Here is a 288,358-nt window from a genome sequence, read left to right as displayed (position 1 = left end):
GTTGTCCTGAGTAAAATTAATTTCAATGAATCAGATCAAGTCACATAGAGATTAATCTGCCAAAACAAGACAATACTTCACATTAAAACAATACTTAACATAGAAACAATAACCAATAGACATGTGTATAAGCAAAAGAGTAGATTTTATCAAAATTAGATTTTGCAGGGAAAAATACAATGAACCAAAATGTGCAACACAGAAATACAGGACAAGTGTCAGAAAATTAATCAAACTCTCTGTATAGTCTGTGGGAAGCTTATCCAGAATACAGATGTAAAAAAAATTCTTTTCGGATAAAGCTGAGGGTCGACGTTTCGGTCTCTATGGTTAACTCGCTAAGACCATCATCAGGACAATACAGATTAATATTGTAACTCCCCAAGGCGAGAATCACTACAGGTATCTTTTAAGCTTTAAAATTTGATGGCTTCAGTGGTAGTAGTTATTCAATCTTAGTTCAATGACCACCTAGCAAAGTCTTTTTGCAGGGGCTCAGGTAATGCTTGTAAAGTAATCTTTAAGCTCCAAAATAGCGAGAAGTGAGAGAATTAATGCTCTCCTTGTTCTTAGCGCACATCAATGCAGTTGCGGTATTCTAACGCGATCGTCTAATAATGAACGATCTGTAGAATTTCTGAGAGTTTTAAGTCGCGGGGGATCTCTGCCATCACTCTGTAGGTAAGACGTGACGGCAGAGATCCCCCGCGACTTAAAACTCTCAGAAATTCTACAGATCGTTCATTATTAGACGATCGCGTTAGAATACCGCGACTGCATTGATGTGCGCTAAGAACAAGGAGAGCATTAATTCTCTCACTTCTCGCTATTTTGGAGCTTAAAGATTACTTTACAAGCATTACCTGAGCCCCTGCAAAAAGACTTCGCTAGGTGGTCATTGAACTAAGATTGAATAACTACTACCACTGAAGCCATCAAATTTTAAAGCTTAAAAGATACCTGTAGTGATTCTCGCCTTGGGGAGTTACAATATTAATCTGTATTGTCCTGATGATGGTCTTAGCGAGTTAACCATAGAGACCGAAACGTCGACCCTCAGCTTTATCCGAAAAGAAATTTTTTTACATCGGTATTCTGGATAAGCTTCCCACAGACTATACAGAGAGTTTGATTAATTTTCTGACACTTGTCCTGTATTTCTGTGTTGCACATTTTGGTTCATTGTATTTTTCCCTGCAAAATCTAATTTTGATAAAATCTACTCTTTTGCTTATACACATGTCTATTGGTTATTGTTTGTATGTTAAGTATTGTTTTAATGTGAAGTATTGTCTTGTTTTGGCAGATTAATCTCTATGTGACTTGATCTGATTCATTGAAATTAATTTTACTCAGGACAACTAAGTTACCTGTACTAAATTCATCTATACAATCAAACTTATTCTTTAAAACAAACTCCTTTGGAGGCCATTTTACCCATTCTATATTGGAGAAGAAGCTGGTCTCCCATTAGTGGCCGTAGTGCTTCACAAATAGGCCGGGCTTTGATTTGAAGGCTCCACGGGCACTCCCAACAGTGCAGGCAGAAGATCGATCTCCTACAACAAGGAAGTGATGACAGCATATGCAGTTCATCATTGCGATGCCTCAGAAGTAGATGGCCACCCCTCTTTTTGGAGGCAGTGTTACAAAAATGTTAGTGCTCTACCATACCAAACGTTGGGGACCATAAAGTGCTATTGGATGGTCAGATTCCAAAATAATAGCATGGTCAACAAATCAAATACATTCAAGTATAGGTTAAGCACATTAGGCTCCACAGAAAGGACAGATAATTATTTAGTTTCAAACCATGAAAGTTTATTAAACATTAATAGAAAACAGAAAGTCATGAAACTGCAGTAAATAATCAAACTGTATAAGCATCAAATGATTGTAAGTCAGGTTAAAACAAAATCTCAGTATTATAAAAGTTTTAATGTCGGAGAACAAACCAACATAAGGTCTGTGGTAAATGGTTTCTATATCTTTTCCCTCTCTACCACTTTATCAGAATGTCCTGTGACATCATGGAATGTTTGAGTGCCTTACTGTGTTGAGATTTTCAGTTGGTCATCTCAGGCTGAGTAGCTGGTAGCGTTTTCTCCTTGTATCTTCCTGTCCTGTAACTTGCCACCTAACTACCTGCTAATAAAGAGGGATCTTCTACTACACCTGGACTACGCATCCTTGTTTATGTACCACAAGGTTGCCTCAAAAGAATAACAGCAAAGGGAACCGGCAAAGATCATCTCTATCGGAGCACGTGCATCAGTATCTGAACTCTTTCTATGAGAACCCACTTAATTAAATTCACAGGATTTTAACAGTTTAAGCAACTGCAAGTAGTTGTCACTAAAATTATCCAATCTTGTTGAAGCAACCTGATATAATTGCATAGTCAAGAGGTTTGAGGCTTTCTCACTAATGATATCCTCTCTGTGTCCCTCTAGTTTACACTCTGCGTAACTAAATTGTATACATTTACTAGCACTCTTCAGGAGTATTCTTGAGTGCGCTATTCATTAAAACAGTCCATGATAATCACAAAGAAAAGAAAACATTTCTTCAAATGGGAAAGTAGAAGGAAGAACACTGTGTTCAGCAGCATTAAACATTAAACTTGCCTACAAATAAAATGTTCAAGTCATAAAACAAGATGACAACATTACTCCATGTGATTTGAAATTAAAGCCTGCAAGAATTAATGTCAAGTTAAACGTGTATAAACATGGTATTGATTCAGTGCTTAATTTGAGCTCTTGTTTTCCAGTGCTTGACACTTGCACTTAATTGTCAACACTAGTACTTGTGACCTTCTGCTACATGTTGGTGCTTTTTGTCTAATTTAGAGATGAGTAAAACAACAGTTGTTTATTATCCATACTAATATAATAAAGAGAGAGCCCAAACCTTTGAGGCGGGTAATCTCAGGAACCACAGCACCAATCACAACACCCAATACGCGTTGGAAAGGGCAGTTGCAGCAGAAGGACATAGGCTATGCAGACCCCCACCATATACATTTAAAAGGTAAAAGAACCGTGCCAGCAAAGTAGTCCCTTGTGGGCTTGTCTGCGTTGTGCTGTGGGCGTTACAAACGCTGGGGGCGTGTGGTACGTTCCGCCCTTCATGCCATGTCTCATATCGTGTGCTAATACCACCCTGCTCCCTTTAAATACCCCTGCACCCCATAATCTTAACCCACCCTTACTCCTTAAAATACCCCAACACCCTTAAACACTAACCCATCTTAACCCTATAAATATACCCTGTACCCCAAAACCCAAACCTATCCCTAAACCCTAAAAATACCCCTGTACCCCAAAACCCAAACCTAGCCTTGAACCCTATAAATACCCCTGTACCTCAAAACCCAAACCTACCCCTGAACCCTAAAAATACCCCTGTACCCCAAAACCCAAACCTAGCCCTGAACCCTAAAAATACCCCTGTACCCCAAAACCAAACCTACCCCTGAACCCTAAAATACCCCTGTACCCCAAAACCCAAACCTAGCCCTGAACCCTTAAAATACCCCTGTACCCCAAAACCCAAACCTACCCCTGAACCCTAAAAATACCCTTGTACCCCAGAACCCAAACCTAGCCCTGAACCCTAAAAATAACCCTGTACCCCAAAACCCAAACCTACCCCTGAACCCTAAAAATACCCCTATACCCCAAAACCCAAACCTAGCCCTGAACCCTAAAAATACCCCTGTACCCCAAAACCCATACCTATCCCTAAACCCTAAAACTACCCCTGTACCCCATAACCCAAAACTATATCTGAACCCTTAAAATACCCAAACACCCCAAAACATATACCTCAGTACCCCAAAACATATACCCCTATACCCATACTTACCTTATCCAAACATTAAAAAATATATGCTTTTACCATTCATGCATTTACAACGAATTTCGTTGTAAATGTATGCGTGGTAAAAGCATATAAAATGTAATGCCATGCGTTATAATGGCATTGCGGAGTCATGGTACTTTCGTAATGAAAGTATGCGGAGTGATGGTATGCGGAAAGAAAGTTGTGGAATAATGAGTGTTTACCCTCCCCCGGTAAGTACATTGGTGGCCCGGCGGCCCACATCTCCAGCAACATACTCATATTTTTTCTCCTCCCATTTGAAAAATGCACAGGTCTCTCTCATTGATGGCCAGCACCGACATACACTTTTAGACACACCTCCCGCCACAAGTTCTAGAATTGCAAACTTTAGAGCTGGGGAGCTACGTTCGAATCTCGGCATCAGCTCAACATCCTGTGATTCCAGGCAAATCGCTTTGTCTCCCCGTGCCTACCACAAATGAATGTGTTCTGCTGTAATGTAAATTGTGCATATGCCATGTTGTCGAGTTCGCGCTGTATAATATTGCAAGGAAAAATAAAGTAGGGCAACTCGAGTTCACACACTACTGAACGCGCACTCTTAAGTGCATCAGCAGTGCTCTGTGAATCGGAGCGTTTCACAGGCCTGTCACAGATAAGAAATGCTATCAAAACAAAATCCTACAAAACAATATACTACTGGCCGGCAGCAATTCATACCCGGACAACGTCGGGACGGGCTGCTAGTTTGAATATACATTGAAAATAGCTAATAACTGCCACTAAAGTCATTCTTTTAGCTTTGGAGGCCTAGAATAGTCAGAATTGTCACAATTTTAGGAGTGCAATGGTTAGTAGTTGTGTCATTATTGAAATAGGCAAAAGAAGGACTAGGCTTGGCAGGTCGTCTGGACTGTTTCCATGAGGCACAGGGTCAAGACTGATTTGCATATGGCTGGGTCCAAACTGAGGTGGCAGTGGTGAGCAAAAGAATGATGGATTAAACCCAGATCTTTGTGACTGGGGACGAGTGTTTGCATTGTTCAGAATTCTGTCCATCATTTGTTCCTTTTGCTTTCTCGCCCTAAGTGCGCCGGGTATGCCCAGATGTGGTTCCTGGGCTCACTGCGCCACTGGAATCACGCTAGCCTGGCTGATGAGGGATGTTACCCCGAAACTTGTCCCAGGATGCTTGATTCTCGTCCACGGAGGACCTGGCTTGGCAGTACGGGCTGGACTGTTCCCATTGGCGCAGGGTCAAGACTGATTTGAATATGGCTGGGTCCAACCTGGGCTTGCGTGGTGAGCAAAAGAATGATGGATTAAACCCAGATCTTTATGACTGGGGGTGAATGTTTTCATTGTTCGGCATTCCATTCATTTGTTCCTTTTATTTATGAGCACTAACCGCGACAATGGGTAGCGCAAGCAAAAGTAGCCTCCTGACGAGAGCCCTGGCACTTATTTTTATACCAATTAAGCATTGTATCACTCTTAAAAATACATATGCATGATTATGAGTTAATATCCTGTTAATACAAAACATCTAACGTACAATTTTTAATTTTAAATACAAACTGCAGCGGCCTCGCAAGGAAGAGAGCAGTGACGGTAAATTTGAGAACATTTGCTCGTTCAATTCCAGGCTAGCCAACGGAACAGTGCATATTGTAAAGGGCTGTGGTGGGCCCTAGGCCCTCATGCTGCAAGCACACATGTACTGACGCAGGACACACTGGAGGTCTGGTGCAACTGGCCCAGAGCACGTGCGCTCGGCCTCTTTTATTCATGCTGTGTCACATGACCAGTGACATCAGTGGTGGGTGGGTGTTAAGTGTAGATACAGAGTTAGCACTAGAATGCTAACTGATTCTAGGGCATTACATCCCTCCCCAAATTGGTTAAAAATTAACCCAAACAGAAAAAGTCCAAAAACCTGTTGGGGAAAGAAAACACAGAAAATAGCATTGGACTTGCGCTTTCAAAATGAGTCTCTTTGGCTGCTTGCAAGCCGCAGGCAGTATAGTTCTTGCGTTTTGGATTAACAGTTCTTGGTGGCACGGTTCGCAGTTGTTCGGCGGGTTCATTCTTTGTCTGTGCTGTCTGTCCGCTGTTCTCAGCCCTGCATTTTGCTTTGCTCTCTTGGTGACGAATAGTTAAAGAGAGATGGATGACATGGTGGTTGTTCGTCTTCCGGCTTCTTCTCTCCATGCTGGGTGCGTGATTTTTCCGGGCAGGCTTCAGTGTGTTTCTTGGCAGGTGAAAAGAGTAGGTGAGAACATCCCTCTCACTAGGATGCCCCTCTCGCCGGTTTTCTTCTGCCACAAGATGTCCGGGAGGACCTCTTTGCCAGGTTTCCACTGGACTGGTGTTTTTGGCCGCGTTGCTCTACCATAGCCTTCGGGCCGTGAGCAGGGCGCTCCACGAGCCTCACCGTTGTGTCCTAGTTCCACCTGAAGGTTGAGTTGTCGACTCTCTTCATTGCTCGCGAGGCTTGCATCCTCTTGGGTCCTGCAGACGTGCTTCAGTAGGTCTGTCTCTCGTGCGGGACTTGCTGCCACCAGAGTCCCTCGAGGCTTCTGATACTGGTTTGCCACGGGCTGGTGTGAGGTAGGTCAGGTCCTCCACTTCCGGAGTCCTGAGTAGTCTCGCCATCCAATCTTCCGTTCAAACCCCAGAGGTAGATGTCGCCAACAGTCTATCTGCTCTCTTCTGCGTTCGCCATGTGGATAGATGGCTCGTAGGTGGTTGTCTTTGGTCTGCGCTGCCGGTGTTCTTGCCAGGCTTGTCTTCCATTGCACTCAGGTGTTCCAGAGCCTGTCCCTTTCCTTCTTTCCGCAGGGGTGGCTTCCTTCTTCTTTTCTTAGCGGCGGCGGCCACTCTGTTCTTTCTTCCTTCTTCTTACCCTGACAGTCGTGCCACTCTGATTACTTCTTCCTTCTTTTCTTCTTAGTGGCGGTGGCCACTCTGTTCTTTCTCCTTTCTTCTTTTCTTTCTTTCTTCGGTGGCGGCATGCCACTCCGATCTTTCTTCTTCTCTTCTCCTCTTCTCACGACGTACCCTCGTCCCCTTTTCTTCATCTTCTCTGGCCAGGCTTCCCCATGCAGCGCGCGCACTCTGCACGTGTCTTCCTGGTCTTGTCCTAGTTCTAGGACACTGTCTTCTTGTCACTCACTTCCAGGGTTAGCGTCACGACCTTCACATCTTCTTCCTGTTGCTTTCGTTAGTTTGTGTGGTTGAAGTTCGTGGGTCCAGGTCCTCGGTCCACGCCTTGTCTGAACTTCTTGGACCTCGTGCTGGTCCCTTTTGCCGAGGTCTGGCAGGTAAGATTCGTGGTGCTGAGCTTCTTGGACCTCGTGCTGGTCCCTTCTGCCGATGTCCGGCAGGTAGGCTTCTTGGTGCGACCATCTGGCTGGTCGACTTCGTGCTTTGTGACCAGGCTGAGTGGTCAGGTTGCTTTTGTGTTGAATCTTCAGTTCTCCGGGTTGTCTGCGCAACCATTTTCTTTTCATCTCAGTTCAATTGCTTTGGTGCGCAACTGGGTGCGCTCTTCGGGTCTTCATTGTGACTTGCTGCTTTGGGCTAGTGCTGTCCGCACTGCTGCGCATTTGCGTCATGCGCTTTCGCACTTCCTGGTGCTGGGTTCTAGAACCATCGTTGGTTCGTGTGGGGTGTTCTTACTTTCGCCATTCTGCTGCAGCGATGGCCTGTGGCCACTAGGCATCGCTGTCTTCTCTTCTGGCGTGGCGTAGATGCTTCTGGAGGGTTGCGTCACCACTCCGTTGACGTTCTTCTGGTCTTGCTTCTTCTGTTTGGTGCTAGTTGCGATTCTTGTGATCTTCTTGCGGGCGCACTTGTCGCGCGTTTTCTTGGCTATCTTGTGAGGAGTCGCTGCACTCCTGGCGCGCTTCTGGGATTTCTGGTGCTTTCCTGGGGTTGTCTTTGCGCTTCTTTGGGCTTCTGGCGCGCTGCTGCGCATTTACCTTTTTACTTCCTCGGCGGTGTGATGACTTGTAGACTTCTTTGGACGCGACGGTGGGCAGGTTGCTGCCCTTCGTATTCTTTTACTGCAAACCTGGTTTGTGGCGCGTTCCTCTCTTCTTGCGAGTAGCCACCTGCCAGCAGGTGGTTCTCTATCAGTCTCTGGGCGTCACTTTCGGGGTCACGTAGTTTTGGCTGTGTGTTTATTTGGCTTGTCGTAGGCTTGTTGCTTTTTTTTGGTATTTAGCCTGGCTGCTGCTGTCCTATGCGAGGAGTCTGCTGTTCTGTGGCCCATTAGGGGCTGCTAGGGCAAAGCTGCAGTGATCACTCTCCATGCTGCAGGCGTATCTGTAAGCTGTCTGATCCCCTTCACTGCAGTGTTCCTAAAAGGCCACTAGATGGCAGTGCTGCTTTTCTTGAGGCAGTCTGCTGTTCTGCTTCGTTTCCTGACCTTCCCCAGGTCACCCGAATTACAAATTCCTTCACACGCACTGGGCCCTTGGCGCGAAAAGAAACCTTTTATTACTCCACTAATTTGTTTGGGTGATCCGGGTGAGGATTTCTCCTCCTGCACGCTGCTAAGAGCAATCAAGCTTGGATTTACCTCTGCTTACCATGTACCCGACTTACCACAGGCACAATTCTTACGACGGACCTGGAGCTATTAGGGAAAATAGTAGACAGGCCTTAACATCAAATACTCTTTATAATCAGAAAACTACTTTCCACAATTCTGTAAAATGACCACAGACACCTGATGAAGTTAACAAAACTTTATATAAGAATTCAAAGAGAAGATGCCAAGATAATAAGCGATACACAGAGTAATATATCGAACATTAAAATCAACACCAATAGGTAACTTTGCATCAAAAATAAGACCATTAGGATATATGGGAAACTAAAGGTAGAAGTTTAGAACAAAAACTAGTCACTGCAATTTTATACTAGAACGTAGGATTGGGGATGAGACCTAGAACATGTACTTAACCTAAGTATTTAAGCTATTCTTGCTAAGTTCACTGCAAACCACTAAAGGAAAGGGGAAAAAACGGGAACATGCTATGGTTTTATAAAATCAATGAGTTTCTAAAGGAGGGGGGGAGAGAAGGAACCAACTAAAATTCAGACACATATAATTGCAATGGCAATAGAGCAATAACACAGGTAGAATGCTTTCCCCAGATCAGATTAAAAGGAGAGAGAGAGAGAGAGAAACGCAATCCCACAATCTATATTTACCTAGTTCAGATTGAAGACCAACCCTGGCCACGGGTCAGTGGGGAAGACGGGGACAGGGACCCTCAGACAGGGAATGCCAGAATGCGAGCAGGTACAGCTCACGGACAGTAAGGACAGGATACCCCTCAGGTTCAGGTCAAGGACTGGGCCTCCCAGGGTACGACCAACACCCACAGCTTCGGACAGCAACGCCTGCGTTACCCCCTCCTGCAAGTAATCCGCCAGAAACCCCGATTGGATTTTCGAATTCCCCAGCAAAGTGCTTCACCAGCACTTAGGATTTTCCACCCCTTAGGAGATTGTGGAAAGTATGGACAAAGTGCTCCGCAGCACTTTCAGAATGAGCACCTATTGAGATCGTAGGGTCAGTGACAGGTCTGCTACTCGGACAAGTCGGACAATTTTCCTAAGCTAAACTAGGGTAATTATACGGTTTTGGGGACCCTTAGACCACCCACTAATGTTGCAAGTGACAGTTTCCCACATTGTGATTGGTCAGGAGAGGTGGTGCGGTCATTACCACCTCCTAGAATTCAGTTTTCTCATGTTTAATATTCAATTTTGCACACCCGCCCCCCGAGTTCACGTTCCCATGCATGGAATACAGCAGTACAGGACAGTTCACAATAGGTAGCAACAGTATTGCTTTTTCCAAGGTAAGACTCCGTATTCCCAGCGATGTTCCCAGGCGCATTGTGCTTCAGGAGCCAGCTGGCTAGATTTGGCTTCTGCGCGGTTGGAACTTTCTCCGGTCATGTGACGGTGCCCAGCAGAGCTTCAAGTATGGCTCCGCTCATGATTGCCCCAGCCCACAAAGACGCGGTACATGAAAAGTAAGCGACAACAAATTAAAATCATACATAAAAATGATCGCACTGTATACCAAGATAAGAAGCTAACCAACCCTTACTTTATAATGACTATAGCATTAAGGATTAGTACGAAAAGACAGATAGGCTAAAGCGGCTGCAGTAAGCAGAGAGCGTGGTGAGAGACAAGCGGCCATTTTTAGCATCAATGCGCATGAGCACAGAATCCCTCCAGAATGCGAGTGCGTCACATCACATGGGTATGACCGACGCATGCGCAGACTGAATTTCGGCAAAGCAGCCATTTTCAGTGCAAGCTTCGTTTTTAGTACGAAAAGACAAACAAGCAAGCATCCTGGGGACACCCGCGTGTTGGGAAAACGCTTTATAAATGACGAATAACGAGGTTAATATTATTATGCAGTTTAGACAAGGGTTTTGCATACGAGCAAGGCGTTTTACGGGCAAATCCTTGCTCCATCAATCCCCTCTTTGATGATATTTACTATCATCACTACATGAAGGAAACAGATGCCAACTTTTCTCATTCATCCACATCACTCATCCGAATTTCAACAAATTTGTCGTTGAGTTTTCTTGCAGCTTCTCTATGAGAGTGGTCATTTTTCGCCTTTTTGTAAATTGCACTCTTCAACTCTTCTAATTCTAAATCATCAATATTTCTCTTCACCCCCCTCGGATTTACTGTATATTTCTTTTTGCACTTTTGACATTTGCAGCAGATAAAAATGATCAATACAATCACACCTATTATAACTATTGGCATCAGTATTTTCCACAAAATATTCCTACCTAAGTTAGTAAACCAACTACCTATAGAGGAGAGACCTCCAGTCAGTCTCGTCCAGGCACTGTCAACCTCCAATGGTTTGAGTTCCCTTTCCAAATTAGTTATGTTCTTCACATATTGTTTTAATTCGATACTTTTATCAGGAATGTAGGTGCAACAATGTTGCGCTTTCAGCATTCTACAGACTCCGCCCTCTTTTGCTAATAGGGTGTCAAGGGCAAGACGATTTTGTAAAACCATTGATCTGATCGCAACCATTTCAGTATTGACCAGCAGGAACCCAGCAGCAGTGTCCGTTGATAACCGGTCCACTACTGTAGACAGTTTGCAGATTCTATGGGTGTTCAGAACTACCCCCATTCCAGGTATCAGTGCACTAAAAATATCACCTATAATTTCACCTACACTTTCGCGCCTACTACGCACTAAGCCATTAGTTTCATCATCGCTTCCAGCTGCATTATTCACATGGTATATTTTCGGGAAAACAATGCCAAAATAGCAGCTTCCATACCAGTGATCCGGCAATTTGAAATAAGCCTTGTTCCCACATATATAATATATTCCGGGAAACACAGGTTCTGACCCATTTTTGAATCCCCAGCCTCCAATTACCTTATAATTATGTTCACACTCGCTGGAACCGATGAATACATTGTTATAGTACTCTGTCTTTTCCCTATGGATACAAAGTTTCCCCTTTCTTTCAAAATCCAGCAACAAGGCAGGACTGGCTTCGCCTTCTGAGGTGTTATCCATGTGCTCAGCCCACCTAGGGATTCTATCCTTCTCGTCATTTGCCTTCTTCTGAAACTTTTCTCTCCTTCTGTCTGCCATCTTTATAAACATCTTTTCCTGCTCTTGCAGTGAACAGGTCAGATTGTCTTCTCTTGCTTGATCTAAGTCTATGTTACCTATAGTCAGGAAATATTCTCCCATATAGCGGGTCACGTCACTTGTAGTATGTACACGGTTCAAATGTCCTCTAACAGGAAGTTCAGAAAATACTACGTCATCATTTGAATAATAGTACTGCAAGGTGCTTCTATAGAACAAGCTAGCTAATATACTACAGGAGATTCCATAGGTCAAAGGTAGATGGTGGTATGTCACGCCTTCAGCCACTGAGGTTGGTAGCTTCATGCAGACATAACAGTCCTCTATTTCCATAGCTTCTACATAATGCACTAACAAGTTAGCAAAAACATTCAGATGCGTCCTGTTTCTCATTTTGTGAAAATGTAGTCCATCCTCATCTGGTGCTTCTAAATTAGGTCGTGTGTGTGTCAGTCCTACTCTTTTGTCGCGTCTTTCTAGTCTTCGTGGTGTTTCTGCAGTCTGTACAACCCCTACATCTACTGCTTCGGGTTCAGTAGGGGACAAGTTTGGATCTCTACTTATCATAAAGGGTAGAAAAACGGTTAGTCCTATCCACATTACTATTAGCATAGCTACACTACACAAGCATATCTTACAACAGGTTTTGAGACACCCACACCGGGATCTCCCAGAGACACTCGGATCTGACATTTTAGCTTACAGGTGGCTTTTGCTACCCCTCTTCGTTCCTTTGCACCAAAGGCTCACTTCGGGGTCTCTCTCAAGGAGGGTCCTCGTCCGAACTCCGATCAGCAATGGACTCGATGTCACTGTTGCCACTGTGGTGTGGCTCGTCAATTTCTTCCAACACAAAGTACGTCCACTCAGGGCTCCGATACAGTCGGTTCTGTTTCTTTATTCTGTCGCTTTTTCTCAGCGCTTTGCCTTGGGCTACACTTCTTTCACTTTGAGCCCTTTTTCGGTCTTTATCGTTTTCTTCGACTGTCTTTAGCCTGAGCCTTAGTCTCTTGACGTATCGGGGTGCACTTCTTCCTCCGTGCCTCCCAGTGGTTGAGGAGACTTCGCCTTCTCCGTGCACTCTTTTCACTTTTTGTTGTGGCACTTCTGTTTTCCTACCTGTCTGACTAGTTCCAGGTCTTTCGTCTATTTCTTCTGCCTGGTCGCTAATCTGTCCCTGCTCAGATTCAAATCGCACTTTCTTTTTATTTCTGGTCGCTGTTTTTTCCGTTGTCTGAGCACTTTGATCTAGTTCTATCTGTTCCTGTTCATGCTCTTCGATCTCTTCGCTTTCTTCTGCATGAACGTCAGCTCTAATTTCTAACTGTCCCTTTCTCGGCTCCGGAGTTTCAGGAGGAGTCTCGAGATCTTGATCCGACCCTACTTGGCCTATGTCCTGATCAGGTGTGTTGTGGCTTTCGTTGACCTGACCTGCTTCTTCTATTTTTGACTCACCTGGACTATCCCACTCACTGTCTAAGTAGGAATATTTCCTGGTTCGTATTGGATCATGAACTGGTTCGTCGGCGGGATACCATTCAACGTCTCGACTTGTGCTCGGCAGTTCGATGTCAGCTAGCTCCGGACTTTCTTCCTCGGAAGCCTCTTCAGCTGCGCTGCCTTCAGCTCCAGTCGCGTTTTCTCCAGATACCCGCTTTGTGTGGCTGGCGTGGATCCACTTCGGTACACCAGCACACTTCACAGCAGTGGTAGTGACGAGGATCACTTGTCGTGGCTTTCCCCACCTTGGCTTCAGACAACTGCTCCGGGTGTGTTTCTTTAACACCACCCAGTCTCCTGGTTGCAGTTTGTGTGCTGGATCCTTTGGCCACTCGTCTTCTGTCTCTCCAATCTGCTGAGAGAGAGAACGCACTTGGTCACCCAGCTGCTTGCAGTATTCTATCACCATATCATCAGAAATGCTTAGCAGTTTGTTTCCGGGTACCCATGCCTGGCGCATCACTCTTCCCATCAACACTTCATGGGGACTTAGGCCAGTCTTTCGATTCGGGATACTTCTCAAACTCATCAGCACCAGGGGTAAAGCCTCTATCCAGTTCATTTTTGTGGAATCACACATTTTTCCCAATCTGGACTTTAGTGTGCCATTTATTTGTTCCACTACCCCAGAAGCCTCTGGATGGTAGGCGCAGTGCAATCTTTGCTTCATTTTGAATGCTTTACAGAGTTCCTCTAGGACATCGTTGGCAAAATGCCCACCTTGGTCCGTTTCGATCGTCTCTGGGATCCCATACCTAGGTATCAACTCCCTGAGCAATAATTTGGCTGTGGTGATAGCGTCATTTTTCTTAGCTGGATATGCTTCCACCCACCTGGAGAATAGACATACTATGACTAAGACATATCTATATCCTTTGCATCTGGGCATGGTTATGAAGTCTGCCTGCATTCTCACGAAGGGCCCTACCGCCTTTCCAATAGTGCTCTGCTTTACTACGGTCTTCTTTCCTGCATTGAATTGCTGACACACTAGGCACCTTTGGCAAAGCCTTTCCGCCTGGTTCTTGAACTTTGAATTACAGAATACCTGTTCAAACACCCGACACATCGCATCTCTTCCCATATGTGTTGGCTCATGTATCATTCTGACCATGGGGTTGATCAAACTATCAGGCAGCACAGGCTTCCCAGTCGGATTCACCACCACACCATCTTCTCTCAACTCGCATCCATTTGCGGCCCACCTGCCCTTTTCTTGCCTGTCTGTGGCTTGTTGCAACTCTTTTAATTCGTCCCATGTTGACACATTCTCAAACAACATAAGTTGGCAGCTGGTTCCATCCCACAGGGCAATTTGTAGGGACATATGGTGTCGGGCACAAAACTGTGCAATTTGGTCAGCGTACCTATTACCGGCAGTCACATCATCATTTCCAGATCTGTGAGCCGCACACTTGACCACAGCCAATTCTTTGGGTAATTGGATAGCTTCCAGTAAGTCATGCACCACCTTCCCATTTCGGATAGGTGTGCCTGAGGAAGTCATGAATTCTCTTTGTAACCACAATTGGCCGAAGTCATGAACAACCCCGAAACAGTACTGACTGTCTGTGTACACAGTAATTCTTTTGTTCTTTCCCCTCTTACATGCTCGAGTTAACGCGATGAGCTCCGCCACTTGTGCAGATTTCACCTCGCGCATGTAGGATGCCTCGATGGTTCCTGTCAGTGTAACCACAGCATAGGCAGCACTTAGACTTCCACTCTCATGTCTCAAACACGAGCCATCCACGAACATTGTTTTATCCCCGTCAAGTAGCGCTATTTCACGGATGTCTGGACGTGGTTTTGTGCTATATTCAGTTAGATCGATGCAATTATGTTCCCCTTCCTCATCAGAGTCCACATCCAGAGGGACGGGTAACAGTGTCGCAGGGTTTAGGACATTGCACCGGGAAATAGTTACATTTTCAGCACCAATCAAAATTCTCTCATACTTAGTCAGCCGACTAGGTGTGAGGTACTGGGTCTTAGTTCTAGTCAGTAGGATGACAACAGAATGAGGAACATAGACAGTGACTGGATGTCCCATGACAATGTTCTCACTCTGTTCCAGACTGACGCAAGTAGCCGCAACGGCTTTTAAGCAGCCAGGCAGTCCAGCAGCCACTGGATCTAGGGTGGCCGAAAAGTAGGCTACCGGTCTTCTGACTAATCCGTGCTCCTGGGTCAGGACCGAAAGAGCACAATTCTCTCTCGTGTCACAGAACAGCTCAAAGGGCTTAGTGTACTCAGGCATACCCAATGCAGGTGCGGTACATAGACAGTTTCTCAGAGTTACCCAAGCATTCATGCTTTCACTGTCCCAGTGGACGGGGTCTTCTACTCCTTTCTTTGTCATATTTATCAGGGGTCGGGCTAGAGCTGCAAAGCCTACAATCCATTGTCTGCAGTAACCCACAACTCCCAAGAACATTCTCACCTCTTTCTGGGTGGTGGGCAGTTCCATTGCTTTAATTATTTTGATCCTTTCGGTAGTGACCTTCCTGATTCCTTTTTCTATCTGGTGCCCCAGATATTTTACTGAGTTTTTACAGAATTGTAATTTGTCAGGCGACACTTTATGTCCTCCTTTTCCTAGGTGATTCAGCAAGGCAATTGTGTCAGTGACACAGTCAGACTGGGTTTTAGATGCCACTAACAGGTCATCTATGTACTGCACCAAAACAGACTCTCTTGGCAGCACTAGGGATTCAAGGCACTTTTTCAGTATCTGGTTGAAAATCGATGGACTTTCGGTGTACCCCTGGGGGACACGATTCCAGACATAGATATGGCTGTCAAATTCAAAACTGAAAAGGAATTTGCTTTCGGGATGCAATGGGATGGAAAAGAATGCGTGGCATAGATCGATGACAGTGAACCATTCTGCATTCCAGGGAATCTGGTATAGTATTACTGCAGGGTTGGGTACAATAGGACAGCAAGGCACAACAATTTGGTTTACCTTGCGCAAATCTTGCACCACCCGGTACTTCCCACTAGGTTTTTTGATCCCAATGATAGGCGAATTACAGGGGCTGCTCAACACTCCTTCTATTATTTCTGCTTCGAGCAGCCTCGTAATTTCAGTCGCTACTCCTGCCTTTACTTCTGCACTCATTTTGTACTGTCTGGTTTTCGGGTATACAGCATTAGTTTTTATTGCTATTTTAACTGGGTCCACATTTGCCATCAGGCCTACATCTTTTCCTGTGAAATCCCACACTTCTGGTACTACTCTTAGCTGGAGTTCCTCAGGTAAATCCTCAATTGTCAAAGGCTTGATATCAGCATCTTGTCTGACTAACATCAGTTTGTACAGGCCATCTTAATCGGGGGTCTGAATTTCAACGCCATTTGGTGTGCAGAAAATGGTACAACGCATCTTGCACAACAAATCACGTCCTAGTAGGTTTACAGGACTGGAATCACAGACCACAAATCTGTGCATTTCCTTGAAATTTCCTATAGAAATCTCCATTGGTTCAGTTACAGGGGTACTTATTATCTGATTCGAGACTCCCACTACTTGGATTGCTTCTCCCGAGAGGGGTAGGTTAGGAACATCCACTGTTCTTACAGTAGATCTGGTAGCACCAGTGTCCAACAGAAAGGTGACGTCTTTTCCCTCTACCTTTCCTTCAATGTATGGTCCAGTCTGGTCTACCGGTAAGGAGGCGCCAAGTACGCACTCCTCATCCTCCCCTCTCAGGCCCCGTCAATCTTGATCTTCACAAAGGAAGGTATCATTTAGCAAGTACTGTGGAATGACTGCATTTCTCTCACTCTCAACCTCCCATACTTCCGCCCTCTCATTCTGCTGACCCTGACTCTTAAAATTCTGTCTGGGAGCGCGGGGTACTGGAGGTAATTTTACCTGTTGCTGGGTTTTTCTTGTCCCCTCTTTCGGCACCTGTGGATTTAAACCATTTACAGGGGCATTACCGGCCTGTAGGAGTGGACACTCGTCTCTCCAATGCCCCATCTGGCCGCACCCATGGCACGGAAACTTTTTCATGGCCTCTTCACGACTCATTTTAGGTCTGGGCTTTCCTCCCCCCCCAGAATTGGTATTCGGAACATTATTATCAGAAGTCATTTTACTTAACTGTTTTTCTTGCTGTTCAGCTAATTTTACCTGTGCCCACATCACTTTCTCCTTGAGGGCTTTCTTTTTATTCTCGATTTCATCTTCGCAGTATTTTGCATATTTCAGGACATCATCTATGGGTTTTCCCTGCCAACTGATTTTGTTATCCCGAATCCATTGTGATATTTCAGGCCTTAATCCTAGCACAAACCTATAACTGAAATGCGTCATATCTTTCATGTCTACATTATCGATACCACTGTAAGTTTTGAATACCTGCAGTAACCTTTCATAAAATGAATGCACCGTTTCATCACATTCTTGGGTGGTTCTATCTATACGGGTCCAATCTGTCTCCTTTGCTGGCACCTTTTTCTTAAGGTACTGTATGACCTGGTCATACTTCCTCATTACATCCGGTGAAGGGGCTCCCGTTTTCTCATCTCTGGGATATTCATCATTAGGCCAATCAATTTCTATCTTACATTCTGTCCACAGATCTACAGGGACCACAATGTCGAAAAACCCATCCAGGTCTTTCAGCAGGCATTTCTGAACTTTTATGAAACGTTCTACCTGTCTGTACCAGTCAACTGGTTTCTCACGTAATTTCGGGAAGTCGTTTGTAAATGACACAATGTCTTGTCTGGACCAAGGGACATGGACATATTTTCCTCCCGGGACCTCTCTCATGGGGCACAATTTTTCTGTTGGGGTTACTTCCTTTAATACGAATTCTGAAGTTACGGACCCAGCCCTGCTGCCTTCCTTTTTCTTTGCCCACCTGGTTCTCCATTTCCCCACTTCGCCCCACTTCTGCAAGATTTTCAACAACTCTCTTACTTGGATCTGCTTTCCCATCACATTCAGGCTTTCTAAATCCTTGTCTGAGAAGTCTACTCTGTAAGGTTTCTGAAGAATTTTGGAGCGACTAACATCAACTCCCATTTCTGTGGCGGCATCCATTATCTTTTCATGGAGCACTCTAGCACTCCGGGTAAGATTTTTACTGATGAATAGTAACTCTTCTTCATTATACGAGCTCAGGCGCTCAACTCCCACGTTCCCAGCCATCATTTCTTCTATTTCTATTCTTAGTCTATATATTTCCAATGCTTTAGGTTGGGGAGTGGTCTCCTTCTCTATCTCCTTTGTCCATCTGTCTAATTCTTCAGGGGAAACTAAAGAGGCGTTCCTAATTCCAGTTGCACTTTCAATCACCACTTCCTTTTGTCTGGGCTGACTTCTTGTCCCTACTACACTGGCCCTTGATTCCCTTATGGGCAGATCCATCAAACCTCCAGATTCACACTCGCTTTCCTGATCCTCCTCTATGAATACTTCCTTCCTCGGCGTCTGGAAGCTAGGAGTAGGCAGTATTGGGGTGATAACAGGAGGAAGGGGACTAGTCAGGTCATTTTTATACATTGGGATAGCAGGACCAATAGTTACCGGAATGGTCAAGGAATCAGGATGGGGATGCATCTGGGCAATGGTTCTGACTAATTCCTCTCGCTGTTTAGTCAGGGCTTCTCTCTCTTTTTCCTGCAACCCCCTTTCAGCAGAATTGCCATGCAATACCTGAGGTACTAGGGACGGATAAATACTCGGGGCAGTCGGGGCAACCAATCGAGGGGGACTTTCCCCGAATGGCTGATAATTCGGGACTGTGGATTTAGGTCTACAAAACCCATCCCTTCCACTATGTTTACTGCTTGTAGCTGTCCCGTCTGCATCACTATCCCTCCTACTTCGGGGGTAACTTGTAAAGGGATTTTGAGAATGCACCGGTTCTGATTCTGCTACATAGGGAGGTGGATTCTTCATTAACAAGTCTTCCAGGTGTTCATCTTCTATGTCCCCCACAGGTGCTAGGTGATGGGTCTTTTCTTTACTTTTTCCTCTTTTCTCCTCTAATACCCCCATCATGGGGAACAGCCCTTCAGTTAACATAGACTGCCTCCACTGTTTCATTTTCTGCTCTTTGGTTGGCGTTGGAAGTCTGGGATACCACTTACTCACTCCCTTATCCATTCGGGGTTTGTCTCGCTCTGCAGCCTCTATCTCCCATTCCTCCAAAGCTTCGTACTGGGTCAACCTAGGTCTAGGGTGTAATTCATTCATGCGGGTCCTTAAGTTAAACAGGATCCGACCATTAAAGGTACCTTCAACAGGGAATGCTAGGACTCCGTCATCTACAGTATACTTTGCCCAATTTTCTAGCCAGACACAAGTGTGATACCCTTTATCAAACAACATGAAAGAGGCAGGGGTATTTGGTGGGGGAATGAGTACACCTTCCCTCGTTCTAATGGGCTTGTCAGTTTTGAAAAAATTCTTTACTTTATCCGAGAATGACAATTTTCTCTTTATTCCATACATCATGTGCGGTCTACCTCGTATAAGCTGATCCTTATGAAATCCTAGGTACTTTGGATTTGGTATGAAATCTGGATACCACATGCAATTCTCCAGACTCGCTTCTAACTCGGCTTGATTAATTTTGTTTACTTTCGTGCTTCCAATGCTAGCGCGACTTTTATTTCGCACCACCCAATCAGGTCAGAGAATACAACTACGGTTAACCAATGGGTGCGCGGCCTTTTCGCAAGTCAGAGTCTCACGCTTCGGCACTCACCCCTCCTTTACAAATTCAGCTCCGCTACCCACCCGCTGTTTTGACCAATACCAGCGCGGCACGGAGTGACGTCAGAGCAGCTCTCCGACTGACTCCCTCCTTCACAAGGTAACGGAAACTTTTTACTCTCTCTAAAGTGCGAGTGCAAGTTTTAGTCAATAACACACAACGCTTGCCACTATGTCTGAGTGTTCTAAAGAGAGAAAAGACTTTTCTTTCGCTACTAGTAAACCACTTCTGTCTACTTTTCATTCACTCTGGATAGACTTCTTTGCCTGTCCCTTCACACTAGTAACATAGAACCCGTTATTCTTCTGGCTCATCCACCTTAGTCGGGGATATGTACTGAGCCAGGATTTCACCAGCGAACTATTTTACTTACCAGACAAGCCTTGGAGACCCTACTACTCCTTCCGTATGCGACCCTTACTAGGTGATATCGCAATGAAAGTTTTATAATGGACTCGTAGCTATCATTCACTCCAGAAACAAAGGTCCTAATTAGTGCTTCCAGTTACTCCTTTAACCCTGCACTAATGATTCAAACTTAGTGACTTCAACAGCTAACCGGATTCTACTCACCGTTAGCTAAAATACTTCCCCGGGGATTCGGACTACACTGAACATTTACAAACAATTCTGGGTTAATTCAACATGCAATATTTATAGCAGCAATGCAAAATCATGCACATTCACATATAAAAACACATTTCAAAAATTTTGTAAAAAATACAGTAACAATCAGCAGCACGTTTTTATATTCACGGTTTGTTTATGACTATCCTGTCTACCTAATCTAACTAGTCCAAACCATCCTCTGGCCCCCAGAAATTACTGCTAGAGCGCGCAGTTTTCCCCAGGTCACCCGAATTACAAATTCCTTCACACGCACTGGGCCCTTGGCGCGAAAAGAAACCTTTTATTACTCCACTAATTTGTTTGGGTGATCCGGGTGAGGATTTCTCCTCCTGCACGCTGCTAAGAGCAATAAAGCTTGGATTTACCTCTGCTTACCATGTACCCGACTTACCACAGGCACAATTCTTACGACGGACCTGGAGCTATTAGGGAAAATAGTAGACAGGCCTTAACATCAAATACTCTTTATAATCAGAAAACTACTTTCCACAATTCTGTAAAATGACCACAGACACCTGATGAAGTTAACAAAACTTTATATAAGAATTCAAAGAGAAGATGCCAAGATAATAAGCGATACACAGAGTAATATATCGAACATTAAAATCAACACCAATAGGTAACTTTGCATCAAAAATAAGACCATTAGGATATATGGGAAACTAAAGGTAGAAGTTTAGAACAAAAACTAGTCACTGCAATTTTATACTAGAACGTAGGATTGGGGATGAGACCTAGAACATGTACTTAACCTAAGTATTTAAGCTATTCTTGCTAAGTTCACTGCAAACCACTAAAGGAAAGGGGAAAAAACGGGAACATGCTATGGTTTTATAAAATCAATGAGTTTCTAAAGGAGGGGGGGAGAGAAGGAACCAACTAAAATTCAGACACATATAATTGCAATGGCAATAGAGCAATAACACAGGTAGAATGCTTTCCCCAGATCAGATTAAAAGGAGAGAGAGAGAGAGAGAAACGCAATCCCACAATCTATATTTACCTAGTTCAGATTGAAGACCAACCCTGGCCACGGGTCAGTGGGGAAGACGGGGACAGGGACCCTCAGACAGGGAATGCCAGAATGCGAGCAGGTACAGCTCACGGACAGTAAGGACAGGATACCCCTCAGGTTCAGGTCAAGGACTGGGCCTCCCAGGGTACGACCAACACCCACAGCTTCGGACAGCAACGCCTGCGTTACCCCCTCCTGCAAGTAATCCGCCAGAAACCCCGATTGGATTTTCGAATTCCCCAGCAAAGTGCTTCACCAGCACTTAGGATTTTCCACCCCTTAGGAGATTGTGGAAAGTATGGACAAAGTGCTCCGCAGCACTTTCAGAATGAGCACCTATTGAGATCGTAGGGTCAGTGACAGGTCTGCTACTCGGACAAGTCGGACAATTATCCTAAGCTAAACTAGGGTAATTATACGGTTTTGGGGACCCTTAGACCACCCACTAATGTTGCAAGTGACAGTTTCCCACATTGTGATTGGTCAGGAGAGGTGGTGCGGTCATTACCACCTCCTAGAATTCAGTTTTCTCATGTTTAATATTCAATTTTGCACACCCGCCCCCCGAGTTCACGTTCCCATGCATGGAATACAGCAGTACAGGACAGTTCACAATAGGTAGCAACAGTATTGCTTTTTCCAAGGTAAGACTCCGTATTCCCAGCGATGTTCCCAGGCGCATTGTGCTTCAGGAGCCAGCTGGCTAGATTTGGCTTCTGCGCGGTTGGAACTTTCTCCGGTCATGTGACGGTGCCCATCAGAGCTTCAAGTATGGCTCCGCTCATGATTGCCCCAGCCCACAAAGACGCGGTACATGAAAAGTAAGCGACAACAAATTAAAATCATACATAAAAATGATCGCACTGTATACCAAGATAAGAAGCTAACCAACCCTTACTTTATAATGACTATAGCATTAAGGATTAGTACGAAAAGACAGATAGGCTAAAGCGGCTGCAGTAAGCAGAGAGCGTGGTGAGAGACAAGCGGCCATTTTTAGCATCAATGCGCATGAGAACAGAATCCCTCCAGAATGCGAGTGCGTCACATCACATGGGTATGACCGACGCATGCGCAGACTGAATTTCGGCAAAGCAGCCATTTTCAGTGCAAGCTTCGTTTTTAGTACGAAAAGACAAACAAGCAAGCATCCTGGGGACACCCGCGTGTTGGGAAAACGCTTTATAAATGACGAATAACGAGGTTAATATTATTATGCAGTTTAGACAAGGGTTTTGCATACGAGCAAGGCGTTTTACGGGCAAATCCTTGCTCCATCAGGGGTAGTGGGGGCAGAGGAGCCGGACTGCAGCCCGAGGCAGTCGGGCAGGCACCGCTGGATGGCTCTCCTTCACTCAGGTGAGTTTCTCTTCAGTTTCGACGACTTTCTCCCCTTCGCAGCAGGCATTGTTCAACTCTGGCTGGCGGGGGAGATTGAGGCACAGACACCTGGGTCTTGTTTCAGCGGGTGGGCTCCGCTTTGATTGTCACCTTACGGCAGTAGTTGTGTTTGGTGGGGTGAGTGGCCTTGTGCTGATTGCGGGTGGGCTCCGCTTCATGTGTTCAGCTGGTCCCTCATTTGAATTCAGTCGCGCTGGCCGGGTGCGGCTTCAACAGTCTCTCTACCCCTCCGCCGCAGCTCGCCTGAGGTTCGCACGCTGTGCGGCGGGGGAGAGGTCATTGCCTCCTAGCTGCGGGTGGGCACCGCTTCAGGTTTTTCCGGCGCTCGGCAGCTCCCCTCACGCTGCGGGCGCTTTCTTTCGAAATTCCTCGCCCCGCCGCCACATTTCACACACGCTGTGCGGCGGGCGGGGGGGGGGGATGCTGGACACTGTTCCCTTTTCGCGCTCCCCAGGGTTTGGCGCTGTCATAGGTGGTGCGAGGTTGGCAATCCCAGCGGGTAGGCTCCGCTTAATTACTTTCGCTTTTCCCCACCCGCGGCAGCTCCTCGCCACACACGCTGCGATGGGCGGGGGACAGGGGACACTTCAGGCAGGCCGCGGGTGGGCTGCGCTGGCGCTGCTTTAATTAAATATCTTTCACCCTCGCCGCGGCCGCCTCTCGTCACACGCGGCGCGGCGGGGGACAGTAGACATTGCAGGCAGGCCGCGGGTGGGCTCCGCGAGCCTTGCTTAATTACGGGCAACTGCTGGGGCACAGTTAATGTTCATAGTTCATTGCGGGTGGGCTCCGCTTTCATATCCGGTCACGGCCAGGGCTCACCTTCGGCCGAGGGGCCTGTTCAGCCACGCGGGTGGGCTCCACGATGGCTTCTTCGTATTCTCAGCACGCCGCCACAGCAGGGCGGGTCACGGCAGGCTGGAGAGGTGCGGGGTGGGCTCTCGGTCACCTCCTCCTTCTTCTCCAGGCTCGGGGCTCGACACACGCCCCGTGGGCCTCTCGGCGGCTGGCACGCTTCAAAGGGGATGTGCTGTCGATGCAGGCAGCTCTCCTCTCCCCTTTTCCTCGATGCTTCTTTTAGCTGGCACGCATGGGCACAGCTACCCTCGTCGCCATTGTAAAGGGCTGTGGTGGGCCCTAGGCCCTCATGCTGCAAGCACACATGTACTGACGCAGGACACACTGGAGGTCTGGTGCAACTGGCCCAGAGCACGTGCGCTCGGCCTCTTTTATTCATGCTGTGTCACATGACCAGTGACATCAGTGGTGGGTGGGTGTTAAGTGTAGATACAGAGTTAGCACTAGAATGCTAACTGATTCTAGGGCATTACACATATCATTCATTGTATATGCTTGGTTTGGGATTCACCACCTCAGCGAGTTCCTCGATATATAGGAATACAGGGATAGTGGTGTTAGCGCTGTGCCCTTCTCAGACTGAAGATTAGAATGTCGTTGCCATGGTTATAAAGAAGCAAAAAGAAGAATCGAGTACGTTGAAGAGTTTTCTTTCTTTAGTTGATAAAAGACCAACACATTTGCTGAGGTAAGACAGTCCACTGAAATAAGGTTCTTTTTTCTTCTTCCTGACAGGATTTATCCAACATTCTAAAAGAGCAAGGTGAGAACTGGGAGGTGGAGGGAGCAATATGAAAATCAGAAAAGAAAAATACCATCTTAAAAAAATACCGGGGAGGTAACATTAAAGAAAACGGGGCAGATTTACAAGCCCCTTGCGCCACTTTTGCGTCATTTTTAACATGGGAAAAATGACGCAAAAGTAGTGCAATGGACTTGTAAATCTGCCCCCACGTGCTCTATAAAATCTTGCAATACTGTTTTTGATGCCTGTGGGAAAGGACGCTTGCACAGCTTCTACCTGTGTTTCATCTGTTGTGCCTGAGGTAAGTTGCACAACTGCTCCTAGCATCTGCCCGAGGCCTGTTATTTGTCTTAGATAAAACTGCAGGCCTTCTGCTGGATATGTGCCTTAAGATGGCGAAGCTTGGTGAAAGCGTTTTCACTGTGCAAGAGCCAGGGTAGCTAGTGGCGACAAAACTTATTTTACTTTAAATAACTCTTGGCGCCCCCTGGAGACTATTTAGAAAAACTAAAAAATAAACAAAGTGAACGTGTGTGTGTGATAGGACAGTGTCCTTGGTTTAACCGAGGCTTCTAACATAGTTCAGAAGCATCTGCATTTAATATTTGACTATGGAAGTGTACCGTTATGACAATTATTAATTTGTCTGATTCCCTGAGAACACTAACCCTCATGTACTACACGCTGACCCTAATAATTGCAACACTTGTATTATCGCCCCCCCCCCCCAACCCCCCTATCACCCCAAAACAAAACTCATATTAGAATCCCGGCAGACCAAAGACATTCAACTTGGATATCCAAGTTTTCTTTTTTGCTTGCCAAACAAAACACCGCCTCAGTAAACTTTACACATTTATTTCTTCTCAGACCCTAAAACCCGTGTATTACCCCGCCCCCTTCCTCTTCCCACCTTTACACCCACACACAGTTAGTTAAGTACCCTAACAGATCAAGGGCCCATTCATTTTTTTCAAACTTTTTTATTATGTTCCAAACATAAACACAAATTTAACATAGTATATCAATAATAAAAGTAAATCTTAAAAAAACAAAATTACAGAAGGTATTAATAAATAAATGCTCCCACCCCCTCACTGTGTTTTGTCTTAGCTTGATATTCTAATGTCCTATTTTGAATTTCTGTGATAACACCAAATGTGAGATATATTTGGTTTTGAGTTGGGTTCTGATTGAAATATAATCCTTAAACAAAGAAGCCTATGCATGTAGAAAGTAAAACGACAAACGTGAACATTGCCTGCGCCATCTTGTTTAGCGAGGGCCTCTGCAATATTTACATCGCCCCTCTTGCGAGTATTGCAGAAAGTTTTGGCCTTACTATCTTTTCGTATGCAGACGATACACAATTGGTGTACTCCTTGTCAACAACAGAAAAAATGGAAAGGGGCGACCACTCGGTCCCCCCGAACGTATGGTAGGGTGCCCTGACCCCCCCGGGAAACCATTTTGGGCGGGAGGCGTGTCCCGGCTGGTATGCCCGAAGCGGCGTAGCCGGGGCGCGCCTTTTCCCGCCCAAGAGGGGTTGTCCTAGACACCTACACCGTTGGCCGCGCCCCGTAGGCGGATCGGAGGAGGGTACACGCCCTCCCGAGGAAGAATAAAAGAGCAACAATCTAAGGAAGTATCCTCTTGTTCCTGTGCTTGGAAGCTGCACCTCCTCGTTGCACGTGAGCCCGAGACGGAACAAGGAGCCAATTTTGAGAACTTGTAATTTTTGTGTTTCTCCTTTCAGTGATTCCGAAGCTTTGGATCCAGGACCTCGAGTCAAATAGCCGTGAACGATGCCTGGCAAGAAGGTCGGAAAGAAGGTTGGGACCGAACAAATGCTTCGCATGCTGGTGAAAGACATGGCGAACATGAAGAAGCAGATGGCGGCAATGAATGGTACAGGTAGACCGAAGAAAGTCATCGGGCCAGCATTGCCGGGAGTAGTCCCTGCCGGGAGAGGTAAAAGGGCCAGGAATAGGGCGGCAGGGGGGGAGGCCCCAGTTCCCGAGTCACCTCCGGCGAGCCCGGTCAGTCCAGTGGAGGCCCCAGTTCCGAGCCCGAACGCGGGGAAGCCGATCCCTGTGGTAGTTACAACCGTTAACGAGGGGGATATGCCTCCCGAGCTGGCCGCCCAGTTGGCGGCGTGGTTAGGCAAGAGCAACGAGGGTGCTGTGGCACCGGGAGACACGGCCGAGGAGGCCAGGTTAATAATGAAGCAGTTGCGGCAATCGAGAGATGCTGCGAAGGCACCTTGTCCTCTTGTTTCCCCGCAGAATCCCTCGGAACAACCGGCGTCGAGCGTTGGAAATGCAGCAACAACAGATCCAGCTACTGGTTCGGGTAAGCAGCCGTTGCCAATGGCGGGGGAGGGATCGTTACCCTCAAGGAGGGAAAAGGTGGTCCAACATATCCCGATGGATGTGAAAGAAAGGATTTGGGCGGATAAATATGTGAACATGTTTTCGCTGTTGACCGATCACTATGAGATAGAGCACGTTAAAAATCAGAAAGAGTTGTTGCATCCGAGTGTATGGCGTGCCAAAATGGCGGGTTTCAGGGTAGATGAAACGATCGCTAATTGGGCCAGAGCGTTTGGAATGTTCACTGCAATCATGGGGGAACGTAGGCCTGAAGTATTGTCGGAATTAGCTTGTTACCAGACACGTATAATGGAATTTCATGAAACGTATGAAGGCAATCAATGGATGGGTTATGATAACAAATTTCGTAAGGCCAAGGAGCACGACTCATCCTTGACGTGGGATTGTTTCGACTCCATTTCTTGGCAGAAGCAGGTTATGCCGAACACGACGAAGTCGTCTTCTTTCGGCGGGAATGGGGCGGAGCCTTCCGGCCATTATATGGCGGCGCCCTTTCGGGCGGGCGCCAACAGTGATCAGCACACAAAGAATAACGGGAACTCGGGTAGAAAAGGGGTCTGTTGGAGCTTTAACAGGGGCAAGTGCACTAGGCCACAAGGGACATGCAAGTTCAGGCATGAGTGTGCAGGGTGCGGACAGTCTTCACACCCCGAGAGTTCGTGCAGAGCCAAGAATGGTGATACAGGAGGTAGAGGAGGGGCCAAACAGGTCTAACGTCGACCGAGGGGCACCGTTACCTACTCCCGTTGATATCATGGCAATGATCCCTTGGCTGAACGAATACCCTGATCATGTCTCTGCTGGGGTGTTGCGAGACGGTTTCTCATATGGTTTCCGCATCCCGGCGGGGGATTTTCGGGGGGAAGCACAGTGTAAGAACCAACTATCGGTTCAACAAAATATGGCGGTGGTACAGGCAAAGATTGCAAAGGAGGTGGCCTGAGGTCGGGTTACGGGTCCATATGGAAACCCGCCGGTTGTTAACTTTGTTTGTTCACCGTTGGGAGTAGTCCCCAAGAAGGACCCGGGTGAGTTCAGGTTAATCCATAATTTGTCCGCTCCTAGGGGTCTTTCGGTGAACGATGCGATTGACCCGGGAGTTTGTTCGGTGCGGTATGCATCCTTTGATGAGGCCGTCGCCATGTTGAATCGCCTGGGGCCCGGAGCGCTGATGGCTAAATCAGATATCGAGTCAGCGTTCCGGTTGCTCCCGGTACACCCACACGATCAGCGTCTCTTAGGTTTTGTGTTTCAAGGACGCTACTACATGGATAAATGTATGCCGATGGGTTGCTCCATCTCTTGTGCGTATTTTGAGAAGTTCAGTACTTTTTTGCAATGGGCGTTCACCAGAGCCACGGGCTTTACGCAGGTTATGCATTACCTTGATGATTTTCTGTTCCTGGGGGCAGCTGGGGACACGGAATGTGAAGTAGTGTGGCTCACTGGTTAGAGGCGGCAGACCCGAGAGCAGAGGACGGCCCGGGACCAGGGTTCGATTCCCGGCGCGGCAGGTTTCTGGACCAGGGTCAGCGGACTCGATAATTCTCTCGCCTCGGTGCCCACTCTGATCAGCGATCACACTCGGCAACTCTGGGCATTAGCTTGCCTCATCTTCACTAACGGCCCCACCAGACCGCCGGGGATGCCTGGTCTCACCCTGGAGATACCCATTAAGGGACCATCTCTCAGGGAAGCCAGGAAGGGTTTCGCAGCGGTCGAAGCGCCTTGGGACCCTACGGGTAAGTAGTGCGCTATATAAATGCCAATACATTTACATTTACATTTACATGTGCACAGGCTTTGAGGGAATTCTGTAATCTCATGAAACGTTTTGGCGTGCCACTGGCACCAGGCAAAACGGTAGGGCCATCTACTTCACTCGAGTTTCTTGGAATTGAGCTCGATTCTGTAGAGGGGTGCTTCCGTTTGCCCAAGGAGAAGGTAATGAAATTTATAGCCTCACTTGAAATGTGCCTCGGCGAGAAAAAAGTAACTCTCCATCAGTTGCAGCAGGCTGTGGGTCAGCTTAACTTTGCCCTTAGAGTGATACCGATGGCTCGCCCCTTTTCCCGCTCTATCGCACAAGCCATGGTTGGCCTCAAGGAAGGGCACCACCGCACACGACTGTCAGCAGAGGTTCGCCAGGATATGTGCATATGGCTGGCATTTCTGGCGGATTTCAACGGTCGCGTCGTGTGGAACAAACCGCCAGCTTCCTCCGAGGAGCTGGGGTTGTGGACCGACTCGGCAGGGAGTGTGGGCTTTGGCGCCATCTTTGATAATCAATGGTCGGCACGAACATGGCCGGCGTGGTGGCACGATAGTGGGCTCACAGGTAACATTGGGTTTCTTGAGCTGTTCCCCATTCTGGTGGCCTTGAAAACATGGCCAGAAGGGTTTCGTGATCGCACTGTGGTGTTCTGGTCTGATAATATGACCGTTGTTGAATGTATCAATAATCAGGCAGCACGCTGCAAATGGATTTTGAGATTGCTGAAAGAAATTGTCCTGCTATGTATGAGACTAAACGTCCACTTTAGGGCAAGACACGTGCCTGGGGTACTGAACCAGGCGGCTGATGCACTCTCTCGTTCCCACATGCAGGCCTTCCGGGGTTTTCTGCCCTCAGCGGACTTGGTGGCGGCACCATTTCCCGGATCTCTCTGGTCTCTCGGTGCCCCGGATTACAAAACCTCGTGGGAGAGAGTCTAGCACCCAGGACAAGGAAGGCATATGAAGGGGCGTTCCGTTCCTATTGGGAATTTTTGGGTTCAGCTAGGGGGGAGCATTGGGGGCAGGAGGAGTATGTCCTGAAATTTCTGGTATCACTACATCAGGCAGGCCGATCACTGGCAACAGCCAATAGGCACAGGGCCGCCATTACCTTCATAGCGCAGGCTCATGGCATCCAGGACCCCACATCGTCCTTTCTCGTAAGGAAGGCTCTGCGTGGGTGGCAACGCCTTGAGGGTCGTAGAGTGGATGAGAGGCACCCGATAGGTCTAGAAAGGTTGTCCCTGTTAATGTCCGTACTCCCTGCGACATGTTCATCTCAATCAGAGACAGTGCTGTTCCGGGCCGCTTTTGCATTAGCATTCCATGGGGCTATGCGGGTGAGCGAACTGGTAGCGAGGAATAAGCAGGATACGGGGGGAGGTCTGTGTTGAGAACACATTCAAATTAAGGGTGAGACGATGGTAGTCTCAATAGTCAGGTCCAAGACCGATCAGGGAGCGATCGGGGACTGTGTGGTAGTCCAGCGGATTCCAGGGTCTCCCATGTGCCTGGTAAAATGCGTGGAGGAGTATTTAGCGCAGAGGGCGGCATCATGGGGGGGAAGCTTGCTGAGGCACACCGACGCCATCCCACTGACTAGGTTTCAGTTCCAGCGGGTGTTAACAATGGCAATCGCAGCAGCGGGCTTGAACCCGAGCGATTTTGGGACCCATTCCTTCCGGATAGGGGCTGCTACAGAGGCTACAGCCAGGGGTCTGAGTGTTGAAAAGGTGAAACAGTTGGGGCGTTGGTCCTCGAATTGTTATAAAAGGTATGTGCGGTTGCACATGTTGTGAAGCTAATGTCATGCACTCACGCTTCTTGTTTTCTGTTTGGTTTACAGTTTCGCGAGCAGGCTTTGCGGGGCTGACTGTGCAGTTGACCCGACACCTGGGGGTCAAAGATCACCGGCTGAGGGAAGAGTGGTGTGGGTCGTTGGCCACTCATACGTGAGGCGAGCCGCGGACGTATTCAAAGCAGGTGACATGATTCACGTGGCTGGGGAATACGGGTGCAGGGTGACCTTCCACGGAAGGGGCGGACTCTGTATTGACCAGTTTCAAACTTTTATGGAGGGACTGCTAGGGCGGACGAGGTCACCGCCGTCTGTAATCATAGTACATCTTGGGGGCAATGATTTGGTAACCATTGGTCGACGAGTACTTCTCGAGTTAATTTTATCCACAGTGAGTTGGTTGGCGAGAAGGGTTCCGGGGTGCACGATTGCATGGTCACACATGATTCCTAGAAGGGTGTGGCGGGGGGCCCTCTCTGTGTCAGCTTTGAATCAGTCGGTAAAGAAAGTTAATAACAAACTTAGTAGGTTGTTTCGTTCAGGCCAGTTGCATTGTATTCCACATGGATGTATCTTGAAGATGGGGTCCATTTGTCCCGGGAGGGGAATGTCTTACTCATAGGAGACTTCATAGCTTGGTTAAAGAGTTTGTGTAGCCATGACCTTTAGTAGGAGTTTGTGGGGGGTCCGGATAGCCGGTCAACTATCCGGCCTGTGGCGGTAAGGTCATGATCGGTGAGCAGTAATTGGAAGATCCCTAGAGGTGGGGCGCCACCCATTATGGATGGGAGCGCCCGGGGGGAGGCGGCCATTGGCCCCTCACACGGGGAGGCGGTACCCCTCTAAGGATGGGGCCGCCGAAAGGGAAGGCGGTCATAGGCCCCTCCCTGGGGAGGAGGGGCTACGGGCCCCTCCTGGGAATTTCCCGGGGCCAGGACATCCGCGACGGCGGATGTGGTAAGCAGTGTGGGGTGGGAGGGGGGTCTACGCTACCTTCTAGACACCTCACACGAGTCCTCGGACGACCACTAAGATGGCGTCGAGTAAATATGGGGCCCCCGTTAAGACAAGGGAAATTGGAAGTTGGCACAGAGGTACAGTCCTCTGTGCGCCCGCCCCTCACAAGTAAGGGGGGGAGTTCTGGTATTAGGGATCTGACACCGGTTACGACCTTGCCGTTGGCCCGTAATGTTAGGATGTACAATTTAATTTTGAGTATATGCATTTGCAGAATGTTTAGAATCGGCTAGGAGAACCTTTGTATTAGAGCTGTGTTAAGGTTAGCCAATAAACATCGTAATGTGAAAATGAAATTGTACATGATATGAAACTGTTATTTTAATGTTTTAATTTTGTTTCATATTTTAATAAATACGCCCGGGAGGGTAACTCCCTCCCGCCTTCCAAAAGTCAAGAACTGTGTCCGTCTTCCCATCCTTGGGGATTGTGTTGGGAGGGGGTGACGGGTATCCCGGCCATAATAACATCTTGTCTCTACGTTCTGGGCTACAGAACATGGCGGAGTGGATGCACTCCAGGAAACTAAAATTTAATGGAGATAAAACAGAACTACTGATTTTCGGAGAACAAAAAGAGCTTTGGGGGCCAACACACTAGCCCACAGAAATGGGCCCATTCGCCAGTAGCAGTCCCATCGGCCAGAAATCTAGGAATAATAATTGATGACAAACTGACTATGCGTGATCATGCGGCCAAAACAGCTTCAGTTTGCTTCGCTATCCTAAAATGGCTAAGAAAAATTCTGTGGCAACTTCCTGAAGGGGCGCAAAGAACTGTAGTGCAGGCCTTGATTGGATCGAGGCTGGATTATGGGAACATTCTTCTCCTCGGTACCAACAAAGAGGTCACGCGACGACTACAGGTCGTACAAAATGCGGCTGCGAGGGTGCTTCTACGGTTACCGAGGAGGGCACATATCTCCGAACATTTACGCAATTTACATTGGCTCAAAATGGCCAACAGAACCAAGTTTAAAGCGTTATGTTATATGTTCAAAATTAACACAGGAGAAGCACCAGCGTACCTGCATAAATTGGTTCATAAATACATGCCAGTTCGCTATCTTAGATCAACACATTTGGCGAAATTTGTTGTTCCAAGATTTAAACGAGCACGAATGGGCGGCCGCTCCTTCGGATATATTGCGTCTGTTTTATGGAATTCTATTCCATTAAAGCTATGCCTGGAACCCAACTATATAACATTCCGAAAAGGTATCAAGACATGGCTTTTCAACCAAAACTAAGAATTATAGCTGACTCCCCCTGGTTCTGTACCGATCCAAGGCGCCGGGAAACTCTCAGGGTAGCTGTTGCGCCATATAAATGGAATAAATAAAAATAAAATAAATAAGCAGCAACCATTTTAGACATCGCGGCCATTTCGTACTCTGCTGGTCACCTATGTGTCACCCCGACCTCGCTATCATCCCCCAGCGCTCCGACTAAACCTGAACAAATGTACTGGGGTTGTAAAACCTTGTCATCATGACAAAGCCCCGGAGTCACTTCCCGCACCAAACCAATTTGTCCGTTCATCCTCCATGCACGGGCAAGCCCATTTGATAACCTCCTTCACTGCACCTGGCTACTCAATCCGGTCCCAGGCACTAACTGACCCCTGCGGACATAGTTTATTACCCACACCCGGCAGGGCTTGTTTTACCAACAAAGGGGCCTGATTTAATCAAAGACGCAAACCCTTAGATCTGACGGATCCCACGTATTTTTAGATCCCGTCAGAATGTCTAGCTGCGAGATAGCAATCATCTGTTAGATATGGGTGGGAGGGGATGATTGCTGCTAGGTTTGTGTGGGAACTAGCCTAAGGCAGGGATTCCGAGGATGTTTAACCATGCCAATAAACTGATGCTAATGTGTATAAAAGGCCGAACCACCGTGCAGTTAGAGAACCTCCCGGCGACATCCCGGTGTCTGAAGTGATGTGTTCTCCTCTGGAGTAATAAACATGTTTCTTGCCTTCCAGTTGCCAGCGCCTGCCTCGTTATTGTGATAGATAATCGTAAGGTGAATTAAAGGTGTTTTGCACCGGGCAGCATTGGTGGTCTTAGGAGATTTTCATCAATTGGCGCACCAACGTCGGGGCCCATCAGCGACACGTGGGTCCGGTAGAGAGGTCCTAACGACGGAGTGAACATCTAAACGATTGGAGTGCACCTGCCTGAAAGAGACCCTCGTCTGGCTGCCGATCAACTGAACTTCACCGGTTCCGAACGGACCTCTCTCAAGTGACCTGCGGTCCTGACTGGGACCTTACAGGAACGCCGCATTGATTGTTGGAGTAAGAGAACAAACAGGCGCTGGAAGGGGAAAACGAAGAACTGTCCATACGGTCCGGGTAAGGACGTGTAAAATCGACTTTTACTTATTTTTGATTGATTGTTTGTTTGAATAGTTTGATCGAATACTAGTATTCCCCCCCTATTTTGGAAGTTATTTGAGACATTCCCTGCTTGCAAACAACAGAGAATATGAATACTCTCTCTCTTTGCAGACAGCGAAGGACAGGTAGTGCGGGCTTTTTGCCTAGTTTGATTGACTGAGATATTTATTTTGACCGTTAATACGTCATGCCTGTATTCTCTAGATTGTTTGGTAATTGTTTTGGACTGGACCGTTTATTAGAGGTCAGTCATCCGGCACCACCGGAAGGCACCCCTAATAAGGACATGTATGTAAAATATGGATTAGCCACTGTAGCTTATAGTAAACTATGGCAAAAGATTCCCTAGGAAGGACCGGGAAAATCAATGGATACTGACGGGATTGTTCGACCCCGATAAAATAGAAGCGTTAGAAATAGCTCTACACAAAAAGAAAACTACGCCAGCCATGCTTGACAGTTTTGGTTTGTGGCGGAAAGAAGCAACCCAACGAAAGAAAAGAATGAAGCTAGACTAGATAAGGAGATGCAAAAAGCAGCTCACCAAGCTTGTAAAAAGTTAGAAGAAGACATAAAAGAAAGAGAAACTGATAGAAAGGAACAAGAGTAAAAGATTTCAGGTCAATACCCTGTTAGAACGCCCTCGACTTTTTACCCCGAGTTACCAACGAAACAAAAAGTAGATGATGATTTGTTATTAGGTCCTCCGATCATCTACATGCCACCTCCTTATGCCCCCACTCATCCTGTAGTACAACGTCAGGAATCCCAAAGCATAGTCAAAGGCAGCACAATTGCCTTGGTCCCCATAGCCTTTGCACCAATCGAGTACCCCAGACGCCATTATGGTCCTCGATTTGTTGGAGCATTTTCGTGCAACTATCAGATGTTTACCGGACGGGGTACGGGTCATCTTATATGACAACCACCCACACCAGAGAGATAATCCTTCCCAACACATGTATCCCATTTCTGAGCCAGACACATCCCTACTAGACACTTTACCATCATATCTGTGGGCTAGGGCTGATTCAGACGTAGGACGAATGAGGATTGACTCAGTACACGTGACAATACGACAAGACGCAACCCTACCGAAAGTACCGCAGTACAAGATATCGCCAGAGGGTGAAAAAGCACTGACAGAAATCATACACTCACTGGTAGAGGCAGGGGTGGTAGAAGAGGTAGTGAGCAATGCTTGTAACAGTCCTATTTTGCCGATCATAAAAAGACAGGGAGAGGGAGACGGGAAAGCCTACCACTGTATCATCGACCTGCGAGAAATAAACAAAATTGTAGTGCCACAGTACCCAGTAGTTTCTGACATCACCACCATCCTGACCCTAATTCCGTCCACTGCTACAACTTTCACCGTTATTGATCTCAAAAACGCCTTCTTCTCCATACCTATTCACCAAGACAGCTGCTACCTTTTCGGATTTACCTTAAGATCCCGCTCATATAGATTTTGTAGCAGACCCCAGGGGTACACAGAGAGCCCGAGCATCTATAGCCAGGCGCTCAAAAGACAGTTGGATGCCGTGCAATTACCAGACGGGGTGTCGTTAATAAAATATGTAGACTCCTTCTAGCAGCAGACACCACTCCAAAAGCCGTCACAGCCACCATCCAACTACTACACTTCCTTGCAGAAAATGGTCACAAAGTTTCTCGAAAGAAATTGCTGTTCTGCAAATCACAGGTAACATATTTAGGTCACCTCTTATCAAAAGAAGGGAGGAAACTCACACCCGACAGGATCCAGACAATTTTAGACACTCCCGTTCCCAAGAATCAGAAACAAGTCTGCTCTTTGATAGGCCTCACCTCATTCTGCCGACAGTGGTTGTCGAACTTTAGCCTCATTGTCAAACCCCTTCTCTCCCTCCTAGCCAAAGACATCCTCTCACCTCTCCCCTGGACACCCGAATGCCAGTTGGCATTCAAAGAATTACGAGATGCCCTTTGCTCGGCACCTGTTCTAGAATTCCCAGACTACTCCAAACCATTCTTTCTCTACACACATGAAAAGGAGAGATGTGCATTGTCCGTCTTAATGCAGTCAATTAGTCACAAACATCGCCCATGCGCATATTTCTCTGCCACCCTCGACCCAGTAGCTAGAGCGCTGCCAGCGTGCTTGCGCGCTGTGGCAGCTGCAGGAGTATCCATGCGCCAGAGCGAAGGAATAGTGCTCTCCAACCCAATCACTGTGTTAGTACCTCATGCAGTTGACACACTACTGAACCAGACCAAAACCCAACACTTGACCAGCGCACGACTGACAGGATACGAGTTGACCCTGCTGGCACCACACATCACTCTGAAGCGATGCACCACTCTCAATCCAGCCACATTGCTACCCCTACCCAAAAATGACCCCAGTGTGACTCCACTGCACGATTGTGTGACACTCATTGACGAACAAACAAAAAGTAGAGTGGATCTCAGAGACACTGCCTTTTCAGAGCCAGATGGGGAGTTATGGGTAGACGGCTCATGCATCAAACTCCCCGACGGTACCACCTCAGCTGCATATGCTGTCACCACAGCCCGAACCATCCTAGAAACAGCCCGCATTGCCCAACGATCCGCCCAAGCAGCATAACTGATTGCCCTTACACGAGCATGCATTTTAGCAGCTGGCACGACAGTAAACATCTACACCGACATCCAATACGCTTTCGGGTGGTTCACCATTTTTGGCTCCTGTGGAGAGAAAGAGGGTTCCTGACTTCACACGGCACACCCATCCTACATGGAGATCTAGTCTCCGCCTTGAAAGAAGCAGTCCTCCTCCCCAAGCAGCTAGCAGTGATTAAATGCCAAGCACATAAGAGAGTGACTGATCTATTTGGACAGGGGAATGCACTAGCCAACATTACTGCCCGAGACACAGTCAAAGACAGAACCACAACACGAATGTACATGACTAAGTCACAAGCTGAACAATGGACTGACGCTAGAACAACTGTATGGGACATACAAATGACAGGCACACAAGACGAACTGACCGAGTGGGCTCGGGTGGGACTAAAAGACGAGGAAGGCTGCTGGAGGACAAAAGACGGAAACAAATGGCTGCTACCTAATGCCTATCTGATCCCCATATTGACCATGGCACATTTACCAGCGCACACAGGATATTCCCCCATGACCGAACTAATCACCAGAGTATGGCACAATGGCAAAATAACAGAATCAGCAAAACGCATAGTACAGCAATGCATAGTATACCTGCAAAACAACCCAGGGAAAGGGACCATAGTACCACGGGAGGGTTTGGAGTCCCTGACCACCCCTTTGAAGTCCTCCAAATGGATTACATCCAACTAGAGAGGTGCCATGGTCTAAAATATGTTCTAGTGATTGTGTGTGCCTTTAGCAAATGGGTGGAGGCATACCCCATGCGCGACAACACCGCCTTAGCTACTGCGTAGGTATTACTGAAGGAGTTCTTCCCCCGTTATGCCTTTGTAGAATTTTATAGCGCGATAATGGCCCCCACTTCATAGCAGAGGTCATACAGAACATACTGAAGGGGTTGGGGGTAAAGCAAAAGTTCCATGCCGTTTTCCACCCCCAGTCAGCGGGCCTGGTAGAAAGACACAACGCCACACTGAAATTGAAACTAGCAAAGATAGTCGCCGCGACCGGGTTGAAATAGCCCAACGCCCTCCCACTGGCATGGCTATCAATACGTTCCAACCCAACCAAACACCGACTGACCCCATATGAAGTAGTCTTCCGCAGGCCTATGAACATTTGGGCGGCACCGAAACCAACCTCCATTAATGATGTCCCGGGCATACTAATGTCCGATTATTTGTACATATTAACGACCGTACTAACACCTATCCACCAACAGGTGCAGCAAGCCATACCAGACGTATCCAGGGGCCCGGGACATGATATCAAGCCTAGAGATTTCGTGCTGACGAGAAATTTTCAGAGGATGAAGAGTCTGAAACCCAGGTGGACGGGCCCCTGGCAAGTCTTGATCACCACCCGAACTGCCCTTCGAGTGGAAGGAAAAAGAAACTGGCTGCATGCTCAACATTGTAAGAAAGTATCCCCAACACTGGCAACCCACGAATAAGTGGACGCGCAAGAAGAACTGCTGACCAAAGATCGACCGGTCCTAAGTTGCTACCCAGAAACAGCGACACTTGAACTGGCAGAGTTTCCCGACCCCACGGTACCATCCAAGAAAGGGTACAACTTGAGATCGACGAAAGGAGGGTGCTCCGACGAGCAGGCCACTAACTGAGTCAAAGGTCTCGGATCGGTAGCTAAAATCTACAAATGCTACCAGAAAAAAGCGCTAGACAAAAGTATGTGGTCCTGCCAGTCATTGAGCCCCTTGAAGATGATGGAAGTACCCAGACGTCCAAAGAACAGCCGCAAAGACTCCAAAATCACCAAATTGCACTGCACAAAGACAATCGCACTTGTAGCAGCATCTCTCACCTGTCTCTTGCTAATGGTCACAGTCTGGATCAGGGAAGAGAGTGCTCCCGCTTACAGGACAATATCACCCACCATGTAACCCACCACCAAGAAAGAACACTTTCTGGCGTCACTTTCACCACGTCTCCGAGAACAACGCAAAGAATGCTGCAATAATTCTTTTGTACAGCTATTGCACCAGCGCAATCTTGCTGCAAATGCCACCAACTGTTGGGTCTGTGGGTTGCCACCTCATGCCACTGAACATTCCATTCCTTTCATCCCTTCACTCTTTTCTGTTCATGGATCATGCCTCGCCTGGTTAATGCTCCTGCAAGAGAGCTACAAAGACAATGCCACCTCTAATGAGACAATCAAACAGGTCTACAATGAATTCTGGCTGAACAAAACAGGAAGAACGGCTGCTCCCTTTTTCCCTCACATCTCCAATGCAACTTTTCCAGTGAACATTCCTTCCAAAGAGCGAGTAGAAATGCAAGTGTTCAACAACCCAGCCAGACCTACCTTTTCTTATCTGAAGAAAGAACTGCCGCAACTCTGACAGTGGCCCTATTCGGCGGTAAACGTCTCTGGCCTTGTCTGCATTGAAACCCACAAAACAAAGATCGTGGGTCACAGCACATGTCAAATAACAAGAACTCTGAACACTGCCGACCCCCTACATTTGTTGCATCCCCCAACATGTACTTCAACTGTGGTACTAAGGCCTACACCTGGCCAAAAAAAGGCTGTTCTGGCGCCAACCTACACAGCACCTGCAGAACACCACAGAGAAAGACGTTCCAAAGACACGGACCAAGCGGACTCTGCCGCGTCACAATTTCTCGATGCAGCAAAAGGACTCGTCCCGCTATGGGGTCCGATGGCGAACAGCCGAGCCATCAGGCACCTATCTCAAGCAGTTGAAACAGCTTTGAACATCCCAGCTGGCATCCTTACCAACAACATTGCTGAGCTTCAGGCGGTCCGACCGCCTGGTGGCTTTGCAAAACTGCATTGTTCTAGATGTGGTACTAGCGGACCGTGGAGGAGCATGCCGCATCATCGGTGCCAGTTGCTGTACTTATGTCCCTGACAACTCACCTTCTGTTTTCAAGGCAATTGAACATCTCCATAGGCTGGCATCAGAAATCCATCAGGAATCAGAGACTTGAACACTTGGAAGCTGGTTTTGGGGCACTTTGAAAGAATGGGGCTGGAAAATGATAATGATCATCCTGATTCCAATATTAGTAATATGTGGTTGTTGTTTGGGGGTACATTGTATACCACTTTTGTGTTCTCTTTGCCTGAACTCTCTGCACCCTAAGACTATGAACTCTAAACTCAAGAAGATGAGAGTAATGAACAATAAAGAGATACAGGACATTATGGACATTGAAATAGACTAGCAAGCTGGCTAAGTTATGTTCAAAGGGAGGACTGTAGAAAGTAAAACGACTAACATGAACATTGCCTGCGCCATCTTGTTTAGCGAGGGCCTCTGCGTGCGCGTAAGCTGCAACCATTTAAGACATTGCGGCCATTTCATACTCTGCTGGTCACCTATGTGTCACCCCGACCTCTCTATCAGCCCCCAGCACTCCGACTAAACCTGAACAAATGTACTGGGGTTGTAAAACCTTGTCATCATGACTCACGCCTCTCCTTACTTGCTTCACTCTGCTCGCCCTTTCCCACTCCTTCTGACCCCTCCCAGCCCTGCCCACTGTCCCAGCGCTCCTCCCACCTAGGACCTACTTAATGGCGGCCGCAGCATGGATGCGACACTGGATGCCAAAGGCAAGCCCACCTGTGCCTGGACAACTGGACCATACCCAGCTCCAGGAACACTGGTCCGCCCCTGACCCACTGATGCCCCACAGCACTCTTCCATGGCCTCAACCCTGGCTGTCGCTCACTGTGCTGATGCCACACCACTCAAAACAGAAAGATTAATCATCTGCACCTCCTGCTACTTCACTTGCACCCCACACCACCACATGCACTCCAACCAGCCCCCACCAACACCCCACTTCTCACTCCTATATATGCTCCTCAACACCTGCTCACTCAGCAAACACGCTGCAGAGATTTGGGAACTGCTGGCAGACCCTACCCCGGACCTTCTTTTCCTCATAGAAACATGGCGAACCCTAACATCAGCACCGGACAGCACCACTGCCACCTCTGTTGGATATAATTAGGGCTCCTGTTTTTATGGTATTTATATTTTTGTCATTTCCGTCTGTATTCATCCATATTTAATTTTTGCAAATTTTACCTGTATTTATCCATATTTATTTTAGGTTTAAGTGAAAAAATGAACCTGAAACGTGTACATTTCTGTATTTATATAACCAGTTAATGTACACTTGTGTCTGAATGTCTGACAGGTTTCAATGATATATACACACTCAGATGATAAAATATGCACATTTTAGTATCATGGTTGTGCAAATCTACTGCTGTTTAAGGCTCTTTACTAAAATTCCTTTATTTTTGTAATTCCCTTGCCTGTTAATCCACACAACTTTTAGCCTGGCACTCAAGATTGACATCATTCAGAATCACTCAAAAGCAACCCAATTTCCGTTTTTATTCACATTTAAAAATAAATACAGACAGGAAAATAAATGGTTTTCTCTCTGTATTTATCTGTAAAAATCAGTAAATATGGAAAACAGGGAGCCTTAGATATAATATCATCAGGCAAGACCGCCATCACAGTTCCAGGGGAGGAATCGGCATCATCTTTAAGGACACCATCTGCTTTACAGTCTCTGCAGAAACCGAAACTAGTTACATGGAGCACCCTACCTGTAACCTGAAAATCACAGCCAACTTTACCCTGTGCAGCACCATGGTCTCCAGACCCCTAAGACTGGCACCAACAACAGCAATGACATCACATACTTCATTGCTCCATTAGTCATCAACTCCAGTGCCTACATCCTCCTAGGACACCTCAGTTTTCACCTAAAGGGCATCACCGACCCCAGCTCAGTCGCACTCCTCAAAAGCCTCAGAAATCGTGTACTCTACCAACATGTTTCTAACCCCACCCTTCCTGCAGGACACATTCTGGACCCCGTTTTCGTCTTGTTCAACAACATCATGATCAAGAAACCTATATCCGTCGTCTAGACCAACAATGTCAATCAGGTTTAAAGTCAGCATACCCCACCACAGAGGACCAACCTCCAATTGCCAGCCCTCCGATGTTAGAAAAACATAGCAGAGGAGGATTGAGCTTCCGCCCTCTCCAAGAGCATACTGGCAACCTACCAATTGGCATAAAAATGTCAATTAATAAATCACCATCAGTGACAACACCATGGCCCTTCACTCGTAAAACTAAACTGCAAGAACAAAAATTCAGGACAATTGGTTCACGTAAGAACTAAGAATGACCAAACTGCACTACAAGCAACTAGAATGGAGGTGTTGAGCGAGCCAGGAAGACATGGATAAGGACACCTTTAAATCTGCGCAAAAGTGCTACCACTGGAAAATCAGGGAAACCAAGTGGAAGGCCTTAGCTGACCACATTCATCTCTGCTCCAACAGCAAAGTATTCTTCGTGATTATTAAGGACTTCACACCAGCAGCCAGCAACATCACCCCAACTAAATTAACTGGACAACAGACCCTTGGACAATTTCAGGAGCAAAATCACAGTCATTTATGACCACTTCGATCCTCAACCTGACCCCAGCAACCTTGTAGCCAGCCTGCTGCCCTCAGACAAGTAACCACATGGAACTCCATCAAGTCCTGGGCCCATGAGACCCTTACCCCCACCACCCCCACATCAGCAAAGCCCTAACTTTCATCTTTAACAACTCCATCGACCTAGCCACATTCCTGGAAGCCTGGACACATGCAACAGTCAACGCTCTTTTGAAGAAACCATCAGCAGACCTGGCCAAGCACATAAACTGATCACTGGTCTCTCTACTGCCATACCCTGTCAAGATCCTAGAAAAACTCATGAACAGGTGCCTAGTCATCCAACTCTTCGACACCGTTCAATCAGAATTCACATTCAACCACAGCACCGAGGCAACCCTCATTGCAGTCCCAGATGACATCCGGATGACGCTTAACAGAGGAGAAACTGTGGCCTTCGTCCGGCTGCACCTCTCATCAATCGCTCACCCCATCCTGATGAAATGACTACTCAAGACTAGTATACAAAGACCAGCCCTCCAATGGACTTGGACATTCTTAACCGGAAGAAATCAAACAGTCAACAAGATGCCTTACTCATCATAAGCCCAGGAACTCATCTGCAAAGTACATCTAGGATGCTCTCTCAGACCTACATGAGTCTACTGGCCCATGTTATCCTCACACACATCATCAACATCCTCCCATATGCTGATGACCCGCAACTGATACTGTCCATCTCGGTCAAATTGCCCTGCACAAAGAACAACTTCACCACTAGCATGATAGAAGTGTCCACCTGGATGAAGTCCAACTGTCTCAAGTTGAACACTAAGACAGAGGTGACTGATAGACTGACAAACCCACCCCCAGCCCCAGCAAAGAACCTTGGGATCATTATTGACATCAAACTGGATATGTCAGCCCCATAAGCGCATCCTCCTTCCACAACCCAAGGATATAGAGAAATATTTAGTGGCTACCGGACAACACTATAAAGACTGTCATCCAAGCCCACATGTCCAGCAGACTTCTTGTATGCAGGAATCGCCAAGCAACTCATGAAGAGACTGCAGACCATTCAGAATGCAGGTGCAAGGCTTGTCCTCAACCTCTCACACAGGTCTCACCACACCAGAGGGAACTCCACTGACTCCGGATAAATGAGCGCTCACAATTCACACTCTTCACCCACGCACACAAAGCACTGAACAACACTGGCCCAGCCTACCTGAACAACCAAATACATTTCCACCAACCCACCAGGCACCTCCTTTGCTATACTCTTACTAACACACACACACACACACACACACACGCACACACAATGCATTCACAAAACCAGATCTGGAGTTCGATCCTTCTAATACATCGCTCCTAAAGCTTGTAACAACCTCTCACTTCACATTGGAACCTCCTCTTCTCCTCTTCCCTAAGAAGCTGAATACTTGGCAGTTCAAGTAAGTCCAGCACACCTCAGGGTTAGCTACACACATCAGCGCACTACCAGGATACCCGTACTGTGGATAGCCCTTTACAAATACATATAACATAACACAACTTCCTCATCTGCCTCTTCCTCCTTCTTCTTCCCTCCCCCCACCAATGAATCCTTACTCCATCGCTAGCCAGCAGGGTCTGTTGTTTAGAAATACTAAAATGTGCATACATTTAGCCAAGAGTTTGTCTATAAAACCACCTGATGCATTGTGTGAGATTTTTGGTGAACATGTGGATTAAATGTGATCAAGCTAACACAAAAGGAGGACAAGGCGATATTTAGAGACAAGCAGGTATTCACTCCCAACTAGTAAACCATTCACCAAGACACCATAGCACCAAGAGTACATTAGAAACCTAAATGATTAAAAGTATTCCTTTATTAAGACGAAATTCCTCACCCTACAGAGGTGGCATGCTTCATCATAGGGATTCTCCTCAAATTGTGACAGCAAATTCTCCTGATCATTAAAACTGTTAAGCGAGTTGCAGATGTAATCCTAGTAGAAATCCAGGTCTTGGAGACACATTTGAAAACAATTGTGGCTGTGACCTTATACATAAACGGATTGAAGACACTAACAAAATGAGCAAAGAGTTCAAAGACTCTTTACTGACTTCCAAAATTAATAAGTTTAAGAAAGACCTGGCTTGATTCTCACTAGGGAAAGTGTATCTATGCACCAGTAAAAATGAAGCCCTACCATCTAATAATCAAAAAGAGAAAGGCTTCAGGCGCAAAAGAATCACACACACGGTCCCTCTTCAGACACAAATGAGGGGCCAGGTAGCTCTGACTCAGGGTCCAGTGGGTCCAACTGCTCCAGCTCCAAAAGAAAAGGATGCGGTGGGTGGTCCGGGCATTTATTTGGGCCCCCAATACCCTAGGGTTATTCTACACAATACTTTCAACCGCCACCACCCCCTTTCCATTAACCTACTTTTTTAGGTCAGGGCAGAGGGAGATCAAGGGGAAGAAGAAGACAGCACAAAGCTCATTTTCCTTGCAGTCCCTCAGCTTCATCTCGAGACACATGGATCATGACCAAGGGAGACCGCCAACCAAGCACGGGCAGCGGGATGAACTAGTCATCAATCTCAGTAGCTGCACCTTGACAACACAAGAGACTATTGGTGAAATAAATTGAGAGAGAGAGAGAGAAGGGGAAGGTTGTCTGTCTTCCCTTTACTAATTATTTCAAAACACAAAGAGCGAACCCACTACCGACTCAACACTAGGAGTTTTCAGCCTCTTAGTCCTTTTTTTGAAAATAAAAAGAAAAGAAAGGAATCCTTAGGCCCTTTCAAAAGAACTCTCAATCACCAACCTAGTTGGTGACATGCTTAATCATTGGGTTCCCACCTTGGGTGCAGAGTGCCCCCAGGGTGTGCTTGGATGGCAGATTTACTGTGGAACTGGTTTTGTTTAAAGTGTGTTACGTGCAAGTGGTTTTAAAATTATCTCAAGGTCTACCAATTGATATGGAGGTTTATTTTAACTATCAAAAAATACACCAACCGGGGCCACCTTTCAGTGCCTCACTAAAATTAGGACTAGTGGAGGGTGGAGAACACTTCCCTAAGGGAAGTAAAGGAACCTCCCAAAAAATGTCAATGGTACACATGCAATGCTTCTGAATTAACAAAATAAACCAAGTTCTTATCCACAAGGTCTTAAACAGAAACTCCAAGTGCTCCAACTCTCAGCTGTCACATCAACACACCACCATGGATCCAAAGTGTATGAATCAAGATTACGAACTTACACCGCACATTTTTTGTCTATCTGTTAAAATGGACACCCAGTCACCAGAGGACCACAGACACCTCCTCAGGTTCTATACCAAGACTTTCAATGCTCAATAACAAAGTTATTTATTATTGCAGTTCTATGTACCCTCCGTTTATTTTGGGTGCTGCCGCACCTATTCACTGCTAAAGAACTGCCTGACCAAATGGAGTTAATTCAAAAACTGTCACCGAGTCTAGTGATATCCAAACTGAGCTGGACTGGATGTGCAGAAATGGCACCATTGGGGTGGATAATTTTTGGCCCAAGTCTTCGTTGAGAAGAGATTCTTGTAGATTGCTAGACCCCCAACTTCATGCACAAGCATGTCAGTTCTTGCTTCCATTTATGGTCCAAGGGTGGCCCTTAGCTTATCCGGGACAGTCTTCTTCAACAAGTGGACCCCTGACATGGAGTTCCTGTGTAGGGCTGTCCAACTTGAGGATAAAAAAGGTGAATGAGCCACATAGGAGAGGGTTGAATGAGAGCATGACCACCCATGTCAGGAAATCTGGGATTCTGAGGTGGGTGGATACACTTGGCTAAAAGGGAAGGAGCAAACCCTAATTGTATGGAAACTTACACTGTATTCCTTGTGTTTCAGAGGTAAGGGAACGCTTCCACTGGCCACGAATTAGAACTGCGGCATGATCATGCACATTCCGGATATGCAATGGGGGCACATCCATGCTGATGGATTTTTGCTGGCAGTGCGGCAAGTTTGCCTACACTGAGCTCGTCCCTGGATGGTGGAGACTTTGTTTCCTAGTAACCATACACACCCTGACCCTGGTTATTCCCAGTGAAGAACGGTCTGATTTGTACTAGCACCTGCTAGGAAAGAAGACAACCTTGCTGTATCACGTTTTTTTAAAAAAAGAACTGTGGATTGTTATGGCTGCGCTCATTACAAGGACATTCCAGAAAAATTCAAACTGTTCACAGACACAGAAGTGTCAGCATGGGGGGCTATACTCTTCTTCACTGTACAGACAAAAGTGAACGGCCGCTGGTTACAAATAACCCGGTGGGAGATGTCTAAAATGATGAACAGCAGTGAGCTCAGCCTTAATTTATTCAAGGAAGAACTGAGAGCAATCCGCCTCCCATTGATTCAGCATCAATATGTGTTAGACTTAGTGACCGCAAAGGAGGGAGGGGTGTGTGCCAAGATGGGTGCGTCCTGCTGCATGTGTATCCCAGTGAACGATGTAGACAATGGAACATTGTCTCATGTCATCCAAGCACTGCATCATTTACAAAGAGACATGCGTGAGGAGGAAGTTGCCCCTGAGAAGGAGTGGTTCTTGAATTGGTTCTTCTGGCTCCACCAGTAGGTCTCCGGTCTGTCACATCATTGTTGCCAGTTTTCAATTGTATTCTTGTTTTATGTGGATACGTACAATTTTGGATTTCCTGATGTAAAAAGTGGGTAGAATGCAAGTAACTAGGAAAGTAGTAATTGTCAAAATCAAGCTTGAAGACCAATAGGCCCCCAATAAAGTAACTGTCAGTAAATATGGGTTAGATAGCATTCTTAAAAATTCAACTAGAGGGGGAAAGGTTAATGTTAATATTGAGAAAGTCAATGTCAATATGAAGTACGATACATTTATGTATAGAAAAAAAATCACATCTCTATTAACAAATTCGCTCATAGTGAACTCCACGTCAACCCAGACTGAGAAATAAGTAGTCAGGCAGGCTCTGAGACTTAGGCCTGTGGTCACTGATTGACAGGTCTCAGGTTGGGAGGCATGTAGCCAGCAGACAAACACACAAACAGGAAATCGAAACCCAGTTCAATCCCACAGATAGATGCAACAACACCACAACTGTCCAGGGAGATTGGCCCCAATAAAGCACACATGGCCAGAGTGGTACATGTGCTCCCAAAACACCATTAAGTCAGATGTCACATTACTTATGAACACACCTAGTACACGCACTACCCTTGCCGGTCAGCTGAACACATTACCCACTGGCCACATTGTGTCCATGCAAGGTCGAGGCCCACCTAGAATCCTCATTGAATAAATTAATTTACGACTTCAAGGAAAGCAACTCACATTCCTTACCATACAAGGATCGCCAGTACCATTTATGGCATTTAATGAATTGTATATAAACACTTCTCAGATCTATTGTGAGTTGAGATAGTCCTCAGACCCTATGCCTGAAACTGGTCTTGTGGCCGCATTGTTTAATTAAACAAACTGTTCCTGTTTTGCCCAACACCTCAAGTCTCTTGTTTTTTTCAAGGTATTTCATGTTCAAGCAACTATACTATGGTGCTACCTTTCAGAGAGATTTTATGGAAGGGATAAGGGAGTAGAAAGGGGACATGAAGAGATGACCAGCAGAAGGGGTGAGCGGTGAAGTACTTAGGGAGCCATGTCATTACTAGTGTTGAATAATATTTGGTATTCCATGTGCTTATGGACGTTAATTACTATATTTACAACTGCTCTCTCCATGCCTGCATATAGCCAAGCAATCTATTCATTCCACTTGTAGAGTTTTTGTTCATGAACCTTCCACTGTTTCCAGCGTTCCTTGGCTGACAAGGCTCAAATCTCATGTAGCTATGTGAGCTTCTTCCAGTCTGTGCATTCCATACCCATTCTTTACTCACAGACAACACATGCTCTTCTGACATTTTTTCTCTCTCTACTGTAACTCCCTGACTGCTCCAATTGGGCATTTACATTTTTTGTCACCACTGTTTGCCCTGTTGTCGCAGTGCTCCTCTGGCTCTGTGGGCCTACTGCCTCTATTAGGATCTAGTCTTAAGCTGCTGCACGTAACTGAAACCTCAACGTAAGACCTGGACCAGTGACAGACGTGGCTTACTCTGCCCTCTTGCCTTTCAGAGGCACCACCAGATGTTCAGCTTGACATCTGGTGGCATCTGTACCATCACAATGGTTTGACTTCCTAACATCTGCCGGCCAGCCCCACTGACCTTTCAGTGTCATTAGCATGTCAATTTTGCATACTTGTGTCTGATTCATCTACTCTGGTATGTTAGTGGCATCATCTTGTCTGCCTGTCCTATTGTTGATCTCAGAGTACCTTAGGAGCTGGGAAGCTTTGGAAGCTATAGCTACTTGGCGGATGTTAACTGCTCTCTATGTGGGTGGCAGTGTTGGGGTGTGAGGGCAGATCCTCTCACCACTTTATTAAAACTGGATGATCACATGTTAACTTTTATCAGCTAGCCATCTTGAATTGACAGTAGTTTTTTTATCCTAGCTCCTCCATTTGGCACAATGTAGGTTAATAACATTGCTACTCCTTTGCTGGAAGCACCTCCAAATACATTCTCCACTTTTCAATTACCCCTGGAAGCTAAACACTTTGTCATCGTCCTTAACCCCTTGACTGCTGGCCCGTTTCCGCCCCTGTGCTGTAAACAAATGAACAGGGGCGGGCCATGACGAACCCCAGCCGTCATCAGCACACGAGCACCGTAGTGCATGACGGCTGGGGTTCGTCATCAGCATGCAAGGGGTTAAAGGTATTTGTTGTGATAAACTTTAGCAATCAACATGATGTAAAATCTCCTACCCAGGCTTAATTTTTGCTCCTGATGTGGTAGTAAGATAGAGGAGTTTCTTTTAGGGTTCTCTTACAGGCCTATAACTTGCTCCAACCCCATTGCTAAACCAAGCTTGGGCTTTTAGACCTCTTACCCCGTACTAGTTACTAATCGGTATACAGCTTTGGCACAGAGGGATGCAACAGACTTACTATCTCATAAAGCTATACAAGGGAGTCCAATTACCCCAGTCCATGTGTTCAGGTCATCATCTGAAATTAAAGAGTGACTATTGTTGCTCAGAGCCTCACCTAGTTGTACAGAGATAGATACTGTTGTTGATTGATTCCCACTGGCGCATTTATGATCGCATCTCTTGCATTCAGTAAAATTGTTTCTTGGAATGTAGCAGGTTTGGGGTCAAAGATGGACAACCAAGAGTGGTTGAGCCTTAGAAGATATAATGATCTGATATGTTGCCAGGAAACCTAAGTCACAAGTCCTGTCCATATTGACGGATTTGTATCATACTTTTAAAAGGCTCCATCTGCTACATCGCCTAGAGCACACGGCAGACATTTGACCCTGGTTTCCTTTTCATTACCAGACAGAATTACTTGGACTAAATGCTTCTTCACTAGACTTTCAACTCTTAGTTTGATTTTGGAATGAAGTAGTCTCGGACATTCAACTTTTACAATAATAATTTTGACTCGAATAAAGCGAGCATAATTAATTCACTGAATGGGGAGATTTAGATCTTTGTAGAGTCTCAAACTTGTCCTTTATCAATTGTCTGGATAAAGAATTTCAACATAAAAGCTGTCCTCTGCCCAGAATTATATCAGATGGAAGCATGGTTCCTTTTGATGAAGCAATTACACATACCTATCCTCTGACCCTGCCATTACCAAATCCAACTTCCGGAGGTGCATGACCAGCGTAGCCAGTGGGATGCAGAACATGTGCCTCAAACTCAACACCTACAAAGCTTAGAGACTCATCTTCGGGAGCATCTTCTCCCCATTGGATGGCTCCAGGTTGCCAGGTGAACTTGGCCACTCACCCTCTCCCACACCCAACCCACACAGCATGCAAGAAAATTGGAATCATACTCGACAGCAACCTCACCATGAAGAAGCAGATAAGCGCTGTCTTAACTTCCTGTTTCCTCACTCTACGCATGTTCTGGAAAATCTTTAAGTGGCTCTCCATCAGCACTAAACGCACTGTCACCCTGACACTCATCTTCAGCCGCCTGGACTATGGCAACTCCCTCTACGTGGGGATCACCTCACAACTACTAAACAGACTACAGATCATTCAGAACGCAGCAGCCCAGATCGTTCTCGACCTACCTAAGAGGACACACATAACCCTTCACATTAGAGACGCTACACTGGCTCCCCATTAGCACACTGTGCCAGTTCAAACTCCTAACCCATGCCTGCAGGGCCCTGCACAACAAAGGACCGGCCTAGGGGGAATTTTCACCAACCCATGTGACAACTCGGCTTTGCATTCCTCTCTCTAACCCAGACGCCCGCATCCGTAGCGACCATCCTGTCTGATATTAAGAAGGACAATCCAGTCTTACACACCGAACAACTGCCTCTTTTAAACTCCTCAATTCCTATCTTCACCAGATTCCCCGAAATCGACCCTACCACCCTGAGACAACTTGTAGCATCCACCAAGTCAGGCTCCCCCGCCGATCCCTGCCCGCCCGACATCCTTCGGCTAGCAATTCCGATCCTAGAGGATCAGATCTTAGACCTCCTAAACACCTCACTAGCCGCTGGATCATTACCAACTACCTTTAAAGAGGCACGCGTCAGACCCCTGATAAAAAAGCCTGGGGCAGATCCAACCAGCCTGAAGAATTACAGGCCAATCTCCCAGCTGCCATTTCTGTCAAAAGTACTAGAACAGCACGTGCTAAAATCCCTGTCATCCCTCCTGGAATCTCACCACCTTCTCCAGGAGCGGCAAGCTGGTTTTCGTGCCCACCATAGCACAGAACTAGTAATGCTGTCTGTACTAGATGAGCTCAGATGCATGGCTGACAGTAAAAAGCCAAGCGCCCTGATATTACTAGATCTTTCAGCGGCGTTTGATACTGTCAGCCATGCACTGCTCCTGGACAGATTGGCTAGGTCTGGGATAGGAGAGCAAGCCCTCAAATGGTTAACAGCCTTCTTATCAGGAAGGACGCAGAGGATCCAGTTAGCAGATCAGGTCTCCGATGTGGGCACCTTAGCCTTTGGAGTCCCGCAGGGGTCTGCGCTCTCTCCGCTTTTATTTAATCTTTACCTACAGCCATTGATAGAGTCCCTGGCAAACATGAACTGTAAAGTTTTTAACTATGCCGATGACACTCAGCTGCTGCTGAGTATCGACAACACACCATCGGCTCAGTCCATGGCCCAAGATATATTACGATTTACAGTAAACTGGATGTCGTCCAATTTATTGAAAAGCAATCCAGATAAAACGGAAGTCCTCGTAGTTTCAACCTCCACCTCCCCCTGGAATGATTTGTTTTGGCCACAAGAACTTGGACCTACTCCAAAACCGTGCCCTAGTGTTAAGAGCCTCGGTATGAAAATCGATCAGGAACTCTCGATGGCTAACCAAGTGTCTGCTGTAGCTGGTTCTTGTACCAATTTGATCAGGCAACTACGTAAACTCGTCCCCCTACTCTCAAGGAATATGCTTCGAACCATTGTCTCAGCCACAATAGTGTCTAGAATTGACTACGGCAATGCGTTATACCTTGGCCTCCCAAAAAATTCCACCAACCGTCTTCAGGTCCTCCTGAATGACGCAGCTCGTCTGATATTTGGAGTGCCGAGGCGGACTCATGCCTCCCCTTTGCTTTATAGGCTACATTGGCTGCCTATAGTACAAAGAGTCAAATTCAAGAGTATGTGCATCTGCCACAAAGCAATCCACGGACAGGCGCCAGCCTATATAAAAGATAGGCTTGAAATATATGAACCTAAGCGCGCCCTGCGATCGTCCGGCTCCTTTTTTCTATCCTGCCCACGCTTCAAGCTAGCAACAAAAGGAGGCAGATCCTTTTCAGTTCAGGCTCCTACCATCTGGAATAAGCTACCGGAGGCGCTTCGTAGAGAATCCAACCTTCTCCACTTTAGGAAGTCCCTGAAGACTTTACTCTTCAAAGACGCATTTACATTTCAGTAGTCGGTTACCAGCCTTAGACACTTCTATACTCTCATCTTGTTTCTTGTTGCTGTACTTGGTCAGTAGCGCTTTGAGACCTGTCGGTGAGTTGGCGCGATACAAAACCCAGTTACAAATTACAAATTACAAATCCGCTAGAGGAGTGGCCGAGCCTTCTCCCACCAGCCTGCTAACTCCTGGAACGGCCTTCCCCTGCACCTCCGAAGGGCCCCCATCCTGTAGGAATTCATGAGAGACCTAAAAACATTGCTATTCGTTTGACATCCCTCTGCAGCTGAACCTCTCCCCTCGCCCAAGTGCCAGGACATCCTGATGGATGATAAGCAGCGCTTTACAAATCCTGTTTGATTGATTTACAGGTGTACTAACTACTGAGAAGCTTTAAATCTCCTTTTAATTAAACACTGTCTTCTCTTTGCTCTTTGCGTCCTACGCCGACGACACCCAGCTGATCCTCTCCCTGACCAACGACCCCGCCGCCGCCAGAGCCAACCTGCACGAAGGGATGAAAGATGTAGCCGAGTGGATGACGACCAGCCGCCTGAAACTGAACTCAGACAAGACGGAGGTCCTCATCCTGGGCTCCTCGCCCTCCGCCTGGGACGACTCCTGGTGGCCCCCCCCCCTGGGCACCGCACCCAAACCGACGGACCACGCACGCAACCTGGGCTTCATCCTGGACTCCTCCCTCTCCATGACCAGACAAGTCAACGCCGTCTCCTCGTCGTGCTTCAACATCCTGCGCATGCTACGGAAGATCTTCTGGTGGATCCCCACGGAGACCAGGAAGACTGTTACCCAGGCCCTCGTCACCAGCCGACTGGACTACGGCAACGCCCTCTACGCCGGAACCACCACCAAGCTCCAGAAGAGACTCCAGCGGATCCAGAACGCCTCAGCCAGACTCATCCTCGACATCCCACGAAACAGCCACATCTCCGGACATCTGAGAGACCTGCATTGGCTCCCCGTCAACAAAAGAATCACCTTCCGTCTCCTCACCCACGCACACAAAGCCCTACACGATTAAGGCCCGAGCTACCTCAACAACCGAATCAACTTCTACGCTCCCAAACGCCACCTCCGATCAGCCAGCCACGCCCTCGCCGCCGTCCCCCGCATCCGAAGAGCGACAACAGGAGGAAGGTCCTTCTCCTACCTGGCCGCCAAGACCTGGAACTCCCTCCCTCCCGACCTGCGCTTGACCCAAGACCACCTCTCCTTCAGGAAGAAGCTCAAGACCTGGCTGTTCGAGCAGTGACGGCAACCCTCCCCCCCCCCCCCCCCCCAAGCGCCTTGAGACCCTACGGCAGAGGTCTTCAAACTTTTTGATGCCGAGACCCCCTTGTAAAACCTTTTTAGGCGTAAGGACCCCCTTCCGACAAAAGTTTCTAGAAACTGGTACTCCTCATCATCAACTTTTGACAACCATAAATGCGCATGTTAGACCTCATCACATCCCTCCATCATTCGTCCACTCACACTTTCACACATCCATCCACCCTTTCATCCTTCCATCCATACATCCACCCTTCCATCCATACATACATCCATCCTTTACTCATCCACCCTTCCATCCACTCATCATTCATCCACCCACCTTTTCACACTTCCATCCATCATTCATCCATGCAACCTTTTATCCATTCAAACATCCATCCACCCTTTCATCTTCCCATCCATACATCCATCCACTCTTTCATCCTCCCATCCATCATCCATCCACCCTTTCATCCAACATCCATCCACCGCCCTTTCATCCATCCATCTACCCATCATTCATCCCCCACCTTTTCACACATCCATCCATCCATCATTCATCCATCCACCCTTTCATCCATCCATCCTTCATCCGTCCACCCTTTCATTCTTCCATCCATACATCTATCCTTCACCAATCTATCCTTCATCCATCCACCCTTTCATCCTTCCATCCATACATCCATCATTCATCCATCCACCCTTTCATCCATCCATTCACCTATCATTCATTCATCCATCCATCTTTTTACACATCCATCCATCCATCATTCATCCATCCACCCTTTCATCCATCCATCCACCCTTCATCCATCCACCCTTTTATTCTTCCATCCATACATCTATCCTCCACCAATCTATCCTTCATCCATCCACCCTTTCATCCTTCCATCCATCATTCATCCATCCGCCCTTCATTCATCCATTCACTCATCATTCATCCACCCACCCACCTTTTCACTCATCATTCATCCACCCACCTTTTCACACATCCATCCATCCATACATCCATCATTCATCCATCCACCCTTTCATCCATCCATTCACCTATCCTTTACCCATCCATCCACCCTTCCTTCCATCCACCCATCATTCATCCATGCAACCTTTAATCCATTCATACATCCATCCACCCTTCCATCCTCCGATCCATACATCCATCATTCATCCATCCACCCTTTCATCCATCCATTCACCCATCATTCATCCACCCATCTTTTTACACATCCATCCATCCATCATTCATCCATCCATCCTTTCATCCATCCATCCATCCGTCCACCCTTTCATTCTTCCATCCATACATCTATCCTTCACCAATCTATCCTTCATCCATCCACCCTTTCATCCTTCCATCCATACATCCATCATTCATCCATCCACTCTTTCATCCATCCATTCACCCTTCATTCATCCACCCATCTTTTTACACATCCATCCATCATTCATCCATCCACCCTTTCATCCATCCATCATCCGTCCACCCTTTCATACTTCCATCCATACATCTATCCTTCACCAATCTATCCTTCATCCATCCACCCTTTCATCCTTCCATCCATACATCCATCATTCATCCATCCACCCTTTCATTCATCCACCCACTCATCATTCATCCACCCACCTTTTCACACATACATCCATCCTTCAGCCTTACATCCATCCATCCACCCAGCATTCATCCACCCACCTTCTCTGTGCCTCTCTCATGGAGGGGGGGGATCAGTATCTCTCTGCGTCGTTCTTTCCCGCTCACAGGAGGGCATCTCTGTGCCTCCCTGCTGGGGGCGGGGGACGTGTCATGGGACCCACAGCTCCAGGTGCGCAACATCCATTGAACTCAAAGGGCTAAACTACAGCCACTCCCTCCCCCCCCCCCCCAGCTCCCCCCAACTCGTGTATGTGAGCCCGGCTGAAACAGCTTCAGGGACACACACACAGTCACACCCAAGTACTTGAAAGGTCTTTAAAAGACCTTTTACTTGTTAATGAGGCGGTGATGTTTTTCACACCTCGGTGTGAATTAGGCCTCCGCACCTCGATCAGCCCAATGCCAGGAACTGCACTCTGCAGAATCTGCGACCCCCTTCCCACGACTCCACGACCCCCCTGGGGGTCGGGCCCCACAGATTGAAGACCGCTGCCCTACGGGTAAGTAGTGCGCTCTATAAATGTCTTTGATTGATTGATTGATTGATTGATGTTTCCTTCAATTCACCTGTATTAAGACCAACTTTTACTTGCAGGGGGTGTTCTAATACTATTGATTATGTGCTGTTTTCACCTGATCTGAACTGGTACTTTTCAGATTTTCAAGTTGTCAACAAGATTTATAGTGACCATAATTTATTGTTGATTTCCGTTTGCATGAGCCGCCTCTAAGCACCCAGGTTCACCCCCACTCCTGCTGGTGGTTGGGAGAAATAGAGGAATGTGGGAACACAATGATAATTCACGCTGACTGATCTGCTGAAATTTAACAAGCAATTTCAATACAGTAGGTCTTGCATTTGCCAGAGTTTAAGCTATTGGCAACACACTAATGTTTTTAAAAGCAACACAAATATAAAAGGCATTATTATTTATAATGCCAATAGCGCACATTCTCGCAAATATGAAGCCACTTTAATGTTGGCCGCAACCCTTTCTTTAGACGCTGCTTGCTGTGTTCCGGTTACAGTGAGCAGCGTGTAAAGAAAGGGGTGCAGCCAACATTAAAGGGAATGCATGGTATGGGCGCTTTCACCCACAAAGACAAAATCAAGAAAGAAAGGTAATGTAACTTGGCAGTGAAACTGAAAGCGGACCATGCTGTAAATGGAATAAATAAATAAGCGTGCCAGCTATAGTGAACGCGGACCGCGATGTAAATTAAATAAATACATTTCTATTAAAAAAAATAAAAGCAGGTGGCTTGCTGCCTCATTAAAGAAAATAGTGCTAACTGCTCTTAAAACACAGCCAAGGAATATGAAAGTTGTCTGTTTATGCTAAAGGGCTTATGAAAGGGCGCAGGAAAATAGAAGGCTATAGGAGGGGATGCATGTTACTCATTATTAGCAGCTGGTGCCCAAAAGGATAATTGCGCATTTTGTTAGATTGTGAATCGACCTTATTTTAGAAATGATGAGGAGCCTAGCTTTGACGCGGTTCTCCCTCCCCCAGAAAAGTGGGTGAGTCATGTTACTGCAGTCTATCACAACCCATTGGTCAAAAACTACACATTTATTGTGACTAGGAGCACAACAGGGCATATGAATATAGACATAGAACTTGCAGAAGTGGTGGTGGCCATTAACAGGTGCCCTAAGGGTAAGGCCCCCGGCCCAGATGTGGTACCAATGGACTTACTTAAAGATAATGTATCTCTATGGGCCCATCTATTGACCATTGTTCTGAAGAGCATAGGCAAGTGATCTGCCTACAAAACCGCATGCATTACTCATACAGTCCTCCACCAAAACAATCCGCAGAACCTCTCAAAGAAACTCCTCATTGCGGGTACCTCACTACCTCTGAGAAGCACCAACACCCTCCTCCAAATGCCACCACTGCATAAAAAGAAAGCCACACACTCATGCTCCTTCTCTTGCAATGCCCCTATCATCTGGAATGCCCTCCCAAAAAACCTGCGCTGTAACCCCTCCTATTTCAGCTTCAAAAAAGACCTCAAAATCCATCTCCTCAACTATTATTGGGGATCCTAACCTGTAACCTGCACTTGATCGCCAATTCACCATGTTGTACTAGTCCAGTAGTATTTGTACATTTTCCTGAACATCATCTACCTAATTACTTGATATGTATAGCTCTTCCCCATGTTTATCTATTTGATTTGTATATTCTCCATTGTGTTTTCATGATCTATTATAACATTTGTATGCCATGTTTGACTGAATTATTATTGGAGGTCCTAACCTGTGTCCTGCACCCGATCTCCAAACACCATGTTCTATTTGTTCATTTCTTGAACATCATTTACCTAACAGGCGCGGTGCGTCCATTGGGGCGTAGGGGCGTAGCCCCCCTAAGTCCCATGGACCCACCGCGTCGTCGCTACAATAAAAATGCAAATATGTAATGATTGCGCTACCTGCCGGCCGGGAATGCGGGAAACACCCGACTTTTCCGGAGTGCGACGGGGGGGCTGGGCCTGCTGCAGCTTGAGTGACAGTCCACTCAGCTGCAGCAGTACTGCGCACGTGAATGTTTGGGCAGAAACTAGCCCGCGCATGCGCAGATGGGTTTCCAGCTCAAGTTCCCCTTAGAGAGAGGAGCAGGGGGCGGGCCACAGCCCCGGGGTAGCTAAGGGGACTGGGCGAGCAGACATGGTGTCCCCCTAGCCAATCCTGGCGCTGTATGCAGCGCCGGGATTTGGCTGGCCCAGTGGTCCACGTGCAGGCCAATCACTCTGTGACTTAGGGATGGCCGCCGCTGTAACGTTGTAACTTCCACTCTTAAATTCATCTAGCCTGGAGCTCGCTTCGTGCCAGGCTGCAGATCGTGTGTGACTCCCGAGTCCCGCCTCACCATCACAGTACAGCCAGGTAAGGCCACAGAGCATTATGCGTTATGTTTTGCAATGTTATGTTTCCCGTTTTTCTTGCCCGCTTTTAATCCGTTTTTTTTGCCCTCTTTGCATTTGTTTGCCTTGCCCTCTGAGTTTCTCCCGATCTCCTTGCCCTCTGTTCCATGTGTGTGGGCGGGGGGGGTGCTTCGTGCTTTGTGTGTGTGTGTGTGGGGGGGGTGCTTCGTGCTTTGTGTGTGTGTGTGGGAGGGGGCTCTGTGGTTATTTTGCACACCGGCCATTCTTAAATGTAACTTTTAAAAGCATAATTTCAAACCTGTCGGAAATTGTAATTGTATTTATGTAGCGCTTGCTTCCCCTGATGAGGCATTAAAGCGCTTTGTTTTTCCAAGTTAAGTCCCAGTGGAACTGCCCTTTGCTTCGTGCTTTGTGTGTGTGGGGGGGGAGGGGGGGGAGGCTCTGTGGTTATTTTGCAATGTTATGTTTCCCGTTTTTCTTGCCCTCTTTGCATTCGTTTGCCTTGCCCTCTGAGTTTCTCCCGATTTCCTTGCCATCTGTTCCGTGTGTGGGGGGGGGGGGGGGGGCGAGGGGGGCTCTGTGTGTGGGGGGTGCTTCGTGCTTTGTGTGTGTATGGATGCAGGATGGGTGGGTGGATGGATGGATGGGTGGATGCATGAATGAATGATGTATGGATGCAGGATGGATGGGTGGATGGATGGGTGGATGCATGAATGATGTATGGATGGATGCATGCATGGATGCATGCATGATGGGTGGATGCATGATGGATGAATGGGTGGATGCATGAATGAATGATGTATGGATGCAGGATGGGTGGGTGGGTGGATGGATGGGTGGATGCATGAATGATGTATGGATGGATGCATGAATGCATGCATGATGGGTGGATGCATGATGGATGGATGGGTGGATGCATGAAGGAATGATGTATGGATGCAGGATGGGTGGGTGGGTGGGTGGATGGATAGGTGGATGCATGAATGATGAATGGATGGATGCATGGATGCATGCATGATGGGTGGATGCATGATGGATGGATGGGTTGATGCATGAATGAATGATGTATGGATGCAGGATGGGTGGGTGGGCTTGGATGCATGAATGATGTATGGATGGATGCAAGGTGGTTCGGGCTCGCTCGCTGCGGTGCAATATGCAAGTTAGTTTACGCCGCACCACTTTCAAATGCCACCAGCCGCCCCTGCTACCTAACTACTTAAAATGTATAGCTCTTGCACCTGTATATCTATTTTTGATTTGTATATCTCACATGATGTTCCATTATTTTTTAACTACTTGTTTGCCATGTTTGCTATGTATTATCTTCTCTTGTAAAGCGCTCTGATACCTCTGGGTCTAGCCAGCGCTATATAAAACTTTTAAAATAAATAAAGTGAAGACGGCTTCAGTCCAGGTTCTTTGCTAATATAGTGCCTAACTCCAAGAAGGGCAATAAAAGTGACCCGAAATGCTACTGCCCAATATCTCTGATTGATACCACAGTGAAAATAATAGGCAGGGTCGTTTGGAGGAGTGGGCCCAGGATAATCACATCCTTTCAGATCTTCAATTTGGAAGACTTGGTAACCTAGATCAATGCCTTAACCTTTACCTTTTGATAAATTAGTATAGTGTGGCCAAGCAGGGTAATATATACTTGCACTTATAGACTTAAGTTCTGCTTTCAAACTTGTGACTTGTTCGAAATTGAGGAACATTATGTCTGATATGGGGGTTGAGGATAACAAAATTTGTTTCTTAAGGAAGCCATTCAGCGCGGTGACAGCCAGCGTTAGATATAGCCCAAGAGGTGATACTATTGATCAATTTAAAGTATTGAGGGAAGTGAGGCAAGGCTGTGTGTTGGCCCCATTTCACTTTTCGCTATATATCAACTAGCTTTGAAAACATTTGGTCAGTTTGAACCTGGATCTTCACCAAGTTGGCTTGCGTCCGATACCAGTGTTACTCTGCGCTGATGACACTGTGCTTATAGCCAGAAATCCACTTAGTATGCAGAGACTGTTGGATCAGTTTTCGAGGTTTATGGGTGGCTTAGATATATGAGAAACAAATGGGAGAGAAAGGGTGTTTGACTGTAAGTAGGGAGGAAACTCCTGGTCCCCTTGATCAATTTTCAACAACAAATGGAGGAGTACCCCCTCGAGGCTATACAATGCCTCTATCTAGAGGATATTGAGGTGCACACAGTGCCACACAACAGGGGTCTCCTAAAGGACAAAATCTGTCCCCTGTTGTGTGGCACTGTGTGCACCTCGATATCCTCTAGATAGAGGCATTGTATAGCCTCGAGGGGGTACTCCTCCATTTGTTGTTGAAAATAGATCAAGGGGACCAGGAGTTTCCTCGTGATGCCGCGTTTAGCTGGAGATCGCTGGAACATGCAAGGGCCTCTCTGTTAGCTGGGAGTGTGGAACCGTTATACAAATTTTCATCTAAATTGGGAATTAAACCACTAAGGAACTGGCAGTGGCCTACAAAAAGAAAACTCTATCAATTGCCACATACGGATCAGGACTCAGAGATGTAGGACTACAAAGGCCTGCAGAAAATTTTAAATGAGTTTTTGAGGAGACTGCTTGCAGTGCTGTGCAGCACCCAACACCCCAACATATGTGTGTCACACAGAGGTGGGGCTAGGTTACATCTCTGACAACAAGAAGTTGTTCCCTCTCATGCTGTGGATAGTGATTTGGGTCAAGCAACATTTTTTATACTTCAGTGTTGACTGGCTGCATTAAATTAGAATAGCCCAACTAGATCCTCTGGCTTCACTATATACAAAGGGTTTGCTCCAGTTTGGATATGAATGAGATGTATAACAAACCAGAGGCTCTTACTTACTCTTGCATGGATCTTGTGAAGCCTTGCTTTTATGCTTTGTGTAGAAACACCAGAGAACAGAAGGTAAGTGTGAAACACATTTTGAATGAGCTTCTTTTGATTAAGACTACGCTGGCTATTGAACCTTGTCTAACCTTGGTTATGGATATGCTTACGCGCCTTAGGTTCAAAATGATACATTATCTGGTTGCCTTCCCTGAAACAGACCAGTATTTTGTCAACTTACCTGCTTGTTCCTATGACTGTTGGTGGTTATACTTAGGAAGCTTTTATTTGAGTTTTATGGAAGTTAAATAGAGCTGGATGTTTTGTGATAGACTTTTTGTACTGTATCATGCTGTTTTATTGATTTAGATTTTGTTGATTAATTTTATTCAAATAAAGATTATTTGACTGACACAATATATCAAGTTTGACAGAATGATGGACCTGACTAAAGCTTTTTGGGAGCAGTTGGACTGTAGAGTGAAATGTAGGTCACACTATTAATTGGAGGCTAAGCTAAGCCTGAGAAGAACGACATGGAGCAGATTTTTTGTACTCCCATCAACAAATTAAAGACTCCTTTCTCCACAGAGGAGAGGCTCGACTACCATGTAACACCTGACTTTCATACGATGACCACTCCCTACACATAAGCGAGCAGTAATTGCCCTTGAAGCATGTTCAAGATTTAACGTTATACAAATGGGGAATTTTGGAAAAAGATTTTCACAGATGAAACTGTTTTGATGTACTTGCACTAACGTGTCACTCAAAGTGTCGCACATAAGCATTCAAATATCAGAGTTATGAGCACAGAGAAGATGAAATTGTCACATGTAACAGCCCTGCCAAGTATACTCATTTGGGTGGTTAGAATAGCACATTTTAGTGCTGGTGTCCACATCCTCAAACGAAAATGCATTAACCCCTTCGATGCTCATGACGAGCTCAGCTCATCATGACCACACCCATTTTCATTAGGGCCCAGCACAGGAGAAGGATACCATCAGCAGCGATGGTGTTATAGCTCCCCAAGGACTGAAGAGATGCTGCAAACAATAACAAAAGCATCAAACCACTGCTAGTAGCTGTGCTGCTGGCTGCCCAGGCCAGCCATTATTAGCTCATACTGTCTGATTGGGAGAGGTGGGCTACCGGCTGTTTCAAAGCTGTGATTTTACTCACAGTCTTTATTCAATAAAGAAATTCCCATTAGGCTCGGCCCGCCTTGGCCACGTAATCATGCCGCATCAGAAAACATTACACCCAGACAGGAAAGATCCACACCCAGCCTCTCACGAACCCAGTGCCTTCTGTCATTTTCTGGAATGCGCCCACGGTGATCGGACTAGGCAGCAGCACTTTGTTTCTTTCTCCTGTTGCTGCACCTAGCCAGACAAGGTTGCATTGCATGACCCTCGCAGAGTGTTTTGTGTGATGGTTGTGCTGGAGGACTGCGGGTGCTGCACAGGATGGTTTTGCTGCCTACAGGAGCTCCGCACTGGTACCGGCCCGAGCCCCCTGGGCAGAATTGGTTTTGGGCAGAGTTGATGGTGAAATTTAGCAATCCCAGCTGTACCCTTCTCTCCCCCGAACTTCCCAGCTGCTCTCACTCATGCCTGTGCTCCTCACCCTACAAGGGACTGTACCTTAGTTCCTTGGTGTCATTATTCACCCTCTGTTCGGGTGTTTGTCGGGATTGGATCTATAGTCTGGTCTTGTGGTGGTGGCGAGCGTGACACACACTCTAAAAGCACCAGCCAATCTGCACTTACCTACCACAAATAGAAGTCCTCCTGCAAAAAACGCCATTACCCTGAGATGAAGAAAGACTAAATGCAACATCACAAAATCAGATCAGCTGCCTTCACTGCAGTTGTTAAAAGGTTTCCACTAGAAAACGTAGGGCTGTGTATTAGGACATCAGATTGCAGGGACTGAGTCCATCTATACGATCAGAGACTGTTGGCCCAATTCCTAGCTTGCTAACAGGGCCTCACCCGAACCCCTAACCTTCCTGGGGTGCCAGGTGATTTTAGAAACCTAAAAATCATGACACTGTGATCCCCTAGGGAATCGTGAAAACAGATCTTATCCCTTTCATTATATCCTCATGCATGCCCTTGGTAAACATCAGAAAGATATGAATGAAGTTTCCAGTACATTTATTGAAACAATCGTAATCTTGCATAGAGAGAATAAGCTGTAATTATTAGGCAGATAAAAACAAAGCAAAGTAAACAGCATTATGAACATGGTGAAAAGTATAAACAACCCAACCATGGCAGTCAAAATTATATATATATATATATATATATATATATATATATATATATATATATATATATATATATATATATATATATATATATATATATATATATATATATATATATATATATATATATATATATATATATATATATATATATATATATATATATATATATATATATATATATATATATTACCTACTGGCGGTCGCCAGTAGGTAGTTATAGTTAGGATTATTTTGAATAGGGAAATCGCAACATTCTATTGTGAATAACTTTGGCGCCGGTTGAGGAATCTGCCTGAAATTTTCCTCAAATTTGCCTCGCGGCGCTCCGGTCCTTCCCTTCGTCAAGCGGGGGCCGAGAAAAAAGGGGGGTCCCAAAACGTGTTTTCCCCATGTTAATTTCCATAGGGCGGTCGACCTCACTTTTAGCCCGAACGGCTGAATGGATTTCCACCAAACTTGGCAAAATTGTAGGGACTGGTAGCCTGATGTGCCTTTGCTATGTCTCAAGATATGTGCTCCAGTGGATTTTAAGTAATTTAGGTTCAAAAAAATATATATATCTGTAAGCGCGCCACGGGGCGCGAACCAGCGCGCTACGCGACTTCGCGTGCGGAAAGCTGATTGGCTCTCGGGTGTCTGACAACATTCCAAACAGCCCAGAGCGGCCACCATCTTGTGTCTCGGAAGGATCGAGACACAAGAGGTGGCAAAAACAAAGGGGGAAATGACCAAAAGGGGGCAGGGTAGACCCCCCTGACCCCCTAGGTTTGATGTGGGGGCCATAATCAAACCTAGGGGCGATTTGCGCGGTGGGAGCGCCCGGTACGCGCATCGGGGAGCGTACCGGGGAACGTACCATGGAGAAAAAAGAATGACAGATTTTTTTTTAAAGTAGCATTTTTTTTATAAATTGGAGGTAGTACTAAAAAGAACTGTTTTTTTATTCTTTTTGTTGTTTTATATTTTTTATTGTTTTAATGAACATTTTTTACTTTTTTGGCTTTTCTGAACAGTTTTATATATTTTTTGTATTTTTTATGGGGAGAAACAAAAAACAGGGAAATATAAACGGCTCAACTGGAGCAAAAAAAATCTGAAAAAAATTAGGGTTTCTTCGGGCACTTGTGGTTATCACCAGCAACGTTGATGAGGGTAATACTCTTCTCACCATAAGTAATTGTTTTGCCACAATATATGCAAACGATTTTGTATCCACCAAACTTAGTTTGTATGTTTGGAACCATCTGCCTTGCCTCTGGACCCAATGGAGTGGGTTCTTTGGTTGTTGAGGTGCTGGCAGACGATTGTGGAAGGTTTCTGCACAGTTCTCTCACCTCTGCTGCAGAATAGTTATTGGGGTGCAATTGTTGCATGTGCCGAATCATTGTGTGATTCCCAAATGAATTTTTTTTTGCAGGGTTCCCCCTGGATAGTACAGCGCCACAGATGAGACAGGTCACCTTTGCAGCGTTTACCTTCTTTGCACCCCTTGGGATTTCAAAAAACTCCCATATAAAGTACTCCTTAGGTTTATATGGGGCATTGTCTTCAGGCAGGAAATGCCTTCCCTGCCTTCTCTCCTCCTCCTCCTCCTCTTCTTCTTGACCACCAATGTGATGTTGTGGTGGTCCTTGTGGTGGTGGTGGTGGTGGTGGTGCAGATGCTCATGCTCCAGCTGCTGCTGCTACTGTAGCCATTTCTCTAACAATAGAAGCAGGTCTTCCTCACTCAAACAACAAAGTGAGAATGAGGAAAAAAGGTGGGGGCTTTCATCATTTGGAAAACAAAACTGTTCTGAACCAATGAAAAGTGTTATTTTCAGGTCACATGACCAGGGTTTTCATCATTTGGAAACCAAAACTGTCCTGCAACAATAAAAAGTGTTATTTTTAGGTCACATGACTCGACGGCCGGGGCGCGTCACGTAAGCACGTCGGATGCTTACGTTGTGCGATCGTATGCGCTCGAGTGCTTCCGGGTGCGTTTACGCCGTGCGTATCACGCGGACGCGGCTACGCGATACGTCACTATGATGTTTTCGTTCGCGGCAAAAGCGCTAATGGGACGCCAACTGGTACGCGCCCCGGGGTGCGCCGGAAGACTGCGCTTTCCGGTGCGCTCACTGGGACGCGCACCGGAAGCGCTTCAGGGCAAAAAAAAAAAAAACTATAAACAATATACATACAAAAAATTGTATTACATAAATATACATTATAGGATTCATTATAAAAAATATAACATTTCATAGCTATAGAAATTTGCTAATAAAAAACCTTTGAAATTCACTGAAAAAAACATAGGTTTCACACCAGTTATAGTTAGGAATTAGCATTTTAAAAACCTTTTAAATTCACTGAAAAAACCATAGGTTTCACACCAGTTATAGTTAGGAATTAGTATTTAAAAAACCTTTGAAATTCACTGAAAAACCATAGGTTTCACACCAGTTATAGTTAGGAATTAGCATTTTAAAAACCTTTTAAATTCACTGAAAAAACCATAGGTTTCACACCAGTTATAGTTAGGAATTAGCATTTAAAAAACCAATGAAATTCACTGAAAAAACCATAGGTTTCACACCAGTTATAGTTAGGAATTAGCATTTAAAAAACATTTGAAATTCACTGAAAAAACCATAGGTTTCACACCAGTTATAGTTAGGAATTAGCATTTAAAAAACATTTGAAATTCACTGAAAAAACCATAGGTTTCACACCAGTTATAGTTAGGAATTAGCATTTAAAAAACATTTGAAATTCACTGAAAAAACCATAGGTTTCACACCAGTTATAGTTAGGAATTAGCATTTAAAAAAACTATTAAATTCCCTGAAAAAAACATAGGTTTCACACCAGTTATAGTTAGCTGGAAATTTTACTGACATAAAACCATTAAAATTCCAACGTTATAGTTAGTTGGACTCACTATAACAAGCGCGCCTGCAATGCACTGCTGATGACGTCACATATTACATCACTCATGACATGGTCAGTGACATCACTCATGACATCACTGATGACACCATCCTTGTGACAGAGTGACAGACCTCCTTTCAGTGTAATGTAACCCTTGAAACACATATTCAAAAATAGAAACTAACATTTTCAAAAAAATGGAGATACCCATACCAGTTACAACAACCAATTCAGTAATTCCACCATCTATATACACATCCACTCATTCACCAACAGTTCTCATAAATTGTCACTCATACATATACTCCCTCATCATATGTAGTGATACACCAATACATCCTGTTACACACCGACAGTCATCCAAAAGTTACTCACACACATACTCACACATGCAAATAAACTATTGAGCATCCATTTATTTGCATATACAACTATACACACACTACCACCTTACTTCTAAAGAAACTTACACATACTTACTCTCTTAAACAATCACTAAGAGAAACACATACTTATTTAAACAGGAACTCTTTCAATCTCTCACTCTCACATATACTCACTTATATACATCAATACTCACATATACTAGTTTAAAACATATGTAGTTACTCATTAAGATACTAGTGAGACAGTCATTCACTCACTAACACACACATATACACACTCATCCACCCATACAGTCCTGCACATATGCTGTCTTCAAAACACATACAAACAGTGAGTCAGTCACCAACCCATGCAGCCACTTATACACAAAGTGAAACACTGATACATATATTTAAAAATTGCTCGCTAATATATGTATCCATACAGTAAGGCCTCCCATTAGTTGACCTCTTCCACCTTTGGAGGCTGGTATAGAGAAGTTTAAATAGCCACAAAGAAAGACGGGGTCACAAGCCCAAGTTTCTTGGAAACAACAGACATCAAACCCATTGATGAATTCCACCCAAGATTGAGAGTCTAGCTTGCTACCCAACCCAGCAATATTCCAGGATTGAAGCATACCAGAGCTAAGCTCGATCCCACCGGAATTGCTGATTTTGGAACATGGTTGGGAAGTCGTTGGGTTTTCAATGTTGTTGGCGACCTTCACAATACCGTCAATGATATCGTCAACCATGTTTACTGTTGGTGTGGATAATTCCCCAACACTAGCGTTTATATTTGCTATCCCACCTCCTCCCACCACAGTAAGACTCCCCTTTCCAGTGTTCCCAACAATTATGGTTGTACCAGCAATAACATCATGATCATCACAGCTCCCTTTAAAATCCTTGATACACCCTCCTATACTACTGCACAACTCTTGAGCGGTTTGTCAACATCCCCAACTCTAATCCTGCCATCCGACAGGAGGGTTATAATTCATACATGTAGTATAGTTTTGGGACAGTGGAGGTGGAGCTGGTGTGGGAATAATTGGCCATGGTAGGGTGGGGTGATTTATGGGTTCATTACGCAGGCTGGTCAATACACTGGTTGGGCGGGGGTAAAAGAAGGTGAGATCGACAATTCCAATACCTCCCTTGTTTGTACCCCATCCCTGTCTAGTTATCCATCCAGCCACCCTTGGATCTTGAAAGTTAACCACTATACAATCCCCACCCAGGCTTTTAGTTGTGTACCCTATCCAATCTATTCTCCTAACCCCTAAGATTAACCCATCGACGTCTCCAGAGAGAGGTCGATTCTCCCTTAACCAGTGCATGATCTTGTTTTTAAGCATCTGGAAGGTTTCTCTCTGTCCTACAGATAATGGAGGAACATTTATGAGGACTGCTACGTAGGGGAAAGAGTCTGGGGTAAGGTTCACTGGGGGTTTCCTATGTGGTGGCTTTATCAAGGGTGGTGGGATTAATTTGGTAACTGTAGAAACAGGGCGGAGTACAGGTTTGTTTGATAACAACTGGTTGTTGGTTGGTTGGGTAGGTACTGTGGCTTTACCCGCTGAGGGACTTACATTAACCCCTAACCCAACAACAGAAGGAGGAATTGGTATTGTTGTCGATTGAAGCACCACAGACTCGACTGGATTTGCAGTATTAGGAGGATTTGGAGCAGAGCCTGGATGTACTAATTCAGTAGGTTTGGGAGTTCTATTTGCAGTCGCAATACCTGACTTGGGTGGTAATGGGGGATTAGTTTGTGGCCTTCTTCCCTTGTCTTGGGTAGTATAGTTGGTATTGCCCTGGTGCTTGACACTTACATCCACCCTAGCGTTAGTTTTAATCAATGATTTTGTAGAAAAGAAGTTATCTAACGTTGCCTGCTCGAAATAGTCTAGTCGATCAGAGAGCTTAGCAATTCGATCCTCTATCGGGGAAAGAATTAATCTAAGCAGCTTTTCTAGCTCAGGGATCAGGTTTGCGAGCGATGATAGCTTGTCATCAGTTGGGGAACCTGTCTCAGGACAGATATTCTTTCCAGGGACTGGGCTGTCCAATAAAACAACATTCCCATTCTGTACACTTTCTATGCTACAACTTGCTTCAGTGGCAACCTCTCTAGTACACATGGTTTTATGTAACTTCCTATGCTTTTGTGGGGGTTTCACAACAAATTTACATTTTCTCGGTATGGTAGTTCTTTTCCTTTTAGATCCGTGCTTGGGTTGAACCAAGGCAGCCTGGGCACCTGAGTCAAGAAGCAACGTAGGATTAATATGACTCCCACTGGATGAGATCAGTTCAGTAGCATTGTCCTTATTTGTTACATTTGTGGGTGCGTCAAATTGCTCATTTACGGCTGGGAGATTTACTGAGGATAATGGTGTTACCAAGGTAGGATATGTTTGAGTAGGGTGCTTGTCCGTAAAATTTTTGAGTAATTCAATCGATAGTCTGCGCTCAGCGCGCCTCTCAGCCAGTGATATCTCTTTGTCAATGGATAAAGATGAGCGATTGAAAAAGAATTTATCCAGTGGACCAATTGCCAGTGGTCCAGTCTCGACCGGTGGAGTTGTCGAAATGACACTACTTGTGGAGGCAGACATTGCACTACTATACGCCAACAGAGTACAGCACTTAGATATCACTTACTGTAGAGTGCACCGTTAGACAAATATCAGATGGATAGCCCAGCCCGGCCTCCTTCGGCCCCGGACGGCCACAGACGGTCCCGCCCTTGTCCCGGGCTTCTCCCGGCGCCCTCCCGCGAAGCGGAAACTATGGTCAGTTTTATACGCTGTTAGTACCTGTCATTGGTTGGTGGACAGGGGGGTGTGGCCAGCGGGGAGAGCAGCCCAGGTGTGTAGAATGGGCGCGCAGGGGCTCCTGGAGACTGGAGTCCCTGCCTGTGCTCGCAGCCCCGCCGGCTCTTCTACCTGCCCGCGCCTCCGGTACTAGCTCCCACAGAAACTGCAGCCTCAGAGTCACAAGGCGCTGCGGGACCGGGTCCGGCGAGGTCGGCAAAGTCTTGGGGAGTTTAAGACAGGATTTCCTCTGGGGAGGTCGCTTCCATCCAGCGAGCAACTTGGCGGCAAACAAACAGTTTGAAGGTGATCCGTGGGTCTGTGCAGACAACCGGCTTATCAAGCAAAGAAGCGGGGGGCGTGGCCAGCGGGGAGAGCAGCCCAAGTGTGTAGAATGGGCGCGCAGGGGCTCCTGGAGACTGGAGTCCCTGCCTGTGCTCGCAGCCCCGCCGGCTCTTCTACCTGCCCGCGCCTCCGGTACTAGCTCCCACAGAAACTGCAGCCTCAGAGTCACAAGGCGCTGCGGGACCCGCAAAGCGGGTCCGGCGAGGTTGGCAAAGTCTTGGGGAGTTTAAGACAGGATTTCCTCTGGGGAGGTCGCTTCCATCCAGCGAGCAACTTGGCGGCAAACAAACAGTTTGAAGGTGATCCGTGGGTCTGTGCAGACAACCGGCTTATCAAGCAAAGAAGCGGGGGGCGTGGCCAGCGGGGAGAGCAGCCCAGGTGTGTAGAATGGGCGCGCAGGGGCTCCTGGAGACTGGAGTCCCTGCCTGTGCTCGCAGCCCCGCCGGCTCTTCTACCTGCCCGCGCCTCTGGTACTAGCTACCACAGAAACTGCAGCCTCAGAGTCACAAGGCGCTGCGGGACCCGCGAAGCGGGTCCGGCGAGGTCGGCAAAGTCTTGGGGAGTTTAAGACAGGATTTCCTCTGGGGAGGTCGCTTCCATCCAGCGAGCAACTTGGCGGCAAACAAACAGTTTGAAGGTGAAAACATATTTAATTTTCAGAAAGACACACATTCACTGGATGGTGTCATCAGTGATGTCATGAGTGATGTCACTGACCATGTCATGAGTGATGTAATATGTGACGTCATCAGCAGTGCATTGCAGGCGCGCTTGTTATAGTGAGTCCAACTAACTATAACGTTGGAATTTGAATGGTTTTATGTCAGTAACATTTCCAGCAAACTATAACTGGTGTGAAACCTATGGTTTTTTCAGGGAATTTAATAGGTTTTTTTAAATGCTAATTCCTAACTATAACTGGTGTGAAACCTATGGTTTTTTCAGTGAATATATATATATATATATATATATATATATATATATATATATATATATATATATATATATATATATATACACATATATATAAATACACATATATACACATATATACATATACATCACTACTCCTATTCTAAGAGCATAGCAGGTGTACCCTCTGTCCGATCTCATAGGTTAGCCTCAGAACCCATACCTGGATGACTTTGTCTGAAGCGGGATTGACAATCTCTTTCTGATGGAAGATCAGCGTTAGCAGAGCTGCATGTCAAACATAGCCTTCGTACCAGGACAATCGTGGCTGGAGTACCCCTCTCATCTGAAAAGGGACAGTAAAATGTTTATATATAAAACAATTATATTAGAGGTACAGTTTTGATGCAATGATGTATCTAAATGTTAGAAGCTGTCTCCGAGAGGGCAACACAAACACTAGGATATCTTGTTCTGTTCTTAGCCACGAACAAAGTGTACAGATTATGTTGCTGGAAAACCTTTCTAAAAACAAGCAGCGGGGGCGTGCCCAAGATGGCGGGCTGAGAGGTCGCACTCGCCGAGGGCTCCCGGACCCCTGAATTCCTGCACCGCTCGTAACCGCTGATTCCCCCCCGGATCACGCGGCGACTGAGCCTGGTACCCCCGGTAGAGGTGTGGAGCGACTGCTGAGCCTTGTTTGCACCGTCGGGGGTGAGATCCTGACCGGAAAAGCCTGGGTCGAAGCCCGCTGAGTGGCCTGTGTGTGAGCCTGGAGCCGCGAGACCCCCGACCCTCGGAGCCTGACGGGGCGCTCTGCCTCCTGTGTGAAACCCGCTGTAGTGCCTGTGCTGTCGGAGTGGGAGTCGGCAGCGACTTCGCGAGCGAAACGGAGCTGTCCAACGGCGGATGTACGGAGCGGAGTTGAGCGGAGGTGATGGGCGGAGGCGGAGCCGGCATCGACTTGCTACGCCGGCCCGTGGCTTGAGGGGGCTTGTATAGAGAGGCCGCTCCGGCCAGCTGTCGGTGGTGGAGCAGTGGAACTGTGCTCCTGGAGCAGATCTCCCCCTGGGATTGCGGGCCCCGGCGACCATCGCTCCGTGAGTTTGCCTACCGGCTGGATTTCTAGATACCGGACCCGAGACGGAGAAGGGACCTCCATCTTGGGCGTTGGCCTCTCGATATCACAGGGCGGCCATTTTGTGAACTCCGGCCTGGCAGCTCGGCCTTCCTAGTGCTCTTTGTGTGGCGCTGCCCCCGGCTGGTGTATAACCGCGCCGGTACGGCTGCTCTCTTTGCCGGACAGTAAGCTTCAACGTCCTCTACTCAGCTGCAATGTCGAACGCTAGAGGACAGAGAAGGGGCGACCGAACCTTGCCGGACATGCTGGGGCGCGGCGCCCTGCGCAGTGGAGGAACCCAACCCACCACGACCTCCCCGGCCCCGGCCAGGGGTGCAGATGGCGGAGAGCCCCCAGTGACGAGATCATTTCTTGAGTCGCTCTTCAGCTCCCTACGGGAGGACTTTCAAACGCTCAAGCGTGAGGTGGCCGGGGAGGTCCGTGAAGTACGGAGAGAGATGGACTCCCTGGGGGAGCGTGTCAATACAGTGGAGGAAGCGGGTCACTCCAGGGATGAGGAGATCACCCATCTGCAGCAGGAGGTCCTGCGACTGCGGGAACAACAGATTGAATTGCAGGCCCACGCCGAGGACCTTGAAAATCGATCCAGGCGGAATAACATCCGGGTCCGCGGAGTGCCGTCCGGCGAGGAGGGTGAAGACGTGACGGCATACCTGGTGGCCCTCTTTCGTGCAATATTGGGGGAATCGGAAGACTTTCAGATCCGCATAAACCGAGCACATCGGGTGGGTCGCCCCCGCAGAGCCACGGCGCCCGCCCCGGACATTCTGGCCTTCCTCCCGGACTTCCCCCTGAAGGAACGGATCCTCCGAGAAGCGCGTGGGCAGCAACCTTTCCGATTCCGAGATCACCCTGTGACCCTGTACCAGGACTTATCCACGGTCACGCTGCAGAAGAGGAAATCGTTCAAGATCGCTACTGACTTCCTTTGGGAGCAAGGGACACAGTACTCTTGGGGGCACCCTTTCCGCCTGATTTTTCGATGGAACGGTGTTTTGCACCAGCTTCGGTCCCTCCAGGATGTCTGCGCGGTGCTGGGCCTCACAGCATCAGATACGGATACCCCGGCTCCGCGTCGGAGGCGAAGCACTCGTGACGGATGGCAGCAGGTGGGAGAGAGGAGCTCTCCACCGTCGGAACGACCGGGCTTGCCCACGATCCGGGTGGACATGGCGGCCGCCATCCAGGAGGCCTCCAGAGTGGCGGCGAATGGCGAAGTGGCCCTGACGGCCTGAACTTACTCCGGGGGAGTCTACTCTAGCTTGTTCCTTTTGCAGGTGCGGGGATCCGGGGGGAGGGCGGGGAGGAATGGCGAGTGCTGGAGGTGGTGGCTGGACGTCCACTAGACTGATTTACCACGGCCTTGTCCGTTAAGGACCGGACTGGGACAATGTCTTTTTTGCAAAGTTTGAGAAGTGGGGTGTGGGGACGGGACTGGCGGGGGGATGTTTTGATTTCGGGGCCTAATGGGGGGGTTTGTTGCTGGGAGTGGTGTAGATTTGGTTGTGTGGGATCTCGGGGGGAGGGGGGGGTCTTTCCAGTTGCGGGGTGTTGGGGTTCGGGGACTGTACTGTGCCATGGGAATGTTCAAAGTTGCTCTGGGTTGAGGCCCCGTGTGGTGCCTTCTGTGTTTGCCTGCTGGGCTTTGCTTCTTGGTATGTGCGCCACTGATTCCCCTCCTTGATGGCTCTTAAAGTGCTCACTCTAAATGTGAAAGGGCTGAATAATCCGGTTAAGAGGCGGGCAGTGTTATCTTTGTTGGAAAACTCACAGGCAGATATCTGCCTGTTGCAGGAGACCCATTTGCTAGCTAAGGACTGCTCAAGGATGCGTACCCCCAAGTTCCCCACGCAGCTGTTCTCCTCTAGCGCTTCTAAGACGGCAGGGGTGGCGATCTTGTTCTCTAGGGGGTTCAGGGGAGAGGTCGTGGGCAAGGTAGCAGAACAGAAAGGGAGACTTCTGGCATATAAGATCAAGATGGGGGGTTTAGCACTGACTGTTGGCACCATCTACTGCCCCAATGATCATCAGGACCAATTCTTGCACAGGGCACTGGAGGACGTGGCGTCCACCTCTGATAGGCACATAGTGTTGGGGGGTGATTTGAACCTGGTTTCGATGCGGCAATGGACAGGTCTGTGCAGCGGCGCCACCAGTTGGGTGAGCTTTCGGGCTCGATTCGCACTCGACTTGAGGAGCTGGACTTGCATGACATATGGCGCCACCTTCACCCTACCACCCGCGCATACTCCTACTTCTCACATGCCCACAGATCCTATGCGCGACTGGAACATCTCCTTGTGTCGGGTCCAATGCTCCTTCTGGCTTCGAATGCAGATATGGGGGTCCTCTCTCTTTCCGACCACGCACCGGTGGAGGGCGCTTTCACTCTGCCGCCGGTGGTTAGGCCGAGAGGGGTCTGGCGGCTCCGTGACACGCTATTGCATAGGCGGTCGATAGTGGACCAGATCCGAGCGGCCATTTTGGATTTTCAGACTGTGAACGATAATGAGGACACTTCTCGTGCGACACAGTGGGCAGCCCTGAAGGCGGTGCTCCGAGGCGAATTTATAGCTATCTCCTCGGCCGAGAATAGGGACCGACAGCTCAAGAGGGATGAGCTCACCCGGCAGGTGAGGGAGCTGGAACAGGTTCATCATAGGACAGGGGCCCCCAAGGTTTGGAGGCAGTTGAAGGCGGCACGGAAACTCTTGGCAGCCCTTGATACGGACCGGGCGGAGTATGCGATGCTCCGCCTGAAACACAAATATTACACGGGGGGCGATCGGTGCGGGCGGCTCTTGGCCAACAAACTCAGGGTGCAACACCAACAGCACCGAGTGAAGGAACTAGTTGACCCGACCGGTGGTAGGGTCACGGCTGACGAGCAAATAGCAGACGTCTTTCGCAGCTTTTATGCTGACCTCTACACCGGAGAGGCCCCCTCGGCCCAGGCTGAGGTGGACTATCTGAATTCGGTGCCGCTCCCGTCGTTGACACTGGATCAGGCTCAGTATTTGGAACGCGACATCCGTGTCGAGGAGGTGATCACGGCAATATCCCGGCTCAAACTGGGCAAGGCCCCAGGTCCGGATGGCTTTATCCCTCTGTTTTATAAGACCTTCTGTCAGGAGTTGGCGCCTCTACTGACCCGCCTTTTCAACTCCTTTGCGGAGCCGGGTGCCATCCCCTCCGAATTTCTCCAGGCCACGGTTTCCGTGATCCCGAAGCCGGGCAAGGACAGGACCGCCTGTGGGTCCTACCGTCCTATCTCGCTGCTGAACACAGATCTGAAAGTGTTCACCAGTATATTAGCTGCACGTCTGACGTTGCACCTCCCGGGCATGGTTGATTCGGACCAAGCGGGCTTTGTGCCTGGTAGGCAAACAGTAGACAACACAAAGAGGGTGACCCACATCCTTGAGAAAGCTTCCAGGATCCCAGGGGAGAGGATGCTCCTGTCCATAGACGCGGAGAAGGCTTTCGATAGGGTGCATTGGCCCTGCCTAGAGAAGGTCCTGGGCAAGTTCGGGATCGGGGAGAAGTTCCGTCATCTGATCTTCAATTGTTACCGGTTCCCATCTGCAGTAGTCCGAGTGAACGGAGGCAGCTCTCGGCCCTTTCCCATTGAACGGGGTACGCGACAGGGGTGCCCACTGTCCCCTTTGCTCTTTGCCCTATACATGGAGCCATTTGCTCAAAGGGTTAGGCCGAACCCCGACATTGTCGGTGTCAAGATGGGTGAATTCCATCATGCGATCAGCCTGTACGCGGATGATGTCATTCTGACACTAGATGACCCGCGGAGGTCGCTACCGGCTTGCATTGAGGAACTGGACCTATTCGCCGACGTGGCGGGCTTCAAGGTGAACCTGGGGAAGTCAGCCGCCCTTGACATTTCGCTTACTAGCGCCACTAGAGCGGAACTACAGAGGCTTTACCCTCTGAGCTGGTCCAAGGACCGGATTCCGTATTTGGGGATCCTGTTGGCGCCCTCCCTCCCAGAGATGGTCACGGCCAATTATGCGGCTTTGAGCACGAAAATCAGGGAGGAATTAGGCCGGTGGGATAAGGGTACGCTGTCGCTGCTAGGTAGGGTGGCCGCGGTGAAGATGACCCTCCTGCCTCAGGTGCTTTACCTCTTCAGAGCGTTGCCGCTCCAGCCCCCCGCGGGGTGGCTTACGGAGACACAGTCTGCCATTGCGCGGTTTGAATGGCAGGGCCGCAGGCCGAGGATCAAGAGGAGCATCGCTATGCTGACGTCCGGCTCTGGGGGGCTGGGGATACCGGACTTGCGGAAATATTTCCAGGCCGCCCAACTTCGCTATCTGGTGGAATGGAGCCGGTGGGAGTCTGATAAACACTGGCTGTTCCAGGATCAGGCGGTGGCGGGTAGGACGCTACAGGAAATACCATTCTTGAAGCGGGCCCATCGACCCCCTAACCTCTACGCGTCTTTGGTGACGCGGGTCCCGCTCCGGACGTGGGACTCGGTGGCTGTTAGGCACGAGCTTACTACCTTCCCCTCTCCCTTTACGCCGCTCATTGGCAACCCGGACTTCGGCCCTGGGATGGAGCAGGGTGCTTATGAGCGCTGGCGGGCGGCCCGCTGCTGCACTTTGTATCACTTGTACAGCCCTGAGGGAGTTGTCCCCTTCCAGGACTTGCGGCGGGATTATGGCCTCCCAGAAGCGGAGCGCATGCGATACATGCAGGCGCGTCACTGGGCACTACAACCCCAGGTGCGCGATGCGGCAAACCGGGAGATCACGGTGTATGAGCGCTGGTTAATCACTCGCACGTCGGATGCTAAACTGATCTCAGATTTGTATAAAATGCTGCAGCCCCCCTCCTTTCACATTCACAACCCCGGTCGGGAACGGTGGGAGCGGGAGCTCGGGCGAGTGTTGAGCCACAAGGAATGGGAACACATCTCCTTCCGCGCACGTCACTCGGCCTATCACACGGGTCTTACGGAGACCTTCACCAAAATCTCGACCTACTGGTACCGCACTCCGGAGAAACTGCACGAGATGGACAGGGCAATACCAGGGACGTGCTGGCGCAACTGTGGCAATACTGGTACACTAACACACATACTGTGGGAATGCCCCCTACTGGCTCCTTATTGGGAAGAGGTCTTGGGTGAGGTGGACAAATGCTTTGGGATAGAACTGCTGAGGTTCCCTGCCTATGTTCTACTGGGGTTGCCAAATGGCTTGATGTATCCCCTTAGGTCTAAGAGGGGTAGACAGATCGCAATTGCTCTGGGGTCAGCGGTGCAAAATATTCTCATACATTGGCGCACTACCACACTTCCCTCTGTAGTTGGCTGGCTGCATAGATTATGGCATGTCCTTGGAATGGAGAAGATGTCCTTAGTAGCCCTGGGAGATACTGATACCTTTGAGGAACTGTGGGCGCCCTTTCATAGCCTGTTATGTTCCGAGTTTCGGTAGATCACCTGTCCCAGATACCTTAGGTTGTTACGGCTGACGCCGCCACCGGACCCGCCGGTTTGACCGGGCGGGGTCGGTACTGTATAGCGGGGATTATTGGAGGGTTGAATGAAGAGGAAGCTGAAGATAATGGCACAGTACAGGGGGTAGGTTGGGGTACGGTAGTTGGGGGATCTGTATGGTTGGGTAGGTTTTTGGAGCGGGGATGCTTCTCCACCCTTCCCCCCCTTTTTTTTTTCCCCTCCCCCCCCCTTTTTTATTTATTTTTTCTTTGTCCCCCCCCCCTAATTTTCTCTTCCTCTTCCCTACCCCGTCCTTCCTTCCCTCCCCCCTTCCCCCCCCCTCGTTATTTGTATGTGACCACAGGCGCGAAAGCTGTGCTCCCGAGTCGGATGAAGCCTCTTGAAAAGTTGTAACTGCATTGTTGTACCTGCTGTATAATGCGCACCGATTGTGCGGTTCCTGTGGTTTATCTGTTCCTTGCCCTATTGTGTCCTACCCCACCCTGCTTCAATAAAATACTTTAAACATAAAAACAAGCAGCATGTATAGTGGCTTCTCAAAAACAGAACATGCAAATAAAATGTGGCTAAAACTAAGGGCCATATGTATCATTGAAATTCGCATTCGCAAAGGTCGAAATTCGCAGAATTTCGGCCTTTGCGAATGGGAATTCGCAAAATGATATGTATGAAGGAAAATCCAATGCAAAATAAGGAATCGCAAAATGTGCGATTCCTTATTTTGCGATTGCATTTAAGGAAAAGCAAATGTTGCGATTCCTTAAATGCAATGTAAGAAGGCAAAAAAAATTGCTACATGGCCTTAAGGAATCGCAAATTACCACCAACTTCTAGTTGGTGGTAAGTTGCGAATTATTTGAAAAATGCACATTTTTGCATTTTTTGAAGTGCCATGTGACGCACATACATGCCCTTGGGGCATGTACGTGCACCACATGTGCACCTATGCTTATTTCAGGGGTGCAACAGGGTGTCCTTTGGACACCCCTGCACCCTTGAAATTATTCTCAATTTGCGATTAGCGAATTCGCAAATTGAGAAAAAATTCCCATTCCTTCCTATGGGCCTCCTGGCCCATAGAAATGAATGGGAAAGTATTCCTTAATTGCAAATTCGCAATTTGCGAATTCGCAATTAAGGAATATCAAGAAATCGCTAAAAAAATGTTTTTCTTGATACATACCATTTTGCGATTCTGAAATAGCGATTTCTTAAAAATCGCTATTACAGAATCGCAAATTGGTTCCTTGATACATATGGCCCTAAGTCTATTAAAACACATAAAATATAAATATAATGGACAGTGGGTACCAGAGGGCCTCACTACACAGTCGGCTCTAGTGACAGGGAAACAATCACCATCAACACCATCCACGAAAGCCAACAGTCTTGCCTGCCTGCAATCAGCACAGCAGTGTGACATCTTCTGCACTGTGGTCCCTAGTTTACCCACAGATTCAAAGATGCAGTCTGCTGGCTCAGCTTGGCAAACACTTCAGGTTAGGACGTGTGAGTCCAGCAGAATCTATAAACTGGAAAAGTGCTGAGTTGGAGGTAGTGTGTCAGAGTGGATGGTGGATATTTGACATGGCTAAAGTGACAAAATCGTTTTATTCTCTAACAATTTTGTTGATCTTCAGGTAGCTCATATAACACATATAATGTAAAATAATGGCACATGCATCCTAAAACTAAAGATAAACGCAAGTTAAATTAACTGGTAAGAAATGCAGTCTTTTACATTATGAAACGTGTGTATGAAAACAGAGGGAAAATTAATTAAATACTAGTTGGCATGGGGGGTTCATGACTTGCGTACTTTAAATTGAATTACACACAGTATATAATATTAACTAAGTACTTTTTATAGACAGACCTTTTTATTGCTCATTCAGTACTTGGGCGCATATCAACAAGGCGCCACGATAAAATTATCGCTGCTTTAGCGTCCGTTTTCGGGCGTAAAGTGGCTATAATTTCATCGCACTATTAGCAAGGTCATGCTATCACGTGAATCCATGCCTCAGTGCCCTTTCTCTTAACGCCCAGCTTTGCATCTCATATGAGATGGAAAGTGGGTGTTCCTCCCCAAAATAACGTGAGAAATGTCGCTAACAGACATTTCTCCTATCAGCAAGCTGCTCGCTAACCTGCGTAGCTATAAGAAAAGTGGTGCTAACCTTGGTTATCGCTACTTTCCTTACGCCTGCTTTCAGTCTGACTTAGCTACTATACCCAATGGAAGGTGGATATAATGGCTAAGTCTGCCTTGCCCTATCATCAAGCTATCGCCAAAGGTTGTGCGATTATCGCTGGATTTCCAGCGATAATCGCACATTTGGCAGCTTGCAATTGGAATTTTATTGCTTTGGAGATAAACATTACTGTTAGCATGATATCTCAGCAATAAAATTCAGCGTTAGCCGCGCTAATTATCCTCTCGCTAAGCGCGCTTAGCGAAAAATATCGCCGGCCTTTGCTGATATACCCTCTAAGAAGAAAGGAAGCGCCTAAGATTCCTGAAGAAACAATGGAGACAAGCGCCCTCCACCAATAATTTGTCCACGCTTTGTTCAGCAAGATCCGAGTACCACAAGCACATCTTCCTTGGATAAGCAACGCACTTTAGAACCCTCCTCGACTCAGCCAAAAATAGACCCCAAAAATTATTTGATCTCATCAAGAATCCAAACTGCTCTCCCCCAACCTCCAAGTTGGAGGATTCTACAAAGAAAGCAGCGGAATTCGCTATATTCTTTGAAGACAAAGTGAAATCACTTGTGGATCAGGTCAGTCATCTTGCCCCTCCAGAGGAGCGCAAATCCTTAGCCATTTGGCAGAAATTTGACCCCATCTGCGAAGATGCCCTCCTCAAATGCATCCTCGAAACAAAGCCTTCCAACCATTCTCTTGACCCCATCCCTAGTGCCATTGCCATTGACTTCTATACCCATTCTCTGTCCTATTGGACCATTTTGGTTAACCTCTTCTTCTGTCAAGGCTCCCTTCCTGTTTCCTTCAAAACTGGGCAGGTCACCCCTCTGCTTAAAAAACCCACTGCTGATGCGAACGACCTCAACAACTTCCGCCCCATCACTAACCTACCTTTTCTTGCCAAAATCACAGAAAGATGGTTAGGGAAACAACTCGCTTGTCATATCAAGGATAATGATCTTCTTGACAATTTCCAGTCAGGCTTCATTCAAAACTTCAGCACTGAAACATCCCTGCTGCAAGTGATTGATGACGCGCTGCGGATACTCGATTCTGGGGAGTCTTGTCTTCTTATTCTCCTTGACCTTTCTGCAGCCTTTAACACTGTCAATCACAACACTCTCCTTAACAGTCTTCAACAGAGAATGCGCATGGGGGCACTGTGCTTAAATGGTTTGCTTCCTTCCTCTCTGATAGACCCCAAATGATCAAAATACCGAATAGTCTTTCATCTCCTTTGGCAGTAGGTCAAGGTGTTCCTAAAGGCTCTATACTTGCGCCCACATTGTTCAATCTCTATTCAGAACCATTGGGAAATCTCCTAAGTAAATCCAGGATCCACTCTCATCTCTATGCAGACAACACTCAAATCTAACTCAAGGTTGCCTCCACTCACGATCTCTCCATCCTAAGCTCTACTCTCGACTCAATTCAAATATGGATGTTAACCCATCAACTGATTCTGAATCCCTCTAAAACCGATTCCTCCTCACTCTCTCCTCCCCCGGTTCAATCATGGATGGATCAAATGAATCTACTCAACAATAAACCCATCATTGTCGACGGCGCAAAATCCCTTGGTATCATACTCAACACAAAACTCAATCTACTCTCCCACATTAATTCCTTTGCAAAGTCTGCTCGATACCAACTGCGCCTTCTTTGGGGGATTTGTCCCTTCTTCCCGGAGCATGACCTTAAAACCCTGGTCCAATCGCTGGTTCTCTCCAGACTGGACTACTGCAACTCTCTTCTTACTGGCCTCTCCAAATCCCACCTGTCCCCCTTCAATCTGTTCTCCGTTCAGCAGCTCGTTTCATATATGGTGCCAAAAGAAGCAACCACATCACACTCATTTTATCCACCCTACGTTGGCTTCCCATTGAGGCAAGATCTATCTACAAGACTGCCTGTATCCCCCACAAAGCCTTGCTCTCCTCCTCTCCTCGCTACCTGGCGAATAAACTGAAACTCTCTGGAGGCTCTAGACCATCACGTAATGCGGAAAATCTATTGCTTGAACCTCCCACTTTCAAGAAGAAAAGGTCGATGGCCCAATCCTTTTCAGGCAACGCGGTGAGAATCTGGAACTCACTTCCGCCTCAGCTCTGAACCACCACCTCTTCCCAGGCCTTCAAAACTGACCTCAAAGCTCTCCTCCTTCAAAGACACTTCCAAATTTAATTCACGCCCTCTCTATTATCTGAAGGAAGTCCCTCCTTTATAGGAAATTCTGTTCTACATGACTATAGAAGGGCCTTCCCAATGTGTTCTTGTGGTTTGAGAGTCTGCCATTTATTGCAGTATTATACTTCTACTTGTATTCTGTACTCCTTTGTAGCATGCACAAGTCACTTTCCCTCTTGAACTGTATCGTTTGCTACCTCTTGTATTTTGTTTGCTTTTGATACATGCACAATTACCACCATTGCCTCATGTAACTTAACTTTTTTTCTTGTGTTTTGAGTATCTGCCATTTAGTGCAGTATTATACCTCTATTTGTACTTTGTACACTTTTGTAACATACACGTCACTTTTTTCTTCTTGTAACGTATCGTTTGCTACCTCTTGTATTTGGTTTGCTCTTGATACATGCACAATTGTCACTATTGCCTTATGTAACGTACTGTTTGCTCTTGTAACATGCTGATGTTGTAACTTACCTGCTGCTCAGGGTTTTCCTCTTAACTCCTTGAAAAACTTAAATAAAGGAATCTACTCAATCTACGCCAGAGGTCCGGACTTCCATTTGTTTACAATAGCTGACTTGTAATTTTTCCTCATGTTTCTCTACTGTTTCCTATTGTGAAGTGCTGACGCCTTCGGGTAAAGTCTGCGCTATACGAAAACACATAAAATAAATAAATAAAAATATGTTGCCTTCATTGTTTAATTTTACTCACGATAAAACATCAAAATGTCACACATGGGCATTGAAATGTCACTCCTACGCACAGTGAAACCATGGAAATGTCACACATAAGCATAGTGCCCACACCGCCATACGCTCCCGCCCGTTAGTACAATACACAATTACAATTCCCACCCAAAAGAAACTCAAGAGACTTATTGTGGGAAAGAACTGCTGCAGGTTTATTTCATACAACACAGGTATGACGTTTATAGTGGGTCATCTTACGGGCGATCCAAAGCAGGCAGCCCCTCGCTGTCCCGCATGCCTAAGGAGCCATCTTGCACGGCGAGTCGATGCTCTGACGGTGCAGCACATTACCATCTTCGTTATACTCCCGCCCCCCCCCCTGTCAGGGCGGAGCGGTGTGGCACACCCCCGATCGGTTCAGGCCCCCCGACCGCCCGAAGGACTAACGGGGCACCATTGCGGTTTCCCGGAACCTCCTTCGGCTCCTGGTCCTTGGCTCAGGCAACCTTACTGTGCCAGGCAGAGGTACCCTTACTGTACCCTTCTGCCGCAGAGGTACCCTTACTGTACCCGTCTGCTTCCAGATCGCCCTGTAACTGCACCTGCAACACAAAGAAGACCATTACAATATTCTAAAACTACTTCGCTCCGTAGCTCTAGCCGCTGGGTCAGGGTTCAGGGTGGGAACAGCGCAGAGCCGCGGGAAAACCTGGAAGGAGAGAGGCCGAGCTACGGCCGCCGGGGTATAAGTAGCGGGGTCGCCCCTCCCACAGGTAAGCCCTCCCCCTGGCCGGTGAGAGGTGGACGCGGGGAGGGGCGCCCCATAGGTTGGCTCCGCTAGCCGGGTGGGACTAAAGCGCTGCCCCGCCCATGTTCCCCTGTGGGTCACGCGGTCAGCGGCATAGTGCCCACACCGCCATACGCTCCCGCCCGTTAGTACAATACACAATTACAATTCCCACCCAAAAGAAACTCAAGAGACTTATTGTGGGAAAGAACTGCTGCAGGTTTATTTCATACAACACAGGTATGACGTTTATAGTGGGTCATCTTACGGGCGATCCAAAGCAGGCAGCCCCTCGCTGTCCCGCATGCCTAAAGAGCCATCTTGCACGGCGAGTCGATGCTCTGACGTGCAGCACATTACCATCTTCGTTATACTCCCGCCCCCCCTGTCAGGGCGGAGCGGTGTGGCACACCCCCGATCGGTTCAGGCCCCCCGACCGCCCAAAGGACTAACTGGGCGCCGTTGCGGTTTCCCGGAACCTCCTTCGGCTCCTGGTCCTTGGCTCAGGCACCCTTACTGTGCCAGGCAGAGGTACCCTTACTGTACCCTTCTGCCCACGAGGTACCCTTACTGTACCTGTCGCTTCCAGATCGCCCTGTAACTCCGCCACAGCTCTGGAGGAGGCCCCCGTCGATGACAGAGCCCCCCCACCCCTTACGCTACTTACAACCTGCCACTGCCAGAGCCTCGTGTATGTCTGGAGGAAAACATCCATAGCCAACCCAGACAAGTGCACCCCATCCTGCACATAATACCCTTTGGTTCTTTCCTGTATGAGTGCATGCCTAATGAACACCAGGCCTCTCTTTTCCATAATTTTTTGCATGGATCAGTTGACCCTCCTGCGGGACTGCTCTATCGCCACCGGTGATCTAGCTCCCCTCCAAGTCTTGCGGGGGACCATTTCTGACCAAAGCAGCTCAGTGGCTCCCAACTTGCTACTCACTGCTATCAAGTCCCTCTGCATGGCCTGAATCAGGGCCCTCCTCCCTATTGTGACTAAGTCGATCCTCCCCAGGTGGATGATGAGGATATTGGGTGGGGCCACCCGTCAAGCAAGGTGATGGTCTGGCCTGAGCCTCCAGTTGCCCTATTTCATTCCTGGGTGGCCCAACCAGGCTCACAACCAGGTATTCAGGAACCTACCTTTTGTTTGTCAGCTTAGACAGGATCAAAATACAGGAATGAGAAGGAAACGTTAATGGGATAATTACGTGCACGTGTCTCACCGTTTGGGAATCTCCCTTAACTAAATCATTCCATACTCTACGTCTAATGGTCCTTCTTCCTGATATATGCATATAAGATTCAAGTGAGCCTACAATCCAGTCCACATGTGTTACTTTGTTGGCCTTTACCGTGCCTACTCTGCAAATGTGAGCAGAATAACCAAACCCACTGGCTTCCCCAATACTTTCTCAAATCTAAAAGGGGTGTCATAGTGGTTCATTACATAATGGATACAAAAGACTATCGCATAGTTCTGGCCCCTTCTGAACAACTGCTTGCACTGATCATGCGCTACAAGAGCAGGCCTCAATTCAGTCGAGACTAGGTCAACGTTCACTAAGCAATCAGAAAGGCGAGCTCGCTGACAATGCATAGGAAATTATTATATTCTTTTTGGTAGAGTCTTAAATTGCAGGCTCACAACCAGGTGATCAGAATCTTACATTTTGTTTGTCCGATTAGTCAGGATCAAAATACATGAAAGGAGAGCATGGGGTAACTTCTACGCACAGGTCTTACCTTTTGAGAGTCCCCCCTCTACATTAAATCATTCCTTACTCTATGTCTCTAACGTTTCTTCATTCCAGATATTTTATCCAAAATTACTATGCAATAGCTCAAACCTGCAAGCCAGGGTTATTCCCCAGACACCTCTTTGGTTATTCTAAAAAGCTGACCGGGTCTAACTTCAAGCGGCATGGCGGACAAAAAGCCTATGGCTTGCAATACCACCCGAGCTACTGCCAGTGGTTAGACAAATTTCTAGCATTCCCCTATCACCTTTTGCGTGTTTGAGTCGCTTTTAACCTGTTATTCCCTCCACCTGCCTCCAAAATCATTGGGGTACTGTTGACTCCAGGGGTTATAGTTATTCATGGTTACACAAGTTAGGAAAATAACACTCAGAAAGCGCTGTTCTGGCTCTTTTCCAGAAGTTATTTCTTTGTTTGCCCGAAGTGTAATTACTTGACTTTCTTCACTCTGTATACCGAATGGAGGTTATTTCAAAATATGATATTTGTTCACCTTTCTTGTTTTTGACGGAAGTGTCCTTACGATACGTTACTCGTGGTTGGGGAGTCTGCCAATTCTAGCAGTATTATCCTTCTACCCATTTGTGGTACTTTATTGTAACAAGCACCCGTCACTGTCCCCTTGTACCACACTTTATGCTACCCCTTACCATGTCTTTGCTTCCGGTACATGCACAGGTGCCACCATTGCCTGCCTTACATTTGTCTTGTGTTTGAGTGTCTGCCCTGTATTGCACTAATTTCCCTCCACTTGTACACTCATCAGCTGGGTGTCGGTTTCCGCAGCGTTTGAAAACTATTCCAGTGAGTGGATATATGCGTAAGCGTTTAATTTTAAAGGATCCTTATCTGCCAACAGTTTGAAATCGGAGGGAGTACCATTTTCAAGGCAACCATTTCTGTCCTAAAAGGGGTCAGTGATATTTTCCGAGGGAGGAACGAGACGTTCTTTGGCGGCTCGAGATCCCGCATTGGTCTTGGCGATAGTCGATCACCCCTTAATAAAACTTCTAGCCGTTTGGATGTACTGACTCTTCAGGAAGGGATCGCTGTGATGGGAAGTACGTACCCATATGCTTCTCAAGTGACATAGCGCTGTACTCCCCTTGCGCCCTGTTGGAACCGGGACGTATCGGGATAAGGAGCCATTTTAGGGCTGTGTCTTCCCCCAACCGCTTCCGTGTACCTGGGGCTATGATGTGTATAAAGGAGTCGCCTAGCGCGTTCTTAATAAATACTTCATTCCCCGCTCAAGTTCTGACTTTAGCCATAGCACCTCATTTGCAATGTTGTTTTTCTTTGCCTGAAATATGCCTCCTGTTTCTGATTGATTGAAGAGTCCACTGGAAAAGTGGGGAGTGATGGAAGTTATGCATTGCACCTGGAGATGCGGAAGGAAATGGGCTTTATATTTTAGATGTGAAAAAACTGCCTGGAGTAGTTTCCTTTACTCCTGGGTTAGTCTTGTGAACCTTTTGTTTCTCTTCACATAGTTTTTTCATTAATATTTTCTGTAACCTCTGGTGGTGGCACTTTTACATTAATTCCACCTTGCTTCCTGCCTAGTTGCTAAAGAATGGACACCCAAGCACTAAACTGTTGCATCATCAGCTGTTTCGTACTTCTGTCTTGTGTACTGTCAATCGAACCACTTCTTTACAGGCTGGAAAGTTACGTACTGGCCAGCCATGAAATGAAGTCTTATCACCATAATAATTCTTTCTGGCATTCATGTCCCGACAATTCGTTGCTGCCTCTGCAATCACAGTAACATTACGTCCAATTTTTTCTAAAAAAGCTTGTGAATTTTAACGCAATCAAAATCAAAAGTCCATGTGCTATTGTGGTACCTTTCACATAGTGAACATGGACCAGACTCTGTGCTTCTTCTTTTCCAATAACTAAGGTCCATTGTAGGCTCACCAGTAATTCTGGTTTAGGGTCATCGTCTGATGACAGCTTCAAGTTAAGTTATCAGTACTGGACGTCATGGAACACAGCCCATCTCTGGTAGGCTGTGACACAAAGACCAGGGGCATCACCGAGGTATAGTCGGTAACCAAGGCCACTTACAACCAATTTAAACACTAAGGCCATGTGTTCCATAAGGACACATTCATATGTTAGACACGGGGGGGATTTACAATTTACCCTAAAACCCTGAAGCGTGGTTGCCGGTTATCGAAACTAGCCCCCGTGGTTTGCAGTGGAAGGGACTATACTGAATCATTTACCACATTATCCCGATAGCATGGAGGCCATGCTCGATTTCCCTTGCAAATTGGAAGATGTATGTATCGAGGTCCATCTGAAACAAACAATTTTTTGAGGCTGTTTTCAAATCCCCGTTCACTCACTTTACATTTATAAATGACTACGCTTCACCAACGAGTCCCTCTATCTCTTCAGTTTGTAGGTTTCCCCTCGCGTCTAACTTATCTTACATGTGGTGGTGCCTGGCTAGGGGCTGCCAGACACTATAATGTTAACAATCGTTACACCTTGCAAGCTGTTCTATCTCCTGAGACTGAGTGATCACGACAGGTCTCGTCCCTTACATATGCGACGCGTAGCTGGGGGGTGGTAAAAACTTCGCGCATAGCTTGATTGAAAACCTAACTGGTTACGCCCAATATTCAAGTCAGGACGAGACACCACAGCTACCCAATAAAGTGAGTGACTAAATGTACAATGTTAATGTTAATGTTAATGTTATATGAGCTTGTATAGCGCGCAGCTGCCCCAGCCAAGGGGCGTCCCGGCGCTTACTGTATGAAGAGTGGAGAGATGGTGGGATCAGGGAGGTAGGAAGGGAGAAAGAAGGTTTAGCAGAAGAGGTGAGTTTTTATTGCTTTCCTGAAGGTCCGCAGATCCTGTATCCCTCTGATCGGATCAGGGAGGTCATTCCAGAACTTGGCGGCCAAGTACTTGAAGGAGCGGCCGCCCATCCTGGATAGTTTGATACGGGGTACCGTTGCGAGATTTTGTCCTTGTGAGCGTAGGGTACGTCGAGGGACGTATGTTGACAAAAGTGGGCAAAGCATGGGTGGGGAAGCCATCTTTAGGATTTTAAATGCTAAGCACAGCGTTTTGAAATGAATTCTTTTCGCCATTGGGAGCCAGTGGAGTTTGGTGAGAACATTGGCTACGCACGCATGGCGGGGGATTCCTACCAGCGCCCTAGCGGCGGCGTTCTGCACTCGCTGGAGTCTAGCTTTTTCAGCTAAGTTCGTTCCTAGCAGAAGGGAGCTGGCGTAATCCAGCCTGGAGAGGATGGCTGCCTGGACTATCACCTGACGGGTTTGGTTGTCGAAGATTCCTAGGATGGGTCTGAGATTCCGTAATATGCCGAAGCAGGTTGCTGCCACTTTTTTAGTATGATGGGTAAATTTAAGGGCAGAGTCTACCCAGACTCCCAGGTTTTTGACACAGTCCTTGGGTTCCGATGGTTGTCCTAGGTCTGCTGGCCACCAGTTGTCCCCCCAAGTGTTAGTCTTTTTTCCTACCACCAACACCTCGGTTTTGCCGGCGTTGAGCTGTAGGTAGTTCGCTGTCATCCATTCTGTGATGTCAACGAGAGTGTGTTGGAATTTTTGGGTGCTAAGACCACTTTCATCATTTAGTGCCACCACCGGCTGAGTGTCATCAGCGTAGGATACGAGGGACAGTCCGTGTCTCCTGGCTACCTCTGCCAGGGGCTGGACATACACATTGAACAGGGTGGGGCTAAGAGCTGAACCCTGGGGTACGCCCTGTTCAATGGGACATTCCCTGGAGAGGTGGGGGGGTGGAGACTCGGAAGGACCGACCAGATAGAAAGTCTCTAAACCAGTCAAGGGCTAGTCCTGATACCCCGACCTCTTTTAGCCTAAGCAGCAGAACCTCGTGTGACACCGTGTCGAAGGCAGCACTGAGATCAAGTAGAATCAGTGCTGCCGTTCCGCCAGAGTCTAAAATGGTGCGGAGGTGTTCAGTCACACTTAGTAGGGCTGTGTCAGTGCTATGACCAGCCCGGAAGCCATGTTGTGACCAGTCTAAGATGTTATTAGATGACAGGTGTTTGGTCAGGATGGTGTTTACATGGGCTTCTGCTACCTTGGCTGGCCATGGGAGGAGGGTTATTGGTCTAAAATGTTCGGGTTTGTTAGGGTCCAGCGTAGGTTTCTTAATGTTTGGTGATATCCAGGCTTGTTTCCATTTGGAGGGAATTATAGCAGTAGAGAAGGATTTGTTAATAATCTCTTGCAGAGGGCCCAGAACAATTTCGTCAGCTTCTCTGAAGGTTTCTGGTTTTAGAGGGTCTGCCGGTGAACCGGACTTGATTTTATTGCAGATTTTAGTAAAGTCTTCTTGGCTTAGGGCAGGAATATTAGCCAGGTTAGGTTTGTTAGGGTCATTCGAAGGGATAAGGTCTGAGGTGGGGGGGAAGGTGCTGTAAATTTTTCTAATTTTTTCTAAGAAAAATGAGGCCATATTGTCACATAATGCAGGTGAGGAGTTTGGGTTAGCCATGGTTTTTTTGGCACTGAGTTCTTTAAGAATTTTAAAGATGTTTTTTGAGGCATTATAGCTGTTCTTGATCTCCCTGGCGTAGTGGGCTGCCCTGGTCCTGCATATACTACGATGGTAGGTTTTTTTAGATTTTGTGTATAGGATCTTGAGGGCGGGGTCGTAGTTTTTTCTCCAGCATCTTTCGGCTTTTTTGCACTCTTTTTTTAATGCGGAGAGTTCTTTGTTATACCAGGGACTGGATTCATGGGTACGTGCTTTCATCCATTTGGTTGGGATTAAAGTGTCTAGGGCTTCGCTGATCCATTTGCAAAATTGGTCGTATCCATGGTCAGGGTTTTCACTAGGCGGGGGAGGACACGTAGTGAGGAGGGCGTGAAAGTCCTCAATACGGAGCTTCCTCCAGGGTCTTTTCCGGACCTACTGGGTGGGTATATTGAGCAAGATGTTCTTACAGGGAATTGACATGGTTACTAGATAGTGATCAGTCCAGGTCATGGGGATGGGCATTTCGACCTGTGCATTAGTGATATTCGAAAAAATGGGGTCCAGGAGATGGCCGCCACTGTGGGTAGGGCCCTTTATAAGTTGGTCTAATTGTAACGCCGCCAGATCAGCTAGTAGAGTATTAATCTTAGAATCTTCCGTCCGATCAAAGTGGATGTTCAAATCTCCAATAATAGTAAAGTTGGCGGTGTCAGTGATCTGAGAGCATAGGTTCTCAAGGAGTGAGTCAGTGAATTTACCGTCTTTTCCTGGGGGCCTATAAATCAGGAGTCCTACCAAGCTAAACTGGGGATTGATTTTGATGTTGTAGCGTGCACATTTGCTATCTTTGATGTCAGCTTTAGTTAGCTGGTACGTAATATGAGTTTTGGTCATTACGGCAATACCACCGCCTCTGGAATTTCTGTTGAGAGTGTGAGTAGTATATCCTGTTGGGGTGGCCAGGTTTAGGACGGTGTCCATGTCATCTTGGAGCCACGTCTCAGTTAGAAATAGGATGTCCAGGGCATGGTTAGTGACCAGATCAAAGATTTCAGCGTGATGTTTTGGCATAGATCGAACGTTCAAATGGCCGATTTTGATTACTGAGCACTCGGCTCTGATGTGGGAGGTTTGCCGGTGTGGATTCGGGAGGGAGAACCCACATGAGCATACTTGGGGCGTGTTTATATGGGCAGGGTTGAGGATAGCGCATCCTTGCTTGGGGTGCCGTAAATGAATTAGCTCAGATTTAGAGTACGTTGCCTTACCACTTTGGCGTAAGTCATGGTGTCTGGCGTCTGGCGTTGTCTCGGCGCTGACGAGTGCAGACGGGCAGGACTCTGGCTTGACTCCGGCGCGGCACCGGCGCGCCCGCTGTACGCGTCCGCTGCGCGGAGTCATGCCTTTCCCTTTTATAGTGTCCACTGGGGTGCCCTGAGGCTATTCCCAAGCTAAGATGGCCGCCGCGTTTTTGAAGTGACGAGGTGCCTTAGACAGCTGGGACAGTATAGGTGAGTGCGGGGTGTGAGGGGCTTATTGTATCAAGCCGATCGTACTTAGCGCTGGGGGAAGCTGATGGGTAGCGGAGTTTCGTTTTCAAACCCGCGTGCCACAGAGTTCAGCAAAGTTAATTTTAGTAGTGCATAGGGAGGCTGGGAAATAGTGCGCGTGCAGTAGCACTGAGGAGATTCCTTAGGGAGAGGTGAATAGAATTCAATCATGCTTTCCACAGGTTAAAATAGAAATTATAAGCAAAGTAACACACAACAAGATAACAATTTTAAAAATCGCTACTACCTCCCGGCTATCCGCCTCAGGAGGGGTCCAACATACAATGATTTTCAAGCGTTACTTGGGTGCCCTTTTATAGTGTCCACTGGGGTGCCCTGAGGCTATTCCCAAGCTAAGATGGCTGCCGCGTTTTTGAAGTGACGAGGTGCCTTAGACAGCTGGGACAGTATAGGTGAGTGCGGGGTGCGAGGGTGACGGAGGACAAGTGGCACAAAACTTTAAAGATGGACTACTGGAAATAGGAGAGTGGATGACTACAAATTGCCATAAGCTTAACTCAGAAAAAACTGAGGTAGTCATCTTTGGACCACTCCTCCCAGCATGGTCATCATGCTGGTGGCCAGCAGCTTTTGGCTCACCCCCCATTCCAACAGCTAAAGTCAGGAATCTGGGAGTCATCTTCGATGATGGTCTCACCTTTCTGGACCATGCAAACAAAGTTGCCACCACCGCCCATTATAAACTGAAAATGATCAGGAAGATTTGCCCCTTTCTACCTGAGGCAGCAATTAAAACACTGGTTAGTGCATTAGTCTTGTCATCATTAGACTATTGTAACGGGCTATTCCTTAATGCCCAGGCCAGGGTCACACAAAAGTTACAGTCCATTCAGAACGCGGCAGCACGACTGCTTTCAGGAATTGCCAAGTTCAGTCCCATTTCAGATACGATCAGGCAGTACCACTGGCTACCAATCCACAACAGAATAAAGTTCAAGTCCTTGTGTATAGTCTACAAAACACTCAACAACCAAGGACCGCATGCTCTCAAAAACCAATTAACACCCTACATACCCTGCAGACAGTTACGCTCTTCCACCTTACACCAATTAGTAATTCCTCGAACAAAAACAGTGGCCGCACCCAAACTCTGGAATACCCTTCCCCAGTATATCAGGATGAGTCCGTCACGCCACCAATTTCGAAAACTCTTAAAGACATGGCTATTTAATCAGTGAGGCGGTGACTACACATAGGAGACAGATGACTTTTTAGCGCTGAGACGCCTGCGGGTATTTGCTGCGCTCTATAAATGTCAAAAATAAATAAATAAATTGTATCAAGCCGATCGAACTTAGCGCTGGGGGAAGCTGATGGGTAGCGGAGTTTCGTTTTCAAACCCGCGTGCCACAGAGTTCAGCAAAGTTAATTTTAGTAGTGCATAGGGAGGCTGGGAAATAGTGCGCGTGCAATAGCGCTGAGGAGATTCCTTAGGGAGAGGTGAATAGAATTCAATCACGCTTTCAACAGGTTAAAATAGAAATTATAAGCAAAGTAACACACAACAAGATAACAATTTAAAAAATCGCTACTACCTCCCGGCTATCCGCCTCAGGAGGGGTCCAACATACAATGATTTTCAAGCGTTACTTGGGTGCCCTTTTATAGTGTCCACTGGGGTGCCCTGAGGCTATTCCCAAGCTAAGATGGCCACCGCGGATGGCCAGCACCGGGAGACTGCAGGCAGGATGGCGCCTCACTCGTGGCAGGGCAGCACGCCGCAGCCCCGCCACAGTATCGACCCTGCGCCCTGACGCCGAACCGCCGCTTGTGTGGTGTGTTCTCACTATGCGAGCCTCTCGGATGCCTGCAGCCGACCATGCTTCTGATTACGTCATGATCCTTTGAAACTTGGCCATGGGTTATAAATCATAAGGGTGCAGAAAGCGAATGTGGCAGGTCCCGCTTCGTAGCACACACTCAGTCCCTCTGCACTGCAAAAATTCTGCATTTCATTGTGACTTGTACTGGGAGGAAAACTTTACCTTAAATCTGTACATGGTTGTTATCAAATATCATTGTGCCCTGTATAATTAAATACTGTAACACATGCAGCTGTGTGGCTGTGAACACTCCAGAATTGAGTGTTTATACATGTAAAGGGGGTCGTATCCTAATAAATGAGTCTTGAATTACATATACCACCTGAAAACGCAACCCATTGCGCTGTCGTTGTCGGATCTAGAGCGAGGCAATCATCAAATATTTAGGGTGGAAATGCAGCAACACATGCTAGCTGTCGTGAGCGGACTTGCTCAATGCTGTGGCAAGATTGTTAACACATTCATGCCAAGACTATTGTCCTTGATTCGGAAAAGCATTGCTAAGTGACACCCGCAGTGCAGTGGGGGGTTCCAGATGCTTACAAAATCCTTGTAAGTCCATGTACGAGCTGGTGACATAATAAAGCAATCCTTCTCGGATGCCTGCGGCCGTGACACCGAAGAGGGGGCGGGGGTCCTCTTATCCCGCCGTGCCTTTTCCTCGAGAACCGTCCCGGGTGGGGGGCGGTGCACCGTCTCTCTGCAAGGCGCACTCCCGGCTAAGCCAAGGAGTGTGTTGTGGCTCCCGCATCTTAACAACCCTGCTTCCAGTTTAATATATGCCGGCTTTGAACTAAAAGGATTAGTGGTCTTAATTCCATGCTTTCTCTTCCTTCACTAAGCTTTGGATTGTGGCCGATTGGAGCCCGACCAGAAGTGTCGCCTACCAACTTCCTAGCAACAACTTTTGACTTTTGCCTCGCAGCGCCTGTGGCCACCCCTGCTGTCTCGTGTGCTGGCGGTGTGATCAGCTTAAAACCTGTTTTCTTACTGTTAACCCTGCGCAAACGCCATTATCAGCTTGCTGAAAAACAGTCACGAAAAGGAGGGGGTTACATGCCCCCTGTCGCAGCTTAGGAAACCACAGACTGTTGTTTCACAACCGGAGAGGGAGGGGCTTTGGCTGCCCGCTTACTGGCCCCGTGCACTGGCAATAATAAGCGGTACTGGTTGCCTAACAAACTGTGTTCATAATTTTCCCCCGATGACCCTGCGGGCTTCGGCGCGGGGTGGGGGGAGGAGGGGTCGTTGGCCTCGCATTTGGTGTGGGCATCCAGTCAGGCACCGACAAGCAGCCTCCGATTGAGAGAATGTACGAGGAGGATGGCGCTCCGTTACTGGTATTTCGGATCCTCGCCCTGAAGTTCTATTCATGACTTGCCCGTTAATAGCGGCCACTACCGACGTTGCCTTAACCCCCTGCGCTACTATACCCGCTAAAGGCCCCAACACGGTGGCGGGGGGGACACCCCGGGCCCGCATCTCGGCCCCATGCCGATCCGCGTGCTGGCATGGGTGCGGGGTTTTTTTTAACCACATCGAGACCCAAGACCCCCGTCGCTTACACGGTCGCGCCCTCAACACACCCACAACGCAGCCCCCCGGGCTATTGTGTGTAACCGTAGGATCAATGGTAGGCCTCACCACCACATAAAAAGGAGCCCAAACACCTTGGAAACCTTGCTTTCGTACAGGGAGCTGCTCTGCATATCAATTCAGAAAAGGGGGTGGTGATGAACAGAGTGTCTGAATTAAGCAGACCACTCTTACCCAGTCCAAAGATCAGGGCTTGATCCATCACCGTTTTTTAGCTCACTGCACCATCCCAGCTCAGAACCTGGCTACATGCAAATTAGTCTGTTCCGGTCCCAGTGCATGATGGGAACAGGGCAAACCAAACTACCAAGCCAATTCTTATACTGGGAAGGAAACAAGCTTCCGGGGACCGGTTTCTGGCATTTCAGCCGTCGTTGGCCTGGCTTGCTTGAATCCTTATGGTGCAATGAGCAAGGGACTCACATCTGAGTATACCCTTCCATGCTTATGGTGGACAAAATGATTCAGAAAAGGGGGTGGTGATGAACAGAGTGTCTGAATTAAGCAGACCACTCTTACCCAGTCCAAAGATCAGGGCTTGATCCATCACCGTTTTTTAGCTCACTGCACCATCCCAGCTCAGAACCTGGCTACATGCAAATTAGTCTGTTCCTGTCCCAGTGCATGATGGGAATAGGGCAAACCAAACTACTAAGCCAATTCTTATACTGGGAAGGAAACAAGCTTCCGGGGACCGGTTTCTGGCATTTCAGCCGTCGTCGGCCCGGCTTGCTTGAATCCTGATGGTGCAATGAGCAAGGGACTCACATCTGAGTATACCCTTCCACGCTTATGGTGGACAAAATGATTCAGAAAAGGGGGTGGTGATGAACAGAGTGTCTGAATTAAGCAGACCACTCTTACCCAGTCCAAAGATCAGGGCTTGATCCATCACTGTTTTTTAGCTCACTGCACCATCCCAGCTCAGAACCTGGCTACATGCAAATTAGTCTGTTCCTGTCCCAGTGCATGATGGGAACAGGGCAAACCAAACTACCAAGCCAATTCTTATACTGGGAAGGAAACAGGCTTCCGGGGACCGGTTTCTGGCATTTCAGCCGTCGTCGGCCGGGCTTGCTTGAATCCTGATGGTGCAATGAGCAAGGGACTCACATCTGAGTATACCCTTCCACGCTTATGGTGGACAAAATGATTCAGAAAAGGGGGTTGTGATGAACAGAGTGTCTGAATTAAGCAGACCACTTTTACCCAGTCCAAAGATCAGGGCTTGATCCATCACCGTTTTTAGCTCACTGCACCATCCCAGCTCAGAACCTGGCTACATGCAAATTAGTCTGTTCCTGTCCCAGTGCATGATGGGAACAGGGCAAACCAAACTACCAAGACAATTCTTATACTGGGAATGAAACAAGCTTCCGGGGACCGGTTTCTGGCATTTCAGCCGTCGTTGGCCTGGCTTGCTTGAATCCTTATGGTGCAATGAGCAAGGGACTCACATCTGAGTATACCCTTCCACGCTTATGGTGGACAGAATGATTCAGAAAAGGGGGTGGTGATGAACAGAGTGTCTGAATTAAGCAGACCACTCTTACCCAGTCCAAAGATCAGGGCTTGATCCATCACCGTTTTTTAGCTCACTGCACCATCCCAGCTCAGAACCTGGCTACATGCAAATTAGTCTGTTCCTGTCCCAGTGCATGATGGGAATAGGGCAAACCAAAATACTAAGCCAATTCTTATACTGGGAAGGAAACAAGCTTCCGGGGACCGGTTTCTGGCATTTCAGCCGTCGTCGGCCCGGCTTGCTTGAATCCTGATGGTGCAATGAGCAAGGGACTCACATCTGAGTATACCCTTCCACGCTTATGGTGGACAAAATGATTCAGAAAAGGGGGTGGTGATGAACAGAGTGTCTGAATTAAGCAGACCACTCTTACCCAGTCCAAAGATCAGGGCTTGATCCATCACCGTTTTTTAGCTCACTGCACCATCCCAGCTCAGAACCTGGCTACATGCAAATTAGTCTGTTCCTGTCCCAGTGCATGATGGGAACAGGGCAAACCAAACTACCAAGCCAATTCTTATACTGGGAAGGAAACAGGCTTCCGGGGACCGGTTTCTGGCATTTCAGCCGTCGTCGGCCCGGCTTGCTTGAATCCTGATGGTGCAATGAGCAAGGGACTCACATCTGAGTATACCCTTCCACGCTTATGGTGGACAAAATGATTCAGAAAAGGGGGTTGTGATGAACAGAGTGTCTGAATTAAGCAGACCACTTTTACCCAGTCCAAAGATCAGGGCTTGATCCATCACCGTTTTTTAGCTCACTGCACCATCCCAGCTCAGAACCTGGCTACATGCAAATTAGTCTGTTCCTGTCCCAGTGCATGATGGGAACAGGGCAAACCAAACTACCAAGACAATTCTTATACTGGGAATGAAACAAGCTTCCGGCGACCGGTTTCTGGCATTTCGGCCGTCGTCGGCCTTGCTTGAATCCTGATGGTGCAATGAGCAAGGGACTCACATCTGAGTATACCCTTCCACGCTTATGGTGGACAAAATGATTCAGAAAAGGGGGTGGTGATGAACAGAGTGTCTGAATTAAGCAGACCACTCTTACCCAGTCCAAAGATCAGGGCTTGATCCATCACCGTTTTTTAGCTCACTGCACCATCCCAGCACCGAACCTGGCTACATGCAAATTAGTCTGTTCCTGTCCCAGTGCATGATGGGAACAGGGCAAACCAAACTACCAAGCCAATTCTTATACTGGGAAGGAAACAAGCTTCCGGGGACCGGTTTCTGGCATTTCAGCCGTCGTCGGCCCGGCTTGCTTGAATCCTGATGGTGCAATGAGCAAGGGACTCACATCTGAGTATACCCTTCCACGCTTATGGTGGACAAAATGATTCAGAAAAGGGGGTGGTGATGAACAGAGTGTCTGAATTAAGCAGACCACTCTTACCCAGTCCAAAGATCAGGGCTTGATCCATCACCGTTTTTTAGCTCACTGCACCATCCCAGCTCAGAACCTGGCTACATGTAAATTAGTCTGTTCCTGTTCCAGTGCATGATGGGAACAGGGCAAACCAAACTACCAAGCCAATTCTTATACTGGGAAGGAAACAAGCTTCCGGGGACCGGTTTCTGGCATTTCAGCCGTCGTCGGCCCGGCTTGCTTGAATCCTGATGGTGCAATGAGCAAGGGACTCACATCTGAGTATACCCTTCCACGCTTATGGTGGACAAAATGATTCAGAAAAGGGGGTGGTGATGAACCCTGATCTTTGGACTGGGTAAGCGTGGTCTGCTTAATTCAGACACTCTGTTCATCACCACCCCCTTTTCTGAATCGTTTTTGGCCACTATAGGTGTGGCAGGGTATACTCAGACATGAGTCCCTTTCTCACTGCACCATCAGGATTCAAGCAAGCCGGGCCGACGACGGCTGAAATGCCAGAAACCGGTCCCCGGTAGCTTGTCTCCTTTCTGGTGAAGAATTGGCTTGGTAGTTTAGTCTGCCCTGTTCCCATGATGCACTGGGCCAAGGACAGACTGATTTGCATATAGCCAGGTTCTGAGCTGGGATGGTGCAGTGAGATAAATAACTGTGATGGATCAAGCCCTGATCTTTGGACTGGGTAAGAGTGGTCTGCTTAATTCACACACTCTGTTCATTACCACCCCCTTTTCTGAATCGTTTTTGGCCACTATAGGTGTGGCAGGGTATACTCAGACATGAGTCCCTTTCTCACTGCACCATCAGGATTCAAGCAAGCCGGGCCGACGACGGCTGAAATGCCAGAAACCGGTCCCCGGTAGCTTGTCTCCTTTCTGGTGAAGAATTGGCTTGGTAGTTTAGTCTGCCCTGTTCCCATGATGCACTGGGCCAGGGACAGACTGATTTGCATATAGCCAGGTTCTGAGCTGGGATGGTGCAGTGAGATAAATAACGGTGATGGATCAAGCCCTGATCTTTGGACTGGGTAAGAGTGGTCCGCTTAATTCAGACACTCTGTTCATCACCACCCCCTTTTCTAAATCGTTTTTTGCCACTATAGGTGTGGCAGGGTATACTCAGACATGAGTCCCTTTCTCACTGCACCATCAGGATTCAAGCAAGCCGGGCCGACGACGGCTGAAATGCCAGAAACCGGTCCCCGGTAGCTTGTCTCCTTTCTGGTGAAGAATTGGCTTGGTAGTTTAGTCTGCCCTGTTCCCATGATGCACTGGGCCAGGGACAGACTGATTTGCATATACCCAGGTTCTGAGCTGGGATGGTGCAGTGAGATAAATAACGGTGATGGATCAAGCCCTGATCTTTGGACTGGGTAAGAGTGGTCTGCTTAATTCAGACACTCTGTTCATCACCACCCCCTTTTCTGAATCGTTTTTGGCCACTATAGGTGTGGCAGGGTATACTCAGACATGAGTCCCTTTCTCACTGCACCATCAGGATTCAAGCAAGCCGGGCCGACGACGGCTGAAATGCCAGAAACTGGTCCCCGGTAGCTTGTCTCCTTTCTGGTGAAGAATTGGCTTGGTAGTTTAGTCTGCCCTGTTCCCATGATGCACTGGGCCAGGGACAGACTGATTTGCATAGAGCCAGGTTCTGAGCTGGGATGATGCAGTGAGATAAATAACGGTGATGGATCAAGCCCTGATCTTTGGACTGGGTAAGAGTGGTCTGCTTAATTCAGACACTCTGTTCATCACCACCCCCTTTTCTGAATCGTTTTTGGCCACTATAGGTGTGGCAGGGTATACTCAGACATGAGTCCCTTTCTCACTGCACCATCAGGATTCAAGCAAGCCGGGCCGACGACGGCTGAAATGCCAGAAACCGGTCCCCGGTAGCTTGTCTCCTTTCTGGTGAAGAATTGGCTTGGTAGTTTAGTCTGCTCTGTTCCCATGATGCACTGGGCCAGGGACAGACTGATTTGCATATAGCCAGGTTCTGAGCTGGGATGGTGCAGTGAGATAAATAACGGTGATGGATCAAGCCCTGATCTTTGGACTGGGTAAGAGTTGTCTGCTTAATTCAGACACTCTGTTCATCACCACCCCCTTTTCTGAATCGTTTTTGGGCACTATAGGTGTGGCAGGGTATACTCAGACATGAGTCCCTTTCTCACTGCACCATCAGGATTCAAGCAAGCCGGGCCGACGACGGCTGAAATGCCAGAAACCGGTCCCCGGTAGCTTGTCTCCTTTCTGGTGAAGAATTGGCCTCGTAGTTTAGTCTGCCCTGTTCCCATGATGCACTGGGCCAGGGACAGACTGATTTGCATATAGCCAGGTTCTGAGCTGGGATGGTGCAGTGAGATAAATAACGGTGATGGATCAAGCCCTAATCTTTGGAATGGGTAAGAGTGGTCTGCTTAATTCAGACACTCTGTTCAAAGCCACCCCCTTTTCTGAATCGTTTTTGGCCACTATAGGTGTGGCAGGGTATACTCAGACATGAGTCCCTTTCTCACTGCACCATCAGGATTCAAGCAAGCCGGGCCGACGACGGCTGAAATGCCAGAAACCGGTCCCCGGTAGCTTGTCTCCTTTCTGGTGAAGAATTAGCTTGGTAGTTTAGTCTGCCCTGTTCCCATGATGCACTGGGCCAGGGACAGACTGATTTGCATATAGCCAGGTTCTGAGCTGGGATGGTGCAGTGAGATAAATAACGGTGATGGATCAAGCCCTGATCTTTGGACTGGGTAAGAGTGGTCTGCTTAATTCAGACACTCTGTTCATCACCACCCCCTTTTCTGAATCGTTTTTGGCCACTATAGGTGTGGCAGGGTATACTCAGACATGAGTCCCTTTCTCACTGCACCATCAGGATTCAAGCAAGCCGGGCCGACGACGTCTGAAATGCCAGAAACCGGTCTCCGGTAGCTTGTCTCCTTTCTGGTGAAGAATTGGCTTGGTAGTTTAGTCTGCCCTGTTCCCATGAAGCACTGGGCCAGGGACAGACTGATTTGCATATAGCCAGGTTCTGAGCTGGGATGGTGCAGTGAGATAAATAACGGTGATGGATCAAGCCCTGGTCTTTGGACTGGGTAAGAGTTGTCTGCTTAATTCAGATACTCTGTTCATCACCACCCCCTTTTCTGAATCTCTCTGCATATCAAGGCAGAGTCAACTGCTTGCTGAAACCGAATATGCGCATTCCAGATGCTGGTCGTTCGGGGCACTCCGGTAGCCTCGACCTTGCGCTGGGCCGTCTCTTAGAGCGCCCACTGGAAGTACTGGCACTCGCCATTGACAATCAGTGCCTACCCTGCCCCTTGCCATCACGGAACTCGGGATGATCACCGGACCTCTAAGGAACCTCCCCCCCACCGCCCCGATCCCGCGCTCTTGTAAGGCGCGTCCGCCCGCACACATGACTAGCGTGGCTACCTCTCCCTCCCCCGTGGTGTTCACCACTGGGGCCCCGTGCAACCTGGTCATACCCAGGGACATGTGAAAAAACAAACAGGGTTGACCCACTAAAGTCAATAGGACCTGGGTAAATTATCAGTATAAAAGGAAGGGGTCCAAGACCAAAAGTCAAAATGATTCAAAATTAGTTGCAATTAATATTCGATAAACTCAAAGAGCCAAGCTATTGTATGCAAATGAATTAAATTCATTTGCATACAATAGCTTGGCATTAATTGCAATTAATTTTGAATCATTTTGACTTTTGGTCTTGGACCCCTTCCTTTTATACCCAGGGACATGGCGGGGGAGGCAAGAGAGCGGCACATACCTGGCCTTTGCAGGGCGACGACACGACGTGGGAATAGCGCTTGCGACGACACGACGTGGGAACAGCGCTTGCGACGACCCGACGTGAGAACAGCGCAGAGCCGCGGGAAAACCTGGAAGGAGAGAGGCCAAGCTAAGGCCGCCGGGGTATAAGTAGCAGGGTCGCCCCTCCCACAGGTAAGCCCTCCCCCTGGCCGGTGAGAGTGGACGCGGGGAGGGGCGCCCCACAGGTTGGCTCCGCTAGCCGGGTGGGACTAAAGCGCTGCCCCCCCCATGTTCCCCTGTGGGTCACGCGGTCAGCGGCATTCTGAAATCTTGGCAGCTGTGTGTAAGCACACTGAAAACTTGGCAGCTATGTATTTGCTTTGGTCCACTGTATAACCTATCCCAGCATCAAAGCGAGTGTAGTGTTAAAACAGTAACATGAACTCTCGATTACTCGATTATGGTCAACAGGGGAGGGAAGCTGGGGCAGAAGTAGGGTGCATACAATATGCCCCTTTTCCTAGGGACACTCTTGGTTTTTAAAGGCAAACATATCTTTATTAGATCTTATTCCTGCCTGAAAATTTCTCCCGTTTTAATTCGAGTCAATACATAGAATTGATTCCCCCGATTTAATTTTGAAAACTTCCCACTTCCAAATGTTGTTATGTATGGGCGTGGTTCCTCATAATTCAAGTTTACATTTTAAAGGACGGTTCATTCTTCTCTGTTTGAATAAGGCCCTCTTAGAACCATATCAGATTTTCTAAAAAATTTAATCATCGTATAATTTGCAGTACGCCGTTCTAATCGCCTCTGGTGTCCAAAACAAGAGATCGGAACTAGAAAAGAGAAAATTACGCTGGGCTTTATGGCTGGCATATTAAAGCACATTTCAATATTAAAGTACTAACCGAAGAAAGTTCAATATTTTCCACTAAACGTTTGCCTAAATGTTTAGAGCTTAGTATAACCCATTTAACATATCTGCAACTAGTAAATTAGTCAGTGAATTAAGATACAAATCCCTAGAAAAAAATTACATATGTAAACAGAAAATTAAACGTAAGTATGTGCATTAGAGTGCTCGGGACTTGATAGAAACTATATTTGGATCCGAAATTCTTTTGGCAGGGCAAAAATCGTACGACTGCCGTACATAACATAAACATTATTTCTCAACCAACACGGGCGCTTTTTTGACGTCCTCGTGGTTACGTCATCAGTCTGCGACCGCCGGAAGCGTTATGTTCTAAACATTCACCAGCTTGTGACCGACGTGACCAAGTTTCTTGGTGGAGTAGTCTGCAATAACCTATGGTAGTCCTTGGCTTGGCAGCCGTTGGGAGGAGGTAAGGAGCTGTGCACGCTTACACGAGAGGGAGAGGGGCGTTAAGGGCTGCCGGCTGCCGTCAGTCTGCACCATACGGAAGAGTAAAAGATCGGTGCGGGTGAGGGGAGTAGAGGCTGCTCTGAAAGGAGAGGGGGTGATTTGTGTGAGAAGATTATCAGAAGGTACGTTCACACTGTACTAATCGCCCTGATACAGCAAGTGTAGTTATCCAGGGCATGTGTATTTATTTTATTTATAAAGTTTTTATAGCGCTAGCTAGACCCGTGGGTATCAAAGCGCTTTACGTACACAAAGGAAAATAAAAATTGTGTAGACAGGGAGTGTCCAGGTAAGGGCAGTGGGCCCCTTCCCCGAAACGAGAGGTGAGGAGCTTTGAACATTAGGGGTGTGATAAGTGGATGGGGGGTTGTTGTACATAGTTACATATATGTAATACAGGATCAGACAAAACACCTCATGCGTACAATCATTCATGCAAAAATGTATACAGTTGTACACATATAACACATACATTCACTCATGCATCTGGACACACTTAGTATTCAATGAGTGTTGACTCATGTAGAATGTTATTGTAGTATTTATATGAGGTCACCGAATGTTCTTGTCGTAGTTGGAGAAGGATTGAATTGGAACTGGTCGCTTTACTATTGTAATTGTATGTGGGCTAACTGGTTTTATATTTGGTAATTAAAGAAGCTTTTGGAAACGTTATATAATAGGGGGCCATGCATAGTGATAAATAGATTTAATCTAATTTCTGTGTATAGAATATGGCACAGGCGAGTTACTCTGGGAACATGCACAACAAGGAGAGGTAAATATCCGTGCTTCGTCCTTGAGTGGTATGGTAAATTGCTATGGTCACTACACAGCAAGAGGAGAGTGGAAATGTCGCCTTGTTCACAGAAAGCAGAGGTGTGGTCCATTCACAGTGAGGGAGGGATACATTACCGTGCACACCTGCAGAGTAAGGGAAGGATCCGTGGACTTGTGAACTTATATCCGTGACGTTATTATGCTGTGGATCACTGTTAGGCCTGACATCTAACTTCAAATCGACTAGACATGATGTACGACTTACATTTTACAATGTAATATGTTCTGGTAGCTATAGTCTAGGGTCGCTTCCATTGAACCAAACTGACTGACGCACTTAACAACAATGATCTGTTAACATACCAGCGAAGGACTGAAAGCACTGTGTCCTGCCCGTGTGGAGCAAGGTGATGACCCTGAGTAATGCACAGTAGGAATATGTGGGCGTGTGCTTACACATGCATAGGCAAGCTTGAATAAGAATCTATGGATCCTCGGTCCCTAAAGGATTGTGGTGCCCATAGGCATATGAAGTTTGGGCTGCAAGGATTTGATCTCATACTCAGTAATGAGAGGTAAGTGACTGAGCCCACTTTCATCATAAAGACAGAAACAATGATTTATGTTACGGACATTTATATGGCGCAGTGCAAATCATCTCCAAAAAGCTCTCTTGGCACTGTGGCATATAAGCAGGAAGTGAGAATTAGAGGGAGAGTCAGAAGAGCCAGGTTTTGAGAAGTTTTTTTTAAAGCTGGCCAAGTCGGGGCCGGCCCGAAAGTGTACTGGTAGCCTGTGCCAGTATTGGGTAGCAAGAGACGAGAACGATCTCCCACCGTATCAGGTCGGACATATGCAAAACGTGTGTAACAAAGATTGTCCACTCGACCTGAGGTTATGGGTTGGCAGTTTCTTTTCTAAGCAAAGTGGTTGTTGCTGGACAGAGACTTCTGAACTAGGCAGAGCAGTTTAAAAAGGGACCGCTTTATCACTGGCAGACAATGCAGAGATTTCAGAGTGTGCTGGGAAGGTGTGCAGGGTTGAAGTTTACAGCCCAGATGGGCAGCCGTGTTCTGAACTACTTGAAATTTGGATAATAGAGCCTCATTTGCTGCCACCATAAAAGTTTTGGCATACTCTAAGCGGTTTCGGGGCTTTAGTGAGGGATTTCTAGTTTGGAGGGGTAGCCATTGGAAAGCCTTCCTGAGTAGGCGCATAATTCCAAAACAGAAGTCATAGGTAGTGCCAATGTGTTCTTTAAAAGAAAGGTTCTCATCTATAAGGATGCCCAGGTTTCTTACTACCTTTTAGAGGGGGGCGGGGGGTGGCTTACCCAGTTCTGGGGGCCACTAGTCCTCTGAGCATGAGCCTTACACAAAAAAGCAGAATCTCTGTCCTTCCGCTGGTCAATTGTAGACAGTTGGACGACGGCCAGAGAGATATCTCCCTCATACAATCGCTAAATCTGATCTTGGTAGATTCAGGATTGTATCCTTTGGTATTGATCAATTTGAGTGTCTGCATAAGAGATCCCTTCAAAGCTGCAGAATCTTAGCACTTCAGCTGGGGGTGAGGGGGCAGTGAGAGGGGCAGGGGCACGCAGATATTGAAGAGTGTGGGGCTCAAGGAAGCCCTGCGGCACCTCTTTGTGTAGGTCCATGGTATGGGAATGAAGGACTCCAGATGTACATTCCGGGTCCGGTCACTAAGAAAGTTTTTAACCACATCGCTGCGGCGGTTATTTTTCCGCTGTGCAGCTTTTTTCGAAAAGCTGCGTTACATGACGAGCTCAGCTCGTCATCCGCACACGACCACCGTGGCTGATGACGAGCTCAGCTCGTCATCAGCAGTGAAGGGGTTAAGCCATCCAAGAGTGTTTCCGCCAACACCAATCTCAACAAGTCTTTGGAACATGATAGTGTAAGATGGTGACGAATGCCGCAAATAGGTTGAGTAATACCAGCATGGCTTGGGGACCTTTCTCAAGAGACATTCTGATGATGTCTAATTCTGCTACCAGTGCAGTTTCTGTACAGTGAGGGGCACCAAACCCTGACTGGGAGAAAATTAGGAGGAAGCAGCTTTCCAGAAAAAAACGTAAGCTGCTTGTTTACTCGAGTTTCTATTATTTTACTTAGAAATGGGAGCAGCAATGTTGACTTGTATTTAGATAGCTCACGAGGGTCTGCAGCAGATTAATTTAAAATAGGCCTGACCTGAGCTGCTTTCCAGCTCAACGGAACAGTTTGGGTACTCAGAGAGTGGTTGAACAGACTTGTGATAGCCGGAATTAGTGCTTGGGCAAGGGCTGCCATGATGTGTGGCGGAGAGGGATCAACTGGTGAGCTTGATTTAATTTTGTTCATCGGAGCTAGGACGTGCTCTAAAGTAATCAGATCAAAATCCTCCAAGAGAGGTAAGTGGTTAGTGATAGAGGGGGTGTGAAAGGGCAATTCTACTGGTGTGAGGCAACAGGCCACTGGGTATATTACAGTAGACTTTGGAAAGGTTTTCCTCAAAGGGATCTACGAGGGCGTCGCATAGGGACTCGGAAGCTGGCATAGGAGAGGTATAAGCAGTAAGTTTGGTAAACTCTGTTCGCACCTTTTTATATAGTTCCTTGGTCGAGTTTTCAGCATTGTTAATTCTATTTACTACTTAGGTCTTTCGAGCTTCCCTAATGTTTTTGAGGTAGATGCGTAGTTCTGCTTTATAGACAGTTATGTCGCAGGTGGGGCAGATTTTATGGCTCGCCATTTTCTTTCAAGTTTTCTACATGTTGATTTTTATGTTTTGAGGTCCTTTGTATAACGGGAGAGAGGGCTTTATTCGGTTTTGGGCCGCTAAGTTTGGCAGGAGCAGTGACATGTAAAGCCTGGGAGAAGGAGCTCTAGAAATCTTTCAGAGCGAGATTAATATCTGAGCACATTGTGAATGATTGGGTGGGAAAATGTGTCATGAAAGAGGGCAGCGATAGCTTCCTCCATGGCCTAATCGCTCAGGGGACTGTTTTCTTGTATCCTATTGGTTCTCTACTGTGGAGCTGGAAATATATGGAGAAATGGTCTGTCCAGACCAGCGAACAGAAAGAGAGTACCTGTAGATTAGGTGAATTGGTCAAATTAAGGTCCACATTTTGATCCTCTGTGGGTAGGGCCAGATAGATTTTGATGCATCAGCATAAAGTTATCAGAGGCTACCATATACAGTGGCAGATATTTGATCAGCTTATTACTAAAATCGTTTTTGGCCCCGGAGGGTGGAAAACCAAGGCGTCCTTCCAGACAACATCGAAAGTATAAAATACAGAGCTCAGCCCAGTCTGTAAGGAGTAAGTACAACAAAGTGATAGTGCTGGAACAGCAACTCCGTCTCCAGTGTTAGCCTCTATCCAGTCTGATCAGTCTGTACTTGAGGTGGGGGGGGGGGCGGGAAGAATGGAGGGAGGGCGTGAAAGAAGGGATGGGGATGCTATAGGAAAACTGGTAAGTGCTGAGGCATGGAGCCAAGTTTCATAAATGAAGCAGATGTCGGGCTGGTCAGTAAGAAGGAGATCGTATAAATCAGCTGCATGTTTGGGGATTGATCAAGCATTACAGTAGATGCCACAAATCTGAGACTGGTCTGTAGCAAGATTTAGTGCAGGATGTGCTGCTGAGGGAAGAGAAAAGAGCACACATGAGATTGGTGGCCATTTTGTTCCAAAGGAAATATAGAGGTACAGAGCAGACTGGGGGGTATAGCAGTGAATTGCTTTATCCCTAGTATCTATTAGGTTTGCACTGGTGTATCGTAACACATCCATTTTAGTTACCTTTTTTAACAAGCATTTACTATGCAATGGGTCACGCAATGACATTGTTTTGAGCTATTGGCATTGAAAAAGTTATTGTTTTTTTCCCTTTGTGAAGCATTAATCAAGTACTGGTGTTGTAAATGACAATGTCTTTTACCCCCTGTTGACCTCCGCATATAGACCTACATAGAAACCGCACTATAAACGGGCAGACATTCATGCACACGCTGAGAAACACACGCACCCGTGAGACAGACACACACCGCAGGGGTGTGGAATTTATTAAAATTTCTACTTGTCCATGAGGCAAGTTGCTTCATAAATCTACTTGTCCTGTAACAAAATCCACTTGTCCCTCTGGTGCCACGTAGTGCTGCCATAAATTATGGCAGCAATCTCATTATATAAGAGCTCTTATATAGCCTCTCTGATTATGCCAGGGCATATCCTATAGCAGTGTTTGAATACTAGTAATCATTTTATGTTGCCATGTTTCCACAGCTCCATATACTGGGACTGAAGATGGTGGTAAGCAGTAGTTCCAGGCTTGGAATGCCCTATTGAGTCTGTGCAAACCTACTAACTTGCATGTTTTAGGGTTTTCAACAAATCTTCTCTAATCTTTCCCATCCTGAGTAATGTTGGAAATTTACTCCTGAGAGTGGCATACGTAAACCTTCTGTCAGAGTTGGGAAAAAAGTAGTTGAAGGGGACGCCTACCTTCTTGCTGTGTGTCGGGCTGGGCAGCAGTTCTTTGACCCTTCAGTGGATTTCTGCTAACAGCGCTGCAGCTTGCCGCACCCGCTTCGCGGGTGCCGCTTCGCGCTCAGGACCGTGGGCTCAGGCGGCAGGACTGTGCTGCGGATTGTGTGGGAGACTTGGAGTGTGGCAGTTGTTTCAGTGGTGGAGCGCGGCAGGGACTCTGTCTCCCAGGAGTCCCTGCACACCCAGGAAGATCGTGGACGCCCCCCCTGATAGCCACGCCCCCAGCCTGTCCAGGTGGATATAGTTGGGCCCTCCCTGTGAGCCTGTGGGACGCCTACCTTCTTGCTGTGTGTCGGGCTGGGCAGCAGTTCTTGGACCCTTCAGTGGATTTCTGCTAACAGCGCTGCAGCTTGCCGCACCCGCTTCGCGGGTGCCGCTTCGCAGGTGCCGCTTCGCGCTCAGGACCGTGGGCTCAGGCGGCAGGACTGTGCTGCGGATTGTGTGGGAGACTTGGAGTGTGGCAGTTGTTTCAGTGGTGGAGCGCGGCAGGGACTCTGTCTCCCAGGAATCTTCCCCTGTCATTAGTCATAACCCCCCGTTGTCAGACTCTGTTCCTCCTGTGGGCACCTCAGTGCCTTGCGTGTTTCAGGGTGCTTCGAAACGTGCCAAGAGGAAAAGAGTTGTGAGCACACGCAAAGGTAGTCACCCTACACTGTACAAGCGCTTCAGGAAACAAGGGTCAAGGGCCACGGGTGAAAAAATAGGTAATGGTCAGAGTCCGGAGCACTTAGATGGGTCGGGAGAGCCCCTGTCCCAGGTAAGCGGTCTTGATTCTAATGACAAGTCATCCCCAATCCAAGTCCCTGTTTGCCTGGACCAATTTATCAACGCGCTCAATCGCTCTTTGATACCGCTCATAGACCAAATTAAGAGGGTGGAGGCCAGAGCAAATAGTCTTGAGCAGTCGTCTCTTGACAACTTTTTTTCACTCAAAACCCTGATCAAACAACAGACTAGAAATAGTCAGGACCCCACATGTGACAAGTTGGGAAAAGGAGCAGCGGTTGCAGCTACTCCGCTACAGGATCCAGTCACGCTAAAGACGGTGTCTCCAATAGCACCAAGTGTGGCACCAACTTCAACCAATATTGCCCCACCTAAGTCCAAACCAGGTCCTGCCCCGCAATGTAATCCACCGCAAGGGAATTCCACTAACGTCCCCAAAGCCCACAAGATAGCAACGCAACCAAAGGCTTCAGTGGGTGGGCAAAATCCCAACTCCAAACTTAAGCAATTACCCTTAAATAGTGCTAAGACCAAGGGAGATGGGGAAGCTCTGCTAGCTAACCCTGTCGAAACCCACTCGGCAGTACATGCTCTAGCTGCACCCGCCTTGAAGAAATTTCCCCGTATTCCTTGCACTGACCTTCCCCCGGATTGCCACCCCTATGTAGTTGTACTGGTTAAGGTCCCACCCTTGAAAGATAACCAACCAGAGACCCACCAGGCCTTAAAAAATAAATGCCTTCACTGGCTAAAAACAAATAGACCACTCCCTGCGGGCGTTGATGGATTAATCCTCGGTGTCCGCAGGGTGAGCTGGGTTGGCAAGAGCAAGAAGCAGCTGGAAGGGGACTGCGTCATTATTAACTTCCAGGATAACAGAGTGGCCAGATTGATATGTAGTCAAGATCAAACGGTGGGGGGCATTGGAGTTAGTGCAGTGGACCTGACCTATTTCTACCCGCGGCATGTAAATCATGCCATCCTTAGGCCTGTGTTGGGGGAAACAAGCAAGGGTGCAATTGGCGGAATGTACAGCATGTTTGAGCCCTTTCCATATCCACAGACTAGGTGGCTCGGCCAAAACTGTGGCCCTATGAGTAACGGACTTGAGATAACGGGAGGCCTAGATAGGGGGGAAATGGGTGAGCCCCTATATGATACAGCAATGTCACCTACCTCTTCCTCCCCTAATGAAATCCAAACTATACCACTGGTTACTTTGGAACCTTTGGGGGACCCAGTTCCTAGTGGTCACTGGGGAGCATTGCCAGGTACAGATAGGGTGGCTACATGCCAGAAAATAGTTTCTCGTCGCGCTCCTGCTGTGACTGACCAAGTCTTAAAGGTCTTCAGCTGGAACTTTGCTGGAATAACTAGGAAACTGGCACTGCCCGACTGGAATGCATTAGTGGAAGAGTATTCCATATGCATTTTTCAGGAGACGTGGAGTAGGGAACCAGTACACAGGGCGGGGTACTCTGCTTATGCCATCCCAGCTGTCTGCCCAGACTCGGGCAGAGGACGACCTTCGGGGGGACTTCTTATCTGGGTAGCTTCATCCCTAAATTGTAGGGTAGTGGAAACTAAGACCAATAGCCCAGATTTACTTAACATCACATTGAAGGACGCAAGGGGCCGTGCTGTTTTGAATATATTTAATGTTTATGCCCGTGGCATTAAGGGAGGGAGGCAGTCTCCCACAATTGCTCTGTTGGAGGATTTGTTAGGGGCAACGCCATACAAAGCCTGCAGCTTGGTTGCAGGTGATGTAAACTGTAGGTTCGAGCCCTTGGGCTCGGATGTTACCCAGGACCAGGACGAGGAGGATGGTAGGAGGGGGATACCTATCCTAGAGCTGCCCCCGATCAAAAAATGGTCTGAGGTGGCACTGCAGCTAAACGCCCTTAGTATAGAGTACGGTCTGAGGGCTCTAAATGGAAGGACAAGCTCGGACAGGGGGGGTGCCCATACATATAATAGCCCCAACCACACATCAAGAATAGATTACATCCTGCTTGATGTGTGCTTATGGAGCTCAGTGAGGGATATGGTAATACTACCTTCAGTTGAGAGTGATCATAATCTGTTGTCCCTCACTCTAGCCCCTTGGTGGTCTGTTAGTAGTGGGGGTCCTGTATCTAGCCCCACAGTTGACTTAGGAGAGGCGGAGGTATCCCTTTGCCGAAGTCGCCTGAAGTGGTCAAAACTTCTCTTGTCTGCAAGTAAACTTGAGGCTGTGTCCCAATTACTGGCCCGAGCCCACCAGAATCTAGGCGCAGTTGAAGGGGGTTTGGGGGAGGTATGTGAAGTATTTTGTGGACTAACGGGGGCCTTGACAAATCTGTTTACTGTACGTAAGAGGCATGGCGGGGCGAGAGAAAGGGCCAACAAAAGAGACGGCTGGTACACCCACAACTGTAGGGAGGCTAAAACAAACCTAGTCGAGGCAGTTAAAGCAAAATCCCAAGTCAGGACAAGGGAGGCTAGGAAGGTCTACTCCAAGTCGATCCAGATAGCAAAGAAGGAATGGGAGGAGAAATTCTGGGCGGACTTGCTGGTTGCTAGTAAAGATAAAGATGCTAGAGGGTTCTGGAAATTGATAAGCTCCCGTAGCAGACCCGACAATACTCTGAGAACTTGCACCATCCCACCCCAGAACTGGTTTCGTCATTTTGGGGCTTTATATTCAGCGATAGAAGGGCCCCTAAACAAGCCAGCTCTATTCCCCTTCTCTACGGAGGATAGCTCCTTTGGCTTGTTCACACCCCGGGAGGTTGAGAATGCCATCAAAACCGTGGTCCCACTGAAAGCTGCTGGCCCGGATGGGCTCCCAGGGGATTTACTGCGGGCCTACCCATCTGATTGGGGCCAAATGATTTTGGCCCTCTTAAATGCCATCTTGGAGGGCGGCCTGATCCCAGAGTCGTGGAGAGGGGCAGTGGTAGTCCCCATATACAAAAAGGGAAGTAGAGACATTCCAGGGAACTATAGGCCAATAAGCCTGATTGATTCTACACAAAAAGTAGCTGGAAAAGTAATTCTGGGGAGAATCCTTCAATGGGTGGATGAGAATCAAGTTCTATCGGACTTCCAAGCAGGCTTTCGCTCAGGAACAGGCACAATTGAGCAGGTCTTTAGGCTAACACTATTGCACTGGAAGGTGGTGGAACTGGGCAAGGGCAGTCTCTATTTGGCCTTCATTGACTTGAAGACTGCCTTTGACCTAGTTCCCAGGGAAGAACTCTGGAGGGTTCTCCATCGTTTGGGCCTGCCCCCGTACATTTTGTTTCTTCTTATGAAACTCCACACGAACAATTTCGCCCAGGTTCGCTGGGGGAGAAATGGCGAAACAACAGATAGGATCCCTGTCTGTAGGGGTGTCAGACAGGGTTGCATGTTAGCTCCCACACTTTTCTCCTTATATGTAAATGGTGTGGTGGAGCATCTCCTACAGGAACCTGCGGATGCACCCTGTCTGGGGGGGTGCGGATCCCAACATTATTGTTCGTGGATGACACTCATTTCAAAGACCCCCCAGGGGCTCCAGAAGTTGTTGACCCGTTTTTAGGACTTTTGCGTAACCAGAGGGCTGGTGATAAACGTAGAAAAAACGAAATATCTGATACTACGTCCACCAAGGAAATTAGGTCGCCCTCCTACTTTGAATTCAGTCCCTCTGGAGAAAGTGACCGAATTTGATTATTTGGGACTACTCCTGAATGATAAAATGAGCTGGCCTTCACATATCGACAAGATGGTCCTCTGTCACAAAAGGGTTGGGGGTGCCTTACTCAAGGAATATCATGCATCCCCCAGATCTTCAGTGGCGCCTGCAATTGAGATCTACAAGGCAAGGGGGGTTACTTCTGCCTTGTATGGCACGGAGTTATGGGGTCACTGCAATTTGGATTCCCTATCCAAGACTGAAAATAAGTTCCTGAAGGACCTCCTAGCTCTTCCCTTGAGCACTCCAACAGTTCCAGTGCTCTTGGACTTGGGCTGCAAAAGCATCAAAGACCAGGCCCGTCTTCGCCCATTGCTCCTATGGTCCCGCATATGGAGGGTCCCGTAATTAAAATCCTATGCCGATGGCCTATCAGAAATATTGAACACAGGGGGGCTGGAACAAGATCAAGTGGCTGAGGGACATAAAATCTCTTTTGGGGGAACTGGGCCTAGGAGACTGCTGGACTACAAGAGCTGCTCCTCCTAAGGCAGTCCTCAAAAAACTATATTGGGACTGGGTCTCTTGCCAACTAATTGGGAATCCACATCATTGCAATTCAACGGCAGCGTTCCTCAAAGTAAAGGATGTGGTATCATATGAACCCTATATGGACCTAATTACTATGCCAATGGACAGGGCCCTTTACTTCAAGTTCAGAGTTGGCACTCTTCCGTTAAGAGCAACTGTATCGAAGTGGAAGTCCTATGATCATTTATCCCCCTTTTGCGCTTGTTGTCCAACCAGGCCTGAGACGGTGGCACATGTACTCTTTGAGTGCCCAGACTATATCCATCCAAGGAGATACTGGTTGAAACCCCTCTTCAAACGCCTGGGAACACGCATGCATTTGGTGGCTCTCCGAATTTTATTGACTGAGACCTCTCCACTTATAGTTTGTGGTGTTTCCAAATTTTTAAAACGTTCTTGGTTGATTCGTTGCAATAGATTGACTATATCGATTTAATTCTTTTTTAGCTAATTTATCTCAGGGGGTTCCCTAAAATTTTACCTTTAATAAAATGTATGACATACATGTACTTTTTCTAAATGTTGTTTTTTAACGTATGTTATGCTTGTAAGATATCTTTGCATATCGAATAAAGCTTTCAACCAAGCTTCATAAATCTACTTGTCCTGTAACAAAATCCACTTGTCCCTCTGGTGCCACGTAGTGCTGCCATAAATTATGGCAGCAATCTCATTATATAAGAGCTCTTATATAGCCTCTCTGATTATGCCAGGGCATATCCTATAGTAGTGTTTGAATACTAGTAATCATTTTATGTTGCCATGTTTCCACAGCTCCACATACTGGGACTGAATATGGTGGTAAGCAGTAGTTCCAGGCTTGGAATGCCCTATTGAGTCTGTGCAAACCTACTAACTTGCATGTTTTAGGGTTTTCAACAAATCTTCTCTAATCTTTCCCATACTGAGTAATGTTGGAAATTTACTCCTGAGAGTGGCATACGTAAGTAAACCTTCTGTCAGATTTGGGAAAAAAGTAGTTGGAGGGAAAATGAACTTTCAAACATCCAGGTTTTAACATGAGCAAATCTACACATACATATTTGCTCATGCTAAAATGCAGTTCACAAATATTTTGTAGAAGTACAATTTCTTGCCCTACTAATGTAAATTCTTGGGAATTCACGAAAGCCATATACCAAAGGTGCACTTTTGAGACTTTCTTTAATAATTGGGCCTCTAATTTGGTCTGGCGTTAACCATGACCTTTTGTGTTTATTAAAATTCTCTCTCGCTCTCTCTGAATCGACTGTCTTCACTGTGAGTGACAGCATTCTGCTGTTTCAGAAGGAGCATATCGGTACACAAAGTTGTTTTGTTCAGTACCAGTAACTAATGTGGCAGTGTGTGCTCTTTGAGACCCAAAAACATTTTTGCGTTTGACAATGTTTGTTATAACGGTGACTGCCCGGCAGCTCTCACATCAATAAGGTTTTACAAAAGCCATGCCAAAACAAGTCACACATTACCAAAACTAAAACGCTGACCATCAATGTCAGACCTACTGGCTTTGCCAAGGCTTGTTTATTTTTGTTTCCCATAATCTTATTGAAACTGGTTACACACATTTTCCAATATGAATATTTTGGGGAAATACTAGCATGCATCAACACATTTTACTAAATGATGCTGCAAAGAAATGGTACCTGAAATTTTACAGTAGTTAGCAAAATGTTATTTCCCTACTTTCATTTTTTAGGAATATTTTATATTGAAAGAAAGAATCATTAATCATGCTTTCAAGCTTCTGAAAATATTTGCATCTAATCAGAGTGCATTCTGTGAGCATCATGCATAGCCTCATGCTGCTAAACTTTGAAACCGTGTGTACACATTTTCATACTGGAACCACTGTCAGTAGTGCAGTCAGAACGTACATTTACTTAGAGCGCTCTCCCTAATAATAAAGGCTTTCAATTAATGAGCCATAAATACAACTTTGAACAGCATTAACACATGCACACACATACTAACTAAACTACAGGCAGTACCCTTCCCTGATCCTTAATGTGGTACTGCAAACTGGCAGCCAAAGGGTTTGTGCTGCAGGGTGTTGGGCCTACTTGTCCCAAGGACAAAATACACATTAAAACTTGTTGCCCTTGACCCCAAACAATATGTCCTAGCCGTCTGGCTATGGGAATGCCGCATCCCTGTGACACCCCGTGAGACATGCACACTAATTCATAGAGGTACACGGGTGCACCGAAGCAGGTGATCACACACGCAGGCACACTGAGTCACAGGCACACTGAAGCTTTGGGTCTGAATGGCTCCGTTCAAACTTGGCTGAAGCCTGACATTCCCAATGCGATTTACCACTCTGACTAAACACTTAACACTGCCCCAAAAATGGTGACATGAAGGTGTATGAATTATGAGTTCTCCAAACATCCTCATATTCTGAGGAGGGAGGGAGAAAAATAGATTGTTTGCATCGAAAATTTACAAGTGGAGTAAAATGTATGAAATACAAGCACAAATACACTTTTTTTGTAGCCAAACATGAGGATAGTTTGCGTGTGTGAGTCTGCAACACTAGTGATGGAATTATGATGTAACATAATGTGATATCATTATCCATAATGTAATATATAATGTGTGACGCATTAACAGGGAATTGAGACTGGATTTCTTCTCTCACTCGATCATCACCACATACCGCCACCCAACCCTAGAGGCTTCCACGCACAAGTTCCACACCACACATGCGTGAGTCAGAGGTTTCCTGCGACCTTTGTTGCAGCGGCAGATAGGAGGGCAAGAAAGTCAAAAGGAAGGGGTGCTAGATGCATGAATGGAGGGGAGGAACAAAGAAAAGGGTAGGAAGGAAGTAAGAACAAAAGAAGAAATGGTGCAAGGAAAGAGAGCAAAGATTCGATGGAGTGGCACAGGAGAATGGAGAGAACACAAGTGTTGTTGGAATGAAGGGCACTAAGGGAGAAGGGAAGGAAAGGAAGTAGAATAAGGAAGGGGAAGTAAGGGAGGCGCTGCTGAAAGAGGAAGGAAGAAAGAAAGGAGGGAGTAGGAAGGTAGAAATGAGATAGAGAATAGAAAATAGGGTCATGATAGTGGATACACGTTTCAAATCGAATCTGCTTTTGCTGCAAAATAAACCATGTGTATAGCTGGGTGCATTTATCTTCCAAGTTCTTCTGACACATTCGAAGACCCCATTCTTATGGAGGAGTTTACCCTACTGCGGCCATAGGTTCCGAGGGTCTGTGACCGAGAAGCCACATTGCTCCCAGACTTCACTGGGAGCCTCGCACGGCTGGGGCCTCTAGGACTGGATGCAAGCACTTACTTCTAAGGCTGCAGCTGCGAGTACAATAGGATTAATTGCCCATCTACTAACTCAGTTTACATACTGTCTCATCCTCTTTCCCACAACAGTGGCAGTGCTGACAGCATCGGTTATACTGCGATGATTACACAGCAGGGTTGCACTTTGCAAACCGAACTGCACCCCACCATATTTGCTGAGCACCCCATCCAATCACAAACACAAAATACAATGCCAGCTATAAGTTCGATCAATTATTGAACAAACGACAGAAATGCGGAGACGCGCAGTTTAAAACTTCTGCAAACACTCTGAGTATACATACACAGAAGGCCGGCACACAGAGAGGTTCCACTGCCGAGGCAGCCTTCTGTCAGTCCAGACCCCGCACCTCCGCACTGCGAGGCAACCATCCAATGGGCAGCTTGTCCCATTGTCCTCCTAACCTTCTTGATACCAACGGCCTGCTACAAGCACACAAAATGAAAGGTGTATATACCGAAAACTCTGCTTAAACAACCCACAGTCGTTCGTATTTGCATGAGGTTTAAGAAAGCAGATGTAGGGTTGGCAGGGGCCACAAGCTGGCTGTGACTATTCACCATAAAAACCAAGCATGGGCTAGCCAACAAGTCTCGCCTTTGGGACCTTATAAGTGTTTAGCCATGCAGCAGTTGATGTTGTTGCACCAAGGATATTGTGCCGGATAACCAAACACTTATAAGGTCCCAAAGGCGAGACCTATTGGCTAGGCCAGTGCTTCTTACTAACTTTTGAACTGTATAAGCTAGAAACAGTTTTGTTAAAATCTGTATGCTGGGGGTGATGGATTATGTGGCAAATCTACATTTATGCAAAAATCTCAGCACAATCGCATAGTTCCAGTGGCACTGGTCATGGTATACACTTCTAAGTGTAGTTTTGATCAGTATTTTAAACCTAGCCCCATGTCTGCACCCCCTAGATTTAACCAGGTGAACCTATCTCTATTGTACTCCATTACGAAAATTAACTAATTTAGCCTAATGCAGTAAATATTTTTTTGTAGTAAATATTTTTGGAAGTGTGCTCTCTCTTTTTCAACGGGTTAATTAAAGACTATGGGATAAACATTTCGAAGTCTGATGAATGTAGTCGCTGCTAGTCAAGATGTGATGCGAAACATCAATGAGACGATTCTGACATACATGATTGTCAGGTGGCTTACTAAAGGACATAGCTGACAAACATAAAACAGAAACTAAGTAAACCATTGTTTTCACTTTTCTTTCCTTAAAAAAGAAGGCTTTCTATGAAGAAGCACAATGGGAGGCGGAGCCAGGAGAAGAAGGGATGAATCACAGAGGGGATGCATATGAAAAGTATAGAGTGCGCTGGCAAGAGACAAGGTACAGGAGGGGATCTAAAATTATTCTGAGAGTCTTGCGGTAACATAGAAAAGCGTCAAACTGTTTAAAACGGAAAAGTGAGCCCAAGGGCAGCCGCCCAGCATAGAGGGAGTTACAGATGTAAGGGACCAGATTCAAGCGAGGGAATGCGCAAGTAGTATCGCAGTCGACTGAGCTTTAGAAAAGACTCTGTTACAACATGGGGTTTCACATGGAAACCCATCCACATAGAAGAGAGATATGCAAATATTCGGTTTAGCGAAGGGATCAGTATGGAGGTCATTGATTGTGCTGGCAAGCATCATGGGACAGTAAGCCGATCGAAAAATATTCTATTGCGCTGGCAATAAAATAGATCAGCGCTCAAGCACTCCCCACTGGAAGTCCAAAGATAAATCCTACATCCCGAGGCAGGATGTTGTTACAAAGCTCTGCAGTCTGACACAAGTACGTGCAGCAGCTGCATGATATGGTCTCATAGGCAGTGACATCCGATGACGTCAGGGAAGCTGTGGATGGACAAGAAGCGTCCGTAACCCTGGCAACCCCACAACTGAAGTGAATAAGACCTGCCCCTCACTGCCAATTATTCACTACCATGAAAGAAAGACGACTCACTCAAAATCCATAGATCAAACACGTCATCACTATAAATCGCGCTGCAAGGTGCTACTCTAACTGCACGCCACTGTTTAAAACACAACACAATATCAACAAGAGTGAATGCGCAGCGATTCTATCAAAGTTGTAAATCCTCAAAGCGGTCTGACAAAGGTTACTTAAGCTGCTGCATGCAAAGACAAGCATTGGCCACGCGGCCGTGAAAGTAACACGGCTGTGAAAGCGAAAGTGATGGCAGGGTCGTGGTCTGTGGTGGGGAGGGTGTGGTAAATATTCGATTTACCGTCTTAATTTCTATGCAGGTAAGTACTTAATCAATAATAACTCAATCGGAAAGAAAAAGGCAGAGTCCGTGGTGTTAGAGTTCTAAGGGGTTTTATTCCTTAAAAAGGAATGGTCAAGACCTGGATATCATGTTCCTGCAACCACAGGGGTTCAGGAAGGGATAGAGCCGCATTTTATTGACAATACATAGCTTATATACTTAAATCACATCATAGACACCAATATAGTAGGCGTAACAGCTGAGAGAAGACAAGATAACAGCATCCACGTGTTAGTAATATGTAATCAGAAGGCGTGAACTAGGCGTGAACTAGAGGTGTGTGCTAGAAACGTCGTAGGTAGGTGTCACAAGTGGGTGGCACAAAGCAGAAATGTTGCAATGTCAGCAGAAATCTGAGGCTTGGATGCGCGCGCAGCTGCATGACGTGTAATTGACGTGAAACCAGAGGGTGCAGGGGGTCTTGACATTTACACTGGCGGAAAGAGACAGAAGTCTGGCATGTCAGATCAACTCGTACTTCTATCATATCTGATATCTGATGTTTGGAAACCATATTATCTAAACGGAAAAAGGTCTCTGGAGCAGAAGCTATTCTATACTGACTGTGAGTGCGTGTATAAGCGCCTAAGTGTCTACATGAGAATGCGGGGGGCATGGGCCTTCCATGGTAACAGGGGCTATGAATTACTTGCACAGAGACAGTGAGGCCGGGCCCTTCGCTCTGCAGCTGGGAGGATGTTTACTTAAACTAGTAGGCAGGAATGTATTTTCGAGGAGCGGAACAGATAATTCGAAGGTTGAAGTCAGTCTTGGCAGGCAGCAGGCCGAGCTAAGCGCCGGGAGCCGCACAGAAAGTAAGTCAGAGGTCACGGGTACAGAGACAGCCTGGGCTGAGGCTTTCAGAGTCAGAAGGCAGGAGAAAAGGCTCGATGGCAGAATTCGGGGCCTACTTTGCCAGAGCTGAAAAACGTGTAAAGTACACCACAAAAAGACGTTGGCATAGCATACTTAGGAACGGACTATTCAACCCATTCAGGGTGGGTCTGAAAGAGGACATGTTAACGTTGGACGCAAATGTATTTGCGTCTTCATAGCTGGCACAGGAGGGAAGTTACATACACTTTAAGCTGGTACATGGAAACGGTGGGGTACACGCTAGGGAACACAACTTGACCATAAAATGTATATTTCCTCATTCCCTCCTTGTTCCCTACGGACCCTTCATGATATATCGATCCTCATGAATCGATCAGTTTGTTCTTGTAACATCATTTGCTCTTCTTTCTTCCTCTCACGTTTTGAGAAAAAACTGGAATGTTCAATGCATGATGTGGCACACAGTCCACAAATCGCTGGCCCACACTGTAGGCACAGGCAGCAACTGAATACTAGGACTAGGCCAATGCCTAGGAAGGATAGGATCTTCCATCCCCAAGTAGTTAACGTTGTCCAGAACCAACCGGACCAAGTCCAGGTGCCTGGATTCTGATGTATCAGATTTGCAATTTTATGAAGACGTGTAATAGCTTTGTATACAGATGGCGCGTTTTCTGGGATGAAAACACAGCAACTTGACCCGATGACCTTACAAGTTCCGCCTCTGTCTGCCAAGATGACGTCAATAACAAGACGATTCTGAAGAACAACAACCCGCATGGCGGACTGCTCTTCTGTTAAGTTACCTAGGGCGGAGGCAGTTTCATTTACTACTGCTTCAAGTGTTCTAGTTAATCTGCGTATTAATTTACTATTTTGGACGGGGCCTGTGAAGAAAAAGAATCCTTTATTGAAATCTGTGTATTGCTCCCATGCCGTTTCAGTGTAGTCGACAATCGGGAGATCTCTTCGGAGTCTATTCTTTACTAGATTTGTATTTCTGTGATAATCAGGAGGGGCTAGAAAAACAGGTGGCAGAAGGAATGCAATGTAACAGGTACCATCCCAATCTGGAGGTAAGCGTATGTATGCGGTATGACCACAAACAAAATAGGAATGACGGGTCGCTCTAAAGGACGATTTGCCTTGATCACTGAATTCGACCACAGTAGTACATTTACTATGACCTAAGTCTACTGAACCTTTCTTACTGACACATAATTCACCAGTGACTGGTAATACTGACATAGCAGGGAGAACTGGTGCAGCTTCGGATTCAACAGTAAGAATCATAAGGTTAATTGTGTAATTACCTAATCCATATACTTCATTTTCTAGATCAGTTCCTATTCTAGTGGGGAGTCCCTTCTTATCAGGATAACAGACATTAAGCAGAACTAAGTTCAAGTTTCCCCAAACCCAGCTCCCTTTGAAAACAGCGATATCAGGATCTAAGGAATTAATTATTCTAAACCATGCACCACAGGACCCATTGTGAGTGAACGGGTACGGAAAGAGGGGCAGAACTCCCTTGTATTTCTGGTAGGGAGGGAGTCGGCCACATATCCAGCAGTTTGTAGCATTATTAGTCTGATCGGAGTGATGTAACATACTAATGAATGTGTTGTTGCGCAGCGCAAGTCTGTAGGAAAGTTCGTGTGGAGGTAATTCACTAAAAGAATGTTCAGCAGTGACATTGTAAGCAGATTGTTCACGCTTGAAAATAGGGTAGTAGATAGGAAGCAGTATACTTGCAACAATAATCAGAAAACTTAGAAAAAACATAATCAATAATGTCACTATACAGTGACTGCGGAGTGATTTGCAATATGTACGTTTCTTGAGGTGTCTCTCTCTCTCTCTATCTCGATCTAGGGAATACATGTCAGAAACTATTTAACCGATTCACCTAGGGGAGGACTTAAACAATTAAACTGTCTGACTTGCTAGATCGGAGTTTCAGTTTATACTCCTCTTGGGGAGTTTTCTCTCGTTCGGGAACTTTAAAGTCACTTGGCTCAATACAGTCTTTGGAGGGGGTGGACGAGTCTGGGTCTGGTTTCAGTTCGTTGCACTTTTTAATATGACTCGTATGTATCCACCCCTTTCTGCCTTCCACCTTTACTGCTGTCCTCGTAGTAAGAAGGACGGTCTTCGGCTCTTTCCAGCGGGGCTCCAGCGGACTTTTCCTGTCGAAGTTCCTAATCAGGACCAGATCTCCTGGTCGGACATCATGCGGTTTTACATCAGTGTTGTCAGGGAAGGCTGCAGCAACCTGTGAACGACATGATTGGAGTGCAGACATCAAGGAGGCAAGGTAATCGGTCAGCATATTACAGTCGACATCAGTAATTTTCTTAGGAATGGGCGTCCCCCACATATTCGGTGGTCTGCCAAAGACCACTTCATACGGGGATAGTCCTGATCTCGAGTGGGCGACCATCCTCATATAGAACAATGCAACTGGCAGGGCGACTATCCAGTCGACCCCTTTCTCTTTACATATTTTACTAAGGCGGGTCTTTAGTGTCTGGTTATGCCTCTCTACAAGGCCTGCGGCTTCGGGATGTCGGACACAATGGAATCTCCACTGATATCCTAGCAGCAAGGAAACTTGTTTCATTAATTCGGATGAGAATGGCTGTCCGTTATCTGAGTACACGACACGAGGCAAGCCGTACCGTGGGAAGAATTCTCGAACCAGCTGCCTGGCAGTGCTCGGGGCAGTGTAATCTGGGACTGGATATGCTTCGGTCCAACGGGAAAGTGCACAAACAATTACGAGGACATATTTGAATCCTCGACAACGGTCCATCTGAATATAATCCATCTGGAGGACTTCAAAAGGGTGATCGGGAGGATGAAATCCACCTTGCTCTACGGGGACACTTTTTCCTGGATTGAACTGACAACAGATCATGCAAGTACGCACTTTCTGTTTTGCTGCTGCTCGTAAGTGTTTATTGTGCCAGAGATTCTGTAAACTGTCTTAACATTGCTTTCTCTCCTAGATGTGCTGGACTATGTGCTGTATTGATTATGACTTGAACCATAGAGTCGGGGAGAAACCATGTAGATTTTCCCTTCGTCATCCAACCTTGATCTGTCTGGATCCCTCCTAGTTCAGTCCATTTCTTTATTTCATCTGTAGTAGCATGTGTCTGAATATCGATTACATCTAGTGCGGGATCCCTGACTGTCATACAATGTGTCGGTACTATTGTCTTTGTCACGTCAGTTGTCTGGGTGTGAGTCAGTGCTGTATGTTTTGCTGTCTGGTCTGCCAGGTCGTTACCCTGGGAAACAGAATCTGTAACTTTAGTATGTGCTTTACACTTCATGACGGATATGCCTGAAGGCAGATGTATTGCTTCTAACAGTGCTTGAATGAGGGGACCGTGTTGGATCTTGGCACCGCGAGAGGTCAAGAAACCTCGTTCTTGCCATAACATTCCGAAGTCGTGTACAACTCCGAACGCATAACGGGAATCAGTGTATATGTTGACATTTCTGTTCTTGGCTAGTATACAGGCTCGGGTCAGAGCAATGAGCTCCGCCGCTTGAGCAGACAGTGTGTCAATACGATGTGTTTCTTTAACTTCAGTTTCAGTGGTCACTGCATATGCGGCCACTAATTCTCCTGTACTTGTTCTCATGCATAAACCATCCACATAAAGTGTCAGGTCTGGATTTGTCAGTGGGACATCTATTAAGTCTCGTCGAGGCTTTGTTACTGCATTAATGATCTCTATACAATCATGCGGAGCTGGATCTGCCATAATTGTAGGTAACAATGTTGCGGGGTTCAGAATGCTGCAGCGTCTGATTTCTATGTGTGGCTGGAATAGCGTTAATTCATAACCTGTCAGTCGTGCTATAGTTAAGTGCTGAGTCTGGGTTCTGTTTAAAAGAACCTCTACAGAATGTGGAACTTGTACTGTTAACTGATGTCCTAAAACAATTGAGTCGCTCTGTCTGATTGCTAATGCTGTCGCTGCTACGGATTTCAAGCATGCAGGGAGTGCTTGGGCTACTGAATCCAATGTACTTGAAAAATAAGCGCAAGGCTTATGTGAACCTGCTTGATCTTGGGTGAGGACAGACAACGCTGTACCATCACGTTCTGTAACAAAAAGTGTAAAAGGTTTGCTGTAACATGGTGTCGCTAAAACTGGTGCTTGGCATAAGGCTTTCTTTAATTCTTCAAAGGCTTGTGTGTGTTCCTGAGTCCAAGGGAGGGCAATCGAAGTCGCTGCCTCCTGCGTTGTTAACTGAATGAGTGGTTTGGCTAGAAATGCATACTGAGGGATCCATTGTCTGCAGTACGAGGTGAGGCCTATAAAGGCCCGCACTTCCTTTTGTGTCTGGGGTTGTGGCATATTTACAATTAACTGAATGCGATCGGGAGTGAGCTGTCTCCCCACTTTGGACAGCAAGTGACCCAAGTACACAACTTGCTGAACACAGAATTGTAGCTTCGAAGGAGACACCTTGTGTCCCTTGTCGGCCAGAAAATGTAAAACTGTCAGTGATGCTTGTTCACATTCGGGCTCACTTCGTGCGGTGATCAGCAGATCATCGACGTATTGCAGTAAAGCGGTGTTAACTGGCATTTGAATACAATCTAGTTGTTTTTTCAGTGCTTGACTATAGATGCTGGGGCTTTCTGTGAATCCTTGAGGTGCGCGGGAAAATTTGAAACTTCGTCCATTTAAACTGAATCCGAAGAGGTATTGGCTCTCTGGGTCAATAGGTACACTAAAGAAGGCGTTCTTGAGATCAATTACAGTAAAGAACGTTGCTTCTGAATCAATAGCAGTCAATAGGGATGAGATGTCGGGGACCACAAGGTACTGTGGAACGATGCATTTATTCAGTTCTCTTAAATCAATCACCAGCCGATATACTGGCGGTGCATTGGGATCAGTACGTTTAAGAATCGGAATGATGGGTGAATTACAGATATTGGAGTCGGTCTCTACGACCACTCCTTGGGCAATGAGCTCTTCAATGATTTCCAGTAAAGCCACTACAGCATCGGGTAGTAACTTGTATTGTCTGATTCTGGGTAGAACAACACCTGGTTTGAGTGTAACACGGTATGGTGTGATATGCATACAGTCTACATCAGTTGGGCCTTGTGCCCACAAGTGATCTGGTACATTTTTCAATCTGACATCAAACTCTCGTAATACATAATGACCTTTGAAATCCCGCAGAAAGAGTCTAACTCCCTCCGGGGAACAGCATATCACTGCTCCTAGAGCCTTCAATGTTTTGATACCTAACAGATTTTCTGGACATGATTTCGTAAGTAACAGGTCTGTAACACGTGAAAACGGACCCACAGCCAGGGGAACGGGTTCTGATACCTCATTTACAATAGGCTGTCCTGAAAAACCAAGGGAAACATTCTGTGAGCCTGAGAGGGGTGCCCCTGGGACTTCATTATGGCTGATTGTTGTGCGGCTTGCCCCTGTGTCAATTAAAAACTTTCTGTCTTTTCCCAATACTTGACTGTGTACATAAGGACCCTCTTGATCTACAGGAATTTCAATAAGAGGCAAGCCAAATTCCCTCTCTAGGCTGTTTCATGTGTATCGTTGGTAATCGGGGTAAGCAGATTGGGCATACTGGTACATCTGTTGTGAAACTTGCTGAGTCGCGGCAATGGGCTGTGGCTGTGATACCGCTACTGTCTGTGCTGCATGTGGTGAAGCATGCATAGGCTGTGTATTCTGTGAAGTCTGTTGCTGGGCCTGGTCTTGTCTCGGTGGATGCGGTCTTTCCTTAGTTTTACCTGTTGCTATGTTATGTTTCAGAACTGGACATTCGTGTACGTAGTGACCTGGCTGCTTGCAATAGTTGCATGTCCCTTTAATGGGAGCTGCGGCGTGACCTGTCTGGGTCGTACCCTTTCTCTGGCCGTCGGCTGGAACTGATTGGGCCACTAACATTTTCATTTTCGTGTCTTTCATACGTTTCTGTTCATGATCCTGTTCTTCTCTAATTCTGTTCTGATGGTATTGTAACATTTGTAACATCTGTGATGGCGTATTTGCTTGCCATGTACTCTCGACCTTGTATACACGGTTTTTAACTGCTAACATGGAATTCTCCACTAATTTTGATACAAAAAGATGCGGGTACGACTCTCTACTTGGTTTAAGACCACTATTAATAATAAAACATTTCTCGAATCTTGAATAGAAGTCACTAGTATCTTCATCTGGTTTCTGTTTACAGGCCGAAATTGCGTCCCAATCTTCCTTTCTAGTTGTCAGTAATCTTGGCAGAACCTGTACTATCAAACCTGGTAATGCTTTAGTTTTCTCCCCAAGGCCTAGCCCTGGGATACGTTTTTCCTCCTCGTCTTCTATTTCTGCCCATACAATCTTTTTCTCTCCCACCTCCCATTCTTTTTCCTTGAGTTTCTCGTAGATGCCCGTGGGCAGCAGTACCTTTAACATTTTCATGATATCTTCATATGTGTAATCCCCCATCAGTAACATGTCTTTAAGTTCTCTGTGAAAACCTGCAGGGTCTTTATCATGACACGGTACTAGTTTCTTCATTTCTAACAGTTCTAACTTGGTCAGAGGCGTGTGTACATACACACGTTTCAAGTTATGATCGGCACCCATAACTGGATGCACTTCTCGTAAGGGGTTCTGACTTTCAATGCCATGCAGACGCTCCATATGATACATTTTCCTTTCTGGGGGCGGAGCGGGTACGTATTCGGAGCTTACGAAAGTGTTATATCTATGTCGTTGTTCTAGAATTATTTGTATTAACTTGGTACTTAGACCTCTCCATCTATCCATGAGTAGTGCTTCTAATGTATCGTGTAAGGGACCTGGATCAGAGTGTTGGTTTCTGTATAACGTGAGGAGGTGCTGAATCATGTATACACCTGCTAATTTCTGCTCGTCTGGGGAAAGGTTCAGAAATGTCTGCGCTACTGTGTCATCATTGTATGTTCGGATTGTCAGCCCATAATACTGCTGACCGGGCTAGTTCCTGTTCATCCATAGAATTGAGTACGTGGTACCCTATTCGGTCTCGAAGCCTTATCAGTCTCTTGGAACTGATGTTCAGGGGAATTCGGTTTGGTTATGCCAGAGAGAAAAACTCTCTTGCTTTCTGGACGAATGCCTTTCCTAAGGTAAGACCCCTTACCTACATACGCTATTGTATCTGTAGTCTTTTCTGGTTCTTCAGGTTCTTCCTCCTCCATGGAGGAAGCTTTTTCTTTCTCTTTTTCGTGTATTTCTATCACTGCTTCTCTTATTCTCTTGTACATACTGGCTATGCAACCCCCTTTATCATGTTTTCCTTCAGATATATTTTGACCCCACTTGTTGAGTGCCTCCATTTCATCCTGTTCTGTCTCGGGCCTGTCTCGTTCTCTTATTAGGCAATTTATAAAAAAACGTAGTATATATGCTTGAGTGTCAACTTTCTGATGCGCCATGGCATCCTTAATACTTTCAGGGTCTTTCCCAGTCTGAACAAAGTGATATATTCTATCTAGGTGCTCTTTCATTCCTGAGAATAACAGTAGGTAATCTGCAGCATGTCGTAAGCGTAGTGATGCCATCATCATTCTATCGTCTTTGCCGGGTACTGGATCATATCTGCAAACTGCAAGCGGTTCTTTGAGTATGTCGAGACGGGGTGATTTGAACGTGAAAGGATTCTGCATATCCCTAAGGTGTAATCTGTGTGTTGGTGGCGGGGTCCGAAGACCCCCTATCGCACCTCCTGAGGCGGAAGCTTGGACATTATCTCTCTGTGGAGTCTGTATCTGTACTTGAACTTGTCTTTTAGTAGGATCAGGTAGAAGCGGTTTCGGTATATCAATTTTAGGTGCGGGAAGTGGTGGAGGTGGAGGAACGACAGGCTGTCGAACGGGGAAACCTGGTTGCAGTTGTGGCGGAATATGGTCTGGAGGCGGATTGCCAGCTCCGTCACCGTCAGTAGGCGGGACGCGGACAGGCAGATTGGTGTAAGCGGGTGCTACATCCTCTAGATAGGAATTCAGGAATATGTCTTTAGTGGTCCTGTGAGTTACTTTAGTGGGAACCAATGGTGGCGGCAGATTTTTCGGTATTTCTGAAGTGGTCTCAGGTGAACCCTCGGCCACGAGATACATGCTATTTACGAGATTGTTTCGTGCGCGGTCTATTTGTTCTGATTTTACTCGGATCCCTTCAGTAACTAATTCGTTTTCTTGGGCTTTATCTGATTCTTTAAGTCTGTCTTCTCTACGGAGTGCCTTTTCAGCACGCTTATGTGATTCCTTACGCCAAAACTCTATGGCATCTTTCTGAGATTGTCTGGCTTTCTTTTTCCATAGTGCTTCCTCTACCTTCATGATGCACTCGGCATCCCATGTTCCGGTAACAGGCCATCTGTGTCTCTCGTCTAGATGCTTAGTATAATCGGCCCATAAATCTAGATACAATATGGCATCTAAGCCATGCTTGTGGTACATAAAATTTCCAGGAGTGTCCCTAGGGGGGATAGGAATTTCTTCCTCTAGTATCCCTTTCCTAGTTCCTATCTGCTTTAACTTGTTGAAAAACGGCATCTTGTTTACTTAATACTGAATGCTCAATCCTTGCTACTTAATACTGAATACAGCTAGTTACACAAGAACACGATAATGCACATTAAAAACAGTCACACTCATACCACGACATTAATCACATGAAAGACATTTGAGACATATATGACTACCCCCCTATACTGGATGTACTGCTAAACAGCACAGATACACTGCTAGGAACAGTGCAAGAACTTGAAATAACTGATATACTGCTAAACAGTACAGATACACTGTCTAAAACAGTGCAGACCGGACTTGTGTACCCAAACCCGTCTAGATACGTCCCAGCAATGGTACTCACCGGGAAGCACGGAAACAGAAGGCCTCGGAAAACTCGACTGGACTGGACCGGACTTGACCCGACTCGACACGTGGATACTTCGGAAACTGGTGGGCCTCTTGACACCTCGGACCTTGCTTCTTTCGGCTAGGCTCTGGTCGGGATCCTCCGCACTCCTCACCGCCTCGTCTGGGTGCTGATTGCAGTCTTTGTCACCTCCGTGGGCCAGAGGGAGATACAGGAAATCCTGCCGGTACGCGTAGTTTCCGTCTAACTGATGGCAGGGGACAGAGTTTACGACGCACCAACCGGCGCGTGGGGTGGGGGAGGGGTCCCTATTCGGGCGCCAAAATAATGTGGTAAATATTCGATTTACCGTCTTAATTTCTATGCAGGTAAGTACTTAATCAATAATAACTCAATCGGAAAGAAAAAGGCAGAGTCCGTGGTGTTAGAGTTCTAAGGGGTTTTATTCCTTAAAAAGGAATGGTCAAGACCTGGATATCATGTTCCTGCAACCACAGGGGTTCAGGAAGGGATAGAGCCGCATTTTATTGACAATACATAGCTTATATACTTAAATCACATCATAGACACCAATATAGTAGGCGTAACAGCTGAGAGAAGACCAGATAACAGCATCCACGTGTTAGTAATATGTAATCAGAAGGCGTGAACTAGGCGTGAACTAGAGGTGTGTGCTAGAAACGTCGTAGGTAGGTGTCACAAGTGGGTGGCACAAAGCAGAAATGTTGCAATGTCAGCAGAAATCTGAGGCTTGGATGCGCGCGCAGCTGCATGACGTGTAATTGACGTGAAACCAGAGGGTGCAGGGGGTCTTGACATTTACACTGGCGGAAAGAGACAGAAGTCTGGCATGTCAGATCAACTCGTACTTCTATCATATCTGATATCTGATGTTTGGAAACCATATTATCTAAACGGAAAAAGGTCTCTGGAGCAGAAGCTATTCTATACTGACTGTGAGTGCGTGTATAAGCGCCTAAGTGTCTACATGAGAATGCGGGGGGCATGGGCCTTCCATGGTAACAGGGGCTATGAATTACTTGCACAGAGACAGTGAGGCCGGGCCCTTCGCTCTGCAGCTGGGAGGATGTTTACTTAAACTAGTAGGCAGGAATGTATTTTCGAGGAGCGGAACAGATAATTCGAAGGTTGAAGTCAGTCTTGGCAGGCAGCAGGCCGAGCTAAGCGCCGGGAGCCGCACAGAAAGTAAGTCAGAGGTCACGGGTACAGAGACAGCCTGGGCTGAGGCTTTCAGAGTCAGAAGGCAGGAGAAAAGGCTCGATGGCAGAATTCTGGGCCTACTTTGCCAGAGCTGAAAAACGTGTAAAGTACACCACAAAAAGACGTTGGCATAGCATACTTAGGAACGGACTATTCAACCCATTCAGGGTGGGTCTGAAAGAGGACATGTTAACGTTGGACGCAAATGTATTTGCTTCTTCATAGCTGGCACAGGAGGGAAGTTACATACACTTTAAGCTGGTACATGGAAACGGTGGGGTACACGCTAGGGAACACAACTTGACCATAAAATTTATATTTCCTCAAGGGGCAGAGCGAGGCGCTTGGGAGAGCAAGGCTTAATGAGCCATGAAAGCCACATGGCGGCTGCGCGCGTGCACGCACTCGTGAACGCAAGCTTAAGGCCAGGAAAAGATTGTGGTAGCACTTTGAAAAGCCACTAACTAAATGTCTCGTAGGACAGCGCATGCGCCGGCTCAGGCGAGACCTAAAAACTGGCCTCAATCTCTTGTCTTTATGGGGCCATATGTTTCTAATTGGAAACACATGGCCCCATAAAGATAAGAAAGTGCTTTGCGACAGCCGCAGAGCAGACAACCCTGCCTGGATCGGCCGGCCGAAAAGGAGAAATGGCAGCGGCTACAAAACCCTATTTCCAATGGCAGGCCACCATTTAGCATAAACGGAGACGCTAGCCAATGGAAATGAGGGGGCGGGTCTTCCAGCCCCTTTCTCAAATCTTATCTTTTACAAAATCTCTCCCCCAGCTAGCAGAGCTTTGCCCTGCAACGCCAGGCGAGACCTAAAAAGGAGCAGGGTGAATGACAGTGGGTGGGCTGGTCTTTGGTTGTGTCTGAGGTCCGTCTGTGCCATGAAAGTCTCTTTTGTAGCCCTTGAAATGAGAAAGACTAGCTCTTGGAATGGAACAGACAAGACTGCCAACCACTCTATAAAATTGCGGTCTTACTAGTCTGTCAAGTCTTTTAATGTTAGACTGGTTCCCTCCGCTCAAGCGGCTTGAGACGTGGCAGTCCAGGGAGGCCTTAAACAAAATGCAATGTTTGCCAAGATCAGTGCGGGCAGGGAAAGGAGCATTCGTGGGTTAGCCCAATAAAAGTGACGAAGTGCGGTATAATGCAATGCTAATAATACAGTTCCAAAAACGCATAAAATTCAGTTTTTCAGAAGCACTTCAAATATTCAAATAAAACCATGTAAAGGAAAGAGGAGCAACCTGTAAGCGCTGCACGACTGCTTCAGGAAGCCTCTTTTGTATCCCTTGGGATAAGGAATACTAGACTGCAGACCGCGCTATAAAATTGTGTTCCAGTAGTCTTTAAAGTCTTTTAATGTTAGGCTGGTTCTCTCCGCTCAAGTGGAGTCCCTGTTGGTGGGCTCCCCGGGACTTCTAATTATTGAATGCGGCAGGGCTGTTATTTTTAAATTTTTTTCCCCGATGAAGCGAGCGCTGGCATTTCTTGTCGAGGTTTTTTTTTTTTTTTTTTTTTTTTTTTTGGTCCCCAGTGGGTCCCTCTGGGTCCCATGGGGACCCATGGGGCCTGCTGGGTCTGGGTATCCCTATCCTGCCTCTTTATACTATTTTTATTTATTTATTTCAAGGCAGGGGAATAAGTCCCCAAATTCTGTAATGACAGCCAGCACTATGTTTCTGAAGTTGCTCTGGTGGGAATCTGACACCCATGGGAGCGATATGGGCCATGGGAAATAAAGCTCCCTGGGCCAAATAGAACACTCTATTTTTAATTTGCTACTCCCGCAAGCCTCTCTTGAGACTCTCTCGCAGGCCCAAACGTCCAGGTATACAATTATTTTCCAACCTTGATTTCTTAAAAACTACTGAACTGATTTACACCAACATTCCTTGGGAGCATTCAGCCAGCCGTGAGGGAAACTGCCTCCCAACCACCTCCTCACCTTCCAATCTCGCTGTGAGGGGAACGGCCCCTGCACTTGCCGCCAGTCACCCGGTACCTCACGCAGCTGGGGAACCACAACACCCAGCTGCCCCGGAGCTCGCGTGGCAGGAGTGACGCTCTTCACGCGCCAGGAGGCGGCTTATCAGCAGGAGCGCCGAAGCGCTCGTGGGACATTCCTTGGGAGCATTCAGCCAGCAGTGAGGGAAACGGCGTCCCAACCACCTCCTCAACTTCCAATCTCGCCGTGAGGGGAACTGCTCCTGCACTTGCGGCCAGTCACCCGGTGCCTCACGCAGCTGGGGAACCACAACACCCAGCTGCCCCGGGGCTCTCGTGGCAGGAGTGACGCTCTTCACGCGCCAGGAGGCGGCTTATCAGCAGGAGCGCCCCCGCGAGTCGCGACCAGGAGAAGCCCGGGACAAGGGCGGGGCCATCTGTGGCCGTCAGTGAACGGAAGAGGACGGGACGGTCCACCCCCCTTTCATCTACCAAGGACAACCTCTAGGTGTGGACAATTCACAAAAGGTACTGTTATTTGGATTCAAATCCCTCGGGCTAAAAGGTACTACACCAGTAACCCTACCCTGCAAACTTGAGGGAGCTAGCCTACTTGATTGGGCTCATACTGCTTTATTTTATCCCCACCTAGTACTACTGATCCCCTAAGAATGAGTAAAGCGGGGAAAAAACACAAACTCCTCCAGCTACACGACCAAACACTAGACTGCAAGCGGCAGCACCACAGCCCCTTCCTAGCTTAACAGCAATCGACAAGATGCTTAAAAAAACTATTGGGGTTGTGGTGACAGCAATCGAAAACACTGAGAGAAGGTTGTCAACCACACACACTCTATTACTGCAAAGTCAGGATGGTGAATGCTCAGTTATCGCAACTGATATCCCAGACCAAAACTCTTATTTAACATCATCTTATGTACAATTGCCTTGTGCACAGGTATCCACAGACACCCCTGTAGTTGTAGAGGATTCACCTATTGTTTCGACCACCCCCATCTCAGGAAAACTGCCCCAGTAGGTAAACCACGCCACAGGAGAAAGAAAGAGTCCCCCCAAAAAATCGGGCAAAAAAAACTTGACTAATCATAACCTGGTGACCCCAATTCCCAATACGTCCCATTCGAATCTAGGAATTCAGTGCTGGGTCACTAACTTGGTGGCTGATCTGCAAGCATGCCTGGAGCGGACTATTGTTACCCACATTAAACCGCTGGTGTCAAAGCTAGATAAATTATCCTCTATCTTAAATGATAAGGGGGCAGGAATACCAAACCAAGTAAATCCACTGGGAAACCCTGCATCCTTATCTGATTCTGACTGTGGTGGCAAACCCAATAGTATGTCCAGTGATAGGGTCGCTCTACAAAAAAACACCTTAAAACAGACTAAAAACCCAGTAACATCAACAACCCACACTGAGTCTACACATATCTTACCATCTCTTCCACCTAATAGTAACACACATGACCAAACCCAAGTGACAGTGGGAAATTCCACTGCCAATTTGGATAAAACTGATCCAAAGCCAAAGGGGGGTAAAAATGAAGTCAAACTAGTATTCCAACAACTAGGAATGTTCTTCCCAAAGCCTCTCCCTGTCAGCTACCAACAATTAACCTACCCCTGGAAGCACAACCATATATGGTTGCCCTTACAGGAGTCCGAGTCCTAGGTGATGGGAAAAGAGAAAAATATATTGACCTTAAAAAGAAGTGCATTCAATGGTTAAGCACAAACAGACCCCTACCTCCAAATGTCTCAGGGGAAATAATGGCAGTAAGAAGAATGGACTGGATAGGGAGGGGACCTAAAACAGTGTCAGGAGACGTTGTAATAATAAATTTCAGGGACACCTCTGCTGTGGATTTCATCTGTAATGCCCCCTATCGCAGATCAAACTCCCAAATATGTCCATTAGATTTATCATTCTTCTACCCTATCCCTAAATGGGGATTATCCCACTCCAATGGGACTCACTATAACAGGGGAATCCATCCACCACCAAGCAGAATCCAGAATAGGCCAACATTTGGGGAGGACTTGTTTCCACATAATCGTACACACCTCCTTCAACCCCATTGGAATAGGTTTAGTGTGCTCGAGGAGGTGGATTGACTTAAAACGAAGGGGAACTCCCCACTACAAACTACTAATAAAGAGGCCATTGGGAGACGAGCAGTGGAGGAAGGGGTAACTCCCACCACCACAGGGGACGATTCAATACTTTACTCGTTGGAGAAGAAGGGGACCAGAAAATAGGGGAACCTGGACGCCCCCCTTGTAAATGGAGGGAGGGAAATACAAGGCTTAGATAAACCAGTGGAAGGTTGCTTAAAAATAATCTCCTGGAACATTGCCGGGCTAAAAAATAAATTGCTCACACCAGAGTGGCATTCTTTTATGGCTGCCCATGATATCTGCCTTATGCAGGAGACCTGGGCAATGGAGGAGAGCAAAAGCCCGGCCTTTGCAACCTATGATATTCTAGCAGTATCAACAGGAAGAGGCCGCCCTTCCGGGGGACTGTCAATATGGACGCCTTGCTGAACTTTGTTGGACCCACCTGGATTTGCCTGTTTAAAGCCCACTTCTTGCGGAACCCGCTCCGCGGGTCCCGCTGCGCCAGGAGTGCTGCCTGCTGTTTTCACCGAGGGAACATCGAGGGAAGTGTAATTGCCGGGGCTGCGAGCGAGTGCGCGCGCTCTACTGGGACTGCATATCCCAGGAGCGCCCGCCTGCCTGATTAGCCACACCTGGGCCGCTCTCCCCGACCCCTCCCACCCCTCCACCGAGCCTTCATTACCTGTGTTTGCAGAGCTTGCGAGCGGGACGCCTTGCTGAACTTTGTTGGACCCACCTGGATTTGCCTGTTTAAAGCCCACTTCTTGCGGAACCCGCTCCGCGGGTCCCGCTGCGCCAGGAGTGCTGCCTGCTGTTTTCACCGAGGGAACATCGAGGGAAGTGTAATTGCCGGGGCTGCGAGCGAGTGCGCGCGCTCTACTGGGACTGCATATCCCAGGAGCGCCCGCCTGCCTGATTAGCCACACCTGGGCCGCTCTCCCCGACCCCTCCCACCCCTCCACCGAGCCTTCATTACCTGTGTTTGCAGAGCTTGCGAGCGGGACGCCTTGCTGAACTTTGTTGGACCCACCTGGATTTGCCTGTTTAAAGCCCACTTCTTGCGGAACCCGCTCCGCGGGTCCCGCTGCGCCAGGAGTGCTGCCTGCTGTTTTCACCGAGGGAACATCGAGGGAAGTGTAATTGCCGGGGCTGCGAGCGAGTGCGCGCGCTCTACTGGGACTGCATATCCCAGAAGCGCCCGCCTGCCTGATTAGCCACACTTGGGCCGCTCTCCCCGACCCCTCCCACCTCTCCACCTACTTGCCCTACATTATATTAAGTTCCCTGAACCCCCGCTGCGCGGGAGCGCCGGGAGAAGCCCGGGACAAGGGCGGGACCGTCTGTGGCCGTCTGTGGCCGTCTGTGGCCGGAAGAGGCCGGGCTGGGCCACCCCACTGACGAGTAGGACTTGAGATCTGTTTATTAATTTTATTTTATTCTCGGGACTCCATTGATTCATTCTATTGTGTGCCCCACTGTGTTTATGTACTCGTAAATCCTACCAATAATGTCTCACATGTTAAATACCACCAGCTTACCACCTCTCCATTCTGAGGGTGGTACGACCATTCTAGGTCCCTTGGACAAATTCTTTTTTAATCGTCCCAACCAAGATATAGACAAAGAGATCTCACTGGCAGAAAAACGTGCAGACCGTAGGTTGTCCATTGAGCTTCTTAAAAGTTCCTTGGAAAAACGTTTGCCGCAAGCTTATCCGGCATTGGTAACCCCTCTGTCCTCTATAACTTTGCCTGGGGTGATTGAAATACAAAACACTTCTCCCCCTACTTTGGAGATTGAGGACGGCCCACTACAACCATCGGACAATGCCACTTTGTCCACATCTCTACCTATAGACCCCATTGTTCATCCATCTACAGTGAAAACCATAATCGAAACTAGTATGTCAGGCCCAAAACCATGTGTAAAAAGGAAAAGGATTACTGCCCCAAGGAAATCCCATCCTTCTAAACCCCCTAACAAGGTAAGAAAAGTGGTAAAAAATCCATTATTTACACAAAAGGCACATAGCGGGGTAAGTGGAAGTGGCGACTTATTAAATGAGGGGGACAATGTAGTCTTAGAGAGTTCTAATCCACCATTTAGTGACCCCCAGGGGAACGGGTTGGCTGCGAACATTCCTCCAATAGACTCATTGATACCTGAGTTGGAGAAACTACTAAGGTTGCTTCTGACACCCATTGAGGCCAAAGTAAATAAGTTAATGGACCGACTAGACCACTTTGAGCAGGCTACCTTGGACAATTTTTTCCATACTAAGTCACTAATTAAATCGCAGCCCAAGATAACTGAGTCTAGTAGGGCTCAGGAAATTCCGGAAAAAACACAAAATCTGCCTGTTGTTGTAACACTCCCTCAAGCAGGCTGCACTATAAGTAAGACCCAAGCAAAGGGACCAAGTCAACCGCTTATTTCACCAGAGCAGGTCTGTCCGAGCACTAGTGCAAGGGAAGAAGCATCTAAGGTCCAAAACCCTAAGGTAAAGGACAAGAATAAGAAGGGCCTACAAAACAGCGACACCGTTGCAAGTAACCACCGGCCAACGCCAAATATTTCCAATCCCCACACAAACATTGGAGCAGAGGGCCTTAATGGCCCCAGGACAACTAAAGCTTTATCCACAAATCCTCAGCAAAAATCAAATATCCCTAACCCTTGTCCTAGTGCCCCGGTTAATAGACCACCACCGACTTATTTGGAGAAACAACCCCGAAAGATTCCTCCTGTGAATCTTACCCCGGATTCCCACCCTTTCGTGGCGGTTCTCACTAATGTTCCACCTCTTTTAGTCGGTCAAAGAGAAAACTTCCAGATGCTCAAAAACAAAGTAATGCACTGGTTGAAGGAAAACAGACCACTCCCGGGGGGGCTGGACGGGTTGATAATAGGGGCAAGGAGGATTGACTGGATTGGGTACACCAGTAAAAACTTGGGGGGTGACTGTATTATCATCAATTTTCAAGACCCCAGGGTGGCTGGTTGGATTACAAGGAAGGGTTGGGGTACAAGTAGTGGTGGAATTGGTATTGTGGATCTTTCTTTTTTCTACCCAAGGCAAACATGCTTATTAAAAGGTGGGCCCATGAATCTAAATAGTTCCACCTTTCCTCCGTTGGTAATGATTGCACCCCCACCCTCTACCCTATTGCAATGGCAACCCCAAAATATTGGTTCAAATCATAATAATCTGGAAGACACTCAATGTTTGAACTGGGGATATTGACCAAAGCTTAACATAAGGGGATGCCTTTCACACCGGAAGCCAAGTTGGGTCCTCGAAACCCCGGAATTGAGAACTGATGTTGTGTTGAAGGTAACAGAAGACGATGAAAAGGTTGCATTTGTAGAGGAAAATACCGGGGATTTAATGCAAAACATGAGTGGTGAGGTGGTAACGGAACAGAATACTGTGGACAATGATCACAATTTGGGAGATGAGGATGTTGGACAATTGAGTCCCATGGGATTGCCCATTTTTGATATAATGGGTAGTGATAGCCCTGCTATGGAAAGTTTTGTATCTTGGAACATTGCAGGATTGGGGAGTAAGTTGATGTTACAATCGTGGGCCGACTTCATTAATGGGTTTGAACTGTGTTTCTTTCAGGAGACCTGGGCCTGTGATCCTATTTACCTCCAAGGCTATCTAAATTTTTCAATCCCGGCATGTCGAGGTCCTAGGGGTAGACCCAAAGGAGGCCTCACAGTCTGGATTAGACAGAGTTCCGAACTTACTGTGAAAATGTGGGACTTGGGCTGCAGAGATATTCAAATGCTACGAATTTCCTCAGTAGAGTGGGGTGTGATAGATTTATACAATGTCTATGCCAGAGGCTGCAATAATGGGAGTTCCCCCACTTTAGAGGCTCTATTAAATTTTCTGCAATCAAAGTCCCTTGGGAACAGAATAGTAATAGCTGGGGATTTAAATAGGACTTTTGAACCTCTAGACAGTACCGAAAACCCATTAGGGCAGGAAGAGGACAATCTATGGGGTGTTCCCTCCCTGAATCTTGCCCCTGTCAAACGTTGGTCAAAAGATATTCTTTCCTTAAATGCTATGTGTTTAGAATATGGGATGCGTGCCCTCAACGGTAGAACAAAGGGAGATAAGGAAGGTGTGTGCACATATGATAATGGTCATAATAGAAGCAGGATAGACTACGTTATTTGTAGTCTTAATCTTTGGCAGGGGGTTTGTGACATGGAAGTCAGGGGCAGGATAGAAAGTGATCACAACCCTCTCTGCGTGACCCATACCTGGTGGAAGCACACTCAGCCTAATCTACATGCTAGTAACGGGTTGCTCCCAGACATGGCGAACAATATGCGTAGATTGAAATGGCCCTCGGTGTTGGCAAATGCAGCCTCCATGGATTTTATTGGGTCTGAAGTGGACAAGGCAATTGTTTCCATGGAATTAGCTAGTGCAACACTGCCAGGATCTAGGGCGATCACTGAAATCCATAATAATCTTTTCGCCACCCTAAAGCCATACTTTATGAGAACATGCAAGGGTAATCGCACAGCTTCCTCTAAACCAGCAGGGTGGTTTAACCAACAGTGCAGGGCAGCCAGATTAACACTGGGTAATGCTATTAGAAGCAGGGACAGTGTAGCAATCAAAACTGCCAGGAAGCAATATAACACTAGCATTTCCTTGGCCAAAAAAGACTGGGATGAGAAGCATTGGGAGGAACTGAAGGAGGCCTCTGGAGCAAAGGATTCCAGGCTTTTCTGGAAGATAGTAAAGTGGGGCAGAGGCGGTACCCCAAAAAAACCGGATAATAATGTTGCTGAATCCTATTGGGTGAATTACTTTAGGCCCCAATATGCTGAGACAAAGGAGTGGGGTGGTGGGGATGTAATCTTGGCTGTATTTCCCCAGGATGATTTGTTTTCCGCCAAGGAAGTTGAATTTGTAATCAGCTCCGTTCAAGGGGGCAGGGCCCCGGGATTAGACGGGATACCCTCGGACGTTTTTAAAAATGATAAAAATAGGTGGGGCAGATATGTGCTCCTATTGGGGAACGCAATTGCAAAGGGTGCGCAAGTCCCAGAACAGTGGAAGGGAGCCATTATTATACCCGTCCACAAAAAAGGAGATCGATCCCTTCCAGCTAACTACAGGCCCATAAGTTTGATTGCCACCGTCCAAAAAGTAATTGGGAAGATGGTGGTAAACAAACTTATGGACTGGGTGGACGAAAATGATTCTCTTTCCCCTTTTCAGGCAGGCTTTCGAAGGGCTACCAGTACCATCGATCAGGTGTTCCGCTTCACCATGTTACGGTGGGGGACGGTTCTTCTTGGTGGGGGCAGCCTGTATGTCGCTTTTGTCGACCTGCGGGCTGCCTTCGACCTAGTCCCAAGGGGTAAGCTCTGGGCAGTGCTAAGTAAGATAGGCATTCCCGCAGAATTGCTTACTTTAATTATGAGGTTGCACGAATGCAATTTTGCCAAAGTACAGTGGGGGACAAATGGCCAATCCTCAATTGACTTTCCTGTGGAGCGTGGGGTGCGCCAAGGTTGTGCAATGGCGCCCTTGCTCTTCACATTATATATCAATGGGATAGTCAGCAGGATGCAGGACGCTAGTGTGGATGCGCCTTCGTTGGCGGGCATCAGGGTTCCGATCCTGATGTTCGCTGACGACACTTTGATAATGTCCAAAACCCCAGCTGGATTGCAACGGGCCCTGAATATTTTTGATGACTTTTGCCAGGAGCATGGCCTGGAAGTAAACATAGGCAAGACCAAGCTGATGGCTTTTTCCAGAGGACAGAAGTCTCGCCCTAGGATATATTTGAATAATATTGGGCTTGAGGTCGTAAGGGAGTTCACCTACCTAGGGGTACAAATCGCAAGTAATTATGGTTGGTCCCACCACATAGAAAAGGCGGTCTTGAAACATCAGCAAATATCGGGGGCCTTACGGGTGGAGCACAATAGATCCCAAACTAAACCCATAAAACCTGTCCTCGCTGTGTACGATGCTAAGGCAATACGATCGGCCTTATATGGGGCGGAGCTGTTTGGTTTTGACAACTTAACCTCATTACAGATAGCTGAGAACAGGTTTCTTAGGGGTATTACGGGACTGCCCAAGAGTACACCATTAATCCCTCTTAGTCTTGACCTGGGAAGAAGATCGGTAACTGACCGAGCCAGACTGCGTCCCATCTTATTTTGGAGGCGACTTTGGTCCACCCCTGAAATTAGGCATTATGGGGAAGGCTTCCTGGCAATAATCAAGATTGATACATTCCATAAAATATCATGGCTGAAAAACCTAAGGGTATTGTTAGGTGAACTAGGTCTTTCCAACCTTTGGGACAATCCGTCGGGGGAAGTGTTCCCAAGCAAAAATACACTTAAAGCACTATATTGGGAATGGATAGACGAGAGGCTTTGGAGAAGGGTTAAGTCTGACTCAATGGGAGGTCGCTTTTTGGAAAGTAAAATGTGTCCTGCTCTAGAAAATTACTGGGACAGTATAACTGTTCCTATGGACAGAAAGTTGTTTTTCCAATTAAGATCTGGTTCCCTCCCGTTGAGAGATCTAACAGGCAGGTGGAAGAGTTTGAACACCCAGTGCTGCCCAGCGTGCGGCGCAACTAAGGAAAGTGTGGGACACTTCCTATTTGCTTGTAAGGCTTATGCCTCCCCAAGAAGGGTCTGGTTAACCCCTATCTGCAAGAACCTTGGGACATCCAGTGCGGCTGAGGCGCAGAGAATCATTTGCACTACTTCTGAGGAGCCTATTGTAATGGGAATAGCAAAGTACCTGGGGTGGGCTTGGTCCATTAGGCGGAGAGCCCTTTCTGATTCTCCTAATGTTTCTTGATTATGTTTTACTTGTATAATGTTTTGTTTTACAATGATTAAGCTTGCGCAACTGTTTTAATGTATTGGATGAAATGAAGTGTGATGTTTTTATAATATGCATGTTGTGCTTTTATGAGTCTATAACTCGAATAAAGCTTTTCTACTACATATGGATAGGTACCCATTTGGGCATCCAGGCAAAACAAATGCAAACTAATTCCCTGGATGTCCAGTGTGTCCTACTAACACCCCAAAGCAACCCACAAGTAGCCATAATAAACATCTACTCAAGGCCAGTAAAAAAGGGACAGGAATCAAATACAATTAAGGCACTTGATCAATTTATCCAAGGTCTGGACCCCTCCATTGCGATAATTTTGGGTCGAGATTTTAACTGCCAATTTTAGCCTCTGGGTAGTATGGAGCCTTGTGAACAAGACGAGGTAGACTCAATCTAGCATATCCCAGATCCCAAAATCGCCCCAGTTAGCGCATGGACACAGTTGGTGCTCCAGATAAAATCTTTCACCCTTGCAAATTCTATGCGGTTGTGCAATGGGAGACAGGACCCTGACTGTCCAGGAGTAGTCACCTATAACAGGGCAAATCATAGATTACATCATGATGGAGGCAAAACATTGGGGTGGGCTGAAGGAATTCAGGGTTATACCAAGGCATGATAGTGATCATAATGCCTTGGTATTAACTCTGAAGCCTAGGTCTTTTGGCCTTACAAATCCTCCCCCAGACCCGGCCATGGCAAGAACACCCCTCACGGTAACTAATAATAGGAAAAGGGTAAAATGGCAGTTCTTTGCGAATTCTCCCACCAACCTCGCAAAAATATACCAGATTGCAATACCGTGCATAAGCGAGAGGGGTGAACCGGCTCCTTGCCGGCAACCCGTACAAATACACATACACTTAGCAACGACACTAGGGGAGGTTCTTTACCCAGTTAGTAGAAACAAACTATGTACTCCTAGGTCGCACCCTTGGTTCGACTGTACCTGGAGGAAAGTTAAGAGGGATCTCTCTGCAGCAATAAAATCAAAAGACATCCCATTAATTGGGGCAACGAGATTGCGGTATAAAAAGGAGATCACCAGGGGCAAGAGAGAGTGGGAGGAAGCCAGGTGGGAAGAACTGAGACAAGCGCTCCTTTTAAAGGATGCTAAACTATTCTGGGCTCTATTTAATGCTGGTACAAAAGGGGAGGGGTGTGGATAATTTCCCGAACATAGCCCCCTCAGTATGGGAGTCACACTTTGCAGCCCTTTACACAAGCCCAGAGATTGGTGATGTTGTGCATTATAGACAGGCCCAGTTGTTAGGGGAAAATAGGACCCTTCGGACTTCCTGGCCCCAGACCCCCGCACAAGTATCGACTGTCGTGGGCCTCGGGCCTGGGTCGTCGGAGGGGCCCGTTGGACGGTCGGGAGATGACTTCCTTTCAAAACCTAGAGAGTATTTCTCTAAAGGAAGTGGAGTCTGCTATCGAAAGATTGCTCCCAAACAAAGCCCCAGGCCTTGATAAACTACCTGGCAACCTCTTTCGCTCCCAGCCTAAAATCTGGACTCCGTATCTTGTAGTACTGTTTAATTCGATCCTTTGGGGTTCCGAGATACTGAAAACTTGGTTGGGAGCTGAGATCGTCCCCATTTATAAGAAGGGCTGCCCGTTATCCCCGTCCAACTACAGGCACATTAGTCTCCTAGATACTTCCCAAAAACTAATGGGCCGGATTCTATTGGATAGGATACTGGGTTGGATAGAGGAACATAAAATACTGTCCACCCTCCAAGCCGGATTTAGATCAGGCATCTCGACCCTGGATCAGATTTTTAGGCTGCAGGTCCTTTTTTGGAAAACCGCAAGAGTAGAGGGTGGCAGCCTCTACCTTGTTTTTGTGGACCAGCGGGCCGCCTTCGATCTTGTGCCCAGAGAAATTATGGAGAGTAATTGAAGAACTAGGCCTCCTGTCTTATTTACTATATGTCTTGGTCCGACTCCATGCGGGGAACTATGCCCAGGTCAGGTGTGGAAGGAACGGTGAACTCTCGGCCCCCTTCCCAGTAACCAGGGATGTACTCCAGGGTTGTGCCCTTGCCCCTACACTCTTCAGCCTTTACGTCCGTGGTTCCCAATCTGTGCGCCGCGGCACCCCGGTGCACCATAATGAGGAGCCAGGGGCGCCGCGAACACAATGTGGAAAAGTGAAGCCTCTTTATTTTTCTGCAGCCAAAATATGTCCCACCTGCAAAAATCTGGGACATGGTTTGTCCCAAGAGCGCATTTCCGCTATACGTGCGTCTCTGATTTCTAAAGTGCTCTGTTTTTACAGTAAACCTAATGCTGGTGATACGTGTGTAAAACGAAGTTTGGGCATTTCAACCTGTATCACCAGCATTATTTTTCTGTAACAACGAACACGTTAGAAATCAGATATAAAATATAAGCCAAGCCAAGGCCTTCTCTCAGTGAGAGGAAGACTTTGACTTGGCTTATGCTTTATGTCTGATTTCTAACGTGCTCTGTTTTTACAGTAAATATAATGAAAGTGACAACAGACAAAGCTTTTGATTTGTGTTTTCTTGCTCTCAGGCGCGTACCTGGAATGTTTCCACTATGTATATTTCAGTTTCAAGAACATGATTTTTTACAAAGACAGAAAAGCATAGAGAAGAGCCCTAGTCTCTTGTGCTAACGTCAGCAAAAACGCTACTGTATATTCTGCAGAAGTAACTTGTTTCTTTCTTGTGTGCATAAGACTTTAGTTACATGTCTGGCAGTTCCTTAAGAGAGAGGGACTCATTTGATTCTCTTACCTGCCTCAAGTAAAAATGCAAAATGCTGTCACTCACAGTGAGGGCAGTCAAAAGCGGAAGTAAACAGACCCATTGGCGTATGCTTTATGCTCTGACACAAGATCTAAAAAGAGGCACATGGGAACCATTATCCCAGGCAAACAGCATCAACAGTGAATACTAAAAGCAAAGAACATGCTTTCAGCTGTTGGGTAGCCACCCTGACAGTTTACAGCTGTGGTTCCCAAGCTGTGCGCCGCGGCACCCTGGTGTGCCGTAATGAGGAGCCAGGGGCGCCAAGACCACAATGTGGAAAAGGGAAGCCTCTTTTTTTCTGCAGCTAAAATATGTCCCACCTGCAAAAACCTGGGACATGGTTTGTCCCCAGAGCGCACTTCCGCTATACGTGCGTCTTTGATTTCTAACGTGCTCTGTTGTTACAGTAAACATAATCTATACCTTGAAGTCTACCATCATAGCACCACACCTCCGAGACGTCATCAACTGCTCCCTCAACTCCGCCACCTTCCCGGAAAGTTGAAAACACGCAGAACTCCGCGCCCTTCTGAAAAAACCCACAGCTGACCCCACCGAACTCAAAAACTACCGCCCCATCTCGCTCCTTCCATTCCCGGCCAAAGTCATCGAGAAAGCTGTCAACAACCAGCTCGCCGCCTTCCTCGAAACCAACAAATCCCTCGACTCCTCACAGTCGGGCTTCCGAGCCAAACACAGCACTGAGACCGCCCTCATCGCAGCAACAGACGACATTCAAACTCTACTGGACAATGGAGACACAGTCGCCCTCATCCTCCTCGACCTCTCCGCAGCCTTCGACACAGTTTGTCATAGCACCCTATTACAGCGCCTCAGAAACATCGGAATCCAAGGAAAAGCACTGGAATGGATCACCTCGTTCCTCACCGGAAGAACCCAGAGAGTCCGCCTCCCACCATTCAAGTCAGAGGCCACTGAAGTCATCTGCGGCGTACCACAAGGATCTTCACTCAGCCCCACCCTCTTCAACGTATACATGAGCCCCCTCGCGGTCATCGCACGCCAACACAACCTCAACATCATGTGGTAAAATCGATTACCTATACTTAATTTGCTATCAATAATCAATAAGAATAACTCAGAAAAATAAGAGGCAAAATCCGGGATATTGAGGTAAACTCAAAAGGGTTTTATTCCTGTAAAAGGAATTGGGTTATTGGCTCGAGCCAAGGTGGCATAACCATTCCATCACCACACAGGGTTCAGGAAGGGAAGACAGACAACATATTGTTTACAGAAACACATATATATAGTCAATGCATTACAATGTATGAGCATATAGTAGGCGTAACAACTGGAAAAGTAGAGATAAAACATGGAAACGTCATTAAACGTCATTAAAAAGGCGGTATAATAGGCGTGCATGAAGGCGTACACTAGAAACGTCATTGATCATGAGGTCACAAAATGGGTGGATACATAAGAGAATCTTGCAATGTCAGCAGAAATATAAGGCAGAGATGCGCGCGCAGCAGCTTGACGTGTGTCTGACGTATAACCAGAAGGTGAAAGGACTTGACATTTAGCACTACAAGTGTAGACATAAGTGTAGACATAAGTCTGGGATGTCAGATCAACCTAATCCCAAATCGTATCTGGTATCGTATGTTTAAGGAACAGTAGTGTCTGGAAGGGAAAAGGTCTCTCGGGCGGAGACTACTCTATACTGTCTGCATGTATGCGTCTACGTGTTGGCATGCAGGGTGAGGGGGCATGGGCCTACCATGGCAACGGAGTCTATGAATTACTTGCACGGAGACAGAAGAACCGGGCCCTCTGCTCCTGCAGCTGGGAGGATGTTTACTTGAGCTACGAGACAGGAATGTGTTTTCGAGGAGTGGAGCAGATAATTCGAAGGTTGAAGACGGTCTTGGCAGGCAGAGGTTAGGCTATGCGCCGGAGCCGCGCAAGGAGTAAGGTGGGGGCCACTGGTACAGAGGTAGCCTGGGCTGAGGCCCTCGGAGTCAGAAAGCAGGAGAGAACTCGAAAAAGGCTCAATGGCATATTCTGGGCCTACTTCGCCAGAGCTGAAAAACGTGTAAAGTGTACCACAAAAAGACGGTGGCACAGCATATATAGAAACTGAATATTCAATCCGTTCATGGCGGATCTGAAAGAGGACAAGTTAATGATGGACGCAAATGTATTTGCGTCTTCGTAGCTGGCACAGGAGGGAAATAACATGCACTGCAAGCTAGTACATGGAGACGGTGGGGTACTCGCTGGGGAACACTACTCGATCAAAAATTATATTTCCTCATTCCCTCCTTGTTCCCCACGGACCCTTCATGATACATCGATTCTCATTAATTGATCAACTTGTTCACTTAACATCATTTGCTCTTCTTTCTTCTCGCGCTTTGAATGGGAACTTGAACGTGGAACACATGAGGTGGCACACAGGCCGCAAATTGCCGGTCCACATTGGATACACAGGCAACAACTGAATACTACAAGAAAACCAATACCTAGGAGGGATAGGATCTTCCACCCCCAGGCTGACAACGTTGTCCAGAACCAACCGGACCAAGTCCAGGTGCCTGGAGTCTGGTGAATTAAACTTGCAATCTTATGGAGACGTGTAATAGCTTTGTACACGGATGGCGCGTTATTAGGGATGAAAATACAGCAGCTTGACCCGATGACCTTACAAGCTCCACCCCTATCTGCCAAGATGACGTCAATAACAAGGCGATTTTGAAGAACAACGACCCGCATAGCGGACTGCTCCTCCGTTAAGTTACCTAGAGCTGAAGTGGTCTCAAGTACCACTGCTTCGAGGGTTCTGGTTAATCTACGGATTAGTTTACTATTTGAAACAGTACCTAGATAGGGGAAGAAACCTTTATTGAAATCTGTATATTGTTCCCATGTAGTTTCTTTATAATCGACAAGCGGGAGATCTCGTTGATATCGATGCTTAATCAGATTGGTGTTTCTATGATAGTCGGGAGGGGCTAGAAAAACAGGTGGCAGAAGGAATGCAATATAACAGGTGCCATCCCAGTCTAAAGGCAAACGGACATATGCGGTATGACCACAAACAAAATAGGAATGACGTAGAGCCCTAAACGTGGATCTACCATGATCAGTAAATTCGACTACAGTGGTACATTTACTATGACCTACGTGTACAGAACCATTCTTGCGAACACATAGTTCACCAGTAACAGGCAAGACTGCCATAGCAGGTAGAACAGGAGCAGCTTCGGATTCGACAGATAAAATCATGAAAGTGACTGTGTAATTTCCTAACCCATATACTTCGTTTTCTAGATCAGTTCCAGTGTCAACGGGGAGTCCCTCCTTGTCAGGGTAGCATCCCTTAAGCAGGACTAAGTTCAGGTCACCCCAAACCCAGTTACCTTCGTAAATAGCAGCAGTAGAAACTAGGGAATTGAGCATTTTAAACCATGCACCACATGTGCCATTGTGAGTGAACGGGTACGGAAAAAGGGGCAAAACACCCTTGTTTTCTTGGTAAGGAGGGAGTCGACCACATATCCAGCAATTAGTAGCATTGGTAGCCTGATGGGAGTGATGTAACATACTAATGAAAGTGTTGTTGCGCAGCGCAAGTCTATATGATAATTCATGAGGCGGGAGTTCACTAAAAGAATGTTCAGTAGTAGCATTATAAGGAGATTGTGCACGCTTGAATATAGGGTAGTATATATGCAGTAGAATACCAGCAGTGATAACCAGCAAACATAGGAAAAACATAACAAGTAGTGTCACTATACAGCGACTACGAAGTGATTTGCAATACGCCTTTTTCTTATGTTGTCTTTGTCTATCTGTCTCTCTATCTCGATCTAGGGGATACATGTCAGAAACTAATTTAACCGATTCACCTAGGGGAGGACTTAAACAATTAAACTGTCTGACTTGCTAGATCGTAACTTTTGTCTGTAAATTTCTGAAGCAGTTTTCTCAACCAAAGGGAGTTTCGTGTCAGTTTGTGGAGGAGGGCAGGGCTTAGTGTCCAAGTCCGAAGGAAGTCCAAAGTATTTTTTAATATGGCTGGAATGCAGCCATCCCTTCCTGCCCTCTATCTTAACAGCTGTCCTCGTTGTAAGCAGAACCAACTTCGGCGATTGCCAGCGGGGCTCCAGCGGACTCTTCCGATCAAAATTCCTAACGTAGACAAAATCGCCAGGAACCACCTCATGGGGCTTCGTCTCGGTGTTGTCGGGAAAGGCTGCAGCTACCTGTGAACGACAAGATTGTAGTGCAGACATCAAGGAGGCAAGGTAATCTGTCAGCATAAGACAATCAACATCAGTTATTTTACGCGGGATGGGCGTCCCCCACATATTCGGTGGCCTACCAAAGACCACTTCATACGGGGATAGTCCAGAACGGGAATGGGCCACCATCCTCATATAGAAGAGGGCGACCGGCAAGGCAACTATCCAGTCTATACCTTTATCTCTACAGATCTTGGAAAGTCGGATTTTCAGTGTTTGATTATGGCGCTCCACGAGACCTGCTGCCTCGGGATGCCGGACGCAATGGAACTTCCACTGGTAACCTAACAGAAGTGTAATATGTTTCACAAGTTCGGATGAGAATGGCTGACCATTATCTGAGTACACGATACGGGGCAAACCATACCGCGGGAAGTATTCACGAACCAACTGCTTGGCAGTGGTCGGAGCAGTATAATCGGGAACTGGGTATGCCTCTATCCATCGGGAAAGAGCACACACGACTACGAGAACATACTTGAATCCTCGACACCGTTCCATCTGGATATAATCCATCTGGAGGACTTCAAAAGGGTGGTCGGGAGGCTGAAATCCACCTTGTTCTACGGGGATACTTTTACCTGGATTGAACTGACCACAAATCATGCAAGTACGCACTTTCTGTTTGGCTGCTGCCCGTAAGTTTTTATTGGACCATATGTGTTGAATACTGTCTAGCATTGCTTTCTCACCAAGGTGTGCAGGACTATGTATTGTATTAATGATAACTTGTACCATAGAATCGGGGAGAAACCATATAGATTTTCCCTTCGTCATCCATCCCTGGTCTGTTTGGACCCCTCCTAGTCTAGTCCATTCCTTAATTTCATCTGGTGTTGCATGTGACTGTATGTCGATCACATCATGTGCGGGATCCCTAACTGTCATGCAGTGTGCTGGTACCTCTATTTGTGTCTGATCAGTTACATGAGTTCGGTTCTGAGCAGTTTGCTTTGCTGTTCGGTCTGCCAAGTCGTTACCCTGGGAAATGACATCAGTAACCTTAGTGTGTGCTTTGCATTTCATGATAGAGATTGCAGTGGGTAGATGTATTGCGTCTAACAGAGCTTGAATGAGGGGACCATGTTGGATGTTGGCACCGTGAGAAGTTAAGTAACCTCTCTCTCGCCAGAGGACTCCAAAGTCGTGAACGACTCCGAATGTATAACGTGAATCAGTATATATGTTGACTCTCTTATTTCGGGCTTGAATACATGCTTGCGTCAGAGCAATAAGTTCTGCTGCTTGGGCTGACAAAGTGTCAATACAATTAGTTTCAATGACTTCCGTGTCTGTCGTGACGGCGTAGGCTGCCACTAATTCACCTGTCTTTGTTCTCATACATGAACCATCCACATAAAGTGTCAGGTCTGGATCTGGTAACGGAACGTCTGTCAAGTCTTGTCTGGGTTTTGTTGTGATAGTAATAACTTCAATGCAATCATGTGCCAATGGATCTACTCCATTTACTGGCAATAACGTGGCAGGATTCAATGTGCTGCAGCGTCTGATTTCGATGTGTGGCTGAAACAATGTCAATTCGTAACCTGTCAATCTTGCTATGGTCAGGTGTTGGGTTTGTGTCCGATTCAAGAGGACTTCTACAGAATGTGGAACCTGTACTGTCAATGGATGCCCTAACACAATAGAATCACTCTGTCTTATTGCTAAAGCTGTGGCTGCAACTGATTTCAAACATGCTGGAAGGGCTTGTGCTACTGGGTCTAATGTACTGGAAAAATAAGCACACGGCTTGTGTGAACCTGCTTGTTCCTGGGTGAGGACTGACAATGCAGTACCTTCACGTTCTGTGACAAAAAGTGTAAAAGGCTTACTGTAACATGGTGTTGCTAGAACAGGTGCTTGACATAAGGCTTTCTTTAAGTCCTCAAAAGCTTGTGTATGTTCCTGAGTCCAAGGGAGGACAGACGAAGTCGCTGCCTCCTGTGTTGTTAACTGAATGAGTGGCTTTGCTAGAAATGCATATTGGGGAATCCATTGTCTACAGTACGAGGTGAGGCCTATAAAGGCCCGTACCTCCTTTTGTGTTCTGGGTGGTGACATGTTTGCTATTAACTGAATGCGATCAGGTGTGAGCTGTCTCCCCACTTTGGACAGCAAGTGACCCAGGTACACAACTTGCTGAACACAGAATTGTAGCTTCGAAGGAGACACCTTGTGTCCCTTGTCAGCCAGGAAGTTCAAAACAATCAGGGATGCATTCTCACATTCGGGTTCGCTTCGAGCGGTGATCAGCAGATCATCGACATACTGAAGCAGAGCAGTGTGAACTGGCATGTGGATACTGTCGAGTTGTTTTTTCAATGCTTGGCTATAGATACTGGGGCTTTCTGTGAATCCTTGAGGTGCACGGGCAAATTTAAAAGATCGTCCATTTAAACTGAATCCGAACAGAAATTGGCTCTCCGGATCAATGGGGACACTGAAGAAAGCATTCTTGAGATCGATTACAGTAAAGAACGCTGCTTCGGAATCAATGGCTGTCAGTAACGAAGAGATATCTGGAACCACAGGGTACTGTGGTACAATACATTTGTTCAATTCGCGCAGATCAATAACCAATCGATAAACAGGTGGAGCATTTGGGTCAGTACGTTTAAGGACAGGAATGATAGGAGAATTACACACATTAGAGTCGGTTTCCACAACCACTCCTTGTGCGATTAGCTCGTCAATGATTCTCAGTAAAGCCACTACAGCATCTGGGGGTAACTTGTATTGTCGAATTCGTGGTAATACCACTCCTGCTTTAAGTGTGACTCGATACGGGGTAATGTGCATGCAACCTACATCAGTGGGGCCCTGCGCCCACAGGTGGGCAGGGACGTTCTGTAGTCGGGGATCCATATCTCTCAATACATAATGGCCTTTGAAATCTCGCAAAAATAATCGTACTCCCTCGGGAGAACAACAAATAATAGCTCCTAAAGCTTTCAGTGTTTTTATGCCTAATAGATTTTCCGGGCATGATTTCGTGAGCAATAAATCTGTAGTCCGTGTCAGAGGACCTACTGCAAGAGGGAGGGGTTGTGATACTTCGTTAATAATGGGTTTTCCTGAAAATCCGAGGGACACGTTCTGTGAGCCTGAGAGGGGTGCCCCTGGTACTTCATTGTGACTTATCGTGGTCCTGCTTGCCCCTGTATCAATGAGAAACTTTCTGTCTTTCCCTAAAACTTGACTATGTACGTAAGGACCATTCTGATCTACAGGTACTTCAATAAGGGGCAAGCGGAATTCACTCTCTAGGCTGTTTCATGTGTATCGCTGGTAATCAGGGTAATCGTTCTGTGCATACTGATACATTTGCTGTGTCGTGGTTTGTGTTGCAGTAATGGGCTGTTGTTGAGGTATCGCTACTGTCTGTGAAGGAGCTGGCATGGGTGCGATCTGCTGTGTATTCTGGGGTACTTCTTGTGAAGTCTGATCTTGTCTAGGAGGACGCGGTCTCTCTTTTGTCTTGCCCGTGGCAATATTATGTTTCAAAACGGCACATTCATTTATATAATGACCTGGCTGCTTGCAATAATTACATACACCCTTTACAGGAGCTGACGAATTACTAGATTGGTTCGCACCCTTTTTCTGACCATCAGCAGGAACTGACTGAGCAACTAACATTTTCATTTTCGTATCTTTCATACGTCTCTGTTCGTGTTCTTGTTCTTCTCTAAGTCTATTCTGGTGATACTGTAACATTTGTAACATTTGCGAAGGGGTGTTAGCTTGCCAAGTACTTTCTACTTTCAGTACTCTGTTCTTGACCTGGGGTAGGGAATTCTCGACTAATTTCGTTACAAAAAGATGTGGATATGACTCGCTACTTGCTTTCAAACCACTATTAATACCAAAACATTTCTCAAATCGTGTATAAAAATCACTAGTGTCTTCATCAGGTTTCTGTTTGCATGCTGAAATTGCACCCCAATCTTCCTTTTTCGTACTCAATAAACGTGGCAACACTTGTACCAATAAACCTGGTAACGCTTTAACTTTGTCTCCAAGCCCTAGGCCTGGAACTCGGGTATTCTCTTCATCTTGTAATACAGCCCAATCAATCTTTGCATCACCCACCTCCCACTCTTTTTCTTTGAGTTTCTCGTATATGCCTGGAGGTAGTAGTACTTTCAGTATTTTCATAAGGTCGGGATAAGTGTAATCGCCCATTAATAACATATCCTTTATTTCGCGGTGAAAACCTGCAGGGTCTTTATCGTGACTGGGTACTAATTTCTTCATTTCCAATAATTCCATTTTAGTTACGGGAGTATACACAAACACGCGTCTAAGCGTGTTGTCTGCATTCTGTACGGGGTGCACTTCTCGCAACGGATTCTGTCTATCCATGTAATACATGGTCTTTCGTTCCATAACGGGTACTGAATTGATCTGTGGACATAAGAATGTACTATACTTGTGGCGGTGTTCTAGAATTGCTTTAATTAGATCAGTACTTAAACCTTTCCATCTGTTCGTGACCAGTTCTATCAGTATATCGCGCAGGGGACCTGGATCAGAATGTTGGCTTTTATATAATAAAAGCAGATGCTGTATCATGTACATACCAGCTAAACGCTGTTCACTCGGTGTCAAGTTCAGAAACGTATGCGCTAGCACATCATCACCATATTTCTCAGAATTGTCAGCCCATTGTACGGCTGACCTGGCTAATTCTTGTTCATCCATAGAGTCAAGTGCATGATACCCCATGCGCTCTTGAAGTACTCGGTCGGTGGCTTGGAACAGGTGTTCGGGTGTTTTAGGATTACACATTGGTTCCTGATATATTCTTTTACATTCTGCGCGCACTGGGCGCATCGAATTATTGAACGGTCTTCCTTTACCTACATACGCGACCCTATCTCTGACTGGTGCCTGTACTTGTACTGGTGTCTCTGGTTCTTCCTCTGCCTCCTCCTCTGTGGATTCTTGTTTATCTGCATCTGTTTCTGGTGCAGCCTGTCTTTTCTCGTGCATCTTAGTTATTGAAGTTCTGATTCTTCGGTACATGTTCTCTATACTAGCTTCTTTGTCATGCTGTCCATCGGCTATATGTCGGCCCCACTTGTGGAGTGCTTTCAAATCTTCCGGGTTCGCACCCGGCCTATCTGCTTCTCGAATAAAACAGTTTATAAGAAACCGTAATAACTTGGCTTTAGTATCCACTTTCTGATGATCCATGGCCTCTTTAATGCTTTCAGGCCCTACTCCTGTCTGCACAAACTTATATATTCGATCCATATGTTCTGTCATTTCAGGTAGTGACATTAGGAAGTTTGTGACTCGTCGTAGACGTACTGATGCAAGTAACATGTCCACGTCATTCTTTTTACCAGGTACAGGATCATATCTACAATCTGCAAGGCGATCTCCATAAAATGTAATATCTGTTCTAGGTGTACGCTGTTGCGCTATTTCCCTAAGACTCAGGCGATGGGTTGGTGGCGGAGTCTGGTAACCTGCCCCTCCGGACGCACCTCCTGAGGCACCGGCTCCGAAAGGGTTAGTCAGATCTGTATCAAGAGAAGTAGGAGGAGGTAGATCAGGAGGAGGAAACCGAGGAGGAGTAGCTTGTCGGGGAGGAAGGGCAAAAGGATTCTGACCATTTGGCGCAGGCACTGGCGCAGGCAATGGGGCAGGCAATGGGGTATTAACATAGGTGGGAGCAACATCATCTAAGTAGGAAGAAAGGAAAACGTCCTTTGCTGTCCTTGGGTGCGTTTTAGTCGGGAGCAATGGGGGTGGTAGGTCCTTCGGTATTTCTGGAGAGGCCTTAGGCAGGCCTTTTGATAGGATGGGGAACATGCCATTCATAAGCGTATTACGCTGTCTGTCTACTTGTTCTAATTTTACTCTGATACCTTCCTCAACTAATGCGTTTTCTCGGACCTTGTCGGGTTCCTCCTTACTCTTTTCTTCTAGTCTGTGAGCTTTTTCTGTGCGCCTATGCGACTCTTTACGCCATAACTCGATGGCATCTTTCTGTGACTGTCTGGCTTTCTTTTTCCATCATGCTTCTTCTACTCTCATGATGCAATCTGCATCCCATGTCCCTGCAGCGGGCCATCTCTGATTCTCTGACAGTTCTTTAGTATAATCCACCCATAAGTCGAGAAATAAAACAGCATCTAGGCCGTGCTTATGGTACATAAAGTACCCTGGAGTGTCCCTAGGTGGAACGGGAACAGCTTCTTCTAGAACCCCTTTGCGGGTTTTTATTTGTCTTAGTTTAGAGAACAACGGCATTCTGAAATCTGGCTACTTGATTCCTACTCAGATATGAACACACTGTACATAAGACACGTCTAAGCACAACAATGACAATCGAACATTCACTCATACCACGACATCTGAATGACACATTAAAACATTTCAGGAACGAATCACATTAATTGAGTACAATGACAAGTGCAACAGGATGTACCGCTAAACGGCACGGATACACCTTATACAGGTGCAGACTAGATATACTGCTATACAGTACAGATACACTGCTAAACAGTGCAGAACAGGCTCGTGTACCCGAACCCGACTTGACCGGCACAAACTAATGCGCACGTCAGGATGCGTCCCTAGCAACGGTACTCACCAGGAAGCACGGAAACAGAAGGCCTCGGAAACTCTGGACTGGACTCGACACGGACTGGATTCGGACTCGACGCAGATACTTCGGAACTTCGGAACCTGGCGGGCCTCGGTATACCACGGATCTTGCTCTCTCAGCTAGGCTCGGGTTGGGATCCTCCGCACGCCTCACCGCCTCGTCTGGGTGTCGATCGCAGCCTCAGTCACCTCCGTTGGCCTGAGGGAGATACAGGAAATCCTGCGGGTACGCGTAGTTGTCCGTCCGGCTGTGGCAGGGGGCTAGGCCTGCAACGCACCGCCGGCGCGTGGGGTGGGGGAGGGGTCCCTGTTCGGGCGCCAGAACTGTGGTAAAATCGATTACCTATACTTAATTTGCTATCAATAATCAATAAGAATAACTCAGAAAAATAAGAGGCAAAATCCGGGATATTGAGGTAAACTCAAAAGGGTTTTATTCCTGTAAAAGGAATTGGGTTATTGGCTCGAGCCAAGGTGGCATAACCATTCCATCACCACACAGGGTTCAGGAAGGGAAGACAGACAACATATTGTTTACAGAAACACATATATATAGTCAATGCATTACAATGTATGAGCATATAGTAGGCGTAACAACTGGAAAAGTAGAGATAAAACATGGAAACGTCATTAAACGTCATTAAAAAGGCGGTATAATAGGCGTGCATGAAGGCGTACACTAGAAACGTCATTGATCATGAGGTCACAAAATGGGTGGATACATAAGAGAATCTTGCAATGTCAGCAGAAATATAAGGCAGAGATGCGCGCGCAGCAGCTTGACGTGTGTCTGACGTATAACCAGAAGGTGAAAGGACTTGACATTTAGCACTACAAGTGTAGACATAAGTGTAGACATAAGTCTGGGATGTCAGATCAACCTAATCCCAAATCGTATCTGGTATCGTATGTTTAAGGAACAGTAGTGTCTGGAAGGGAAAAGGTCTCTCGGGCGGAGACTACTCTATACTGTCTGCATGTATGCGTCTACGTGTTGGCATGCAGGGTGAGGGGGCATGGGCCTACCATGGCAACGGAGTCTATGAATTACTTGCACGGAGACAGAAGAACCGGGCCCTCTGCTCCTGCAGCTGGGAGGATGTTTACTTGAGCTACGAGACAGGAATGTGTTTTCGAGGAGTGGAGCAGATAATTCGAAGGTTGAAGACGGTCTTGGCAGGCAGAGGTTAGGCTATGCGCCGGAGCCGCGCAAGGAGTAAGGTGGGGGCCACTGGTACAGAGGTAGCCTGGGCTGAGGCCCTCGGAGTCAGAAAGCAGGAGAGAACTCGAAAAAGGCTCAATGGCATATTCTGGGCCTACTTCGCCAGAGCTGAAAAACGTGTAAAGTGTACCACAAAAAGACGGTGGCACAGCATATATAGAAACTGAATATTCAATCCGTTCATGGCGGATCTGAAAGAGGACAAGTTAATGATGGACGCAAATGTATTTGCGTCTTCGTAGCTGGCACAGGAGGGAAATAACATGCACTGCAAGCTAGTACATGGAGACGGTGGGGTACTCGCTGGGGAACACTACTCGATCAAAAATTATATTTCCTCAATCATCTCCTACGCTGATGACACTCAACTGATCCTATCACTCACCAGAGACCCTAACACTGCCAAAACCAACCTACATGAAGGAATGAAAGAAGTAGCCGAGTGGATGAAGCACAGCCGTCTGAAACTGAACTCAGACAAAACAGAAGTCCTTATCTTAGGTACCTCCCCCTCCGCCTGGGATGACTCTCGGTGGCCAGAGGCCCTTGGAAAAGCACCCATCCCGACGGACCACGCACGGAACCTGGGCGTCATCCTGGACTCCACACTCTCTATGAACAGACAAGTCAACGCCGTTTCATCATCTTGCTTCAACATTCTTCGCATGCTCAAAAAAACATTTCGCTGGATCCCCACCGAAACTAGAAAAACGGTCACCCACGCACTGGTCACGAGCCGCCTGGACTACGGAAACACCCTATACGCCGGTACCACCGCAAAACTCCAGAAAAAACTCCAACGCATCCAGAACGCTTCAGCCAGACTCATACTAGACATCCCGCGTAAAGACCACATCTCTGGTCACCTGAAAAACCTCCACTGGCTCCCCGTCAATAAGAGGATTACTTTCCGCCTCCAAACCCACGCACACAAATCACTTTATGAACTCGGACCCGAATGCCTCAACACACGACTTTCCTTCTACACCCCCTCCCGCCAGCTACGATCCTCCAACCAAGCCCTTGCTACTGTACCTCGCATCAACAAAACCACCATGGGAGGTAGATCCTTCTCCTACCTGGCAGCTAAAACTTGGAACTCACTTCCCACTCACCTTCGCCTCACTCAGAACCACCTAGCATTCAGAAAGCAACTTAAAACTTGGATATTCGACAAGTAATTCCCCACCCTTCTTCAAGCGCCTTGAGACCCTCTGGGTATGTAGCGCGCTATATAAATCATTTGACTTTGACTTTGACTGTAAACTACAACTAACAAAAGGAAGTCTCTGACAAACGCAGTAACTCACAGACCTGTTTACATTACATTCACTTTGTGATCTGCACGGTACATGTTCTGTGCAGCAGACATATCAACCTTCTGCACTACCTGACCAAGAATAACAACTTCCTCGAGTCAAAAATTCTATATTAGACAAAACTCTGATCTTGCCTAGGAGAATATTAATCACCGGAGCTTTATTGACATTTTAATTGCTGCCTGAACACTGCTAGAGGCCAGGAACGCGGTAGCAGGTGTTTTTGCGCCCCTGTGTGAAGTCCTCACCCCCTGCGGGGGCACCGGTCGCACTGCTTCTTTAGATTTCAGCTAGGGCCCTGCCCTCACTTTTTTGAGTGACGCTATAAAATGTATTAAATGCATCTGAGAGAGAGTGGTTATAGAGACTGTTAAAGGGTAGTAGGGAGGGAATTGGTGGCGGAGGTGGTCATTGGGAGGGGGGTCGCCCAAAAACATTGCCGCACTGGGCGCCACCAGTGCTAAAGCCGGCCCTGCTGCTGTGCAACAGACTCACAGAATGGTAAAAAAATGGTGGGGAGCCACGGCCAACTGCCAATTAGGTTAAGGGAGCCAAGGGTCAAAAAAGTTTGGGAACCACTGCTTTACGTCAATGGCTTGATAGAAGAATTGAATGGAGTTAGGGATAACGATGCCCCGAGATTGGCTACTGGAAAGGTGCCTGCTCTAATGTTCGCGGATGACACTCTGCTATTATCTCGAACATCAACAGGCATCCATCGGGTTCTGGATGGGTTCTCAAACTTTTGTGCTACAAGGGGATTGGAGGTCAACTTGGATAAAACCAAGTTTATGGTTTTCAATCCTCCAAGGCACACCCGCCCGAACCCTGTCTTGAATGGCACTCCGCTTGAGCGGGTGAAAACCTTTATCTACCAGGTTGTCACATTAACTGAAGACTTTGACTGGGGCAACCAGGTGTCTAGATCTGCCATGAGACTTTCACAGATCACAGGGGGGATTGGGAAATGTCATAAAACTTCACAATTTAAACCAGTCGCCCCAGTCCTTAAAACGTATAGAGCCCAGACCAGGTCAGCAGCTACGTATGGCACAGAATTATGGGGGCACAAGAACGTACTGAGTCTGCTCAAGGTGGAACAAGCTTTTATGAGAAATTTGGTAGGCTTACCCCAAAGCACCCCTCTTATACCGTTGCGGATAGATATGGGCCTCGAGTCCATAAAAGATCAGATAGCCGCACGTCCTTTGCTCTACTGGAAAAGGCTCTGGACTGCACCGGAACTTGCTGACTACAGAGCGGAATTTTTAGCAGTCTGGGGGCAGCTCAAGTACAAAAATATACCCTGGCTATCCCACATTAAGGTCTTGCTTTACCAAATTGGCTTGCCTCAATTGTGGGAGTTCCCGGGGGAAAGCTGTCCTAGGTTCCAGAAGTCAGAACTGTTGGCTATCCTGAAAAATTATAGCCTCAACTCACTTCACAGATCGCCAACTCTGGGCAGGCTAACAACTGAGTTTCTGCAGGTGAAAACTGGGCCCAAGAAGCAGGAATTCCTAGATTTAGTGCAGCCGCCTCCTGCGAGAAAACTATACACTCAACTGAGACATGGCTGCTTGCCCATCAGGGCGCTGACCTCTAAATGGACTATCTCAAATGAGGGAACCTGCCCAGCCTGTAATAACAGCATTGAAGATATTGCCCATGTCCTGTTTTTCTGCCCGGCGTATAGCATAATACGGAAACGCTGGTAGGCTCCACTGTGCAGAAACTTGGGACTCAGACAATGTGTACAGGCTTGTAGAATTTTAACTTATGATACCTCCCCTCCCACTGTGTTTTCTGTTTCCCGCTTCTTACATGGCATGTGGCGTAGAAGGACCACCTTTCTGATATGGACTTAATTGGATCAACCCCCCGCTATTAACCCTTTTCTCATTTTACTCCCCCTTTCTTTGATAATTTTTGATAAATTCTATGTTTAATAACTTTTTAACTGTTTGTATTTATGGATTTTATCATCGTGCTTGTATGTATTTTATCTGCACTTTTATATTCAATGACCGAAGTAAAGTTATCAATGAATGATTTACGCCAAGCACAATCTATGGACCAAGTCCTAGATTTCTGTCAAATTTGGTGTAATTCGGTTATTGCTGTAGCACGTCTTAAAGAAGTCAATGGAAAATGCATGGGGCTTTTGCATTTTAGACCCCCCTTTTTTCGTGGTCCCTGCTGGATAGATCCGCTCAAAACCTCCCAGGAAGCAGCCAAATGGGTTGGTGAACTTGTGTTGGGAACGTTTTGTGAAGATTTGTCAAACTGGGTCAAAGTTATTAGCAAATCAAAATCTATGAAAAGTAGTCTAATAGTTAGGTGAATTTGTCAATGTGAACATTCACGTTTTGAACCAAACAAAACAAGCATTTGCAATGAGATAGGTCTCGCATTGCTGAAAGTTTAAGCTATTGGCGTTGCTAATAATAATGCAATGCTAATAGCTCAAACTTTCAGCAATGCTCGAGCAATTGCATTAAAAATCTTTTTTTTCCCTAGCAATTATTGTGCTCCTCGTGTTTATTGTAAATATGCGAGCTATCTCCGAACCCAGAGGCCAAACGCAAATAAGAAAAAAGCAAATACCGTATTTTCCGGCGTATAAGACGACCCGGCGTATAAGACGACCCCCCACTTTGCTTGATCAAATTTAGGTTTTGTGCTATACTCGCCGTATAAGACTACCCCAAGAATACCCCCACTTCCAGCACAGTCCAACGCTCTACTTGTACCTTGTACGCTTTTATAACCTGCACACTTATCACTTTTTTCTCTTGTAATGTACCGATTGCTACCTCATGTATTTTGTTATACCGGTAACCTGCACACTTATCACTTTTTTCTCTTGTAATGTACCGATTGCTACCTCATGTATTTTGGTTGCTCGCTATTGTCACTTTTGAACCATGTAACTTAGGCGGGAAATGTTTCTTCCACCTTGCTTGTATGCTGGGAATATTGCAAGCCTACCGTAATCCCTCCACCCGCTAGTCCTCCGAGTACGCTCAGCTTACCGCAGTGAAGCAGCTCCAGTGCCCGGCGGCGTCCTCCGACTCCGTGGATGCTATCGCGGATCCTCAGCGTTGTCCACCGATGCAATGCTCCGGCGGGAATCCTCCGGCATTATGGCTGCCAATTTCTGCGGGAGGCCTCGGGGTTACCCACCAGGCAGTAGGGGCGAAGTTGGAGCGAAGTTGCGGCTTGAAAGCCAATTGTGCGCGGGAGCCCCCAGGATGCAATGCTCTTCAACTCTTCACCTCTGTGGCTGGCGGGCGGATTAGAGCCACCCTCCCCCACCTCCGGCTGGATTAGAGCCACCCTCCCCCACCTCCGGCTGGGCCGGAAGCGCGAGAACCTTCAGGAGTAGTCCGCGCTGTTGAAAAAAACCACGAAAACAAACAGTCTAATTTTGTATCCGGCTTATAAGACGACCCCCAACTTTTCAGAAAATTATAAGGGGTTAAAAGGTCGTCTTATACGCCGGAAAATACGGTACACGAAGAAATGAAAGGGTGTACTAGCACATGCTTTTACTAGATGTCCCTCTGGGTGAAGTTCCTTATGTTGCTACAGGAGGTCTATTTATAACTTCAGAGGGACACCTAGTAGCAGCCTTGGGTACTGCACCCTTTCCTTTATTTATTGATGGGGGAGATGCAGTGCTGAAGCTGCAAGCAAAACAAAGTGCGACACTCGTTAAACGGGCGCCACGCTAAAAGTATGCATGATGATGTAACTGAAGCAAAACAAGGAATGCTAAAGTAGAGAGGATGAAAGGTGATGGTGTGGGGACAGCCCAGGGAAAATTAAGTGCAGCAATGACATTAGGGAGTGCATGCCAGCGAGAGGCAACAGATTGCCGGAGCTGGCCAACCCACCAAAAATATAGTGCTCACTAACTTATAAAGCAGACTGTATAACAACACCAGTATAAAGTCCAGTCGTTATGGGAGGTCAAGAATGCAGACAAGGCAGTGCCAAGGAGGGACTACTAAGCCTGTTCACAAATGAAAAACAATAATTTTGCAAGGACAGTAACAGAAGCCCATTAAAAAGATGGGCAGAGCTTCTATGCCGCACCTCAATACTGCATGCCTTTCAGAGCAGCGTATGCGCTGGTCGGGCTCGAGCTAATGAACACGGAAATTTACCAGTTAGTTAGCAGCTCTAACTATAACTAGTGCTTCCGCAGTGCACGGCTTATGACCTCACGACTTCACTCATGACATTTTCTATGACATCACTGATGACATCCAATGAGTGTGCTCATTTGTTTTAAAGGTTAAGATTTTGGCGGATAACTATCAGATTACTTTTCCACTTAATTTTGTACTGTTTGGTCCCACCTAATGGGTGTTAGTATTTAAAAAAAATGCACGTCCTCCTAATGCACCATAGCTGTATAGAGCTATTAAACATGTTATAAATCGTTGTATTCAAGGGTAACTCTGCACAGGTGACAGTAGACTTGTATTCATTATGTGCCATATAAGTATTTTGGTACTGCAGAAAAAGTTTCTAACCGGGCAAAGGTTCTACTTACTATATACTATACTAAGTATTGTGAGCAGCCTTAACTTATTGAAGAGAATCGCCTCAGCATGACAATTTCTACTTAACATAGAAGACTGTGTGCACCAGTTACCAACTTATGTAGGTGTGCTTGTTGTGCTTCAGAAGATTGGCTATCTGTAACATTTCCACCTTATTGTTAACGGTGCAGGTATTAGAATGTTTAGCACATTCAGATCTTGGTTATTTTTAGCCAGTGGAGTAACGAAAGTTGAGGAAGCCCCCCTGCAAGGTACATGGAGGGGCCCCCTCTCCGGATTTAATCTAGAGCGCTCAGGCCTCTGCTTATGCTGCCCCCTGCAGCTCGGGACCCCTGTACAGCTTGTAGGCCCCCCAGCACTGTGGGGGCTGCGGTACCTGTGTTACACCACTGTTTTTAGCGAATAGTGTCTTTTTAGATCTCGCATAGGCAGCGCTTGCGCTGTCTCTTAGAGACATACTGTATTCCTGATATGGGCATAAAGCTCCGCCCATCTTTTTAGTTGGCTCCTGTCCTTATCCTTTGGAAAAGGTGGCTTTTCATTGGTCAATAGGCTTAGTAGTCCCTCCTTAGTACCGCCTTGTTTCGTCTTGTAACCTCCCATGAGGACACCCCCTATTACATGTGTTGTTACTCCCTAGGTTTTAATTACAGCCTCAAGGCACTATTTTCTTGAAAGGCTTCAGGCAGGACACACACTTTGTTCTCAGCTAGACTGGCGGTGGTTACTTCACTCACTAGAATATCTCACATGTATATGAGCCAGTCTATAAATTTCCCTTCATCAGCTCCACAGAGTACAACCTAATCCGATATTAATGTAATAATTATTTTGTCTCTTTTCAAAGCTACTAATTGTATATATGGAAATAGTTATTTGAATGTACTCTTAGTTCTGTCTTGCATGCAATGCATTATCGGTAGGGTGGATTTGCCATATCTTCTGCAGGGTACATTACCATATATGACCAAAAGAGGTCCCCCTTTGGCCACATATGGTACTGAACCCTGCAACATGGCTAGGTAAAAAACATTGCCATTTATAATGCCAATAATTCCAACTTTGTAGACATGCAGTGCTGGTGCAATGCTCACTAGAGACCTCTAGGAGCAGCTTGCGGTACTGCACCTAGACATGCAGTGCTGGTGCCTTGCTCACTAGGGACCTCTAGGAGCAGTTTGCAGCACTGCACCTAGACCTGCAGTGCTGGTGCCTTGCTCACTAGGAACCTCTAGTAGCAGCTTGCTGTACTGCACTGAGACATGCAGTGCTGGTGCCTTACTCACTAGGGACCTCTAGGAGCAGCTTACGATAATGCACCTAGACATGCAGTGATGGTGCTTTGCTCACTAGGGACCTCTAGGAGCAGCTTGCGGTATTGCACTGAGACATACAATGCTTGTTCCCGGCTCACTACGCAAGCATGTACAATGCATTGGATCTCGCATTACTGTTATTATTTTCAACGCCAATACCTCAAACTATCACTAATGCAAGACCTATTGCATTGCAAATGCTTGTTTGACAACTGTTGCGCTGTCTGTGCACTTTTTTTGTATATATTTTTAAATTATCTGTGGTGTGTTTTTTATGGAAGTTTCAGGGTTTGTAAACTGTGGCATAAAGTAAACTCTCACTATAGAGTAATCACTGTTTACAGTACTCTACTGATATCAACTTCATTTCTTAATGTAGGTTTAGTATGTGTCAGGGATTTGATACAGATAAAATCTGTCTGTAGTAGGGCATTTGTTTTGGAATTTGCATTCACTAGTTTTGCTTTCTCTATATGGTTGTATAGAGATTTAACACTATACTCAATGAGATTTTCCCATATATCTGTGGTTGATTGTTAACGTGAAGTATGCTACTTGCAAAGCCATAGCAATATATATAGCAATATGCAAGAAAACAAAGCTTATATGATGTAATCAATGATGTCATTAATGATGTCACAGAACTTGTAATGAGTGACATCATATGTGAGTTCATAAGAAACGCATGGCAGGTGTGAGGGGTGACTACCCTCTCCTTTTAGGTTTAAAGCATTTTATTGGTGCAACACAATTAAACAAAGCATCCAGAGCAAATAAAGTGTCAAGTCACCGCGGCTAGCGCCGCACTCCTGGTGTTAGTTTCTCCAAAGGGCATCTCAACTGAGGACTAGTCCGCAGCGACGCATAAAGATAGGCAGTGTTGCAATAAAATGACAATCCCCCCCCCACTACCCCAACCCCCGATCCCCTTACCCCTCCCTCCCCATCGTCCAGTGCGCAGGCCTATCCCTTGCCATCTACCTCAGCCACCCTTTAGTTAGGAGTGTAGCCCAGCATCCATTCAAGAAGTCGGCTCTTCGGGCGTCGTAAGCCTTAAGAGGCGGAGGTACCTTGGGCAGGTGATTTCCCTGAATTCAGTGAGTAGCAGGGACTGGAACGGCTGCCAAAGGTCATCAAATTGTTCTGTATCCCCTGCCACTGTGAGCGACAGTTTCTCCATTCCGAAAACATGCCACAGTCTATGGAGCCAGCCGGTGATAGAGGGAAGCGTGGCGGTGCGCCAGTGTAGAAGAATGTTCTGTACCGCTGAGCCTAATGCAATGGCTATCTGTCTGCCTCTGCGAGATCTAGGGGGATATCTCAGCCCATTCTGGAGCCCTAATAATACGTATGCTGGGAAGCGTGGAAGTTCGGTGTCGAAATGAGAGTCAATGTCATCTATCACTGCTTTCCAGTAAGATTCTAGGAGCGGACAGTCCCATAGAATATGTGTCAATGTTCCCACCTGCCCGCATCCCCTCCAACAAGTGCTATCCTTATTATGGTCCATTTCATGTACACGTTCTGGGGTATAATGCCAGTAGGTTAAAACGTTTGTCAGTGTTTCGGTGAGTCCCATATGGTATGCCGAATGCCTTGCCCTGTATGATCTCTGCTCCCATTCCTTATGGCTCAGTGTCCTGCCTAATTCCCTCTCCCAACGCTCCCTCCCGGGATTGTAGAAGTGTGAAGAAGGCGGTTGCAGTAGCTTATAAAGGTCGGTAATCAGTTTTGCATCCAACGTGCGAGATAAGAGCCATCTCTCATAAGGGAGCAGTCGCCTGTCAGCCGCACCTGTGGGTGCAACGCCCAGTGGCTAACCTGCATGTAGCGGAGCCTTTCGGTCTCTGGGAATGATTACTCCTGTCGAAAGCGTGGGAAGGGAATGACACCCTCCGGGTAGTACACATGGCACTGTGCCTGACACCCGGCCGCTCGCCAGTGGGCAAAGGCCCCTCTCTCCATCCCCGGAGTACAGTCCGGATTGTCGACCAGCGGCGTGAGTGGTGCGGGGAATGTGGTAAGATTGTGAACGATGTTGGTGGCATCCCAAACCCTTAGGGGCACCCTGGTGACAAAAGAAGCATATAAATTTGTGGGGCGATAAGCTCGGCGCAGAAATGGCACCTCCTGCAGGGGCCGGCCCGCCACCGCCTGGTCCTGGAAGAGCCAGTGCTTGTTCGATTCCCACCTACTCCACTCCACCAGATAACGCAGCTGTGCTGCTTGAAAGTACTTGCGGAGATCCGGTATCTCTAGTCCCCCAGCCTCTGGGGCCAGCATGGAGAGTGTCTTCTTCATTCTGGGTTTCCTGCCCTGCCAAATAAAACGCGCAAGATCTGCCTGCGTTTGTTGGATCCACCCCGCGGGCGGCTGGAGCGGCAAGGCCCTGAATAGGTACAAAATCTGGGGTAAGACCGTCATTTTAACTGCAGCTATTCTGCCCAACCAAGAAAGGGTGCTGCGAGTCCACCGTCCGAGTTCCTCCCGGATCTTTTTGCTTAAGGTGGTGTAGTTAGCTGCCACCATAGCCGGCAGGGTGGGAGCCAACTGGATCCCCAAATAAGGCACCAGATCCGACGACCAGAGCATTAGGAACAGGCCTTGTAGGTAAGATCTAGTGGCTGGTGCAAGGGACACGTCCAAAGCCACCGATTTTCCCATATTCATGTTGAAGCCCGCAACAGCGGCAAAGGAGTCTAGCTCCACAATGCACACCGGAAGGGAAGTCCGGGGGCTATCCAGCGACAGTATTACGTTGTCTGCATAGAGGCTTATGGTGTGAGTGAAGCCCCCAAACCTCACCCCCATTTCCGCCGGGTTAATACGTATCCGCTGGGCAAAGGGCTCCATATAAAGGGCGAAGAGCAGGGGCGAAAGCGGGCACCCCTGCCTTGTGCCCCTTTCGATGTCAAAACTCCGTGAGTTGTATCCATTCACTCGTACTACCGCCGTCGGGAACCTATAGCAATTAAAAATCATGGGTCGGAATTTCTCTCCTATACCCACTTTCAGCAGGACCTGTTCTGGATAGGGCCAGTGTACACGGTCGAACGCCTTTTCGGCATCCACCGCCAACATCCTTCTCTCTCCCTGGATTCGGGAGGCCTTCTCTATGAGGTGAACGATCCTCTTAGTGTTATCCACCGTCTGCCGCCCGGGAACGAATCCTGCCTGATCTGGTTCTATAAGGCCCGGTAGATGGGGGGCCAATCGGGCCGCGAGAATCCCGGTATACAGCTTAAGATCTACATTCAAGAGAGATATCGGCCTGTACGAGCAGCATTGCGTCTGGTCCTTCCCTGGCTTGGGAATGACCGTAAGAGAGGCCCGTAAAAGTTCAGGCCGCATGGCACCGGGGTCAGCGAACGAGTTAAATAGGCGGGTGAGGAGCGGAGCCAACGACGTGCAAAACGTTTTATAGAAGAGAGACGTGTATCCGTCCGGTCCCGGAGCTTTACCGTGCTTAAGTTTGGCACTGGTGGAAATCACCTCCTCGACCCGAATATCTCTGTCCAGGTATTCTGGCTGCAAGGGGGCCAAAGAAGGGAGGGTGACCGAGGCCTAGTACGCCGCCGTCGCATGTTCATCCGGGGGATCCCCAGCATAAAGATCTGCATAAAACTTGCGAGAGGTTTCAGCAATATGGGCATCCTCCGTAACCATCGTCCCCGTGGGGTCGGAGACCCCCTTCACCATCTGTCGTTGGTGCGTCACCCTGAGCCGGTTCCCCAACAGTCGGCCACAGCGGTCCCCCCCAGTGTAGTAGGTATGGCGCAGGCGCAGCGTACTCCGCGTGGTCCATATCCAGGGCCGTCAGGAGTTTCCTCGCTCCCGTGAGCTGCCTCCAGATTCGAGGAGCCCCTGTCCGACGGTTTATGTGTTCAAGCTTGCGGACCCGTTTGGTGAGTTCATCCCTCTTACTCTGGCGTTCCTTGTTTTCAGCCGAAGAGATGGACAGAAACTCCCCCCTAAGCACAGCCTTCAGGGCCGCCCATTGTGTCGCCAGGGAGGTGTCAGAGTTATCATTGTGGAACAAATAGTCCTTAATCGTATCCGTGATATGTTTTACCACCGCTTTCCTGTGCAATAAGGTATCTCTGAGGCGCCAGACCCTGGGAGGGCAGGACACCGGCGGTAGACATAGTGTGGTGGACACCGGGGCATGGTCCGACAGGGAGACCACTCCCATCTCCGTCATTGAGGCCAGAGCGCGTACCGGGGTCGTGACCAAGAGATTGTCCCGTCTCGCGTACGTTTTATGTGCGTGGGAATAACATGAATACCCCCTGTCATTGGGGTGCGCGCACCACCAGAGATCATGGAGGTCCACCTCTGCCATCTGTGCCTTACACCCGGCCGAGAACTCCCCGGCTTGCGGAAAACGTTGTGCGGACCTGTCTAGGGACGAGTCAAAGACCATATTGAAGTCGCCTCCAGTGACAACATGCCTGTCCTGCGTGGCCATGATGTCCACCAGCGCCGACCGTAAGAAGCGTTCCTGCTGTTCATTAGGGCTATACAGGGACCCAATCGTGAAGGCCACACCCCCAATCCTAAACCTATAAGCCAGCAGCCTGCCTTTTGTGTTCTGCATGTTTGTGGAGGACTTCCCCCCCCTGAAATGCCGGGCCACCAGACTCGCCACCCCCACAGTCTTAGTGTTGCTGGAAGAAAAAAATTGTGTCGGGAATTTATGGGAGCGCAGCCTATGGCAGTCGCGGGGCAGTAAGTGGGTTTCTTGAAGGAGACAAATATCCGCCTGGGTGCTCTCTAATAGGGACAACACCGCCCGTCTCTTGATCAGGTTATTTAGGCCCCTGACATTGAGTTACAATCCTAAGGGTTGTGGGTGACATGTGGGATGGTGGAAATAAATGCGCAGGTTGAGACCTGTTTCGTGCACTGGATGACCCACCCTCCCGGTTCCCCTATCCCCAACCAGAACTCCCCCGGCCCTCCCCCTCCCTGACCAAAACTCAGAACAACCCCAACAACCCTCCACTCCCCGTACCCTCAACGAGTTCCAGAACCTCATAGTCCCAGTCCAGTCCTCAGAGGACAAGTCTGTGGTAAGTTACAGAAGTGGACATCCAGCAACTACACTCCCGCCCGCCACCCCCACCCCCCAGAACCCCCAAACCTGCACTGTGAAGAAGGCTGTGTCGATCTCCCCCCCGGAGTCATCTTAGGCTGTCAGCGCGACGTCACCCTATGCCGTGTCCCTGGCCGCCTCCCTCACTGCGTTGTCCATTCCCGCTCGGATAGTAGGCGAATCCGGTCGAGCGGAAGATGCAGAGGACCGGCGTTCAGAGATTCTCTGCCAGCCGTCTCTGGTGGTGCGCCTTCGACGTGGTGTGGGCGCTTCTTCGTCCGTCGCAGTGATTCCCAGTACCCCGCATGTGTCCTGGAGGGAGCGAAGCTGGTGTAGGGTGCCGTTCCACCGGAAGATGAGACGGAAAGGATGGCCCCAGGAATATTGTGTCCCATGGTCTCTCAAAAAGTCCGTCGCTATTTTAAATGCTCTCCGTTTCTGGGGCGTGATTGCCGACAGGTCCTGGAAGAGAGCAACCGGGTGCCCTCGGAAGCGCACCGACTGCTGCTTCCTTGCTTCACGGAGGATCCGCTCCTTAAGCGTGAAGTCCGGCAGGAAGGCTAGGATATCAGGTGGTGGCGCCGAAGTCCGACGTGCCAGGCCCACTCTATGCGCCCTGTCGATTCTGATAGGGAAGTCCTCTGGCTCACCTAGTATCTCCCTGAACATGCTTTGCAGGTACCCAGCAGTGTCCTTACTTCTTCTTTAGGAGGCACTCCCTGGACCGGGATGTTGTTCCGGCGGGACCGGTTTTCGAGGTCCTCATTGTGCGCCTGGAGGTCCAGCTGTTGATCTCTCAAACGCAGCACCTCCTGCTGCAGCTGCCCGATCTCTTCATCCCTCGTATGTCCGGCTCCTTCCATGATAGCCACTCTTTCACCATGGCTATCGACCTCTCTCCGTACCTCTCGAACCTCTCCGGCCACCTCCTGCTTCAGCGTCTGGAAATCATCCCGTAGGGAACTGAAGAGAGATTCCAGGAAGGACCTGGTGACCGGTGGTTCCCTCCCCTCCAACGAGTTTCTCGAGGGGCCCGGCGAGTGCTGCCCTTTGTCTTGTTTCGCTGGTCCCCTGTTCAGCATTTCCGGCAATGTCCACTCCCCCTTCCTGTTCCCTCTGTTGCCGGCCATCACATAAGCGGGCACTTCTTAGCTAGAGCCCTTTCGGGCTTCCGGCCTGTTTCAATATTCAGCAAAGTTCAGGGACCACAGCTAACTGGGGGAAGTCCGCCTCTCCTGTTGCCGACGCTCGGCCTACCTCCCTCGACGGGCGTAGCGGTCTGTCCTCCTCCACCACAGCTCTTCCAGGTCACTCCCCGCACTCGGTCATGGTTTGGTGGCCATTACCAGCCTCAGATCGGTCACTGTGGGGCTCGACCCAGCTGGGTGCCACCTCCCTCTTAACCCTGACTGCTGTCGCTGTCCTGCCGGGGACCGGGCTCACCGGGTATCTGCTACTGTCGGGCAGGTCCCGCTCCTGACGCCCAGTGTCTCACCGGCCCGGCTGCGATCTTCCTTTGGTCGTCTCCGCGGTTTTGAAACCGTGCAGGCCCGATCCAGGCCTCAGCTTCTCATCTACTTCCTGGCTGCGTCCTCCTAGCAATGTCCAACCGGCACTCCCTTAGGCCTCAGGCTGCATCAGCAGGCCGCTATTGCGCCCTCCGTCGTGGGCACCCATCCACAGGCCCCCGTTGTTACCAGCCTCTTAAGTCTGCAGTCTGCTGGTGTCGTCTCGGCGTGCCCGACACTCCCCAAAGCGGTCACCTCGGGTCGCCGTGTCCGTCCTCCAGGGTTTGGGGCTACCCCAGACAACACCACTGTTCTTCCGCACTCCAATCTCGGTTCCTGGCGAGCTCCCCCTCTGATATGGTCTGGGCTCCCAGCCAGTCCCAGGGTCCCCCAGGCTCCGGCTAGGCCCCGCGGTCCGGCGTCCGCCACGTGGCTCACAGGGGGGGCGGGGGGTGGGGGGGGAGGGCCGGAGGCCGGCCACTCCCCTCTGTTCCCTTAAGCTGCGTCCCCCAGTGGCCGACTCTGGCCTATGGCCCTTCCGCCTTCGGCGCCCCACCTCCACCACCAGGGGTCCGGCTGGATTTGTAGGGGCTCTGCGTTCACCTCAATCCTCTGGTGCAAAGGCCGGCTGTCCTCCCGGCCGCTCTCTGAAAAGGCCGTGCTCCCCAGGCGAGGCCCATCTGGGGCCCATTCCTTCCTCCGGCGGTATTGCAGTGTCCCCCCAGGGGTCCTGCCCTCCGCTGCTCCCCCCACCGCTGCCGGCTTCTCTCCTTTACTCTGCCGGCAGCAAGGCCTGCCGCCGCCCGGTCTTTAGCAGGGGCTCGAGCCGCCCCGTCCGTAGGCCGCGTCCCTTGCCTTGCTTAAGGACACTACGCCGGTTTACTTGCTCCGGCACTGCCGCCGGCTGTCTCCGGGTGTCCCTCTGTCTCGGGGCTCTGCCGGTGACTCCGCCAAGGCCTCGCTCCCACAGTCTGCGTCACCAGATTCTGAACTGGGCCGGGTCATAATGCCTCCCCCTCCACCAACGGGCCTCGGCTCTCGCCCCCTCCTCTGCTCCGGCTCTCGTTTGCCCTTCAGAGCTCTGCCGTTGCGATCTCCGCGATTGTTCTGGGCTCCGTGACGGACCGGTGGTCGCTCCACCGTTCCCGCTGCAGTTCTCCAGCAGATCGGGGGAGATCTGCGTGAAATCACTGTCTATGGGTTCAGGTTCATGGGAGCTCGCGGAGAGTGCGACCGCTCACCTCGCTGTCTTGGCCACGCCCCCTACCCTCTCGTTTTAGACCTTTTTCTCAGATGATGGCTGTGTGTAGAAGGTTCTGTGGAGGGACTGGCTTCTCTATTGAGACCTCTCTTTGTAATGATAGATGTGCATAGTAGGGTGTGGCTGGGTCTCTCTCACATGATAGGTGAGCATAGTAGGCTGTGTAGAGGGACTGACCTCTCTGCTGAGACCTCTCTCTGTAGTGATAGGTGTGCATAGTAGGGAGGGACTGGGCTCTCCTTTCAGACCTGTCTCTCAGGTGACGGGTGTGTGGAGGGTCTAACCTCTCTGCTGAGACACCTCTCTGTTTGATAGGTGTGCATAGTAGGGTGTGTGGAGGAAGTGGTTTTCTGCTGAACTCACTTTCTGTAATATGTGTATTTAGTAGGGTGTGGAGAGGGACTGGCCTCTCCTTTCAGACCTTTCTCTGAGGTGACTGGAGTGCATAATAAGGTGTGTGGTGGGACTGACCTCTGCTGAGAACTGTCTTTGTAATGAAGGCTGTGTTTAGTAGGGTGTGGAGAGGGACTGGCCTCTCCTTTCAGACCTTCCATTCAGATGACAGGTTTGCGTACTAGTGTTTGTCGAGGGACTGGCCTCTCTGTTGAGACTTCTCTCTATAATGATAGGTGTGCATAGTTGGGTGCGGGGAGGGACTGTAACTGCTATTAAGTAGGTCTTGGGAGGGAGAAGGAGTGCAAGATGTCATCCGCGTTAAACCAGTGATGTCACTTCCTGCGCAGATGGATGATGGGAGATCCAGTCAATTCTCTTTTTGTGCAGATCGGAGATAAATTTTAGTGTTTCCGTTTCTTAAAGAAGACACTCCTTGTGTACTGACTGAACGTGCCGCAACCATAAGCGTAGATTCTTGATCTAATTTGAGCTCCGATTACTGACCTTCGTCGGTGAGGCTCCTAGCACCTGTTTTATCCTTCATAGACGTAAGGATCTTCATGAGGCAATTCTCTGCACCCTCACTTCACCCAGCTTCAAGCCAGCAGTTAGATGCTTGATTTCTCCGTGATCTGGCAATATAGATGGTTCCTGACTGCGACTGAGACATTTTTTTAACCATTGATAAAGGCTCTTCCTTTAATGTAACTTTGTTACCACTGCATTATCCTGAATTGGCTACCCTAAAGCGCAAACTAACTGCAAGAGGCTGACCTCGGGCCAGTTGGTACACCGAGGAACTCAGGCTGACGAGACACTACTGCAACAAGTAGAAAGCAAGTCAAGACACCCAGATAAAGACCTCTTCAAATCAGCCCTAAGCCACTTCCAGCAGCAGATACGGAACACAAAGTACAGAGCTCTTGCAGATCGCTTGACGCTGGCACTAACAGCAGAAGAAAAATCTTTGCCATCATCAAAGTATTCACCATTCCTCCTGCCGCCTCCAGCAAGATCACCTTCTCACAAGACTTTTGCAGCAGTCTCTCGAACATTTTCTGTAACAAAATCACCTCCGTATACTGCAATTCTGACCCTGAACTACACCTGTCACTGTCGCAACTCAACACCTTCATCGACTTAACCACATTCCTGGACACCTGGAAACATGTCCCCATCATGCCCTTGCCTAAGAAACCATCTGCTGTCCCAGCTACGCTCTCCAACCTCAGTCCCATCTCCTTCCTACCATACCCTACAAAGGTCTTAAAGAAACAAATTAACTGACGCCCATTGAGAGAAATAGATCTATTTATACCTCATTGAATACCTCAACAAACAGCAGCCTCTCGTCCACACGCAGTCTGTATTCAGACCTAACCAATGAAAAGACACGGCATCCATCTTCTTGATCCTTAAAGAGGAGCCAATGCAACCCTCATTCTCACTACAACATTTGACACGGTCCCACACCCCATCATCATGAGGCGCCTGCAACATATTGGCATCTAAGGACCCACTCTCCCTTGGAACTGCTCCTTAATGGATAGAACACAAGCTGTCATCCTGGCACCTTACTTCTCACAAGCCAGCTAACTCATCTGCTGTGTGCCTTAAGGTTCCACTCCACCCTGTTCAAAGTATACATGATACCTCTGACCAGTGTTATCCATGAACATGTCAACATCCTCTCCTAAGCTTATGACTCATACTCTGCTCAGATAAGACCCCCAACACAAGAAACCAGTTCACCATCTACATGACCAAATTAGCTAACTGGATGAAAATCTCAACTCTTACAAAACGGAAGTAGAGACCTTTTGACAGAACACCTAACCATGGGACTCCAGCTGGTGGCTGTCTGAACTCAGACCCACATCCATACCCAGCACCAATGCAAAGAACATTAGAATAATCAAAAACTAAAAACTGGACATAACTGCACAAGTCAGCGCTGTCGGTGCATCTTCAAATGGCTCCCAAGCAAAAACTGTCACTCACACCCTAGTCATCTGCAAGTTTGACAATGGGACCACTGTGTACGCCAGAATCACAGAGCAACTCACTAAAAGACTACAAACTATCCAGAACTCAGCCGCCAGAGTCTCCCTTAATTTCCCACCGAGAGCTTATATCATACTTCACCTTCAGGAGCTACTCTCCCACCCGATACACAAACACTCTAATATCAGACGTCTCACACACACATGCAAGACACTATAAAATGTTGGTCCTCCTACCTGAACATTTGCATCTCCTTGCATTAACCGCCCAAACACCACCTCTCTGCAGGACTCGTACTCAAACTCATACACAGGACGAGATCAGGAGGACAGGCATTCTCTTACATCACTCCTAAAGCATAGAACAGCTTCCCACTCCACATCAGACCCACTCCTATATTCTTGAATTTTACAAGAAGCTGAAGACTTGGCTTTTTAATTGATTCAACCTACGTTAGGCAGGGCTAGGCACACACACCTGCTCAGCACCAGGATACTGTTGTGGGTGATATTGCACATTACAAATACGCATGACATAACATTAACAGAAACACTAAAAGGTAAGCTTGAGCGATGGGTCTGAATAGTGTTGCGGTAATCGCAGAAAGTATCCTGCAAGTCCATACCTGGGTCCCAGAAGTGGAAGAATTGTAGGAGCCTCACCGCCAAGGCTTGATCAGTGGCATGTCGATTCAATCTAGGCGGATGACCTTGAGGATGAGGAAAGTATTTTATCAAGATGGCAGTCGTGTAGAGCAAAGGTCGCAGTACTTTTAGAACTAAGTTATACTAAAATTAAAATGTATTTACTAGAGCAAGAATAGACGTATGCTTTAATGGGATTATATGTTTCATACACTCGTTTGGCTATTCAGGTAAAAACGTAAAATATCCACCAAGTTACAGGGAACATTCTAATGTAGGGTGGCACACTGGACAGACACGTATCTGTGTTCTCGTTGCACACAGGGTGCAACATCCAAACATCTTCAGAAAAGTGTGATGCAGTCAAACAATTAGAAATTTACTGACTATACGCTGCCTTCGTTTTGTATACCTGACACCACTTCTTTGTTTTATTTTATTTCCACTGACAATATAGTTGCCATAAACATATTCACCTTGGTATGCACATTCTTATTCCTTGTGCAATGGTAAACACAACGGTTAGTTAGGCAAGGTTTTCCATCCCTAACGAACTGTGTTTAAAAGATTGATATAGTAGAGAGTTTTGAATGTGTAGACTTTATATAGCATATACCTTTGCACATAAATTAACCCCTTCATCTTCTGTCTTCTGTCACAGATGAGCAGAGTCCGGCCTGTCCTGCTGTTTTGACATCATGTGCTCTTTGGTGTTCCTCTGTGCTCAGAAGGCTGTGTCTGACCATTCATCCATTCGCAAGGCGTTGGATTTTATTCCAAAAGAATTGTACCCAGTTTTATTCAAAGCTGCCTTTGTCGATAAAAAGACACTCGTCCTTCATGATCTGGTCCATCGCTGGCCTTTCAGAGTCATCAGCTTTCAGAAGCTCCTACAGAACACTGGTGGTCCTGACTCCCAGGAGAAGCCCAGCAAGCTGTGTGTGCAGACTGTGATACTGGGAGTGATCGCCTGTCTGAATGAGCGCCTTAAATTGGGTGACCAACAACACAATGCAAGGTAACCAGTTTCTTTGTTCTGTGTAACACCTGCTGTAGTTTTGCTTAAGCAGTAAGTTTCTATGTGAATGCAGTGACCGGCAACAAAATCCCCCCATTAGTTTGCGAGTGTGATACTACAGATAGTGAATGAAGCCATAAAGAGTGTCTTTTGTGGCGATTTACGATTGTATACCATCTGATCCAGGCGGACAAAACTCTGGGTACCGGAGGTCTGGAGCAGGGGGCACAAGAAAGCGGAGTGAAGGTTGCTCATTCATATGTGTAAAACAATATTCCGTTGCCTATTCCTTTGGTGTCTGCTCTGAATTGAGAAGTGATCAGGAAGGCTCTTTTGCTTATTGGCAGTTACCAATCATTTTATTCGCAGCACCTCTTGGGGCTGAAAGTCTAGACCAGTGGACAGTATCTTGAAAACTCTCACTAAAGCAAACTAGTAATTACTAAATTCTCTGAGTGTAACAGATGTTTTAGTCGTAAACTTTTCCCTAAAAAGTCAGACTGGAGAAAGAGTCTTTTCATGTTTTTATGCATGACACTATCATTCTCTTCCTTCATTAAAGAGAATTCAACTTTATAATTATCTAGTTTGTAACTTGTAAGGAGTTTTAGTGCTTATATCCTTGCAGGAGGAGGGTGTTACTCGAAGGCACACTGTTCTCCATCTACTCATTAGAAAACCTTTTTTTGTCTTTTACAAACCCCTTTGTTTATGATTACGTCTAAGCACAAACAAGCCTTTTGAGGTGACTACCCTAGCAGGACAACAGTCTATCCAGCCTAAACAGCACATTTCCAGGTGGAGTTGGTGGGTTATAAGAACTGTGGCGCAAAGGAGTTTGACTTTTATGTAATGATTAAAGGTAAGTTATCGTGCCATCACTTCATAAGCGGATGTTCCTCATACTGTTCCTTACACTAAAGATCAAATATCACTGTATTCCATGATAACTGAGCTGTAAGAAAAAAACAGAAGAGCAAATCGGCATAATCTTCTTTATTTTGTCCAGCAGTGTAGACAAAAATGCTCTCTAATACAGACAGAAAAAACTGAGTACCTAAAGTGGTTTCTGATGCCCCTCCTTATAAACCCTGCAATGATAGCTTATGGAATATGGAGGACCATGGTAGCTTTTGGCCTTATCACCGTCACGGATGCTCCTGATTTGTTAGGCCTAGAGTCTGTTTGTTCTATTGACCTCTTTCATTCCATGGGACTCTCATGTATTCATGTTGCCTCCAAAGTTTGGATTAGAGCATCATTCCAGATCAGGTTTCCTCAGTGTCCTTCGTGAAGGTTGCAGCTCCTTTCTTAGCTGACAAAGTCATAGAGGCCATTCAGAAATCCGCCACCTTCGATAAGTTTATCACTCCCTCCCTATATCTGAGGAGCAAAACAACTCTTTTACTTAGAAGGGTAGATCTGAAACGAAAGAAGGAAGGAACATTTCTTGTGACAAGTGGTATCTGGAAAGGACATTAGCATTTAATTATCCATGAAAACTGTTGAATGTGGAGCAGAACACAGTAAGGTCTCCAGTTCCTCGTAGCCTCCAATAATGGTTCTTTTTTGTTGTTGTTGTTGTTGCAAATCTTTATTTAGATTCAGAAGAATGGAACAAAGCCAATGAATAGCAAAATATATTATTACAGATATCCACAAACAGGGATAATTAATCAGACTCATGGGATAGTCACAGTTATACAAACCGATTATGGCAGACAAATGCTTGGATATTGTTGCATAAAATGAGAACTACAAGGAGTGTAAAATGAGGGGGAATGTGTTTCCAACAATGGGTGGGGAGGGCGAGAGGGAGAAAAAGGAGGATCCACTGGAGGAGGTGGGGTAATACCCAACAAGATGATACACTCTGAGATTAGGTACCCTATTGACAGAACTGTACAAAACTGAGGAGTCCGCAGAGCTAGCGTTCATGACTACATGACTGAAGGTGGGGGAGTGATACGGTAAACCAGTAAAGCTACCACCGTGCCAAGCAGATGTCATTGACCACCCGTCATATAGGAGAGACCATATGAGAAGAAATGTGTCTGCCTTCTCTTGCAGATTGTAAATGATTTTCTTGGAAGAGTCTGTTTTCTACATTTCAATGAGCCCTTGGTTGTGCGTAGGTGCCTGTATGGAGTACCAGTGGCGGAGAAAGCAGAGTTTCACATCCGTCAGTGCGGTGTTGAACAATCTGCGTTCATGGTGGGACATCATGTCGTGAAGCAGCGTGGAACCCACTACGTCCCAGAGGGCATGGATGTCGGGGCAACCGTGTAGTATGTGAACAATATCAGTGTCAATGTCCACACCACCAGCAAGAGGAGTGGGGTAGCATCTCGCTGACTTGAGCTTTGTCCGGTCCAGTGCCACTCCTGCAAGATTTTAAAAGGGCAACATTTTATCCGGGTCTCCCACATACTTCAGCTAAGGTTCTCTAGGGTCTCTGTCCAGTCATGCACCTCATATTCTACTGGAAGCTGACTGCCATTTCGCTAGTAGTTGTACTGCCTGTAGCTGGGCGTACAGATAGCGGATCAGAAGATTATACAGTCTTGACATAACGCTTTTGAGCTGTCCCCAGGTGGTGAGATAAGTAAGCACCGGGGGGGATGGGGTGGGTTCCAATGTTGAGTGCCCAGTCTACCTGTGAGGCAGTGGCGTAGGCGCGTGCATTCCCACTGGTGGTTAGGGGGCAGGTTGAATACTTCCCGGAGCATCTCAAAAGATTTTAGTGTCCCCCAAGAGATGAGATGACTGGGTAAGAATTGCCACCTTGTGCCAGAGGCCCCAGTTCAGCATTTCCTCCCCCATGCAGATACTGGCATTGCTTCATATGGGCGCCTTGTCATGGATGTTTGTGTCCACCAAAAAGAGCCTATCGGCCTGCGTTCATGTTCTGGAAATTTCCTGGATCAAAGGGTTATGTCGGCCCTGAAGTTAGGGCCTCTGGCATATAAATGGAGCTCAGATCTGCTGAGCTCCTCCTGATACAGTTCTCTATCGCGACCTACAGAGGGGGGTGATCAGGTTGCCTATAAGTCAGTTGCACCATATGCAAGCCATGCAGTAGTGCTCAGCAGAGAGGAGACCAAGGCCTCTGCAGGATCTGTGGGCACCGATTTTACCAATGGCCAAACGGGGCCTCATCTTCCCCCATATAAAGCACTTAATACACCTGTCTCAGAAGCTTGAGACGCGGCAACAGAGGTAGCATGCCCAGCACGTAGGTAAATCTTGGGAGGGTTAACATCTTCACCCCTTGGAATCTCACCCACAGCAAAAAGGTTTAGCTGTGTCCACTTCTCAAAATTAAAACTCATCTGTCCCGTGAGTGGTTCCAAATTGGCCATCACAATGCAAGCACGTCCCCGATTGACATAGATAACCAAATACTTATGATGAGAGGGCTTCCATTGAAATGTATAGTCGTCTCTGGCGGCTCAGGTAGTCCCTCTCTAAGTCGGCAGAGCTTCGCTCTTCCCTCAGTTAACCTGGTATCCAAATATGGGTGCAAAGGTCGTGATAGTCTCCAGCAGTGCCAGAATGGAAGAGGAGAGTGCCGAGAGTGAGAGTAGAATATCATCTGCATATAAGTATAGCGCTGATGGGCCACCTGGAATGTGGATTCCCACTATCTGCTCCGACTGGCGTATTGCGACAGCCAAGGGATCCATAGCAAGTAAGAAGAGTAAAGGTGACAACAGGCACCCCTGCCGTGTGCCCCCCACCCCCGTGGACCAGGAAAGGGTGTAAGCGAAAACCCCTACAGTTGACCTGTGCCATTGGGGGGAATCTTAAACCACCGGACCTTGGAGACAAAGTCCACGCCCTTACCAAATTTGTGGAGCGTGGCAAATAGGTAATCCCGTTCTATTCTGTTGAAGGCCTTCTTGGCATTCAGTGATAGAGCCAGCACCACCTCCGGTAGATCCTTGGCCAGCCACACGGCAGGAGCCAACATGCGAAGGTGATTGCATGTCAATCGGCTCGGAATGAACCCTACTTTGGTATGATGGACCTAGTAGAGAATAACCTGTTTGAGACACCACCAGAATTCCAGGCAGGATCTTGATGTCTCCATTAAGGAGGGAGATGCGCTTGTAGCTGCCACAAAGGAGGGGCGGCCATCCAGGGCTTGGGAATGACCGAGATAGGGGGGCCCTGTTGGAGTGGAGGCCAAAGGAACCCGTCCGGCCATCTTCCTATGCATCATAGAGGAAATCCACCAATTCAGCCTCCATGAAGCCTTCTTCCCCAGGGGATTTATGATTCAAGAGGTTAGAGATGACTTGTGCTATCTCCTCCTTAGTGATCTCTCCCTGAAGTAACTCCCTACCCTTCTTGGTAAGGCCAGGTAAGTAGTTTGTCTCGAAGATGGTAGCTATCCATTTCACATCTGTAACTATGTTAGGGTAGAGGTCTCAGTGGTAGGTTGTGAATGCATTTGCGATTTCCTGCGGGCGGCTGATTATGGAGTTTGTTTTATTGGCAAGGATGGCCCTCCCCGCTTCTCTCTGCTGCAGCTGCCCGCCAGCAGCCGGCCCGCCTTCTCTCCATGCTCGTAGTGAAGGTACTTCAGTCTTTGTAACGCGTATTCTACTTTGGAGGTAAAGAAGGTACAGCGATCCATGCATGCTTTCTCAAGGCTGCATCTAGTGGTAGCTGAGGGATGGGCTCTATAGAGATGTGTGAGGCCAGCTATGTCTCCCTCAAGCGTTCGCTGCCGTGCCACTCAGCTCTCTCATCAGCTGGCCTCTACTGGTGACCTTAGTCGCTGCCCGAAGGGTTTGAGCCGCAGTCACTACCCTTAGTTATGCTCGATGTAGGTGCCGACATGGGATTTAAGCTGTTCCTTGCCTGTGAGCTATTTAAAGTGGGAGAGATTTAGGCGCCAAAGCTTGCAAATCGATGTTGCAAGGCCCAAGTCTGTCGACAAATGGATGAGTGAGTAGTCTGATAGCATACCCTCAATTACGGCTGCATCGCTTAAAATGGGGGTCTGGGCAACGAGGAAAAAATCCAGCCCTGATTGGGAGATGTGCATCAGTGAAATGTAGGTATATTCTTTGTCTGCAGGAGGTCCCAAGAAACTTCATGTTCCACTAGAAGGTTGCACAGAAGGGCCAGATCCGCGTTGTTAAATGCATCGACCGGACCAGTGCCATCCGAGATCGCACCCCATACCAGGTTCCAGTTACCCCTAAGAGCAGATTGGTGGCATCGATCTCAGTCAGCACGTGGTTAAGGAACAAGCGTTTTGGCCCCGTCGGCACATAAATTGCACCTATATAAAGCACTCTGTCACCAACACTTAGTTTTACAAAGGCGTATGAACCCTTTGGGTCGATCCACATATTGAGTACTGTATGCTGATTGTCTTGCTTATGGGTATAGCCCTGCCCCCCAACACTTCTGAGGCGTTTGCAGCCTGTCATCCCACGGTAGGCGGCAGCAGCTATGTATCACCTTGCCCAACCCGTCAATCCGGAGCATCTCGGCCTCAGCGCTCATTAGGTGGGTTTCATGGAGTAACACTATTATAAACATGTTAAGAGTTAAGGTACATAAGCACCTTTTTGCATTTGATATAGAGCCTAAAGCCATTCACATTCCAAGAGATGACATTCAGTACTTGAATAAATCAGTAACCTTTTTTTGATTCAACAGATTCAGGAGCTTGTCACAGGGGATCAGCTCTATTCATTAAATGTATGTCATTACGCAAAAATCTCAAGAGAATCATTTGAGAAAAGCAACAGCAAATACAGTATCCAAAACAGGAGCAATCTTTAATGTCTCCAGGTTAACAAATTAATCATTTTTTAGAACTTTTTATGTTAATAACAGTGGTTGCCCCTGTTAGAGCTTGCAGATAGAAAAAGAGTTGTGAAAAAGTGTCGGAGGATAAGAAAGAAAGGAATTCAAAGAGAATATTTGTGACATGAAATATTTAAAAACCATTTGTACATCACAGTATGGAATCAATTAACCCTGCTGATCAACCTGGCCAAAGCAAAACCAATTGAGTCAAGCTTTTTCATGAATGTTCATGACACATTAATGTCAATTCTGTGTTTGCACATTAATATAAAGGAACAAGTTAGTCCAGGTTTTTACTAGAAGTGTCGACGTTTCAACTCGTCTTTACGGCCTGTCGGTCATTTGAGCTTGACCATGCGAGTCTTCATCAGGACAAGACTGATGGGACAACCAGGGATCATGGATGACCCCTCGCAGGAGATGAAGTGGCGCTTATTCCCACGTTCATAAGGATTAATTCAATCCTAAAAGACTTGTCAGGAGAAATGAAGCACTCCAAGAGAAAGAAGACGCAGTCCACTTAACAGAAATAAAGCTTGTAGTGCTCCGTATATCTTTTATTTTCAGTCCTTGGGCATATGCTGCTGGCTTAATTGAGGAGTCCAAAAAGTATGGACCAATTCAGTATATGGGTATCACTGTAGGCTGCAGAGCCCTGTCTTCTTCACCTTATGTCATCAAACAATATATTCTCGACATTGGCGAGACTAAGAGGATGCTTTGGGGAGACAACTAAGATACCTGATGGTGGTTGTTGAAACGCATAAACATGCCCTCCTTTCTGTTTGGAAACATAGACTGATACATTGAGAGTTAAATAAGATACCTGATGCCGCTTCGTGAAACACATTGCTCTGACTTGTTTTTTGGAATATATTGTTTGATGGCATAAGGTGAAGAAGACAGGGCTCTGCAGCCTACACTGGAACGACCATAAAGATCCACATGTCCACGCCATTAAAGACCTCATGGCTGACCTAGCCCTTACCCAAGCTTGCCTACTCCCTACCCACTCGAAAGGGGCTACTCTCGACTGGATCATCTCTAATGAGAAAACTGTCAAGATCATATCCACCGACCCCTGCGACTGGTCAGACCACCATGCCATCGCCTTTCTTCTACCCTGCACCCTCAAAACATGGGCTCCTCAACCAGTGCTCCCAAAACGCTGGGTCAGACACCAAAAACCTAGACCTAATTGAACTTGTCACGTTGCAAATCCGACCTCCCACCCCCTCCCCACATCACCTCGGCCAGTGACCTCAATGATCACTACACTGTTTCGATGTCGAACATTTTGGATGACCTCGCCCCCCTTAAACTAAAAAGGACTCAAATCAAAGACAGAAACCCATGGTTCCCTGGCTCCCTCAACAATGAGAGAAGATCCCTCCATCAAGCCGAAAGAATCTGGAGACAGCACCCATCGGCAGATCACCTGAAACTTCTTCGCCAGGCCAGAAATGCTTACAACAAAAACATCCTCAATTCCAAAAAAGTTTTTCAGAGCGGAACTAGGAAATGCTCAGAACAGGCCTCGCAAACTCTTTGTGATGATCAAACTCCAGTCGAACAAACTATCCAAAATAGCAAAAGAAAACCCCAAGTCTCTCATCTCCTCCGAAGATTTCTCCTCGTTCTTCGTAAACAAAATCATCACCTTAGAAACCGAACTCAAAGCTGCCTCACTCCCCCCACCAAACAGTGATCATCCGCCTCCCCCATCACTGCTACTGACACCGACCTCACCCAAGAATCTAGCGCACTGGTCTGAATTCTTACCCTATGATGAAGACTCCGTCGCAAAGATCCTCTCCTCCTTAAACCCGAACAACATTTCAACGACCCGCTCCCCTCGAACTGTCTTGCGACGATTACCAAATCCATTATTCCTTGCTGGACCGCGATAATCAACGCCTCTCTCCGGCAGGGATCAATACCAATCTCACTGAAAGCAGGACAAATTCTCCCTATTCTGAAAAAGCCATCACTGGACCCAACCTCCCCAAACAACTTTAGACCAATCTCCAACATTCCCCTCTTGGCAAAAGTGTTGGAAAAGTGTGTTCACATACAGCTAAGTCGCCACATCAGCAACTTCCATCTACTCGTTGACTGCCAATCTAGCTTCCGACCTGGACATAGCACTGAAACCACCATGCTCCACATTGTCGATGATGCTCTTCAAGCCCTGGACCAAGACAAAACTGGTCTCCTAATCCTTCTGGATCTATCCTCGGCCTTCGATACTGTCAACCACGAGATGCTTCTCGAACGCCTCAAACTTAGGATGGGTTTAGACGGCACAGTACTAGACTGGTTTAGTCCGTACCTCCAAAACAGATCTTGGAGATTCCTAATCAACGGTGAACTTTCCTCCACCTCCATGGTCACGGTGGGAGCCCCTCCAGGATCAACGTTGTCCCCCACCCTGTTTAATCTCTATCTAGAACCCCTTGCTGAAATCCTCTGCAATGCTAATATCTCCTTCCATATGTACGCTGATAATACTCAGATCTACATAAAAATCTCATCTCTTGCGGAGATCCTCACCATGAATGAGGCTCTGAAGATCACCGTCCGTTGGCTAGCCTCAAACCAACTCAAACTCAATGCTAACAAAACTGAGTTCCTTCTTATCTCCCCGCCCAAGAGCAACTCTGAGATACAGACTTGGATCACAGCTATCACAGCCCTAAACTGTTCCCCGACCATAGTGGACTCTGCCAAATCACGGGGAATCACCTTGGACTACAACCTAAACATGCGAAACCACATCAACTCAATGGCCAAATCTGCCAGATTCCACCTGAGTTACCTATGGAAGCTGAAACCATTTCTAGCTACTCCCGACCTAAAACTAGCAGTCCAATCTCTAGTCATTTCTCGGTTGGAATATGGCTGCTCCACCCTCTCTGGTTTACCCAAGATCACTCTAGCACCTTTAAAAGCCTGCCTCAATGCAGCTGCCAGACTTCTTACGGGCTCAGAAAATTTGATCACATCACCCCCCCACCTGAAAGCGTTGAACTGGCTCCCTCTCGAGGCTAGGATTCACCTCAAGTTGGCATGCATCACGCACAAGGCCCTACACACCAACTCCCCTACGTATCTTGCACAGAAGCTCGCAATATCCGGAGGAAGCAGAAACTCTCGATCGGCAAATACCTTCCTACTCCGGCCTGCACGTTTAAAGAAAAAAAATACCTACAATCGCTCTTTCACCGGGTCTGCTCTAAGAATATGGAACGCCTTCCTGCCTGACATTAGAAGTATCCACTCCTTGGCACGCTTTAAAAAAGAGGCCAAATCCATCCTCATGGCCAAATTCCTTGGCTAACCTGCTCCACAAGCACCGAGAGACTGATTTCCTTTGTGATACCCTGTTCTATTGTATGATGCCCTGTGCTATTGTATGATCCGTGACTCTGTAAAGATCACTTTGTCAATGTATTACCATTTACTCTGGAAAATGTTCCTATATACCTTTTCACCCCCTCCCTCCTTGCACACTCCCCTTCGACTCCCTGCCTCCCATATGACCCCTGTTTCTGTATACCCCCCGATTTATTGCTATCATTTTGTCACCAATCTTTCTGTATTAATCTTGAACCTGTAAAGCGCTCTGATACCCTCACGGGTCAAGTTCGCGCTCTATAAAACTTTAAAATAAAATAAATAAAAAGGAGGGAAAAAAGATGAGAGGAGGTAGAAGGGGGGCCCCCCATAGAGAAGTATACGCTATGGGGGGAGGAGATATGTTATGGAACCGTACCAATGTCCCGCCCGTTGATGGGAAGTGGCGTCCAAAAAAGGGGAGGGAGAAGAGGAGGACAGGAACCGTGCGGAGCCGAGGATGTGTGTGAGAGAGGCTAATCGGATATGAGAACAAGCAAAACTGACAACATATGTAAAGATGCAGAACCAGACACACAAGAACTTTAAAAAAAAAATGTTTTAAATCTTTATTTTCCTAATTTTGCATACAGGACTAATAAAATCATTGAATTTCAAGGTGCATCATTGGCGACATAAAAAAGCAAATACGACGGCTCATTTATAACCATTAACGTGTTGCTGCAGGGGTGTTATGGATCGCAGATGTACCAATAACAAAGGTCCTGCTTGTTACTACAGCATTGATGTAAAATACTACAATTTGGTGAAACTCACAGGAACAAAGACCTGTCATATAACATGGCAACATCATAGGCATATGCTCAGGAAAAAAAAAGGAAAGACAAAAGGGGAAAAGGAAATAATACTTCAGACATGTGCACCTGGAGATAAAGATCTAGCCAATCCCAGTAGGGTCAATACCATTGGTACTTTGCGAGTGTTGATCAGCACGAACCCTAGCTATGTATGCCCTATAAGGGCCCCAAATGTCCAAAGGTCGGGAAGAACACGGGATCAGAATGTAGTATTCTTCGCAGTTAGTATTACAAAATGCAAGACTCCTAAGCCAAGCCTCCAAGGATGGGGATTTCTTACTACCCCACAGGAGAGCAACCTCTCTTTTGGCCAAAGCATCAGTGCGAGACGACTAGCTTTGCCCGTCTCTGATGCATTCCCCAAAAGTTCACTGTCTAGGGCAGACAGATCAGTTTCAATCCGATTCAATGCGACACGCAAGTCTCGAAGCACTCCCGCATGTTTGGCGATGCAGACTTCTCTGATGTATGCCTTGAATTCCTCCCACAGGACCGCCCAGGTGTCCACCGAGCCTGTGTTGATTTCAAAATAGTCCTCTATGGATTGTCTGATCTCCTCAGCAAAAACCGGATCTAAAAGGGCCTGCCCGGAAAACGCCACTGCCTTTCGTACCCCCAGGCCTGGGAACATGGAGTGTAAGTACAACCGGTGAATGGTCTGATAGAGTGCGAGGGAGAGTAAGGAGTCCTCTAAGCCAACCCGCCACCCTCAGGGAGACTAACCAATAATCTATTCTGGTCCAAATGTTGTGAAACCCCGAATAGTGTGTGAAATCAGGGAGTTGTGGATGTAGTTTTTTCTCAACGTCTACCAGGGAGAAATTAAGGCAAATATTGCGAAGGGCTTGACGGGAGCGGGGCTTGAGAGCAGGGGAGGTGGAAGTACTGTCCCTGGCTGGATTGAGCAGTAAATTAAAACCGTTCGCCAGAATCATCAATCCTGGATCCAGCGTGAGGAGGTGCACCTGTAGGTCATGGAAGAAAGCAGGAGAATCTGTATTCAGACCGTAAACCCCAACAAACGAGATCTTATGTCCCATCAGGGCACCCGTAACCACTAAAATACGACCTTCAGCGTCTGTCCAAGTTTTGTGCCATGCAAAGGGAACGCGTCTGTTGATCAATATAGCAACCCCTCTCGAATATCAGCTATAATTAGAGAAATACCTGTGTCCGCCCCAGCTCTTGGCAACGTATGAGGAATCTGAGTCAGAGAGGTGTGTCTCCTGCATATACACAATATCAATATTGTGTCGAGCAATGTAGTTTAGGACCTGTCGCTTTTTCTTGTTGTTAAGACCCCTAACTTTCCAAGACATCAAGGTGAGCGTGACCTATCTTAACCCCTTCCACACTCATGACGAGCTGGGCTCGTCATGGTGTAGCCTCCTCGTACACTGATGACGTGCCCAGCTCGTCATGAATAATGGGAAAGTCAATAAGTCAGCACAGGGGGGGAAAAGCCTTAGCAGCCATGGAGTTAACCATTGGGCATATGAAGCGGTCGGAACAAAATTAAGTCGTGATGCACATAAGTCCAATGCCACAAAGAACTAAACCAAGCGGTGATTCTATTGGGAACAACGAAAGTGAACAAACAACCCACCACCCAACCTCCCTCAAATCCCCAAGAGGCCATCCCCAGTTCCCCGAATCAAACATGAGTGCAGTGCCTACATTGCCAAAATACTAGAAGAAGAGCAAACACTGCACAAAAATAACATACCAATCCGAACCTTGTTGGTATTCACCATGGGGCATGGCGGCGCCACGCCGATCAGGCACTTATCAATAACATGTTATCAAGCAAGTAGGAAATTAAAAAAAAAGCTTAAAGTGCAGCAAGACACCGTGAGAAATGTAATAATCAGTTAACCAGTTGCAGGCTCAGAAAAAAAGATGAACGCTGGCCTGCGATCCCTCCTGAGAAGGGGCGGTCGCTCTAGGTCGGCAGTAGTCCCTGAGTTGTTTTTCCTATAGTCCTGGCAAAAGATTTGCGCCTCTGAGGGGGTATCGAAGATGCGAGTCCTGCCATTCACCTCGACCCTCAATCTTGCAGGATAAAGCATGCCGTATTTTAGGCCGAGGTTTTTAATGGTAGCTTTTACCCCATTGAATTTACACCTTGCCTCTTGGACCATGATGGTAAAGTCCGGGAAAAAGGCTAGTTTGCTCCTCTGCCACTGGACGTCACTCATGTCCCTGGCCGAACGGAGAGCATTATCCCTGTCGCGAAAGTTCATGAGCCTGGCAATGATCGGACGTGGAGGAAGACCAGGCCGGGGGCGAGTCCCCAACGACCTGTGAGCCCGCTCAACCACAAAGTCTTGAGAAAAATGTTTCCCTGCCGAACAGTTCGGTGACCAAGTTCTCCACAAAAACGTCCATACACCCAGTGGCTGTCGATTCCGCAACTCCAATGATGTGAATGTTGTTCCGCCAGCTACGGGCCTCCAAGTCCTCATTCTTGATGGCCACATCCTTGAGGATCTTCTCCACTCTATCCAGCTGCTTGAGTGTGGCCGTCGCGCCATCTTCAACATCTTCGACATCTAATACTCTTGCCTCCACCACATCCAGCCTCCGATCATGCGCCTGCACCTTAGACCCCCATCTCCGCCAGTTTCTTGTCGAGGTCATCATAGCAGCCATCCAGCGATTTTAAAACCGGCCCTCATTTCATTCAGCATGGCGGTTGAAAGAGAGGTAGGGCTCTCTCTGTCTTCCAAGGCTGCGGCCCCGCTAGATGTCCGGGGGGGGGGGGGGGCTTCCGAGACGGGGCCGGGAGGCTTGTCAAAGGTCAGCTTGCGTTGGCTGGGATCTTTCTTTCCCATTTCGCTCAGAGGGGAGGACAATACGTTGTAGGGTGGACAAAGGCGCACTCAAGAGGGGGCCCGGGGGCAGAGTGCGGCAGACTCCGTGATGGGGGCCGGACCCGGCAAAGTGCAAGGCTACAGGATACGACCCAGACTGGTGTATTGTTGGTTCCCGCTGAAAACCGACCGGTCTGGGCCTGGAAGGAACTGCCCCCGTGAAACAACCGGCCCGCCAGCAGGGCCCCGGTCCAGAGCGGGGGAAGGCGCTGGATGATGGCGCAGTGAGGCCTCCGCAGAACCCTCCAGGTGTTCCAATAATCAAAAGCAGGGCAGTTATGCCCAATCTCAATCCCCAGAGTGTAGCGAGGTTGACGGGGATCAACAAGTCCCGATAGGCAGAGCTCCTGGGACCGCTGTCCGATGACGGAGGTCACAGCCTACCAGGGTGGGCGAAAGCTTCCAGAATCGCCACTTCCCAAAGCGGCAGAAGCATCCACAAGCAGTCGCCCACACGAGGCGCCACAAACAGGCAGCACTCCCCGCCGGGCCGGCAGCGAGTCACGGGAGAGGATCTGGGGGGTTGAGGGGAGATCGCACGCCCGGCAGGGCCAGGCGCCACCACCCCCGCTGGGGACCTCTGCGCTAGCCCGGCACGCCTCGCGCTGCAGCCCAAAATCGAGGCCCCGGCACGGGAGCACACACCAGGCCTTAAAAAGACCAGTGCGGGCCCCACAAGGGCCGGTATCGAGTCACGGACCGCAGCGGGAGGAGCGGGGGGGAGAGCCCAAAAGCTCTGCGGGGAAGGAGATCCAAGCGGCGCCGAACCCACACCGAGGCCGCACTCACCGCTCCGACGGGCTGAGAGTCTTCGCAGGGGAAAGGCTGTCCTCGCAGGGGAAAGGCCGTCCCCGCCGTCAGCGCCGAGTCCGCCCACGCCGGCCCAGCGCCGAGCCGCCCAGGCCGCACATCGGTAGGCAGAGGCAGTTAGGAGGTGTCCACTGTTAGCAGGATAGCCTTACATTACGTAAAATAGATGTTTTGAAGGCCCGACCGGTGGAGCTTCAAGCAGAGGCGGCCATCTTGTTTGCCTCCGTGCCCACACCCCGACACACAAGAACTTTAATCTGCAGGTCCTCCGAGTCCGAGCTTTAATCTGGTAAACTAGGTAACAAGTTTGGGTCCTGAGAATCATACCTATGGTGGGAATTATGGCAGACTGGGTGGGAGGTGTGATAAGGGAAAAGGAGTTGTCCATGCGGTCCCTGCAGCACTGGGTGGGGTAGTACGCTCTCCCGGATCTCGACAACTGGCGAAGGAGCAGAGAGGGGAATAGGAATGTCTACAACATGGCTAGAGCGCACAATTTGCAGATCCTGCAGGAGCGGATGGGTGCATAGACTGGGTTGGCACAGTGGAGTAGCATATAGTGCCACTGGAAGGATCCTGGAGTGCATGGGAGAGTGATCCAATGATAGGTTGCATGCGAAACTGACCCAACATGGGTGGGCGTGATGGTGGTGTGATAAGTGTGAGGGCGCCTCGGCCTGTACCTGTGTAGTCGGAGGAGAGGAGTGAAGACCTACTCGCTCGCCCTAGCTAATCACAGCTCTGGTTCCAGGCAACCGCACCCACTTGGATGGGACCAAGTTACAGTGCACACCATAACAAAAGCAAACAATCGTGAACATTACACGGTGAACAGACAGGCCATACTCCTCTGTAGTTTATGGAGATGCAAGGAAAGAATGATGCAACATCATTCTCTGGGTATATCTGCCATACGCCCCTGTCCTGCATCAGCTCCGCCACAGTCTTGCTCACTTTCACCTTGCCGCTCTGTAATTGGTGCGACCTGTCCTTGTGTCCAACTCTGCAGAGCTGCGAGTTCTCAGTCCCTGGTGGCAGCATGACCAGGTCTTGAATGAGTGGGGTGGAGGGAACCTAAGTTGTGTCCAAGAAAGATCTCCATTCCTCTGGTGTTAATGGAAGTCTCTGGGTTTGCCATCTTTCATGACCCACATGCCAGCCGGTTCAAAGAGCTGGGGCCTAGGAGACAGGAAGGTTGTCTCTTCTCATTCGCCTCCCTAGAGAAGTCCTTGGAAATGTGGATCTTAAGTCCTTCATGGTCATGGGGCCTTGCGAACACGCAAGTATCTGTTGCTCCTTTTTGCATCAGAGGAAGCAAGCTATGTATGTATGTATGTGTGTGTGTGTATATATAGATATATATATTACTGTACAGTGATGTACTGTAGCTACATCACTGTGACTTTCAGTTGGAGGTGAACTGCAGTTCTTTTCTCATGAGTGTTTCCACTCATGAGAAAAGAACTGCAGTCCACCTCCATCTGAAAGTCACAGTGATGTAGCTACAGTGTGTGTGTGTGTGTGTGTGTGTGTGTGTGTGTGTGTGTGTGTGTGTGTGTGTGTGTGTGTGTGTGTGTGTGTGTGTGTGTGTGTGTGTGTGTGTGTGTGTGTGTGTGTGTGTGTGTGTGTGTGTGTGTGTGTGTGTGTGTGTGTGTGTGTGTGTGTGTGTGTGTGTGTGTGTGTGTGTGTGTGTGTGTGTGTGTGTGTGTGTGTGTGTGTGTGTGTGTGTGTGTGTGTGTGTGTGTGTGTGTGTGTGTGTGTGTGTGTGTGTGTGTGTGTGTGTGTGTGTGTGTGTGTGTGTGTGTGTGTGTGTGTGTGTGTGTATATATATATATATATATATGTATATATATATATATATCTCAGGCTTAATTAGGGCAGCTTGCCCCTGAAATCAACAACTGAGAGATGCCTGTCTTAAGGGAACTTAAAAGGAAATATAGCGTTAAGGTGTGCAAACACTTGCGTTGTTAAGCATTTACAAAAAGAACTGTGGGGCACAGTCCACCATTGAGCGTAATGCAGAAAGTTCTGCAGCTTGGAACATTACAGATTTTCCTTCTTTGTTTACAGAATTAAGGTACCTTAAACAGAAAGGAAAGATATCATAAAGGGCCAACCCTTGAACTAAACACATCGATGGATGCATTTCAAAATGGGAGAAATGTTCAACTAGTGCAACCCATTTTGACATAGCACCTTCTAGGGAAAGACACAATACAGTTTGCTGCATGGGCGGTACAAATGAGAAGAATGCGGAAAAGGGGTCTTTGCCTAGCCGGAAATAGTTCCCGGTTAAGAACAGCAGTCCATTTCTTTTAGTCTCTCCAGTGGGCTGAGCCTTCTTTTTTTTCCAACAGTTGCTTTCGAGTCTCACTGATAGGGAGTTAGTATTGAACAGAATAAAAAAATCAGAGTGGCTCAGAATTATGAAAAAAAGATAAAAGGGACAAGGCACAGAGAATCCAGGACTTATTAGGGGCTTTTTCATCACTGGCACATGTAAGAGTTGAGAATTTCTAGGACTGTACCGGAGTCAAAATGTCTAATGGATTGAAAATGGATAAAATACACCGAATAGTCTGGCAACATACAATCCAGAAAAGGCAAGTTGGAACCAGCAGCTGACAATGAGGGGGCGGATCAGTAAGCGAACCTATGAAAACATTAGATCTGTATTCAGCTCATTGTCATGTGAGGAGTCCGGTTCACTGTTGAGCACGGAGGATGTATAATGGCCTCTTTCATTACAAAATTGCAGTTGTGGCTCTTCTGACTTTGGGTCTGTTATTTCTGTACCATAGATGGTATTTCTTTGTTGATCATACATGCTGGACACCAGTGTCTGTTGAAAAATGCAAGTTTTATTGTGCTGTTCCTGTTGCGGCTCTTTTAATCTTTCTTGCCCCATTGATGAGTGTTACTCTATTCACTAGGGCGGATGATTGATTGTGCATGCTGGGGCAGGATACTTGATTGTCAATGGACAGGGCTGCTGCTTGATGAAAATATTGAGTTGCAATGCAAATTTGACACTGTGTTTGATCAAAAAAGTTTTGGCTTGTTTCTAGAAATGATATAAAATGTGTATTTGTGTTTACATTATTAATTGGTAATTATTTTTATTATCATGCATAGTGACCCCTGATGAAGGGCGCTTTCGGACCCCGAAATGCACGGGGATTTAATAAAACGCTGCTGGTGATGAACTTTGCATCATTCGTATTCTTTCAAGAGGCCTGGATGGGCACAGTTTGAATATTAGAAACCTGAAAATAGGCAACATTTTCTGAAGGTGGATTCAAATTACAAAAAAGAAATGAAGGTTAAAAGATGATTAATATAGATTCAAACAATTACATGGATGAACTTAATAGGCATACAGGATCGCCAAAGAAGGCGGCTTTCAGCTGTGCGTCTGGTTGGGGGCAAGAGGTTGCCCCATTTCAAGCAGTTGTAAGTCATCCTTACCAACCAGCTGTGATTGGCTCTCTATTCAGTTGACCCCAGTGTTCTAAGTTTTACTACCTTTTTTACCAAACCATCTTTTGCTGTATGTTGCCTCCTGAAGGTTCAGAACCTTAGAGTTGACTATCTTAATCTACTGCTACATTGCAGTCACTACCTAAACTGCAACATTATTGATAAGGTAGGTTTAAAATGTAATTTTAAATAAATATTTTAGATAATTATATATATATTTTATATATATCCCCACAAAGTTTCCTTTTTGCTTGAATGCGCACTCCACTTCAGGAATAATTTCCCAAGCTGGCAAAGGGTTGATCAGAGTAATTTATTTCATGTTTCCCTTACACGTTTCGAGGCTGCAAGCCTCTTGTTCACAGGTCTTTCATTCTCTGCGCAAACACAGCTGCCAGTACCACGTGTCTAATTTATCAGTTACGGCCCCCAAGTGAGCATTTCTGGGACATGTATACCCTGGCAGCCAAAATAATTCCCCTCCAGTGGGGTCTCCGCAGACTTCGATTTAAAATACTTGTAGCCCTCCAGTGGGCCTCCAAGTCCCCCTTTGCACAGTAAATGTACATTCTTCTGCAGTGCCTTACAGGTTCATGGAACAGTCCCACACCTTCGGACTCTACCTTGCTTTCGAATGGAGCGTCCTTCCCCAGCAAAGGAGGCCGGTATTACGTGTCCCCACAAAGTTTCCTTTTTGTTTGAATACGCACTCCACTGCAGGAATAATTTCCCAAGCTGGCAAAGGGTTGATCAGAGTAATTTATTTCATGTTTCCCTTGCGTCTTTCGAGGCTACAAGCCTCTTGTTCACATGTCTTTCATTCTCTGCGCAAACACAGCTGCCAGTACCATGTGTCTAATTTATCAATTACGGCCCCCAAGCGAGCATCTCTGGAACATGTAGTCCCAAAATAATTACCCTCCAGTGGGGTCTGCGCAGACATACATATATATTTATTTATTACCTACTGGCGGTCGCCAGTAGGTAGTTATAGTTAGGACCTCGTTTCTATTCAAAAAGTGTTTTTTCTTTTTCCAATAACTTTGGCGCCGGTTGACTAATCTTTGCGACATTTTTCAAAACTAGTGGCCCGCTCCGGTCAGCTCCAGTCTTGAAAGTTTTCGGGGTGATTCGACAAGCGGGGGTGAGAAAAAAAGAGGGGTCCCAAAACGTGTTTTCTCCATGGTAATTTCCATAGGAAACTTTAGACAAAGCTACAGCCGAACTGCTGAATGGAATTACACCAAATTTGGCAGAAAGTTAGGGCCTGGTTCAGAAAGAGCCCTTTTTTAAATAGTGTAAATCCGTTAAGTAGTTTCTAAAAAATTAGAAAATGAAAAAATGTATATATCTGTGGGCACAGTTGGTTTGCGAACCCTCCTGAGCACGAGCTTTATTCTCATTGGCTGCCAACACTCCAAACCAGGAAGTGTTGGCAGCCATCTTGTGACTCGGTAGAACCGAGTTACAAGAAAACAAAAAAACAAAGATAAAAAACAAGAAAAGGGGGCAGGGTAAAGACACTCTGGCCCCCTAGGCCTGCTCAGGGGTCCCACAAGGACCCCCAGACCAAAAAAAAGCAAAATAATCTGCAGAATTTGCGATGGGGTCGCAAATCCGGCAGTAAAAATAAGAAAAGCAAAACTAAGCTCGGCCTCCCGCGCTTCATTGTATTTAAGCCTTATTATGTGGCTGGGGCCGCCGCAGCCCTGGGGACCATCACCTCCCCAGGGCTTTGTTAATGATGTGCGGGGGGCACACGGCCCCCCCGCAGCCCCGGGGACCGCCACCTCCCCGGGGCTTTTTTTAATAGGGGAGGCCTTGCGGACCCCAAGCCCCGGGGACCGCCACCTCCCCGGGGCTATTTTAATAATTAGGGTCCGGGGACCTCGCGGGCCCCCCCCAAACCAGGTTGACCACCACCACCCTGGGGCTCTGCTTTAACAAAGCAGAGCCCTCCCAAGCCCCAGGGACCACCCTCCCCGGGGGCTTTAAACACATAGGAGGGCGGCTGTGCGCCCCCCTCCTGGAGCCCTTGAAGGCCCTGGGGACCGCCACCCCCCCAGGGCCGGCTCCTGCAGTGACCCGGGTGCCCACCCCCGGGACACTGCTGTTTGCTATGGCAGGGCCGGAGCAGTGCTTGATTTGTAAAATATGAAGTGCAGGTGCTCAAATTTTTGTAGGAGGCCATACCTACTTTTCTCTGGCTCCAACCACTTCCTCCGCTGACTCCACCCACTAACTCTATTAGCTTCTCCCACATCCTCAACTGGCACTCCGAAAAGTCAGATGAGTTTCAGCAATGCTCAGAATGATGACACCTTGAAAAGGCTACTGACATAGATAAGGAACGTTAACAAAATATAACGCTCAAGAACTGTCACACTAATTTTCTGGTCTTTGGTATTTAGCCTATTACCTTCGAGGCGGCTGAGGGAAGGGAATTATAACTTTTAAATCTGTTTTAAATCACACATCCCTCCCACTCACTCAAAAATGCCAACTTAGGGGGATTCTAGAAACAGTGCAATCGCTGGACGAGGTGCTTGGGACCAGGGACACAATTGAGGAAGGGAAGTGACCGGCTCTTCTCAGAAAACACAGGAGGGAGACAGGCCTGTGGCAGAGAGTGGGCACAAATGAGCTTTGTGTGAGTGAGGAGAGCCGCCTTCATCAAAGACATCCCACCTCGTCAGCGCCTAGACCCTCGCAGATAAATGTCAGATAGTGAAATCGGTTCAGAAAGGAAATTATAGAGTTTGCATTTTACAATTCTGCCTAAACTCCTGGTTAAACCTAATCCGGTGAGGACCAGCATCACTTTGTGAATGCTGACAGATAGTGAGCACAATTGGTCGCACAGAGTGCATCACAACAATAAATATTGCACACTATGCACAGCTTAAACATATGCAGACAAATTATTCAAGGGCTGCAGAAGAAAAAAAAGATAACACCGACACCTGCAGCGGCCACACAAGTTCTGAGCTCATTAACGCATTAATGAAACAAACCTCCTTTAAATGTCGTCTGAGTGCTAAATGCTTATCAAATAAACTACGTGGAAGAAATGACACAGCAAATCAATTAAACAAAATTTTCACTGACCGTCATCTACGTAGAAAAATGTTTAATCAATTCATTTCTTTGCAGAATGCACGCTAGTTGAACCGAAATGGTGCTTCACAAAAGTTATGGAACACTTCTACTACACAAATCATTCTTAATTCAAGAGCTATTACTCTGCCCATCAGAATAACGTAATGGTTCTGCGCGTGTTGCTGCTGCCTGCCTGCTCTCAATGTCGTTGGGCTGATGATGGCTCCTGGGGTGCGGGAGTGCCGGGCCCGGGCGATCGGAAAGAATTATGCGCTCGCTGCCTGACTCACATCCTCTACAACAGGGGTCTCCAAACCGGTCCTGGAGGGCCAGATCCATGCCAGATTTTTTAAATTACTACATGCATCTCAATGGGGATATCCAAAAAAATCTGGCATGGATCCGGTCCTCCAGGACCGGTTTGGAGACCCCTGCCCTACAACTTCCTGCTTAGAATCACACATCCCTCCCAGTCACTCAAAAATTCCAGTTTTGGGGGTTTCTAGAAAACGGCGCAAAATCTGGGTGAGGTGCGTGGGACGAGGGACGCAATTGAGGAAGGGAAGTGACAGGCTCTGCCAAGAACACACAGGAGGGACTGAGCCCCGTGGCAGAGAGTGGGCACAAATGAGCTTTGTGATTGTGTGAGTGAGGAGATCTCCAATGTGAGGAGAGACGCCTTCATCAAAGACACTCCGCCTTGCCATACTGGCATTAAAAAAAAATACTTAATACGTACTGTGGCATGGGCCCTGGCTATGTGTACGCTCGGCCGGCCGGCTGGCGGTCGCTACTAGGCCAAGCCAGCTGAGCCCAGGCAGGAGCATGCATCATCGTGGAATTCAAATCTTGGGAGGAAGGATACTACTTCAAGGGGCAGGGCCTTCCCTTCTTTAACAACTTAACGAACCTATCCTGATATAATGATGAATTAAATAAATGTGTACCATGGGATGGAGCCGGAGCTACTGCGGTGCCCAACACACCACCACTGGGCATGTCGTAGTATGTGGCATGACATGAGGTCTCTGACTGCTACTTAAGTTATTACTTTAATACTTACAGTTACACTTGTGGTCGGCCGGGGCTGCGGGGCACTGTTTTTATTACCCAATAGGCCCCAGGTGGTGCTGCCTGACCTCAATGTGGCCGGGCTCCTCTAATTGTGGGTTGCGGGTGTGCCAGAGCGGGGCAACTTGCAAGCGGAAAGAAATCTGGCCGCACACAGTCAAATCCAACCACCCAATCAAAGTCTGACTCCTGCCCAGTATTGGTCCCGCCCACCTCACCACCAGCAACAGTCCACTGAACTAAGAGCCACGCCCGAGCGCCGCCGCCATGATGACTCCACGCCATCACATGATCAATATCATTATGAGGATTAATGATGATGCAGTAATCACTTTGACGTTGCTCCGGCTCACATCACATTCACACTCCAGTGAAGCACACTGGACTCCGGATACCCAGAACAACACTCTGCGCCAGTGCGCCCACTAGGAGTCACTGAGTCAGTATTGGTAATTTATTATAACATCATGTCATGATCATATGTGACAACAACGTGCAGCCAGTCGTGCAGACGCGTGTAGACCCGGCCCTGAAAAGTAAGTGCCAGTGCTAAGCACTGGAAAGCACCAGCACAAATTAAGCACTAGGCGGGAGCTGTGCGGCTCCAGCCATGCCATAGCAAACTCTGCTTTGGTTTATTGAAGCGAGAGTAGGGAAACCTGCTCTTGCTTCAGTGAAGCAAAGCAGGATTGCTTTTCCACAAGGGGAGCTGCATGGAGCGGCCAGGCCCTGGGGGATGGGGTCCCCGGGTCAAAAGTGGTCCAGGAGGGGGCACAATCGGCCTCCTCCCAATAATAAAAAACAAAAAAGGAAAGGCCTTGTTTCAATGCCATCCAGACAGACCATTTCTGACTGGGCCTGTGTAAGTACTCAGTCTATAAGAATGAATTTGTCTTAGACTATGGTGGCGTTATTTACAACTCTCTGACCGCAAACCCTATACAACCGTTGGGTATTTGCGGTGCTGGAAATAGATGCGCAATTGGTGCTTTTGGTGCCCAGAATATAACCAGAGAAGCGGGGACCGATAGCAGTCGCTACAAGAGAGATCTCTTTTGGATATGAATCCAACCTTAAGCGCAGTTAAAAAGGTGTTTTTTGGATTCCAATCATATCTTGTTTTAGTTTATATCTTTTACCGCTCTATAATTACAGTCCGCCCTTTTTCGGGTTGCGAGCCGGGAGTAGGAATTCTTCGCACTTTTGGGGATATCCGAGCCAAAGAAAATGGTATCAGGGCTCTGTGACAACACAATTTAAGGTCAATTTTCTTCGATTTTTAGAATTCTCTTTGGGGATGCACCAAATGACCTGTTTTCTTTGAACTTCACATGGTATTTTCTTCTCTTTCTCTTCATCTTATCTTGTCACATTTTTCTTCCGTTTAGACAATCCCTTCACAATCTAATTTATCCGAATTAAACATTATTGCACAGTAATGTGACAGTGGGATGTCATACTATATTCATTGTGTGATGTCTTCAGACGTTGATTCTTTCTTGGCTCTGAGTGATCTTCTTTTCTCTTCCTCTGCCCTTGTGTGACAATCACTGTATTTACACTATTTTCTATTTAACGCAAGGAGGTATAATGCGGTTACACGATTTCAAACTTAAGTGCCAACTTTTGTACTTATTTTATCTTTACAGCCTTGAGGAAGTCACGGTCGTGACGAAACGCTCATTGGCTGTTTCTCATTCTACTTGACTAGGAAGTGGAACTTTGAATACATCACAGAAATCACAGAAATTATTTTTTGTGAATGTTTAAACTTTGGTTGTGGTGCTATTGAGGTAGAAATACTTTCTTTTGATATTTACTAACGAATAAACATTTGTAACAAATGAACAAAATCTGTCTCTATAGATGATTCCTGTGACAGAAAGCTTCACTCATCATCTTGGTGTTGTTTTACTTCTAAAGATCGATTTGTAAAACTGTACATATGAATGATTAGGGTGCCGGGGTATTCGCTTTGTGTATGTATTGTACAATTCACTTTGTGTCTTGTGATTACCGATACTCTAGGTAGTGGGGTATCTTACCCTGAGTGGCACCTACCAGACTTTTGGTGTATAGTTACTCCTATGACTTAATATCCAACTGTACCTGTATCCAAAGCAAAATATCGAAGTGCCACAGTTTGACCACCACTACCTCGTGTGTTTTTTTGATTTATGTGGTAAGTTGTGCAGTGAAATTATGTGGTTAGAAAGTATGTGGTATTTAGTGTATAGGAATTATGTAGAGTGGGATTATGTGTTCTGGAGAGTAATTATGTGGTATGGTAGTCTGTGTTGGAGTGGTAACCTCAGGTTTAGTCTTCCTCGTTTCCAGAGAAGCTAAACTATGAACTCAGTGAGAGAAAAAAGATGGAATCACTGAGGAGCACTTGTGAACCTAGTCAGAGGTATGAGCTGGGCCACTGGAATTATGTGACTGTTTGGCTGCACCGACTTTCGCATGGAACCACTCACCACCTTCCTTCAAGCATCGAATGTACACTTCCATATGTACGCCGATGACACTCCACTTTACCTCAAGCTACAATCCCCGGAAGACATCAAACTTCTGAACTCCACACTAAGAAACACCCAATCATGGTTGGCCGACAATCACCTCAAACTAAATGCTCTAAAAACTGAGTTCATTCTGATCTCACCTCCTACGAAAATCGCCACCACCCAAACCTGGCTCAATCACCTAACTGCACTCAATGTCCAACCCACCATCGTGGACTCCGCGAGATCCTTAGGCATCACACTTGACGCCAATCTCAACATGCAGCAGCACATTAACAAAGCAACTAAAGGAGCTAATTTCCAAATCAACACTTTGAGGAAACTTAAACCCTTCCTCCCAGCTAAGGACTTCAAAACTGCTGTACAAGCCCTAGTCATCCCTCGCATAGACTACAGATTTGTGGCTCTCAGCGGACTCCCCCTATCAACAACCGCACCCCTAAGAGCCTCCTTGAACGCTGCTGTGAGACTTATCACAGTCTCAAGAAAACATTTGCATATATCCCTTACTTAAAATCCCTGAACTGGCTGCCTTTTGAAGCCAGAATACAGCTGAAAATTGCCTGTTTGACACACCTGGCCGTTCACCACAAGTCACCCAACTACCTCACTCAAAAGCTGACCATATCGGGAGGCTCGAGATCCAATAGAAGCACAAAAAATCTCCTCCTAAAACCTCGAAGATTCCGGAAGGAAAGAACATACAAACGCTCCTTCTCCGGAATGGCACCCAGGATCTGGAATGCACTCCCTCCTGAAACCAGGCTTATCTCCTCCACTGCAAGAAAGAGGTAAAAGCCATCCTTATAGCTAAGTTCACCTGAACTCTACTGTTGCTGGATCAAATACATTGCACGGCTTTTGTACTATTGGTTACCTGATTGTTTATTGGTATTATATTTTTTACATGATTGCTATCCTATTTTGCTACTCACTTACTACTGATTATTATATTGCTTCCAATAGTTTCTTTAATCACCCTCTTGTTGCGCCTACCCTTTGTTTCTGTAAAGCGCTCTGATATCTGCAAAGATCTTGTTCGCGCTATATAAAACTTTGAATAAATGTATACGTTTTCTGCATTAGCCACATATTTCATCATCTGCCGATTTCAACAAAAAAGCCTCGTTTCTAGCTGAAACGGGTCGGCCGTTACCAAAAATGCAGCAACAAGCGTTTCAGCATTTTGGAAGGCCCTTTGCAAACCTAGAATGGTCACGTGTTACTTATTGCTAAATGTGAGTGTTAAATTGGTACTAATGGTGTGCAAGCCGCTCTTGCTTCCCTCTGCGCCTCTCTTGCCTCTTTCTGCATTTCTGTTGCTTCTTTCTGCACGTCTGTTGACTTTCTGCACCTCATTTTTTCTTTCTGCACCCCTGTTGTCTCCTCCTTCTGCACTCGTCTTCCCTCTTTCTGTACCTTTCCTGCCTGTTTTTACATCTCACTTGCTTCTTTCTGCACTTTTCTTGCTTTTGTGCACTTCTCTTGCCTGCTACTGCACCTCTTGCCTCTTTCTGCACCTCTGTTGCTTCATTCTGCACTTCCCATGCTTCTTTCTGCACCCCTGTTGTCTCTTTATGTACCTCTTTTGCCTCTTTCTGCACTTTCTTTCTTTTTTTCTGCACCTCTCTTCCAGCACATTTGTTGTCTCTTTCTGCACCTCATATGCTTCTTTCTGCACACGTCTTCCCTCTTTCTGTACCTTTCCTGCCCGTTTTTGCATCTCACTTGCCTCTTTCTGTTCTTTTCTTGCTTCTTTCTACACCTCTGTTGCTTCTTTCAGCAAATCTCTTGCCTCTTTGAGCACCTCTCTTACCCTTTCTGCACCACTTTAACCTCTTTTTACACCTCTGTCTATTCTTTCTGCAGCTCACTCGCCTCTTTCTGCACCTCAAGTGCCTCTTTCTGCACCTTAATTGCCTCTTTATGCACTTCAATTGCTTTTTTCTGCACCTCTCTTGCCTCCTTCTGCACCTCTTAGTTTGAGGTAGTTGTAATCCCCTGCCCTATATTATAGGGCAGGGGGATTAAAACTAGGGATGAGCGGAGGTCATGCCAATCACAGGGGTACCCCAACCCATAGTGTACCATAGTATATGTTGGTGTTTTCACTGGATTCTGAGCATCGTTCAGCATAGCACTGACTCCAGGACTGGTTAGCCAGTCAGTTGCCACCAGTACCCATCAGTAAAAAGTAGGCGGCACAGGATGACTTTGCAACAAGGTCTCTTTCTGCTTCTCTGTTGGTTCTTTCTGCACATCTCTTGCTTCTTTTTGCACCTTTGTTCGTCTTTCTGGACTTCTGTTGCCTCTTTCTGCATAAACCACAGGTTTCAGGGACGTTATAGTTAGAAATTAGCCTTTAAAAAACCTTTGAAATTCACTGAAAAAATCATAGGTTTCAGGGATGTTCTTGTTAGAAATTAGCATTTAAAAAGCCTTTGAAATTCACGGAAAAAACACACTTTCAGGGACGTTATAGTTAGTTGGACATTTCACTCGTCCAAAACCAGAGAATTTCGGCTGTTCTAGTTAGTTCAGCTAACTATAACTCACGCCCCCACAATGCACTGCTGATGACGTCATATATTACATCATTCATGACCTGGTCAGGGACATCACTGATGACATCTCAAACGACATCACTGATGACATCATCCACGTGATAATCTGAAGCACCTCCACATACCCTAATCTAACATTTGATACACCCTCTCTAAAATACAGACTACCAGTTTCGAAACCATAGACACACCAATACCAGTTAGTACATACCCACTCACTAATTCCTAGGTCTACAACACAATCCACTCATACAGTCACTCATACATGCATTCATAAAATCTTTATTTCGGCGATTACCCATAAAAGAGTTCAAAAACAGATAAAAAGCAATATACAAGGATGATGATTCATTTCAGTGTTACATACTTGTCAGTTTTTTTTAAGCGTAATTTCTATATTGGTACCAGATTTAGGTGAGACACATCTTAACAGCTAAAAACGAATCCCTGTCAAACAGACACGTAGATCAACAACATTCCGTTTCAGAAATACAATTCATTGTTACAAGGATCTTAAATATTTGAGTAACGAGTTAAAAATAATACATGATTTTTGTAGGACAAGTCTGGCCAGCTCCCCACTAATAATTTCAAACACTACCGATTAAGGACCTTCGCTTGTGCCACATAGCTGCCAGAAATTTCGAAACAGCAAATACAACATGCCTGGACGTATCGGTTTTTAAGACTCTAAAAGCATGCATACACTGTACAAAACCCAAGTTCTTACAGAGAGGTACGAGCCAGTATCTTCTTGGTTTACAGTAGACTGGACAAAAGAAGTGGACGTGCAGTTAATTTTCAAACTTACAGCTACACCCTGGACAATTTCTCTGTCCAAAGGCGGACCATTTACTAGTAAAGGCTCTTAGCGGTAGAGTACCATATCTCCATTGTAAATAACGTTTCCTGGCTAAAATAGGGTAAATATCATCCATAAAGTGCTCGAAATGGTAAAATACTTTGGTCATAAAAAATTAATCAGTTAAAGTGCCGACACGCGGATTAGACAGAGCAGCAGTAGGTTTGTTGTCGGCAAATATCCTGGTGAGAGACTTTCGCGAAACCAGTTTGCAAGTCCTCTCTGGGTCATGCCATAAGGCAGGTAATCCCAGTCTTATGAGTTCGTTCTTCTCTCTGGGTCATGCCATAAGGCAGGTAATCCCAGTCTTATGAGTTCGTTCTTTATAAACATGACAAGGGATTTTAGCAGCACTATGATAGGTTAATATTTCTTTAAGATCTAGCATGTAATTTTGCAGCTCTGGCGTTGTCCAGATCCTGCGCCAGAACCTAAGGGGCTTGAGTGCTAGTTCGTCATCAATAGTTTTCAACACTAGGTCAAACCTCAGAGGGAGGAGCGGGGTGCTAGGTGGGAGAGCCAGCAATTGTCTTAAAAATGTGTTCTCTGTTTTGACAATTTCGGGTCTACAAGAAAAACCCCATAGCTCTCCTCCGTAAAGGACTGCACCCCTTGCTTGCGTTTTTTAAATCTCCAGAAGGGGCAACGGGTTTATATGTCGATGAATTGGAGAGCTTGAGGATCCCCCCAGCAAGCTGAGCCAATTTCATTTGCGACTTGATGATTTGCTGGGGGCCCCAAGACAGGTTCTCCCTGATGGTAACCCCCAGATATTCAAAAGTCGTTACCCTTACTAATGTGGTTGTGCCCATGCTGGGATTTGGGCGAGTGGTTGCGGGTGGGTTGAAGATCATACATTTTGTTTTATTGGAATTGATCTCCAAGCCCCGGCCTCTACAAAATTCCTCAACCCTCTAGTATACGCTGAATCCCCATAGGAGACTTAGACAACAGGAGGGTGTCGTCTGCGAACATGATCGCCGGCACCCTACCAACCTCGGGGCGTCGGTGGTGTACTTCGTCTAGGTGGGCGGTTACCCCGTTAACGTAGAGGCAAAACAGGGTGGGGGCCAGTACACACCCCTGCCTTACCCCCCTGTCAAAGGGGAATCTGGCTGATAGCGCCCCATTCTTGCCACACCTGACCTGGGCGAAATTCGCCTCGTGTAACCTCATCAGAACAGATAGAAGTTGAACCGGTATCCCCAGATCAAGGAGCACAGACCATAATTTCCCCCGGGGCACCAAGTCGAAAGCAGAGCGCAGGTCCACAAACACCATGTAGAGACTGCCACCCTCTATCCTCACCGTTTTCCAGAATAGTAAAGCTAGGCGGAAGATTTGATCCATGGTGGAGGTGTTCTTCTTGAACCCTGCTTGGTACGGGCTAAGAATGGCGGGCTCCTCAATCCAGTCCTGGAGATGGTCCAGAATAATTAGTGCAAAAAATGTTTGCGGGACGTCAGTCAGACTGATGGGCCTATAATTGGCTGCGAGCAGAGGAGAGCCCTTCTTGAATATGGGAACAATTTCTGCTCCCAGCCAAGTACAGGGAACCGCCATGCCCCTCAGGACAGCATTAAAAAGTATTACGGCCCCAGATCTTCGGTTCATGTCTGAAAAGGTCTCCCAGCAGTTTGTCAAGGCACGGGGCTTTTCCCACAGCAAGTTTCGCAATTGCAGTAGACACCTCCTCTAGAGTAAACTCTAGTTCTTCAGACTGGGTGGTCAGGGGCGGGAGTGCCAGTGTGCATTCCGTGCCTACTTCTATAGAGTATAGTGCCTGAAAATGATCTTCCCAGACTTTGGCATCTATGTTTGGTTCGATAGCTGATTTCGGTTCCCCTCTACCTGTATTTACTATTGACGGAAATCTCTGTGCATCCCTTGTCTCAAGAGCCACAGTTAGGCTAGTCCACTTATCTTGATCCCAATCTTGCTTTGTGAGAACAATTTCCTTTTTGTACTGTAATCTCATGGCTTGAATTTGGAGTTTATTGCTACGTAACTTTAAGGCCTGGGCAAACTCATTCTTGGCCTTTCTGCATGCTGCATTGTACCGTGAGCTTGCAGGGGCCCTTTTTCTTCTTTTAGCAGCCTGGGGATTAAATACCTCTACTAAGTTGGATACTAGATCCGAGTGCAGAGCCAACATTTTAGCATCATAATCGGAAGGCCGGGGTTGAATGTTTAACGCCTCGACCTCCACAAACAGGCGAACAATTTCCTTGTATAGTTTGCGGAGCTCTTCCGAGTTTGCCACAATTTTGTCCCACCTGACTCTACGTCTGTCATTCGATTAGTATGATCTCTTCACCTGAATCCCCCAAGTTTACAATGCCATTGTTCTTAGGGCCGGGAAAGACCAGCTCCACAGTTAAAGGATTATGGTTGCTCTCGGTTCTTGAGCTTACATTGAAGCTAATTACCTTAGCCCACAACCGCATCTCGACCATAATATAATGGAGGCGAGACTCCTGTCCAGTTTTATTAAATGTACACTTAGCTGGAGTGTCCGAGGGCGTGCGACTATCAAAGGCCCTAATAGAATGATTTAAAGTTAAGGCCGTATTCTGAATTGCTAGGGGAGACCATATCTTTGGTGATGGAGACTGAGTCGGTGGTATTGCCCAGTGTTCATCCTCAGTCAGTAAAGCGCCATCCTTCATCCCTGGTAAGGGCTCAAAGTGACAGTTGAAGTCACCCCCTACCAAGAGATGAATATCACTGGGGAGGGTATGCAAGAAAAGTGACAACTCCTCAATAGTTCTTGATTCGCTGGCTACACTTACCGGTCGTGAATAAACGTTAACGAGGGCAAGCTTAAAAGCATTTTTTCCAGACAAGAATTGTGCACTGGACGTCCTCCGAGTAGGTGTTCAGAATTTTAGCAGTACAACCCAGATTCGCACCCACCCAGGTGGTAAGACCTCCCGACGGTCCACCCCCCACCCCCACCGTCCCAACGAGCAGGGACATGAAATGCAGCATAGCCTTGACAAAGCGGTTCCTCTCTGGCCCAAGTCTCTTGGAAAAGACAGATGTCGTACTTGTCTATGAAGGTTCCCCACTCTGGGCAGGCTGTTTTATTAGGTAGTCCTGCCACATTCCACGACAATATAGTTAGGGAGCGTCTATTGCAGGCCCTGGCATTAATATCACAACTCCCCAATAGGCCTTCTTCAGGCAAGCTTAACCTCATGGGATCCGTATTGTGGCCTGTCCCGGTTCTGCTGGACGTTTGATCACTACTGCCTATAGTAGTGCCCGTAATAGGGGATTGTGTATCTGAAAGTTCCCTGGTTACTCGACTGCTGCCAACCTCCACGTCTCTACCGGAAGAGAAGCGTGGCTCATTCCCTGATTTGCCACCAAAGGACTCTCCCGGTTGTTCTGCAGTCAGTCTACCATGTCCAGGGTACTATATCTGTTATGAGTGGAAATGTAGCTGGTTGCATAAGATTGTGCAAACCTGCCCCTGTCCACCCTGCCCACTCTCAGAGGCTCTACTAAGGTCCAGTCCTGTTCCATAACTACTGGATCGGATGAAGGATAAAAATAAGACAGTGGGAAGGGTTGAATAGCTGACCCAGGGGTGTGACTCATCCCCTCACAGATATGCCCCACTACCCAAGGGTTTCTAAAATTGACCAGCACACAATCATCCTTTATGCACTTTGGTCTGCGCCCCACCCAAGACACCCTGCGTACCATCAAAATTTTACTACTAATGTGACCCGGAAGCGGTCTGTTTTTATTAAGCCGGTCAGAGACTTTGTTTTTTAATGAACTAAAGGATTTCCTGCTGGGATCGCTTAATTCGGGGACCCCTGTTAGGACCACAAGATACGGGCTCGATTCTGGGGGCAAGTCTATTCGGAGTTCCTTAAAGGAACTTCTATCGTGCAGGTTTTGGCGATCCTCCTTTGACTTATCAATAATAGCCACTGGTGATACGTTGTCAGGGGCAGCCACTGTTATTACCAGCTTTGTACTAGCCACATTAACAGGGGGTGGCTCAACTGCGAAAGTGACATTTTGTGGTGGTACCCCCCACCCCCTGGCCTTTGTTAAGTTGTACATTGCCCAGAGTCACATAGTTGGACTTTAAACAGTCCGCAGTCGCCAATGTAGCTTTTTCAATATTGGACAGTAGTCTGTTTTCAATGGATTGAAGTGATGACCTGAGGAGGGCACCCTGTCTTGTAAAAAGCAGATCCTCCGTTGCGGGTGTTGTGGTAATAGAATTTTCGACTCCTGGAGTGTTTTCAGTTAAAGATGGAGTCAGTTTTCTCCACCGCACTCGAAACCTCCGGGACCTTACACTGGGTAGTAGTTTCTTGGTTGTTAGTGCGCTTTGCATGCTTGGGCTTCCTGCCACCTGCGGCAGCAGCAGCCCCTCGCTTCCTTTTGGGTATCGCCCCCTCTCTTCTCCCCCATAGCTGGCGAGTATTTGGCCTTTCAGGAGTACTGTCCGCAATTTATACTTCAGTAGACCCTATTGGTAGTAGTTGCTGGAAATCACCAGCTTGGGGTGGATGCACCTGAACCTGGACCTCCTCTAGGCTAAGCACAGTCACTGGGACTTCCGCAGTTCCCAGTTGCGATGTAGGCTCTGGTGTGCGGGCATTTGCTATGTGCCCCAAAGAGGATCGTTTTGCTAGGGCAAGGTCTTGGGAAAGGCGACGCTCCATGAGGATTAGTTCGTGATCAATAACGGAGTTGGCTCTAATGATAAAATTGTCCAGTGTCCCCACTAAATATCCTCCCGAAGTCAGAGCCTTACTCATACTTTCACGACCCGCCATTTTCCAGGTACTTTTGGTAAATGAATAGGTACTTCCAGGACTACGGGAGTGTTGGAGGCCAGATGAAAGAGGGATGGCCCGGTCCGGTCTCCCCCGGGCTACAACGGGCTTGAACAGGCCCGCCCTTGGCCCAGGTTTGCCCAGTGCGCGCCTGTCCCGCGAAGCGGTAGGTGTATGCAAATAAATGCCGGCAGGCAGAGGGCGGGAAGAGGACACAGCTGCAGGCAATATCGGGCTGCTGGTCCTCTCAGTCCCGATGTAAAAACAGCAACCACCAAAGTCCAGGGAAAGGCAAGGCAAACTGCTGCGAGCAGCTCCCACGGAGCGGGGGCCGCGAGCAGTGATAACAGTGGAAGGCAGAGGGCGGGAAGAGGTCAAAGCTGTAGGCAATATCGGGCTGCTGGTCCTCGCAGTCCCGACGTGGAGACAGCAACCACCAAAGTCCAGGGAAAGGCAAGGCAAACTGCTGCGAGCGGCACCCCATGAAGACAACCATCAATACAGCACTGTCATATGCACTATCTATACAGACGCATACACTGCCACTCATCCATAGTTACTCACACACCTAGTCAGTCATGCAAGAATCAATCACACTCCCATTTACTCACCTATACTGTTATATACACACCACCTTACTCATTCAAACACATACTTACACAATAACTAATACAAGCACACACTCCTCCATACAGCCACTCTCCCAATCAATCACTCTACCATATAGTTATGTATGTACACCAACACTTGCGTATACTACCTTTCACATGTAAATGTACAGGAATTTATATAGCGCAAATCACCAACCGGTCTCTAAGCGCTTGCTTAGGGCACCCGTCCTGGTATTCCCCTGTGAGATAACCCCAGCAGGGTATCCGCAAGGTGAAAGCCAGGCATCCCGCCGCGAGGGGCCGTTGTGGAGATTAAGCAAGCTATTGCCCAGAGTCGCAGAGTGTGAACCCGTGAATCGAGTAGGCACCGGAGCAAGAATTGTCGAGTCCATGGACATTTTAGGACTCAAGACCCCGCCGAGCCTGGAATTGAACCCTGGTCCCGGGCTGACCTCTGCTTCCAGGTCTGCCTCCTCTAACCAGTGAGCCACACTTCTCCACAACATATACAGATGCAGTTACTCACACATGTATCACTGAGACATCCATTCACTCACCAACACACCCATACACACACACACACACTCACCCTCCCATACAACCCTTCACAGACACACTCTTGAACCCATACACCCAGTGAGTCACCCACTCACAGATCTATGCATAGTCATACCCTCCCACCCACACAGAAACTCAGGCAATCATACAGATACTCAGACAACCAATCAATAACCCATATAGATCCTCATTTAGCTACTCACGAACCCATGCAGCTGCTTACACACCTATTGACAAACTAAACTTTGTGAATGTCTGTATCAGTCACTAACCATGCATTCAGTAAGACACATTTAATTATTCACTTATACAGCCAGTTAAGCACCTACTAAATCACCCATTCAGACACACCCACTCATTCTTCAATACACCTTATATAAAACATAAATGTGTTTATGTATAAAACATATATTTAAACTTTACAGAAACACACAGTCACTGGATGATGTCATCGGAGATGTCACTGACCATGTCATTTGCATTGTGGGGGTTATATATATATATATATATATATATATATATATATACATACTATACCTAGCACTTATTTAAATTAATGTAAATGAAATTGTTAGCCCAACCCTGTTGCTCATCCTAATTTGAGTTCTCCATTATTGTGCCTATAAGTACATTAAAAGTAATTTTAACCTAACCCATATGTCGACACTAACACATTTTTAATTAAAATTAAACTCTTAACCGTATCCTTACCCCATCCCTAAGCCTATTTCTATATTGTTTATTTATACTTAAATTAAATAAAAAGTTACCTTAACCTAATCCTCACGACAGACCTACACCTTAATTATTTTTGATGAAAGTAAATAAAAAACAACCATATCCTTCACCCTTATACCGACCGTAACACTGAAGCCATTTTGGTAAAATAACTTACTTTTATCTAACACCACTTGTAACACTATCTTTTAATGCTGGAGCTCTTTAACATTGCGGCAGCTCCTCACAAGTTACCGCCTACATTTTCCTGTGCTGACCTTCCGACTGTTGAGAGCGGGTGGGAGACAGCTCTCATTTTGGTCATAGCATAGAGGGACGCTGGATTTCCTGCCTGCGTGCTAATAACCAAGCTGTCTTATCACCTAACTGCCTCAGGAGCCAACCCAAGCTGTGTTGCCGACAATCCGGTCCGGGCTACCCATCAGTTGCAAATTTGCCAGTGTTTTAAGTTATGCTTTTATGAACTTTGGAACAATTAATAAGAGACACCAAAGCCTTCCTACTATTTGAGAATGTCCTGGGTGTGCATAAAACACACCAGAACTAGTCTTGGTCTTTAAATCCGATGGACTTCAGGTGATTGATGAGAATACTAAGGTCTACCAGTGTTTAATTCTGCAAAACTAGAAAAATCAGGTGATTGATGCTCCTGGTAGCTTGTTATGGATCTGACTGGTGTAATGAGGATGCATTCTGAAGAAGGGAGACTACTGTTTAATTTATCACAGTAGGTCCTGTTGTTGTAGGCAAATCTTTTTCACTGCCAGCGTCGGAAGGAGCCTTGCTGTAGCATTTTTGTCTATCTTTTCCAGACCTTTTGTTTGCTGAATATTAGCAGGATGTGTAAGGATCAGTGTTTCTCTCTCATCAATATTTTCAATTTAGTGGGATACAACATTGCATATTTTACTTGTCTTTTCCTAAGTATGCTTTTGACTGGTTTGAATATACATTTTGCCTCTGTCACTAATTGTTTGAAATCCGAATAGAAGATTCTTGCCCCTTGGTGGGTTATATCCTTTTTTTCACAGCCCATATGCATAACCACATCCCTGTCATGGTGGTTTAGCAACTTAGCAATTATAGACTGAACGGTGCTCCAGGCAGGGAAATAGGGCCATGGAACCGGTGTGCCCTCTAGATAAACAAGACATCAGAAAGACTAGACATCAGGAATTCTCTTCTTGGCCATGTCCAACCTGGTTGCGTATTGGTTTGTCCATGCTTTCCTTGCGGTGATCCATTCTTATAAATAACATGTCGATTTTGCCATTAGATGCCACTTGTCTGTTATTCATTTCCAGAAGAAATTGCCATCAAGTCAATGCTGTCCTCCAGGCTTTGTGTATGTTATTGGTCTTGGGACTCTACCATTTGGTCATCTGAGCTTGCCCTGCCGCCGTTTTTGTGGTCAAAGTACTGCTTAGTCTGTTATTTATCCTCATCTGTCACCTTTACCCATTGTGGCACTTGGTCACCTTATATGCATGTTAAGCAACAGCACTTTGGATTCTGTATTTCTTATGGCCATTATGAAGTATTGTTGGCTTAAGTAGACCCACTTTGTATAGGGTCAGTTAGTGGCTGCAGCTGGTGTTGGATCAAATTGTAGTTGTATTGCAGGATCCTATATAGATAACACAATATTTAAAAAAAATATGGTGCATTTGAGCAATACGCCACACCGCATGTAGGCGGGTTAGTAAGGTGCCAGGATTCTTCCAGATTGCAAAAACATACAAGCAAATTGTTTGCAGCTTTCTAAAAAAATGAGGTTTGTCGGCCAACCATGAACTATCAAACCATTCAGTGGCAGACAATAACGTCTGTCTTTAATGTGCTAATGAATGCAAACATCATTTGTGCATGCCTGTCTTTGTATACATTAATGACGGATATATTCGCTTTGCCAATGCTTTTTAAATGGATTTTGTCTCCTATGGTTGATGGAATGGAAATTATACTTTCTAAACCTAGCCACATTTAAGATGCTAAACTTTATGAAATTTGTTTGATTGACAATATCCTCAGAGTAATGGCTCAGTTTTGAAGGCCTTGGCGTAAAGTGCCCGCTTTCCAGTCGTTTATGGGGGTGTTTCCTAAATGGGGTTCATTTGGTGCAGTAATCAATGTGATATACGTTTTGTATAGCAGACTGCACCCAGGGCTCTCTGAGCCCTGGGGCACCCAAAAAAACTAAGCATAAGCTGTGTGTACAGACAGAGCTAAAGTCTCTGAAATGTAAACATACAGTTCACCTATTCTCCGGTAATCATTAATTCTTTACTTAGAATGTACATAAATGTGTGAATATTCAAGTGAAGGTGTACATTTATAATTCAATCTGCATTATTTCTCCCTTTCTTAACTCCAAGGAGGCAACAGCTGAGACTTTTGGACATGACAGGCCTTCAGGATGGAGGAATAGACCCCGAAGCAGTGAGTCTCTGGTCTCAAACTGTGACACTAGCCAAAGCCTGCATTGAGGCGTCAAAGCGGCAGGGGGAAGAAGCTAGGCGTGCATGGAAGCGGAGGAAGGGAATGGGGAATACCTTGGTACCTGCACCAGCCCCTGAGGACCAGATGTATGTGGAGGTGCGTATGGACCTGTTTGTGAACAGTACTTCTTCCGGGGTTCTCAAAGAGGCCTTGCAAGTCAGCAACAACAGCCCTCTGCGCTTGAAGTGCCGGGATTTCCGAGCTGAGGAGTTGCCCATCCGCAGCACTGCGGAGCTTTTAGAACTTCTGGATTCTGGAAGTGTTCGCCAAGTGGACCTGAGGTTTAATAATCTGGGGCTCCCTGGTCTGAACATGCTTCTTCCATATATGACCAAGTTTACAGGTCTGCTCAGTTTGAAATTGCCTTACAATAACATTGATGTCAGAAGATTGTCTGCTGAGATGGATAAAGGCCTTCAAAGTTTTGCCACAGAGCTCGGGAGACTGTCCAGCCTCAAGGAACTGAACCTGGGATCATCAAGACTCTCCGGAAGACTCAGACAGCTACTGAGGTAAAAATCACTAAACTCCAGACACATTTTTTCATGGATCACAATTCTATATATGTGCATTAATGTTTTGTTTTTGTTGTTGGTTGAGGTTTAATTATTTGATAGTAATGTAGCAAGTTGAATAGTGAAAGCAAAGTTAGGAGGGATTGTGGTTGGAGGTCATGTGGAAAATCCAGTGGCAAATATTCAGATCAATACATGGGTTCATGTTTTCTGATAGGATGGGAGACTTGAAAGTGCAAGGATTGGTTAAGAGATACCTATGTTAGTAGAGGTTTCTCATTCACTCTGCGTTGTGTATATAGGTTGTGGCGATAATTGAGCATGAGACTGTCACATGAAGCTAATGCACTGTGCCTTCTGGTAGCAAAATCATTAATAACTGATAGCAAAGCTTTTTAAACTCTGCTTCAAGACTTTTCACCAACTTCTGTTACAATAATCGCATGTGTGACCTGTCAAAAATACTCCTCACTGGCTCCGACTAGGAAAAAATTATAATTTAATGTTATATATAGCAAGCTTTCAAAACAAGGCAGCCAACCTCCATCAATGCAGAAGTTCTCACAGACACTTTGAACCTCCTTATTTGTTTTTTTTAAAGCACTGACATTTTTGATCTCTGTGAGTGTTCATTGAATTAGTTTCCTTACTCACAAGGTATCTGATGATCATCTGTAATCCTTCTTGGTGCTCACCTACTTTTCTGGTATAGCAATTTCCAAATTTCCTAATGAATGAAAGAAAGAAATCTCTAGGAGCATCTTTGCATTTAAAAATATTTCCTTGTCGAAAGGCATTTCAAGCAGAAAGTAATAGGCTGACATTTTGAGCGCAAGACACCTTTAAACAACAATGCACTACCAGCAACCGAGCACCCCCTAGGATTGAATCAAGCTGATTAAGCCTGGGACAATGTGGAATGACAATCGCTTGTTTGGTGGGTATTGATGAAAAACACTCTGTTTTAAATTTTGGAACCACTAGAAGAAGTTCATGTGGTCTAGCCAAGGCTGGGTCTGTAACCTCTGTTTCCAGAGGTACCACAAAGATAGTCAATGTCTGGCTTGATAGACCTTTCAATCCAAAATTGTCATCGTACACAAAAGACACACCCTAATGCAACACTGAATTCTACAGATTCCACCATTAGCATAGCTGCCAAGGTTTCAGTTTGCTTATGTGTGACATTTTCATAACTTCAGTGTACTTAAGAGTGACATTAAATGACGGAGTGACAATTTCTCATTCTCCAGCTTTGGCTTCCTTTCTTGTGTTGTGCCTCTCTTATCACATCCTTGTCCCTCCTGTCTCTTTCCTTTCAGGTACCTCTCTATCCTTTTTGTCCATGTTTCATTTCCCCTTTCACCTTTTCCTCCCTCTTGATCTTTGTTTTCTCCTCACCTACCCCCACCCACCCACACTTTTAGTGAATCCTATGCAGATGTGGTCCTCCTTGTTCTGCAAAAAGCTGTTTATGTAGCGCGATGGTCAGACACCCCTCTGCAAATTCCTATTCAAGTGCCAGTGACTTCACCTTTACAAGTGTGAGTGTAAGGAAATTGTGGCACTGATACACACCAGGGCGAAAATAGCGTTTTGGAAGCCGGGACCTCGCTCAGCATCCTTAGTACGCTTGAGCCAGGCAAGGTCAGACAGTGGACAGAATACAAAGAGGAGGGGGAGCCTAAAAAAATGGAGGAATTATCAGTGTGTTAAAACAAGCAGCAGCAAGGAAAATGTAAGTGTTATATACAATCTGACTTACAAAAGAACAAAATGATTCTTTCCTTCCTGCCATGTGTATCAAACACAGCGAGGGCTGGGCTGACGTAAGTTTGGGACACAACGCAGGAACAAACAAGCAGTTGCAATGCTATAGGTCTTGCATTTTTCGCAAGTTTGAGCCATTGGCGTTGTAAATGACAATGCCTTTTATTTATGTTTTAGTTTTTAAACCTAAATAAAAGGCATTTTTATTACAAATGCTTGTTTGTAAATGTGCCCCATGCCGTACTTTCACTTTAATGGCGGTCACGCCTAAAGAAAGGTGCGCGGCTGCCATTCAAGTGAAAGTGCGGTATGGAACACTTTTACAAAAAAAAGCATTTAAGTTAACTAATGGCTTTTTTTGTAACGCCTTTACTTTAATGGTGGCAGCGCCCCATTCTTTAAGACTCAGCTTGTCTAAAGAAAGGTGCAGCCGCCATTCAAGTGAAAGCGTGGTATGGGGCGCGTTTACAAAAAAAAGGATTTGTTTGTCACGTTGACAAACAAATGTTGCGTACTTGTCACTTTTACAACAAAGCTCCTTGACAAGTGAAGAGGCACTATAAATGTGTGATAAGTATTTGTAATGCAGTGTTGTGGGAACGTGCCTTTAAATACATGCAGAGCTGCAATATACCTCAATCTACCCCGCCCAAATGTACTCTACCACAATGTACCCCATTCTACTCCACCCCAATCTACCCCCACTCAGCCCAGTCTACCCAAATCTACCCCACCCAAATCTACCCCACTCAAACGTGCCCTACCCAGTCTACCTTACCCAATTGACCACACTCCAGCCGACCTCAACCTACCCCACTCCATTATACCCCAATCTAACCTACCCCAATCTACCTCATTCTATTCCACCCCAATCTGCCCCACTCCAGTCTACCCCACTACTACTACTCCAGTCTGCCCAAACCCCCCCACTCTAATCGAACCTCATTCTACCCTACCCAACCCACCTCAGTCTGCCATGCTCCACTCTACCTACACCAGTCTACCCCACCCCAATGTGCCTCAGTCTACCCCACATCATCCTACCCCAGTATATCCCACTCCAATGTTGCCCATCCCAGTTTACCCCTACCTACTCAACCCCCAACCTACACCACCACTATCTACCCTAATCTACTCACTGCATTCTACCCACCCCATTCTGCCACACTCCAATATATGACCTCCAATCTATCCAAATATTCCCTGCCCCACTATACTCACTTTTCGACATGCTTATCAACGTGGCTAAAAAACATTGCAATATAGCTCTCTCATAGGCGAGGCCTATTAGCTCTGCCAATGCTAGTTTAAAATTGGGTTCGAGTGACTCTCAAGAGTCCCTCAAACCCAACCGTACAGATATACAAATACATTCCAACCTTATTTCCTCAAATACTACTGGCTGGATTTACACAAAATTGTTTAAGAAAGCACAATCTGCGTACCAAGATCTAGCTACCTGACAAATTTGGTGTTATTCCGTTCAGCAGCTTTTTACTGTAGCTCCATCTAAAGAAGTCATTGGAAAAAGCATGGTCATTTTGCATTTTAGGACCCCCTTATTTTTTGGCCCTCGCTTGACGGACTACCCCTAAACTTTCCTTGCAGAAACTAATCAAAAAGTATCGCCTTTTGGAAGTTTTCGTGGAGACTCTGCAAATGTTATTAATAACACAAAAAACTCCATTCCAATGCACAGTTTTTTATCAATAATTTCACTGTAAATGTTGCAGTGATTTCAATGATGTCTTAGAAAATGTCATGACTGATGGACTATGTGGGGTAATTAGCAGTGCATGGCGAGGGCACGAGTTCTAGTTACGGTAGAACACGAGTTATAGTTACTTGAGATAACTATAACTTCCTGAATTTCTATGGTTTTGTGTATGCAAAATCTGAACCTAATTATAACGTTCCTGTAACCTTTGGGTTTTTTCAGAAAAGGATTAGTGGTGAATTAGTCAAGTGAAATAGCAAACTAACTTGAGTTGTGGACATGTTATGTTATCAGGGTATTTTTAGAGCGTGCAGCTACTTGACAGTGTCCCCGCGCTTTTTAGTTGTGGCAGCTGCATTGAGACCGACAGAGCAAAGGCTACTGCTGGAACAGCCAAGCCTTCAAAGACTTCTTAAAAGGGAGGAGATCTTGCATCTGTCTTAAATTTGGCGGCATACAGTTCCACCGTTTGGCGACTTGAACCTGATAGGATCGACCTCCTATTCGAGATTGGCTGAACACAGGGTCCGTGCCAGTGACAAAGATGCGGACAATAGGGTGCTCTGAGGAAGATAGAAATTGACTCTCTTTCTTAAATAAGGAGCTCCAGTATAATGAAGTGATTTGTAGGCCAGGACAAGGGCTTTGAAAAGGATCCTCCTGTGGATCGGGAGCCAGTGGAGAGATTTAAGGTGTAAAGACATCCGCGTTCTCAGGCCAAGTAGAAGTGTCACCTTGGCTGTGGCGTTTTGGACCACCTGAAGACGAGTAAGTAAATAATCCGTCAGTCCAAGATAAAGAATGGTAACATAGTCCAGCCTGCATCCGATCAGGGCCTGGACCACTGTTTTCCTGTGGGGGACCAAACGAAGAGGTAGAGACTGCTTCAGCATTCTTAGGAGGCTGAAACATTGTCCTGTTACCACTTAGGTCTGAGATTTCATATTGAGGGTGTCCTCCATTTTCACCCCCAAGTTTTTAACTACTCTGACCGAGTTTAGCAGGGGATGCATAACCTGTTAGTTTGTTATTTGGATTGAAAAGGACAGTGGAGGGGAATGGTTTGCATTTATATAGCGCTTGCTCCCCTGATGAGGTGTTGTAGCACTTTCCGGCAAGTAGCAGACTATTCTGGAACCCAAAAAGGATTGGTGGTGAATTAGTGAAGGGAAATATGAAATTAATTGATTTGAGCGGTGGACATGTTAGCCTGTTATTTGGATTGTAAAAGAAATGGTGGAGGGAAAGAAGGAAGGGTCTAGGGGATTGGGATGAGTGAAGAAGTGGTGGGGAGTCAGGGGGAAGGGCGATGGATAGAGTGAGGGCGATGGATAGATGGAGGGAGGGCGATGGATAGATGGAGGGAGGGCGATGGATAGATGGAGGGAGGGCGATGGATAGATGGAGGGAGGGCGATGGATAGATAGATAGATGGAGGGAGGGCGATGGATAGATAGATAGATGGAGGGAGGGCGATGGATAGATAGATAGATGGAGGGAGGGCGATGGATAGATAGATGGAGGGAGGGTGATGGATGGATAGATAGATGGAGGGAGGGCGATGGATAGATAGATGAAGGGAGGGCGATAGATAGGCGAGATGGCAAGTGTAAAGGATATATATGTGTGTTGAGCACTGAAAGATTAAGTGCTGTGTCTGATTAATTACAAATGATTTATCAACATTAGGCTGATTAACCAAGCGGACTTGCACAAATTTGAGCCTGTGACTATTGGGTGTGGCACATATTCCTGCAGTTTGTAGGCACACTAGTACGCTCCGCTATCAAACCAGAATATAAACTGCCGCAATGTACATCATTGCGCACACATAGCACCGCAGTTTGGTAAAGTGAAAGCGTCAAGGAGATGTAAAAGGTCACGTACCAGGCGCACACAAACACACACCTCTTTACATTGCTGCCTCTAAAACATTGCAGAAGCGTCTGGGAACGATCGGGCAGATGTGGCCTCTGGCTGTCGTCCACCCCCCCTGCGTGGTATGGTAATTATTGTATATATCTATACTATAGCGCTAACCTCATTGCGCACACATAGCGCTGCGGTTTAATGAAGTGACCAGTGGCTTGTGTGTATTCCGTACATCTGTACCCCTTGTGCTTGTCAGAACTTGCATTCCATTTGCCTTTTTGTAGCACCTCCTAGTAAATAGCTATAATATTTACTGGCTAGCCTTTAAAAAAAAAATAGTTGATGAATAATTCAAAAATACATTTAAGAAGAATGTCCTCAAATAGGTCGGGCAATTGGCGGGGATGGGGGGCATTACGTGCCACATTTGTGGTATGAGATTAGGGGTGAAGCTAGTGAAAGCACCATGGAGATGTAAAAAGTCACATACCAGAATTTAAAGTGCTGTGATGTAAATTGTTGCGCACATATAGCGCAGCGGTTTGGTAAAGTGAAAGCGCCATGGAGATGTAAAAAGTCACGTACCAGGCGCACCCAAACACACCTCTTTACACTGCTGTCTTTAAAACATTGCAGAAGCGTCCGCGAACGATCGTGCAGATGTGTCCTCTGGCCTTTCCCCCCTGCGGGGTATGGCAGTTATTGTCGAACCAAACCAAGGCGTGGCAGCCAGAAAGTGACTGAGGTAAACGGTTTGTTATTACACATTGGTGCGGCAGTGACTTATCTGCGGAGAACACTAAATGTCACTGCTTTACAAGAAACAGCAAGGTCAGGACATACACCAGGTGGGAAGAAGGGAACTTAATGTCGATGGGGATAACTAAAATGGCAGCTTTAGGAAAGAGGTAGCTCAGGAAGTCCTGTGTCATCTGGCATGGGCATGAGACTCTTCCGAGGGTTTCTAGGCACGTACAACAGGCCAATTTCCGTTAACAATTTATTTGGACTGGGGAGTAACGAGCAGGTTCTGATATCAGAGGGGGCGTTGGGTGCCGCCTGTGATCTTGTCGTAGACTGAACGGTCTCTTGCAAAAACAAGGGAAACAAGGACTGGGCGAGAAGGGAGGGGGTAATGCCAGCAGGAAGGGATGGGGTGACAAATGGTGAGCATTTCGCTGCCGCTTTGATGTTCTCAGTGGCTGTGCGGCTCACTGAGAACATCAAAGCGGCCGCGAAATTGCTCCAAAATCCTGCAGGCGGACAAATGGTGCGCGCGCCCGGCGCATATGCACTGTGTCCGATCTGCAGACTTTGGGAGCATTTTTGAAAGCTCTACTATACTCTCGCAGAACAACGCATGCGCGTTGGTTCAGCGAGACCTAAAAAATATCTTTACTCATTTTGAAAGACACCTGGAGAGATGTAAAGCAAATAATCAGAGAATACAAATGTTTCACAATTTATAAATATAGTGCATGCTAATTTTTAGGAGGATGAAGTGAACTTTAATGACATTAGAACCTGTATGAATAAAATAGAGTATTGTACAGTCTTTAAACTGTATTTGCCAGTCACACCACAATTTCAATACTACTATCTGAAGTAACAAGCGTTGCGTAAACAAACATTTTGTACTTATAGTCGTTGCTTATGTGCAGCCAGGCTGGCAGTAAATGCGACTCTTTTACTGCCAGCTATTAGTACAAACTGAGTGTTTATGGACCGCTTACAGGTTTTCAAAACACATAAATCAAAGGCATTGTGTTTTACTACGACAGTAGCTCAAAGTCTCACAAAGGCGAGACCTATTGCATTGCAAATGCTCGTTGTATATTATTTATTAGGGCATACAAATTAGCCTTTAGTTCAGCCCTGCCAAGTGCCATTAATCAAGGGTTAACCTTACGCATTTGGTGCATTTCTGCCCACTACCGCAAGCACCCCATGGTGCCAGCTTGTGAGAGTTGTGCCTTTATTTCCTTAGTCAGTGGCATACAGAAATGCTCATGGAGCCACCCCGGACATTACAGGTGAGGTGGTGTCATGATTATGACTGCATTGCACCCCTGTTCTAGCAACATTTTATGTTCGCACATAGAAGGCGGCTAGTTTGTACCCTTGGTGTCTCCCTATTATTGGTTTAAATCAGAGGGTATACGTCGCGCCCAGTGCTTTCAGCATGTTCATAAGTAAGTCAGAAAACATCCCTACCCTCTCTGTGCATTCAACACTGAATTTAAAGTGACAAATAGCACAGTTGAACACCCAGACCATCTATCCATAGGGCACCGAAGACCAGGTAGTGTGAGCAGCTAGCAGTAGTAACATACCAGGCACCAGTGCAGCTCAGCACGGACATGGCAATCACAACCCTTGGCACACAGATTATCATGGTCATGCAGTGATAAGTCTTACACTAATTCTATATGACACTAAACTTTGAAGTTTGTGGGTCCTTTATGTAGCAGTAGGCCTGTTTATACGTTCTTAATAGCCACACTTGACGGGGGGCGGAGCTTGCCGGCGTCCATGAAAGACGTGTGAGCGCTGAGCTCCTCGCCTGAGCCCCTTTAATATTCGACAAATCTATCCTTTTGGCGCCTAGCCAGTCCTGAAATCGGTGGCGGACTCTCCTTCTACCCCACGGCCTAGTGGGGAGCCTTTCCCCGGTCGAAATCGGTGGTGGTTTCGCTCCGCTGTTCGTCGGAAGGCACAGTGGCGGACCAGGCCGTAATCCGCGGTATATCTTGGGGAGCTGCCCGAGCTGCGTCACGCTACGTGCGGCCAATGGTACCCGAGTGAAGTCGGTCCACCCACTTGGTTGCTGCGCTACAGTTCCTGCTGGGTGTTCTCGGGCGGTGCTCCCGGAGGCGGCTGTGGTGGACCTGCCCACGGTTGTGCATTTCATGGAGAAAGACTGCTGATGCTTTGAGGTGTGCTGGCAGGGTGCGGGAGACCCTCGGTGGATCGCTGTCTCCTCGCGAAGATTTTTGTCGGCAGCTGCCTGCCCCTGGGACGCCTCGGAGACCGCTGTGGTGCAGTGGCTTGGGAGTGAGTTGGAGTGTGGGGGCCCAGTTTGCTTGACTTTGGTGGGGCCTGACCTCGTGTGAGCGCCTAGTGGAGTGCTTGTCTGGCTCCTGGGCCTACTTATGTCTTGGCGCCCGCGGCCGCCATTTTGACTGCATTTCTTGCTGCGCAACATCTCGCCCTGCGGAGCTTGCTTCTCCAGCGCCCCCTCCTCGCCCTACCAACACTACCTGGCGATTTCTTTACTAGCAGAGGGACACTTTGCTGAATGTCCACCAGGAACACTATGGGGAAAGGTGATAAGAACCAACCAAAACTGACGTTTGACCAGCGGAAGGCGAAAGGTGCGGAGGGGCCGGCTACGGATGCCTCACCTCGGCCCACGGCTGCTGACAGTTCCCTATGTGCGGACATCCATGAAATGCTGGGTGCCATGGAGAAAGGCTTGCAAGACAGTATGGCGGCGATTGGCACGAAAATAGATGCACTGTCCTTCAGGATGGAACGCATGTCCGAGAGGGTGGACAAACACGCTGAGCGCCTGGATATGGCGGAACGGCGGTTAACGGAGGCTGAGGAGGCCCAAACGGAGTGGGATAAGGATCGCAAGCAATTTAGTCGCCTACTCCAAGTCATACAAGACAAGACAGAGGACTTGGAAGCACGCTCACGGCGCTCCAACGTCCGCATTACCGGGGTGGCGGAATCTACCAACACTGGCAAAATGGAGTTGTTTGTGGAGAAGTTGCTCCAGACACTGTTGGGGGAGGAGTTCTTCTCCCCTATGTTCATCGTCGAGAGGGCACATCGCACCCTGGGGCCGAAGCCGCAGCCTGGACTTCCGCCACGGCCGATTATTGCCAAGCTGTTAAACTATAGGGATCGTGACTTGGCGCTCCGGCTGGCAAGGGAGAAGGGAAATCTGCAATTCGAGGGCATGAACATCTCCCTATACCCGGACTTCACGGCGAGAGTCCAAGAGGAGAGGAAGCGCTTCGCCCCGTATAAGAAACAGATGAGAGACCCGGGGCTGGACTATGCCATATTGTACCCGGCGAGGCTCAGAATCAACAAGCAGGGACACTCGCACTTTTTCACGGACCCAGCGGATCTGAAGAAATCGTTGGAGTGGGCCAAGGAACAACGCAACAGCCCGAGAGGTCAGCAGGAAAACGCGGAGGAGGCCGCTTCCATGGACGGCCAGGGGTAATCTGCCTTGTGACCTTTTCGCCGGCTCAGTTGGACTTCATCTGTGCGTTTAACTCAGCTGCAGGTCCTATGAACCTATTTGCCTGATAAAGTGGGGTGTGCTTTGCTGTTTGCGGATTGCACCGCGGCTGTGGTATTGACATGACTTGCAGCCTGGTGATAGCTTTGGGGGGGGGCTCTCCTCCGACTGAGGGACCTGTTATTTGATGATACTCTTTTTCTTGGGCTGGTGAGGGTGCCAAATGTTGCTGGGGGGCGGGGTGGTGGAGCCACTGAGTTCTGTGGTCCTTGTCCTGATTAACTTGCTGTCTGGCTGGGAACCTCTGCCCCTGCGCTTTCGGCTTTTGGCTCCTTGGTGGGCCTTTGGGTTTGTAGTGTGTTTCTTTGGGGAGGGCTGATGGTGGATGGTGGTGAGTCCTGTCTGACCGGGTTGGGGTTGGTCGGCTGTGGGTGGATGGGCGTTTGCTTTGAATTTCTTTTGTTGATCGTGATATGTGGGTTGTTCGGGGGCTGTTGGGGGGGTGGGGGGGTTTGCTTGGGCCAGCTACTGGATTGTGTCTACTATACCGACTGTGCTACTCTGATTTGTTCCCTACCCTGCAATGGCGAATGTTGAGTCCCTAGGGCCGGAGGGTGGCCCCAACTCTCTGACTGCTGTCCTGGAATGTGAGGGGGCTGAATGATTTTCGTAAACTTAGGAAAGTGTTGGCCTATTTGCAGCGGCATAGGGTTGATCTCGCCTTGCTGCAGGAAACCCACCTGCCTCTGACCAGTCCTATATTACAGACCAGGGGTCTTGGGAGTGCTTGTGTTGCTGCAGGGTTCACCACACATGCTAGAGGTGTGCTTACGTGGGCTAATCCCAAATCTCAGTTCATTGCAACAGGTCGCTGTGGACCCGGAGGGTCGGTACGCGGTTGCCCGGTGCGTGGGTAAAGGCCACGATTTGATGGTTGTGAATGTGTACGGCCCCAACTATGATACTCCAGCTTTCTATGCCTCGCTGGCGGACCTCTGTCGACAGTACGAGGGGTCTAAGCTGCTATGGGGGGGAGACTTCAATTTTGTGTTGAACCCGGAGTTGGATAGATCGGCGGGTGCCCCTGGGGCCCCGGCGGCCTCGGCATTACTTATGCAGGCGGAGCTAGTGAAACTCGATCTACTGGATGTGTGGCGCCATAGGCACCCGGGGAAGGGTGGTTTCACTCATTATTCAGCCTATCATAACGTTCACACGAGGATTGATTACTGGTTTGTTTCCCGATCACTCCTCGACTCAGTGAAGGGGTGTGCTGTATTGCCTCGCACGCTATCTGACCACTCGCCACTGCTCTTGCTGCTAGATGCCCCAGCTAGGAGGATACCCCCGTTCACTTGGAGGTTCCCCCCGTATTCCCTTCTAGATGAGGCCTTCAGAGGGGAACTGGCTGAGGACATAGACACGTATTTTTCAACTAATGTGGGGTCGGTGGATAGTGTCCAGGTGCTCTGGGATGCATTTAAGGTGTATATCCGAGGGATGACGATGGCCAAACACTCAGGGGTGCTTAAAGCTATCAGGCAACGGTTGAAACATCTGGAAACACAGTTGTCTGCTCTGGAACGTCAGGCGGGAGGTGATGGGGCTGCGGACATACATGACAGGCTTAAGCCACTTCTGGCGGAATTCCATGAGGAGGCGGACAGGGAGGTAAGGCATATGGGTAAATATGCAACAGCGCGCTCGTATGGGGAGCGGGACCGCCCTGGCTCCCTGCTTGCTAAGCTGATGCGTAACAGCAGGCCGCCTCTAGTGATTGAGGAGTTGTTAACAGCTAATGGTGGCGTGGTGACGGGGGAACAGGATATTTTGTCGGAATTCTATACTTATTACACAGAACTGTACACGTCAAAATCGAGCCACCTAGAGGAAGAGATAGACGACTACTTGAGCTACATTCAGATGCCCTTTTTGGCTGACTGGCAGAGGGAATTTTTGATGGCCCCATTCCAGAGAGAGGAGATTACGGAGGCGCTAGAGGGGATGAGGTCGGGCAGCGCTCCTGGGTCGGACGGCCTCACGGTGGCCTTCTACAAGGCCTTTCAAGATAAGCTGGTGCCCTACCTGATGCTTCTTTTTGACGACATTTGTCAACAGGGTAGCATGTCGAAGTCTATGAGGGAGGCGCTTCTCATCACCATCCCGAAACCGGGCAAACCCCCCAATGAATGTGGCTCATATAGGCCGCTCTCGCTGATTAATGTAGACGCTAAATTGTACGCGAAGGTCTTGGCGACTCGGTTGGCTCTCCTGGTCCCGGGCTTGGTTGCCCCAGAGCAGGCTGGGTTTGTCCCCGCACGGAATTTGACTTATAACATTCGCACGGTGCTGGGCACTATTCAGCATGTCCGGCAGGAAAATAAGGCTGTGGCTATTTTCCTGGATATGGAAAAGGCCTTTGACTCGGTGGAGTGGTCATTTATGCTCAGAGTCCTTCGTAAGTATGGGCTTGGCGAACCCTTCCTTCAGATGCTAGGAGCCCTATACTACAAGCCTACTGCGCGGCTAAAGATAGGGAATTCGGTCACTGCCCCGATTGCGATTAGCAGAGGCACTCGGCAGGGCTGTCCTCTCTCCCCACTTCTGTATGCACTGGTGGCGGAGCCCCTGGCCTGCGCAATAAGAGAGTACCACGGGTTCGAGGGGATCAACTTTCCTTTTTACCAGATTGGCATCTCGACATACGCAGACGACACTTTGTTGTATGTCCGGGACCCGGAGGTGAATCTGTCGGCGGTCTTGCGGGAGGTGGTGCGGTTCGGGGCCCTCTCGGGCCAATTGGAATAAATCTGTGGCGTTGCCTTTGACTCCGGTGACACTCCCGTTCGACTCGGAATACCCGCTGCAGTGGACCACGGACTCCATAGGTTATTTGGGGATCCGTATACACACCGACCCAGAGATCCTGATACGTGAGAACTATGGGGTTGCCTACTCCAAGCTGGTGGATGACGTTGAGGTATGGTGCAGGCTCCCGCTATCCCTAATGGGTAGGATTGCAATCATGAAGATGGTGGTTCTCCCCAGATTCCTCTTTCTCTTTGCTAACATACCAGTCGTACTCTCCAAGGCCTTTTTTCGTCAGCTCACTCAGACACTTATTAGACTTGCGTGGAGGGGCAAACAGCCAAGGGTTCAATGGCAGACACTCCTGCTTCCCAATGAACGCGGGGGTCTGGGGGCTCCCGACCTAGAAAGGTACTACAGGATTGCGCAGGGGGCTCATCTCCACACCTGGATACATGGGGACCCTGGCATCCCGCATGTGAAACTGGAGCGCCTCTTCGCGGACCCCACTCCGCTCCCGGCCACAATATGTTGTCCTGTCGATTGCAGGGTCGACAACTTGGACTCCATTGCCGCCACTAACCACGTGTGGCATGCGCTGGTCCGCTCTCGTGAAAGTGAGCTGTTGTACTCTCCCCTTCTGCGAGTGGAATGGGCGGTGTGGTTAGCCCCGCTAACGGAGAAGGGTGTCCTGAAGGCGTTACGGGACTTGGGTATAGACAAGATGGGGGACCTCTTTTTGAACGGCATAGTGAAGACGTCGCAGCAGGCCCTCCAATCCCAACCTGGGGCGACGCTATTGCACGGCTTCCAATACCATCGGTCCGTAGAGCGTTGCAGGAATTACTGGGCCCGGAATTGGCAGAGCCGCAGGAAGTGCCTGAGCTTACGTACGTCATTAAGAATCCCTCTCCCCGTAAATTGGTGACTACTCTTAAGAAACTAGGAGATAGGCACCGGCAGTGTCCGCCTTCCAAGGCCAGATTGGCCTGGCAGAGTGATCTGCAGTCACCGATCTCGGATGAGATGTGGCTATACTGCTGTACGAACACTAGGAAGATTTCACTCAATAGTAGACACCGCCTGATTCACTTTAAATACCTACAGCGGGTCTATTATACACCGGACAGGTTACATAGATACGGTCTACGGGAGTCAGCGGAGTGTGAGCGTTGCCATTTTCCCACGGCAGATTTCCTGCATATGTCTTGGACTTGCCCTAGTATCCATAAGTTTTGGCGGGAGGTATTTGCGGAACTCAGCTCCATGCTAGGTCTGGAGGTCCTGCCTTGCCCGGCGCTGGCGTTGCTGGGTTTTTCTAAACCGTTGCCTGTGGCGATGCGGCGACTGACTGACATGGCTTTGCTGACGGCCAAGCGCCTGATTGCGTTGTGCTGGATGAGGGGGCCGGTTCCTACTAAGAAGCGCTGGGAGTCGGATTTGCTGTATTGCTGCACACAGTCTGAGGTGTATAATGAACTACTTCCCCCAAAGAGTCGGCCTAAAAACTTCTGGGGGTTATACAGGTAATACCAGTGCGCTAGGGGGGGATAGTGAGTCAGACCCCGATGGGGAGGAGTTGGATGAACTGCAGGAGGGCGGGGTGGCGATGGCGGAGGTTGATATGATGTGTGGTTGACTGTTCCCCTGCTGGGGGTGGTTGACAGGTCCCATTCTGATTTCAACTGAGAAGCAGAGTGTGTGAATCACTGGGATGGCTGGGCTGGGAGGGTGCATTTAGTCATCCGTCTTGCACGCTGCATCATTCTATTTGGCCCTCTGGTCCGCAGCTGTGGGTCCTACGTTCGTCTATGGATGAGGTAGTTAGTGCGGGTGGGTGGGTGGGTGGACACGGGCATAGGTAGACTGGCTAGTTTGTAGGGTGGGTGTTTGTTTGTTTTCTTCTTTCTCGCTGTGGGTTTGTTGCACCTATTTCTTTCCCCCCCTTCTGGGAGAGTTTATCTTCATGATACCGAGACTTTGTTTAGCACCTGCGAACTGACTGTATTACTTTTGCACATCGAACTATGATCATGAGTATCGGCACCTGTATTAAATATCCTATCCTTTTGATATCAGTCGTAAGCTGTTTCCAAGACCCGATTTTATTTGTTCTTTCTTTTCACATGAGTTCGCCGCCAGGCCTCCGGGATGCTGGCGTTACAGCTGTGTATATGATCTATGCTCAGGGATCTGGGTGCTGCCTACTGTTGCCGCCGGCCTCCGGGTTGTAGGCGATGAGTGCTGTGTGCAAACTTCGAAGGTGTAATAAAGTATAAATTTAACAAAAAAAAAATAGCCACACTTGACATCATTATCTACATAAACTGTGCAATGACTGTAAGTTATCTGAGTGGGTTAGGATAGCTGCTGCAGAGATATGTTCGGGAATGAGTGGCTTGAATCCTTAATCGTGGAAGCTTCAAAACATCTATGCAGGTGAGACAGGTACTCTTTTCAAATAGCACATGTATTTATCATGCATAGTTCATTAAAACCATTACATGTCCATTAAAACACATCAGAAGTCTGTACCATATTAAATACAATCCAATTGAGCTGAACCTAACTGGCAAATAAAATGATGTTGTATCAGCTAGACAGAATGATAAAAATCAATCAAAATGTAAGAATAATAAAATCGATCAAAATGTTAGGATCATGATAATCCAATATCACGCTTAGAATTGTTTGAATCCGCAAGTAAGGTGAGGCCATTTCCTGGGTTTCTCAAGTTCAAGCTGGGCCATCCGAACCGCTCTTCAAGAACACATACAAAAGCCAAGTTCTTCAAAAGCAGTTTATTTTAACCCAATGCATTTCGGGCCTGTAATGGCCCTTCGTCAGGGGTAACTGAAATTAATAATTATACATGTGTTAAAATTCCATCTTTGTATACATGATCTTTCTATATATGTTGCAAATCACTGCACATTTATAACATTCTTCAATCCAAAGATACGAACAGTATTTAAATGAATAGCCTCTTAATATCAGTGATAGGTTCAGTTTTTTTACTTCACATTATTTGGTGTGACTATAGTGCTCCGTTAATGAAACTGCTGTGGCCACCTTCAATAAAACCCACTCATTCAACCCCTCTTCCTTCCCAATCATATGTACATATCTTACCTGTCAAACCCTTCTCCGCCAGCTGGGTTTCTGAATTTTGATGTTGGTGGTTATCCTTTGTGGGCAAAACTGGCAATTTTTGTATAGGGGCCATATCTGGGACTGTGGATATACCAGTATCGCTTTGTGTAGCTTCTATTATAGTAGGCTGCTAAATGTATAATTTTAGGTGATCTAATTTTTCCTAAACAGTTACCTCAAGTAGACAGATCCCAGATGTTATGACCCCATTTCCTTTTTGTAAGATTCCGCTAAAATTGTCAATCTATTATGTACATTCTTAAAAGAGCAGTCTGTTACTTTTGAGGTCTTCAACAATTTCTGCGAATTCTCTTTAGCATTAGTATAATTTCAGCATTATTTTCCTTCCTCTTTTTTTAAAACTCTTGGAAGTGTATCTGCCGGCTGACAGATTTTTTTGCTGGTGGTGGTGACAACACCGCGGGTGGCATCCTCACTAATCGTCAGAGGCGCTAATAAAAACAGTGTTGCAGTTTTTTTGGCAGCTAGAGGTTTCACTGGCTCTGTTACAGTGTCTTTCTCAATCACCTTATCCATAGCGTTATGCAAGGCAGTCTTTGTAATGGCCAGTCTTTCTTCCGCATTAGTGATTTCACTATTCAATATACCCATGGCATTCGTTAGATAATTGGTAATCGATGGAGAAAGTTGGTTTTTGGGCCCCTTCTCCAATGGCTGTGATAATTTACGTTTACCCATCGCTTAGGGACTTCTTACCTACTAATTACTAAGTAAGATGATAGCTGAGCAGGTGGAGATAAAAAACAGGGGTTTTGCGCAGTCCTATCTTGTCCTCTATCGTTTTCCGTTTCTTTTTGGAGGTTCCCCTTAAATCGCCCGCTCCAGAGTCCGTAATTGTGCTCTATCAAAGAGGCAGGGCTAAAGAGGGTGAGCCCAGCCCAGCCTCATCCAGCCGCGAATGGGCGCAGACAGACCTGCCCTCTGCGCGGGCTATGCCCAAGGGCGTTCCGGGCTCGCCAGTGCTCGTCCCATGCTGCGTGAGACGGCCGCAGTACTTGTTGGAGGGACTCCCCTTCTTCTCCCTCAGAAAGTGGAGCAGGCTGGGGGACCGAGTCCCACCCCAGCAGGCAGCAGAGCCTGGAATTCACGGTCAGCGCATCCCCCAGAAACAAGTCATTTATATAGCGGACCCATAAAATAATCTTGTCCGCTGTGGCCATGTTTTCTCTTTCCATACAGTCTCATCTGCCCATTGGCCCATGGTAAGATTTGCATAGGTCAGTCCGAATGACGCCCCCGTGGCCATGCCTTGCTCCTGAAGGAAGATGATGTTGTTGATTAGAAAATACATTATGCTCCAAACAAAATTTCATTTCCATGATCATTGTGGTGGGTACTCAAAATAACTTTCATATTCCTCAAAATTATTTGCAGGCTTTCAGTCCATCTTCATGTTGTATCGATGTATATAAGGATACTGCATCAACTGTGGCCATCCAATAATGCGATTTGCATTGTATGCCATCTACCGTATTTAAAAAATCTTGAAAATCCCTTGGGTACAATGGCAAGGTAGTTACATATGGAAAAAAGGTTAGTGAAACGTGAAGTGTTTTCTAGGAAAGCTCCAATGGAGCTTATAGTAGGTCTTCCTGGAGGATTATTGGCCTTTGCCTGCGTGTTTATTTGAAAGAGAGCACACAGTAGGTCAGAGGCTGGCGCATAGCTCCGCCCCTGGCCTATTGGTGTCTATTACGCGCATTTCTGGCATATGGTTTGAATTATCGTGCCCATACACGGGCGCGATAATTGAAAGCATATGTCGCTCGCACGCTCCACTCGCGGCTTTGTTTTCCCAAAAGTGACCGCGTTCAGTTTCGCAATCACCTTTGCCGCGTTCACTTCCCCCCCGCCCCCCCCCCCTCCTGTTTTTTAAGCTGTGCTTTTAGTTTCATGGTGTCCGTGCGCCTTTCTTGACATGTGGCTAACCAAATTTTCTTCAACTGTTCTAAGAAACAGTTGCATTCGAGCCCCCGACCAGTTCAACCAACAAACTTCCATCTCTCTCCCATTATCTGCAGGACATTGTTCCACTCACCAATTCACCCAGAGCCGCCCGTGTCAACTAGGTTTCCCGGTGAGGGGTTCCCATTTCAAGCCATCAATGCTGCACGGTAGGTCAAATGGACAGCCGTTGCAACGCATACACACACACACCTTTGCATTTCAATTCATCAATGCTACATGGTAGGTAAAATGGAGGCAGGTGAAGCACGCAGACAGCCCGGTGCAGTGTATACACACAGCCTTGCGTTTGCTGCAAGGTAGGTAAAGTGAAGGCAGGTGAAGCACGTAGACAGCCCAGTGCAGCGTATGCACACAGCCTTGCATGTGCTGCATGGTAGGTAAAAGGGAGGCAGGTAAAGCACGCAGACAGCCCTGTGCAACGTATGCACACAGCCTTGCATGTGCTGCACGGTAGGTAAAATGGAGGCAGGTGAAGCTCGCAGTGTAAAGCGTATACATAGATTTGTGTTACCAAACCGTCAGTGCTGCATGGCAGCTACAATGGAGATAGCTGAGAAGCGCAGAAAGCCCGGTCCTGTGCATGCACATATCTTTGGATTTCAAGCCATCAGTGCTGCACAGTAGACAAAATGGAGTCCGGTGAGACCCGCAGGTGCAGCATATGGTTTGAATTATCGTGCCCATACACGGCACGGCATATTGTGTTATTAAGTTGTCGGTGCTGCACGGCACGTAAAATGGAATGAGGTAAGAAGTGTAGACAGTTCAGTGCAGCTCATGCAGGTATCCTTCCATTCCAATCCATCAAAGCTGCACTACAAGTAATATGGAGACCGGGGAGGCATGCAGGCAGCATGGTGCACGCGTGGTCCTTGCCTTGTGTTTCAGGCTGTCAATGCTGCACGTCTTGTTAGGCCACGCTGCTCCAACTACTCAAAGTGGATTAGTAGCTGCTCCCACATGCATTAAAAGCAATATGAACCACAATTCCCACACCTGCCTACTCTGCTACTTACTACACGTGGGCTCAGCATTGATAATGCATTGTCCAATTCTTGGAAGCCCCTATGAATGGGGTCTTTTTTTAAACCCACCAGAGGCACTTTCGATGAAATGTTTCCAGCATACATACAGGCTGTCCCACAGGCTGAAGCAGCAGGGCGACGTCTATAAATACCAAGATTGTAAGAACTGGAACAAAGACCTTTAACAAAACACTTACTGTTTCGGCACAGCACGTAGCTAGGGCTTCGTCAGGGAAAGGCAAGCAGGACATTTACTCAGTCTTATCGATTTCACAAAGTACTCACATGGCTGCCCACTTTGCATGTGAAACATAAATATTACCTACTTCTTGAACCAAGCTATTCGGAATGAGAGGAAGTTTCATGGCGGCAACAGGTAGTTTGAAAATGCAGCCATGCATAGTGTGTACTTCACACGTCCTGAGAAGACTGCGCTATGGGGTTTCCATGAATACTGAATGCGCTGCTTTTCTGTTACCTTCCACACGAGGCTAATTCCGATATTAATCTGTTAGGAGTGTTGCTGCACACTACTCACACCCCCAGAGCCCCACACCTCTCCCACACGTATGCCAGGCTTGGGTCGGTGCTGCAGCAGTGCCCTGTGCCCATGGCAGCAGCGTGAAGCTTCCTTCAAAACGAGTCTGAAAAGCTCCTCTTCAGCCGTGCAGTAGGTGGTGTCATGGCAGCCGTGCTAAGCCCGACAGCCCCAGCACCCTGCGAATGGCTGAGAACCGCTTCAACAGTACAGCAGACAGCCCTTGTTTGTAATTGTTTGCGAGTATCTGTTATTTCTCAGTTAAAGGTATATTTTACTCTGTGATGCCCGTATCAACATACTTGATATCATCAAGCTGCCATGCAGTCCCCACCATCAGCAACACCACCTCTTTTCTGAGTTCTCGTGAGATCTGTATCACAGTGAATATTCGGATCCTACCCGTAGTCTGTAATAATTGAAATTGACTTAGTAACATAAGGGTCACGGACTCGCAGATATTTCCTGGTTGCTTTTAGCCAATGTTATTTTAGATTGAGGTCAGCCCAGCTGCTTCCTAGTGCAAACATCTTTGCCCAAAAATATCTCAAAACAAGCAATGACAAAGTAAAAAGGCTGGAAGCCAACATCAGACATACTGCTGTTGCAAATGCATGTTCTGTTCTGTAATGCACCATTATTAGCATGCGCAGTGTGCCGGTTTGGACAACACCGTCATCATGCCAGAATCCAGCTGCATGGATATTTGATCTACCACTGTCAACAAATAAACCTGCTCTAATATGTAAAAATCCTATTGCAATGCATGCACAATTTACTGCATGCTACCTAATTAGACCTGCACAGCCCCTCCACACCTCACCTCCAATGGGCAAATGAGTTCCACAGTGGCTCCGTGGGCCACATCCTCTGACACCAGACAGTAGCCATCATTCCAAACTCTAGTTTTTTATTTTTAAAGCACGCATTTGTAATGTAATAGGTCTCACATTTGCGAGAGTTTAAGTTATTGGCATTGTAAATGACAATGCCTTTTAGTATCTGTTTTTAAAACAACACCTAAATAAAAGGCATTGTCATTTACAATGCCAATAGCTCAAACTCTAGTAAATGTGAGACCTATTGCATTGAAAATGCTTGTTAACCTATATCTTTATAAGGTTTAGAAGACTATATATAAATATATATGGAAGTCGACACGCATTTGAATACCATAAATATGCTGTTTCTTATATTGCCAAAGGCTATTTAAAAGAGCATTTCATGATGCGTGCGCCACTGCAGATTAAAAATAGAAATGATTGAAGGACGCTAGACACTGCCATTGTAAACGTCCATATCTTACTCGTCTTCGTGCCACGTCTTTCTTGCTGCGAGTGTCAGTAGTACAGTCACACTAAACGGACACACTTTATAATGAAATCAACAGCTTTCCCTCCTAGAAGTGTGTAGTATCCTGCTCTTGTTAATGTCATGCCCTTTACACCTCCTGCTCAGCCAGTGTCTGTGCTGTGTGCTCAATAGAATGTTGGAGTCTTGATGTGCTTCGAAATGTTGGGACGCAGAGAGGTGAAGTGACAGTTGAGCATGGGCTGAGCTGCAGGCAGGCTGTTCCTGGTGGGACTCCCCTTCACAGCTCAACTACCAGTTGTCTGGAACTATTCAACATGTTACCTGCTTGAATTAATCATCTTTAATTGCACTTCTACCTGCGTGGACCTCCTCACTACAGAGTGTAATTAATTGAACCTGTTCATGATGGTAACAGCTTGCACAAGGCTTAAGGCTAACAATGGCTGGTACGGACCATCTCTTCCAACATTCCAATATCTGTTTTTCCTGTTTTAAGTTGGAAGATTCTGCCCTCAGTGGGTCGAATGTTGTAATAGTCTTTTAGCCCTATTGCCTCGGGCTATATTGGTTCTTGAAGGCCCTCCCCCTCGTCATAGTCCCGAGCTGCAGTAGTATTACTGGCAATGCTGCGGCGTTAGCATGTCACTCTGTGTGTTGTTTTTGGTAGGAATAGGGGCAGGGGTATTGCTAGAGACCTGGAAGGATTTTTATTTTTTATTTTTTTTCTTAGGGGTGGTGTTTGTAACTCGATACCTGGTATGAGCATTTATCAGGATTTTGGCTCCAATTTTAAAGACTGAAAAATAGGACTCAATTTGGTGCATTGTGGGCAGGAAGACCGGGATTGGGGTTGTTTGGAGGTGTGGGTGACCGATATTTGTTGGATATCGGTTTAGGCAGATCTTAGGTACCTCCCCCTCCGCCTGGGACGACTCTTGGTGGCCAGAGGCCCTTGGAAAAGCACCCATCCCGACGGACCACGCACGGAACCTGGGCGTCATTCTGGACTCCTCACTTTCGATGACCAGACAAGTCAAGGCCGTTTCATCATCTTGCTTCAACATTCTTCGCATGCTCAAAAAAACATTTCGCTGGATCCCCACCGAAACTAGAAAAACGGTCACCCACGCACTGGTTACAAGCCGCCTGGACTGCGGAAACACCCTATACGCCGGTACCACCGCACAACTTCAGAAAAAACTCCAACGCATCCAGAACGCATCAGCCAGACTCATACTAGACATCCCGCGTAAAGACCACATTTCTGGTCACCTGAAAAACCTCCACTGGCTCCCCGTCAATAAGAGGATAACATTCCGCCTCCTAACCCACGCACACAAAGCACTTTACGAACTTGGACCCGAATGCCTCAACACACGACTTTCCTTCTACACCCCCTCCTGCCAGCTACGCTCCAACCAAGCCCTTGCTGCTGTACCTCGCATCAACAAAACCACCATGGGAGGAAGATCCTTCTCCTACCTGGCGGCTAAAACCTGGAACTCACTTCCCATTCACCTTCGCCTCACTCAGAACCACCTAGCATTCAGAAAGCAACTTAAAACCTGGATATTCGACAAGTAATTCCCCACCCTTCTTCAAGCGCCTTGAGACCCTCTGGGTATGTAGCGCGCTATATAAATTAATTGAATTGAATTAATTGAATTAAGCGTATAGTTTTGTTTGGTGGGTCGAGTGGTTTCATGACGCCAAACATACATGCCTGGATTCCAGGTATGACCTTATTTGGAGAGTATCTGATCACCTGGTCTCTGGAAAAGTGTTACATCGGAATAGTTGGACGAGAATCAGGTTTCGGTGTTTGGGGATGGGACGCATGAAGACAGGAATAGTTGTTTTGAGGACCCCTCTGGATGCGGTGGTAGAAGGTGGCTTGACATGGGTTATTTGTGAAGGTTTGTTGGGATTCTTTAAGCCAGGTTTGGTGGAAAATGAACAGGAAGTCCTCTCTGGGGGTTGTTTTTGCCAGTATGAGGTTTAGTGTGCCAGGGATGAGGTAGGTGGGGTGACTGGATCCCAGGAATAGCTTTTTAAGAGCGATGGGGCAGAGTGGCTGTTTGACAGGTTTTTAATTTTTCCGGAATGTCATGTGGGTTACAGGAAGCCAGGTTTATGTATTCCACAGGGTGACTGGGGGCAGGAAGCCAGTTACCTGGGGCCGAGTGGACAGATTAGGTGTCAGGATGATGAGGTGGATGTGCAATTCTCAAAGCATAGGCATTTTGGAGGAGTATAGATAGAGTTGCATAATGCCACATATGAACCTGGAGGGGGTCCATGCACGTGGCCGGTCCTCAGAATGCAAACAATGAATTCTTTTGGAAGAGGTATGGCCTACAGGTAATCAATATTTGCTAACCGTGGTAGGAATCCCAGATTTCTGTGTTTGCAGGGACTGGAAAGCGGGATGGTGGGCATGTGCCTTTTTTGAGGGTGGCTGGATTGGGGATGGTAAGAAAAACAGGTTTGAATGTTTCTGGGGTGGCATTTGAAACCAAGGATTGGATCGATGGTTCGTGAGCGGACCCGTGATGTGCGCTTCTGTTAAAAAAAAAAATGAGGGGTGCACAGTGACTCATTTTCATGTTTGGGGTAGTAACCAGAGCGTTTGTTTGGGAAGAAGACTTGCTTTGATTCAATTAAACCATGTGCACTAAATTTCCCAATATTAATGTATTCAAAAAAGTAGTCCCAGGTGCGAGTGTGAGTAAATGACATGGGCAAATGCTAATTGGCGGAACAAAAAGTACTACTGATGCTAGAAAATTTGACATTCTACGGTGTGGTTTCAAAAAAGACCTTATTTATTTTTCAGGGTTAAATATGCTGTAGTTGATGATATTTAATTGCTTCCTTTCTGGCATGGCATTAAAATAATGAGGCATTTTCATTATAACTGGACTTAAAGCTGTAGCTCTGTGATAGGCACTGTTAAATACATTGTTCGAGATAGTTCATCTCTTGCTGTTTGTTGAAATATATTTTCTGCACTCTTTTGTCTGACGAGAGACCGTTCTTAATTGATAGTTTGGACATCACTATGCTATGGCCATCACTTTGGCCTATGAAACACTGGTAGCATCTGTGTGCAGGTCTTCAATCAGGATCCACCCATATGACCAGGCCTCATTACAGAGGTGTAAGCCAGCTGCAGTAGTTTAAAGTCAGAACGGTGGCAGACATACAGGTTTACTTTTGATCTGTGGGTCACCTACCACATTTTATTTTGTAACAGACTCCAGTCCTACTCTCGCGTCATGTCTTATCATATTTGATAGGAAGAAAGCAGGTACGAAAGTTTTTTGTGTACACCCTGTAACTGAGCCTTTGTTAGTCAGAATTGATTAGGTTTGCGAAAAATAGCGATTATGATCACTTAATTTGTTTTCATACTAAATATTTACGGATAATACTTTTTTTTTTTCCAGCGGCTTGCGTAATCCATTGGAGAGCTTGGAGCTGGCGTTTTGCTATCTTCTCCCTTCTGACATGAGTTACCTCTCCGAGAGCGTCCATGTCTCATCACTGAAGAAGCTGGACCTCAGTGGCAACAACCTGTCCGACTTACTCCAGCATCCTTTCCAGAGGCTATTAAGTCAGGCTTCTTCCACCCTGCTCTACCTGGACATCATGGAATGCAAGCTCACTGACCAGCACCTAGGGGCCATAATGCCATCACTGTGTCTCTGCAAAAAGCTGCGCTATCTGGGCATCTACTGGAACCCAGTCTCCTGCCAGGGGCTGAAGACCTTGCTTCTGCGTACCATACCTCTGCTAGACCTTCAGCTTGTGATCTATCCATACCCAGTGGATTGTTACGATGACAGTCTGCCCAGGCACCCATCGTTGACCCACTACCGCCATGGTATCTTCAGCCACGAAAAACTAGCCGAGCTCGCCAGGGAACTCCATCTGATGCTGGCCGAGGCACAGAGGACAGACATGATCTGGACCAGTGAATTGTACAAGGAAAATGAACTGGAGTATTTGAACCTGTAGATGTGACTTGTGGCAATGCCAAGGTGTGGCCATCTATTTCTTGATCCTGTGACTATAGGGACCTATCTTGTATAAACCGCCCCAAAAATGAAACTTTAGCCATTTTTATTTAGCTCTTATGTCTTTCATATTTGTGCAATAAAACATTCAACTAGTAGGAATTTAATTTACCAACCTCATTGATGGGAGTAATGGCCTTTCTCTTTATTACATATAGGATGCTATTTCTGATTCAATGGGCCCCTGCTGAAAATGACCTTTAAAGTTAGGAATGTGGCAGACTTGGCGTAACTTACTGACTGAAAAAGAGAAAAAAGGGGAAAAGTTAAGAAAAGGTACTTGTGGTTATGGCTCAGCTGGAAAATAAATTTGATCACGAATAACTAAAGTTCAGTCTCATGAATCTGCACAAAATGTCCATAAGAGTTTAAAAAAATATATTTTTATTGGTATTTTTTTACAATACAACAATAAAAAAAAGAACAATAAACCTTGTGACACATAACGAATATGACCAGCTGAAAAAAGTTGCTCACTTTTGTGTAAACTGGTCAAAGCGGCACAAGTTATTGGGGATGATGGTAGACAAAACTAGGTTACCGTAAACATTTTCAGAGATCATTTTAGTGCAGTGGAAAGGGTACTGGGCAGATTATTAACCAACTTGGCAGAAACAAGGTCTTGGTACAACCTGGAATCCCTTTGTGATTCCACCTTTTCCCAAGCCCTAGTTCCTTGCCTTGTCTACACCATAAACAGGGGTACTTTTAACTGCAGTTTTAAAGACCTACTTTTTAAAAACATGAAGTCTCTATAAACTGAAATGTTGTCTTTCTATAAACCTTATTTTTAAAATTGAATCTTTTTTTTTTTTTTTAATCCCATGACATCGCTCTCGCACGTTGTTCGTCATTTGTCTTTTACACTTTCAGGAGAAGCCAGTCAGGGGTTCATTTTCCTTCGCTTCTCTCTCGCTTTTGTTTTTTTAGTCCCTCCTTAATTTCTAGCTTAAAGTGTCTGCTTCGTTGGCGTGATGTAATCGGGACCTGTTGCACTTTACCGGTCTAGGATCTGAGGGAAAAATATTTGTAAACAATGGGACATGTGCATATAGTGGACATTCCACATGCGCATACAGCAGGCACACTAGAGGATTGCCAAAGGGTAGCCCGTCTGTCCCCATTCTCAGCTTGACCACGTCGAGCGCTCAACACTATGTCTGTTTTTTGCCTGAAAAAGCACCTCAAATTACTTACAGCAGTGTACTGCTCCTACACTATGCTCACGTAGGTAAGATATATGGAGTATGCTCCTGGCAGGGCTGTGAAAGTTTGACATATTTTAAGTATTATTCCTGTGGCTTTGAAATTAACACTGCACAGAACTTAAACTCTTCTAACCTCAATGTCAACACCATTGGCAATTATAAATATAATTAATATTAGAAGGGAAAGCAGATAGTAGAGCAAACAAAAGCTTTTCTGATTAATGTTCGGTCTCTGGTTAAAAATCAAATTGAATTAATTGTCTTTTTTTTAAAGCTAACTCGGCTAACCTATTGTTTTTTATTAAAACGTGTTTATCTTAGACAATCGGTCCTGACATTAAGGAGGCTATAACTCCACTGTATAAGATTATCAGGCAAGACAAGGAAGGGAAATATGGAGGCAAAGTAGCCATTGTTTTTAAAGCCTAGGAATGCTTCACCTCCAATAAAGACATCCTTTTTCTGGAAGTTGGACTTTTACCAATAAAATAAACCCTAACGCCAGCCTCTTGGGGGCTGTAACTTCTTGACTCCCTGGGCCCGGTTCAAACTTTAACTCAGTCGTTGGGGGATTAGTTGAACACGTGAAAGTGCGATCTGCCAACTTTGTTGTTGGGCAGCCTGAAATATCAGATTGAAAATGTTGAGCATGTAGATACCATCAAGCTTACAGAGTACCTCGTAGGCCTTAACTGTTGAAGGCTATCATATGTTAAGTTGGACATACACTAGACCCTATCTTCACTAATCTCTTCAGGATTAAGGTTGAAGCACTGATTCCTCTCGCATGGTCAGACCATGCAGCAACACTCTTCACAATGGAACATTTAGCTGGCCCAAAATTCCGACTCCGCATTAAAGAGAGTTGGAAAATCCAGCACCTGGAGAAACAATAATCAATATTTTGGATGGGCTCTAGAACTACTCGATTTGCATAGGTCGGCTGACATAGAAAACAAAGTAGAAGAATTTGATGAATGGATCTATGGCGCAAACAAGTTGCAGTATAGAAGAGCCATACCAAATGATATAATTAAGATTAGTAAAGCTAAAGCAGAATACATTGGCCATGCTATTACTAAGTCTAAAAACCCTACTAGGGAGTGTTTTTTGTTATAGTAGACAATCTCACCAATCCGGAGATGGAAAACACGATGTTCCTAATCTCAATGCAATGACCTCTTTATCTCCCAATCGCAATCCAATGACCTTGCAACATTCTATAGGGAAAAAATCTGAAATCTGTGTCTCTTTCCCTTAAAACGCTGGGACTAATCGAAATATTGATATCCTAAGAAGAGAGATTTGTAAACTGTCGCCCTCAGAAGATGTTACCTGTTAGATGGGAAAAGCCTTTACTCAAAACAGCCAACTCCAGATCCTAAGATGATGTGTAACTACTGACCTATTTTCCTGCTTCCGCTATTAGCTGGGGACCTGAAAAAGTTGGTTAATAGTCAAGTCATTGACAATTTGGAATCCGACCCCCCTCACTGGACCCAGTCGTATTTTAGAGTCCACTTTAGTGCTGGTTCCACCTCAGTGGCTGTGTGTGGCAAGATCAGAAAGATCATACATAGGGCTCCCGGTTTATGGTATTTTTTTTTAACATTTCCATCTGTATTTATCCATATTTCTTTTTTGGTCATTCAATCTGTATTTATCCAGGTTTATTTTTTTTTGCAAGCAAAAGAAGACGCTGCAGCTAGTATTTTTCAACATTTATTTAAATAGGCACTGCACACTTGTTCTCAGTTGTTATAGGTGTAGATATATTTACATATACATCAAATAAAGTAAACCCAATATATTTTTCTGAAAACTTTGCCAAAATAATTTAAAGAGAACATAGCCTGAACAGACCTTGAATAACGTGCATGAGGAAACCTTTACTGTGGAGCTGTATACCCTTAAGACCTTTAAATCCTTATCTTGTCACATTTGATGTGCCTTGAATGATAGAGATCAAATGTCAAGCTGTGTCTTTGAGGGAGCAACCCATTCTTTTTTCTCATTGCAGAACAACTTCCCTGGTACTAATTAGACCTACATAGGAATTATTTTGACAGATTTTTCTCCCATTTTTTTTTTAAAACCGAGGAGATAATTTTCCAGCATAAACTATGATAAATATCTATTTACAACTTGCTAAAACGCTAGGTGAGTGTTCATATTTTTGAGGGTAGGAGGGTGCGAAATGCTTTGTTTCAGCATCAAAAAAATTCTTCCCCCACCGCAAACACAAAGTACCATGGAACTAGGCCCAGAGGTATTGGAGAGCCTTACCCAAGCTCCAGTTCAATTTAGCCTGTTCATATACATTGTTTACAGGAATGTGGAAATTAAGTGATATGTCCAGAATCACATGATTGTTTTCCAATGCAGCAACCACGATTACCCACTGAAAGCATTTAACTTGATTAACTGGCCAAAAGTATTTCACCCAGCAACAATGGAGCGCGAAATTGGGTACACAAAGCAATGCACTCCCCGTCACCCACTCTCTTCTCCCACCCCCCCCCCCCCACATTTCCCCTCCCCCCCCACCACCTTCTCCTCTGGAGTAAACCTGAAGGGACGGGGCAACTGAAAGCACAGACCCAAGTAAAGCAATGCACATGCCATAGGGGAGGGCACCCGGAGACAGGAGCAACAGTCTTCAAAACTGCCTGAGCTCACCTTAATAAAGGTAAGCACTCTTAGACAATGAGGCGCTTCATAAACCCAGAAGTGATACTGGGAGAGCATGCTGGATAGAGATGACTACCCCAGGCTCCCCCCAGGGGTCCTGATGAACGACCTGTGAAGGGAGAGTGCCAAATGCAGCACTAAGAGTCTGTCCTCTTAGTAGGGCGCCTTTCATGTGCAGAGAGCAGCCTGCATTCCTTTTTGCATCTGATTAGGCAACCCTGAGCTGAAGCACTCTGTCTGGTTTGTCAGTATTTTTCCATTTATTTTTATAAATACCGACGAAGATTTTTTTTTCCAACTGCATTTATATGTAAAAATCTGTTTAAATGGAAAACTGGGAGCCTTAATCATAGACTAGGGAGGACAGGCCACCCGGGTCCTACTGGCTCTTTGCGGCATTTGATAAAGTCTCCCACTCCATTCTCTTGGACAGACTGCTGGAAGCCCCAATAACTGGGAAGGTACATAACTGGCTCTTCTCCTCTTTGGATAATGTAACCCAACATGTATTTTGTCCTCTTTGTGGGTTTCCTCGGGGCTCTTCGCTCAGCTCATCCCTATTTAATGAATGATTGACTCCATTAGCAGCCTTTGTTAAATGAGCTGAGTCTGATGTCCTACACAGGCAATGCATAAATCGTGGGATTTATAGCACAATGATGAGACAACCGGATGGAGAAGAGTTGCTTAAAACATAACCGAGCTAAAACTGAGGTTCTACTGTTTGACCATCACCTGCATCAGTCCCATACCGGTAACCTGCACAAGAAAATTGGCGATTTGTTTTTGCATCCATTTATCTTTTAGAACCTAGATTGATAAGATTGTCTCAGTATGCTTCATTGTCTTGGGAATGCTATATACAATAGTTCCCTTGCTGCTAGTGAGCATTGGAAAGACAGTCGTTCAGGCTTATATTGGCTTGAGCTAGGCAGCGGAAATGCACTTTATATCGAACTGCGGTTCTACTTCACTGAGAGGCTTCAATTACTCCAAACCTCAGCCGCCAGACTCATTGTAGGTATGCTTAAGTTCATGACAGTCTCTGCTCACCTGGAAAGATTCACTGGCTCCCGGTGAGGAAAAGAGTCTGTTTCAAGATTTTGTGCTTTGCCCAAAAATTAGATTATGCCACTGGAATTGCCTACCTTAGCTGCAAGATGCAGAAATATGTTCCCGGGAGATCTCTGCTCAGCAAATGAAAGCCTAGATGTAATACCTACAATAAAGCTCCCGGCTGAAAGATATAGGCCTACATACATCCGCAGTTGCCTTCCTGGCTTCTTTCCTGGAAGACAGATCCTTCTCTGTTCAGCTTGGGGAATTTGTATCTAGGTCCTGCCGTGGGGGGGTTCCACAGGGCTCTTCACTGAACCCCTCCCTATTTCATATATATGTTGCCCCTTTAGCCAACATAATTTGAAACTGCGGGTTCATCCCACTGTCCTACCCTGATGACACCCAAATAGTGGTGGCTTTCTCCAACAACACCACTGAGACCTCGGATAGATTCAGACTCTGTATGGACCAGGTCAGTCACTGGATGCAGGCTAACTGCTTAAAACTCAATGGCGATAAATCAGAGGTTCTGCTACTGGGGGCTGAACCTAACATCTGGTCAATCTTATGGTGGCCGGATAGCCTCGGCAGATGTCCATAGCCGGTGGACAAGGTAAGTAACTTGGGAGTTATATTTGATTCCAAAATTACTTTTAAGGCGGAAATAAACAATCTCTCCTCCTCTGTTTGGTACACGCTAAAACTAATCAGGAAACTGCTGCCATACATTCCACCTGATACATCCAATACCCTGGTTACCTTGTTGGTCCTTTCTAAATTAGATTATGGCAATGCATTATATGTAGGGCTGCAAAAAGAGTTAATAAAACTTCAGTGGCTTCAGAACGCTGCAGCCAGGCTGGTTCTGAATATTCCAAGGTTCGCACCAGTGGCCCAAAAAATAAGAGGCCTCCACTGGCTCACTGTAGGTAAAAGAATTCAGTTCAAGTCAGCTTGTCTGGCTTGCAAAACATTGCATGGATCAGGCTCTCACTTCCTAAAAAGAAACTTACAACACTACGAACCTACTAGGACTTTCAGATCTAGCAGCGCTAAGCTTCTCACGACCCCCAGATATAAACAACTAAGATGGGGGGAGGGGGGGGCGTAGAAGTTTCATAGTGAACACAGCAAAAATATGGGACAAGTTACCAGTTGAACTAAAAAACAGCCCCTCACTGTTGTCTTTTCAAAAGAATGTGAAGACTTGGCTTTTCTCAGCTTAGTCCAGTATGGGTGTCACACAGCTCTACTTCTTCGGCAGCACAGTTCTTTAGCGCCAAAACTCCCTCGGGCATTCACGCGCTCTATAAATCCACCAATCAAATCAGCTAAGGTAGAAGAGCCTTTTATTAAATAAGGCATCTACTCTTTGGAAGGTTCAGCCTGCAAACTGAAATGTACCAGCAATCAGCTTTCCGGTCGCTGCTGAAAAGCTGGCTCTTTTCCAATAGAGTCCGCCCTGACTTTTTTTCCCTCTTTGGGTTCTTCTAGCATGGGGACACCCTTGCGTAGCTGCGTGTTCTTGAAATCCCTAATCAATCAATCAATTTAGATCTGTAAAGTAATATCTGATGGATACTTCTACCTGGATTTTCCTCACATATTGAATATCCAACAGTGCTAGCTTTTGGGCGGTACAAGCGGTGCCAACTCACCGGGTGCCAAGGACGGATGCGCCATTAACTTTCTAAATCGCAGCCAGTTCAATCACCCAAAAAGCCGGCATTGTTGAGCGCTATTGTCCCTCTTTCATTTCCCCGATGTTGGTCTTCGTAGAAATAAGAGAGATAACCGTGTTAAACAGATCGCGAGGCGTGCTTATGCCCAGCCCATGCGCTGCATTAAAATATTTGCTGATGAGTAGTCGGAAAATAAAACAAAAGGTTTTGCGAGAACATTCAGTGATTTCATTTAATTGATCTTTGCGCAGAGAGCCGAGCTCGGCTGTCTGTAGCATATGGAAGGTCAGAGTGATTCTGCTTTTTATCCTAAACAAGCAATGGCCTGCTAAAAATAATGCAAACAATAACTCAATTTTCTATTTAAGTAATGTGTTGGGGCCTTTGAATTTTTTAAACATGAATACATGCCTTGTTTTTTTCCCTGTGTAGCTCGCAGCATTGGTTCCCATATTTTGTTTGTCTACTTTATCAGCTGCTTTAGGACTTCATTAGGAAAACTGAACCCAGGAGCATAGCTTCCATTGGTGCAACAGGTGCAGTGGCACCAGGGGCCTGAAGGGCCCATTAAACCCTGAAAATGGGGTCGCCTTGCGGGATGTAACCGCAGCGTAAGGCCTTAATAAATCTGGGCATCAGTGTTTAAGAAAAACAAGTACTTTCTAAATTTATATTTAAGATTTGCTGATTACTAGTTGCACATATTAAACTTCTTCAAATAGCAGCAGCCCTACTGAGAGGGGTTGTTTTTTTTCTTAAGCTGCCTGTCTCTCCTTCAGCGATACAGGGGATCCTCCAGTCTTCTCCGGTTAGAGACATCTTAAGGTCCACATCAACTTTTCAGGTAGAAGCATTCTTTCCAAAAACTGTGGGTACTGTTTTTGTATCATTGAAAAGGCATGGTAACATCGTTCCCCATAGGTACCGCCCACTTCAGTCTGTGATAAATTTTAATTGAGCTCCATTCTTGGCAGAGAGTTTCAGGTCAGATCTTCATTATGATCATGGGTACAATCTCCCGTTTTGTGTGTCTCAAATATGCACAGGCTCTAATATTATGCGTGTCTCATACCTTGCTACACATTGTCTCCAATATGAATTGAAGCTCCATTGTGCAATAGGGCTTGGGGCTTGAAGGTTGCCTTCTATTGTTCTGCAACCAAGGACGTGGGGCTTTATGTACATTTTTGTTAAGGGGTCTGTGAAACATGGGTATGCACGTGGCGTTTGTGCAGCACAAACCTAGCCAAAAAGTCTGCACCAATGACAAGCATAGGGCAACAAGTGATAGGAGAGATATCTGGGCTCTTGGTGCAGCAATGTACTATTATTGTTCTATAATGTAGGATTCTTCAAAGAGGTGCATCTTGAATGCTAGCCTAGAAACTGGTGTGGGAGCACACTGCTTCACCTCCCAGCAGAGTCGCCCCTAGGCATCATGGTAGATGCAGTTCAGTTCGCCAAGCGAGTACACTTGGAAAGTCTCTTGAGTGCTTCACCAGGTGAGTGCAGATTAGTGCTGGCCATCTCTGGACACGTGTTTCTGGATTATTATCCGTCATCAGCAGAGATTAGGCAAATTATTTGGGGTTGCTGAGCAGGCTGCCGTATTCTTGGATCGCAGTATCTCTCCAGGCGCGCAGGTGCCTCTCCACAAGCTCGTCAGCTCAAAGCGGCCCGAGGGAGCCTTCAAACTAGAAACTGGTGTGGGAGCACACTGCTTCACCTCCCAGCAGAGTCGCCCCTAGGCATCATGGTAGATGCAGTTCAGTTCGCCAAGCGAGTACACTTGGAAAGTCTCTTGAGTGTTTCACCAGGTGGGTGCAGATTAGTGCTGGCCATCTCTGGACACGTGTTTCTGGATTATTATCCGTCATCAGCAGAGGTTAGGCAAATTATGGCGAAGACAGCAAGATCGAAAGATGATGCATCGCGAACACTCTACTACAATGACCAGAGTCCTTAGGGGCAACTTCCGCCGGTGTGAGTAGTGTGCGACCCCACCCCCTTTTTGTAACTTTAAGCTCCCTTGAGCAGCGGGCTGACGAGCCTGGGATCCCGCACCTACGCGCCGGAGTGGTACTATACCTGGCAGATATTGGCAGCCATCGGCGACCCCAGAACACTGCCTATCCCTGCTGACGAGGGTTGAAAACCCGAAACACGTGTCCAGGGATGGCGAAGACAGCGAAGATAGCAAGATCGAAAGATGATGCATCGCGAACACTCTACTACAATGACCAGAGTCCTTAGGGGCAACTTCCGCCGGTGTGTGAGTAGTGTGCGACCCCACCCCCTTTTTGTAACTTTAAGCTCCCTTGAGCAGCGGGCAGACGAGCCTGGGATCCCGCACCTACGCGCCGGAGTGGTACTATACCTGGCAGATATTGGCAGCCATCGGCGACCCCAGAACACTGCCTATCCCTGCTGACGAGGGTTGAAAACCCAAAACACGTGTCCAGGGATGGCGAAGACAGCGAAGATAGCAAGATCGAAAGATGATGCATCCCGAACACTCTACTACAATGACCAGAGTCGTTAGGGGCAACTTCCGCCGGTGTGTGAGTAGTGTGCGACCCCACCCCCTTTTTGAATGCTAGCCTACATTGGAGCCGCGTTTGGGGCGGCACTAATGTATACGCGGATGATATGTTGTCCATGATAGTGTGTATGGATGGAAAAGTTAGCCACTCTGTTTATTCTTTCATACACTTCGTAGTCACCAGTCTGATGGTGTCCTAGCTGTGGGTAGGCTTAGAGTCACCAGAGATGGTGAGCTTATCTCAGGATAAGTATGGGTGGTGCTTGCAATGGTTTTGTAAACAATGCAGCTGGTTTTTAAGATGATGCAAGCAGTAATGGGAGCTGATGGAGTTCCATCAGAAAGGAGGTGTGATCATATTTCCTCATTCCCTAGATAAGATGTGCAACAGCTTGTAGGATGTCCATACTGTATTAAGAATAATATGGATGTTGCACAAATTTATTCACTCACCAGCTATGGGCCCTTTTAGGACCCAAAACATGCACACATGGCTGGTATTTTCCTTTGAGAAAAGTGGCAACTCTAGTGCATACATGTAATTTGGAAAGCTTGCTACAACTTTGCACTGAGTTTATGAAATGTATGTACTCCGGACCTTAGACTGAAAGGGATGCAAAGGCCACATGCAAAGCAGTAGGAACTGCAAGATGCCTACAGGCATGTTTGTGTACAGAGATTCTATTTTATTGCAACAAAGGTGTACTACTTTTAATTTTCCCATATTCCTAGCAATTTCAATGCATCACTGATAAGTCAACATTGTACTACTATTCAGTTCTCTCTGTTGCAGTTAGTATGTTGAGAATAGTATGCAAGTGTGAATAAGAAGAGGGACAAACTATGTTTCAATAATTATTATGCTCTGTTTGCACACCTAACGCATTTTATGATGAAAATATTCCTCCATTTGCATGATCTCAGTCTTTAATGTCCCACCTCAACCAGGTACCCTTCTACAACTTAACCGTAAAGTGTATTGGATAATACCAATATAGATGCAATGCCTGGTGCAGTTATAATGAAGTTTAAGATCCTTGACCCAGCCCTACCATATGGCACTTAGCACATCAAACTGATGCAGAAATGTTGTGCATTTTTCAGGCTTACATCAGGAACTGTCATTTTATAGAAAGAGCCCCTAAAAAAGCTATCAGGAGTACAAAGTCAGAAAAGGAAAGCGGAAAGTGAAGCACAAAAACAGAAAGCTGCGAGAAGCCTTGAGAAATTTTTACAACATGGTTGACCATCTAAGAATAAATGTGATGAAGGAGCAAAGTCACCGTTTAAGTGTCTGGATTCTACGAATTTAGAATTGGAATCATTTTTTGCTTCAACTTACAAAGAAATTGAATACAACGTGGCAGCTGTGCTAAATGACCAAAATGCTAGTATCCTGTCTGTTGAACACAATACCCCATCATCCTCAGAGTGTCAGGATTCTACAAATTTTGAATTGGTCATGTTATGTTATTGTGACTTATAAAGCGCTACAGCTGCCCGAGCAAAGGGGTGGTCCGGCACTAAATCCCATAAAGACTGACCAGCAGATAGAACAGACACGGACTATGGAGCAGGAAAAAGGTAGGTCTTAATGGTCTTCCTGAATTCTAAATAGTTACAGAGGCCACTAATTTGCCTAGGAAGTATGTTCCAGAGGATGGCCGCTCAAATATGAAAAGAGTGTTCACCAGCACGAACTCTTTGTGTCCGGGGAACTACCACCAAGTGCTGCTCCTGTGAGCGGAGATGTCGTGAGAGGACATATGGCAAAAGGAGGTTGGCCAGAATAGATGGAGTGGTCAATTTCAAAGCTTTGAAGGAGATGCATAAGGCCTTGAATTCGATACACCTGGCTACAGGTAACCAATGAAGATGGCGAAAGGCCTCGGACACATAACAAGGCCTACGCACACCTAACAAGGTTCTTGCTGCTGCGTACTGTGCTCTTTACAGCCTCTGAACCTCTGCCTTGTTGGACCCCAGATAAATGATAACCTCACGTGTGGGTGCATCGAAGAAGCTCAGCAGGGGTCTAAGCCCCTGTAAGAGTCCAAAGCATGTCCCTGCCTTCTTTTGGTTTGGCCTCGATCATTAAGAGATGTGTTCCGCCAAACCCCTACGCTATATCTTTGGATTCAGCTGAAAAAGAAATTGAAGACAACTCAGGGGCTGCTCTAAATAGTCAAACTAGTACACTGTCAGCTGAGCACAATACCTCGTCATCCTCCATATATGACTCAGCTGCTCCAGCACTGTGGCCTAACTAATTAAATTCTACATTTGTGGATACAATTGTAACTTCTGGACCACCTGAAATTGAGGATATAACATTCCCTTTAGATAAAAATAAACTTCATGTTCGAGGCATATGAGCTGCTATCTCACACTGCATTAGATCGCCACCTGGTGATGGGCTCATTAGATCGCCACCTGGTGTTGGGCTCGGATGATTGCATGTTGTTGTCATCTTGGAAGAAGTCTTTGTAGTTACGAGATAGGTGACTAATCCCTCGGACGATAGTGCGTATCGGCATCGACTCCATCCTTAGATTGTTTTTTTCCGCCTCTGAGTTCGGATGAAACTTTTCCGCTCCGGTTCGAAATCGACTTTTCAAGTACTTCGACGCAAACATTTTTTCTTCAAACTTCACCAAACAACTTTCAATATCGATAAACATTGACTCGACTTCATCAGCTCGATTCCGGTCGTCGCTGTTGGGCCTACCCACGCCTTGAGGCCTACACGTCATGGAAAGGACGCCATTCAAAAGATGCCCCGAGTGTTGAGCAAAATTTCCACACAGTAACCATCACGAGGTCTGTAACCTGTGCTTATCGCCAGAACACTACGAACCCAGCTGCACAACCTGCGCATCCTTTCAATCGAAAAAGACCATTCGAGATCGGAGGGTCGTCAACGTGATATGCAGAGATCAGCTACAGAACCAGTCGAAATCTTCCACAAAGGTCCATGCGTCCCAGAAGAAGATTCCTATGATCTCCAGATCGTATCCGAGGCAGATGACTCCGATGACTCCATACCTTTGGGTCAATGCGTGAGTACCACTGCCCCTACCCCAGCCCAAACACCAAAATCGAAGGCAAAGGTCAACACTCCGCCTCCGGGGCCCAGTCAAGACCGAAAAAACACTTCGAAAGCCCCGCCATCGAGCCCGGCTCCGAAGAAAATAATGAAGCCTTCTGGTAGCTCCACACCGAGCAAACCGCATGTGCCGATACCACCTGCTCCCTCTGCACCGAAACAAAAAGAAATCCCGGTTCCAAAAGAGACTCGAAACCGTTGACTCCGAGAGACAAAGCGGCTCCGAAAACAACGAAGCCTGTTTCCGATGCCCCAAAAACAGCTTCCACTCCAAAGCCGATATCCCCGATGCCGAAACAGACAAAACCTGCTACTGATGCTTTCAAGTCCACAAAACAGGCTTCCGCTCCAAAGACAATATCATCAGTGCCGAAATCTACGCCACAGGCCTCAACATCAGCTCCTAAGGCTAAAGACCAGCAACAAACAGGTTTGGAACTGAAAAAATCGGCGCCGAAAGCTGTGCCTCAAGAAGAGGAGCTTTTTCAACCAGATCCTTTACAAAAAAGGATCTACATTGATCCAGAAACAGGACATGTTTCCACTACACCACACAGGAAGAGGAAGTCAGATACAGCACCTACACCTCCAGTGCCTGTCAAGAAGAAGGACTCTGCCACATCTCCTATGCACCCTTATTCTCCTGTATCGCCTTCTCCTCCCCTTCCTTTAAACATTTCACATCAAAATTCTCCTCCTCATTCTCCACCACATACAGCTCCTCAGGATGATGATGATGAGTATAGCATGGGGGATGGAGATTCCCAGATGACCCTTTTCCCTACCCAACAGGTTCACCAGACTGGGAGTATCCAAACCCACAGGATGTACCAGATATTCCTGACCCACATACATAATCATCTAAACCTTCTCCTCCAGAAGACAATATTGGGCTTGGACCCTTGATTAATAGGGCTGCCATCTAACACAATGTCACCATGCATTCAGATGAGGCAGAGGAAGATTTTTTATTAGACACTTTTGAACACTCCCAGAAATCTGTGCAAATACTGCCAATGATTAAAGGAGTCATTAAGCATGCACCAGAAGTGTTTAAAGATCATATACAAGCTAGAATCATAAACCCAAAAGTACAGAGCGGCTCCTGGGGACCCTGCCTACATTAAAGGACAGCTACCCTTATACTCCCTAGTAGTTTCAACCGCTAGGAAAAGAGTAAATTCCCAAACATCAGGGGAAGCACCACCTCCTAATAAAGAATAAAAGATCATAGACGCTACAGGGAAAAGAGTAGCTGCCCAAGCTAGCAATACATGGCGCATCGCTAACACACAGGCCCTCCTCGCAAGATACGACAGGGCTCACTATGATCAGTTAGAGAAGCTCTGACAACATCTACCTGACCAATATAAGGCGCAAGCAAATGACCTCATTCAAGAAAGTAAGCTTATATCAAATGCCTCCATTAAATGCGCACTTGATGTAGCAGACACTGTATCCAGAGCAATAAATATCAGTGTCCTCCTCAGATGTCACGTGTGGCTACGCATTTCAGGATTTAAGCAAGAAGTGCAAACTACTATCTTAAATCAACCATTCAACCAACAACAATTGTTTAGTCCAGAGGTAGACACAGCACTTGAAAAGATGAAGAAAAACACTGACACAGCGGTCCACCAAAGCACAAGGCTCTTTTCATTGCTCCTTCCAAACAAGCTGGAGCAGACAATTCAGCTTCCTTTAAAGCCAATAAACAAACATCCTCCAATAGAGGATACTTTGGAGGAGGCTACAGAGGCAACAACAACAAGGGTAGAGGTCGAAGAAATAACAATAATCTACCCTCTCCCAACACAAAATAGTGACTTCCTTCTGCTCCCCCAACAGCATTCCACTCCTGTAGGGGGGAGACTAACACAGTTCCTACCTGTCTGGAATTCCATCACAACAGACCAGTGGGTAAGACAAATTATCTAGTATGGTTACTGCCTAGAGCTTTCAACTACCCCTGCACATATACCACCCAGACAGCGTCCAATGTCCACAGAACATCTAACGCTGCTCCAACAAGAGGTTCTCTCATTGCTGCAAAAAGATGCAATAGAGCTAGTTCCGTTGCAACATCAAGGAACGGGTTTACTCCCTCTATTTCCTAATACCCAAAAAGGACGGAACACTTAGACCAATTCTAGACCTAAGGCCTCTCAATCTGTATATACACTCAGATCATTTTCACATGATCACTTTACAACAAGTGCTCCCATTGTTGCAATAAGGTGATTTCCTAACCACACTAGACCTCAAGGACGCCTACTTCCACATTCCCATACATCCTTCTCACAAGAAGTATCTCAGATTTGTACTAGAAGGACACCACTATCAGTTCAAAGTCCTTCCATTCGGGGTCACAACTGCACCACGAGTGTTTACAAAGTGCCTAGCAGTAGTAGTAGCACATCTCAGAAGACAACATATCCATGTCTTCCCATACTTAGACGATTGGCTCATAAAAGTCAAGTCATTCAATCAGTGTGTCCAACACACATCTCAAACAATTCAAACACTGCACGACTTGGGGTTTACAGTCAACTACACCAAGTCACTTCTCCAGCCCTCTCATGTACATCAATACCTAGGGGCTACCATAAACACTGATACAGCTCTAGCTTATCCCAGTCCAGCCAGGATACAGAACATTCAAGCCTTAGTCACAAAGTTTCAAAACCAACACTCTCTCCCAGCCAGAGTGTTCATGCAATTAATAGGCATGATGGCATCTTGCATTTTTATGGTACCATATGGAAGACTGCAAATGCTCCCATTGCAGGAATGTCTTGCACATCAGTGGAATCGGGCTCAAGGACAATTTACAGACCTGGTTTTGGTGGGCAGGAGCACGCATCACTCTCTGCAGTGGTGGAACACAAAAAACTTGTCCAGAGGGCGGCCGTTCCTCGAACCTGTGCCACAGATAGTACTGACAACAGATGTACCCCTCACAGGATGGGGAGCCCATCTGCTCCGCCATGCAACTCAGGGAAAATGGACCGCTCAACAAAAGGTGCTTCACATCAATCACCTAGAGCTGCTTATGCCGATGACATACTCATTGTGACAGAGGGCCCCGAACCCTCAATAGAAGCACTAATGCACACCATCGATGTTTATGCCAATGTAGCAGGATAGAAGCTTAACAGAAGCAAGTCCGAATGCAAGCCTCTCAACGTTCACATCACCAGGGAGGTGTTAGGAAACTCCGGCCTACTCTGGCAGAAGAAGGCACTGACATACCTAGGTATCTACTTTGACAGGGACCTCAGGTGAACACTGGAGCACAACGAAAAATAAATACTAAACAAAATAAAAGACAGACTTGACACGTGGTCCCCCAAGTACGTCAGTTGGTGGGGCAGAGTAGAAACCATTAAAGTGATGCTAACTCCAATGGTCAACTACCTGCTGAGTATGCTGCTACTGATAGTCACAGAAGAATTCCACAACAAACTGAACACCATGATAAACTCGTTCCTCAGGAGGGGTAAAAAAGCAAGGACAGCCTCCAGAAACTCAGGCTCAGCAAGGACCAAGGGGGCTTAACGTCACAAACTTTAAGACTTTCCAAACAGCCTGTCTGGCCAGACAAGGCATATACTGGCTCACGCAAGAACAGGGTTACACACCTGCCTGGCTGGAGCTAGAGAAAGCTCTGATGGGAGGCATAAACCCGGCGGCCCTCCTCACGGCTAACAAACATCCGGAAGCCACCTACACATTCCTCATAAACACCAAAAAGGCCCTCCTGCAAGTAGACAAAAGAATGGAGAAAAGTATTAAAAACACAAAAGACGAATCCATTTGGTTCAACACAAAAATTAAATACAAGAACAGCGTACTTAATATAACCCCCTGGCTCCAACGAGGTATTCACACCCCATCCCAACTAGAGGAACGAGGGTCCCCTACCACCTTCTCCAATCAACAAAAGGCACATGACCTCCCTGACATAGAACTATATAACTTCCTCAAAATTAAAACGGCCATCACCAGAGCAAAACGAAGCAAAGAGGTGCCAACAAAACACCAATACATGTCAACTCTCAACAAACTTGGACACCAAACATCACACCTCTACAAACTACTTAGGCCAAAAACAACAAATTTGAACAGGAAAGTCATGGATCGCTGGGAGACACTAAACGAGGGGCGACTTAGTGAGAAAGAAAAGGCCCTCCTCTGGGCCTCGGCTAGCAAGCACAAAGTCACCTCAACACTAGCGCAAACAAAATTCTGGCTCCTACACAGGGCGCACTGGACCCCGGCACGCCTAGCAGCGGTCAGCCTAACTGACAACGACTTATGCTGGAATTGTCAGAAACAGAGAGGGGACCTAGAACACATGATAGTCCATTGCCCTAAAGTCAAAAATGTCTGGGGGAAAGTAACAGACTTCATCCACAATGTAACTGGGTACACTCCAAAAATAGATCTCCTCAGCATAGTGTACGCATTCACGGCACCGCAGATCCAATCTGCCAATGACAGGAGCCTCATTGACCTGCTCCTCACTGCGGCAACAGAGACAATCCTGTCTAACTGGTAAGATACAGGGAGGGCCACTTTCAAAGTATGGTTCAACTGGGTCTCCTTCCTAAGGGGAGCTGACAACATAACGAAAAACCAAACACCACAAGTTGGACGCAGCAATGAGATGTGGCTCTCCCTGGACAAATACCTTGCCTCACAAAAACCGCCGTGAATGCACCTCTCGTCCCTACACAGACCCCCGCCGCCCCCCACCCCCTGTAGCGCAACCCGTCTGCAAAGTATCGCTGGCCATACAACCTCTATTCACTGCACCTGTGTCCGTCCTTTTCTCTCTCTCCCTCTCATCTCAATCCTACATACTCAAGCAGCCTATGTATAACCAGCTCACATTCGCCATTACAAGCCCTTACCAATGTTGCCTTCGATCGGCTTACTCTGTACTGTTTTGTAAAAATTAATTTTAATAAAAATCTTTTGAAATAAAAAAAAAAAGAACCTTGCATGTCTCCAGCCTAGTGTGAGGGGACGGACAGCGTTTGTAAACGTCTCCTTTAAAGAAGTGCCGTGCCAGGCCACACAGAGTCTCCTGGACACGGCCTTTGGCAGATTTGGGATTGGAGAACTAGACGTAGTTTGACATTTGGACAGGAGGAGTATGACCAGATGCCCCCTCCTCATCGAGAGCTCACTGGTTTATCACTCTGATCTATGCACCATGAAATCTGGTGCCGGGAGACCAGGTGCTGACCGGCGCCAGATGCCATGCCCTCACCCATGGCTCACAGAGCGCGATTGGAGTCTGTATCCTGCTGACCATTGGTCCAAATGAAACCGGTTGAAGGAAGGATGTAGCTGAAGGCCACGCCCTTTGCTTTGTGATTGATTGGCACTGCCAAAGGCCAATCCCTGCCTTCTGGATAAAAGAAGGGCTGGCTGCAGGGCGTGCCTAAAGGCCTTTTGTGTCCTACGGGGACTGCCGTTAATGCAATGATGATAAGCAGTGGCAGTGACTAACTACAGCAGCTGTTCCAGGCCCGGTTCTAGAGGGTGGGGTGGGCCCACCCAAACATGAGCCTGGCCCACCCAAACATGAGCCTTAGACCGAGGCTTGATGTGAGCCATTTTTTGCCCCAATCGGTGTTCGGTCTGGCTCTCCTGATCGGAATTTAAGAGGCTGCTGCAGCCTCTGCGCAGCCCAGCACAGATTATCGCGGCCCATTGTCACATATAGAATGACAATGGGCCAAACACAGCATTCACATCATGCGGTGGGAGCTTCCGCCCTGGCCTTAGGGCACAGGTATTCAAACGGTGGTGAGCGTCTCCCAGGGAGTCCATGACTGCATTCCCAGGGGGGCACAACTGCATCTGCAAGAAAGGAATTGTAAATGAAGATAGCCTGGAAGCGTCGACGTTTATCTGGTGAGTTCACAGGCTGTCTTCTTTTATATGCAGAAGTTAAACAGCATAAAAAGTTCCCACCTGTAATCCTGAGTGTTTCCTGGGGCACTGTCAGTGAGTAGGGAGACGGGGGCTCAAGGGTAAACACAATATGCTAATAACTGTCATTTTCTTTCATTTTCATCATATATAAAAAACGCGCACACACAGGGCCCGATTCACAGAATGAATTTAAGACTCAATCCTAAACTTACTACTGTTTTGGTATTCACAGATTGCGCTTGCTACTTTTGGTATTCACATTAGGATTTTTCTCAATTTAGTAGTAGTAAAGTTAGGAGTCCTAACTTCACTACTACTAAATTGAGAAAAATCGTAATTTTAAGACTTTCGGTATTCACAGAAGGCATTTAGGAGTCCTAAAGTTAGTAGTCCTAACTTTACTACTACTAAATTGAGAAAAATCGTAATTTTAAGACTTTCGGTATTCACAGAAGGCATTTAGGAGTCCTAAAGTTAGGAGTCCTAACTTTACTACTACTAAATTGAGAAAAATCCTAATTTTAAGACTTTCGGTATTCACAGAAGGCATTTAGGAGTCCTAAAGTTAGGAGTCCTAACTTCTGTGAATACCGAAATGAGTAAGTTCATTCTGTGAATACCACAAGTAGTAAGTGCATTCTGTGAATGCCAAAAGTAGTAAGTGCAATCTGTGAATACCAAAACAGTAGTAAGTTTAGGATTGAGTCTTAAATTCATTCTGTGAATCGGGCCCACAGTAAATGAAAAAACAAAGCAAATGAAACGAATTTTGGGAAAATATACTCTTCTACATTATAAACCTCCGTTATCTAAAGCAATCACTGCAGATTTCTGTGTGACCAGAGAATCGCCGATTTGAAACCGGGTTTTCATAGTGGGAAATAGTAACTAGTGTATTTATAGAGCTACACGTTCCATGCCTGTGGTAAAAAGCACTCTGCTGACATCAGATAAAGCATATATTTGCTCCTCGGCTGCTTTTATGTGTGTTGCTTAACCAGTTGCATACGGTTCAGCGTCATGAGAGGCCTATTAAAGCTAGGGTCACTGGAATTATGCAGCAGGGAAGGACCAAATCATGTGGCAGGGTTGACTAAATTATGTGGCATGAAAAGGAAAATTATGTGGGGTTACACAGAACATATTGTCATACATTTGCTTTGTAACATTGTCATTTTTACATTTGGTAAAGACTATCTGGGCATTGGTTTCACCTCATTAATGCTGGTATAATACCCAAATATAGCAAAAAGCAAAAGAAAGGTGACCAGTCATGCTTTGCGAAGGGCGTTTCACAGAGAGATGAGAGCACCTTTACTGCAAAAAGGTTGGGGCAGCACGTTGAAGCTCATTTTTTCTAAAAGGGAGAAGTTGTGTTCTAATGGCAAGAGCTTCCTACATTGGAACCTAGTTCAGGTCCTCCTGTCAGCTCAACTCAAATCACTTAATAGTCCAGTGCCTACAATAAAAAAAATATATAATAAATTAATATGAACTTGTGTTTTTGTAATGTAAATGGTGCTTATTTAAAGTTTTCCAATGCCCTTGGACCGGGTCCTCCCTACATAAAACCAAAAAAGGGATGGATAACCTGTTTCAAGATTGAAGTGATAGCCATGGTTGGTAAATTGTGAAAGAGGCAGAGGAGGTAGAGGGCTACTTAGGGCCTCAGCTATAATTAGTGCAGAAAGTGCAATTCCATTAGGACCCAGTAGTGCGAGGGGCTCACAAGAACCAAGTTATGGAGAGAACAGTTTTTTTTTGTCAATTTCTGTTATTGTTTGATGATTTTCCCTATCATATGTTTCACATTTACTGTGGATTATGAGCTACAAAAAAATATCCATGATATGATCTCAAAAGCTCTGCCTTTGCGCTCAGCCCTGCCTCTCCTGTTTCTTGATCCTTGGAATAAAGTTTTGCAGGGGTTCCCGACTTCAAAACATTTTGCTTTGGGGGGCTCCGTGCAAAAATGCTTGAACACCTCTGTCTTAGGGTATGACAGTGAGACCTCACTCGGGAGATGCTGCTACCCTGGGCCAGAGTTTTCACTCCTCTTGGAACAGGAAGTGATGGGGGCAATAAACAGGGTTTTGCTCCCTCCCTCCTCGCAGTGGATGGCTGGCCCGATTTCAATTCATGCTGGCCTGGCAAGGCATCCTCACTGCTCTACCAACCTCCCATCTCAAACTCAGAATTGAACCAGAAACCAACCCCGCTTTACCTGTCTCTTTGAGATGTGGCATTTAATGTATAGACTTTGTCAGCAGATGCCCTTGGCAGCGAGTTTCCTGGGCCCTAGTGCCACCACTGTGCAACTTTTAAGTTATCTCCGTCAAAGGAGGCCCACCACAGAAAATGTTATGGTTTTTTTGAGGGACCAAATGTTTGATCATGTACTCCTTCCTTGGTAAAAACATAAAGCCCTTTCAATCAAAACCAGCGAAACTGAAAATGTTTACGCCTGTAGGTAATTTTTTCAGATAGCACACCCATTAACTGCTTCCTGCTGGGGTGTATGGATATAACCAGGGCCACTGGAATTACGCAGCATTGGGGAGGGAGCCTGGCTGCTTGCATCCTGGGCAGGAGCCGAGAAGACATGGGAACCGGTAAGCTGCATCTAAAAAATATATATATTATTAAATTAACCCCCCGCGTGACCCCCCCTGTCCCCTCTGCCTCCCCTCGCGAGTCATGCCGGCCGCGATTAACTCAGTGGCCCACCCGAATGCACCATTGGCCCACCCAAATAAAAATTCCTGGAGCCGGGCCTGTGTTCATCTATATTAATTCACTGCTAAGACTTGTAGTTACTCTCTGTAGTGCAGCTAGAGTTATTGAAAGGCCTATTTTGAGAAGGCGAATGTTTTGGTTCACTGACTTTACGAGATTATGCATATGTGCATTGTCATTTTCAATATGTTAGTGATCTGGTTCAGAGACAGTGTAGATTGAAAATACATTTTTGGACTTTATCATAACTTTGGCTCTGTTTAACGAATCTGCACACAATTTGACAGACTGATAGGTCAAGGGAGGATAAAAGGTGAAGCCGGTGGCAATGACAAACGAGTTTTTGTTTGCTAATAAATTGGGTCGTTTTGCAGGAGTTTGGCAATTATTAAATTAGACTCAGTGCAGGGATATCATGTTTTGTGGCGACCTGAGAAAAGGGGCTCTTTGAAACTAGGGGGTTGAAGGTTAGAAAAGGTCTAATCTGCAAATTGCATCAGTGCCGTTTAGTGTTTATGCTGACTGGGCATCAGTGGTAGGTGAGGTGCACATTAATATAGGTGCATGAACCTACAGTCAGTCTCCAACGCACGTGCGCACAAAGACCGCGAGTGGTCCCATGGTGGGTCGTCTGTCTGCGGTCCTGTGGCCAGGCTCTTACGTCAGCTACTGCACACATCTGCAGGCTGTGCTCTGCAAGGGGCTGGCCACAGGGCAGTTTGGGTGCAGACGCTGGCAGCAGGCTCTGTGGCTAGCAGCCACTGTGCATGGCTGCATGGTGAGCTGGGTACATGGTCAAGTCACAGAACAGGCCCCGCAGTCTACCCCTTTTACCCATGACAAAGCCCCAAATTGGCGAGGTGGCTGCATGGGGGGGTTGGCCTCAGCTCGGGGTCTGCCTTGCATGGGAAGTTGCGCACAGAGCCTGGCCAAAGGTCGTAGGCAAGGAGGGCTTGCGGCAATGCAGCTTAGAAGCGAATTGAGCATCAAGGTATTTTAACTAATGAATGGAGCCCCATTGCGGCATGAAACATGGCTCCCACACGTAACTGCACGAAAACGGTTTTATTTGTGGGACCTCAGTGGGGTCTCCAAACTAGGGGATGGGTGGGCTTTGTGCCACATCAAAACATTCGAGCAACTAGCAAAGGAATTTGCTCTCAATAAAACTCAATTCTTTAGCGAGATCCCTGCATCTTCGCCATGCATTGAAACCCTTTGAAGAGTCTGGGGCAGCGCCCAAATCTAGCCCTGGGTGGATGGGGTCTATCCAGGGTGTATGACTCCCTGCTACTCACTGTGTCTGATCCTCTTCTGCAACTGAGGGGACATGGAAGTGAGACCTCATTGTCCACGTTGCACAAGTGTGCAAGGGGCGTCCCTACACACTATTCGGCCATGTCCAGATATTGTGAGATCCTGGCAACAAACTCAAAGGTTATTTACAGTGGTGATGGGTCAACTGGTGGAGTCAGCCCCCAAGATATCTGGTGGAGTTTGATAAACTCTTAGATTCTTATAGGGGTAGGATTCTGAATGGCCAAGGGGGACCCTGCCCGTAAATGGAGGAGTTGGGACACCCTCCCCATTGGTGGATTGGCGTAAAGGTATGAAGAGTTACGCATCTGCAAAGAGGACTGCTTGCAAAATGTGTGGTTGGTTGCACAAGAAAATACCTCTGAATCTGGTGTCCATGACGGCATGGAGTGAGCCTTAAGGGACAGAGTTTTAGATCACTCACTTCTACGTTTCAACCATCTGGCGTTTGCCTAGTGGGTGGGACATGAGATTGATGTACACCATTTCTTATTCCATTGCTTATCTGATTATATGCACAATGCATGTATTGTGTTAAAGAAAACAATACAAATTATCTAAGAAAAATAAAAAAACACTGAAGAAAAATAGTTAAGCTGATGTTATGGTTCCAACGCACAGCTTGAAAACCCCTGAAATTTACCAGGTATGGTATTCTGTGCAAACCATAACTCACACCCCAGCCATGCATCTCACCAGCTCTAAAAACTTTAAATTGGCTACCATATGAAGCAAAAATCCAACTGAAAATTGCCTGCATGACGCACAAAGCGTTACACTTCAACACACCCAGTTACCTGGCCCAAAAACTAGAAAAAAACAAGCATTTGCAATGCAATAGGTCTCGCATTATTAAAGTTTGAGCTATTGGCATTGTAAATGACAATGCCTTTTATTCATTTGTTTTTAAAACCTGCAATCGGTGCATAAACACGCACTTTGAACGTATAGTCCTTGCTTACGATGAGCAAGGCTGGCAGTAAGAGAGACTGCCAGCCTTGCTTCTCATAAGCATGGACTAGAAGTACAAAGTGCTTGTTTACACACCGATGCAAATGAATAAAAGGCATTGTCATTTACAATGCCAATAGCTCAAACTTTAATAATGCGAGACCTATTGCATTGTAAATGCTTGTTTTTATTTCTTGTGGTATCCGGTACTTGATGCACCTTTTTTCCAGTACATAGGAAGCTGCTGAGGCGGTAAGTATTGTATTGTATTGTAATTGCATTTATATAGCGCTTACTACCCCTGACAAAGCATGGAAGCGTTTTTTCGACGATTCGCACGCTACTCCGGAACCATAAAGGATTAGTGGTGAATTGGTATAGTGAAATGTTAAAGTAGTTTGAGTGGTGGATATGTTAGTCTGTTATTTGGATTGAGAAGGATAGTGGGGGGGATAGAAGACGGAAAAGGTTTGCATTTATATAGCGCTTGCTACTCCTGATGAAGTGTTGAAGCGCTTTTAGGTGAGTAGCACGCTACTCAGGAACCAAAAAAGAATTAGTGGTGAATTAGTCCGGGGGATATGAAATGAATTTGAGCTTGTGGAACAAGCAGCCAATTCTGAGATGTCATTGGCAGTCAAAAGGGTTATAATGTCACTTCCGGTAACCCTGCCATTTTGGTGCATCGACACCCGAGGCTTGCACTGTGCGTGCTTGTATGTGAACGAAATGGTGACCTGTATGACTAAATAGCAAAACTTCAAGCATATATATATATACATTATCCCAGCCTACATCGATGAGTTGTGTTTATGAGTAAATATAATTGTAAATTGTATTTCTGCAGCACTTATTACCCCTGACAAGGCACACGCTTCGTTTCTGAAAGATTGCATAGGAAGGGAACTCTCATGTAGTAAATATGCTGAAAAGGGTAACCGTTCACATCAAGTGCATTGTTAATGCCTACTATCCAACTTGTGCAAATAAACATGGCATTTTAATGCAAACAATACAGGCACAAACATCATACAGCTGTATTTTTTTAATCCAAATTCTAATGAAAGGGTTTCATTTGAAATATTTTCACATACTGTTTTTAGATTAAGCAACAGCCATTGCTCATTTTACTAGAAAACACTCAACAATACAGCAAGGGGCTGTGACTGCCAGTTCAAATTCAGTCTGATGCCTGTATAAAAAGAGTCCTAAGTGCACATTTCTACAAGTAATTCATCATGTGCAATGTCTAATGTGTTGTCAAGAGAGCAGGAAGATGTGGACAGGAAAACGTCAGTCTGGACATTTTCAGAAAAATCCCATATGGTTACTGATGGGAAAGACTTGCGTTCCTAGAAGCGCGAGCTGATCATGTCGCTGGCAAAACGCACCACAAACGAGGCTTGCTTTAATGAGTCCTGAATGGCCTGCTTAGAGCCAAACAAGTGTGTGTGGAGCAGTGATAATAGAAGAAGGGCAAGCGATCTACGCGAGCACATTTCACAACAAACGGTTTCATGATCTCAGGATGAATGCGTTAGTCGGGAAAATGTGCAGCAATCTGATTACCACACACTTGTGATGTTTCTGAGTTTTTTTGAGGGTGCAATAACACAGATAGTTTGGTGCGTTTTTCCCCAACACACAATGAAATGTACATCAGCTGGAACTGCCAAGTACTATGTCTGTGTTAATGGCTGCATTAAATGGGAAAAATCTAGTGGTAATGTGGTTAATGTACGTTAATCCACTTGTTTCCAACGCATTTCTAGAGGCAGAGACAATATCTGCATCTTTACGTGGTATTTTTTCCAAATTTTGGACAGCACTCGAAACATTTCAGTTAAGTTGCTTGTAATGCCCACACTGCAGACCCAAATTGTTGCTTTCAGAGAAAATATGAAATATATTTCCATTAACATGGTAGTTACCGATTGGATGGTTAAGTGATACCATAGGGAATGGAAAAGTAGGCAGAATGAACTAGAAGGACCATAAAAAGATGTGTCTATTTACCATATAATTTCATTAATTTGTCCAAAGCAGTTAACCAAACGCATTAGTAACACTTTACAGTAAATTTGTGAACATTTGTCAGTTAGCTGTTAAACTTACCGGGGAGAGGCTTGTTACCGGGCTGCGCACCTCCCCTCGCATCCTCCAGCTGCAGGGGCCATGCGAGCACGGTACTGAGGGCGTGGCGGGGGCTCGGACATGTCAACGCAAGAGGCGGGAACCGAGCATGCGCCGGGGCCTCGCGTGTGAGGGGGAGCCGCTGCCTGGGTTGGGACACTCACAGGCCCGTGAACATGCCGACCGTGAAGATGATGGCCCGAGAGCACCGCCATGAAGTCCGGCATCTTGGCGATGGGGGCGGGCATGGTCCTCGAGACTCCACCGCTGCTCCGGCGACATGAAGCTCGAGAGCCAAGGAGGTGCCAGACGAGGGTTTGGCACGCCACGCCTCCTGTGCCTCGACGTGCCGCTCCTGAGACTGGCTTGGCATGGAGGCAGTGTACAACGCAGGAAAAAAGCACAAACTATAAAAAAAATACGGAAGTTATGGAGGAATATGCATGCACAAGCTATAACCGACTTGCACCATCACAGTGCTATGCAAACTACAATCCCTGGAAGACACAAAACGGCTCATTAGAACATATAACAAGACGCTGTAAGCATGCACATGGGCTGTCCAGGCACCCTGGCTCGCGAAAGTGAAAGCGTGGGGGAGCGAGACGCACGCGTTCACAGCCCATGCCTCCTAAAGCGCGCGGTCACAGCCATTGTCTCCAATGTGTTGAGAAGCTCGTGCACTTCTCCTGGCCCACTTCGCTAAGCTACCCGGCAACCATAAGTCTCGCTTATGCGGCAACGCATTGCGCTGCAACGGTAGGCGAGACCTAATCAGGGGGCAGCAGATCCTCTCAAAGTGCCCTCACCTTGTTGCTGAAAACCCAATGAACCCTCAAAAAGAAAACGGGCTAGAGCATTCTCGACTGTCGCTCCCAAGATTTGGAACTCTTTACCGCCGGACCTTCGACTACTGTCCTCCACCTACACCTTCAAAAGAGAAGCCAAATCATACCTACTGTATAAGTTCTTACCCTAAATCAACTTATTGATGTCATTGAATAGATTTAGATCGCAATTTATGTAGACTATCCTGCCTAGCACTGGCTGTAGTGTACTCCAACCACAGTTAGCCTATTCTTAATTGTTGATTTGTTTGTCTCTCACGCATATGTTTGTTTGCATGCTGATCAGACCAAGTGCTAATCATGTTATCTCCATGCGAAGCGCTCTGATACCCTCGAGGGTCACGTTCGAGCTATACAAAACTTTCTAAATAAATGCATTGGTCTTTGATGACATTGACACCTCAAAGAGCATCATCATTAACTTCACACATTACATCTCAAAGGACATCAGTGATGGCATCACTGATGAGATCACATATGTTATCTACAGTGACATTCTGGTATTATCAGAGATGGTGTATTATACATCACAGTTGACGTCACAAATTACATCTTAATAGACGGCATTGATGATATCACTGATGAGATCACATACATCACAGTTGACGTCAAATGAAATTTCATCTCAAATGACGTCATTGGTGGCATCACTGGTGAGATTACAAATGGCATTTACAGTCACATTCTGGTATTATCAAGTTGCAATGTACTTCAAACACGCACATGGGCTGGTTTTAAACCACATTGTATTCCTCAAAGAAAGTCAAAATACCCTGACACTCTACAGTAACTACCCTGAGAAAGGGTGCCACTTCGAAGGGGGTTTGAAGCACATGGCGCTTGTACAACCGGTACTAGGCGCAGGTGGTCTCCGTGCTCAGGATACAAAAAGATGGGCATCTTGCAACAATGCTGTGTGCACTTAATTCAGAAGATGAAGGGTGAGACCTTGGAATATTATATACTGTACGCATAATGTACTTGCTACGGACATTTGTACATAATTCGTTATCAGTTATTATGTATCGGGTCGAGGCTGTGTTCAAGGGATTGATCCATTTATAGGGTAAAGGTGTCTGTCTGCTTTGCACAGACCCACCAGTCATGTATATTTTTCCTAACAAGCCATGGACAGCCTCTCTTGGTGATGGTAAACTCTGCAGGAATCTCACAGAAAGCCACATACTAATATAGTATTCACAGAGAGCTAGGAAATCTAGAAAAAGAATGGCCAACATGTGGGATAGAAAGGATGTGCAATTGGTGCGCAGATATTCTCGCAGAGTATTGTCTAACCTACTAGTGCAGGGGCGGGTATAAGTTCAGGTCGGAATAACTTACCTAAACCCTTTCTCAAACGGAGCCTTCGCAAAGTAGTTTGCGATGTATGTATTCATATGAAAGTGTCTTAGGTGGCTAAACCCCCTTCTTTTTTTAGGTCGAGCTGATGTGGCATTCATGCGAACCATGAATGCATCAGCTCGACAACTTATGTTGCCCGTATTTAGGAAAGTGGACAGCTACCAGACGCGCGCTTTGACGAGGTCGGATTTCACCTCGGGAGCGAGCGTCTGATAGCTGCGCATGCGCGGTGCAAAGCCCTTGCTCACACACAGACACAGGCAGCCCCCACCCCTCTGAATGCACGCACGCACGCACACACACACACAGGCGCGCGCATGCACACGCAGGCATACGGCACACATACAGGCACACTACCCCCTACCTCGCATTCTCTCTCAATCACACACAGTCACGCATGCGCACACACATTCCCTCGAGCACACACGTGCGCACACACTCCCCCCCCCCACCTCCCCAGGCATACACACAGGCACGCACGCACTTCACATCAGCCCTGGGCCCCACTCACCGACTGCGCTCTTCCGGCGGGGCTCCTCACGGCGCGGCACGTCTCCTCCTCTAAATCGGGGCTCCCTCAGGTCAGAGGAGTCCCGCAACAGGCGCCACACTCCTCCTTCTCCCCGGCCCCCTCCTGGGGACCCGGGCTACCCCCGACGGCAGGGCGCTTCATGCGCCGGCAGCTCGCGGACCTCGGGAGGCGGGACTTCCGGTCGGCCGCGAGCGGATTGGCCGGCCGGCCAAGAGCTTTCGGGTCGCCGCGGGCAGCGCGGCGGCAGCAAGCGGAGAAACAGCCAAGAGCGCTCTGCGCCTGCGCGGAAGTGCGTGCACCCGCCTGACATCACTCAGCGGCTGCACCATACGGCAGACAGTTGCGGGCCCCAGCCATTGACCCGTACGGACAACTGCGCTGCGCATGCGCCACCGGCCATCAGATCTAAAGAAATAAGCATACAGGTGATTTTTCCAGCTAATAACCAATGACTAACGCACCCTCAAGAGGCAAACCAATCCAAGTTTAGTCTTCACTTATATCTCCTTCCTGAAAGACAACTGCCTGATATAACTAAGCACTGCGGACAACTGTCACCACTCTCCTACTAATGAACCGCTCCTCTAGCATGGATGCCAAACAAAGGAAGTTGCGTCCGTACTTTCCTTTCTGATAGCCGAAGAAAGTGTGTCAGCGTGACATATGTAGCATTGTTTGCTCGAATTTGGCCGCAGCGGAGCACCGTCCCTCTTGCCAAAGACAAGATACTTAAGTGTCAAGCGTTCCGAGGGTCATCCATCTTCTTCCACCGATCCGCGCTGAGCACATGCACCCGCTGCTCGCTCCCCGGCTCTGCTTTCTCTTTCCCATTATCCCCTTGTCAGTTCCTCAATTTATTCAGTGATCAGATTAATCATCGTTTGGACAGTTCTGCTTTGGGGAAACAGTGAAAGGGCGATTTCTGCAGGTGGTTTCTCTCTAGCCAGTCAAAGCGGTAATAGCCTGCTGCTGGGGCTTTGTACAGTAAGTGGCATTTCTCCTGAAGGTTGCAGTATTTTTTCCTCTGGAAAATGTAATTGGATTGCCAAAAGAGTAAATCCCATTGCAGGAACATAGAAAAAAAACACGGCTTTGCGGATAAACCTCAAAGCACTCTTTTTTCCTTTGTTTTTTCTAAACAATTTTTTTTCAAAGCTCCTTTAAATAGAAACATAACTTTTCACCTTTGTGGATTTGAAAAGGATAGATCTGACCAAAATTTTTCCACTGAAGCAACAAACACTGGCAATTCAAATATGCCTAGCTTTTGACTAAATCTGCCTGTTCACTCACTGGTGAGTTTAAGCACCTAATAATTATTCAAAAATGTATTCTGACACCTAGACTTGTACTCATACATTCATTCATTAACGGACTGACTCATTTTTGCATTCATCCACTTACCCATCCACAATAGAACAGGCACAAAAGTTCAATACGCATGAGCAAAATACATTTGAAAAATGAAAGTAGAAATATAAAAAAATGCTGCCTGAACAGAAATGCCATAACTACAAAAAAAATGTAATGAATCATAGCAGAAGGTGGCCATCTTGCAATGAAACTGCAAAATGTATTGAGTTAAAAATCCATCATATCCAAGGCCACTGGAATTCTACGGCTGTGGTTTTGTTCACATAATTACGGATATGCTGCATTTGCCACATAATCCATCATCTGCTGATTCATCTGCATATTTTAACAAAAAATAGTTTCTAGCTCAATCGGATCATATGTAACTAAAATGTGTTCACGTGCAGTGGAAGGCTTTTCGCAAAGGTTAACTGATCATCTTCCAGTTGCTTATTTCTGTATTTGGTTGTTAAACTTTTATTAATGAGATGGAATATTTACCCAGACCGAATTTCCATGTGTAAAAATTGAAAAGTCATGAAGTTATACTATCAAAAAAAGTTCCACATTATGCCACGTAATTTGCCTTTCCTTGGTGTATAACATATTCAACACTCCTGCATAATTTGGGGCTCATCTGCCTCATAATTCCAGTATCCCTGATCAGGGCTGCCACATTTAGAAGCAGCGTGCTGGCCATTTTACAAAGGTAAATAATGGAATACTAATCTAAGATACTGCCTCATTTAGAAGCAATGACCCTGTGGGATCCTGCTCTTTACAGATGAAATGAATAGCAAGCAAGGGTCTCTGTAGCACTGTCTGGGCAGCTGCAATACGTTTTAAAAATAATACTAAAAAGAACAAGCATTTGCAATGCAATAGGTCTCGCATTTGTGAGAGTTGGAGCTATTGGCATTGTAAATGACAATACCTTTTATTAATTTGTTTTGAAAACCTGCAAGCGGCGCATAAACACACACTTTGTATGTATAGTTTTGCTGATGTAACAAAAACATGTTAATATTTCACTTCTGTTCTTGGAATTTCGTCACAATAAAATACACTGAACATAATCTTCACAAAAGTTATTTACAAAACTTTAAGCTATTGCCATTATAAATTACAATAACTTTTATTTAATTATTAACTATTAAAAAAAAAAGCCATTGTTATTTGTAATATCAATACATGTAAGTCACGTAAATACAACACATATTGCATTACAAATGCTATAGGTGTAACATTTGCGAAAGTTATAACTATTGGCATTGTAAATAACAAAGCTATTAATTTAGTTATTTTCAAAAACAAAATATAAAGAAAAAAATTGTCATTTACAATACCAATAGCTCAAACTTTCCTAATGCGAGACCTATTGCATTGCAAATGCTTGTTATTGTGCTGATGTAGCTACCTGTGCCTTCAAAGACCTGAACGCCTTGTCAAACGATGCCCGGCCTGATATCTACCCACTGACAAGGCCTATGTGGCTTCATCAGGAAAGGTTCCTTCAGATGTGGAAGAGGAAGCTGGGCATATCATTGGCTTCAGAGGAAAAATAATCAATCCATCTGGGTCAGCCTGTGCTTTGACCAATGATGTGAACAAGAGAAGGGTCGGGCTGGGTTCTAACCAATGGTGTGGACACAAGATGGGTCAGCCTGGGTTCTATCCAATGGTGTGATCACAAGATGGGTCAGCCTGGGTTCTATCCAATGGCATGAACGCAAGATGGGTCAGCCTGGGTTCTATCCAATGGCGTGAACGCAAGATGGGTCAGCCTGGGTTCTATTCAATGGCGGGAACACTAGATGGGTCAGCCTGGGTTCTATCCAATGACGTGAACAAAAGATGGGCTGCCCTGGTTGTATCCAATAGTGTGAACACAAGATGGGTCAGCCTCGGTTCTATCCAGTGGCGTGAACATAAGATGGGTCAGCCTCGGTTCTATCCAATGGCATGAACACAAGACGGTTCAGCCTGGGTTCTATCCAATGGTGTGAGCACAAGACGGGCCAGCCTGGGTTCTATCCGATGGCGTGAACACAAGATGGGTCAGCCTGGGTTCTATCCAATGGCGCGAACAAAAGATGGGTCAGCCTTGGTTGTATCCAATGACGTGAACACAAGACGGGTCAGCCTGGGTTCTATCCAATGGCGCGAACAAAAGATGGGTCAGCCTTGGTTGTATCCAATGACGTGAACACAAGACGGGCCAGCCTGGGTTCTATCCAATGGCGTGAACACAAGACGGTTCAGCCTGGGTTCTATCCAATGGGGTGAACACAAGACGGGTCAGCTTGGGTTCTACCCAATGGCTTGAACACAAGATGGGTCAGCCTGGGTTCCATCCAATGGTGTGAACACGAGATGGGTTTGGGCTGGGCTAAAGGCTTTGGGGTCTGTTCCTGCCGGTTCAGGGCTACTCATGGCACATTCTTTCTTGTTAGCATCTCTAAAAGTGGAATGTGGCCCCTCCTCACGCCTCATGTTTAATGTGTATAGAGCTGCTAAAGGTACATTCAGCCTGCGCCCCTTAAGGCTTCTAAGTTCACCCCATGTAATGAAAGTGACTCTCAAAAAGCAGATACTTATTGGCAAAGTCAATAGGTCTGGCTCATTTGAGTCTTGACTAAAACATTAAAAACATCGCACTCAGAGAAAAAATGAAACACAAACTGATTGTTTTCTGTATACAGTGCATCTATTAGACAAAGAGTTGAGTATGTGAGGAGTCAGAGTACTTTTAAGAGCTAGAAGAGTCCCTCATGCATCATAATGCACACACTCCACAGGACACGGAATGATACACATTAGGTGAGAACGTTACTCTCGTGGATGGAGCAAAGGAAATTCGATAACATTTTAAAGAATTGGTAAGAGGACCTTTGTGGAAAAAACAAGCACTGGGGCTCCCAGCACAGAGTCTAAAACCACGTTGATAAGATCGAGAAGGAGGTAAAGTGCACGTGAAAGCATGCGTGTGGAAGAATGTGCACGGGAGGGTGCACGTGGAAGCGAGCACATAAGTGAACAAATGCCTTGTGCGTCCATTGTGCCTTCGCAGGACATTGTCGTTCAAAATTCATTACGCTAGTTACTAGATACTGTGTACAGTACTGGAAGGGTAGGGAAAGGTCCCTCCCTCTGAGTTGAACACTGTAGGCCGCAGTAAGGTGGTTTTGCAAAGTAAACTGCTTTCTTGTGTCAACAAAACGTAGCAAGTTTGTTACAATTTATTTATTTATGTGTTTTTATATAGCGCAAACTTTACCCGAAGATGTCAGAGCGCTTTACAATAGAACCAGCTACATTACATAAGGACTTCAGGACATGAGTTACATAAAAGATACAATCAGATACATTCTAAATTCGATTAAGTAGTAAGTAAAAAAGTCTACTACAGACACTGGTGGTAAACAGGGCCGGACTGGCTGTAGCGGGCACCGGGCGTTTCCCCGGTGAGCCGCTAGGGTGGGGGCTGATTTTGGGCCCCTTTTGTTAGAGGGCCGTCTTTACAGCATAGCTGCAAAATCGGCCCTGTAACAAAATCGGCCGAAACCGGCCCCTGGCAAATAGCTCTGCCGCTCCCAGGGGGGCCAGCTGAGCTCTTTGCCAGGGCCAGTTTTGGTTCCCAGTTCGGCCCTGGTGGTAAATACCTTACAAACAGTGTCGTAGCAAGGTCAGATGGTACCCGGTGCGGAAAATTTCTTGTCACCCCTGACTTGCCAAATGGCAAAAATATGTGTTTAAAACACATATTTTTGCCATTTTGTCACCTCCTCAGTGATGACACCGGGGGCGGTCCGCGCCCCTTCCTACGTCACTGGTTGCAAATTCAAGGTTATATTTTAAGAAGAGTTGAAGCGATTAGGGTTGGACAATGATATATTACATATTACACAGCATTATCTTCTCGCCAGAGCTGGGGTTCTTGCAGGCTCGTTCAGCCCGGCCTTCAGGTGTTGTCGCACTCACGAGCGGTGATCTTGGGTCTGGAGGGATCCCGAGCAGGTGATGGCTTTAGAGGTAGAAGGCCAGGTGGCGGTGGGCGAAGGCGGTGTGCTGGATCCCGGGGCTGTCCTTGAACCGTGCTGGGCTCCAGCTGTGAGGCATGAAAGCTCCATAGCTGGTGTATGGGAGTTCATGAATCATCAAAATGGAATGTAGTGTCACCAGGTGCTCCGCCAGCACGGCAGCCCATTGAGGAATGTGTGTGTCATGATTAAACAGGAGTTTTTCTTAAATTACTGGTTCCTGGGTCCATTGGCATTGGTGTGTTGTGATGGCTGCTTCTACCTGCATGCAGTCCATCGCAAAGTAACCAGACTAAACCAACTGGTCTGGAGCATGCCATGGGGGTGAGTGGCTGTCCGTGTTAAGCGGGCCTGCTCGGTCTCACAGTTCACACAAGTTTATCGCCTTGGGCATGGTTCAGAGGAGACACCCTCTTGGGAGGGGCTCACCTCTGAACCATGCCCAAGGCGATACAATTGTGTGAACTGTGAGACTTAACTGCTAAGGCGGCCGACTTGCTGGGGAACCAGGGAGCATATTATCAAGAACAGCGATAAAATAATTGCCGCTTTAGCGACAGGAAATGGCAGCTAAGGTGGCGATAATGGGCTTGATAATACGTCCTTGTGAATTCCCATAGCCGCCCAGGTTCTGGTGTTAACCTAGACTTCTAAGGGAATTCACAAGGGCATATTATCAAACCCATTATCGGCGCTTTAGCGGCAGTTTCCTGCCGCTAAAGCGGCGATCATTTTATCGCCGAGTTCTTGATAATATGCCCCGAGGTTCGAGTCTGACGGGAGGCTTAAATATCCTGCGATTCGGGGCAAATCACTTGATCTACCTGTGCCTAAAAATGAATGTGTCAGAGTCCGTCCGTAATGCAACTGGTGCTCATGTGAAGCGCTTTGATACCTTCGGGACAAGTTCGCGCTATATAAAACTGCAACAAAAAAAATATAATAATAATCTCATCACTGCAGTCTGCGCCTCACAGGTTGCAGCTTGTCAGACCTTCCGAAATCTACATTTTGGTGAGTGGGGTAAAAAGGGGGTTGGAAGGCAAGCCTGAAACAAGGAAAGACAAGCAGAGTATGGTTTATCGGCTCTGATTCCTCGTGCTGGGCCTCATTCTAGGATAATGAGAATGTACTCTCATATTTCATTCATAATTAATATATATTTGTATTATATGAATGTTAATAGCATTTGTTTGTATCAGGGCTCGCTCTAGAGAGGTGTGATCGGTGCCACAGCACCGGGCCCTGACTTCAGGGGGCGCTGTGTTCTCAAATATATTGTGGATTTAAAAGCTCATGCTGCAGCGTTCCTTGCCTCCAGCAGTTTTCAGGCAACAATAAAAATGTCAAGATAACAATGGTGATTAATGGACCTTCTGGGGAGGGACCGAGTTTTGTCTAGTGAAAGTTTTGACTCGTCATAAAGTAGCGCTGAGGGTTAATAAGCCTGCTGCAAAACGTGTACCATGCAGATCACAGAAGTGCATACAATGTAAATAGTTCAGTGGGTTACTTATTTTGTCAGAAAGATCCTTTTCTTACTTGCAATTTATAAATTAAAACCTAACATAGAACTGTGAGTTATTGACTGTAATCAAAGAGCTGCATGGAAACTGCAAAGTATAGGTTAGAGGATTTCGCGTCTGTCATTATCCTAATGTTGCAAAAAGGGTGCATTTGTATAGAAATCAATTCTTATTAGTAAAGACAACCTTCAAATAATGTGGTTGAATTCCGAGTTTGTGCGTCTCCAGATCAAGTACTCTTAAAGTGCACTGCCTACTAGTATGGATGAAATGTGACTCCTATACCTTGTAGTCCTCTTTCTGATGTAGGGTTTCCTATACACTGATTTACACACATGTGATTTTTTGTCTCTGTGTAACTTGTGTGTGATGTATAGCGCTCTGACACCCTATACTGGTATGAGTAGCGCTATAAACAAAAAAGAAAAGCATGTGCGAGAGAGTGGTTATGGAGATGTGAGGGTCATTGTTACAGGGTGGTAGTGAGGGAATTCATGGAGAAGGAGGTCATTGTAGGGTGCCAACAAACATAGGGGCTTATTTACAAGTTCATTGCGACTCTGGTGCGTCACTTTTTGGATGTACCGGTGGAGCAGTGTGCCCGCCCATATTTACAAGGCCTCGGAAAACCACTTTGCATGGCTTTTCATGCCTTTGTAAATATAGCCCCCTCTCCCGCATTACTCTGCGTGTTGCAGTGGGTATTCCAATGCCACCTCCATGGAACCAGATGCATTCTCAGATTTACAAGGCTTCGTAAAACTGGGAATGCGTCAGATTCCTATGCCTCCCCAGGGGAGGGGTAAGCGAAGTGCAATGAGGAGAAATACCTTTATTCCTCTTCATTTTTCCTTTTTTTGCGTTCTGCAGCACACATCGAAAGAAAAAAACATCTCTCTAGATTGTTTTTGTGCAGTAAGGTCTTCCTTCCTGCATAAAAATAATCACCCATACAAGGCAGATACCCTGCATCATGGCACAAGGGTGTATGTGTTGGCGCATGGCAGCCCACTATACTCCGGAGCAGGGGAAAAGGCCAGGAATGCACAGTATCTTGTAGATACGTCGCATTTCTGCCCTTTTCTTTTGATGCACGGCGACGCAGCAGGTAGGTTTGCTGCGCTGCTGTGCGTCAAAACATTGCAAGTGTCACACTGGATGCCACCAGCGCTAAAGCCTGCCCTGGTTGGTTCGTAAGATCTCCCTTTGCTTCTGTATGAGGCCCAGTTACCTCCCAACGTGAGCTGCGCTGCTTTGAGCATTTTAAATCCCCAAAAATTAATATTTTGATTCTAAAGTAGTGGTGGGGGGAAATGCAATGCTAACCATCTGCGTCAACTGTTGGCACATTTAGTGCTTGCTTAACATGGCACAGAACTGCTTCCTGCTAAGCTGTGCAGGATGCACATGATGGTGGCAGTGATGAAAAATGTCTGCAATTTAGCCACTTTTACAATTACTGGCATGACTTCTTTCATATTTGTGCAACAGAGCAAGGCGTGGAAGGTGAGCTCGGTAGGGAATAGGACAGGGTGGAAATAACATCGAACCATAACACAGAAATGTATTATTTATTCTAGGACCTTGCGAGTCTTCTGCGCTACTGTGTTCTTCAGGTAGGGGCAGGGCTCGAGTCGGGGTAGCACGTGGGTGAACGGCGGCCCCCCACTTATTTTACCAGGTGGATGCCGTACCCCCTGCCAAACAGCTGGACTTCACTCTTTGGCCTCCCCACCTTTTGTTACGTCACTTCCTGTCGTGACGTCACTTCCGGTGACAGCGTCCCCCCACTTCTTTTTAGGTCTCGCCTAGCCTAATGCGTAAGCAATCGCTATGTGAGAGATATAGAGAGCTGCTCCAGGAAAGCTTACCATGAGAGCTTTTGAATGCGGATTCTGGACAGTGCATGTGCTACGTGCGCGCGCTTGCCATTTGCTCCCCGAGCCTCGGAATCAGACTTCAAAGGAATGCCTCCTGCTCCCCCGCCCCCCGCCACACCAGCCACGTCACAAACTACCATTTTCCTCGCATCAAACTTCAAAGGCTCGCGCTTACATCCTTCTCTTTCCCCTCATTAGCAGGCTTTTTTTTTTACCAGCGGGCAGTCTCTTGCCTTCGGCTGCTTCTACAACAGTGTCTGAGCTTAAATTATATGTAAAAAACACAATGTAACACTCACGCTTACATCCTTCTCTTTCGCCTCACTAACATTCTTTTAACACCTCACTTTTCCACTTTTTTCTTTGACAAACTCTGTTGCTTCCCTTTTGTTTCCCTTGGTCTCTATCTCTTTTCTCTCGTACGCTTTTCTCCCCCACCCGCTTTTCCTTAATTTTCGCTCCTCCCTCTTATCATCTTCTTTTCCAGCCATTTCCTCCAGATTTTTTTCCTTTTCGATGCCCTCCTTTCTTCTTCTTTCCTCTTGTCTCTATGTGACACCCCCTCTTTCCTATCCTTTTCTCGACCCAGTCTCCTTTTGCACGTTCTCTCCCTTCGCTTTTTCTTTTCCTCTCCACGTTTCTGCCTCTTTCACTCTCACTTCCAACTCTCTCCCTCCCTCTCCATTTACTTACACAAATCTCGCCGATACCCCGCCTTTTTTGTAGCTTGTTTTTTTAGGCATGTCTTTGTAAAAATAAAATAATAATAACAATTTACCCTCGTGCCAATTTACCCAGGCCAGGCTGTTGCTGGTCTACGTGCGTTTTACTTCCCTATACAGTACAGTCTGCTGTGGCTCAGTGCATGCAGCTCTGCAATAAAAGTTAACATACAAGCTTTTGAAGTCGATGATATATTGCAGCAATTTAGAGACAGGTAAAGGCAATAGGGCTCAGATCTCACAGAGGGGCGGGAAGCACATTCTAAAGGACGACTGCAGGCGACTGTGAGAATGTTGCACCATTCCTTGCACATTGATTTCTTTTTCTAAACCCTGACTTAAGGAACGCCCCTTAGCCCTTTTCCTGAATGTGCCTTGCTTAGTGAGGGCATACCTCCGACTCAGCAATTTGCCAGCAACGCAGCCTGCGACCTGCTCTACCATCCAACTCCTTAACGTGAATCACAGATTCCTGTGACAGCGCTTCTCTAACAGCCACATTTATGAGAAATATTTCAGTAGCTACGTGTTCGTGGGTCGTTTTATTAGCTCTACTTAATTGCCTAGGAATACACCAACTTGAGCATCACAATGCACAGACTGGAACCACTAGAAACGGAGTTGTACACATGGCCTCAAATGAGCTAGTATTCCTTTAACAAAACGGATCTGAAGATTCCCGAGTTAGATATGCTGCTTAGGAGAGCATAAAAGCAGGAGGTCTACTCACTTAACCGAAAACCTGCCCATCTACTCTGTGATGCAATCAGATTTTTTTATCTTGGCCCGTTCTAAAGCATCCAAAATGGCCTTTTCCCTTCTCAGAATTTCTATCATCATAAGCAGCAGTGACTGGCAACAGAAATGCTTAATACATGCTAATGAACTTATCACACGGTAGTTCCTTAACCCCTTGGCCACGGCGGTAATTCCGCCGCGGCGCTGGGGAGGGGGGCCGCGCGGCGCTCTCATGCTCCGGACGGAACTGCTACGTCACGAGCATCGGGCGCGCTGTGCTTGTGACGGAGCGGTTCCATCTCGGCCCAGCCCGCTCAATAGAACGCACCACGCAGGCGCGAAATCAGCTCCCGCAGGCACGACGAGCTGGCCGTGACGGAACCACTCCGTCACCAGCGCAGAGCGACCGAGGCTGGTGAAGGAGCGGTTCTGTCAGCAGCATGGAAGGGGTTAATCTCCCCCCAGCTGAGACCTTTACAAAAGAGGTGGCAGTCAAACAAGGCACTATTACCTGGCTGCTCTAAAGCCATGCTTCTTGTGTGGCTGGCTGAGGCATGGGGCAGCAGGGCACACTGCTCAACACCATGCCAGCAGCGCTTTTCCTTAAGTAGTTTGCCCAGTGATTACCTTGTAGTGTTGATGCCTAATCCTACAGATGCCTTTCACAAGGCGTCTTACAATTCCATACAGAATTAGTTCTGCTTAGCAACTTAAACAGTTGCATGTAGACTATTCCATGTAATCTGCAGTCCACAGCATTAGAAGTTGGCAGGGGTCCTGGCTTCTATGGTGGTCACGCTTTAAGCAGTTGTACTAATTTCATAGAAGGATGACAACAGATTTAAAATTGCGTACATTTCCATGCAAATCACTCAAATACATGGGAATGTGCACTTTTCTTAATAACAAGCTCTTGCTTCTTCAAGTTACTGTGATGGAGCAAGGATTCGCACGTAACGCGACTTGCTCGCACTCATGAACCTCGCCTAACGTATAATCATATTAACCCCACTGTCCGTCATTTATTTAGCATTTTCCCCAACACGCGGGTGTCCCCGAAAGGCTTGCCTGTGTGTCTTTTCATCCTCACAATGCTTGCACTAAGAGAATGGCTGCTTTGCAGAAAATCCAATCTGCGCATGCGTCGGTCATACCCATGTGATGTGACGCACTCGCATTTTGGAGGGATTGTATTGCTCATGCGCACTGATGCAAAAATGGCCGCTTGTCTCTCACCACGCTCTCTGCTTGCTACCGCTGCTTTCGCCTATCTGTCTTTTCGCACTAAACTTTAATACTATTGATGTTATAAAATGAGGGGTGTGTTAAAATCTATCACGGTATACAGTGTGATCATTTTTATGTATGATTCTAATTTGTTCTCGCTTACTTTTCATGTACCGCGTCTCTGGGGGCTGGGGCACACATGAGCTACGCCATGATGAAGCTCCTCTGAAACCTGTCATGTGACCTGGGAGAAACCTCACTGTGCAGAAGCTAAAACAAGCCAGCTGGCTCCTGAAGCCCAATGCGCCTGGGAAACCTCTCCAGGAGACTGAATCCTACCTTGAGCGAAGCAACACTGTTGCTATATGCTATGTACTGTATTGTCTTGCTGTATTCCTATGCCTGGGAACGTGAACCCAAGGGGCGGGTAGGCAAAAATTACTATTAATGATGGGAACACTGAATTCTAGGAGGCGACAATGACCAAGTCACCTCTCCTGACCAATCATAATGTGGGAAACTGTCACTTGCAACATTGGTGGGTGGTCTAAGGGTCCCCAAACAGTATAGTTGCCCTAGTGTAGCATAGAGAAATTGTCCGACTTGTCCGAGTAGCAGACCTGTCACTGACCCTACGAACTCTATAGGTGCTCAATCTAGAGTGCTGCGGAGCACTCTGTCCATACTTTCCACAAACTCCTAGGGGTGGAAATAGTCTTAAGTGCTGGCGAAGCACTTTGCTGGGGAAATTCGAAACCCAATCGGGGTTACTGGCGGATTACTTGCAGAGAGGGGTAACGCAGGCGTTGCATCCGAAGCTGTGGGTGTTGGTCGTACCTTGGTGAGCCCAGTCCTGACCCAGAACCTGAGGGGTATCCTGTCCTGACTATCCGTGAGCTGTACCTGCTCGCATTCTGGTATTCCTTTCCTTGAGGGTCCTTGTCCCCGTTCTTCTAAACTGACCCGTGGCCAGGGTTAGTCCTCATTCCTAATTAGGTAAATATTACTCTGTGGGTTTGCGTCTTTCTCTTACTTTCTCTTCTTTTCTTAATAAAGCACTCTTGCCTGTGATATTGCCCTATTGCCTTTGAAAGCAACATATATGCTATTGTTTATTAGACTGTTCCACTTTTTCCCTGCCCGTAGGACGTTACTGAATTGACATATTATAGTAGTATGTTCCAATTTTTCCCTTTTCCCTTAGTATGATTGCAGTGAAACTCAGTAAGAATAGAATAACTAGTCTAGTTAAGTACTTGTTTTAGGTCCGGTTTTCCTGTCCCTTGCCCTAGTTTAAGTTTGCGGTGAAAACCTATTGCTTTCCAGTGTTCTCACTTACTCTAATGATCCTTGCCCTAATTCATAGTTATATTGTGGCTTTGGTTCTACTGATAGATGTGTTACTATGTATTTGGCTTGTCATTTTGGCATATTCATTCTGAAATCTTTTGATAAACTTTAAAAACTCATCAGGTGTCTGTGGTCATTTACAATAACGTGTGGTTAAACGTACTTGGTATATGCAAAGTTTTACTCCCTTTAGGAGACTTGTCACCTATCCACTGCTAGCTCCTGATCCGTCAGGAGTAATGTGCCTGTGGTAAGTCAGGTACATGAATAGTAAGTGGTGTAAGAATCACCCCCCGAATTACTCATAGTGGCGTGCAAGAAATCACCCGGTTCGCGCAAACTCAGTCCTCTTACTCACGCCAGGGCCCAGTGCGTGGGGAAAATTGGTAAACTTGTGACCCGGGTGACCTGCGCGCTCTATCAGTAATTTTCTGGTAGCAGAGTTATGGTTAGGACTAGTTAAGATAGGTAGATAGGATAGTTGATAAACAAACCGTGAAAATAAAATGTGTTGCTGATTTTTCTATTGCATGGATTCAAATAATTTTGCAATGTTTTAAGGATTTATATGTAAATACATATGATTTTTGCAATGCTGCTATAAGTGTTACATGTCGTATTAACAAAGAACTGTTTGTAAGCGTTCAGTGTAGTCCGAATCCCCGGGGAAGTATATAGCTAACGGTGAGGAGAATCCGGTTAGCTGGAAAAGTCACTTGTCTAGAGTCATTAGTGCAGGGTTAGGAATACCTGGAAGCACTAATTAGGATCTTCTTGCATCTGAATATATGATAGCTACGAGTCCGTTATAAAACTTCCATTGTGATATCACCTAGAAAGGGTCACATGTGGGAGGAGTAATAGGGTCTCCGAGGCTTGACTGGTAAGTAAAATAGTCCGCTGGTGAAATCCTGGCTCAGTATATATCCCGGAAAGAAGTGGATGAGTCAGAAGAATAACAGGTTCTATATTGCTCGTGTGAGAGGTTAGGCAAAGAAGTCTATCCAGAGTGAATGAAAAGTAGACAGAAGTGGTTTACTTGTAGTGAAAGAAATTTTTTCTATCTATTTAGAACACACAGACACAGTGGCAGACGTTGTGTGTTATTGACTAAATTTTGCACTCGCACTTTAGGAAAAGTTAAAAGTTTCCGTTACCTTGTGAAGGAGGGAGTCGTCGGAAGACTGCTCTGACGTCACTCCGTGCCGCGCTGGTATTGGTCAAGACAGCGGGTGTGTAGTGAAGCTGAATTTGTAAAGGAGGGGTGAGTGCCGGAGCGTGAGACCTGGTCTCGCGAAAGGCCGCGCACCCATTGGACAAGGATTTTTGTATTCACAGTATTGATTGGTTTCTACAAAATAAGAGTCGCGCTAGCATTGGAAGTACAAAAGTAAACAAAATTAATCAGGCCGAGTTAGAAGCGAGCCTGGAAAGGCATATGTGGTATCCTGAGTTCTTACCTAATCCACAAAACTCAGGCTTCTATAAGGAACAGATTATTCGAGGTAGACCGCACATGATGTATGGAATAAAAAGAAAAATGTAATTTGCCGACAAGGTAAAGAATTTTTTTAAAACAGACAAGCCCATTAGAACGAGGGAGGGTGTGATCATTCCTCCACCGAATACTCCCGCTTCCTTCATGATGTTTGAAAAAGGGTATCATACCTGTGTATGGCTAGAGAATTGGGCAAAGTATACTGCAGATGACGGAGTCCTAGCATTTCCTATTGCTTTTAGTACGTTTAATGGCAGAATCCTGTTTAACTTAAGGACCCGCATGAATGAATTACATCCCAGACCCAGATTAACCCAATACGAAGCCCTAGAAGAATGGGAAATTGAGGCTTTGGAAAGAGATAGACCCCGGATGGACAAAGGAGTGAGTAAATGGTATCCAAGGGTCCATAGAGCAACCAAAGAGCAGAAAATGAAACATTGGAGGCAAAGCATGATGGTGGAGGGGTTGTTTCCCATGATGGGGGTATTAGAACAAGGGAAAGGAAAAAGTAAAGAAAAAACCCATCACTCAATGCCCATAGGGGACTCAGAAGATGAACACCTAGAAGATTTGTTGATGAAAAACCCACCTCCCTATGTAGCAGAGTAGCAGAGTCAGAGCCTTTAAGTTCACCAAACCCGTTTGCCAAATATCCCAGATGTCGGAGGGATAGCGAGACAGATGGAACGGGTACGGATAGTAAAACCAGTGAAGGGAATGGGTTTTGCAGACCTAAATCCACGGTCCCGAATTATCAGCCGTTTGGAGAAGGCCCACCTCGGTTGGTTACTCCAACTGCCCCAAGTATTTACCCTCCCTTGGTACCCCAAGTATTGCATGACAATTCCGCAGGAAAGGTTTTACGAGAACAAGAGAAGGAAGCCCTGGCTAGGCAGCGAGATGATTTAGTCCGGACCATAGCCCAGATACATCCCCATCCAGATTCCCTGACTATCCCCGTAACCATTGGGCCCGCTATTCCACTTTACAGGGATAACCTGGCTAGTCCTCGTCCTCCTGTTATCTCCCCCATAATGCCAACTCCTAGCATCCCGCCCCCGAGAAGAGAAGTACTCATAGATGATGATCAAGAAAGTGAGTGCGAATCAGTGGTCCTGATGGATATGCCCATTAGGGAACCTAGAACTAGCATGCCGGGGGTAAGAGGTCAGAGTAGGGCAAAAGAGGTTCTGATTGAAAGTACGTCTGGGGTTAGGAGTGCCACGGTAGTATCCCCAGAAGAATTAGACAGATGGACCAAAGAGTTGGAGAAAGAGACCACTCCCCAATCCAGACCATTGGAGATCTATAAACTAAGGATAGAAATAGAAGAGATGATGGCTGGAAATGTAGGATTAGACCGCTTAAACTCCTTCAGTGAAGAAGAATTACTGTTCATCAGTAAAAACCTTACCCGGAATGCTAGATTGCTCCATGAAAGATTAATGGACACAGCCACAGAAATGGGAATCGATGTCAGTCGCTCCAAAATCCTTCAGAAACCTTACAGAGTAGATTTTTCGGACAAAGACTTAGAGAGCTTGAATGTGGTAGGAAAACAGATCCAGATAAAGGAATTATTGAAACTCTTGCAGAAATGGGGAGATGTAGGGAAACGGAGAACCCGGTGGGCAAAGAAAAAGGAAGACAGTAGGGCTAAGTCTCAGGCTTCAGAATACGTGCTAAAAGAAGTAACCCCGACAGAAAAATTGTGTCCCATGAGAGAGGTCCCGGGGGGGAAAATATGTCCATGTCCCTTGGTCCCGACAGGATATTATGTCATTTGACTTCCCGAAATTACGGGAAAAGCCAGTTGATTGGTACAGACAGGTCGAACGCTTCATAAAAGTTCAGAAATGTCTTCTGAAAGACCTGGATGGGTTTTTCGACATTGTGGTGCCTGTAGATTTATGGACCGAGTGTAAAATTGAAATTGATTGGCCCAGTGAGGAATATGCAAGGGACGACAAAACCGGAGCTCCCTCACCCGAAGTAATGAGGAAGTATGATCAAGTCATACAGTACCTCAAGAAAAAGGTGCCCGCAAAGGAAACAGATTGGACCAGGATAGATAGAACCACCCAAGAACGCGATGAAACTATCCACTCCTTTTATGAAAGGTTACTGCAAGTATTCAAAACTTACAGTGGAATCGATAATGTGGACATGAAGGACATGACCCATTTCAGTTACAGATTCGTGCTAGGATTAGGGCCTGAAATATCACAATGGATTTGAGACAATAAAATCAGTTGGCAGGGAAAGCCCATAGATGATGTTCTAAAATACGCCAAGTACTGTGAAGATGAAATAGAGAATAAAAAGAAAGCCCTCAAGGAGAAAGTGATGTGGGCACAAGTGAAATTGGCTGAACAGCAAGAAAAACAGTTAAGTAAATTGAATTCTAATAATAATGCCCAGAATACGAACACTGGGGGAGGTGGGAAGCCCCGGGTAAAAATGAGTCGGGAAGAGGCTATGAAGAAATTCCCCTGCCACGGGTGCGGCCAGATAGGGCATTGGAGAGACGAGTGTCCACACCTGCAGGCCGGTAATGCCCCTATAAATGGTTTAAACCCACAGGTGCAGAAAGAGGGGACAAGAAAGAACCAGCAACAGGTAAAGTTACCTCCAGTACCTCGCGCTCCTAGACAGAATTATAAAAATCAGGGCCAGCAGAATGAAAGGGTGGAAATATGGGAAGGAGAGAGTGAAAGAAATGCAGCAATTCCGCAGTACTTGTTGAACGATACGTTCCTCTATGATGAACAAGATTGACGAGGCCTGAGAGGGGAGGACAAGGAGTGCGTACTTGGCGCCTCCTTACCGGTAGACCAGACTGGACCATACATTGAAGGAAAGGTTGAAGGAAAATACGTCACCTTTCTGTTGGACACTGGTGCTACCCGGTCCACTGTGAGAACAGTGGATCTTCCTAACCTACCCCTCTCGGGAGAAGCAATCCAAGTAGTGGGTGTCTCCAATCAAATAATAAGTACTCCAGTAACTGAGCCTATGGAAATCTCCATAGGAAACTTTAAAGAAATGCACAGATTCGTGGTCTGTGATTCCAGTCCTGTGAACCTGTTAGGACGCGATTTGTTGTGCAAAATGAACTGCACCATCTTTTGCTCACCAAAAGGCGTCGAAATTCAGACCCCCGATGAAGATGGTTTGTACAAACTGATGTTAGTAAGACCTGACGCTGACATTAAACCCTTGTCGGTTGAAGACTTGCCTGAAGAACTCCAGTTAAGAGTGGTACCAGAAGTGTGGGATTTCACAGGAAAAGATGTAGGCTTAATGGCAAACGTGGACCCAGTTAAAATAGCAATAAAAACAAATGCAGTATATCCCAAAACAAGACAGTACAAAATGAGTGCAGAAGTAAAAGCAGGAGTCGCAATTGAAATTACCAGGTTGCTCGAAGCAGAAATCATAGAAGAAGTAATGAGCAGTCCCTGCAACTCACCAATCATTGGGATTAAAAAGCCTAGTGGAAAGTACCGAGTAGTGCAGGACCTGCGCAAGGTAAACCAAATTGTTGTACCTTGCTGTCCCATCGTGCCCAACCCTGCAGTGATCTTGTATCAGATTCCTTGGAATGCTTAATGGTTCACTGTCATTGACCTGTGCCATGCTTTCTTTTCCATCCCATTGCATCCAGAAAGCAAGTTCCTTTTTAGTTTTGAATTTGACAGCCATATCTATGTCTGGAATCGGGTCCCTCAAGGGTACACTGAAAGTCCTTCGATTTTCAACCAGATCCTAAAGAAATGTCTTGAGTCCCTAATACTGCCCGGAGAGTCCGTTTTGGTACAGTACATAGATGACCTTTTAGTGGCATCTAAAACTCAAAATGACTGTGTCACCGACACCATCGCCTTGCTGAATCACCTAGGAAAGGGAGGACATAAAGTATCCCCTGACAAATTGCAGTTCTGTAAAAACTCAGTAAAATATCTGGGGCACCAGATAGAGAAAGGGATCCGAAAAGTCACCACAGAAAGGATCAAGATAATTAAAGCAATGGACCTACCCCGAACTCAGAAAGAGGTGAGGATGTTTCTAGGAGTTGTGGGGTACTGCAGGCAGTGGATTGTGGGATTCGCAAATCTAGCCAAACCTTTGATAAAAATGACCAAGAAAGGAGTAGAAGACCCAGTCAGTTGGGACAGTGAAAGCATGTCCGCTTGGGTAACATTGCGAAATTGTCTATGTACCGCTCCTGCCTTGGGTATGCCCGACTATTCCAAACGCTTTGAACTGTTCTGTGATACCAGAGAAAATTGTGCGCTCTCAGTCCTGACCCAGGAACATGGGCTGGTCAGGCGTCCTGTGGCCTATTTCTCAGCCACTCTAGATCCGGTGGCTGCTGGATTGCCCGGATGCCTGAAAGCAGTAGCTGCTACTTGCGTCAGTCTGGAACAGAGTGAGAATATTATCATGGGACATCCTGTCACTGTATATGTTCCCCATTCTGTTGTAATTCTACTGACAAGAACCAAGACCCAGTATCTCACACCTAGTCGGCTGACTAAGTATGAGAGAATTTTGATTGGTGCTGAGAATGTAACAATTTCTCGGTGCAATGTCCTAAACCCAGCAACTCTGTTACCTGTTCCTCTGGGTGTAGACGACGAGGATGAAATGGAACATAACTGCATTGATCTAACAGAATTCAGCACTAAGCCCCGTCCTGACATACGAGAAGTTGCATTGCTTGATGGGGATCTTACAATGTTTGTGGACGGCTCATGTTTAAGACATGAGAGTGGAGGTCTGTGTGCTGCCTATGCTGTAGTCACATTGACAAACACCATAGAAGCCTCTTATCTATGCGAAGTGAAATCTGCACAGGTAGCAGAGCTCATAGCCATGACAAGAGCCTGTAGGAGGGGTAAAAACAAAAGAATAACTGTTTATACCGACAGTCAGTACTGTTACGGGGTTGTTCATGACTTCGGCCAACTATGGTTACAAAGAGAATTCATGACTTCCTCAGGCACCCCTATCAGAAACGGAAAGGTGGTACAAGAATTATTGGAAGCTATTCAATTGCCCAAAGAATTGGCTGTGGTCAAGTGTGCGGCTCACAGATCAGGAAATGATGATGTGACAGCCGGGAACAGATACGCTGACCAGATCGCACAATTTTGTGCCCGACACCAAATGTCCCTCCAAATTGGGTTATGGGGTGGACACAGCTGCCAACTGATGTTGTTTGATAATGTGTCAACGTGGGATGAATTAAAAGACTTGCAACAGTCAACAGGCAGGGAAGAAAAAGGTAGATGGAGTGAGAATGTATGCAAAATGAGGAATGACGGTGTGGTGGTAGACAAAAATGGAGTGCCTGTGCTGCCCGACAGCCTGATGGATCCCATGGTCAGGATGATACATGAACCAACACATATGGGAAGGGACGCCATGTGTCGTGTGTTTGACAAGGTGTTCTACAATTCAAAGTTCAGGAACCAGGCGGAAAGGTTTTGCCAGAGGTGCCTAGTATGTCAGCAATTCAATGCAGGAAAGAAGACTGTAGTAGAACAAAGTACCATCGGAAAGGCAGTAGGTCCCTTTGTTAGGATGCAGGCAGATTTTATAACTATGCCCAGATGCAAGGGATATAGGTATGTCCTGGTTGTAGTGTGCCTGTTCTCCCGGTGGGTGGAGGCTTACCCAGCAAAGAAAAATGATGCCTTGACGGTAGCCAAATTATTGCTCAGGGAGTTGATACCTAGGTATGGAATTCCTCAGACAATTGAAACAGACCAAGGTGGGCATTTTGCCAACAATGTCCTAGAAGAGCTCTGTTAGGCCTTTAAAATGAAGCAAAGACTGCACTGTGCCTACCATCCCGAGGCGTCTGGGGTGGTTGAACAAATAAATGGCACGATCAAGTCCAGATTGGCGAAGATGTGTGATTCCACCAAAATGAACTGGACAGAAGCTTTGCCCCTTGTGCTGATGAGTCTGAGAAGTATTCCAAATCGAAAAACAGGCCTGAGCCCCCATGAAGTACTAATGGGGAGAGTGATGCGACAAGTTTGGGTACCTGGACACAAACTGCTAAGCATTTCTGATGATTTGGTGCTAGAATACTGCAAGCAACTGGGTGACCAAGTGCGTTCTATCTCCCACCAGATTGGAGAGACAGCTGACGACTGGCCCAAGACTCCAGCACATAAGCTACGACCAGGTGATTGGGTGGTGTTAAAGAAACATACCCGGAAGAGTTGCCTTGGACCAAAGTGGGGAAAGCCAAGACAAGTGATCCTCGTCACCACTACTGCTGTAAAGTGTGCTGGTGTGCCGAAGTGTGGAAAAGTAACGAAATTGATATACATAAGCAGCGTTCATTTGCCCTTTCCCATTCCCTGTACATTAACTACACCACTCCGCCAGTAAAAGCCTGTGCCCACATGTACCTGATAGCCATTTTTAGGCACCATGGCCTTTTGCCCGCTCATTGGAATCCCCGGCTTCCCTCTTGCGCGTACTTTAACTCCCCCCCTCACATGCATAGACCATCAAACCCTCTCCCTCTGCGCGACCCTGCTATGAAAGGCAACCCTCCTGCTTGACCCACGCAAAGTCCCCCATTCCCTCTTGAAAAAGCATCCCTCGCCTCTGCTGACATAACCCCCCCCCCCCCAGCTGTATCTGACTGCCCCCGTTCTCTCATATATAGGTCACAAGACCTTTTCTCTCTGTGCGACTCCGTCCCTGTGCGCACCCTGGCTCTCCCCTCCTCCCTCACATGGGCAAGTCATAAACCTCCTTCTTCTGCAAGACCCCGTCCTTGGGAGTCACAGCCGCACCTGACCAGCACCTCCTCTCCTTTCATGAATAACCCCTCTGTTAGTGAACCCTCCCTCCGCGATGGACTGTCCACACATGTCCGAGGCCATCGCCTAAGCCAGAAGATACTGTTTATTGCCCCTTATTGTATGGAGTCACTCCTCTTCAAAGAACCCACTATTGATCCTAGCTTCCCCACCCCTTGGGATACGATCAGGCGCACATATTCTAATAATCAGCGGAACACTCAGCTGCGTCATTGCCCCTTCTCTTATCTACAGTTCAAGGGTCTCTATTGATAACATATGTGGGGTAGGATTGACACGAGGATTATGGGGATGTCTTTTCTTTGTGTCACAGTGTCCTGATTGTAATGCCAAGTGTTTTGTAAGGTATAAAAGACGAAGTCTCAGCTCACTTGTTAGAGCACCTCCCGACAGACACTGTGTTTCGTGTCCGAAATGACAGGCTCTCCTCATGAGTAATAAATCCTGTTCTTGTGATTCCTGCTACCAGCGCCCGTCTCTTTATTTGGTAACTATTCAGAATGAGAACTAAGAGGCGACTTGCGCCAGCAGCCCGGGCATCGATAGTAATATGGGCTCACTTTCAACAATTGGCGCCCAAGTGGGGCCCATCAGTGACATAAGGTCCAGTAAGAGAGATCCAGACGATGAGGTGAACATCTAAAAGATCGGAGTATACCTGCCTTGAGAGGGCCCTCGTCCGGCTGCCGATCGAATGAACTTCACCGATTCTGAACGGACCTCTCTTGAGTGACCTATTGTCCTGACTGGGATCCCACAGGAATGCTGCATGGAGTAAGAGAACAATCGGGCGCTGGAGGAGGAAGATGAAGAACTGTCCGTATGGTCCGGTCCGGGTACGAATAAGTAGGGCGTTCTTACGCCTGATTGGTAGGATGGTTTTATCCATCTGATTGTTTGATTGATTGTATTGAAATCGGTATTTAAATACTGATATTGTTTGGTTATTGGTTCATTTAGCTTTGGATGCTACTTGAAATATTGGTTCTCTTCTTGAGAACGAGACATTCTCTGTTTGCAAACAGCGGCGAATAGGAACGATCGTCTCTCTTTGCAGATAGAGAAGGGTAGGTAATGCCCCTTTATGATTCGCCATGCCTACCTTTCTCCCCACTGATTGTTTGAAATCGATTAAATAATCGATTTGTTGCTCTTTGAGATCTTCCCTGTCCACAAACAGAGACGAATAGAAATATTCTGTCTCCCTTTGCAGATAGCGAAGGGCAGGTAATGCAGACGTTTGTCCCCGTTGTAATCCGTCATGCCTGTTTTTCTCCCCACTGATTGATTGATTGACTGGACATTGTTGTCCAAGGAATTGTTTGTTTGAGGTATTTTCTGTTTGCAAACAACGTGGAATAGGAATATTCTGTCTAGTCTTTGCAAATAGTAAAGGGTAGGTTATGCCCCTTTATGATTCGTCAGTCCTACCCACTCCCCACTGATTGACTATTATTTGGGGGGTAGCTCACCTGGTCCGTCCAGGAGGCTACCCTAATGGAGGACACATGCCCCCATTTGTTGGCCATTTATTGGAAGTAACCCACCTGGTCCCTCCAGGAGGCCACCCTAGTAAGTGGAGGTACATCATTTGGTCCGTCCAGGATGATACCCTAACGAAGGGATATGTGTTCCCCTCTGATTGATAATCTAGTTCCACCCCGGACCATTTATTGGAGGTAACTCACCTGGTCCGTCCAGGAGTACCCCTAATGAAAAGGACATATAAAAAAAATGAAGTGATCACCGTACCCTACTAACAGGAAACTTTAGCTCGAAACACGCTAAGGAAAAGAAGGAAAAATAAAAAGAAATCGGGCTAAGTCAGTAACCCCCTGATGAGCTTTCGACTTCACTAAAAATAAGAAACATTAGAAACAGTTCGTAATAAGAAATATAAAATGGCGAAAGCTTGACGACAAGACAGCCACGAGGTAGCTAGGCTCCACTGCCTATTCCTGCTCCAAACATGTCTGCCTCTTTGCCCACCACGCCCAAATAACGGTCACATGAAATAGGAACAAACCAATAGGTACCTACCCCCATTCCGGAAGCTCCCGAAGTGCAACAGGTCCGCGGTTATGCCCATCCGGAAGGCGAGGCCTCGATGCGTGCAGGGCCTGGTTGGCCGCCATCGGGAGGGGAGGCTGTAGGGCGGACGGCCCGAGGAATCATGGAGGTCTCTCCATTTCCCCTCTTCTGCTGCCCCGCAGGCCACGGGGGGGGGCTGTCTTGCCTCAGCCACCGACCACCCCCCCCTCTCTCTCTCCCTCTCTCTTGCCTGATCTGGCCATCATCGAGGACCGGAGCCAAGGCGAGGTCGGACAACCCTGACAGTTGCAGGTAGTCCCGCCACATGGCCACGCCTGAGAGTTGCAGGTAGTTCCGCTACATGGCCACGCCTGAGAGTTGCAGATAGTTCCGCCACATGTCAAAAAGGGGGGGATGTCTTGCCTCAGCCACCGACCCCCCCCCACCCATCTTCATCAGCTGGCACGGCCAATACCGAAGTGCTGGAGCCGGAGAACGGCGCGGGGTCGCTGGAAGGGGGAGGCGGCGCGAACGAGCCTCCCCCACCTCCCTCCAGGTGGAGGCTTACAGCGACACCCCAACGCTCCTGCTTAAAGAGGGTCCACATCGAAAAGCGTTTTTTGCCCGGGATGGGCACACGCCCCGTGCCTTCTCTCCTCAACTTTGAAGATTCTATGAGAGCCGGGGGGCCCCCCGACCCCTCCGCATGGGCGCCCCCGTCCCCCTCACTGGGGACCGCGACATCGGCGCACTCCTGCCGGCACCAGCCTCAGTTTGGAAATGGCTAAAAGACAGCAAAGGTACAGACTTGTTCAGTTCCGGTAGAACACCAGAATGACCCGGTAGGAAAATTGTTACCGCCCCACTCTTCTGACTGATGGTCCATATTGCCAGACTGTTAACCCATTGCGAAAACTTTTGAAACCACCAACGGAAGGTTCTGGTCCTACTACGAGTCAGTGGAGGCAATCTGACTATACTGGGACTTGCCTGACCTCGCCCAAAATGGCGCCGATACGAAATGAGACTTTAAAAATACTTGTTGCACCCTGGTTGCTCAGCTTATGATGCCCCAAGATATGTATACAGTTTTTGGACAATGAAAAGTAGATAAGATGGATATTGAGTATGTGCTTGGAACAGAAAGCGATATAAGATGGATATTGATTATGTGCTGGGACGATGAACTGATTTAGAGTGGGTACTAATTATGTGTTGGAAGAAATGAATTTGTATGAAGTAGGCACTGATTGGGCATTTGAACAATGAATTGATATCCGTTAGGTATTGAGTAAATAGTAGGATAATGAGATGATATTATTGAACGCTTGACACGCATTATACTTGCCGCTTAAGAAA

General features: G+C 46.9%; 1 protein-coding gene across 2 annotated transcripts; it reads left to right on the top strand.

Moving 5' to 3' along the window:
- The first annotated feature begins 101,947 nt into the window (after positions 1 to 101,947).
- Positions 101,948 to 235,988, top strand: LRRC14 (leucine rich repeat containing 14). 2 transcript variants are annotated; one of them, XM_086966333.1, is made up of 4 exons: positions 101,948 to 102,081; positions 173,726 to 174,082; positions 210,503 to 211,138; positions 235,035 to 235,988. In XM_086966333.1, exons 2-4 carry the CDS (start codon positions 173,763 to 173,765, stop codon positions 235,603 to 235,605), a joined length of 1,527 nt encoding a protein of 508 aa, XP_086822459.1. In that variant the 5' UTR covers positions 101,948 to 102,081; positions 173,726 to 173,762; the 3' UTR covers positions 235,606 to 235,988. The 2 variants fall into 2 exon arrangements, with proteins under 2 accessions (XP_086822459.1, XP_086822460.1); XM_086966334.1 differs by having other exon boundaries at positions 101,959 to 102,244.
- Positions 235,989 to 288,358: the final 52,370 nt, after the last annotated feature.

This window comes from Lissotriton vulgaris, chromosome 4_1 (genome assembly GCF_964263255.1).
Source record: "Lissotriton vulgaris chromosome 4_1, aLisVul1.2, whole genome shotgun sequence".
NCBI lineage: Eukaryota > Metazoa > Chordata > Amphibia > Caudata > Salamandridae > Lissotriton > Lissotriton vulgaris.
This window is presented reverse-complemented; position numbering and strand designations above follow the sequence as displayed.

Bases quoted from the DNA above. Each gene is read 5' to 3' on its own strand.
- LRRC14 (XM_086966333.1), top strand. From the start codon at position 173,763: ATGTGCTCTTTGGTGTTCCTCTGTGCTCAGAAGGCTGTGTCTGACCAT. The intron at 174,083-210,502 runs GTAACCAGTTTC...CTTAACTCCAAG, and splicing joins GACCAACAACACAATGCAAG to GAGGCAACAGCTGAGACTTT. The intron at 211,139-235,034 runs GTAAAAATCACT...TTTTTTTTCCAG, and splicing joins AGACTCAGACAGCTACTGAG to CGGCTTGCGTAATCCATTGG.